This window comes from Puma concolor, chromosome A3, assembly GCF_028749965.1.
Source record: "Puma concolor isolate L17-30 chromosome A3, mPumCon1.1.hap2, whole genome shotgun sequence".
Taxonomy (NCBI): Eukaryota; Metazoa; Chordata; class Mammalia; order Carnivora; family Felidae; genus Puma; species Puma concolor.
Window position 1 is genome coordinate 140,932,823 of NC_141669.1, and position 263,884 is coordinate 141,196,706.

The following is a 263,884-nucleotide window of genomic DNA, read 5'->3' on the forward strand; positions in this document are numbered from 1 at the left end:
TGAGTCTTTGCTCAAGAGAACGCAACGCAGCATACGCCGCGTGCAACCAGACGCTTGGGTCACCTCCGTCACCCCCTTCGGTTCTTGTCCACACCACGGCCCTCTTCTCCGCTGTCCTGCCTGTAAAAGTCTTGGCCGTCTTGGTGCCACGGGCGCCAAGCCAGTCTGTACGTGTGTCGCCCCCAGGTGCGGTGGTCCCGGCGACATTGGCTGGGTCACCCCTGGCCATCCAGTGCTATTTCTTGCGGACAATTGCCAGAGCCTTCGTCTTTGCACACGTGTGTGTCTTCCCGCGTGTGTCCACGTGCGTCTAGGCGCGTGTCCGTGAACAGTGCCTGTGTGTGCCGGTGGCGGGGGGATCTGTGTGTGCTCGTTCAGAAGCAGCCATTTGTGTGCGGAGTGTGCGAGAGTGTGAGTGTGGGCTCTGTGTGCTTTTGCGCTTTCCTCTCTCTCAGCGGAACAAACCCACGCGTGTGCGCCGGGCCCAGTTCTGGACACGGAGCAGGAGATGGTCCCGCCCAAGCCTCAGGAATGAGGGCAAGACGTGTCTGTGGGTGCGGGGTGGGCGGACACGGCTGTGGGGGTGGACAGAGGCGGGGAGCAGGGGATCTTCAGTGAGCCGAGTCCAGAGGGTGCCCCTGAGGGGGAGAAGCCATCAAAGGCCTGCCTGGGGCCCGGCAGGATGAGCTGGGCTCCAACAACCCCAGGCTGGGGCTTCTAGGTTTTTCCACAAGCTACAGGGTGCCACTGGAGACTTTTGAACAGGAAACAGACTTGATCTAATAATGACTCAGAGAGATTTTTAGGATGCAGAGCTGACGTCGCCTGGATGGAGCAGGTGTAGAAGATCCCCCTCCACTTGGCAGCAAGCGGGGGGGGGGGGGGGGTGGGCAGGAAGCCAGAGGGGGCATGGATGTGGGAGCCACCCAGTTGCCGCTGGCCCGGGGGCTGCAGGTTCCACGTGGGGGAGGGGAGCCCTCGAAGGGAGCGGAGCCGGCTCGGTTCCTGTGATAAAGGGGAAGTCCCTTCCTGGCAGCCACCGGGGCACACAGCCCCCACCCCTGCACGGCTGGGGTCAGGAGAGGTCATGTGGCGGTGGGGTGACCTCAGCGCACTCCTCCCTCTTGCTCGCGGGGGGTCTCGGGTGTCACCTGGGCAGGCACCAGCGCAGAGCCCCTTCCTCAGGATGCCCGGGCCCTGGGTGACTCCCGCGAGCCTTGCCCGGAGGACAGAGAGCCGAGGGGGAGCGTGGGGACACCGGGATCTGTTCCCTGGGCCCCAGGGTTCCCACTGAGATGTGGCAAGGTGACCTCCAGTCCTGCTCGGGTGGGACCAGCCCCCAGCGGACACTCCAGGATGACGCCAACCCCCACTGGTGAGGCCCCCTCCCGCAGAAGTGCCACACGGGTCAGCCTCCCGTGTCCCCTCCAGGTCAGCCCGGCCCGAAAGGAGAAGGGAACGCTTGAAACGGAATACTCCCTCCTCTCCCCATCTCTGTGGCTCTGGCATCCTTCGCCCCTGCCGGCCAGCCTGCTCGCACAGACTCGGCCCCCCTCCCTCGCCACTCGCCATCCAGCTGCACCCGCAGCTGGTCTCACGACCCCGGGGGTCCCGTGCCCACACGCCCTGCTTTGGACGAGAGGTTGCTGCTTGAGCTGCCCCCCACCGGCTCCACAGGCCGACTGCCCAGCCTGCACGTGCACCAACCACTTACTCGTGGCCTGCCCCAGGGCTACTGCACCCACTCTGCCCCCAACCGGACCTGCTCCTTCCCACCTCGCGGTTCCCAGCCATCCCTGAGGACCCGCTCCCCACTCTGCTGAGGTCAGACAGCCCTTCCCTCTCCCTCAGGCGGAAGACCCCACCCACACGAGGCCCTGCCTCTGGCCTACTGGCTGCACTTTCTGTCTGTGCTCCACGAGCTCAGGGCCGTGTGGGTTTCCCTTTGTGTCCTAGAGCCTGAGGGCTCTGGGGCCAGCCGGGCCAGGTTTGGGGTCACCACAGCTGTGCGATTTGGGGTAAGTGACTTACTCCTCTGAGCATCAGTCTACGCCTCAAGAACCGACCGGGTAGGGCTGAGTGGGCTGAGCAAGACAGGACAGGGGCCCCAGGAGATGCTGTCTGGCTTGACAGCTCGTTACACAGGAGCTTAGCAAACACCAGAGCCAGGTGGGTGCGAGGAAGGGCACCGGTGGGGGCAGCTGAGCCTGGGCTCCGAGGAGGCCGACTGCCGCGGTTGTGGGCCCAGGATGCTGTGTGGGCACCCCTTTCCCGCTGGGGTTTGGCCTGGAGTGCTCCTGCGGTGCCAGCGGAAGCCCCGGGGCTCACGGACCCTGGGAAGAGGCCACGTTGGAGGAAAGGGGGTTGCTTGGGCCATTGCCGGGCAGTGAGGGAGAACTGGGTGCAAGCATTCCTCCTCTGGGCCCCCTGCCCACCCTCGGGTAGGGTCGGGTAGGGTGGGAGGAAAAGCCCAGGCTGAGGGGCTGCAGTGGGGGGTGAGAGCTTGGCCAAAGCCTTGAATGAAGGACCACCCTGCCCCGGGAGGTGGGGGGGGGGGGGGGGAAGGGGGCAGGGCTGCTGAGAGGAGCTGCCCTGCCCTACCTGGCCAGCCACCTCTGCCACACGGCCCGCCGACCTGGCCGCCGCGAGGGGAGGACCTGTCGTGCGGGAGTGGTTGTGGAGTGCCCAGAACCAGGTCCCCACCCCAGCTGCCACAGGCTGCCTGGGGCTCTGGTCCCTCCTCCCCTGGGGGGTCCGAGTGCCGGGGTGGTTTTGAGAACCAGAGCCTGGAGGCCTTATCAGACCACAGGTTTTCCTGAGGAAGGAAGGGTGGGCCTCCAGGATGGAGCGCCTCCTCTGGGCGTGCCTGGCTGCTGGAGGGCGCACGGGGGCTGCCCATCTCTCCCGGGGGGCCCTAGCCCAAGACCTAGGCTGGCTAAGGACAAACTGACGCTGAGGCTGGAGAAGCCGGGGTTCGAGTTTCCGGAACCCAGGGGTGGGGCGGGGAACAGGACTCCCGGAAATCCTAAGCAAACGCTAGCGTTTCTGGGAGAGTGTCCATAGCACACCCATCAGATCCTCAGAGGGATTTGTGCCGGGTTTAAACTACAATCCCACTCCTGGGGGGTCCGGTGGGACCTGTTCATCAGGTTCACCAAAAACCACGTACCAGAATGTTCAAAGCCACCCTATTTGTAATACCCCCAAGTGGAAAAACCCAGATGTCCCTCAGCAGTAGAGGAGGCAAATAAAATAGGGCCTGTCTCACAGTGGAGCCACCGTCGACTCCAGGCCCCCTGCGGACACCACACCGGTGTCATCGAGAGTGGAGCGGAGGGGTTCCCGTGACACTGGTGGGGACCAGTGCTGCCAACAGGGTCACGTAGGATGACCTTTGGGGTGTGGGCCCAGGAGGCCCCCCTGGGGCTGCAATGTCCTGTTTTCTTGACTTGGGTGCTGGCGACAAGATGCATTCCGTTTATGAAAATTTATTCAGCCACACACTTAAAGTATGTGCACTTTTCTGTATGCATGTGGTATTTCAATAAAAAGTTATACAAAACAACCCCCAAATCTCTCCACTGACCCCTCCCTGAGAAAGGAGCGTTCCCTGGGACCCTCCGCCCTGTCCCGCATCCCACCAGGGCCTGGAAGGCTCCAGGGACCCTCCAAGGAGGGAGCTGAGAAGGCAGGTGAGGGCGGCCCCTGGGGCATCACTGGGGGGGGGGGGGGGCGCTTCCTCCCCCCTGGGGACTGAGGCTCAGAGCTGGGCTCAGGCCAGGCTCTTTCACAAGAACAGGGCCCAGAGTAACCACACAGGGTGGGGGTCCTGCAGCCTTACAGGTGGGGGCCAGGCGGATGTGGGGCCCACCCTGCTGGAGCCTGACCAGCTGGCCTTGGAATGCTGGTACGGCCTCCACCCGCCCGCGGCCTGCTGGGCCAGGCTGGGCCAGGGGTGCCTCCAGGCCTCCTCCCTCCTGCTGCCGCGGGTGCCTCTACCCCTTCCGCTTCCAGAGGCCCTGGGGCTATTTTTAACTCAGCTGAGCTGCTTGTGCTGAAGGTGGACGGAGCCCCCGGTCAGGGCAGTGGCGGGGGGGGGGCAGGGCAGCAGAGAGAGCCTAACAGCTGCCTTCCTGCCCCCCGCTCCTCCCCGGGGCCAGGCTTTCTGCGGAGGACGGGTCCTTCTCAACCTTAGAGGGAAACAGCATTCCACCCCACAAACAAGATGTCCACGGAGGCCACACAGACACGCATACAGTCGGACACATGCCCAGGATGCAGACTCAAACACATGAGTGCATAGGTGTGCACACATGCAAGGCCCGGGGACCTGCTCGGAAACATATCAGATGCACAGAGACTCAGGGCACACACGCAGATCCACGTAGACATACATCCACTCGACTCCACACGAACCTAACCAACCTGGAGACACAGGCACGTACGTGCACGCCCTCGAACACCCACCACCAGCACGTGCGCGCGCACCCACCCACGAGCGCACGCACATGCACACGCAGATGTATGCACATGCGCATTCACGTACAGGCGCATGCACGCGCACGTGAGCACGCGCACCCACGCACCAGCGCACGCACCGACGCGCGCATACACGCACCTATAGATGTACGCACGCGCGTATTCGCACCCGCGCACTAGGTTGGACACACGTGAGTGGGTAGAAGCGCAGGTGCCCAGAGGCCACCAGCTGGGGGTGCAGGGAGGACCCTGGGGTCACATCCGTAAGATCCAGGCCCAGGAGGTGCCTGCAGGTGGGGGTGCTCAGCCTGCTCTTTCCCCTGCTCCCCAAGTACCGGCCCCCATCGTCCTGCAGCCCACTGGGGCGGAGCTCCCGGAACCTCTTACACCTTTCCACCCGAGACTCCCCACTCAAAGCCTCACTCTCCCTCATGGTGAGGCAGGCTGTGGCGGTGGTTGGAACTGAGCTGGTTCGTGCCCTTCTTCCCTCACTTCCTCCCCAGCGCAAGCACGGGCTCAGGGCAGGAAACCGGAGCGAGGGATGGGGGAGGCAGCGCCTGGAGAGGTGGCCTCGAGTGTGCTCAGCCCCTTCCCCTTCCTTTTCCCTGTTCCCTACTTCCTCTCTCCTCTCCCAGCCTTTGTTTCGTAGAGCAGCTACCCCCACCCCTGTCCTGCTGGGGGAACCGGAGTCAGGTCCTGGGAAAACCCCAGGTGCCGGGCTGAGGGCCTCTGTCCCTGTGACCCAGTCCAGGGGGAGGAGGGAGCTGGGAGAGACGGGGCTCAGGACCCCACGGCAGGGGCGGCCGGCTGACTTCCAACTCCCTTCCACCCACACCCCCACCTCCACCGATATAGGCCCCAGAGGGATGGGGGAGGGCGGGGAGTTGGCCTGAGGACAGGACATCCTCTTGGCAGGACACAGGACGCCAGGCCGGAGGTTCCCAGCCCCAGTCAAGGCCACAGGGGGAAAAGGTCACTGGGTCCCGGGGCTCACCAGTTCTAAGATTGGCCAGTGTCCTGATAGCCCGTCCAAGTTACTTCAAACAGCGACGCCAAGACCAGCGGGGCCTGTACCGATGAAACCCCCCCGGCCCCCTGCCCAGGCCCCACCATGGCCAGCCACGAGGCAGAACGGCCCACATGCCCACCCAGGGTGGCATCGGCCCTCGGGGCCATCCTCAGGGAGCTGCGGGGAGCATGCAAGAGACCAGCAGAGCCAGGTGGTTCCTGTCCCCTGCAATGTGGGGACCTCCACGTTTATAGGTTTGCCTCCACTTCCTACTCAGGAGCCGGCTCCTCCAGGTGAACCCCGGGGCCCACGGCCCTAGAGCAGAGGCCTCAGCCTGGCCCTGACCCTTCCTTGCCGGGACGGGAACCCCAGGGACAGTCTAGCCAGGGTGAAGGCCTGAGAGACCCCTTGCTCTCGCACACCCCGTCCCCTGGGGGCAGCAGCAGAGCCTGGTCTTTGAGTGGACACCCTGGGCTGAGATTGGCTGACGGTTTGCTCGCCGGTCTGGGAGATCTGGGAGATGAGCGTCCCTGGAGGGGCTTGAGGGCAGTAGATCAGAGGACTTCCTGCCATTACCACACCCAGGCTGCCAGGACCATGAGGCAGGCCATTCTCCTGGGAGACGCCCTGGGCTTTGCCTATGGTCCAGTGGTGAACCCAGACCAGAACACCCCCACCTGTTGGGGGAGGCCTGGCGAGTCTCACCATCCCCCCCTCCCCACCCCCCACACACATACCAGCCTCCTGCTTCAGCCTAACCCCCAATACAAGTGCCTGCTGGCCATTCCACACAGCTTTGGCCAGGCTATTCTAGTTACCTGAGCAGGAAGTGATGTCTCATCTAAAAACAGCCTATAAAAGTGAATTATCTCAACACACAGCTTGCATCTAGATTTGCCTCTGTTTACCTAAGAGTTAAAATTATCCAGTGGGATGTTAAGCATAGAGATACCACATGACCCACCTCTTCCACTCCCAAGTGCCCCGCCCAGAGAAAGGACACCTCCAAAACCAGTCCCCACCACCTCCCAGCCTCAGCTCCTCTGTCACCGCCTTCCTTGACACTCACAGTCTTCACGTCTTTTCAAAAATTAAGCTTTATTAGAGCGCCTGGGTGGCTCAGCTGGTTGGGCGACTGACTTCAGCTCAGGTCATGATCTCTCGGTTTGTGAGTTCAAGCCCCGCGTTGGGCTCTGTGCTGACAGCTCAGAACCTGAAGCCTGCTTCGGATTCTGTGTCTCCCCCTCTCTCTACCCCTCCTCTGCTCACGCTCTGTGTCTCTCTGTCTCTCAATAATGAATAAATGGTAAAAAATTTTTTTAATTAAGCTTTATTAAAGTATAATTTACATACACTGATATTCACTAAGTTCAAGAGTGCAATTTGACGAGCTTTGACAAATGAGTAGTCATGTACCCACCCCCACTGTCATGATGTAGAACATTCCCATCACCCGAAAAAGTCCCCTCTACCTCCCAGCATCCATTCTCAACCCTCTGGCCCAGCCGGCCAGCGATCTGCTTCCTGTCACTATAGTTCTGTCTTTTCTAGGATTTCACGTAAAGCCAAATCATACAGTACATGGGCCTCTGCGTATGGCTTCTTTCACTCAAAAAGCATGTTGCTTTTGAGATTCACTCTGTGTGAATCAGCAGTTCACTCCGGTTCCTTCCATTGTAGAGACAGAGCATAGTTTGCTTACCCACTCTCCAGCTGACGGACATTTGAGTTGTTCTGGTTTGGGGACATCATGAACAGTGCCTCTAGGAACACGTGAGCACAACCCTTTGTGTGAGCACGTTTCATTTCTTTCGGGTAAATACCGAAGAGTGGGGTTGCTGGGTCATTCCACTTCTCGTCTCCTAAATCTGTTCATGTGTTTGTTTTCAGGGTGCCCCACAGACTGTGAGCTCCCCAAGGGGTGGAGACCTCACCTGCGTTGGTCGTTGACACGACCAGGGCCCAGCACAACTCCTTGCGAAGAGCACATTCTTAACAGATGTCTGTGTGCCGGTGAGTGAGTGATGGTGGCACCTACCATGGGGGTTTTGGTGACCGTGTCAAGGAAGCAATGATGGAGCCAAAGGCAACAGAGGGGATGATGGGAGAAGTGGCCCCTGTGCCAGCGACGACTAGAAACACCTCCTTTGTCCCTCTTCAGAGATGTCAGGGACCAACATGCTAAACTCACCTGGGGAGATGTCATGGGGGTCTCTCTTCAAATGCCTCCTCTGCCTCCTCACCTCCAAAGATCTCGAGTCAGCCACTCCCAGAGTCACACCTTGGAGCAAGGGGTCAAAGAAGCCCACACCCACTCTGAAACGACTGGTTCTAGCCTCCTCCCTCTGCGGCCACATCCCCAGCTTGCCACACAGCTGTGACATCTCACAAAGCCCCTCACTCCAAGAACAGCCCTCCTTTCTCCTGAAGACTCAGGCTTCCCTCCCTCTGGCTTCCTTCTTATCAAGTTTGGATTTTGTATTTTCTCTTGAAAACACCAGAAGTGTTAGCATTTTCTATACTCTTCTGGCATCATCTGGAAGAACCCCACCCACCCACTTTTTCTCCTCGTCAACACCTCAGGTGATGCTCACTGCTGGGACAATCCCTATTCCCCCCACCCCCGCCCCGGGAGACAGGTGCCACCGGAAAGCCGGACCTGGGTGGACACTCGACGCTTCTGGTCCCACCGTGTCCCTCCAGGGGCCATTCGATACTGCCTGGTCCCACTCCTCAGAAACTACAGACACCTGCACTGGCCCTCATAGCCCCTCTGCCTTCCCTCCAACGTTGTCACCACCCCTTCCCCAGCTCTTCCTCCGCAAAGCAGTGACCTCTCTGAAATGCAAAGTGAGGTCATTTCTGGAGCTTTCTTGCTGAGAATCCTTCGGTGGCTTCTGAGAAGTGGCTTCCTTTCAAAACCCTTGCCCTATACCTACGTGCTCCCATCCCTAGCCTCATTCCTGTTCCACCCTCACCACCGTGGGCCAGGTCCCAGCCAGAGTGGTCTTGTCTTACTCCTCCAAGATGCCAAATTCCCTCAGCCCTGGGGTCTCTCCCAGGGTCAGGCCCTTACGGAACACTCTACTTCAAGAGCTAATGCCTACCCATCTTCCTGGTCTCACCTCCTGGCCTGTCCTGCTCTCCCCCTTCTGGGTTGACAGCCACTGGATGTTTGCTCCTTGAGAAGCCCTCCTTTCAGTTAAACCTTTATCTGTGTCCAGCAAGCACCCTGGGGGCAGGGATGCACCAAGGACCGTGCGTAGCTCTGTTCGGCAGGACCAGCACAGCACGTCCTCAGGGAATATCTACGGAATGAGTGGTCCTTGGGAGTGGTGACAGGGAGGGATTAGAAGGTGGGGTGGTTCGGGTCATCACCAGGTATGGAGACTGACCCAGAGAAAGAACAGCCTTCATCCGGCCCCCTGGTGCCCATGGCAGGAGGTCAGCCCAGGCCCCAAGGGGACAGCTCAGCCACGTAAGGGGAGCCCACCCTAGCATGTGAGGCCTCGCTTGAGGGACCCAGAAGATTCCTGCCCCACGTAGGTGTGAAAGCACCACTTGGGACTTTCCAGGGGTCTGTGCCTGCTGACAGGAGCCTTTGCGTGGGGGTGGGGGGTAGTGCACCAGGGCATTTCCTGCCTAGCCTGGCTCCCCAGGGCCCAGCCCAGCAGCCCTGCTCCTTCCTCCCCCGCCCCAGGGGCTTTCCACAAAGCCTGAGGCCCGCTATTTTTAGCTGAGGGAGAGGGACCGATTCCTGGCCCCACTGGCTCCCCCCCCCCCCCATGGGAGCCTGGGTGAAACTGGGCCTGGGGTTGGGCCCCAGAGGCCAGGGAGGCAGCCTCTTCCTTCCTTGCCCCCCAGTAAGTCCCTGAGGCGGGCTTGCACCTGGGCAAGCAAGGTGCCTAGCTCCTGGAGACGGCTGGGGCCCGAGTTCCCAGCCTGGGCTCCCGGCCAGGGCTCTCAGCCCAGTGGGCAGGGGCTCGAGCCCTCGGGCGGGGTTGGCCCAGGGCCTGGGTGGGCTACTGCCCACTTCCTGGGGCCGGGCCTCATCACTTCAAAGGCCACTGGCGGCCCTGTGGTCACTCCCTGGCTCCCACGCAGCCGGAGGGGCGGGCCGGCACACGAACCCTGGCGGCTGGGTCCTGCCCTCGGCAGCTTCAAAGCAGCTGGGGTGGGCAGCCCTGTGGTTAGGGCTGCTCCCCAGGGGAGGGTGGGGGACAGGAAAGGGGGATAACGGGGCTTTCTCTGCTTCTTCATCCTTCCCACCCGCTGCCTTCCTGGGTGGGCCCTGTCCTGGGACCGGGGCCGCCTGGGGCTGTGATGCCTTCAAGTCTGTATAGAGTGTGAGGGTCCAGGTGGGGTCACTCGAGTGCAGACCCCATTAGAGAAACCAAGGTGGGGGCACCTGGCTGGGTGAGGCAGGGGCCAGCAGGCTTCCCTGTCTCCCCTTCATGTGGTCCCTTCTCTCCCCACTTTTCTGCCTGAAGCAGGGACAGCCTGGAGGGGAGGGGACAGAGGCAAAACAGGACTGCCTGTCTGGGCCGGCCCACCACAGAGGTGGGCTTGACTTCATGCCAGCTCCCCAGGGAACAGCGGGGTAAGAGGGGTGGGCGAGTGACAGCCTCAGAGCAACCGCCCAGAGTTCAGCAGACGCTGAGAACAGAGAGTGCCTTGAGCAAGGGGGGTGGGAGGGGAGAGGAAACTTTCAGGGTCCCCTGGGGTCAGCTCCGGGACAGTTGCCGTTTTTAATCTGCGCAAGAGACTTAGAAGGAGCCGAGAGGGCTGTAACCTAGATCCGCTCAGGCAAGCTCCGGGGGTGCTGGCGGTGTGGCCCAAGAACAGCCCCTCCCCCAGCCGTGCGCCACAAGGCAGAGGGGGACTCGTGGTGGTCTTAAGGGGTCCTGCACCCCTCTGGGCCGGCCTCCCCTCACACACCCCTCCTCCAGACAACTCCACTCCTCTTCCACTGGGGTGCCGAGGTCTCCGGGGACCAGAGCGTGGCCGCGGGGGGGGGGGGGGGGGGGGAGGGGAGTAGGGGGAGGGGGTGCGGGAAGGGGGGATGGTAGGGGCGTGGCGGGGGGCGGGAACGGGTGACTTCTCTGATCTAGGGTCATGCAAATGTCCCACTCGTGGCCTGGGGCCTCAGCAGAAGCTCGCTTTCAGCCCGCCCACAGGGGCAAATGGGAGAGCTGTGCCCCTGGAAAGCAGCCCACCGGGCCTCCCGGCAGTGCCCTCCGGCTCCCCGGGCTCCTCACCCGGGACCATGACTCTCGGCTGCCAGTGACCTCGCGGACCCTTTCTGCTTGTGTCTCACCCAGGGCGCGAGGAAGCCCCAGCCCCCAGCCCCCCCCCCGCGCCCACTTTTCCCTGCGTGGGGGTGACCGCCGGCGACCCGGGACGGGACTCGGGGAACAGCTGTGCGCTGACGCAAGGACGCACCGCGGCCCCTCGGAGGGGAGCCTCGGGCGCGGCGGGAGGAGGGTGACAGAGCGCTGGGCCGGGACTCCTCCGCTCTCCAAGGGCCGCTGTGCGCACTGCGCCTTCAGAGACACCTTCCACCTTACGCCGCCGCCTCGCTGCCTTGGGAGGAACGTCACGCTGCCACGACCTGGAGGAGACAGGAAGGGCAACCTCGGTGCCCTCGAGGGACCTGGGTCCCCGGTGGAGTCACAGTCGCCACAGAGGCTGGTACCGGGAGACGCCGATTCGGCACCCTTTCGGACCCTCTGGGCTCTGCCCTTTTCCCGCCCCGTTGCGGGTTTTCGGGGCCCCACACTGGCGAGGCAAAAGGCGCCCAAAAGCCTGAGACTCAACTCTCAGGTGGAGGGTCCCCCGTCTTTTCCATTCACCCCCATCCCGCTTAATCTCCAGGGCTGGCTGTGTGAGATCCAGGCCGTAGTTTCTATCGGGCCACTTTGGGAGCTGTGGGCACCTGGGTCCCACAGGTGAGGGGTCCCCAAAGGGCGAGAAGCAAACCAAACCGCCGGACTGGAACCCCAGAGGTACAGACTGGCTTCTGGCGCCGGCCTGGTCAGCAGGTCCCGATCGGCCAACATTCATTAAGTTTACACACGCGGGCCGAGAAATACGGAGAGCACAGAGCTGCCCCGAATTGCTGTGGAGACAAGCTCCCTCACGAGACTCACAGGCTAGCACAAGCTTTCAGAAGAGCAGCCTGACCACCTGTCCCTTCCATTCGGGCGGGTGCCTCAGGAATCACGGTGTAGGGAAAGCGCCTGGAAGCAAGGATCCTTTGACAAAGGTGCTATGGCGGCCACGGCTGCAGCACCAAAAGGCCTGGAAACCCACATATCCGCCAGCAGAGGGGACATCCACTGGGGCGTCGGCGCCCGCCCGCCCGGAGGAGCGCGCCTCTGACCAGCTACTGGCGCGTGGTGATGCTCGTGGCAGAGGCAAGCTGCTGGGTAACGCGCGCATCACATCCATTTCTGTAGAAGCTAACGACACGCTTACCACCCTAGTCCTGACCGTACGTTGTGCGTGTTTGTGCGCAAATGGAGAAAGGGGTACAAGACACACCAGGGCCAGGATCTCTGGGCAGCAGGGAGGTGCAGAGAAAGGACAGTTAACTCTCTTCCATCCTGTCTCACAGGTTGCAGTGAGCCTGTTTTTCATTTTGGACGTACATAACGGCTGGTGCCATCAACCCCCGGCCGGCTGTCACACTGGTGGAAAGGATGAGGCCCTGCTCTGAGGGACTCCCAGCCACAAGTGACACTAGGCCCCAAGCATACGGTGACCCCTTCAAGTTCAGGTATGGGGCCCCAGGGACCATCCCAGGAGCGGGGCCATGGCCTGCACGATGCCAGGAGGCACTGTCCACACGCCGGAACCTGCAGGAAGGGTACAGGCTGTGCAACACCCAGGGGGGCTGAGCGCCAGGGAACTTGGCCCCATCAGACCAGCCTGCTGGGCTCTTGACCCCAACCCAGACTTTACCCTGATGGTGGGGGGTACAGTGGGGGAGGGGGGAGACTGAGAGACTGGCCCTGCAGGGAGGCAGGAAGGGGAGGGCGTGGGCGTGCACTGCTCCCCATCAACCCCACCGTCCTTGAGGGCTCTGGGCAAGGCTCTGTGATTCCAGATGTTCAGCAGCTGTCTTGGCCATTTCCGCCCCTTCTTTGACCCCGCATCCGCCAGGAAGCGTCCCCTCCTGTCCTCAGGCTCTGAGCCCCCCCCCCACCTTCCCTGCACCCCATTTCCTGAGCAGAGGCCTTTGTGCAGACTCAGCTCCCTATCCCGCCAGGGTGGCTTCAGTTTTCCCAAGGCCCGGGCTCTGCTCCCGGAGCCCTGGGCTGCTGTGGTCAGCTCACAACTGGCTGGACACCCTCTGCCAGGGTGTCCCAGCCCCCACCCCGGCAGCCTCTGGGACTGGTTTTTTCTCTCTTCCTCCATTCTTTCTCCAAGGTTGGCTCTGTCTGCTCCCGCGGCATAAATCAGGGCCTCCAGGGAGGCAGAGCAGAACTGTCCGGGAGGGAGCACTGCCTCGGTGGGGGAGGGTGGAAAGCTCTGTAGGGTGAAGGCCAGAGGTCATAGAGCCCAGCAGGCTCTGTGGGGGTGGGGTGTGTGCTCAGATGTCTGCCTGGAAGACCCTGGGGGTGAGGAGGGGGGTGCCTCCTAGAACTGAGAACTGATCCTTAGGGGTCACAGTCCCACCTTCCCTGAGCAGATGGGAGGGGAGGGGGAGGTTCTTCTGGAGAGGGGACAGCAGGAGGAGGTCTCCCTTCCTGTCACATGCTTTCCTGTCTCAACAGAGCTGGTGGTTCTGGGGCACTTGGGCTCCCAGGGGCTGGGGGGCAGGGCTGGTGGGGTCAGGGGCCAGGCCAGGCACAGTGTAAGAGCCCTAAGGGGCCAAGAGCTCCAGCCTACTGACCTTTGCCCCTCAGAAGCCAGCCTCTGCTCCCCTCCACCACCGCCACCTCCCCCTCCGGCCTTCCTGCTCTTCTGGAGTTGCGGGGGGAGCCAAGGGCAGGTGGGGCCTGGCTGAGGCAAAGTCTGTGCTTCCAAGTACAAGTCTGAAAGCTTACCAAGCTGAGACACTGTCCCCAGGAGAACAGGCTCCTTCCCGCAAGCCCGATTTTTCCCTGGGCAATCAAATCAAATGTGGGTATATCTCACATACTCTGAGGACAGTCCTCCAGGACACTCTCGATGCACCCCTGTGTTTGCCTGGATTCAGGCTGAGGACAGAATGAGGCCATCTACTCTGCTGTTGAGGGTCACTCCTGCGGTCTCACAAAATGAGCCTGGAGCCTCTGGGTCTGCGCACCCCCCACCCCCAGGATAAACAGCATCTGAGGTTACAAATGAGGTTCCTGGAAAAGTAAATGCCCCCACTCTCCCCCAAAATTTCCACCACCACTTCTAACCAAAGGGCCAGGGTGGACATTTCAGGACCAGGCCCACCAACCCCCATGGGCAACAGCTATGCCCATTCCTTGACCCCAGGTGCGGTACCCTGTGGGCTCCTTCCTGGGGCAGTCTCCCAGCTGCCCCTGCGGCTGCCACCCGGGACCGAAGGAAGAGGTGGGGTTGCAGAGTAGAGAGAGCAAGAGGGGCCCCTTGTCCAGGCGCGCCAGGGGGCCCTGAGACGCCCTCTTGGTCCTCAGGACCTGATCAATGAGCAGAGCAGCCCAACCTGGGATATGAGCTGGATAGTCAGGAAACTCTGGATCTCACCGGGTTGGGGGGAGGGGCACCAGGGGTAGAATAGCCAGGTTTAGCAAAAAATAACAAACAAACCTAAAAGCAGGATATCCAATTAGAGCTGAATTTCTGCGAAACAATTTTTTAATAGAAATAAGCCACATGCAGTATCAGCACGCACTTATACTCAAAAAGTATTTATCGTTTACCTGAAATTCAAATTTAACTAGATGTTCTGTAGTTTACCCGGAAACCCCCAATTCAGCCCTCCCAATTCCCTCACTCAGTTTTCTTCCCAACCCTAAGGACCCCAGCAGTCTTTATTGCTGCTTCCCTAACCTGGTGGGAGCTGACTGGGCTAGCAGTGGGCCCAGATACACAGGGCAGGAGAGCAGAGAAGGCTTGTCGGAACCTGGAACCCCCTTCCCAGAACGCTGGGATCCCTGAGGCAGGTCTGGCTCCTGGGCTCCAAGTGTCTGCCTGGGTTTGCCAGATTCCCTGTTGAGTGGGCCCTCAGAGCCTGGTTTTAATCCTGCCCCCTCTGCGCTTAGGTGGGCTGGCCCTCTCCGGCGCAGGAGGAAAAGGGGAACCCGCCAGAGCCCTCCCGAAAAGAGGAAGGTACAGCTTGCGGGGTGGTTGGAGTGGGGAGTGGGGAGGTGGCTTGGCCAGGGGCTGAAAATGAGGAACGCTGGCCAGGGCGGACCTACCTGGAGGCCACTGCCTCTGCTGGCACCAGTGGAAACAGGATCCAGAACAGGTGGGGGGTTTCCAGCCTGGGCTCACCCCGTTTCCTGAGAAGGAAGGTGTGAAGGGGAGGACAGGGCCCGGGCTGCTCCAGAAGCCCCACGGGGCAGACTCTGCGCTCCCCTAGGGTGACAACCCCAGCTGGATTTCCCGGGCTGCCCCGCCTCGCACAGGGAGGTCTGGGGGCGCAGTTACCTGGCACAAGCCTGGGCAGGGAACTGCCACCCCCAGACTTCTTCAGGAGGCTCTCTTGTCTTTGCAAACTGTCACACAGCCTGGTCACCAGAGCTGCTTCGTCGGGTTGTGCCCCCCCCTCCCCACCAATGTGGGTACCTCACGACGTGGGAAAGGGAGCCACAGCCACCTTAGTTCAGGGCCACGGGAAGCCCCGCGTCATTTGTCTCACTGAGACCCCTCTACCCGCCGCCCCCCCCCCCCCCCCCCCCCCCCGTCCTCCGCTCCTGACTAGGACGAGGTTAAGGCTGTCCATCTCCAGTCTGTCTGTCTGCTTTCGGTTAAGGAGGGCGGTGGATGCTGCTCCAGGTGTGAGGGAAGGCAGGTGAACTCGGCCTGGAGAGGGTGCAGGCCGAGGAAGGTCTGGGGAGGATGTGGTCGCCGCAGGGTTGCAAGGTCCGAAGCCTGAGGTCCCGGGGGCGGGGCAGAACTCGAGACCCACCCCCCACCCCCTGCGCGCCCCTGCCCTGGAACCCTTTGTGCGCCCATCACAGGGTGTCGCCTCTTTCCCCAGCGACAATGACTCATAAAGCTGGTCCGCGCCGCCGCCTCCTCTCTCCCTGAAAGGCCCAGGTCATAAAGGCCATTGGGGCCGAGCCCTGAGGAGGCACGTCCCAACACAGCCCCGCGCTGCGCTGGCCCCTGCAGCTGCCCGCCGGGCCGGGCCTGGGCCTCCCGCCACGACCCGGACCTGGCGACCGGGCGTTACGGCTCACGCCGAGCGCCCGGTAGCCTCGACGCCCATGTGTGTCGTCTGCTTCGTGAAGGCCCTGGTGCACGTGTTCAAGATCTACCTGACCGCCAACTACACCTACAACTTCCGCAGCTGGCCGGTGGACTTCCGCTGGGATGACGTGCGCGCCGCCGGCGGGGGTGGCGGCGGTCCCCGCGCGCTGACGTGCGCCGCGGCCGTGGCGGGCGTGTGGCTGCTGCGGGGCGCGGCGCTGGGCGGGGACGCGCCCGGCCGGCCGCCGCGCGGGGCGCGCAGTCAGGCGCAGTGCCTCCTGCGGCAGATCCGCGAGCTGCCGGGCCAGCTGGCCAGCTACACGCTGGCCCACTCGCTGGGCCGCTGGCTCGTGTACCCCGGCTCCATGTTCCTGATGACTCGCGCGCTCCTGCCGCTGCTGCAACAGGGCCAAGAGCGCCTCGTGGAGCGCTACCGCGGTCGGCGCGCCAAGCTGGTGGCCCGCGACGGCAACGAGATCGACACCATGTTCATGGATCGCCGCCAGCACCCGGGCAGCCACGGCCGCGGCCTGCGCCTCGTCATCTGCTGCGAAGGCAACGCCGGCTTCTATGAGATGGGCTGCCTGTCGGCGCCACTGGAGGCCGGCTACTCGGTGCTGGGCTGGAACCACCCGGGCTTCGGGGGCAGCACGGGCGCGCCGTTCCCTCAGCATGACGCCAACGCCGTGGACGTGGTGGTCAAGTACGCGCTGCACCGCCTGCACTTCCCGCCCGCGCACGTGGTGGTCTACGGCTGGTCCATCGGTGGCTTCACGGCCACCTGGGCCACCATGGCCTACCCGGAGCTGGGCGCGCTGGTGCTCGACGCCACCTTCGACGACCTCGTGCCGCTGGCCCTGAAGGTCATGCCCCGCAGCTGGAAGGGGCTGGTGGTGCGCACCGTGCGCGAGCACTTCAACCTCAACGTGGCGGAGCAGCTGTGCTGCTACCCCGGTCCGGTCCTGCTGCTGCGGCGCACGCTGGACGACGTGGTGAGCACCTCGGGCCACGTGCGCCCCCTGCCGTCCGGCGACGTGGAGGGCAACCGCGGCAACGAATTGCTGCTGCGTCTTCTGCAGCACCGCTACCCAGTCGTGATGGCGCGCGAAGGCCTCGCGGTCGTGACGCGCTGGCTGCGCGCCGGCAGCCTGGCACAGGAGGCCACCTTCTACGCGCGCTACCGCGTGGATGATGAGTGGTGCCGAGCACTGCTGCGCTCCTACCGCGCGCGCCGTGAGGACGAGCAGGAGGACGAGCAGAAGGACTGGGGGCCTCACGGGCTCGCCTTCCCCTGGCTCGTGGGCCAGGACCTGAGCCCACGGCGGCGCCGGCAGCTCGCGCTGTTCCTGGCACGTAGACACCTCAAGAACGTGGAGGCCACTCACTTCAGTCCGCTGGAACCGGAGGACTTCCAGTTGCCCTGGAGGCTGTAGTCTTCACCCCTCCCCACACGGGAAACCAGTAAAGCTGGCCCTGCCTTGGGGATCCCGACCTGGTGTCTGGGGGAGGAGGGTGAGATGGAACACAGGGAACTGGTGCTCTCCTTCACCGGGGTGATTCCCCCTTCCCTCCTTCAGCTTCTCCCACAAACACTCGTGGACGTCCCATTCTGCTCCCAGCTTCTAAAGGGAATGTAGAGATTAACCTGACCCAGTTTATGGCAACACTGTGTGATGGGTGCCTTGATCACCTCAAAAGGATGATGGGAGCATAGGCTGTGGGACCCCGGGAGGTACCCTTATCCCGGATCAGGATACACAATGGCTCTGGGAAATTTGAGTGAGGAAGGGTTTGTACAAGTCACCCCCAGCTGTGAGAGGACATTGGCATTGGAAGACTATAAAGCAGGTCTTAGCTGCCAGACCTCACCAGGAGTTAGTAATGTTGGGCCTCTAGGGTCCCCTCCCCACCTCCACACTCCTGGCTTCGACAGGAAAGGACAACAGACTCAGAGTAACAGGTACTCACAGTGGCATGTCCATGTGGGCTATAGACACACCTGCACTGACCATTCATTTGCTAGGCAAGGCAAATTTGAGCCAGGCCTGGGCTGGGCATCGTTCCTGGGTTCAAGGATGTAACACAGAATGAGAGACAAGCCTTCTGCTCGCCACCATCTGCAATGCAGTTGCTTCCTTACCATCTGCCATGAACTGCATGAAGGGGGCGGGGAGACTACTGGCCTTCCCCAGCACCTGGGGACTGGGGCCAGTCAGAGCGGGCAGTGCAGGAGACTCTGGAAAAACCGAAAGAAGGCAAGTGGGGCAGACCTATAATTGACAGCACCAGAGCAGGACATGGCCATGAAGCACCTAGGCCAGTGCAAGCCAGAGGTGACCTTAGGTACCAGGAAGACACCTGTGGTGAGGTGTGCTTTGAGCTGACACAGGAAGAGGAGTTAGCCAGATTGGGGAAGGGGCTTCCACAGAGGGATCCGTACATGCAGAGTGGGTTGGCTGGAAAGGGAGAATGCAGTCCGGAAGTCAGATCCTGAAGGGTTTCAATACCATTTAAGAATTCGCTTCCAGTGGCTATTTAGGTGCCAACGAAGGGAAATTTCGGGACTTGTTTTAGCGAACCCGCTAGTGGTTTCACACCTCTCCTTTGAGAAAGTCCGGCAAACTCTTGTTCCAGCATTTGCTGGAAGCTTTACAACTAGCTGAGCGATCTTGAACAAATTACTTTAACCTCAGTTTCCACACCTGTGAAGTGGGGAAGGCTCCACCTGGCTCATCAGGTTGCTGTGAAAATGAAGTGAAAGAACACCGGAGGGGAAGGGAGCACCCACCACAGAAGCGCGAAGGCTTCCCCGCAGGTCAGTTCACGCCTTTCAGCTGTGCGTGCACGGGACCCGGGGCAGGTGCGTGCGGAGCGAGATGCCTCCAGCCAAGTGAGGGCAGCGGCGCCTGCAGGGCTAGAGGACGAATCGCAGACACGCCTTTTTCTGCGTAACTCCCATACAATTAAAAAAAAAAAAAAAATCCCCATAAAGAGGAAGGACTTAAAAACTGGAGGGAGAAGCTAACTCCAAAATCAGGAAGTCAGGCCTCAAACGGTCTGTGCGGTGCGTGAGCCATAGCACTCCTGAGCAGCGGTAAACACTCTCGAGACCTCCAAAAATGCCAAACCCCACTTTTTCATAACGCCATGTTGGACGGTCCTCCCACTTCCCACCTTCCCCGAGTTCCTTCGGACCGTTCTACCTGTGTGTCTCGCTGGTGGAGCCGACGCGAGAGGCAGTCCCTAAGAACCCGCCCTCCCTTTCCGGCTTCGTCCGCAGCTTCCGCCAATCAGGTTGGAGCAGGTAATAGGGACGGGGCCGAACAAAGTCCTCATTGGACACCGTTAGTGGGGGTGGGATGAAGGCGGAGCACGCGTCAAAACGGAAGTGGGTTGTCGCGCCGCTGATTACGTAATGCCGCGGTGGCTGAGGCGGTTCCGCTGGCTGCTGGGTGCGCGGCGAGCGAGTCTTGGTGCGGCCGGCTCGGCTCCTACAGCGCCCGAGGCCCCGGTCCCGACCCCAGCCGCGGCCCGGCCGCCGCCTGAACATGGACTCCGCAGGCCAAGGTACCCGCGGGCCCGGCGCCTTCGCTCCTCGGGCCCAGCCCGCGCTCCTCCCCTCTCTGGCGGCGCTTCTCAGACTCTCAATCCCCTCCGCCTCTATCCGCCCCGTGGCTCCTTTTCAGCTCCCATGCGCCGGGCCTCGAAGCTCCCGATGGCCGGGGCGTGCGTCTGCCGCCCCCGGCTTGGACCACTCACCAACTTACCCTGCGGCCGCTCCGAGGACCGGTTCCCCGGCACCCCTCCCCTCGTCCCCAGAGTTTTGGGTTTTCTCTCTCCGGGCAGCTGTCGTCATGCCCCCTCCCGGCGCTTGCCTAGTCGACCGCCCTCCTTCCCTACGCAGGGCCCTCGAGGACACTCCATCCGGCCCTGCACCAGGGCCGACGTGTTGTGCGCTTCTCCCGGGGAGGGGAGGGGAAATGGAACCATCTTCGAGCTCAGTGCAGCGCCCCTTGGGTGGCAACGCTGCTCGGAGCCCAGGCTTCTTAGGGGTTGTCTCAAGGGGGAAGGGTGCAGTGAGTCAGGGCACACCGAGACTGGGCCAGTTTCCAGAACAGACACCCCTGACCGGTTTGAGATGGCCGCTGGGGGTGTGGAGTGGGCCCAGATTAAAATCTTGAGAAGGTGATTGGAGTCCATCTTTCATTCTGGTACAGAAGAGATGCTAACTTTCTATGTTGACATGACTACCCTGGGTGATTTAAGGATTTTTTTTTTTTTCCTGTCATTTGACCTGTATCAGCGTATTAATTAAACAGAACTCCTAGATTCTGATACACTGTGTAGATTTTCCTGTCTCTGCAGTCTACTTACGAAATAGTTGAACATCAAAAGCCGCCAGTTTTAAATTCAGGTTTTTCGCTGTTTGACGTGTATGTCTAATATAGGTAAGCATCACAAGCATTGGATTCTGACCATAGAGTGACAGAAAACACTGAGCACTTACTGTATGCCGAATACCATACCAAACCTGTTTCTCAAACGTCCTTTTTCCATTTTCAGAATAACCCCTTGAGATTATTCCTTGTATTATCACCATGCAGTTTATACAGTTCTAGAGATCTGGGACTCACCCAGGAGGGACTCTAGCCCCCTAGTTTCTCCTACAGCACCAGCCCCACACTCTGTAGGTCTTTTGGTGACACTTTCTTGCCTCGGTCTTCTCTGAACCAGAGTGTGAATGGCATCTACCTACAGAAATATGGTGAGGTTGGTATCACACAATGATTGTGCGGCTCTTTGGCATGTTTGGTGAATGCCCAGTTTCTATCTGGGAGTGATTGCAGGATCCACCTTTAGCTTTATAGGCAGAAACAGTCCCAAAGACCTACCTACCTTCCTTTATTATAAAACGTTTATTTTTGAGAGAGAGAGAGCAGGGGAGGGGCAGAGAGAGAGGGACAGAGGATTGGAACAGGCTCAGTGCTGACAGAGAGCCCGATGTGGGGCTTGAACTGACAAACTGTGAGATCATGACCTGAGCTGAAGTCAGTCGGTTGAGCGTCCCAACTCTTGTTTTCAGCTCTGGTCATGATCCCAAGGGTCGTGGGACTGAGCCCTGCACTGTGTGGAGCCTGCTCAAGATTTTCTCCCTCTCTTTCTCTCCCTCCCTCCCTCTTTCTGCTCCTCTCCCTTACTTACACTCGCCCTCTTTCTAAAATAAAAATTAAAAAAATAGAAGAGCAAGGTTGTGGAAATTTTAAGGCATTTAGCAAATTTGAGTAGGTTCAACACAGCACATGAAGTAAAGTTATGTGGGTTGATTTCAGTTAAAAATCAGAATTAGTTGATGGGGCACCTGGGTGACTCGGTTAAGCCTCCGGCTCTTGATTTCCGCTCAGGTCATGATCCAAGGGTTGTGGAATCGAGCCCTGGGTCGGGCTCTATGCAGATATCTCAGAGCCTGCTTGGGATTCTCTCTCCCTCTCTGTGCCTCCCGCCCCGATCACAATTAGATAAATAAACATTTTAAAAAACCCAAATCAGTTGATAAAAACAATGGTTGTGCTTCATCTGGTAAACGTGTATCAAGTGCCAAGGAAGCGCTAACCTCCAGCTGTGTGGGACATGTGAAGGGAATGAGCTGAATAGAGCATCTTTGTAGGGGTTTTTTGTTATTTTAGAGAGAAGGGATCGAGGGGCAGAGGGAGAGAGAGAATCCTAAGTAGGCTTCACCCTTAGCACAGTGTGGAGCCCGACACGGGGCTCGATTCCACAACCCTTGGATCATGACCTGAGCGGAAATCAAGAGTAGGACACTTAACCAACTGAGCCACCCAGGTGCCCCTAGAGCATCTTTAGTTTTAAGCACAGTCTGTTTTTAGCAGATTGTAGGATTTCAACAGTAGAGAAACATATCTGTAACTACGGGCAGTTTTTTTCCCAACCTTTGTGCTTTTGTTTTTATTTATTTTTTTAATTTATTATTTTTTATTGATTTTCTAGAATGTTTTCTTTATTTTTGAGAGATCTTGAGCGGGGGAGGGGCAGAGAGAGGGACACACAGAATCTGAAGCGGGTTCCGGGCTCTGAGCTGTCAGCACAGAGCCCAATGCAGGGCTCGAACTCACAAACTGTGAGATCATGACCCTAGATGAAGTCGGATGCTTAACTGACTAAGCCACCCAGGTGCCCCTTAAACATTTTTTTTAATGTTTTTATTTATTTTTGAGAGAGAGAGAGAGAGAGAGAGAGTGTGAGCAGAGGAGGAGCAGAGAGAGAGACACACACAGAATCTGAAGCAGGCTCCAGGCTCCGAGCTGTCAGCACAGAGCCCGACACAGGGCTCGAACCCATGAACCGTGAGATCCTGACCTGGGCCAAAGTCAGACGCTTCACCAACTGAGCCACCCAGGTGCCCCTCTTTTTTTTTTTTTTTTTTTTTTTTATGTTTACTTCAGTAATCTCTACATCCAACATGGAGCTTGACCTCACGACCTGGAGCTCAAGACTCACATGCTGCTCCGGCTGAGCCAGTGAGGTGTCCCTATGCCTTTACTTCTAAAGTGCTGGACACCACACAAAGCCTGTTTTCATGGCGTGTGCGGATTGTATGCTACTGAAGGGCGGTCGTGTGTTCGGAGTTGGAAGGAACTAAAGCAGACCCATGTTTCTTTATTTGTGTGGGATCTTGCCCGCTGTTAGTGCAGGCAAGAAGATGCATTTAACTCGAAGAGGAAATAGTGCCTGCAGGAATTGGAACCTGATCTGGGTATAGCGGAGGTGTGGAAGCAGTGTCTCTGCGCCTCCCTGCATGTTGTTGTGGGACGAGGGTCGAGAACAGACTCCAGGGGAATTGTGTTTTGCCGACTCCCTGCTGGGGCTGTGTGACCAGCCCGTGCATCTTGTGTGTGTGATGGGAGCACGTGCTCTGCAGATCGGTTGATTGAAAGTGGTGCTTGTGCTTAGAGCCGTATCGTTTCTTTGCCTTACAAATTAGAAGATCTATTAGGTTCAGCTGCTTTGTTTGTAGCAAAGGTTTCCTGTCTCCGCAGAGTGTATTATCCTGAGGGAAGCAGAGTTCAGGTCTGGCTGCCTTGTGCCAGCCTTTCCAGTGCCCTGAAGCAGCACCTTGGGTGGCTTGAGATGTCCTTGGCCTAATGGCCCAAACCATCCCGACAACCTGTCAGAGTACTCTCCACAGCCCCCTCGACTCCCCTGTAACCTGGCCTCACCCTTAGTTTCTCCCTTGGTGGAGACCTCTACCCTATTTACGTCCCTGTAACTTCTTATTGACAATTTCTGACTTTGTTTGTCTCTGGCAGATATCAACCTGAATTCTCCTAACAAAGGTCTGCTGTCCGACTCCATGACAGATGTCCCTGTCGACACCACGGTGGCCGCCCAGACTCCTGCTGTTGAGGGTCTGACGGAGGCTGAGGAGGAGGAGCTTAGGGCTGAGCTCGCAAAGGTGCTAAGTCTCCGCCATCTGTCCGGGGGTGACTGTGAGTTCAGGCTGATGAGGGGCCATAACGCTGTCTGTGCTCTGCAGAAATTGCCCTGGGAGGTCATTCCCAGAGTCCCACAGAAATTGCTCTTTGCGGCCACTTTTTGTGTGCCTGGTGCTTTGTGTACCGTGAGGAGGGTGTCCACACGGGAACAGCTGCTCTGAGCACACCATCTACTGGGGATTCTTTGTTGGGATTAACATTTGACAATTTCCAGACCCCACAAACTATCTGCCCCTGGATCTTCGTTTTTCCTTTAAAGATTCTTCTTTTTGTATAAAAGCGCTTCATGTAATCTTTAAAGTGAGAGTCCTTTAAGAGGAAATGGTAATTAACCCAAACCTGCAGGTATAATTTTTATTCAGACTGACTGCTGGGAGTGTTTCTTTTTTCTGTGTGATACAGAGTCTAACAGCAACTCACTTAGATTCAAAATCTGGGGAATGAGCTTGCTGATATCTGAGCATAGCATCCGATCAGGCAGAGGCTGGCATCCTGTGTTGATGCATCCTGAGTCTAAAAAGAGCTAGTTGTATAGATGATCCTCAGCCCCACAGCCAGGCCTCAGACCCTGAGGGAAAGCATGTAGCAGTGTCTGAGTTGAGTGAAGGTTACAGCAGCAGCGGGCAGTGCGGTGAAGCTTCTGGGCTACACTCAGTCATTTCAGAGTTGAGCGGCAGAAGCTCATGTCACTTAAAGTTTTCAACGTGCGTATCCCCAAGACAGCTGGACTGCACAGCCTCAAGCCATGTTGATTATCACACCATGGGTGGAATGTTCTAGTCATTGGTCCTTATTGCTGGAGTAACTAGTAACAATTTGATTGGGTGATCCTATGTTTCTAAGTTATTTCTTTTTCAACTATTTTGTGCTGGAAAAACTAGTGATGTAAGGGCTGAGCTACTTTTTATTGCCTTCAAATAATCACTTTTTTAAAAGAAAGACTTTAAAATTTTTTTCATTTGTTTTTTTGTTTAAAGTTTATTTTGAGAGAGAGAGACAGCATGAGTGGAGGAGGGGCAGAGAGAGAGGGAGAGAGAATCTCAAGCAGGCTCCACGCTCAGTGCAGAGCCCCACATGGGGCTCAAACTCCCAAAACTGGGAGATCATGACCTGAGTCGAAACCAAGAGTCAGACGCTTAACCGACTAAGCCACCAGGCGCCCCAAGGGAAAGGCTTTTTTTTTAGAGTAGCTATTGATGCAGGAGCTAAAAACCAAAACCTTTAGGGTAGTCAGGCTCCAGAGGATGCTTCCTTCTCAAGTTGCATCTTTTTTTTTTTTTTTTTTTTTAATTTTAGGGCTTGAGCAGTTTCAGGTGTTTATTTTCAGGATTCTTTCTAACTTAAATTGAATTCAAACTTAAGTTGAATTCAAACTTAATTCAAACTTAAATTCAACTTAAATTCAAACTTAAATTGAATTCAAATTCAGATTTACTTTTGGCTTGAGTAACTGCCTTTGCCGAGGCCTAGAGCTAACCTTGGAAATGTACTTGTTGTCATAAAGGCTGTTGCTCTGTCACTTGAGTCTTGGCCATCCATCTGTCTGTCAGCTCTGCTTCCTTCCCAGTGCATGTGGAATTGCTCCGTGCAGAGAGGGCCTAGCTGCCAGCAATTCCAGCTTCTGAGCCCAGACTCAGAGCCTGGAGGGAGAGGGGATCATCTCTTCTGACACCTGTGCCCCGTCCCAGAGCAGAGCTCTGACAGGCCTTGCTTGGTCATCCATGGGGGGGCACAGTGATTGGTAGCCCCGCCAGAACCACTTGGCTTGAGGGAAAGAGACAGTTCTCAAGAAGCCGGGTGCTGGTTCCAGATAAAAAGAGATATTTGTTGTTGACTCTGTTCCTAAGACAAGTTATGTGCTGTAAGCGGAAAGTCCTTACGTAATTCCGAGAAACCTCTTGTGTGTGTAAGGATGTTAGTCACTTCCTGCAATCAAGTCAACTGTGCTTTTGCAGGTGGAAGAGGAAATTGTCACTCTGCGCCAGGTCCTGGCAGCCAAGGAGAGGCACTGTGGAGAGCTGAAAAGGAAGCTGGGCCTCTCCGCCTTGGAGGGCCTGAAACAGAACCTGTCCAGGAGCTGGCGTGATGTGCAGGTCTCTACCGCGTAGGTACCTGCCCGCGGCAGAGGTGCCCTGGAGGCTGGAGGGCGTTCGCCAGGCTGGTGCCCCCAGCTCGCCAGTAGGATGTTATGTGCTTGGGGACAAGGTGCCTCACAGAACGGGGGGATCAAGGATCCCTGTCTGCAGGCAGCCAGCCAGAGGCCCTGAGTCCTTGGCCTAGCCCCTGGCATGTCTTCCGAGAGCTTAGAGTCTACACATACTTTTAAAAGGTGGATGGATGCACTAGCTAGTTGTCCGAGCAGAAATTGATGAGAGTGTATCTCCGGGTACAAATCTGAGAGAGCACTGATTAGGTCCTTAATGAGACTGATTTTCCTGCGGTCCTCCGAGCTCAGTGTCTGCTGAGGTGGATGTGAGTCCTTCTCATGAGCGTGATGTGGTCACAGCCCTAGGACTTCTGACTCACGTGTGACTTTGCCCTCTGAATTTGGGGAGTACAGCTACATGGCTCCTCTGAAATGTATCCTCCAGGGCTGGTGGGGGGGGGGGGAGGGGGTAAATGTCTCCCACTGAGAAGCCACATCCCTGCAGACAGATCGATCGCATTTTATTCAATTTTTTTTTTTCAACGTTTTTATTTATTTTTGGGATAGAGAGAGACAGAGCATGAACGGGGGAGGGGCAGAGAGAGAGGGAGACACAGAATCGGAAACAGGCTCCAGGCTCCGAGCCATCAGCCCAGAGCCTGACGCGGGGCTCGAACTCACGGACCGCGAGATCGTGACCTGGCTGAAGTCGGATGCTTAACCGACTGCGCCACCCAGGCGCCCCAGATCGATCGCATTTTATAAAAAAAAAAAAATCACCTACGAAAGCCCATTTCTCTGTCCTAGGGAATCGCGGGGTTTGGATCCCAAAGGGTGACCGCCAGAGAAGTATCCTGGGGATGCGGCTGTGCCTTCCTCATTCCTCACAGCAGCACTGTTCCTGGAGGGCTGTCTCACGTGGGATGACCAGGCGCTCCCTGGGCGTGACAGGGGAAGGACTGGTTGGTTCTGTCAGCCCCCGGGCCCCCCCGGGCCCCCCTGGGCCTGCACAGCAGGTGCTGAGCACCAGTAGACCTGGTGTCAGGCAGGCTGGACAGTCATATTCCCGCTCTCCAGTCCTTGTCTCCCCTGGAATTTCAGCCGTGCTTTGAAACCCGAGCTGAAATAATTGTTCTAAATAATTCACCACAGACTTTCTGTTTTTAGCTATATGAAAACCTCTGAGAAACTTGGCGAGTGGAATGAGAAAGTGACCCAGTCAGACCTGTGAGTGCCTTTGCCATCAGCACCTCCCTCCTCCTCCTCCTCCTCCTCCTCCTCCTCCTCCTCCTGCTCTTGACACTCTCTCAGGGACCGGGAGGCTGCGTGCACCTGGCACAAACCTGGTTTGGGTGTGTTTTGCTTATTTTGCCGTTACGTGATTTTTCTTAAACGCAAATGACACTCTGCTTTCCGTGAAACGGGTAGTCACTGAAGGAGGTTCACTTGGCCACCAGGCCACGCCGAAACCCTCCCTCTGGCTGACGCGAATGCGTCCCTTAGGTGAGAGGCCTGGCTGGCCTTGGGCAGCACGTCTGTCTGGTAGGCGCCCCTCAGCCTTCTGAGCGGGCAAAGTGGCCAAGCACCGACCGCTGCGGACGGTGATTCGGGGCCTTTGTTTCGGTCTTCCTTCCCTGCAGACGTGGCTGCAGCCGAGGGGCTCACAGAGCTTCCCTCGTCCTTGGGGTGGTTCTTAGGCTGTGGGGGCCGCCTGGACCCTGCTGGTGGGGTCTCGACGGAGTCTCTTTGGTCTGAGGGGCATCGAGCTGTCAGCCATGTGGAACATGAGCACAGTAGGAAACACGCATGGATAGTTTTCTGTGTCTGTCAAAGCCACGGTTCAGAACGACTCTTGACGTTTTATCTGAGGTCATAGCACTTCTTTTATCTGCACTCTAATCCAATTAGAATTCCTTTGAACAGGGTGGGGTAATATTTTAAAATAGTCACTTTCTGGGATTTTTTCCATTTTTTACTTAGGAGGAAGTGCTGTCATGGATACCAGAGAACTTGGGTAGTCCTTCTGTGTCTGCCTGAAAGGAACTGGTTGTTACTGAGCTTGTCTTCAAGGTCCCCGGGACCCCAGGTCTGCTGGCTCCACGTGTGGTCTCTGCAGCCTGACATCACAAGGGGCGGCGGGCACTGGCGGGCCGTGGCGGTTCACGCTGTCTGTGTCGTTGCTGCACGTGCTCTGGGAGTCCCGGTGTGTTGTGTCCCCGGGGCCGCATCGGACGGTCCGTCACCAGGTTGCAGATGTTGTGTGGTTTGGGACACCTGGCAGGCTCACAGTGTGGACTTACCTGAAAAGAGCTTTAGGAGACCTGAGTGCCATCTCAAATAATTGCAATTCTGATCCCTCTGGAAGAGACGTGTGGCTCTGGGCGTGGAAGTGGCCGGGGGGGATGCCCTTTCAAGCGCTTTGCCAGGCGGTGGCCACTCCCGGGCATCACTTGCAGCCAGCAGCGCGCCGGAGGATGACAGAGACCTCGGGACGGCTGGGAAGCGCCCGCGTCTGTGCCCGTCGTGCTGCTGCTCGTGGGCTGTGCTGGGCTCGTGCAGCTTTGACGCCACTCATCCTTTCTTGTCTCAGCCGCTGCTTCTGATTCAGACGGCTGGCCGTGGCGGCAGCTGTGTTCTGTGTCGCGGAACGACCGCCTGGTTGGGCTCTTCCCCTTGGTAGAGCGTAGCTGCAGGCGTGCCGAGGTGGCACCGGGCATAGTTGCCAGTTGGTATATGGAGTCCTTTCCTTGTACGGGACAGAAAGCACGGCAGAGTGGGTGTGAGCCTGAAAGGAGGGGAGGCCTGCTCCGGGCTCACCTGACCAGGGCTCTCCTTACACTGGCTGTGTCGCCAGGCTGGCTTCTCCTGGACGGTGCAGAGGGTGCCCAGTGGGGCAGGTTTGAATCTTTGTGGCATTGCAGCCCAACGGCAGGACGGCCCGCCGCGGGTCTCCCCGGGCTCCCCCCGTGGTCAGGGAGCTGTAAACGCACCTGGCTGGCCGGACTGGGATCACGTGCCCACCCAGGGTTGGGGTGGGAGCAGCCACCAAGGGAGGGTGCGGGAGAATGCCCCACGCTGACTGCAGAGTTTGCTGATGGCGGGGGAGGCTGGCATTGGCGGCTGGCGTTGGCGACGTTCCTACACCTTTGTCTTCCCAAGAGCTGGGGGTGATTCCCGAAGGGGTGCTAGGCAGGGTGGCACAGCCTAGCACCCTTCCTCACGTCTGGGCCTGAGGTTGCCTGCGTGCAGACTCTGGCTCGGCCCCCAGTCCCCTCACGGCCTGAGCGTGGCCTCTCCACCGGGGCTGATGACAGCCCCTCGGCCCCTGCACTGCATGTGCCCTGGTTTGGAGGCTCCCGTTTCAGAAGGGGTCCCGGTGGCACCTCATTTCCACACACTTGAAGTGCTGAGGGTGGTGGAGCGGGGGAGATTGCCTCCGGTCCGTCTCCCGTGGGGGTGCTCCCCTTCGGAATGACCCACGAGCCAGTGTCTCTCCTGCCAGTCATTCAGCGGCCAGCTCCGTACTAAGTGACCCCAAGGGCACTCCTCCTCATCACCAAGGATCCCCGGCACAGGCTTGTGGTCTCTCCAAGTGCAGTTCCCCACACCTGGCCCTGTGGGTGCAGGCAGAAATTCTGTAAGGACTTTGCCTTAAATCCTCTGCTTCAGACCGTTTCACTTCAGCAAACAGAACATTAACGTGACCTTAAACGTTTGCTATTTCGTGAGAAGCAGCTTGAAGACATTTTCTGACCCTGTGTCTGAAACCAAATATCCTGCATGTTCCCAGTTAACCTTGTAGTCAGTGTTTTATAAATAACGAGCACGCTCCAAGTCTGTTGCTCGCAGGTAATCTGTTTTAACTCCCTTTGAAATGAAAGCAGTTCACCAGGTGGGGGTGAGGGTGGGGTCCCTAACAGATACTGCAAGTTAGGGGCCCCAGAGAAGGTCCCAGAGCCTTTCCTTCAGCAGGCCGTGCAGTGGGGGACACGCAGCAGGTTTCTCTGTCCCTTTCCTGCCGGCTTTGCCGACCCCGAGGCGACTGTGTGTATGTGCCAGGTCCTGGCAAAAGCTCTGTCGGGATGGAAGGTCCCTCAGAGGATGACAGCTGAGTCTGTGGAAACCCTCCCAAAAGGAGCATGTGGACTTTGGTTTTTAGTGAGACCCAGCTGTGGTCTGCCCCTCTAGAGCCGGCCTTGCCCCTGTGCCAGGGGGTCCCGTCTAGATCCCAGACATGCAGCTCTCTGGGCTGCAGCTGCACAGGCGGTTGGGTTTCATTTCCATTCCTGTTCCATTCTGTGACAGTTTCTGGCTATCACAGGGGAAGGGGTTTCTGGTGGTTGGGTTTGTCTAAAGGTTGGATTTAGAATTAGAGTTTTTTCGTTATGGACCTGAGGAAATCCCGAGGCAAGTCTTACAGTAAAGATTTTAGATTATTTTCTCTCTGTTAACGTGTTCCAGGATTTACTGACCTTCCCAGCAGCTGAGATAAACTCACTGTCCTAGTGACTACGATGTGTTTTGTTTTTTTTGTTTTTTTTTCCAACGTTCATTTATTTTTGGGACAGAGAGAGACAGAGCATGAACGGGGGAGGGGCAGAGAGAGAGAGGGAGACCCAGAATCGGAAACAGGCTCCAGGCTCTGAGCCATCAGCCCAGAGCCCGACGTGGGGCTCGAACCCACGGACCGCGAGATCGTGACCTGGCTGAAGTCGGACGCTTAACCGACTGCGCCACCCAGGCGCCCCTACGATGTGTTTTTAAACTCACTTTCTGGAAAGCACGTATTTTAAGTTCTGGACCCTGCCGGGCACCAAAGAAGCCTGAGGCCCCGCGGCGCTATGGGAACGGCTGGGCCTCCCTGCTGATGGGGTGGCACAGGGACTCACGGGCAGCCTGGAGTGCTCAGGAGGGAAGGTGAGGGAGGAGGGCAGCACGTGATCACAGTGGAGCCTCCGGATGGCACTGGGGGAGTGGACAGGAGGGAAGGACTCCGAAGACCCAATGCTGGTGCTGTCTGTGACCTGGTGACACGAACAAGGCGTCAGAAAGTAATTTCAGAGAGAAGGCTGGCATCTCGAGAGCCTTGCCGTCTCAAGCTGTTTCCTTAGGGCAACATGTCAGCTTGGCCAGAAATGAGCCCTTGGGTTCAGGCTGCGGTATCTTTTGTTTATGGTGGCATCTGGACAAGGTCTGGCAGCTCCAAGTATTAACTCTCAAGGCGAGCCCAAGGATGTCCTCGCTGCCCCTGTAGCCCAGGCATCCTGCCTGTGCCCATCTCACAGATGTTGAGGTCATGGACCCATGTCTTGTGTGATGCACCCCCCTTTGTGGATGGTTGGGGCAGGAAGGCCTAGAAAGGGTGGTCTTTGCTGTGATCCAGGGCCACCCCTTGCACTAGGGACGATGGCATTGATGGCATGAGATGAAGGTTCCTCAGTTCTGAAAGGATTGGTGAGACCGCACAGGGGGGTTGAGGGCCCGAGGGCTCCCGAGAGTCTGAGTGGCCAGCCCGCCACAGGCCACACATCCACACTGTCCAGGGCACCCCCGCCCCCAATGGGCGTGGTGGAGCTCTCACATGAGAAGCTCCCTGAATACAGTAACAGAACAAGGGAACCTTTCTGGCTTCTGTCTCAGACCCAGGGCCTCTGTGGGTCTGTCTGCTTTGCAGCAGGCGGACGCCCCACTTGCCGGGCAGTTAGCGCTGTGGCAAGAAGTCAGGGGAGGTGGGTTATCTGAGCGTTAGACGAGATGGAATAAGGTCAGAAAACAGTTACTGCAGAGCTCAGAGGTTGCGATCTGGCCGTGCTGCTTTTGTCCCTGCTGTCAGTCCCCTTCCTGGCGGCCAGACATGTGCTCACTAACCCTCTGTCCCCTGGGGTTCTCTCTGGGCACGTGGTGTCCTTGACTCATGGGTGGTGGCTGCTTCTCCTATTGCGCTGGTTCAGCTGGTGTTTTCTTTACAGCTACAAGAAGACTCAGGAAACTTTCTCTCAGGCGGGACAGAAGACGTCCGCTGCCCTGTCCACTGTGGGCTCTGCCATCAGCAGAAAGCTCGGAGATATGAGGTGAGACACCCTAGTTGGGTAGGCCAGTCGGGTGAGGGTTTGGGGATTTTAGATCCACTAGAGGCTCTGAGGGGGCCTGGGGCTCAGGTACATGGCCCTCCGGGGCCCTTTGGCAGCTGTAGGTGTGGGCACACCAGCCCTGGGGCAGTCGATTCACGGTCCCTTGTTTGTGGACTGCCTCTTCGCCACTGCTGTGCTTCTTCGGCAGGGATTGTTGTTTCCTTTGGGTAACTTAGCGCTTGGGATCTGTAAAGGTGGGTGCTTGCCATTTAAGTTCCACGGATGAAAGATGACTCTGCCTGCAGGTCGGTGTCAGGGTGGGGTGTCACTCTGGGCAAGCCAGCCGGGACAAGGGTGTTGTTTCCTTGCAGTGTTTGCCCAGCCCAGATCTCAGAGTGTGTGTGGCTGTACGCCAGGGGCCCCAACTGAATGTTCTCCCAGAGTTGATGAGACCTTCATGGCCATCAGAAGTGCTTCAAGCAGGGCCTTGGGCCAGGGAGTGTGGGGGCAGCTTGGACATCTGGTGGAGCACACGTGGCTGCATCCGCCGGGCCCCCTCTGCTACACGGCACTGAGCCAAGGAGACTGGTCCTTGGAGCCAGAGGCTGTGGTGTGAATCCTGGCTTGGCTACCTCCTAGCCCTGCCCTTGGCGAGGCGTCCCTCTCGGGGCTGCTAAGATCAAGCGTGCGCTTTTGAGCGGCAGTGTGGTGTCCTTCCTGGACGCCCCTCCTCCCCAGGTGTTACTGCCCAGCCCAGCCCTGCCCTGGCCCCTGACCTATGCTCAGGACCGGTCCCTTCACTTGGCGATTTCAGGGAATGCCTCCCTGTAGCCCCCACCCCATGCTGAGGCTCCTCTCTTCTCAGACTTGAGAATCACGCGGTGGTAGTGCCCGTGGGCTTAGCGTTTGGAGTACAGCATTGGGAGCCCATCCCGCCCTGGCCCCTTTCCTCTTATCCTCAGGTGGCCTCCCTCCCTGCCTGCGTAGGTGAGGCATTTCCTTGCCTCACAGACCTGCCTGGCAGTTGCCTTGTGAGGCCTCAAGGTGGGGGCTCTGGCCTGACCATGTAGCCAGAGGCGAAAACACAGACACTCATACCGCGTGGCTCGTGCCCAGGGCCGTGCTCACCTTTTGTTTGCTGGATGTAGTTAGTCCCCTCCGCTTTTTATTTAGAAAAATTGCAAATTTTCAGAGAGGCTGAACAATCAGTACACAGTCTGTGTATTTCCTCTGTCCTAAGGAGTGCACGGCCTCACAACTGGAGATCTGGTCATGCTCCTGAGCAGCTATGGCTGGGGGTTCCTTTTGGGTCACCCTGTAAACGTAGGCCTTGTCCACAGTGGCTGTGATTGGAGCCTGCAGACGTGGCTCTGAGTGACAAAAGGGGGGTCTGCAGCAGTCCCTCCCGGCCACACAGTCATCTGCTAATGCTTGACTTTGTGGGTGTGTTCCTGTAACGAATCTCATTTGAAATTAGATGGGACGCCATCGCCGCTGCACTGTGGGACACCTGCTTTGGCCACCTGAGCCGTGCTGTGGTAAGCCTGGTGACAGACTGATCACACGCCACTGGTGGCCTGGCCTTGCTCCCAGGGGTTGCCATGGAGGGCGTGGGGGGGGCCATCCCAGCGCTGCTGGGGTGAGCTGTGTGTGGGGTTGTGGTCCTTTCCTCGAAATGCTGGTCTGATAACAGAGCATTTGAAGGAAGCAATAAATGTGTGCTGTGCCTAAATGACATTCTCACGAGGAACGTCCCTGTCACTTCTGGCATGATTCACTCACATCAAGCCTTCTCCCTCCTTCTTGGGCGTGTGCAGGGCGTTGGCACTGTCCGGAGCTCCTGCGGGCCCTTTGGACAGTGCACCTCACTTCTCCGTCTCTGCTTCACTCCCGCTCTCTGCTCCGGGAACTGGGGTGTGCTGCTGACCATGGCGAGGAGCCTCAGGTCACGTGCCCGGCCTCACTGCCGTGTGTCACGTTTGCACCCATGCTTCCAGGGACAAGAACCAGGTCCCACATAGTCAAGGTGCTCAGACGGACTGGCCTATTTGCTGGTGCGCCTCACCATGGGGCTCTTCAGTTTTGCTCTGCTGTGTTTCCAGGGGTGTGGGGAACTCTGACGTCTTGGGGTCAGTGATGTGTCCACCGTTGCCTCACCCCGTAGTCTCAGGTTGAGCTGAAGTTGAGAATTCACCACTTATTGAGAATGCAGATGAGGTCCAGGGAGGTTTCTGTGTGCTGAGATGTTTGCCCTACATCACGGTGCTGCAGAGGCCTATCCGAGAGCAGCCCGGCCTGGGAGGCTGTTTGCATGCCCTGGGGTAGGAGGTGGCAGACTGGGAGAGGAAATCGGATTTGGGTCAAAGGCTGGGTTAAAGCAGGGGTCTCTGTCTAGCTTGGTGAGCCTTGACGAGGCACCTGCCTTCTCCCACCAAGGGATGGCAGGGCCTGCTGCCCACCCAAGAGACCACATAATCGAGCCTCATATGATCTTCTGAATGCTTCTAAAATGACTTACTTTCATGTTGGGGGTAGCCTCCAGAGCGTGAGCAGGCCTGGCTGGGTAGTGGAGGACATGGCCGTATTGCCCCCAGACACACGTGTTTCTAGGTTGGAATCTGCCAGCTGGAGTGTGGAGCTGGAGTGCAGGGCGCTCAGCCCCATGGGTGTCCCGGCCAGTCCTGTCGTCGCATGCGTGTGCGCACCCTCATTCAGCTGAAGCCCTGAAGGTCGTACAGCCCGCCTCCGCACACCCCACCCCTTTGCGCTGCTCCTGTCCTTGGGGCTTCATCCCTCTAATTCCAGACAGGGTCGTGGACACGCAGGTGCCTCGTATGTGACCCAGGTGGGATCGCAGAGGGGCCAGTCACATGCGTGAGGGAGCGGCAGCCTCTCACAGAATTGGGGCTTGAGGAGAACAGGGACCGGGGTGGCCACGGGGGTCCCTGCGTGGCCTTCTGGAGCTTGAGTGAGGGGCTGGGGTGGGCACTAGCCTCCCTTTCCTAACACTGCGTTTCTTCTCCTGCTGCTGCTGCCTTTCAGGGCCCGTCCGTTCTCCCACTCGTTTAGGTAAGGCTGATGCGGGGCGTGCCTGTGGAAGGCTCTTCCCTTGATTCCGGGCAGGGTGGTCTCTGGCTGGCCCGTGGGAGGCTGTGCACCTCGGCCCCAGCTGGCAACAGCCAGGCCTGCCAGGCATTGCAGCCTGCTGGGGAGCTCACGGCTCCTGGGGCTGTGACCGCATGGCTTATCGCCAGCCCCCAGCCCAGCCTGACAGCGTCCTTCCTGAGAAGAGACGTGTTCACGTTGGGGGGGGGGGGGGCGGGGAGGGGGGCGTGCTGACTCTCCATTCTCGGGTTCTGTGCCTCTTCATCCTCGACACCGGCTCCTGTTCTCTCCTGCCCTGCAAGTGGATTCGTTTACCACTCGAGGGCCAGGAACGGCAGGGCACCTGTGGGGCATCCTCCTGGGTGGTCCTCACCCCACGCTGACCCAGGCACATATGTCCGGCCCGATACTAGTGCTGCCCCGTCACACACGCTTCCAGCTCGGAGGCCTGGAACCAAATCTAGAACAACGTGTGACTTTAAATATTTCTACTTACTTGACCTGGTTGTTTCTCTTTTGCCGAAAAGTCATTTGCTGTGAAGTCGAGTAAGGACATCTGACAGCTATTTGTACCAAAGGTATTTTAAAGCCCCAGGCCGAGGTCTTCTTAGTTTCCTATTTTAAAGCTCTCTCTCAGCACTGTCCCATTTCTGGGGCAACTTTGGAGGCCAGCGAGAGGAGCCCGGGGTCCTTTCCTCCCGGGGCCAGGGGCCCTTCTGTGTGTGGTGACCAGAGCTCACGCACCCTGCCAAGCCGGGTCTCTGTGCGGGTGAGCTGATGGGTGTGCTGAATGCCAGGCTCATCCCCTCGGTAACTCCTGCTTCCTTCTCTGCTTCTAACACGCTCCCAAGCAGCAACTCTTCAATCCGCCACTCGATAAGTATGCCAGCCATGAGGTAATGTGCACTCGTGCTCCCAAGCTCCCGGGGGGGGGGGGGTGGAGAATGGGGGAGCCGGGGGGAGGGGGTGGCTCCAGCCAGTCGGCTTCACATTCCCCATATCCCTGAGCCAAGGGCCATCTTCTCCCTGGCAGGCTCCTGTTGGCCAGGGGTTGGAAAGATCCCTTCTAGGCTGAAGAGCTAGTGGGGGGGAGGCTAAGAGGAGACCAGTGTATCAAATAGGGCTCCATCTGGAACCTTCCAGGGCTGCCCAGGGTATTGGGCCAGGGAGGGGCGGAGAGGTTCATACACATACCTGGCACCCACAAGACTTCAGGCGCCTCCAAGCCTGTTATGGGAAACTTTTATCTGCACCTGGAGGGGAGTCCTGGTCTCCTTAGAACACCCAGAGCTGTGGCCTGTTCCTGGAAGCCTCCCACTCATGTTTCCTGCCCTGTGGTGCCGCAGCAGAGGCCCTGTCCCTGTTCTGTGGCTGCCACACCCCATCGCACGTCTGGGGGTCCTTGATGGGCTGCTTCTAGAAGCCTGAGGGTAGGGAGGGAACTGGTTGTATAAGAGGGTGCTGGGTGGGGCTGGGGGCTGGCCTGCTCTCTCCTCCTCTGCCTCCTCCTCACTCACTTGTTCCGAATTGTCCTTCGTTTCCCTTTACTTCCGTGAGAGATTGGTGTCAGGAGTACCTGGGACCTTCCATAACTTCAGCATGTGTGGATGTAGGGTGCAGCAGAAATGTGCTCCACATCTCGTCCACTGCTCAGTCGAGAGGTCTGCACTTCACCCGGGGTTGCACCTGCTGGCGGCATGCAGGTCTAATGTTCTTGGAGTTGGCAGGTGTGGCTGACCTGTTCTGACCTGGAAGCCTCCAGAATGACCTTGCCTGGACTGTCTTCTGGGCACGCCCCCTCTCCTTTTCAGCTTGTCACATGTTTACAGTGAGGTCTCAGGGTGCCGGCAGGGATCTTTTCTGCAGGTTGATCCTAACCCTGAGGCCCTTCAGATTTAGGAAGGCAGCACAATTGTTTGCTCCCTCCACCGACATCTCTCTCTCTCTCTCTCTCTCTTTCTTTAAAGGAATTCTGCGACCTTTAAGTCCTTTGAAGACCGAGTTGGGACCATAAAGGTAACTGTATTCAGACTGTTCGTTTGATTCTCTTGCTGGGGTGGTGGATTCACGTGCAGTTACGAGAGCTAATGCAGAGGGCCATTGTACCTTTTACACGGTTTCCCCCAGTGATCACATCTTGAAGTGACATAACCAGGATATGACACTGATAACAGCTAAGGCGGAGAACAGTTTGATCCCCACGGTAATCCTTCCCCGTGTTCTCCTTCCTCCTGCCCTACCCCCAGAACTAGTGATCTCTCCATTTCCATGATTGGAACCATACAGCATGGAGCCTTTGAAGATTGGCTCTTTTTACGCTGCATAGATCCCTGGAGGTACCTCTGGCCTGTTGGCTTGTGTCAGCGATTTGTTCCTTTTTATTGCTAATCAGGATTCACGCTAATCAGAATTCAAGTTCTGTAGACTCCGTAGAGACCTGAGCTGGCCTGGGATCTGCCCGGCTCTGCGTGCTCGTTCTCAGGTCTCTCTCTCTTGGTCTTTTCCCACCCGTAGTCTAAGGTTGTAGGTGGCAGAGAGAATGGCAGTGACCACCTTCCCTCCTCGACGGGGAGTGATGACAAGCCCCTGCCCGACCACACGCCCTTCTAAGCCCGTCGCAGCTTTGCCCAGCCTCGGAGCACGTGCAGGCCCACCCGTCATCACCACAACTGCACCTCTGCAGCGGGACAGCCGGCCAGGCCGTGGGCGAGCGTGCAGAGCTGGTTTTGAGGACAGTCGTGCTGTTCACACATGGACCTGGCTGCTGCGCTCGCATGAGTTAGAGAACACAGTTTTGTACGCAGATGCTTTACACTGAAGTTGGTAGACGCAGGACCACTGTGCCGTCCGTCCTGGGCTGCAGGGGTGGACAGGGCAGTGGGCCCTTTGGGAATCTGGTGGGTTCATGAGAACGTGGAAGGGATGGGAGAGTGATATGCGTAAAATAAGTGGTATTTCCTAAAACCTCTCCTTCCCTAAGTTCTAGAAGGAATGTACAGAAGGAAGATTCATCCAGAGAGTCCTACCTGATCCTCAGTTTTTATTTCAAACGCTAAACAAGAAAACTGTGCATTTTCTGAAACCCTCCAGAAAAGAAACTGGTTCTCAGCAACTGCCTAATTGTTACACTAATGATCTAGCTTTAACGAAAGCAAATTCTTTATTTTTTAAATGCAGCGAATTTTTCAAAAATTAAAGCTAAGCGAAGCTTTAGTCTCATAGTTAGGAAACATTATTTCTTTGGACTCAAGCTGAAATACAAGCCTTACATCGCCTTATGCTTTGTTTGTTTATAATGTTTTTATATATAAAAATAAGGGTTCTTTAGTGGGTTTTGACACTGTGTAGACTTTGGCATCTAGCTTGAGGGTGGCCTGGACCATTGGTGTGTTTTATTTCACTGATGGGCTTCATCCAGCGTATGAAGCTTGCTTCTCTCTCAAGGACTGGGACAGCTGCTGGCCAGAGGGCTCCTGGGCCTCCCTGGGGCAGGATGCGGGGCAGGAGAAAGAAAAGCAAGCCCACCTGCCCCCTCCCCTCCCCCCCCCGCCCCCAATGGCTGATGCATTCATTACTGGCCATCTGTATGCATCGGAATGCATTACTGCATTCATCGGCTCCAACCCACCCGTCTGCCCCACACGGGGGCTGAGTGAGGAGCAGGTGGGCTGCACAGAGGTCACTTGGAGCTCTGCTGTTGCCTTCTCTGAGGAGCTACACAGATCTCATTCCTGTTTTGAAGCTGCCACACCCCAGCAGTCTCTCGGGGCCCCACTTGGGGGGTGTGTCTGCAGGGGCAGCTCCGTGCCTTACTGGCTGGCTCTCAGCAGGCAGAGACGTCCCCTGTGCGTGCATCTGTGTGCTCGCTGCAGGGAGCAGCCGTGCCCTCGGGCTCTGTGCTGGCAGACCGTGCTGTGCTCCCTGGTACCCTGAGTGCTGCTCACTTCAGACACCCTGGGGCAGGGGGGCTGTCATCCGTGCCTGTGCCATGGGAAGAACACCGTTGGGGTTTTTTTCTCCAGGGTTAGAATCTCAGATGGGGTGTGGTGAGAAGGCAGGATTCAAGCGTAGGAACGTTTATCTTTTCCTCGAGGAAATAATGGGTAATTTGTCAATAAAGCATTCCTTTGGGGAAGAACCTATGCCAACTTGTGTGGTTGTCTTTCTTCCTCCGTGAAGGTGAGGAAAGAGTGGCAGATAAACCCACGGAGGAGGTCCCTGTTGTCCTGGGCCCACACCCTGGGGAGGGGCAGCAGGAAGCAGGTTCAGCTCAAACGCAGACCCCCAAATCCTCAGTCCTGTGAATTAAAACAGGACGCACTGTGAGAGGGTGCTGTGGTGACAAGCCTGTGGGGCGTCTGAGGAGGGACGTGTGGAGGGTGAGGAGGACCCAGCCAGGTTACAGGTTGGGTCAGGCTGAGCAAGCAAGAGTCCTGCAAACCAAGCACTGAAGACAGTTTGCTCCACCGAAGGGCCTGGGTCTGGTGTGCGAGCTGCCCGAGTCCTGCGCGCATCTACTTGTAGTGACCCCTGAGCTGTTGGGGCGCAGGGAAGCCACATGTGTCCTTTGGTCAGGTGCAGGGCTCTTCCTGAGTCTCCTCAGGTGGAGGAAGTTCACTGAGGTGGCTGTGGCTGCTGTAAGAGAACCCGTGGCATCCTTCCAACCCCCTCTATGCGTGGGACCATGTGGACAGACAGAGGTAAACGATGGCCTGGAGCAAATCAACTGCGAAGCGAGCTCCCGTGAACTGTGAATTGAGACGGTGGCACGGGGGAGGCGGGGCCGGAGGCCTCCGGGTGTGTGCAGGGACACTGGTGAGGCGACCCAGGACAGTTTGAGGGCTCCTTGGTTGCGAGTTCATCGTTTTAAGGCAATCTGCAAGATTCAGAAGTCCAAACAGGCTCCGGTTCCCCACCCGTGCCCCCCCCACCACTTTCCTCCTGCATTTCTTCACAAAAAGGCAAGCAGATATGAAAGTGTGCTCTCAGACGGTACCCGATGTTCTGTGCCCTGCTTTTCCTTCCTTGTGCGCTGCCCTGGGCGCTCCCAGTGGCAAGTGCCTTTACTGGGAGTATTGGACTTTCCTTTGGGATCAGGGAGCAGGCTTGCTCCAGATGTAGCAGTGGGGAAAGCGAGTTACTCCAAGTTGTAGGAAGTCTACACTCCACGTGGGACCTCAATACAACAGTGGGCCGGGAGAATGGTGGAAAAGCACCGCCGCTGCCTGAAGTCAACATTTACGTTAATTTACTTTGGAAAGGGGTTCCATGTAGTCTTCATGGATTAAATATTTAAATGTTTTGTGGGGAAGTCTGTCAGGCTTTGTGGGATAGAGTGAAGCTGTTGTGGACCCAGCTCTCAAGGGCTTTGCGATCCCATCTGTTGGGGAAGACAAGGTATTCCTCTAACAGATTTGTGTGAGATGAGCTTTGAGAGCTTGGAGGACCAGAGCACCTGGTGGGGCAGGTAGAGACACGGACATGCCTGGGAGGGGCTGGGGAGCAGCAGAGCACCTGCTTCCCTGAAGCCTCAGTTCCCTGTCTCAGGGTAAGGATAACGCGGCTCGCCTCCCGTGATTCAAGGGCATGGAAAGCACAGGGCCTGACCACAGCCACTGTCGGCATTTGACCGGCATCTTCTGTCACTTCCTCTGAACAGGTTGGGTTGCTTATTTGTAGACATACTCATACTGATGTACTTTTTATATCATGCATCTTGCTCGTTTACTTTGAGGAACTATCGCAAGAATTTTCTACGCTGTTTCATAGCCGTTGTGTACATTTTTAATAGGTATTTTGTTCCACTGAGTGTGCTTGCTTGTACAGTTGGGCAGGTTTCCATTTTCACTATTTTACAACAACAGTATACACCTTTTTCTATATCTGGGAACATTCTTTTTTAGGAGGAATGACCCTAAAGTGGAACTGTTGTATCAAAGATAGACTCACTAAGGCCTGGTTCGTTCGTTCGTGCAGCTTCCGGCACAGGCTGAACACAGCTTGTCCATCTTACTGCCTCCTTCCTCCTATGATTCTGTCCGGGAATCTTTCACCCTCTTGAATCAATAGACGGTATTAATCTGGCCTTTCTGCTTCTTGGTTTTCATAAGCCTTTTCTTACTGCCTCCTCGTGTTGCACAATTGAACGACTACCAGGAGGCTTCCTGAGCTCTCTGCCACAGCCAGCATGATGGCAGAGAGGTGTGAGAAGAGGGCAGAGGCAGACGGGTCAGAGCTTGTTGGCAAAGCCTGGATTTTACTCAGTGTTCTAGGGAGCCTTAGATGTCATCAGGTTTCTCTTTTACAAAAGACAACTCCGCTGAATGGAAAATGGCCAATGCGCAAGAGTGGCAGTGAGGCGGACACACGCCAGAAAAGGTCTGCGTGGCTTCTAGAATGAAAACTGCCACATGTCAGTGTACCAGACACAGAGCAAGCACTGAATAAGCGGTAGGACTGCTTACGGTTCCGGGGAGTGACAGGGAAAGGTGACGGGCAGGCCTCCCCTCCCAGGTGGCCAATAGGATGAGCAGGAGTCCTACCTGTATGGGGAGGGAAGCGTGTGGACGCTGGTTCTGCTTTTCCACGCCACTGTCTGAAGGCGATTCTGGGGGCGTGGCTGGACGGTGGTGGTGGCACTTCATTGGTTGGGCAGGAAGAAAGGAAGTCCCATCTCTGCGCTCCAGGGGTGAAAAAATGTCAGTCCCTAACCAGTGCCCGGAGGAAGGGGGGCGTCGGCCTCTGGGTCATCTCCTAGCAGCTCCCTCTCCCGTTCTTGGACGAGCAAAGTCAGCGGCGAGACAAGTCCGCACACCTCCCCTTTCGCAGGTTTCACCGCCTCACCTACCCGCGGACCTGAGCACCACGGGCACTGGCGGGAGGCTCGGCCCGCGCGCCTAGGTCCCGCCCCTGCCGGGTTGTAGGCGCTTCCGGCCCTGCAGTGCGGGCTCCGCCCACAGCTCCCGGGGCTTCCGTTCCCGGGCTGTCACTTGGGGTCCCGCCCCTGGGCTGTCGCTCGAGGCGCGGCCCGCACCCGGCGTTTCGGAGCAGCCGCTGTCACCTTGCGGCTCCGCCCCGCATGGGCGGAGCCTCCGCCTAGAGCTCTGGGCGCGTGCGCGGTCTGCCCCGCCCGCCGCTCCGACCCGCGGAGCCCACGTTCTTCCGGGGGCGCGCGCGCCGGTGCGGGTGCGTGCGTGAGCGTGCGTGGACGTGCGCGCCCCCGCCGCCTGTGCCGGTGCTGCTCCCGCGCCCTCTGCCGCCGCTGCCCCTGCCGCCGCCGCCGCCGCCGCCGCCTCCTCCCCCACCCTCGACCCCCGGGGTTCCCGAGACGCAGCCCCGGCTGAGGAGGAGTGCGTCGGCCGGCTGCCCAGCAGCGCCGCGGAGCTGAGGAGCGGAGCCGCGGAACGGCGGGCGGGCGGGCGGGCGGGCGGACAGGTGAGCTCGCGGCGGGCCCCACGGGCCTCCCGTCAGGTCGGGGCAGGCGGCGCGGGGCGCGGGGGTCTGCAGGGGGCGAGGGGCGGCGCGCCCGCAGCGGGAAGCGGCGGCGACCCTCCCTCCGGGCCGAGGGCGCGGGGCGGGGGCCGGCGGGGGAGGGAGCTTCCCGGGAGTGCTGCTCGCCGTAGCGGCGGGGCGGGTGGGCGCTGCGGCCTGCGAAGAGGAGCCGGCGGAAAGGTGCGCCCACCGCGCGGCCCCGGGCCCGCGCGTGCCCTCGTCGGGGGCCACGCGAGGGGTCTGTGCGCGCCGAGCGGTGCCCGGGTGCCGCCGCAGGGCCGCGGTGGCGTCGGGGACGACCACATCTGGGCGCAGCGTCTCTCGGGGCAGCCCGCACTCAGATGGGGGTGGGTAGGTGGGGCCGCAGTCCCGTGGGGGCTCTCGGGTGTGTGCGACGCTTCAGCAGCCGGTCCCCCTCCTGCCCGATCGAGGGCAGCGCGCGGCCTTCCTCCGCCCCCACTGTCCCCGTGACTGACCTGAGGGTCTTTTCCTTCCCGGAGGAGGGGGGGCGGTGGCTAAGATGGTTGAGAACCGCTGGTCTAAGGGAGCCACACGTAATCTGGTCCCTGGGGCATTATGTCTATGGCTGGGGGAATTGAAATGTGTTCCTGAGCGAGCTCTCAGTTAATCTCTTAGGTTGAAATCGTTTGGTTTGTAAAAGTAATAATAATAAAACGTTTTTATCAGTTTTATAAAGACGTTATTTTGCGAAGTGCTTTGTATTGTACTCTGAAGGAGACAGTATTCGGAACTCATCCGGTCAGGGTCTGACTTGTTTGTGTCGAGTGCTGGACTGCGAGCTCTCTTTCGTGCGCCTAGGAGATGGTTTCTCAAAATTCATTCAGTTGTGTCATACAGGAAAAGGAAGCAAAAGTTTCAATTTTATTTTGTTGTGTTTTTTTTTTTTTTTTTTCCAGGTTAGATCTGAAAGGGGACATTTTAACTTGCTGGTCTTGGCCTAATAGTGCTACGTTTGAATGTCCTTACTTAGTTGTCTAAAAAAACAACCTTAATGACAGAAACAGCTACATTGCCCCAGCTATTGACATGGTTGCCTAAAGGCAGTGCCCTGGCTGGCGCTTCCAAGACTTTATGTTCATTTATTTGCTTCTTTCTTGTTAGATGTCAAGCGAAGTTTCGGGTTGGAGTAATCCGTTAAACGGGAGATGAAATCAGAAGCCAGGATTCGAGGGTTTGGGGGAACCTTATAATCGAGTGTTCACAAGTCTCCTTTCCCCTGTGTCAGTGTTCTCGGACTCAGGGCAGCTCCGGGTGGCACGTGGCCAAACCGAGAGCTACAGGAGCTGCTTCTGGCTGGCCGACTGTGTGGCCGACCTGTGTGTTTGATACAGATGGCCTTGTGCCCCCACTGGTCATCGTGGTTCCTCTTTGTCCACCCGCGCAGGACGCTAAGGGAGATGTGTGTTCAGGACCCCCACGGCCTGGCCCCTTGGCCCGGTCTAAGCCCAGCACCCAGGGGTTGTGTGATGAGCAGACACTCGGGCTCGCCGAGGCACCGGCTTCTCAGCTGGAAGGCGACCCTTATTGGGGAGCATGCCTGTCGGGCCTCTCCCGCGCCTCTGTGACCAGTCTCCTACCTCTGGCCTTCAGACTCACTCTTCCCCTGCCACAGCGGCCTTCTTGCTAGTCTCTTAGGAAAGTCATCTGCTGTGTCCTCCGGTCTGCCCAGAACACTCACTTCCTCCCCCTCGTGCTCCGAGAGGCTCGGCCCTCCCTGACTGCCCTGCCTAGAATTTCAACTCGCCACCTCCTGTTTCCTGTCTCCCTTCTTTCCTTAATTTTTCTTCAGCGCTTAGGTATTTTAATGTCCCGTGTAACGGATTTATTGTGTCGGTGTTTTAGTGCAAGAGAAGGTCCACAGGGAGGCTGTCCCGTGCAAAGAACTGTTGCTGGCACACAGTATGTGCCCAGGAAATACTTGCTGAATGAATGATAGTGACGAGCTTAGCAGTTCTGTGCAGCACACCGTCTATTGCTTGGAAGTCATTGTGGGTTAGCACTGAGCACATAGAGGTTCTGGGTTCTGAGGGAATGCTGGCGAGCCACCTGCCCTTTGGGAAAGGACAGCCAGTACTGAAGAACCTTTTCTGCAACTTCTAGCTTAAGTTATTTCAAAATGGGAAGTATTTAAAGTCAGAAGTTCTGTAACTGATAATAGTGCTTCCAGAAATTCTGTCTTTGGTTACTCCCCCTCCCCACCCCCCCAAGCCCCGCACATGCTGGTCTTAATACTTGGTGACATCTGTTGGTTAATTGGGCTGAGAGGTAGTAATTGTTCCAAGAGCTACTTGAAGTGAGCTGTTCCTGAAGGCCTAAGCCCGGGTCTCGTTGTGTGACTGTGACAGGAGCAGGCGGAGTCCTGCTTTGTGCTTAAATGGCTCTGGAGCCCTTCACCTCAGGCCCCTATTAACTCAGAGTAAGTGCATTTTTGTGTGTTTCTGAGGATGGTACTCTTAATTAAGGTGGTCGTGTCTTGGCCACTTTGTCCTCGAGTCCTCCTGCAGAGGTGGCCCTGTGCTCAGTTGTGAGCTACCCTGCAGTCCTTACTTGTTCCCAGAACTCGATTTAGGCCCTTTGTCCCAGTTGCTGCAGCGACCACCTACCTGACGCCACCACGCAGAATCCCCTGACAGGCTACTACTGGACGGTGCCTGTTTAGAGCCTGAGTATGAGGTGCACACGCTGGTCCTGGGGGGTAGTGGGTGCTCACTAGGTGTTGAGTAAATGACTGAATTGCAGGGGAGCTAGGCAGTTGTGATAAGGTGGAGTATTATCTAAGATGGGAGTTTGCTTCTAGCGTCAGAGAACAAAATGAGTGTGGGACACCCAGCAGAACCACCCTTGAACATTCCTTCGCTCTCCTATGAAGTACTCTGGGCGGGGTTTGGAGTATACAGTGCCGTCAGCAAACAGCGTCCTGTTTTCCAGTAAAGAGACAGATGCCTGTGTCTTCTGGGGACTGGTATCCAGCTTGGTGACCAGTCCTTTGCACAAGTGGAGAGGAGGCTCTTAGCTCTAGTGGTGCCCTCGTGAGGGTCTAGATGCTCTGAATAGCGGTTGAAACTACGGTACTCCTAAAACGAGGCTTACTCGTACGCTCTGATTGGTTGGTTAGATCTGAGCATTCTTGGGCTGCAGACACCCCGCCTGCGGGTCAGCAGAACCCGTGCTAGACTTTTCCTTACTGAAAAGGACAAGACCGGGCTGGAGTGATTAGGGGCCTCCCTAAAATGGGGGTAATGGTACCTGCCCTGCCTGCCTGTTTGGGGAGTATGCGGGATGATAAGTGAAAGGTGTCTCATCAACTGCTTCCTAAATAGAAGCGACAAAGGTGCTGAAAGATGGTCACAGTCCTGTTTTATGAAAACGCTAACCCTAATTTCAGAGAGGGCAGTGCTGTGCCTTTACCGTCCTGACACCAGGGCCAGCCCTCAAATAATGACATCCCCTGAAGAAGATTAGCAGCTAGTCCGTCATCGGTGGCTTGGGAAGATTTAAGGATTAGATCAGCAAATGGCCTGTAGTTTGCATTCTGTCGTTCCTTGGTGTTTGCGCTAGTTTTGTTGAATGCCTTGTATGCTCGCCAGCAGGCGTCCTTAGAGCTGAGACTGCAGAGATGGGGTCCAGCACCTCACTCTCTAACAAGAGAAGTGTCTGATGGCACCAGGGGTGGGATGTCCCTGAAAATGCCATCTTAATCAGTGTTCTCTTTAAGGACTGATCCGTATATACTAAAAGTTTACTTCATTCGAAAACTATTCTGCGTTGTTCATGTATCTTACATAAATGGTTTTATTATTTTTTATTTCAAACGTTTATTTATTTTTGAGAGAGAGAGTGAGAGTGTGCTCGAGCATGGGGGTGCAGAGAGAGAGGGAGACACAGTCCCAAGCAGGCTCCGTGAGGCGGGGCTGAAACTCTTGAAGCGGGGCTCGAACCCATGAGCTGTGAGACCATGACCTGAGCCAAAACCGAGAGTCAGAAGCTCAACGGACTGAGCCATCCAGGTGAAATAAAAATTGTTTCTTTCTTTATTTTGAGAGAGAGGAAGCATGCATAAGCAGGGGAGGGGCGGAGAGGAGAGACAATCCCAAGCAGGCTCAGCACCATCCGCACAGAGCCTGATTGCAGGGCTTGAACTCACAAACTGCAAGACCTGAGCTGAGATCAAGGGTTGGTCACTTAACCCGTTGTGCCACCCAGACGCCCCTAAAAATGGTTTTTAAAGCTTAGTTCTGGGGGCACCTAGGTGGCTCAGTTGGTTAAATGTCCAACTCTTGAGCTCAGCTCAGGTAGTGATCTCATGGTTCGTGGGCTCGAGCCCCACTTCAGGTTCTGTGCTGACAGTGCAGAGCCTGCTTGAGATTGTGTCTCTCCCTCATTCTCTGCCCCTCCCCCACACTCTTGTTCTCAAAATAAACAAATAACTTCAAAAAAAGCCAAACTTAGTCCTGTGGCAGAAACCCAACTAATGTTTTTAAATTGTGTGATATATTGTGAGTGATCAGTGAGTGTCCCTTGAATGTGTAGGTGTGAATGAACCTTATTTGTCATCCTTGGCTGTGTGTAATTTTATTAGCCTTTTAACTTTTCTGCATTGAACTTGTATCAGCAGCAAATACGGTGGTTGACGAGATGGAGTGTGCAGTCCTTTGGAGTCTCCACTGCTGCGTCCTGAGGAATTCTGTGCCAGTTGGTTACAAAACTGCAGCCCTAGGAGTCAGACGATTGGAACGCTGACCGGCCGCCCTGTCAGCTGTGCCCCACCCTGGCTATCTCTGGGGTGGCCGTCCCCTTTCTTAGAGAGCACTGTCAGTCCTGTCCTCGCTGGGTGGAGTAGACATGTGGTGCAGTGAAACCAACAGCACCTGAATCTCTGGCGTCTTGTAACCTTGCATTGGTTCGGGGTTGGGGGCCCAAGATCATGGGTCCTGCCTCAGACAGTCCCAGTAGAATGTAGAGGAAGGTGCTGGGCAGGAGTGGCTGGGCTCTGCAGAACAAGCATGTATCACTGTCTCACTGTTTTCCCCCCCATCTATTATTGGAAGGGATTAGCAGCATAGCAAATGTTTGATTCTTACCTAGGCAGTCCCATTGAATTTTTCTTATTAAATAGGAGAGTCTTTTGTGAGAGGGTTTCTCTAGATAAATAATGAAAATTTTCTAGGTCAAACAGTACAGACTCTGTAATTTTTGCCACAGATTATGAAGTTTATATTCTCTGTGGCAATGTGTGTCTTTTCCTCTTCACTCACATGGGACTTTAACATTTTATATTTTGGTGCTCATTTAGCTACTGCTGTAGGGTTTGGTAATAACAATCAGTGTTTTGGTGTTTTTGTTATTGTTTTTTGGCCAGTTGCAATAAATTTTGGTGTGATAAGAATTTAGTTATAGGGGTTTCAGGGTGATTCTGTCAGTTAAGCACCCAACTCTTGATTTCGGCTCAGGTCGTGATCATGGTTTGTGAGATCAAGCCCCCCGTTGGGCTCTGTGCTGACAGCGCAGGGCCTGCTTGGGTTTCTCTCTCTCCCTCTCTCTGCCCCTCCTCTACTCATGTTCTCTCTCTCTCAAAATAAATAATATATTTAAAAAAAAGAATTTAGTTATAAATAAAATGACTTCAGTTATGAAAGAATTTTTAGGGGCACCTGGGTGGCTCAGTCGGTCAAGCGTCTGACTTGGGCTCAGGTCATGATGTCAAGGTTTGTGGGTTCGAGCCCCATGTCAGGCTTTGTGCTGACAGCTCAGAGCCTGGAGCCTGCTTCGGATTCTGTGTCTGTCTGTCTCTGTCTCTGCCCCTCCACTGCTCACATTCTCTCTCTCTCTTAAAGTTTAATAAAACATTAAAAGAAAAAACTTTTAAAAGTACATGAAACCAACCAACATCTGTTTTTTAACTTAAAAAGAAGTTGTGTTGTGGGTAGAGATTTTTGCTGGATGAATTTATCTTATACTTTGAATGATGAGACTCCTCACATCTAAATCTAAAGTTCAGAATTTTTTTTTTTTTAAAGTTCAGAATTTGTAAATGTGATCTCATGGTCCAGTTTTGTTTTGAGACGAAACCACAAGGTCTACAGTTTAAGAATGACAGTTGTCTAGGAAGTATTTCTTAACTTGTCCGAGCAGTCACCCCCTGTTTGAAACAGTATGGTTTCTCATGGAATGCACTTAGAGGACCCCCTCCCCCTGCCCCCCAGTAGCAAACCCTCTGAAACGGTCCTAACCGCAGTTGGGAACAGGCCAGTTTACATAATGTGCATCAGCTTGATTCCCAGGACGGCTTTGCATCGTAGCTGTTACCCAGTTTTACAGATGAGGAAATTGACAGTTACATACTTTCTCTAGTGTAAAGGTGTGGTATTGAAAAGAATAAGCGCCAGTAATGCCACCAGGTGTTAGAATGACAGCAGACAGAATTTACCCCTCTTAAAGTGCTGTTCCCTGTTGCGTCATCGTGCCCGTTGGGGTGACCCTAACTGAGTGCTGCCAGCAGCACCCTTCTTCCTGGTGTGTGTGCCCCACCCTGGAGTCCTCTGCCTCCCGGCTTCTTTCATAAAAATGTATCTGTGGAAAGGGTAACTGTAACATCCTCTGAGCGCCCTGTCTTGACAGCCAGCTAGGTCAGTCTGTCCAGCCAGCTACTAACATCATCTCGTCCTCACCAAGGCCAGCAGATTGCAGTGCAAACGAGTATGTGTGGCGTGGGCGTGCTCTTGGCTGTGCTGTAGCGTCTGATTCGCACCGTTTACTTGTGGCACGTTTTAGGTGTTTATTATTTTTTAAAGGGAATTTTGTCTTATTTTTAATTTCATTCATTTGTTTATTTTAATGTTTGTTTTTGAGAGAGAGAGACTGAGCATGAGCGGGGGAGGGGCAGAGAGAGAGGGAGACAGAATCGGAAGCAGGCTCCAGGCTCCGAGCTGTCAGCACAGAGCTCTGTGTAAGGCTCGAACCCACGAACCATGAGATCACGACCTGAGCCAGAATGGGACACTCAACCGACTGAGCCACCGAGGTGCCCCTCTCTTCTTTGTAAGTTTATTTATCTATTTTTGAGAGAGAGGGAGCGCATGTGTGCATGGGGGAGGGGCAGAGAGGGAAGGAGAGAAAGAATCACAAGCAGGCTCTGTGGTTCCAGGGTAGGGGCTCAGTCTCACGAACTGTGACATCATGACCTGAGCCTAAATCAAGAGTTGGACGCCCAACAGACTGAGCCACCCAGGAGCCCCTGTGGCGTGTCTTAAACCGGTCACAGAGTCACAGCGTGTTGTGAGGCAGATATGGGTAAGCCTGTCCATTCATCAGACCTACATGCTGCACCCTGGAATGGGCCTGTGGTCTTTGTCCTGGCCTCTCGTAGAGTGACCATCCAGCTGAGGGACAGCTCACCCCGTCGACGGTGGTCGGGTGCAGAATTTGTTTCTGTGAACAGCAAATAGCTGTGTACAGCCTTACCTAATTAGATGCTATGTTTTTAAAAGACAAATGACAAGGCAAATTAATAACGTGCGAATTTTTTTTTAAGTTTAAGATGGAAAAAGAAACCCCTCTTGTCTCTCAAATGCATGTAACAATAGTTCGTGTTAGTGTGCAAGCTGTGAGTCTGGAACGCTGTGAGCAGTGTGGCTCTCATCCCGCGTTGTGAACTTCGTCTGTGTGTGTTTGGGTTTATTTTTAACTACTGTAAAGGGTTTTAATGTAGTATCTTATTCAGATGAGGCTTAATGTATAAGAAAACAAGCTACTTGTGCTTAGGGTAGGAATAGATTGCTCCTGTTTGTGAAACAGTTACTGAGAGTTGGAAGCCTGGGGCTCAGTCAGTTAAGCATCAGCCTTCCGTTCAGGTCAGGATCTTGCGATTTGTGGGTTCCAGCCCCACATCAGGCTCTGTGCTGACAGCGCAGAGCCTGCTTGGGATTCTCTTCTCTCTCTCTCTCTCTCTCTCTCTCTCTCTCTCTCTCTCTCTCTCTCTCTGCTCCTGCCCTGCTTGTGCTCACTCTCTGAAAATAAATAAATACGCTTTTTAAAAAATTAAAAACAGGGGTGCCTGGGTGGCTCAGTCAGTTGAGCGTCCGACTTCGGCTCAGGTCACGATTTCGCGGTCTGTGAGTTCGAGCCCCGCATCGGGTTCTGTCCTGACAGCTCAGAGCCTGGAGCCTGTTTCAGATTCTGTGTCTCCCTCTCTCTGACCCTCCCCCATTCATGCTTTGTCTCTCTGTCTCAAAAATAAATAAATGTTAAAAAAAAATTAAAAAAAAAATTAAAAACAGAAAACAGTTACTGAGACTTGGGAGTCAGACTTACATTTGGATGACAACCCCACTGGCCCCTGCCAGAGTGACTGAGTGGATGATGCGGTACTTCTGAGCCTCGGTCTCCTCATCTGTAGATTGGAGATCGTAATAGTGATAACTGATATTTATTGATATTTATTGTGTACCAGGCACTGCTGTAAGCACGTGAGCTGGCTCACAGACATACGATGCTAGGCTGTTTCCATTCCCGTTGGACAGAGGGGACGTGGGGATTTTAGGAAGTTGCCCGGGTTACTGAGCTCATGAGTAGCTGAGCCAGGTTCCAGCCCAGGCAGGTGACTTCACAGCTGCCCTCACGCCACCCAGTGGCCCCGGTGCCCATCCAGCAGACTTCTTAGGAGCATCTGGTGGGGTCCAGGCACGTGTGCCCCTCGATGCCTGCACGTGGTAGTACTCCCTAGACTGGAGCTGGCACGTTGGTCCGGCTACAGCCGTGACCGCGAGTTCTCCCCCGCCGTACCCAGCTTCTGTTTGGAGGTGACACTGCCTCTGACATCAGGCATCTCTTACCGTTGGCTTGGCAGCAGTGTGTGCTTGTTTTCATTCTAGAGTCAGTGGGATCGTTTCTTCTGGTTGTCGCTGCAGGAAGGGGTCGCTGTGAAACCACGTCCATCTGACTTCATCAGAGGCTGGCCATATCCACAGGGGACTTTCACGTTGGGCAGTAGGAATCCGTGCAGGGAAGTCTTGCCGTTTCCAGCAGGTGCATTTGGGGATGTGTTCCTCGTGGAGACACAGAAGATACTGGGCCTTGTCTGTCGCGTTTTATGAACTCTCACCCACTGGGCTTCAGAAAACTCTTCCTGGTAGGCGTTCATGAGAGTCCCTCTCTGCCGTGGTACAGAGTAGCTCCGGGTTCTCCTGCTCTGCCTGTGGACCCTTAGGCCTGGTCTGCAGAGAGCCTGGTGCCTGCGTAGGTTGACTGTGACGTCAGTACCCTGAGATTTTAGGTGTTGTGAGGCTAAAACACCTACCACCAAAATCCCTGATGCTCACTACTTCATGAGAAATACTTTATCTTCCAGTGTCTAGTTTTATGTTCAGATTTGGGGATATATTAAGGTTTTCTGGAAACTTTTGGTCATAGTAATGGTTCTGGCCTAGAGCCTTCTCTGGCATGGTGCACAGAGGAGCGCTTATCAGCTCCAGTGCTGAGAATGGAAATGTCACTTGTACTTGCCGGTCACGTCCTGGGGGCAGGGGCTCTAGCTTGTTTTAAGCTCCCTGTGCACAGAGGGGTTAGAAGCTGTTGGTGCCGCGCTGGTGTCCTATTCCAGGGCCTCATTTTGCGTTGCCCAGATCCATTTCCCTGTGCTGTTTGCACATCAGAGGATGAGCGGGCAGGAGGGAGGGCGAGGGCAGAAGTGGCAGGCGCCTGCAGGATGTGGTAGGCATTTGTTAGAGGACAGGTTCTCTCCAGGTCGGTTCACAGGGAACCTCCTTCTCATGAGTAAAGTTTTGAGAACATTCAGTTCCTATTCATTCTTTCATTTTTTAGTCTCCTCACAGTTGAACATATTTATTGTGATTCTGCTCAACTTCTGATCTCCTTTCCCTTTTAACTTCTGTTCTAAGCATCACCTAACTAAGAAAATCCTTGTTTGGTTTCTGGACATAGTTACTACTGACAAAATTAATTCAGCATTTCTGAATGGTGTGCCAGAACCCGGGGCAGCTGCTCAGTTCGTAACTCGGAAGGGCCTCAGCACTAGGCTTTTGCTCTCGGCCACCACACCCTCTTCTTGCAGGAACAGTTGCCCAGTTTGGGAAACCCAGCATTCTGCTCAAGGGTGTGGCCCTGGGGCCAGTCGTCTCTGCTCTCCCTCAGGTGTCTGTCTGTTGCAACCTGCTGCCATCAGTCTTGTTTCCCGTGTTGGAGCTCAGGAGAGCAGAATGCCCACTCTGTGGTGCAGGAGGACGTGGACACTCTCTGTGACCGAGGGCAGTGCTTGCTGTATGGAAAACAGTGCTCTTTCCGTGCCTCGGATTGGGCTGGGCCCCTCCCTTCTCTTACGCTCTGAGGCTTGGTGGGGAAGTTGGCTTTAAAGAAGGGACTCATTTTGCTTTTTATTTTCTTTGTTTTAAGGCTCGGCATCATTGTTGGTTTTTATTCTTCACATCTTTTGTGGAGTTCCTATATTTCCAGTGACTTCAAGAATTCTTTACATTTGAAAATTATTTTATTTGGGGGACACCTGGGTGGCTCAGTTGGTTAAGCGTCCAACTTCGGCTCAGGTCATGATCTCATGGTTTGTGGGTTCGAGCCCCACGCCGGATTCTGTGCTGATATCTTGCTCAGAGCCTGGAGCCTGCTTCGGATTCTGTGTCTCCTTCGCTCTCTGCCCCTTCCCTGCTCGTGCTCCGTCTCTCAAAAACGAATAAATGTTAAATTAAAAAAAAAAAAAAAGGAAAGGAAAAAGAAATTATTTTATTTTTTTAGTAGGCTCTATGCCTAACATGGGGCTCGAACTCACGACCCTGAGTTCAAGAGTGGCTCGCCCTACCTTGAAATTCATTTTAAGTTAGGAATAAATATAACAGAAGACTGTAACATTTGGCATCATTTCTTTTGTGTTTTCCACATTTGTTGACTCTTGCTTAGAATTTCTTCCAGTATATAAGTGGAGTTAATTGGTGCTAATTTCTTTTGTAGTGTACGGATTTTTTTCTTTCAGAATGGATAACAGATTCAGAGTTAAACCTTCAGATCAGTTTTCTGAGCCTCTCCCTGTGTTCTGAGTCTGTCCCAGCGCTGGGAGTAGTACTGGCCCTCCCTGGCTCGAGGCTGGAGCTTTAGATCCACCTGCTTCTTGAATGTTCTTTGGTACTAGATTATTACCAGGTTCACCGCAGACCATAGATGAAAATTCCTGGTCTTTGGAACACCAGTTGTATCTCATGTTTTAGTATTTTTTTTTTAATTTTTTTTCAACGTTTTTTATTTATTTTTGGGACAGAGAGAGAGCATGAACGGGGGAGGGGCAGAGAGAGAGAGAGACACAGAATCGGAAACAGGCTCCAGGCTCCGAGCCATCAGCCCAGAGCGTGACGCGGGGCTCGAACTCCCGGACCGCGAGATTGTGACCTGGCTGAAGTCGGACGCTTAACTGACTGCGCCACCCAGGCACCCCTAGTATTTTTGTTTTTAGCAGGGTCTCTTGCGTGGGGTTGGGTGCAGAGTGCCTGAGGCAGAACAGCAGAACCTCTGTCCGCCTGTCCCAGTGGAACCGCCGTTCTCCGTAGCCCTTGTGCACTTACTCCTGTGTCTTTGTCCTGCTCCTTCAGCGACCTCTCTTTCACTTGAGGCTGTCGGCGTCTGTTCCTTCCCTTCTCCTTTTCCTCCAACTTCTGTCTTCAGTTTACCTTCACTGCTGGCAAGGCAGAGAAATTTACATTGTGTCTTGTAACCACAGTTGCTGTGGGTAAGTTTATTGTTGAAATCCATGGAATGGTTACATTGTATCCGCCTGTGAAAACCCTGTTTATTGTAGAGCCAGGGTCCTGTTCTCTGATTACATTTTCTTTCTAGAGTAGGGCCCCTCTCCCCTCAAGGTTGCAAACAGGCTCCCCCCACCCCCAACTTTTTTTGGATTCTAAATTTTCAGTTCCCATCATTTGGTGTATTATCTTTGTGGCCTGGAACTTTCCTTTGGGTACTTTGTCCTCCTACCCCTGGCCAGACAGTGGCTCTTGAGACTGCCTGTCCAGCCACATTCCTTATTTGACCCACAGTGTGTAGGAAGGCTGGATAGTGAGGTGCATGGCAGCCATAGAGGCCTCTGTATCTTGGAGCAGTGTCCCCAGAGACAGTGAGAACAGAGCCCTTGGTTGGCCTTCATGCTGCTTCATGTCTGTGCTGAGTGACACTGCTGAGACAGGCTGTAGAGCCTGGGCTTGGTGGGTGCAGGAAACAAACTGAGGAGGTGTGGCGGGGGGGGGGGGGTGCTCCTGGGACTTGGGACTCTGGGTGTGACTGAGACCTTTGAAGTTGGCCTTTATCTCATGCCCATGTTAACTCCAGATGAAGCAGATCACCTGCGGGTGAAGTCTTTAGAAGAAAATATAGGAGACTTTACTTTTGGCCTTGGGGTTGAGATGGACTTTGAACAAAAGCAAAAAAGAAAAGGGAAACAAAGAGATCATCATTTTGCAAAGATTTGATACATTCAGTTTCATAATTAAGAAGTTGTGAGATCGGTTGCACAACAGCGTGCATAGAGTTGGGTAAGTTGGTAAATAAATTTCATGGTTTTTAGCACAGTAGAAAAATGTAAGAGGGTTCCTGGGGGCTCAGTTGGTTAAGTGGCCGACTCTTGGTGTCAGCTCAGGTCATGATCTCTCGGTTCTTGAGTTCGAGCCCCACATCAGGCTCAGGGCCAGGAGCGTGGAGCCTGCTTGGGAGTCTCTATTTCCCTCTCTCTCTGCTCCTCCCCTGCTTGTTCTCTCTCTCCCTCGCTGTCTCTTTCCCCCAAAAGAAATAAGTAAACTTAAAAAAATTTTTTTAAAAATGTAAGCACTAGTGTTCATCAATAGACATGGTAATAAATGAAAAGGAACTAGGAACCAGGAACCTTTGTAGCATTTACAACCAGTAGAGGGTTGGTGTGGTGGAGGCCACAACTGGTGCAGCCCCTGGGGCACTGTGCAGCCAGCCACCCTGCCAGGGGGCAGACCCCGAACCCCACACACTGCCCTGTGAGCGGTCCGCACCGAGAAAGGTGCCCTCCTGCCCCCTGGTGCAAACTGGGAAGCCTGGCAGTGCCCATGACTGTGCCAGGGGGCAGGGGGCGGTGCTGATTGCTGCCGACCCCTGGTCGCAGGTAGCGCCCCCACAAAGACGCTGCCAGCTCTCCGGAGCCAGAAGCTCCCCTTCCAGGCGTCTGCCCAGGCTCTTCCTAAACGGTTTGTGGTGAAGGAGCAGATTTTCTTGAATCGCCAGTCTGTCAAAGACTGATGACACTTTTGTAAACTGCAATGAAAATGACTAAGGGGAAAAGTAAATTACAAACAAAACGTAAAATACAAACCCAGATTTTTTTCTTCTCTTTTATTTTTTAAATGAGCATAGTAAAACTGACCTTTTTTTAATGTTCTCTGAGGTTTTTTAAATTTTTTTTGTTTTTATTTTTGTTACAGAGAGCATGAGCAGGGGAGGGGCAGAGAGAGAGGGAGACAGAATCCGAAGCAGACTCCACACTGTCAGGGTAGAGCCCAGCTTGGTCTCAGGGACCATGAGATCATGAGCTGAAACCAAGAGAATGTTCGACTATTTTTTTAGGTTCAAAAAACTAAAACTAAATAATGTTTAGGGAGAAATGCAAGGTAATATTTTAAAGCAAGGGAATAATAAACACTAATTCAGGGTAATGTATACGGGGAGAGCGCAAGGTTATTGACAGTCTTCACATTCTTATTTATTTTTCATATTTATTTATTTTTGAGAGAGAGAGAGAGAGGCAGAGCATGAATGGGGGAGGGGCAGAGAGGGAGACATGGAATCTGAAGCAGACTCCAGGCTCCAAGCTGTCAGCACAGAGCCCAACGCAGGGCTCGAACCCACGAACCGTGAGATCATGACCTGAGCTAGTCAGACACTCAACTGACTGAGCCCGCAGGCGCCCTTGAAATCTTCAGATTTTTAATTTGAAGGATGGGATCGTGGTGTTTATCACAATAACACACACACACACACACACACCTCATTCTGTTTGTCAAATGTTACATAAAAATAATTAGAACAGAAATAGCTTTCCTTTTAAGATGTTTTCACATCTGTTCTTTCACATCCAGAGCCGGCCTGTGCTGAGTTTCCCCCCAGCAGTAGGTTGGACTCAGCAGCGGCTCTTTACAAACCATGTGCTCTGTGCTGCAACTGTGTCCGGAAATGCAGGGGTCCCAATACTCAGCTCTTTTCCCTGAAGGCCGCTGAGTCTTCTGAGAAGCAGAGACATGGCCCGCGAGGACAGGGATTTTTGTCTGTCTCATTTATTTTGTTCACTGATAAATCCCCAGCTTTGAGAGCAGAGCACGGCGTGTCACTCGTGCTCCATCAGCCTTAGCTGAACAAGTGAACACAGACACGTGCCCACGGCTCAGGACGGCTCTGCTGTGTGTGTGTGGAGCAGTGGCCAGGAAGAGGTGTGTCCACAGGGCTCAGGGGTCCCAGCAGGATCTCTCCACAGAGAAGGGGGCAGGGTGGTTAGAGAGCCCCGGTGGTCAGTGGGTCTGCCTTGGAGCAGGTAGGTCTGCCGGTCAGGCCCTGAGGCCCAGTGGATGCGGTGGTGGGAAGATGCTGGTGGTGGGTGGGGCTGTGGCCAAAAGGGCCTTGAAAGGCAGGCCAGGGGGCTGGGATTTGATGTTGCCGCTCTTGGGGGGTCGGGGAACAGAGCTGTGCATCGCAGACACCCTTGCAGCAGTGGGGGAGGGCAGAGCACGTGGTGTCTTCCAGCAAAGCCTCCCTCTTTACCGGATTTCTGCCTCTGTGCCTGGTGATCTCTGACCATCTTAGAGCTCGTCGTTCCTGCTCACAGGAGTGTGCCTTCTTGTCTGCCCGGTCCTTGTGTCCCATCTAGCAGCACAAACCGGGGTGCGCCACAGATTTGCAAAACACGTCCCTTTGTTTTCAAAGGCATGATGTTACCGAAAAAGATCCAGCCTGAAGACGGTAGTTTAACCCTCCTGGAGTGAAGACGGGGAGCAGGCCTCTGGTGGCAGCTAACGAATCACAGCGGTGTAGTTGCAGTAGGCGGGGCTGCTCTCCCGCCCTTGAGGGTGGGTCTCAGGAATGCCTTGACATTACTTAGAACAGGGTTAGGGGAAACCAGCCGGGGCACAGCTGCTCCAGACGTCAGGCGGTGAATTCCCACGTCGTCGCCCGCAGGAAGTAGAAAGACATCTGAAAGGCTTGGACACGGTTGAAGACTGTTCGCCCAGTCAACAGGGCTGCGCCGTCCCTGGATCTCAAGGTTGGGTCCCCATGGCTCTTCCATGGGGTCTGCTCCTGGTCTTGAGCGGAGGGCTGCCTGCCTGCACCAGGCGCTTGTTTCTTCTAATCGTTGAAGTATACCTTCTCTTTATAGAAAATAAGGAAAGTGAAGTATTAAGACAATACCTTTTTTCAAAAGTTGAATTTAATTTAAAAAACCACAAGGGGCTCCTGGGTGGTTCAGTTGGTTAAGTGTCCGACTCTTGGTTTTGGCTCAGGTCGTGATCTCATGACTTGTGGCTTGTGGGATCGAAACCCAAGTCAGGCTCTGGGCTGACAGTGTGGAACCTGCTTGGAACGCTCTCTCCCTCCCTCTCCCTGCCCCTCCTCCCCACAGGTTCTCTCTCTCAGAATAAATAAATACACTTTTAAAAAAGGAAACCACTGGGGCACCTGGGTAGCTCAGTCAGTTAAGCGTCCGACTTTGGCTCAGGTCATGATCCCACGCTTCGTGAGTTTGAGCCCCACGTCAGGCTCTGTGCTGACAGCTCAGAGCCTGGAGCCTGCTTCAGATTCTGTCTCCCTCTCCCTCTGCCCCTCCCCTGCTTGCACTCTGTCTCTCTCTCTGTCTCTGAAAAATAAATAAATATTTAAAAACAAAAAAAAAGGAACCCACAAAACTTCATTATTTCCTTCTCCCCTTAACTGTTCTCTCGTATTTGGCCTTCCACAACTTTTCTGTTTGCCAATACTTTCCTGATGCATTTCCCAGTATCACGGACACTAAGTGAAATAAGGTCCTTTCATTTACAGTTTGTGTTTTAGTTATAAGACTGTTCCGGTTGAACATGGAACTTTCAAGAGTGTGCGTTGCCTGGGAGTGCCGGGGTGGCTCAGTCAGTAAGCATCCGACTTCGGCTCAGGTCACGATCTCGCGGTTTGTGAGTTTGAGCCCCTGTGTCGGGCTCTGTGCTGACAGCTCAGGGCCTGGAGCCTGCTTCGGATTCTGTGTCTCTCTCTCTGCCCCTCCCCTGCTCGTGTTCTCTCTCTCTCTCTCTCTCAAAAAAAATAAACATTAAAAAAAAAAAGTGCCTGTTGCCTGGCAATGTTTACTTTCTAACCAGAACATGAACTTTTGAAATGTGTGTGAAGTGGTGTACAAATTTAAATTTAATCGTTTTTATGCTTGGAAAGCATCTATTTCATCTTCTGACTCAAAATATATACCAATTTGAGTAATATTCGTGGCAGCTCCTTTTTTTTCTTAAAGGGACAGAGTATTTTTAGGGTTTGTGGTTACAATCTGTGTTAAGAGTAGCCAATAGACATGGTGGAAAGGGTGGGGGTGTGATGGTGTCCAAATGAGAGTCTGTTTGTAAGATAGGCAGCCTGTTCTAGATGATTGGAGAGTTTTATGTTCCGTTTTGATTTTCTTATGTAATTTGCTTTGGGAACAAATAGCCTTAATTACAACAGCCGCTTTTCTAAACACAGGTGAAATTGACATACAGCCAAATGCATAGATGTTAGTAAATTTCAGGGAGTTTTGGTGTATATATACAATTGTGAAATCACTACCCCAATTAAGTTATAGAGTATCTCTGTCATCCTAGAAGGTTCCTTTTACTGCCCATAATCACTTTCCTGGTTTATATCACAACAGATTGTTTTTCACATTCTTAATCTTTTTGTAAATGGAATCATTTTGTATCTAGCTTGTCTTACATAATATGTGTGAGTTGTTTGTTTTTTTTTTTTTAATGTTTATTTTTGAGAGAGTGCGTGAGCTGGGGAGGGGCAGAGAGAGAGGGAGACAGGGTCTGAGGTGGGCCCTGTGCTGACAGCAGAGGGCCGACAGGGGGCTCGAACTCACCAACTGTGAGATCGTGACCTGCACCGGTTGGATGCTTAACCAACTGAGCCACCCAAGCGCCCTGAGGTTTATCTATTTTATTGCTTGTGTCAGTATATTACCCTTTTTTATTGATGAGTCACGTCCCTATAGAATAGTCCTTTGTTGCTGGCCGTTTGTGTTCACTCTTCTTAAAGCTAACGTAACAGTTCACATGCGTTGGAGGAACTCGGACGTCAGGCAGGTGCAACCCTCTGTCCTCCTCCTTTCCCAGATGGACCCTTTGTGTGAGGATGTCACAGACTTTATAAACTGTGAAAGTCAGGATTGATGTTTTTTCGCTTTCACCTTTCATATATATATACTTTTTAATTTTTTTTTTTATTCTTTATTTACTTTTGAGAGACAGCGAGACAGAGTGCGAGCGGGGGAGGGGCAGAGAGAGAGAGGGAGACACAGAATCCGAAGCAGGCTCCAGGCTCCGAGCCGACAGCACAGAGCCCGATGCAGGGCCCGAACCCATGAACCTCAAGATCCCAACCTGAGGCCGAAGTCGGACGCTTAACCGACACAGCCACCCAGGCGCCCCTCATATATATTTGTAAAAAACAGAAAGGAGGGGTGCCTGGGTGACTCAGTCGGGTAAGCGTCGGACTTCGGCTCAGGTCATGATAGCCCCACATTCAGCTGTGCACTAACAGCACACAGCCTGCTTGGGATTCTCACTCTCCCTCTCTGCCCCTCCTCCACTTGCTGTGCACACTTTCACTCTCTGTCTCAAAGTAAATAATCTTTTACCTAGATACTTACCAAAGGCTCTATTCCTTCCTGAAAGTGCTAGTTTCTGATACCATTTCCCTTTGGCCTAAGTAACTCTTTGGCATTTATTGTAAGTTAAGTCTTTCTCTTGGTTTCTTTCTTTCTTTGTGTTTCTGAAAATGTCTTTATTTCACCTTTGTTTTGGAGGGATGTTTTTTGCTGCAGATGGAATTCTGGTTGGATGGGTTTTCTGTTTTAGCCCTTTAAAGGTGTGCTCACTGCCTTCTGGTTCCCATTACTTCTGATGAGAAGCACGTAATTCAGATGACTGTTCCTATGTAATATGTCCATTTTCTCAGTTTACAAGATTTTCTCCCGATCCTTTAGCTGCAGCACTGTGAGTATAATGTGCCTCGGCAGGATCTTCTTCATGGAAACATAAGCTTTTTTGTTGCCTGTTCCCATGAACTGTATTACTGGGGACCTGTGTTCACCGATTTCGAGTGTCCTGCTTCACTGAACTCACTCCCCACTCTCAGATTGTATTTCCTGTTTATCATAGTATTCCCAGTGCCTGGCATGTGGAAGGACTCAGTAAATATTTTTCAGATAAGTGATCATGGAGAATGATGAAAGCTGTGTTTTGTGACTGAAGTTACAGGCATTGGAGCCCAGTGGGGCTCGTGCCAGGGTCTTTATCCATCTGGTCTGGTGCTGCCCTGCCCTCATGCCGCCACACCTTACCATCGTAGTCAGAGAGAGGCTGGTGGGGCGCCTTGTTCAAGAACACTTGTGTGTCTGATGCACTCAGCAGACCTTCCTCTTAGCGTTGGAGAAACATGTGCAAAGTGGGGGATCTTGTTTCTGTGTTCTTTGGTATGAAGTATTGTAAGGGTAGTTGTTCCATGTTATTACATGATAACTTAAATTTAATTAAAATTCCAGTTGGAAAAAACCCATAAAATATGTTGCGGATACACGGTTGGAGGGTCATGCATGGGCTGCCGAGGTCTCCAGTCGAAGGTTGTTTGAAGAACCTCTGGCCACCCACGTGTCGAGTGCCCTGGATGTGCCAGGCGGTGTTAGGGAGCCTGGGAGACCCGGCTGCGAAGTGTCAGGGCACAGTCCTCCCACGGGTCCTCCTCAGATACAGCAGCCGCTGCATTTCTTTGCAGTAAGTGGCATTTGTTTTCTGATTTTTGGATTTGTCTTCTGGTTTAAGTTTTCCCATTTGTTGTGTAGTACCTTTACAGTTTCATTGCCAGAGAAAAACCGTAAATAAATAATTAATGAAGTAGGAAGAATGAACGGACAAGGGACAGCTTTGATCTTTCTTGGATGGTTTCTGTTAAAAATGCCTTCGCCTCTCACATGGCTTTTCCAGCCATTTTTACGTGGACAAGAGGGTGCCCTTGCTGCCGTCTGGCCCTCCAGTTGCTTTATGTTGCAGCCAACTTCTTTGAATTCTTCCATATTGATTGAAAATGCATATTCGAAACATTTCTTCTTTTTTTTTTTTTATGTTTATTTATTTCTGAGACAGAGACAGAGCATGAGAGGAGGAGGGGCAGAGAGAGAGAGGGAGACACAGGATCCAAAGCAGGCTCCAGGCTGAGCTGTCAGCACAGAGCCCGACGTGGGGCTCAAACGCACAGACCGTGAGATCATGACCTGAGCCGAAGTCGGACGCTCAACCAACTGAGCCACCCAGGTGGCCGTCACCTTCTTTTAAAAATTTTTTAAAAATATTTATTTTTGGGAGAGACACAGAGAGACAGAGCACGAGCAGTGGAGGGGCAGAGAGAGAGGAAGACAGAATCTGAAGCAAGCTCCAGCTCTGAGCTGTCAGCACAGAGCCTGATGTGGGGCTTGAACTCACAGACCGTGAGATCATGACCTGAGCCGAAGTCGGGCACTCAACCGACTGAGCCACCCAGGCGCCCCTCAAAACATTTCTTCTTTAAGTCACCTAAGTTTGTACCTCTATCTTTGTTTTGTATTTGTGCACGGTTACTCTTGAGGACTGAAAAAAGTGTGACAGTAACTAAACCTACACTTGTCCACAGTATATAAACATAAGGGGCCATCTGCAGGACCTAATTTCCCTTAAATAAGTCACAAGAGACCCATTATGTGACTTCGAAGGCAGGGCTTGCACCTGCTTCTGTAATTAAATCATGTTTTATTGGAGCACGCCTGTGCCCATTCTTTCACACAGTGTGCTTTCCGGCTTCAAAGGCAGAGCTAAAAACTGGGGACCCAGTGATGGAGACTGGCCCACAAGACCGAAATGTTTACTATCTTGTCTTAAAAAAAGCTGGCCGATGCCTGCTCCAAGGCGAGTAACCCTTGGAAGACCAACACCAAAGTAAAGCTAGGGTAGGGTCTGTGCGGACTGTCCCGCAGCCAGCCCACCCCTTGCCGATGCGGGCACTTGGCTTCGACACAGTTACGTTAGGTCAGAGCTGCTGGCCATACCATTATGACATAAAGGAGTTTAGTTTCCAACTCTCGTTTGTGATGCCAGAAAACTGCCAGGGGCTTGAAATTGGATCGGGAGGGGGTCCACATGAGGATGTTTGCTGGTTCCTGGGGTCAGCTAGACCCTGGGTGACTGGACCCCTTGTCTGGGTGCCTTCCATCAGCTGTGGCCAAAACAGACAGACTTGCCCACAAAAGAACAGCTTTCTCTTTCTGCAGTACTGCTTGTTGGAGACTTCCTGGTTGCAAGAGGGAAGTTTAGCCCATGGGGATGAGCTCCAGACCCCTGGTTACAGGGGCATCGCTGGCCGGGTAGACTGGGCTTCTCAGTATCCCTGACAGCCCAGCACACCGAGCATGCTAAGTAAAGCTGTCCTGGAGGCGACTCACTAAAAAAGCACCTTCTGGGAAGGGCAGTCATGTATCCGGAAGCGCTTTAAAAAAAATTTTGTAATGTGTGTTTATTTGTGTGAGAGAGAGAGACAAAATGTGAGCAGGGAAGGGGCAGAGAGAGAGGCAGACACAGAATCTGAAGCAGGCTCCAGGCCCTGAACTGTCAACACAGAGCCCAACACGGGACTCGAACTCATGAGCTGTGAGATCGTGACCTGAGCCGAAGTCGGATGCTCAACTGACTGAGCCACCCAGGCACCCCATGTTTATTCATTTTGAAAGACAGAGAGAGACAGAGCACAAGCAGGGGTGGGGCAGAGAGAGAGGGGGACACAGAATCCGAAGCAGGCTCCAGGCCCTGAGCTGTCAGCACAGAGCCTGACGCGGGGCTCAAACTCACAAGCTATGAGATCGTGACCTGAGCCGAAGTCAGACGCTCAACCGATTGAGCCCCCAGGTGCCCCCGGATGCACTTTTAGAAGAGGTCTTGCGGCAGCTGATGTTCTGAGAAGGACAACTTAGTAGATTTTATAAAAGTGATAACTTTATAATGGTATTAAAAGTTCAAACAATACAGAAGAGCATAATGATTTAAAAAAATCAAGCCATGGTATAGAAGTGGATGAATGGGCAGCTCAGTTGGTTGAGTGTCCACCCAACTCGATTTTGGCTCAGGTCATGATCCCACAGTTTGTGGGATTGAGCCCCGCATTGGGCTCTGCGTTGACAGTGTGGAGCCTGCTTGGGATTCTCTCTCTGCCCCTCCCCCACTTGTGCTTGCTCTCCTAAAGAAGGGGCGCCTGGGTAGCTCAGTCGGTTGAGCATCTGACTTCGGCTCAGGTCATGATCTCACAGTTTGTGAGTTCGGGCCCCGCGTCAGGCTCTGTGCTGACAGCTCAGAGCCTGGAGCCTGCTTCGGATTCTGTGTCTCCTTTTTTCTCTGCCCGTCCGCTGCTTGTGCTCTCTCTCTCTCTATCAAAAATAAATAAAGTAAAAATGTAAAAAAAAAAAAAATACATAAATAAATGTTAAAAAAAAAAAAAGATACGGGTGAATGTTACACATTCAAGAAAATGTCCATTAACCTCTGGTTCTTAGTTTTCCCCAAAACAATCAGATACTTAACCTTCTAAAGATGTTTGCATGTCTTTTACATAAAAGCATTGTTGCACTTTTCCTTGAATTTGACATAGAAAAATCAAGGTGGTGCTGATGAAATTAGCATCCCTCGGTGCAGGCAAACCCCACCCTTGTCTGCACGCCCCTCCCCCCACGTGTCGCCTGTGTCCTTGTAGGTTTGCGATGTTTGTATCCATCAGAGTTGTTCGCACAGCTCCCAGTGCTCTTTAGTCTTGTTCTAGGATTTCCGTGGGTTCAACACCTGCCCACAGACCCGTTACCCCTGGTTTCCATTTTTGACTGCTGCCTTTTGGTTTGTGTTTTCACTGGCTGGGTTTTCAACAGATCATTTTTTCTAGAAGCTTCTTGTTCCAGAAGTTCTCATGTCCATGTGAACATTAGTCTGTGCCTCTGTCTGTGGAGAGCTTGCCTGATCATAACATTATTGGGTCAGGAGTGTTCAGATAGTTGTCCCGCTAACATTCTGATGCCGTATATTACAGATTTGTGCTACTCCAATTATGAGGGAGAAAGCTGCCAGTCACAAATGACTCAGGATGCTTAATAACTTAGTTTTTAGGGGCACGTGGGTGGCTCAGTCAGTTGAGTGTCTGACTCTTGATTTCAGCTCAGGTCATGATGTCACAAGCGGTGGGATTGAGTCCAGTGTTGACAGAGCAGAGCCTGCTTGGGATTCTCTCTGCCCTTCCCCCGCTTGCTCATGTATGCACGTGCCTTCATGGGGGGGGGGGGGAGTTTGGATGTAGTTACTGGCAACCCACTGAAATTAGGAAAATTAATTTTAGATTATTTTATTGATCTTTCTTAAGACGGTTCTGTCTGAGACTAGGAAATTTTGACATTCAGTGCAGTAATATTAGTGATATCTGGCATACATACTGAGTTTTAAATAATACTGAGTTTTAAATCATAATTTAAAATGTGAAAGTTTCACAGGGTACTCTCTTCCATCAGATTAAGTAGCTGACTGCTTCTAGATGTTGTAGGCATACGAGCCTATCTCCTGTGGAGGGCTTGGTTCCAGATAAACCGCAGTAAAGCAAGTATCACAATAGAGCCCGGTCAAATGAATGTTTTGGTTTCCCAGTGCGTATAAACGTTCCATTTACGTTAAACCATCGGCTGGGGAGTGTGCAGTAGCGTTATGTGTAAAAAAAAAAAATTACAAGCCTCAATTTTAAAATACCTTATTGCTAAAAAATGCTAACCATCATCTGAGCATTTGAGTCAGAATCACTGATCAGAGGTCACTGCAACAAATACAGTAACAATAAAAGGTTTGAAATATTGCATGAGTTATCAAAATGTGACACAGAAACAAAATGAGCTGATGCTGTTGGAAAGGAGACTTGCTTGATACAAGGTTGCCAAAAACCTTCAATGTGTTTAAAAGAAAAGTACAGTGTGAAAGAGGTATGCCCAGAGCTATTTTTAGAGAGTAGACAGAAACTGTTACTTAATGGGGTTTAGAGGCCAACTACTTAATAGGCGTTGGGTACCTGAGAATAAAAACCAAAGAAGTTACTTACTGGGCAGTAGTTGGATTTGACAGTGCTGTGGTACTTCTGACGTGGCCTAACAAGGCAAGACAGTACTGGCTCGGACTTGGATGCTGAGAGTATGCTGCTCCATCAGCATCAATAAAGACCCCTGCTCCTGGCGGATCTCTCGGCTCCTTGCTAACCTAGTCTGGTGAGGTCTACAGGTGAGAGAACTGCAGTGATTTGCCTGAGGTCACACAGCTAGAAACTTTCAGAGCTGGGCTTAGAACCCTCACATCCTGATTCCAGAACCCATGATCTCTCTCGGCAGTGAGACTTGTTTTATTTTCCGCCCTTAGCAGCACACATCATCCCTTGGGCCTAGGGGCGAGGTGGTTTAACTGGTGTCCATAGGCCAGGGCGTGGTGCCCTTGGTTTGGATTCAGATCCTGACTTCACCTGTCTGTACTTCTGTCTCCACATCTGTGATACCACTGCCACAGAGCCTGCCTGGTGAGGGGAGGGGAAGCCTGATCCCTGGGGGCTGCCACGCTCCAGGAACCCAGCCCGGTGGGTGCTCAAGGCGGCCACTGGAGGGAGTCGAGGAACCTGGCACATTGGGGCCGTCCACCCCTGCACCCCCCTCCTGTCTGTTGGGAGCGTTAACCTTTGCATTAGGTGTGGTAATTAGGTACCCACAGGAGGGTGGGGGGTGTGGGAGCTGCTCTTGTGTCTCCTGCTGTCACTTCTCCTGCCACAGGCCCAGATGACACCACTCTCCTGTCCCAGGTTCCTCATTCTGTTCAAGTGTGTCCTCCCCAGACAGTTCCGTGTAGAAGGCAGGAGCAGTACTTTTCCCAGACTCTTACATTGATGTATTCTTTATTATTTTTTTAAATGTGTGTTTATTTTTGAGAGAGAACATTTATTTATTTATTTTAAGTTTACTTATTTTTAGAGACATCACAAGTGGGGAGGGGCAGAGAGAGGGAGAGAGAGAATCCCAAGCAGGCTCCACACTGTCAGTGCAGAGCCCGATGTGGGGCTCGAACTCACGAAACCATGAGATCGTGACCTGAGCTGAAACCAAGAGTCAGAGTTTTGACTGAGCCACCCAGGTGCCCCACACATACAGATTATTAAATCAGTATTGAGTTTAAAAATTATGTCCATCCTTTATTTTTCAGATGGTTGATCTCAGGCCAGGGTTGCAGGTGTTTAATGGCACTGGGAGCTGCCTAGACCCGTCTTACTCCTATCACGGAGGCAGAGTAGGGAGATTGGAAAGCTCCCCCCCTTTTTTTTTAAATGTTAGATATTTTCTTTAATTTTTTTAAACGTTTATTTTTGAGAGACAGAGACAGAGCGCAAGTGGGGGAGGGGCAGAGAGAGAGGAAGACACAGAACCTGAAGCAGCCTCCAGGCTCTGAGCTGTCAGCACACAGCCCGACTCAGGACTCGAACCCACGAACCGCGAGATCATGACCTGAGCCGGTCGGACACTTGACCGACGGAGCCGCTCAGGCGCCCCAACACTTTGCCTGGTTTTTACCAGTGGTGATATTTTGCCAAAATATGAGTGTTTTGTTTTGTTTTAATTTTTAAATGTTTTATTTGCTTTTGTGAGAGAAAGTGGGGGAGGGACAGAGAGAGGAGGAGACACAGAATCCGAAACAGGCTCCAGGCTCTGAGCTGTCAGCACAGATTCCGACATGGGGCTCAGACCCACAGACTGTAAGATCATGACCCGAGTCGAAGGACACTCAACCAACTGAGCCACCCAGGTGCCCCTCCAAGCTGTAGTTTTAGATCATTACCAGGATACTGATGTTGATACGATCTACCGACCCTACTCAGATTTCCCCATCTTTACTTTTACTCATTTGTGTGCATGGTGACCTCTGTTCCGTGGTTTCGCCTGCATAGGTTTGTGTTTGCGCCACTAGACTCAAAATAGTGGAGGTCTCAGTGCCACTGGCCATCCCCGCGTTGGCCTTCGTACTCAGACTCACCTCCCATCCTTGACCCCTTGGCACCCACCCATCTGCCTTCCATTTCTGACGTCGTATCATTTCAAAAATGTTCTGTAAGTACAGTCATACACTGTGTAGCCTTTTGGGATCGGCTTTGTGTGTTCAGTGGCATTCCCGGAGGCTCATCCAGCTGCTCACAGCAGTTACTTTGTTTTCGTTTGCCAAGTAGTATTTATTACATGGTGTATTCACACCCCAGTTTTTTAAGCATTCAGTTGAAGGATATCTGGACTAATTCTGGTTTGGGGCTGTTAGGAGTAAAACTGCTCTGAATGTTGTGTGTAGGTTTTTTTTATGTGAACAGTGTTTCCTTTTCTTTTGCATAAATCAGCCAGGAGCAGACCTGCTGGGTCCTGTGGCAAGTGTGTGCCAGGTAATTTTCCAGTGTTTCCTGGAGTCCTTGTAATCGACCTCTCGCTCTGCCTCTGTGTTCACGCAACCTCGCGTACTTTGCATTTACCAGGGTTTCATATGAGGGACTCCTACGTCGTCTGTTAGGTCTCACCCCTTTCACTCAGCAACATGCTTTAAGGGTGGTTGTGGCTCATTCCCTTCGTGCTGAGCAGTAGTCCACTCTACGGACAGACCCCTTTCTGTTGATCCATTCACCTGTCGATGGACATTGGGTTGTTTCCAAATGTTGGCTGTCAGGAATAAAGCTGCTGTGACCATTGGTGTGTAAGTCTTTGTGTAGACCTGCGTTTTCATTTTGCATGTGTAAGACCGTACCCAGCAGTGGAGTGGCTGGGTCATATGATAAGTGTGTGTTTGGCTTCTTAAGGCACTACCAAGCTGTTTTCTGAAGGGGTTGTGGCGTTTTATGTCTTCAGCAGAGTTCATGTTACTTCACATCCTTGCCAACTTACTTGATACGGCTCATCTTTTTTTTTTTTTTTTAATGCTTATTTATTTATTTAAAAAATTTGTTTTTATTTTTGAAGGAGAGAGAGAGACAGAGCATGAGTGGGGGAAGAGCAGAAAGAGAGGGAGACACAGAATCCGAAGCAGGCTCCAGGCTCTGAGCTGTCAGCACAGAGCCTGACCCGGGGTTCAAACTCACGAACCGTGAAATCATGACCTGAGCTGAAGTCAGACGCTTAACTGACTGAGCCACCCAGGAGCCCCTTAAATGTTTGTTTATTTTTGAGAGAGAGAGAGAGAGAGAGAGAGAGTGAGTACAGGTGGAGGAGAGGCAGAGAGGGGGTGGGGACAGAAGATCCCAAGCGGGGTCTGCACTGACAGCAGAGGGACTGGGGCTCGAACTCACGAACTAACTGTAAGATCATGGACCTGAGATGAAGTAAGACGCTAACCGACTGAGCCACCCAGGTGCCCCGATACGGCTCATCTTTTTAATACAAGCTGTTCTAGTAGAAATGTAGTAGTATCTCATTTTATTTTGCATTTCTGAATGACAGCGACGAACATCTTTTCATGTGCTATTGACCATCTGTATGTCAGTGTTATGCCCTTTGCTTTTCCATACAAATTTTTAAATAGGTTTCTCAATTTCTATCAAATGAGCCTGCTAGGATTAGAGTTAAGATTGTATTGTATCTGTAGATCAATTTGGAGAGGATTGGCATCTTAACAGTATTGACTCTTCTGATGCATGAACATTATAAATCTGTATTTTTTAAAAATCTTTGGTTTCTCTAGGCAATGTGTGATTTTCAACATAAGGGTCCTGTATGTCTTCTGTTAAATCTGACTCCTAAAAAAATTTAGCGTTTTGGATGCTGTTGTAAATGAAACTTGAACGTAATAATATTTTCCAATTGCTTACTGCTCTCAAAAGTATGGTTGTTTTATTTAAAAAAAAATTTTTTTTTTAACGTTTTATTTATTTTTGAGACAGAGACAGAGCATGAACGGGGGAGGGGCAGAGAGAGAGGGAGATACAGAATCGGAAGCAGGCTCCAGGCTCTGAGCCATCAGCCCAGAGCCGGACGCGGGGCTCGAACTCACGGACCGCGAGATCGTGACCTGAGCTGAAGTCGGCCGCTTAACCGACTGAGCCACCCAGGCGCCCCAAAAGTATGGTTGTTTTAAATATCATATTAGTATCCTGTGATCTTGCTAACTTCACTTTTCAGTTGTTGGTTGGTTGGTTGGTTTTCTGTTTGTTTTTGTTTGTTTTTTGTGGATTCTTTAGGATTTTCTATATAAACAACCAAGTCATCTGTGAATAGGAACAGTTTTAGGTCTTTTTCTTTTTTCTTTTTTTCCTGTTGCAGTGTTCAGGGTCCTATGACAATGTTGAATAGAATTGGTGAGAGCAGGCGTCCTTGTCACATTCTGGTCTTAAGGGGAAACCATTCAGTATTTCACTCCTAAGCATATCAGCTGTAGGCTTTTGGTCAGATGTCCTTTATCAGACTGAGGAAGTTTCCTTCTATTCCCAATATCTCCTGAGAATTTTTAAAATCATAAATTGGTATTGAACTTTGCCATATGCTTTGATTGAATCTCTTGAGATGATCATGTGGTTTGTCTCATTTATTTTATAATGTAGTGGATTACATTGGTTTCTTTGAAAAGTTAAATCAGGCTTGCATTCTTGGGATAATTTCTACTTGATTAGATTTTATTTGCTAATACTCTGTTAAGGATTTTTGCATCTGTGTTTATGAGGGATTTTTTGGTAATGTCTTTGTGAGGTCATGCTGGTTAAGACACGTAAAGAGCAGATCCTTCTTCCTCTGTTTTTGAAAAAGTTTATCTAAGATTAATGTCATTTCTTCCTTGAATATTTGTTAGAAAACTCATCAGGGCCTGGAATTTTGTTTGTGGGAAGGTTTTCTATTACCGATTCAATTTTGTTAATGTTTTTAGGACTACTCAGATTTTTCTGTTTCATCCTGTGTTAATTTTAGTAAATTGTATTTTTCAAGGTACTTGTGCATTTCATCTAATTATTGGCATAAAGTTGTCTATAATCTTATCATCTTTTTTGTGCCTGTAGGGTCCGTAGTGATGACCCCTCTTTTTTTCCTTCCTCATGTTACTGATTTCTGTTCTTTTTTTTGTCTGGCCAGTTGTTTATTAATTTTATTGTTTTCAAAGAGCCAACTTTCGTCTTTGTTAAATTTTTCTATCACTTATCTGTTTTTTATTTTGTTGGTTTCTGCTCTTTAATATTTCCTTCCTTCCATTTCCCTTGGGTCTGCTCTGCTTGCTTCCAGCGTTATAAGCCTGAATCTTAGGTTTTGGCTCACATGTTACATTTTATTATTTAGTTCAAAATATGTTCTATTATTATGATTTCTTTGAGCTGCATGTTAGTTTAGAAGTGTGTTGGGTGATGTTAAATACTTGAGGTTTTCTCAGAGGTCTTAGTGTTGAGTTTCTAACTTAATTCTGCTAAGCTCAGGGAGCACACTTTGCATGATTTAAATTTATTGAAATTTGTTTTAGAGCCCAGCATGTGGTATATTGGTGATTTTTTTTTTTTCTTTTCTGTGTGTTTATAGATGTTGAGGGTCACATAAGTGTCATTTAGGTGATGGTGGTCGGTAGTGTTCTTCAGGTCATCTATTTATACTTTGTTGTTGTTTGTTCTGTCTGTGTCTGAGAGAGGGGTGCTGAGAGTTTTATAGCAGTGGGTTGTCTCTTTCTCCTTTTAATTTTGTCAGTACTTGTTTGATGTATTTTTGACACTCTGTTGTTTTTAACATTTATTTATTTTGAGAGAGAAGACGTGTGCATGCAAGTTGGGGAGAGGGAGGGAGAATCCCAAGCAGACTCCACACTGTTAGCACAGAGCCAGACGTGGGGCTCAGTCTCATGAACTATGAGATCATGACCTGAGCTGAAGTCAGATGCTTAACTGACTGAGCCACCCAAGAGTCCCATTGTGTTTTATCCATTCTGACAATCTCTCCCTTTTTTTTTTTTTTTTTTAATTTTTAAATTTACTTCCAAGTTAGTAGCATATGGTGTAATAATGATTTCAGGAGTAGAATTTAGTGATTCATCACTTACATATAACACCCAGTGCTCATCCCAACAAGTGTCCTCCCTAATGGCCCTTGCCCATTTAGCCCATCCCCCCTCACAACCCCCTCCAGCAACCCTCAGTTTATTCTCCATAGTTAAGAGTCTCTTACGGTTTTTCTCCCTCCCTGTTTTTATATTATTTTTCCTTCCCTTGTGTTCATCTGTTGTGTTTCTTAAATTCCAAATTCTACTTGAGTGAAGTCATATGATATTTGTCTTCTCTAATTTTGCTTATTAGCATAATATACTCTAGTTCCATCCACGTTGTTGCAAACGGCAAGATTTCATTCTTTTTGATCTCTGAGTAATATCCCACTGTATGTATATACCACATTTTCTTTATCCATTCATCAGTCAATGGACATTTAGGCTATTTCCATACTTTGGCTATTGTCGATGGTGCTGCTATAAACATTGGGGTGCTTGTGCCCCTTCAAAACAGCATAGCTGTATCCCTTAGATAAATATCTAGTAGTGCAGTTGCTGGGTCGTAGGGTAGTTCTGTTTTTAATTTTTTGAGGAACCTACACACTGTTTTCCAGAATGGCTGCATCAGTTTGCATTCCCACCAGCAGTGCAAGAGGGTTCCTCTTTATCTGCATCCTCACCAACATCTGTTGTTGTCTGAGTTGTTAATGTTAACCATTCTGACCAGTGTGAGGGGGTATTGCAGTGTGGTTTTGATTTGTATTTCCTGGATGATGAGTGATGTTGAGCATTTTTTCATGTGTCGGCCATCTGGATGTCTTCTTTGGAGAAGTGTCTATTTGTGTCTTTTGCCCATTTCTTCACTGGATTATTTGTGTTTTGGGTGTTGGGTTTGATACGTTCTTTATAGATTTTGGATACTAACCCTTTATCTGATATGTCGTTTGCAAAAATCTTCTCCCATTCTGTCGGTTGCCATTTAGTTTTGCTGATTGTTTCCTTTGCTGTGCAGAAGCTTTTTATCTTGATGAGGTCCCAGTAGTTCATTTTTGCTTTTGTTTCCCTTGCCTCCGGAGACGTGTTGAGTAAGAAGTTGCTGCGGCCAAGGTCAAAGAGGTTTTTGCCTCTTTTCTCCTCTAGGGTTTTGATGGCTTCCTGTCTTACACTTAGGTCCTTCATCCACTTTGAGTTTATTTTTGTGTCTCGTGTAAGAAAGCGGTCCAGGTTCATTCTTCTGCATGTCGCTGTCCAGTTTTCCCAGCACCACTTGCTGAAGAGACTGTCTTTATTCCATGGGATATTCTTTCCTGCTTTGTCAAAGATCAGTTGACCATACGTTTGTGGGTCCATTTCTGGGTTCTCTATTCTGTTCCATTGATCTGAATGTCTGTTTTTATGCCACTACCATACCGTGTTGTTGATTACAGCTTTGTAACACATCTTCAAGTCGGGGATTGTGATGCCTCCAGCTTTGGTTTTCTTTTTCAGGATTGCTTTGGCTGTTTGGAGACTTTTCTGGTTCCATACAAATTTTAGGATTGTTTGTTCTAGGTTTGTGAAGAATGCTGGTGTTATTTTGATAGGGATTGAGACAATCTTTTTTTTTTTTTTTTTAATTTTTTTAAATGTGTATTCATTTCTGAGAGAGACAGACAGAGTGTGAGTAGGGGAGGGGCAGAAAGGGAGACAGAATCCGAAGCAGACTCCAGGCTCTGTGGGGACAGCTCATGGGGCTTGAACCCGTGAACCATGAGATCATGACCTGAGCCAAAGTTGGACATTTAAGCGACTGAGCCACCCAGGCGCCTCGAGACAGTCTCTTCTTTTTATTGGAGTTCTTAGTCTAAAGAGTTCATTTCCCTTTTTCTTTTTTTTTTTTTTTTTTAATGTTTATTTATTATTGAGAGAGAGAGAGACAGAGCATGAGCAGGGGAGGGGCAGAGAGAGGAGGAGACACAGAATCCAGAGCGGCTCCGAGCTGTCAGCACAGAGCCCATCACGGGTCTCGAACCACAAAATGCGAGATCATGACCTGAGCCGAAGTCGGACGCTTAACTGAGCCACCCAGCTGCCCCATTTCCCTTTTTCTTTTAGCCTTTATACCTATACTTTGCATTTCTTTATTTAGAGGTTGCTCTGGAGATTACAATAAACACATGTAATTCTGCACAGTCTCTGTGGTGTGGCCGTGTTCTCACCTTCACAGGCACAATCACCAACTTTAACTTTGCCTCTGGCCCCACTCCCCACACCCCTTTATGTCATAGTTGGATGTGTTGTGTCTGTGGACCTCCTGGCCCCCACTAGCAGTGTTATGATGTTTTGCTTAGAACAGTCATCTGGAATAAAGTGTGTCAGCGCTGTGCTTGGAATCTCTATACTTCTTGATGTTTTCTTCGCATTTTTCTTATAGATTAGCCTACCATGGCAGACCAGAGACAGCGCTCACTCTCTACCTCTGGGGAATCACTCTACCATGTTCTGGGGCTGGACAAGAATGCAACCTCAGATGACATTAAAAAGTCCTATCGGTGAGAGGCCACACGCGGGGAGGACCTCGTACCTCGTGGGGTTTGACTTGCATTTACCGAAACCAGTGTTTGTCCCTGGCTGAGCTGACCCCGTTTCAAGCTGGCGATGGTTCCACCACACCTTGTAGCCTACAGCTCTCAACTGATATTTTCTCGGCAACGACAAAATAACACTTTGTGGGTGATACAGACGGTCTGCCCTGGAGCAGCCAGGTCCAGAGGGAAGCAGGTCTGAGCCTGCTCCGTAGCCGGGGCTTTAGAATGCTCAATGATTTGCTCTTCTCCGCGCAGTGACAGTAGTCCCCTCCCAGTGGAACTTACGCACAGCTGCACGGAGTAGGCCAGAGGAGGCAAACCCCCGAGTCCGCACCCTCAGCTAGTTGTCTCTTGTGTTCCTCACGTGTGTGATTCGTGAGCACGGAAAGCAGGCCCATGTTGTGCTCGCCTCGCTTGCAGTCACTTCGTGGGGCAGCTGAGCAGTTAGCCTGCTGGGACACTAGAGGTCGGCAGTGGGTTTGCCTTGGAGCTGTTGGAAGAGCCCTCCCTCCCCCACCCCCCTCGCAGGCTGTGCCTGCGGCCACTCCCCCAGGGTTAGCCTCACCCCAGGACCCTCTTCTCTGGGGCCGGGTCAGGGTCAGGGCCGGACAGTTTGCAGAGATTTCTCTGGATCTGACAGTCTGGAACTCTGGAGAGGTGGAAAGTGCCGCAGTGATGCATGAATGTGTCCTCCACGGGGCCCTGTGATGGGTGTGTGTGAAATAAGGGACAAAGAAATGGTTTTGATTTGCAGAAAACTTGCCTTGAAATACCACCCTGACAAGAACCCCGATAACCCGGAGGCGGCAGACAAGTTCAAGGAGATCAACAACGCCCACGCCATCCTGACGGACGCCACAAAAAGAAACATCTACGACAAGTACGGGTCGCTGGGGCTCTACGTGGCCGAGCAGTTTGGAGAGGAGAACGTGAACACCTACTTTGTGCTCTCCAGCTGGTGGGCCAAGGTGAGCGGAATGGGCGGGGGGCGGGGGGTCCGGGCGCACACAGTCAGACCGTTCGGTCCAGGGGCTCTGCTCAGGGGCCCCGGTTCCCGGGTGTGGGGCAGCCTTTCTCCCCGTCCCGTGCGGATGCGGCCGGCTCGCCTGTGTGCAACGGGCCGAGAGCGCACAGAGCGAGCCCGACACTGAGCGGACGTCCTCTGATGAGTAAGTTCCTACAGAGACAGGCCTCGCAAGGGAGCTTTTCCAGCGCGTTTTGGACGGATGTTTTTGTCGTCGTGGGGGAGGACGTGTTTGAAATCTGACTTGAGAAACTTTTGACATTTTGTCCGGTGGTTCTGTTTTGAACACTTGTCCTTTTCCTCACTTGACTCACAAGCCGTGTCCCGTGAAGGCCCGAGGGTGTGACGGCCCCGGCCACCAGGCGCCGTGGCGCTGGCCAGTCAGCCCCGTAGCCCCTCCCTGTAGGCTCCCTTTCCAGAAGCTTACAGAGCTCCGTCTCTCGGTGTCCCCGCTCCTCGGGCCGCGAAGGGCCGCGAAGGGCGTCTGGGCCCGACACGCCCCCGGAGCGGCCTCGAGCTGGCCGCGGGGCGGGGGTCCCGGAGGCCGCGTGGCCAGCGCCCCTGTCGTCCACCCGCGCAGGCGCTGTTTGTCGTGTGCGGCCTCCTCACCTGCTGCTACTGCTGCTGCTGCCTCTGCTGCTGCTTCAACTGCTGCTGCGGGAGGTGCAAGCCCAGGGCGCCCGCGGGCGAGGACGCCGGCTTCTACGTGTCCCCCGAGGACCTGGAGGCACAGCTGCAGTCGGATGAGCGGGGTGAGTGCCCGCCGAGGGCCGCTGAGCGGGGCGGGCCGGGCCGGGCCGGGCCCTGAGCCGTGTCGACCTGTCTTGTCAAACAGGAGGGCACTGACACGGTGCCGCAGTGTTTGTGGTGGTCGCTGGGACTGTTGAGGTGTGAACGTGGACACTTGAGGTAAAAGCAGACGCAGAGGGCTGTCCCCACCCGCGATCTGAAGCGGCCGAAGTTCCACGGGACCCAGCAGGTGGGGAGGGACCGAGGGCTGGCGGTGACCTGAGGCGACGGAGGAAGTTTGCGCTGGGTGGAGGTGCGCAGGTAGCCTCTCCCCTCCGACCTGTGACCCTGGTGGAGCGGCCAGGCGACGGAGCTTTGTCACGAGGACGGTGTCGTTGGGGGTCACACGTGCGCTCGGGAGGCCCGGTGGCGAGGCTCCGCCCTCACACGATGAACACGCACGTGCTTGCTTTTCAGAGGCCGCAGACACGCCGATTGTCATACAGCCAGCGTCCGCCACAGAGACCACCCAGCTCACGGCCGACTCCCACCCCAGCTACCACACCGACGGGTTCAACTAAGTTCCGGAGCCGCTGTGATAGAGGATAGCCCAGCACCCGGCCACTTCACCCTTAGAATCATGAACTGTAGCCGCAGAGATGGGGAGGGGGCTGCCCTGGCCACGGAGGAGGAGCAGCCGCCAGCCCGCCGGGGCCCTTCCCACCTCTGTGCCCGCCCGCCCGTCACCCCCCAACACGTGAAGTGCGTCGCATGCAGTATTTAAAGCAGTGTAGCTACGGTCCTCTTCTGTTCTCTCCTTTTTTAATAGCATGTCTGGGGCCACGTTCCGTGTGTGTCTGTGTTGTGGGCGTGCCGCGGTGTGGCCGCGTGAACCAGACGCCGAAGCAGTCTCGGGGCTCACGAGTGGCCGCACCGGCCGTGGCTGCTACGTAGGGTCTCCCAGCCGGGCAGGCTGGGGCCAGAAGGGTGGCTCCTTCCCCTGTGTTGGTGGCGGCCAGAGGCGGGTTCTGGCCGGCGGCAGCTGTGAAGTCCAGTCCCTGTCCTGTGCTCGCCAGCCGTGTGGTCACAGCCAGAGCCTCTGGACGCGTTCGTTGCCTGGGAGGAGCTGGGCACATCCTCCCTCCGCCCAGCGCTGGTGGCCTTTTCGTGCTGTGGGTTTGTGCGGGGCCGTTTGCCTTGGTGGCTTGGCCTCGTGGCTGGGTTTTCCTTTGGGTGAGTTTGTCGTGGAACGGGTCGCAGGCTCTGCCGACCCCAAGATCGCGTTTTCTGCCCGGATGCGGCCCGGGTCTCCGTGGCACGCGGTCCCTGGCCAGGCTGCGGGACGTGGTTCTTCCGCACTCCCACTCTTGTGCCCCGGCCACATTCCAGCCACCTGCCCTCCCCTCGGGTCACCCTCCACATTCCTTCAGGCCCGCCCGGGCCTCCTGGTGGGCCTTTCTGAACCTGGAAGAACCACAAGTGGTGGTGGCGAGCCAGTCTGTTGTCAGAGGGGCTGACCGTCCAGGCCCAGGTTGCTGGCGGAGCAGGGCCGAGCGGCTCTGGGAAGCACAGTGGTGAGCACAGCCCTCTTCTCTGCGCTTCCCAGAGCTCCTACCCTCCTTCCTTCGCCCGTTCCCTTCGGCCGCCGTTGATGGTTCAGGCAGCACTAGAGACATCAGGTTCCCAGAGGAGGCAGCACCTGGACCGAAGGTGCACCTGGTGCCCTTGGCTGGTGAGCCAGCAGCCGGACTGTGGGATCCTCCTCTCACCGCTGTGTTGAGCAGCACCTTTCGTGGAGCTGGAAGTCAGTCTTGTCTGTGCCCCAGAACTCGTGGGTGACGCCCCTGCCGCGGGGACTGAGGAGACGTGGGTTATGATGTGCCCGTGTCGGCCCAGAGTTGAGAGTTGCCCCACACCCCCAGCGGCACCAGATGTGCTGTGGCTCCCTGCTGGGCCTGCACTGGCCGGTGGAGACCCACGGGGCCCACGTGGGCCTGGCTGCTGCAGAATGCGTCCTGGATTTGCAGATGAAGGACGAGGACGACGCCGGCTCAGACGTACCAGGTCGTGCTCCTGACGCCTGCGGCCTCCACCCCCTCCCGCCCGCCCGCGGAGCCCTCGCTTGTCTGCCACCCAGGGCCTTGAGGAGAGCAGGTTCTTGTTGTTGGCCAGGAAGTGGCTGGAGGGATAGCAGTGTGAGGACAGAATGTGGACGCGCTCGGAGAGCAGCCGTGTGAGGGCGGAGCCAGTACCAGGCCCCTGGGCAGGTGTTTGATCCCATTTTGTTGTTTTTTGTCCATTAAAATGATTGTGAAGACGTCCAATGAGAGAGAAAGTATGCACTGTGATTTTAAATTAGAAATAATTCGCTAAAATCTGACCTCGTGAAAGGCTAAGAAATTCATTGCCGGCTCTGGGACCAGGGAGGAGGTAAGACCACAGAGCTGTTCTCTGCCAGTCCCAACACGGCAGCAAGATGGAGCCTGAGAGGCAGGCTGTGGTCAGCCTTTGTGACGTTCTGGAAATACCTTTGGGAGCTGTTTTTCCCCCAGAATGGCCAAGAACTAACTTCAAAGCCTGGACTTAAGGTAGAAAGCCTCCCCCTCTGCTGCTGGGACCTGCAGGGGACCATGCACCTCTGTGCTCAAAAAACCCCGGGTCCACTGCATGCGTATGGGGAGCCCCTCGCCAAGTGTCCTCCAGCCACAGGACGGGACACTGTCCTGGGGGCCGGGGTGGGTGGGTGTTGCAAGAGGGGCCGGGCAGGAAGTTTGTCCGACCAGTCCTTTGAAGAATGTGTATAGTCGAAGTGAATCGTGGCAGTGAGGACGGTGACGATTGCCCAGGGGCCTGGGGTTCTCCCCGCCTGGCCCTGACTTGGCGATTCTGAATGAGAGCCCCCCGGCTGTGCTCACTGTCAGCGCTGGGCGTGTTCCCTTTTTCTGGAGTGTTCTGTGTTTCCCTGCTGTGCACTTGCTGAGTCTGGAGGGGCACCCTGTTCACTGGCCACATGGGGGCGACTGTCTGCCTGCTGCACAGCTGTGAGAGCTCCTGGCTCTAGGACACCCCCACCCCACCCCCGCTTCCTTTCCCGTGGGCCCCCCCCCCGTCCCCCTCTCCCCTCCCCCTCCCTCTCTTCCCTCCCTACAACCCCCGTGCCTTCCCACCCACCGCCCGCTTCCCCCCTCCACTTACCTCCTCTGCTTCCCTCCCCCACACACCCACCCTCCTCGAGCCAAGGCCATGTGTGGCCAGAGAGCGCCGGGCCAGTGTGGGCTGGAGCCCGTCCTGTTCCGCAAAGCGCAGGGCTTGCCCAGATGCCCTCAGGGGCCTGGCAGCAGCGACCGCTTCAGGATGGCAGGAAACACGCAGGAGACTCGCAGGGCGTCTGATGGTGGTTGCTGGTGTTTGCGTTCTGTTCCTGCCCCGTGATGTGGTCTTCTTTCCTTTGTCTTGTCTTCCTTTGGCTTTGTTCTGTTTTCAAACTGCTTTAGATATGACCGCTCGGCGTGTGAGCTTTCCTAGTTCCCTGGTCAGTCAGCGCGGTTTGGCACCCATGGGGACCCACTGGAGAAGAAGCCAGAGTGTGCTGAGGTTAGAGCAGGTGGCGTTTCCACACCCTTGACCACCAGGTGTGGCCACGAGGCTCCTGCTCCAGGAAAGGCCTGTTCCCACGAGTTCTGACGGCAGGGGGGCCGTCGGGTGAGCTTCTGCTGGAGGAGTGCCCGCTGGCCGTCTGGGAGACGCTGGGGTGACACCACCAGCAGGTGGGGTAGGCGCCTGCCCACGGGCTCCCACCGGGGGCGGGGGGGGGGGGGAAGGGGGGGGCCCTGCTCGGCCTCCCCCGGCTCTCAGCAGATCCCACCAGAGGGACGGACGTGAGGGTGTGGGAGGAGCGACCTCATTCCTTTCTCAACACGCTGATCTGTGAGCCCGTGTGACACAGGACCGCCCTGTTTGTTTTTGTTACTTTGGTTGTGAACCCTCCTGTGGAATTGGCGAAAGCTACGTTTTTACTGTCCTTACGAGCACGGTTGGCGTTGTCTGTGCTGTAGGTGTGGGCAGTGGGTGTGCGTGTGTGTGTGTGTGTACATATGTGAATATGTATATATCCCGCGGCAGGCGTGATTGCTGCTGTCCAGCGGCAACAAGTACAATAAAAGCTGGCCCCAAAACGGCCTTGGGTTTCCTGGTGAGTTGGGTCAAGAGCAGGGTCTTGGAGGCAGGTAGGCTCCTTCGCCGGGTGCGCAGAAGTGAACACCGACCCACTTGTGTCCCTAGGGTTTGTGTGAACGGCCAGGTAGGGTGCCAGGGCTACCGTGGTGGACCGTCCCCCAGTGCCACCCCCATCTCTGGGGGCCCACCCTTCATGCTCACCTGACACTCCAGTGAGTGACCCTTTGGGACCTCCAGGTGGCTGGAAATCTTCCCTCCCTCGAAACATTAAAACCGGTTTTCTAAGCATGGGATACAGCCCCTGACAAATGCATTCTAGAGGGGATGCTGTCTCCTGCCCACAGGTCTGCTTTGGGAGGGGTCCACTGGGAAGGAGCAGGGGCCACACGGGGCCACCCTCCAGGAAGGGGCTGGGCTCAGGGTCCACAGGCAGTACCTTTCGCAGATTTTGTTTCCCTAGGAAATGGGACAGTGTTTCAAGCTAAGAGAGGGAAGGCAGTTCACTCTGGAATAGACACGTGTATATATACATTGTTTTTAAATACTAAATACAAATGCATGGAAAGAGCCGTCCATGCGCCGGTTTTGTCCTGTTGCTGGAACCCACAGAGGTGGGCAGGTGCCCCTGACCCCGGCTCCCACGTGCACCCTTGAGGGCCAGGCTGGAGGGTTAGGATGGGTCCCGTGATGATCTCCATTTCGTATGTCTGAATGTTGACCTTAAAATAAAGATAACTGTTGTAAAATAAATGTTTTCACCGCAAACCAGGCGTGTGTTTTATTTAAGGATCCCTGCGGCATCCTCTTTTGGGGGCGTCTTGCACCGGGGGGGGGGGGGGGGGGGCAGGGACCTCACTCCCACCTGCCTGGCCCACGTGTGGACAGAAGCCCCTCCTTGGTTCTGTTTTTCACCTCCATTTTCTAAATACCACAAATAGGGTGAAGAGAGGGTCCTGTAAGCCCAGGGCGGCTTGGACTGTGGCTTCTGCGGCCCTCCTGGGACATGTCCCAGCAAGCTGCTGGCCGAGAGCCCGTGCTTCCACTGTCCCCTCATTCCCACCTGGCTGACTTGGTAACTCCTACCGCCTCAGCCTGGAACCGCCCCTGTCCCCCACGCAGACGGCAGATCACAGAACTGCCTGGCAGGACGGGGCGGGCTGCAGGAGTCCGGAACAGCACCCCGGGCCTGGGCCCGAACCCTCAGCGGGTAGCACAAGGTAGGCAAAGGGTGACTGTGGGGGCACCTGGGGCAGGCTGGCCACCCCCCGCTGTCCCCTGGGCCTGTGCTGTGTCCCCCCGTCCCCCGGTTCCGACCAGGTCACCCCAGTGCCCGCCCACCCAGGGCATCAACGTGGAGTGCACTCGGGTCCTCGTGCCTGGACGCTGCTGTGCCTCCCTCCTGGGTCATGTCTGAGCCAGTGGTGACCTGGCACTGCATCCTGGTGTCTCCTCAGCAAGGCCACCCTCCACCCCAGCCCCCATCTGGTCCTCCAGCCGTCATGGCTCCACGGGGTTCAGAGTTTCACCCCCACACACACCACACCGCCTTGGTGGCAGACAGACAAGAACAGCGTGTGGCCTGGGCCCCGTCAGGCACCCCTGGACTGTGTGCAGGTCACAGCATGGGGTTTCCGGCCCCACTCCAACTACTGCTGTGCCTCTCTTTCCTCATCTCGGAGATTGAGGTCTCTGCCTCAGGGCACGTGTGTCCCTGGGGGGTTCGTGTCTGGCCCACACAGTGGGGCAGGTGTCCCAGGGGCCTTGGCTTTAGGTGGGAGAGGCCACCCTGAGCCAGGAGGCCCGTGAGTGTGACCAGCCGGTCCCGGCCACAAGTGTCACCTTCCGTACCCTTTCAGTGACTGTCCTTCACACCTGGAACCCCCCCCCCCCCCCACCTTGGGTCAGGGTACTGGGTCGTCTGTTCCCTTGGTCTTAGAGCAAGGCAGAAATACTTGGAAAAAAATTAAGCAGCATAGAAATGCTAAAAGTAATTTAACAAACACCTTGAAACAGACCCTCCTTCTGGACATAAATATGAAGCCGTTTGATTTAGATTTTCCATAAAAGGAAAGCTGACGGTGAAGCCCTGTACCTCCCGCCCCAGCCCCGCATCCCCCTTCCAGCCGTGGCCACCAGAATTTTAGTCTCTTTCTGCCTGTGGTTCTAACCCTGCCCACCGGTGTCAGCAGCCATAAAGCCCATTTCATTCATGATTTTATCGACCTCTAAAATTTTGCCTCAACTGTAGCATGCTGTACTCAGCATGCACTTTCCTTCGGTGTAGGTTTTTTGAGAACTCCATCGTGGCTCCACATAGGTTTGGTTGGTTTGCTTCAGCTGCTGCATGGCATGCAACCTAGAACCAACCACAAGTGGTCGACGGCCTTGCTAGCTGAGGACGTGGCTTTTCGGTTTTTCGCTGTTGACCAAAGCTGGGCTGCCGGGAGCAGGTGCACGCAGGGCCAGCGGGCCATGGCTGGGCACCCATCCGGAAGCCCGTGGACTGCGCCGGTCACCGTCACCACTGGAAGCGGGGAGGAAGCGGGAGGGGGCGACCGGGAAGTGGCGGGACGTGGCCCCCCCCGCGGCGGGGGCAGGGGTCTGGGGACCCGGGGCGCCGAGGGCCAGGCGGGGGGACTCCCTCCCGCTCAGGAAGACCGCGGCAGCGACTCCGCGAGAGCAGCTCGAGCGGCCACGGGCCGCGGGCAGGACACGGGGGAACCGGGGCGTCCGGGTCTGGAGGGGTCCCCGGCGCGGCCCCACCCGGCGAGCGCACGGCCGCTCGCAGCCCCGGACGCCGGGCTCTCTCCTGCCGCAGAGGGACCCGCGCTCCTACCGTTTCTCCGCGGACTCCGCTCACCGGCCCCCCACCCCAGCCCCTCTCCGTCCGGGTGCGCGGTGCCGCGCGGGCCGGCTCCCCACGCTCGCTCGGCGGCTCCGCTGGCGCTGGGGCCCGGGGGCGCAGCGGGGGGGCGCGGGAGGCTCGGAGGGGGCGGGGGCAGCGCTAGCCCCACCCCCGCCACGTGACGGCGGGCCAATCCTCGGCCCCCTGGAGGCCGGTCGGTGACCGGAGAGATGAGCCTGAGGACCCGCGCCGGGAGCCAGGCCCACCCACCGGCGCGCCGACCCCGGGCGTGTCGCTGCTGAGGCCGATACGGCTCCCAGCTCAGCCCCTCCTCCGGCAAGAGGTGGGTCCTCGTGAGCCCCATGTGCGAATTACCCCCTTCTTGCCCTTCGACCCGAGGCCAGCTGAAAACCCACCCGCTAGCCCCCGCCGGGCCCCTTCGCGCCTCTGAATCTGCCGCTCCCTCCCGTCCTGCTCAGAGCAAACCCACGGCTCCAGGCTGCTGAGCCCGAGCGAGCCCGGCCAGGAATCCGGGCACCTTGCGGTTCGGTGGGGGGCGGGGCGGGGCGCAGCTGAGGCCCCGTGAGGGGTGGAGTCTTGCCCCAGGCCCGTAGCAGCCCCCAGAGTCCACTGCTGACAACCTGGCTGACTTGCCCGACTGAGCGTGACCACCAGATGTGCCTAATGCCGGTCTGGGGCTCCCCAAGCTTCCCTTCCGGCCAGGCCCCGGGGGGGGGGGGGGGGGGGGGGGCATCGCTCCTCGCCTTGTGGCAGCCGCTGCTGGCAAAGGGGTGGCACCTCACGGGCTGACGAACCTGAGACTGACCCCGGAGACACCATTCTCAGGTTGGACAGTCCTAGAGGCACCGCCCGGGGGCAGCTGGCGAAGGACACCCACCATGTCACGGGAGCTTCTGGACCAGCGTGGGATGGGCTCCGGCTGTAGCCCCGTCTTCCCAGCTCTCCTCAACTTCTCCCCCAGGCACCTGCCCCCCCACCCCCACCCCTCAGCTTCTGCTGGGCCCGGAGGAGCCCAGATGCCTGGAAAGGCAGCATGAGGGCCACCGGAGAGTGTCCTGGGGATGGGCTCATCCATCCCTGGAGGGCCTCACCCACGCCTTCTGCCCCAACTGGAACCCCCCGATGTGCCCAGAAGCTGTGTTGACTGTGGTTCCCAGGAAAGTCTTGGACCTTGGATTCTGGTCCTATCTCTGGGACTAAGAGGCCCCAAGGCCCAGAGGAATTGTCCCCTCCTTTCTCTGGCAGCCTGAAGACCCTCCCCCAGCGCCGTTTGCAAGGTGACCTACTTCTACTCCCCGCCCCCAACAGGACCCGGCAGGAGATGGGCTCAAGAACCCCCACCCACCCTCCCCCAAGCCCATGGCCTAGCTTCCCCAAGTTGCCTTGGACGAAGGGACCACAGCCTGAGGGGGCAGGTCCTCTGGTTCAGGCTTCCCGTCTCCCGATTCTGCCCTAGGCCCCCACTGACCCTCAAGAAACGGGAGGAACTCGTCCTCCCCCAGAGGCTGGCTGAGTTGGGCAGGGGCGACTGGGCCCTTTCCTTCCAGCTGCGTTGTGCACACGCACACGTGCCTGTGGATTTGCCGTGTGCTGATGTGTGTGCGTCGTGTTGATACGTGGGTGTACGTGTGTGGGTTTGAGTTATTCTCTGGGAGCTGGTCAGCCCCTAGCTGGGCTCTGGGGGGCCCTCCGAGGAATAACCTAGCCTCTGCCTGGACCCTCATTAACGGTTTGCCCTATTTCTGTTCTGGAAAGACCCAGTGTGACCAAATGGCACGTTCCCAGCCTCACTGCCCCAGGTTATCTCCTAAGCAGGGCCAGGCCAGGTTCCCGGCACACAGCACAAGGATGTTAGAATGGGTGAGCGGGGGCCCCAGAACATGGGGAGGGGGGTCTACTCACCAGCTTGGGCAGAAGCCCCTCCTGCTGACCTCTGGGGCCCATGTCCGTGCTCTGTCCCTGGTGCCTGGCCACCCCTCGGACAGCCTCCTGCCTTTATCTGCCTGCCCTTGGCCTGGCCCCCACCCAGTGACTTCCTGTCCACACCCCCGCAAGCTTTTCCATGACATGGTCTTTTGGTGGGGGGGGGGGGGGGACACCAAGGAGATCAGGAAGGCAGGAAAGCGGCAAGAGCCAGCCCTGGAAGAAAGAGGGGGACGAAGGCTGGGGGTGCCCGGCAGCCCACCCCCAGCAGCCCAAGCATCTGCGTCCCACACACCCACACCCAGGCCGGCCTGCCACAGACCCACCGTCTGGAGGGGAGCGAGAGAAGCCCACACACCCTCGAGCCCGGTGGCAACGAAGGCAGGGCCGGAGGTGGGTTTCTGGTTCCACACAGCACGGCCGGCCGCTGAGGCCCCGCCATCTCTGCTGCAACTTGGGGCTCTTGTCAGTGGCTGGGATCCACTCGTCACTCCCTCCTACCGCCGCCCACACGCTGATTTCCGCCCCACTCCCCTCCCCGATACTACAAACACATGGTGGGGGTGGGAGGCGGCTGCGGAGGCTGTCTCTTGAGACCCAGAGCCCCAGGTCCCCGCGGCCACCCAGGGCCCCGTCTAGCAGAGCCAGGAGCTGTGCCCTCCTAAATCCGGCACTGAGCCCGGATCGCCGGGAAAGGCCAGCGCGAGACCGGGGGTGCCTGTTGTGCTGTGGAGAAGGCCAGGCCCCTGGACTCTTCCTCTCCGTGGTGGCTCCGCACCTCGGTCCCAGGCAGGGCAGCGCTCAGGTGCCCCTCACCCATCAGTCACGGCTTCATTTCCCTGAACTTTATTTTATAAAACGTACAGAGTGAGTTACAGCGGTAACGTCTTTTTTTAAACTGAAATAAGTTACTGACATCTCTGTAAGCAAGGCCACCCGAGGCGGGAAGAGGCTGGGTGGGGGCGAGGGCAGGAGGGCTCAGGCTCGCTCAGGCTCGCTCAGGCTCGCTCGTGGAGGCCACTCTTCCTCATCACTGCCGTCAGGAACAGCGTCGGTCCCGAAGTAGCGGTCACCGAAGTTCCCTGGGGAAGGAAGCAGGCCCTCGTGGCGGGGATTCGGGCCGCCAGAGCCCCCCCCCCCCCCCCACCTCCCGAGCACCGCTGACCGGCCCTGCGCGGCCTCACCGATGCCAGGGATGATGCGAAAGAGGTCATTGACGCGCTTGTCCACAGCTGTGGTGAGGATCCTCACTTGCGGGAAAGCATACGCCACCGAGTGAACACCCATCTCCGCCATGAGCAGCGACAGCAAGAAGATCTTGTCCTCCGGCACGTCATGGTCCTGCACGGTAAGGGGCCAGTGAATTCCAAGCCAGCCCTGCGGCCGGCGGCCCCCTCCAACCCACTCACCAAGAGCACCCGCACGGCCATCATGGCTGCAGCGCCCGTGGACACGGTGCAGTCCATCAGGATGACATGGTCGTCACTAATGTCCTTGGGCAGCCGCAGGTAGTGGAGCTGCGAGGAGCCGGAGTGGAGTCGGAGCCGGAGTCAGAGCCGGCACAAAGCCAGGGCTGCCCTCCGGACGCTCCCCGCCCCGGATTACCACCGCCTCCCCCCCCCTCCCCCTCCCCCCCCCCCCCCCCCCCCCCCCGTGCCCTCCAGGCTCCCTGCGCCCCTTGGCCCCTGCCCTCCAGGCTCCTTCCGGCCCCGCACCTCGGGCTCCCCAGTGAGCTGGTTGGTCTGGATGAGGATAGTGCCTATGCGCACGTCTTTGCACACGGCCCTCAGCGCGGGCTCCATCGTCTCACCGGCCCGCAGGATGGACACGCCAGTGATCTGGGGGCCCGGGGGTGGGGGGCGTTGAGCTGGCCGGACCTACTGCCTCGCCTCCCCAGCTGCCCCAGTCTCGCCCCCCGGCTGCGGCCGGCCCCGCCGGTACCTGCTTCCCCGCATAGCACTTGCCCGCGTAGTCCTGCCCCTGCGGGGTCTGCACGACGCAGTCCTGCGCACAGAGGGGGTGGGGGCGCTCGTGAGCACGAGGGGCCGCCCACATCCCGCTCCCCCGCCCCCCCCCCCCCCCCCCCCCCCCCGCCCCGCACCTGGAAGGGCAGGAAGGAGAGCGCATGCTCAATGAGCAGCCGCATCAACCGCTTGGAGTAGAAGATGAATTCGTCACGGCTGGTCTCCTTGTCCCTGTGGGCCGGTGGCGTTAAGCAAAGGGGTGGGCCGCCAGGGGCCACCTCGTCCTACAGAAGGGCTCTCACCTGATGATGGTGTGCATGCCTCGCACCTGCGGCGTGCTCTCGAGGACACTCAGCGTCTGAGGCAGAGGGTGGCACTGGTGCGCCGAGGCCAGTGCGGCCCTGGAAACACAAGCCAATTGGGGGACTCAAGAAGGGGTGTCTCCTCCTGGCGCCCCATCCTCCCGCTCCGACACTGTGTGTGGGGCAGATGTGAGGGGGACGGTGGGGCGTGCAGAGTGGGGGCCGCCGCCTCCCTGTGGCCGACCTGGAGGGAGGGCCCCACCCCGAGATACGCCCGCCAGGCGAAGGCAGAGCAGCTGACCTTCAGGTGGGAAAGCGAGGGGCTACGGTGTCAGCCTCCCCTCCCAGCCCCAATCCCCTCCGGGCCTTGCTCGGGAGAAAGCGAAAGGGGACCAGGCAGTGGGAGGGAGAAGGAGTCTCAGCGCCCAGGAAGGGCGACTGGTCCCCGACCCCAGAACATGTCTCTCTGGGCAACAACTGAGCTTCAGGGCCAAACTTCACCCTGACCCTTCCCTCCAGGTGATGCACCACCCTCTCAGAAGACAGGAGCAAATCTAGCTCAGGGCCACCCCTGCTGCACCAGGCCTGGAGTGGGGAGAGGAGGGGGGGGGGGGGAAGTGGGGAACAGAGGGGGCGGGGCAGGACGGAGCAGAGGGGGCGGGGCAGAGGGCAGAGCTGGGGGAGGGCGGAGCAGAGGGCAGGGGGCGGGGCAGAGCTGGGGGAGGGCGGAGCAGAGGGCAGGGGGCGGGGCAGAGCTGGGGGAAGGCGGAGCAGAGCAGAGGGGGCGGGGCAGAGGGCAGAGCTGGGGGAGGGCGGAGCAGAGGGCAGGGGGCGGGGCAGAGCTGGGGGAGGGCGGAGCAGAGCAGAGGGGGCGGGGCAGAGCCGGGGGAAGGCGGAGCAGAGCAGAGGGGGCGGGGCAGAGGGCAGAGCTTGGGGAGAGCGGAGCGGAGAGCAGAGCCGGGGGAGGGCGGAGCAGAGCAGGGGGGCGGGGCAGAGCCGGGGGAGGGCGGAGCAGGGGCGGGGACAGCAGCCCCCCTCCCCCAGCAGCGCACAGCACAGCAGCAGCACAACCAGAGCGCACTCTGTCCTCACATATCCCAGCGCAGCTTCCTCTGCTCGCCAGGTGAAGAGTACGTTCGGGGAGGGAACAGGGCAGGAAACCCAAGGGTTTACAAAGAGGAAAAGAACAAAGAGAAAAAGAGCATTTAGCAAGGGAGCGCGGGCAGCCCCCGCAGCCTCCGGCTAGCTGGCCTGAGAGAGAGAGAGAGGCAGGTGGCGGGCGACTGGGGGACCCCTGGAGGCTTTGCTCTCCGAGGCACGGCCCCCCGCCCCGAGGCCTGCCTGCCTGCCTGCCTGTCCCCGCCGCCGACCGCCCACCAGCAACACTTCCTGGGGCTGACAGAGGCGAGCGGCCGCCAGCCACCACTTCCGTGGCTGGCCAGAGAAGGGGAACTAGCCGGCAGCAGCATCTGGGTGTTTTCTCAAGTCTGAAACCCCAGGCTTGTTGTATTCTCACAACAGAGGCTTCCAGAGGGCCTGACAGGACAATCCCTGCAGGTGCCCCGGTCTGGAGGAGAGCCAAGCAGTGATTGAAGCGAGGGCAGGACGCTGGAGGGGCCAGTGACTGGCCCTGGAGGCATTCCCAACGCAGCGGCTGGGGCTCCCAGTTGTGAACCGGGGGCTCTCCTGGTGCTTTTCCGATCCCACAGAAAGCCTGGGCTAAAGGCAGGTCATTCATTCATTCATTCATTCATTCATTCATTCATTCATGCTGAGCACTGTGTGGGGTAGGTGCTTCCTCTGCTCCCTTGGGGCCCTGGTGCATTCAGAGCTCCTGGCTCTCGCTCTCTCCAGGGCCAGATGGGCAGGGGGCCAGGGGGCCGAGGCCTCACCACCATCTGTGGGAATCCAGACCGGACCCTCAGATCAGGCAAAGGAGGTATAAACCCAGGCCCTCCCTCTAGCTTCTGAGGGGCAGGCCTGTAGCCACTGACCTGGGGGGCACCCAACAGGGCTGGCTCAGCACAGCTGTGCCCTCTGGCGTCAGACCCCGTGCAACCAGCCCCATGCTAGGGAGAGGCCTCCAGAGAGGTCTGACCAGGGCAGAGTCAGGGCTCTGTGTGACCTTGGGTAAGTTCCTTAACATCTCTGTGCCTTAGTTTCCTCACCTGCCAACAAGGACAGGCAAAAGCAGTGTGGGGGCCACCACACTGTCCCTTCCGTGCCTGGGGCAGGGCTGCCCAAGGGTGGGCATGACAGGAGAGGACCCTCCCGCCTGCCCAGGTGACAACCCAAATTCTGAGCTGCCTGTGGATGTTGGAAATGCCTCCGTCTGTGCAGACAGGTGTAGGGAGTCTTACCTGACACTGAGCTCACGCTGCGGCAGCAACACAGGGAGACACAAGGGAATGGGGTGGCACGTCAGTGATGGTAGCGCTGCTCACCTCGCAGTCACCGGACAGCACAGCCCCTCGCCACCGTGCACCCTGGCCAGCTGGGCCACCCCCACCCAGGAACGGACCTGCCACAGCCCCACCAAGGGATCGTCCGAGGCAGCTGCCAACCATGGGAGGGAACCAGCTGTTACGGCCTGTGACCTGGGCACCCTCTGGACTGGGCAGTAAGAGCCAGGACTCCTGGGGCTCTGTTCCTCATTCCTCAGGCTTCCAGCACCCCATCACGGAGCCTGCCCAGAGCGGTGGGCAGTGCCCTTAGCCAGCCCAGCGCATGTAACTTCAGGTTGGGGCACCCCTCCTGGAGTGTTCGGGACACAGCACCCAGCACTGACACCCAACGGTCCCTGGAAGCTTTGGGAAGAACAGGAGTGCACCCTTCCACTCAAGGCCCAGCTCAGGCCGGAAACACCAGAAGGCACCTGTACACTCCACGCTTCCTCAGGGAACCCAGCTGCCTCCGGCCAGCACAAAGGGCCAGGGGCTGGTGGGCAGCAAGGCTGACCGAGCAGGCCTGGGACACTGGAGGGCCAGAACGTGGCAGGGGACAGTAAATACACGGGGGCTGCAGAGCAGGTGGCTGTGGATGGTAGCTGTAGGGAGGCAGGGAGTGGGGCTGGGCGGGCTGCAGGTAGCTGGGAACCTGGCCCAGCTGACTCACCTCCTCCAGCTGGCTGTGCATGTGCTGCACGATCAAGTCGATGGCCACTGTGTTCCCGCTCCCTGGGACGGCACAGGACAGGTCAGGAGGGTGACACGGGCAACCAAGGCCTCCTCTGCCCACATCCCCAGGGCAGGTGGGTCTGCAGGCTCACCCCAGGGCACCACGATGTCTGCCACACGCATGGTGGGCTGGATGTACTGGTCGAAGGCAGGTTTGACGAACTTGTTGTACTGCTTGATGACGCCCTCGATGTCTCGGCCTCGCTCGCTGATGTCCCGACGCAGCCGTCGCACGAGGCGGATGTCAGAGTCTGTGTCCACAAAGATCTTCATGTCCAGGAGCTGGATGGGGAGAGCCGGCTGCTGAGCGGGGCGTGCCACCGGCAGGGCCGGTGTGGGCGACATCGGGACCAGTTCCTGCAAAGATCTCTGGGCTGTGTGCTGACCTTGGGGCACCTTGAGGGTCTGGCTGGTACCTCTGGCTGGCAGTGTGCGTGGCTGTGGGGGCATGTACACGTTGCGTGGGGGCGCTGTCCACCAAGGGCTTCAGCCAAAGGCCACCGGATGGGTACTGGTTCCCGAGGCAGGTGGAGCCGGCACCACTACCGTGGGTCGTCCGCTATCTACGTGCCCTCACACACATCAGGGGACTGGGGACTTGTTCCCTCCCCACCACATCCCCCGTCATGGTTCTTGGGCTTGGTGAGTTCAGGTCTGGCCTAGAACGGGCGGATGTGGGGCTGGGCACTGCTGTACGGTGGGCAGCGGAGTTCCCTGAGCCTCAGCCCAAACTCGCTGGCCTCAGAACTACAAGGAACCAGGAGCGGATCTGGCACAGCTGGCTGTGAGCACAGGCCTCCCCCGATGGGCCTCAGCAGGGGCAGGAGAGGGAGCCCCGCACAGCATGGCCTGGCGGGATGGATGTGGCTGTGCATGCCTCCCAGGGGTCAGGGGTGCACCACGCAGGCGGCACAGACACAAGGGCCCGCCTCCATCCCAGGCAAGAGCACGCACGTGCACACACGCAAACCCACACCCACCACCCCAAGGTCACTCTGGCCTCAGTGCCTGCATGAGCCCCAAAGAACAGCAAAGGAAACACAGGCACGAAGAGGGTGAGTAAGGGTCAGAAGAGAAAGAAAACACAGTAGAGGCCCTGGCCCAGGGCTTGCACCCCGACCTGGAAGGGAGCCCCTCCTCAGGCTGCCTCCCCCACCAAGGGCATTTCCAGTCTCTCTGTGGGAGTGGCGGGTCTGCCTGACCCAACGTCCTGACTGGCTCCCCACAGAGTAGCCATTCCTCACCCAACACCCAGTGACTGCACCACAAGGATGGGACAGGTGGCCATGCACCTGTCAGAGCCAGTGGCTTGGCCTGCTTGGAGGAGGCAAGGTTTGAGGTTAGAACCACAGCGGGGGCAGGGAGCTGAGCCGGGGTGGGCGTCCCCGGCCGTCAGCCTCGAGCCCTGCTCTCACCTCCAGCAGTGTCTTGTCAGCAAAGGCCATGATGCCCTCGAAGATGATGACGTTTGCACCATAGAGCGTTTTCTGCAAAGGAATCGTGCAGTGGTTCACCCTCTGTGCCCACCGTGCTCCCAGGAGGATAGGCACAGGCCGAGCCCAGCGGGCCTACCCAGTCTTTCTTCCGGCTGTGGGTGGTGAAGTCGTACACGGGAACCTTGACACTCTTGCCCTGCTTCAGCTTCTTGAGGGTGGACACAATGAGGTCAAAGTCAAAGGCGTCTGGATGGTCAAAGTTGAAGTTGTTGCGGGCAGCCTGCTCCTGCTGCTGCGTGGTGAGCACCTGTAGGGGGAGGAGGCAGGGGCTCTGTGTACCCCTCCCCGCCATGACCGGGGCCGGGGCGGGGGCTCCAGGCCCCTCTGAGGACGTGGCCTGCACGTACGGGAGTGCTCCTCACCTTGTAGAAGGAGTCCATGGACAGCAAGACCACCCAGGGCACGTCCAGGGCCTCGATGATCATCCTGGCCACAGTTGTCTTCCCGGAGGCGCTGCCACCTCCCAGGCCTGCGGGAAGGGGCAGAGTGACCCTGAGCAAGGGCCGCCCAGCCGTCCTCCCAGATGGGTTCCCTGACACAACTGAGGGGCACGAGGCTGCTGACGTCAGTGGAGCTGCTGCTCAGGTGCTCGATGACAGGTCCTGCCTGACCTCCCCCTCCCGCCGCGGGCCTTGCTCACCGATGGCGAAGGCCTCCTTGGACTGCGTGCCATGCTCGTTGTACCAGGGCGGCCGCCCGGCTGTGTAGATGGTGCGCTTGCTGGTGCGCAGCAGGGGCGGCTCAGACTTGCACTGGCTGGTGGTGCGCTTCCGGGGCGAGCGCCTGGTGCCCACAGCCGGGAGGAGCCTGTCCAAGGACTCCGCGTTGCTGCTGCAGAGAAGGAGTACACGCTCGCCTCTGCCGTCCTGTGTCGGGCCTGGCGTGGCCGCCGTGGGGCGCAGCCCCCGTGCAGGCACACGGGCACGGCGCGGGGGGGGGGGCAGACTCAATTGGGGCATACACAAAAAGCCACCCGCAGCCCACCCACAGGGCTCCGGGCCTCGGACTGCCACTGCCCACACAAGTTCAGAGGGACAGCAAACACAGGGCAACGAGGACTGCCATCTTGGGCCTGGCTCCTCTTTCCTCGTAGGCTGGGCACCAGCGGGCTCCATAGGGCCCCTGTCCTTTCAGGAGATGAGAGGGGCACACCAATGGCAGTCAAGACCCCGTGGAGGACTATGTTTCCTCCCAGGACACTCTCTGGGCAGTCCTCTTGTTTTATATGATCTGATCCCTGCCACCCCGTCGGGTACACAGGGAGAGGGGCTCCGGAGACAGAAGCTGCTGACGGGAAAGCTGGGCAGGGCGGCAGAGTGGATGGGTGCAGGAGGAAGGCCCTGCACTGGGAGGCCTACAGGGAGGCCCTTGCTTCTTGCCCTCCAGCACGCTGCAAACTCCGGGCAGAAGGCAGCGGCCCCCAGGGGCTACGAGCTGGAAAACTCAATCCAGGGAAGGCACGGACGGCATCTGTGTTCTGTCCTGCCCATGCTGTCCCCCTAGTGCCGAAGGGACATGCTGATGTCTCTGTCATTTCAGAAGGGCACGGTGTGGCTGCTGGCCCAAGGCCTCAAATCCCAAGAGCGGCAGCTCCGGGGACATTCAATTTGGCTGAGTGGCCCAGCTGGGAGGCAGTGTCTGCCTGATGCCTGCTCAGAGTCTGTGCTGAGAGGCTTGGACACAAAAGCCTGGTGTAAAGATGGTTGCAAGGCCAGGACAAGCCCAGGGAGAAGGCATTTCTGGCCACCGCATGAGAGAGAGACTGGGCTGGCCAAAGCATCACCTTGCTGACCTGCTCCCGAGGCTTCAAGGCAGGCTTCAAGGCAGGCCCAGCACAACTACTGACTATCCGGGCAGAGCCCCCGGCGGGTGGGAAGACAGGGCAGGGAACCATGTGGACGCGCTGGGCAAGTCGTTCCCTGCGGAACGCTTTCTGCAGCACTGCTGTCCACCCCTGGTCCAGGACCCTGGTGATGAGTGCTGCTCACAGTACTAGCAGGAGAGCCGGGGATGAACAGAGACAGGGAAGGCGTCCTGGAAGTATGGCTGGGTGAGAAAGTCCAGTGCCATGAGACACGAACTCATTTATATATTTACATAAAACCGCCCGCCTGCACACACCTTCATTTGAGGGTGCGTGAACAAAACGGGGCGCACAGAGAGGACTACAGTCTGTGAAGTCTGCTGCCACCCCTACAACCAGCAGTGCCGGGCCGCAGGGTGCCTGGAACCGGGCCGCAGACCCATGCCCCGGCAAGGGTGCTGCCAGCTCACCCAGGCCCGTGACAGTGCCTTCCTGCCTCTGGAACAGCCTGCAAGAGCCGGGAAGGTGGGGTGCACATGTGTTGGGCGTGGGAGGAATTAGCTGAAGCCAAAGGCGTGACAGGTAGCGCTCGGGAGCCTACTGGTGTGTTGAGAGGACAACTTCAGCAGCAAGAAACCGCCCACCACACGACAGGAAACACGTGGCCGCATCCTGGGGGACAGACAGCACAGGACTGCCGCTGCTCCTTGCCAGGACAGCACAAGGAGCCAGCGCTGGAGGTGATTAGCCTGTCTGTGTGCTCAGTGTCACCTCTGTGGCTCTGGAGACAGCAATCTGGAGCGAGGACAGCCCTAGGCACTGTCACCCAACAGCAAGCATGTGGGGGCTTCTGCCCAGCATGGAGCCACCCCAGCAGTGCCGCCCACACGCCCATTCAGTCAAACCAGAGAGGGACACAGTGCGGGGGTGGGGAAAGCATGCACCAAGCAGCAGTATCTCCAGGACCTGGGCAGAGGGCAGTGCTGTGTGATCTAACACCGGACGTATTCGTCTAACCACACTGAGCACACAGCCCCCACGGCTCACCAATGTGTTGCCCTCCCAAGCAGGCGGCCCGCCGCTCGCTCTGGAGATGACAGATGGCCCATTCGGGAGAGTGGAGCCAGCCCTGCGGTGGCCCTGGGGGTGACGGTGGGCAGAGAACAAAGTCCAGCCCCGTGCCTTCTGCGAGCACACTCCAATGTGGAAAACCTGACTTGCAATGGAGGAAGTCCTCCCCATCTCAAAGAACGCGCTCTTGTGCGCTCGTGCTGAGCATGCCCACGCAGGACCGCCTCAGGGCAGCGTAGGCCTGGGGCTGGCATCGCTCCCGTCCCCTGCTTCTCACCCCGGCGCAGTGGCCTGGCCTCTCCAGCAGGAAACTCAGAGTCCCTATTTGTGAGTGTTCATTGTACTACTGAGGTAATGACGGCCACCACCACTGACAACTTCTGAGGCTCATGCTGCCAACAGCCTGGGACCATTCCAGGGAAGAGTACCCGTGCGCCAGGAAGAGCTGAAAGTAGGGCAGAGAGAGCTTTGCCAGAAACCCGCCCCGTCTAGGGCGCCGCCCCATCTAGGGCGTGTGATGGGCCGGAAAGGCATCAGGCTGGGTCTGCAGCCAACTCCAGCTGCACTGCCTTCTCCAAAGCCCCGTCTCTCTCTGGGAATCAGGGACAAAGCCGCGCTGTGACCTCAGAGCAAGCCGCACCCCATTTTCTCGGCGACACGACCTTGGAAATGGGAACATCGCACAAAAGATCTCATTTCTCAGTCAACAGATGGTCGGGGTGCTTCTGGCTACAGTGACAAAAGCTAATCTCAAACCAAAGGATTATGAGCCACAACAGAGACTCACCTGTAACAGACAGCCCCAAGCAAAACCAGACCCTGCTGGCGGCCAGCCCTGCCTGGCCCCTCACGAGCACCTACCCGGCCTGTTTCCCTACGTTGATCGGACACACGCTACATGGGGCTGCCAGCGGCCAAGACACTGCAAAGGCAGTTGCCTCACTACAGCCGCGGGGGACAACAGGCCTGCCACTCACCTGCCTTCCGCTCCGAGGGCCCAGCATCCCGAGATCCTGATGCCAGGGTAAGCTGGGGGGCTGCTCATGGCTGGGACACAGGGGACAGTGGACAGCAGGGTGATCCCAGGTGTGTGCAGGAGCATCTCCACAGGGCCACTTAGACCCACAGTGGCCCCCTTGGACAGCTCAGGAGACACCTGAACTGTCCCTCCATGTGTGGGCAGGAAGTGCTGCAGGTGAGGAGCTGGGGTTGGGTCTGAAGAGCCTCCCGTGTGGAAGGAACAGCACTCACTGCCGGCCTCAGAGGCTGAGGCCACGGGCATTAAGAGGATCACCCGGCTGGGGGCTGTGCACTTTCCTGATATTAATAGCACTGACCCTGCTGAAAAGAACAGTGTCCTGTGGCCCTGGCAGACCTCAGGCCTGCCCTGGCCTGTGCACCGGCTGGTGCACTGCTGGCCCAGTGCTTGCCGAGGACCACAGTGCACCCCTCCTAGAACACCATGGAAAAAACTCCAGACCCCAGGCCTGCTTGGGACTGTAAAACCAATCCTCTCCTACACCCCTACAGAACAGGGAAATCTGAGGTCTCTCCTGGCCAAGTCTTGCTGAATGTCAATGCTGCGCTGAGCGTCACACTCTTGGCCCCAAGGTGCCTTCTAGAGGCATAAACAAACCTGAAACTCTATCCACCTGCCCCACCCCCTCCAGGGGTAGGCTCCAGTTCATCCCCCAAGGCCACCCAGTGCTGCGTGTTCAGCCAGGGGAAACAGTCATTCTCTAGCCTGACAGCAGCAGAAAGAATGGGTTCAGCCCCAGCCTCAGCAAGGGTGGGTCAGCCAAAAGATCTTTACTGCAGTGTGTGAAGCGGTCTGCATCCCTAGGTCCTCAGCCTCCTTTCCAGCTTTTCTCCTGGCTTCTAACAACACGGAGGCTCAGGGAAGAGAAGATTCCAGATGGGGCTCACATACCTGAAGAGGGGCCGCTCCTGGCCGCCCAGGTAACAAGGGTGTGTCTGCCTCCCTGTCCAGAGGCACTTGGAGGCAGAACTGAACTGTCCAACTTTGCCCACAAGCGCTTCCCCCTCCTGCTCCCTGGCCTGGACAAGCGGGCAGGGCTGGCCCACACTTGGGAGGCTGGAGCTGTCCTGGACAGGGCTGCAGAGTTGGGGCATGCAGCACCAGGGCCTTCACTGGTGCCTGACACTCTGTCCAGGTTTAGGAAGTTTGCTGGATGAGTCAAATGAGGCTGGATGGAGGAGGGAGGAGCCAGGCCCCGTGGACCCCAGACTGCTCAGAGACAGAGGTGTCAGGGGAGTATTCTCAGGGCAGGTGGAACACTGGGGGGCTGCAGCCTTAAAGGAGCCAAAAACAGGCTCCAGAGACTTGCACAGCCCCTACCCCATTACCCTGGAAACCTCCCTGCAGAAGTCCCTTGTTCCTGCTGCTCTGGGCGGGTCTAGCCAGCCTCCCTCCATTCCCATAGCTGCAAACCCACCTCCACCAGGACCGCACCAGGAGACAGCCCCAGGGGTTCACTGTTATCACCACCATTCTCATTTACCCATCAGCATGTCCAGTGCTAAGGGAGTTGGAGTCTCTGTCCTCACGGAGCTAACCCTCTAGAGGGGCAAGCAGACAAAACACAAGGGCAAAGTGGACAAACCATACCAATGCGTCCGCAAGGATGTGGAAGAAGCTGGAAGGGTGGTCAGGGAGAGCCTTAGCTCAGGGGCACTGGCACATACACCTAAAATGCCAACCAGACCCAGCTCCGGGGCTCTTGGGGGGTGTGCAGGGACTGTGGGGGCAGCACAGAGGAACAGCCCTCAGGACACCAGCCAGCATCAAGGGACAACCGTGAAGTCCAGAGGCAGTTCCAGGGTAGACCCCATGGGCCTCTGGAGAAAGCGTGCTGGAGTCTCCACTTACGGCTCCCAGGTCCTGGCTCTCTTCCGACGACCTATGCTTCCCTGGACATCACGGGGGGGCACCCAAGCCCACTACATGATTCTGCACGCAGGATGGGGCCCTGAATGCAGCTGCCACCTATCTGTGTCCTCAGGGAGTGCTTTTCTCAAGGGCCTACCTAGCTTTATCCTCTCTGATCTTGGGCTACCTCAAAGATTCTTTGGAACAAGCAGGTGTCACAGACTCAAGTCCTACAAGACTCACCCTGTGCCAGGCATATAGTCACTTTTTGCTGGGAAGGTGTGAGATGGGAAGGACACACAATGCTCCTCAGGGCCTGCACAGCCTCCTGCGATCTGGCGGCTCCTGAAGGAGAGCTGTCATCTCAGGGCAGCCTCGCCTCATCCCTTAACCCTCCCCACCCCCCACCGCCCCCGCCCCTCTCCTCCCTCCAAGAAAGAGGTTGCCCTGGCACCCAGACCATTCTGGAGGAATCCAGGCACACAGCATTTCTGCCTTGGAGAGATCACCCAAGTCCCGAGATGAGATGCCCGGGCTGGAACCGTGGTTTCCTTGGACCCCCACAACCTGCGGCCCTCGCAGAGCCTTCCTGAAGCGACAGTTTAGACCCGGAAGTGCAGGGGGTCGCTCCGGATCGCGGCTCAGCCACCGCCCCCTGGTGGGCCTGGCCCCAGGAGCTCAGTAGGAGCCCATTTCCTCTTGGCCTCTTCCATCTCCCCAGTCAGGGTGACAAAATGGCCCTGCCCCCGCTCTACCCTTCCAACTTCAACTCTTGCAAAGCCTCCCCAGAGCCTGGCGGCTCGGCACAACAGGTGGGGCAGGCGGAAGGCAGCAGGCACGATCTACCCCAGACTCACGAACCCTGGCCTCTTAGGTGGAGCAGGGCCTGAGTCCCGGCGGATTCCAGAACACACTGACCACCTCAGATGCTCCAGCCCAGGGGCCCTCCCCGTCCCCTCGGGACAGACAACAAAGTCCACGCCAGCTACGTGCAGAATCCGCTTTATCCGCAGAACCTCGGACTGGGCGCCCGGCAGGCCCTGCCCATGAACCCGGTGCCGCCGGCCATCGAGGAGCCGCGGGGCGGACACGGTCTCACCTCCGGGCTCAGCGCCGCCGGCCCCGCCAGGCCCGGAGGAACCTCCCACCGCGGCCGGGCCCCCCCCCCCGCGTGTCCAGACCCAGCCCGTCGAGGTCGCCCTGCCCGCAGGCGGACGCCCCACCGCACCGCGGACTCCGGCTCACACGGCGGACGCGAGAGGGCGTGCGCGGCCCCCAGCCCGTGCTCTGCGGGGCGCGCCTACCGGTCCTCGCACGAGGCCTCGCTCCTCTCCGCCGGCCGGTCGGGCCCGTCTCCCGCCGCAGCGGGCGGCGGAGGCAAGCGGGGCGCGTCAGCAGAGGCTGAGGGCGCCGCCATGGAACTCTGAGGCCTCTCCGCGGGCCGCGTCTCCGGGGCTGGCCGCCGGGAGTCGTAGTTCGGGGCTTTGCGCCGCACACTCGCTGGCGCGCCGTGCGGACTACAAGTCCCACAAGGCCGTGCGGCTGTGCGTGCCGGGACTCGTAGTCCGGCCTCACCCGCTGGGAGCGGGCGGACGGGCGTCGTCTGCAGGGAAAGATCCCACCCCGAGCTTTACCACAAACTCAGCAGCACAAAGCCCCTGGAAAAAAATCAATAAACATTTATTTGATACAGTCATATTTAATACATACAGTTGATGGCCCACCCCCGCGCCACATGGGGCCGGGAGGCGGGGACGAGGACCGGGGACAGATGGTCACAAGGCGGGCAGGGCCCGAGCTCACCGTCAAAACATCTTGCAAATAAACACTTTGTAGATAGAATATATATGTATATATACGGTTACAAGTGATAGCTGGAACCTCTCTTCCGAAATGCACTTATGTACGGAGAACCGGTATTAAAAAACCCAAACCAAGAAACCCAAAGCACAGGATGTGTGGCTGCCAGGCCAGAGGTACTGGCCGGCGCCCCCCCCCCCCCCCCGCCCGCGACCCCCAGGCCTCCAGGGTAAGCCACCTGGGGCCCATCGAACTGGACACACCGGGACAGCCCTGCCCCCCGTGGGTCAGGGTGCACCCATTCCCTCCCTTCTGAACCAGAGGGACAGGAGGGGGCTACCGCTGGGAGGGCCACTGATCACCTCACACCAGAATACACCCTCAACTGCCTTTGCACAAGCAAATAAAGTGCATCCTATTTTTGTGTGAAGTGTCAGCCCCTTCAGTCGGGCCGTTCCTGTTCTCACGGGTGGGTGGGCTGGGCCAGAGGTAGATCTTCAGAAAGGGACCTGGCATTGTGCCCTGGGCTTGGGTCTTGGGCAGGGTTCACGCCCACCATGCCCTGGGGGTCTGCCACTCCAGTCCCTCTCACTGAAGGTGTCAATCAAGGCCAGGCGGTTACCTGGCTGGATTCCCACCAGAGTGGGAGGTGGGCGGATCCCGCTGAGCCGCCCAGGGCTCTGCCCACTTTGGAGGAGGGCTCTGCCCACCAGCTCGCCACTGCCACTCACCAGAACATGGGAAGCAGGAAGGGAAGAAGGGAGAGAGGGGTCCGACCCAATAGTCACTTTTGGTAGCAGCCCCCCACACCCACTTTAAAGACAAAGAAGGGGGTTAAAGTGCTAAACATCAAGTTATCCAGGACCCCACCTCTTCCCACACATCTAGGCAGGGTTCCCAAACCAGGGACCAACTGTGGACTTCAGGGGGTGACCTGGAAACTCACCCCCCAGCAAAAAACCAGCCCCCCGTTCCCCAAGGGCCAAGTACCTGAGAGGCTGGGGCGGGCGGCCGTCCCCAGCAGAGGTGTTGAGGTCCAACCTCCTCCAGCCATTGGTGACAAAGACAAATGCACCTGGGGCTCCTGCCAGCACCTGCATCCCCTCCCTGCCCAAGGCTGCCCCCCCCTCCCCCCCCCCCCACCCAGTGGCTGCCTGATCCCACCTCTGCCTCCACCAGCTGTATTACCATAGTGACACCCAGGAACACAGAAAAGTCTTTCTGCCCACGCTGCCCTCCCTTCGTGTTTGACGCTGGATCACATCCATCCGTCCATGCCTCCAGTCTTTGATCAAATCAAGGTGTGTGTGAGTGGGGGTAGTCCAGGTCTCTACACCCCCTCCCTAGCACACAGGCCGGGGTTGCCCAAGAGCCTTTTGGCCAAAGGAAGGAAACTGGAGACGGGCAGCATGACCAGCCCCCAAACCCCCCTAGAATCTGTCTCCCTACTGCAGGGCCAGGAGAGCCAAGCCTGGCTTAGGGCCCCTCCTCTCCTGTGACTAGATGAGGACGGGAGCTGAGGGGCAGAGAGGTGCCCGGTCAGCACCGCCTCCCTGAGCAGGGGAGAGACACCCCCTCGGCCCCTAGATCCACCGTCGGCACCAGGAAACCCTTAGCACCAAAATGTCGGATTGTTGTTTTTGTATAAAAAACAGAATAAAAAAAAGGTTGTTACTTGTCACAGCAACAAGACTGGCATCCACTACACCCAGGAGATACACGCACACGGGCAAATATCAAAATTCACATCGTCCAGGATCGGCAAGGCCGAGCCCTCAGCCCACCCTCTACCCCCCAGTGGGAAATAACCTCTGTCCAAACCCAGTGGCTCCGAGTACCTTCCTCCTCCCTACACTGCCGAAGCTGGAAAGTGGGGCCCAGGGAGGAGGCCAGAGGCGGTTTGGCCACCTCCTGTGGGTGCCCTGGACTCCAGCCTGAACCCTGGTCAACCTGCAGACCTAGCCACGCTCTGAGCCCCAAAAGAGCCAGCACAGAGCTGCCACCAACACAACGTGACCTTGGCCAAGCCCCCTCCTGGCCTTCAGCTCTCATATCGAAAGACCACACAACCAGAAACAAAAGGGCAGGTAAAAAAAAAGGGGGGGGGGGGGGGAGGAGACTCCCATGGGAGCTTAGCCACAGGCCAACCCAGACCAGCAGACAGAAGGCTGATTCCCACAGGGATTACTCCTCAGAGCTGGGCCCCAGTTCCATGCCCCACATGCCTGTGGGCCCCAGACCAGACTGGCCCATCCCTGGCCCACGGGGCTGCCCCAACCTAGAGCAGTGGTTTTAGCAAAGCTGGAGATTGGAGGCAAAGCTATGCTCCATGTGACCCCTTCACCGCCCCCCCCCCCCTCCCCGCTCCAGCAGCCCTGCAGGTGAGAGCAGAACCCTCCCCCTGCCCCAGGCAGGGAGCACCCATGAAGACAGGATGGCAGGAGAGCCCACGAACAGGGCCACCTCCACCCACTGTGACGGACAGGGGCCAGTGGGGCAGGGGCCCGAGCACAGCAGGGGTCACACAGGCAGGGGAGGGTGGGCCTGGAGAGGTAGAGAACAGAAGCAGAGGAGCCAGATGTGGAAGGACGAGGGAGGCCACGGTAGGGCGGCTGTCTGGTCAGCATGGTAGCAGTCAGACTCAGGGTCTGTCCTGGGAGGTAGCTGGGGGTGCTGGGGTCCAGTGTTGGGTAGAAAGGTGAGGCTGCTCAGTTGCCCTCATCAGCCCAGAACCATGGGTCACCGAGGACCCCCAAGCCTTGGGCCTGAGAAAGCAGACGGGGCCGGGAGCTTGCATGGTGAAGGCCATCTGCCTGCCTTGCTCTACCCCGTGGCGCTGAGCCTAAGCCACAGACCCTCTTCCTGCCCATCCAGGGCCCCAGACTCCACCAGGCCCATAAATGTCCCTCCAAGCTATTGCACTTCCGTTGCTGCCACGGGCCTCCCCCCAGAGAACCAGCCCAGGTGTGCCCTGTGCAGCCTGCACACGGGAAGGGCCGTCAGGAAGGAGAGAGGGACTGGCTGCCTCCGCTGGACAGATGAATAGGCAGGGGTGGGGGGTGGAGAACTGGAGGGCAGGAAGTCCTGGAGCTAGCTACCCCCACCCTGAACAGAGTGGGCTTGGTGTCCAGTGTGGGGACCAGGCCCCACCCACCTGCCAGCCACTCTGCTCACTTCTCGGGAGCTTTGCTGGCTCCCACCTTCCGGCCAGTGGAGCCCCGGGCCCCTTTGTCTCTGCCTCCTGGGGGCCAGTCGTCTCGACGTGGGGGCATCTTGGGTGCGGGCTCCTCAGGGGTCCGCTCCTTGGGCTTTCGGCCTCGCTTCTTCCCACCTGCCAGACTCTTCTTCTCTTCCTTCTTGGGTGCCAGTGAGTCCTGGCTCCTGTGTTTGGGAAGTGGGTCAGCCGAAGTACGGAACCAGTTCTGGAAAGAAAAACACCGCAATGTAGACCCCGAGGCAGGAGGATGCTAGGCACTGGGGCCAGGCAGGCCGCTGCACTACGGTGCCCCTGCTCGGGGTGTGGGGGAGTGGTGCCCAAGCTCCTCCCGTCCTCCAGGGAAGCCAGAAGCCACTTTGAAACAACCCCACCAGATTTCTTCTTTCCTTTTCTTGTTTTTTTTTTTTTTTTTTTTTTGAAACCACCAGATTTCTCAACCTTGGCTGCTTGCTCAAAGGCCACACAAGCTATTACCCCACCATTCCCGCCCCGGCCCAATCCCCTGCCTGGGGCCAGCCCATCTGCTGCAGGCTCAGCAGGTGTCTCAGCCCATCCCACCTCTGCATGGGTCTTCAGGATGTGATACTTGACGCCACTCTCAGAGCTGAACTCCTTTGGACACAGCAGACAGCAGTACTTTCCCACCAGGTGGTCTCCCTGCAAGGCATCAGGCAGGCCAGCCCCCAGATATTGACCCCACCCCACCCCTTGGAATACCAGAAGCACCAGATCTAAGCAGGGAACCCCGGCCCTCTTCCCGCACCTGTGTGGCTATAGGGTCGGGGCAGCAACTACAGCTCATCTTGTTGGGTGCTCAATGGGTGAGCTTAGGGACCCATCAAGGCTTCTGTGTGGCAGGACCTCTGAGCTGCCCCCGCTGCAGGGGAGGTAAGGGATAAGGAGAGGATGGGAAGAGGAACGTGCCTTGGGGAAGGGCTGCAGCCTTGGCCTAAGGCCCCTCACCCCAAGCCCAGGTCCACTGTGCCCGCTTACACCCACACAGACAAGAAGCCCCTGTGGGCAGAACAACTTGGGCCAATGGACTCATGGATAGGGTTGGAGAATGCTGAAGTGTCCTGGGCTGGGCTGGCCATCGGGCACTGGCCGGTCCCTGCCCCACCGGGGTGGGGTCACACACCCAACATGCCGGAGCCCCTAAGGGTTGGCTGGGAGTGCAGAGCACCTACCCCACCACGGGAAAGGGCCAGGGGACTGACCTTGCTGCAGCTGGCGAGATGGGCCTTAAGGCCGGACACACTGGAGTAGATGGCTTCACAGCACTGGGGACAGGAGACAACGGTGGGGGAGGGCCTCCCAGCAGATGTCCCCACACAGACACACGCGTACCCCTGGCTGAGGGATTATGGGGCCTCTGGGGTAAGTGGGGGGCTTGACCCCAGGGGTCCTGGGATATGGGCAGGCTAGACCTCTAAAGCTGAGATTATGGGGCTCCATCTAAGGACCCTGCAGAGATCACAGGTTGGCTGATCACTTGGAGACCTCCTACCCAGGGCCACACCTGGGCTCTTTACTCCTCAGCCCCAGGGTCCCCACACCCACCCACCAGCCTGCCTCAACTCACGTCATTGGGGCAGTTGACGTGGCCTTTCTCCTTGACTTCATTCTTCCACGCCTCCAACAACTGGGGGTTAAGTGTGGGGAGGCCTGGCCGAGTATAGTTGAGCTGTAAAAGCAGGTGAGCACCAGGGTGAGCCCAGGGGGCCTGTGTTAATGGGAGGCTACTGAATGCCAGGCCAGAGCCGACCCCACCTGCTCTAAGGACCTGACTGTGCCCCCCACAGATGGCAGATGTGAACCTGGAAGGCCAGCAAACGGGCCAAGTCGCAGGGGCGGGGCCGCCGCAGGGGACCCCAAGCTAGGTCACACCCTGTTCGGGGACGGGAGCTCACCCGGGCAGTCTCAGGTACTAAGTCATCCTTCACCCGCCGCTTGGTCCAGTCTCGAGCCAGTTCGTCCTCTGCAATCTCTTGCAGGTGGAACACGGCAACCTGGGCTGACGTGCGGCGGATGCGGCCGCTGGGGGTCCGCTCCACACCCAAGAGGTCCTCAGTTTCGGGGGGCTTGTCCTCAGGCTCCTCAGGCGGCTGCAGAGCAGGAAGACAGGGTGAGCAACAGGGACCAAGTGGCACGGGGTGCAGAGAGACAGAGGTACGTGCCCCAGGCAGCGAACACGGGCACTCGGGGGTCCCAGGCTCGCTAGGCCCCATGCACGTAGCCCCCAGAAAGGGAAGGGGGAGCACACATAGCAGATGGCACGCGACACACATGCTTGGTACCCCAGGGGCAAGAGGACCCAGGCCACAGGCTGCTCACTGGGGCCGTGTGCTCCGAGCGCATGTGGTAATCGTGTCCGGCCTTGGAGCGGTAGGTCTTTCCACAGTGCGTGCAGGGAAAGGAGGGGCTGTCCACTTCACAGGGAGGCTTTCCGCAGCGTCGCTGGTGGTACTGGTAGCCCATGAGGCTGGAGAAGGCGGCCCCGCAGCCCTGGGGTCAGAGTCGGGTAAGTGGCCAGCAAGGGGCTGTGTCCCATCCCACGCCCAGCGCCCCGCGCAGTGCGCCCCGCCACCCCCCCATCCCACTGACCTCCTGGGGGCAGCGCAGCCTCCCCATCTGCTTCAGCACCTTGCGCAGCCGCTCCCGCTCCTCCTGCTCACTCCCCTCCGAGGCCTCGGCGTCAGAGGGCTGGGGGGCAGGCCCAGCCTTAATATCCCCACCACCACAGGGCCCCTGCCCCAGCCCAGGGGTCAGGGCCACAGGTGTCCAAGGTCAGGCATGGGAACCACTAAGTTCTGCTGCCACGTGGGGACGAGAGCTCAGTGGGCAGATCAGGCAGGGTGGGGTGCGGTGAGATGGACTAGGAGGCTAGCGGCTGGTGGGTCAGGGCATACCTTGGCGCTGTGCTCTGCCATGGTGTGGTAGTTGAGGCCGGCCTTGGACTTGAACTGTTTCCGGCAGTGCTGGCACTTGAGAGCATCCTGCAGCTGCAGACATGCCCCTGTTGTGAGAAGCTGAGTCTGGGCACTTCCCCGCCTGGGACCCCGGGCAGCCTTACCTTCTGACACACCTCCATGTGCTTCTTAAGCCCCACGAGGGTCTTTCGGGTGACCACGTTGCAGGTGGGGCAGACAGCCTCCCCCCGTTCATGGATGGCCCGCTGCCACTGCTCCTCAGGGCCACCTGTAGGGCAGGGCCAGGGCCTCAGGGGCTGGTGGGGGCTCCCGGACGCCCTGGATGCCAAGCACAGGACCCACGGTCCACACTCAGCCCCCAGTCCCTGTGGTCCAGGATCTGCCCCAGAGTTGAGATCTGTCCTGGGCCCTGCACATGGCAGCCCCCCCACCTGGAGCTGGGTGGGCCGTGGGGGCCGGCACGTCCTTGCTGACCGTGCTAGCAGGAGCCAGCACCTTCTTGCGCACATCCTCGGGGCCCGGCCCCTCCTGCTTCTTGGCACGGTGCAGGCGGGATTTGTCCTCTGCCTTGGCCAGGCCTGTGTGCACATACAGGATGGGGCAGGTGTGAGCCAAGGGTGCAGGCATACTTGTGCATGTGTCGAGCCCCAGATGCTGTACTGGCTAGGGCCTCACCTTTGAGTCCGAAGGTCCCTGAGATGGACGGCTGCTCCCCTGTAAACTTCTTGGGTGTCTTCTGTTTCCTTCCTGACTCGGGGGAGAGAAAACAGGGCCCAAGGTTTCTGGTCAAATAACCGTCGGGAGGCCTGGGCCAACAGACCGCTACCCCCACCCCAGCCACTGCCTCCCCCCTCTCGTCTTACTGTGCTTTGTGCGCTCCGCTCCCTCCTCAGGTGGGGACACAGGGCCTGTGGCCCTCGGTGCCTCCTTGCTCCCCAAGGGCCTGCTGCCCAGAGAAAGGGGGCTGCTGCCGGGGTCTGTGCTCAGCTGGAAGGCCGAGGTGTGGCCCGTGGTGGATGGGCCATACTCCCCATTCTCCGGCCTCGCCTGCTTTGGCAGGATGGGGCATGCATCCAGGCTGTCCGCAGCCCTGCAGGGAGCAGGCAGGTGAGGGGCAGGAGGGCCCACTTCTGACCCTGTTACCACCTCCAACCTGAAAGGAGCCCCCGTACCTTTTCTTACCACTGCTCCTCCCTGTGGCTCGAGGAGTTTTGTTCTCGGACTTGGTCAGCAGCACCATTTTGCAAGGTGGTGTGTGTCTGCTGATGGCAATGGGCCTGCTGACCGTCACTGGCTTACTGACCACAATGGGCCTGCTGACCGTCACCGGCTTCGTGACTGGCATGGGTTTCGTAACTGTCACAAGTTTTGTCATCGGCACCGGTTTGTTGATGGTCACTGGTTTGGTCACCGGCACGGACTTGGTGACTGGCACTGGCTTGTTGAGACTCACTGCCTTGGTGACCGGCACGGGTTTGGTGACCGGCACGGACTTGGTGACCGGTATGGGTTTGGTGACCGGCACAGGCCTGCTGACCGTGATAGCCTTGGTGACCGGCACAGGTCTGCTGACTGTCACTGGCTTGGTGACTGGCACAGGCCTGCTGACCGTCACTGGCTTGCTGATGCCGATGGGTTTGCTGACACCCACGGGTTTGCCAACGGTGACAGGTTTGCTCACTCCAATGGGCTTGCTGACCCCAACGGGCCGGCTGATAGTGACCGGCCGGCTGACCGGCCCAGGCTTAGGGGCAGGCAGGGGTCGGTCCATGTGGTTCCAAATCCGGTGCTTCTCCAGCTGGGTCTTGGAAGTGAACGCAGCCTCACAGAAGGGGCAGGGAAAGGTCAGCCTTTCTGAGATGGCACCCTGGGTGGAGAGGGCAGGCATGGGATGGCAGCCCAGGCCTCTGCCCAGACACGCCCTGAGCAGACAGGTGGGGCAGGGCGGGCCCCAGGCCTCTATTTCCCTGCCCCACAGCCCCTTACCCCTTGGCACCGCTGGTAATGGTACTTGAGCCCGTAGATGCTGGGGAACTCCAGCCAGCACCCTGAGTTTGGACACTTCACCCTTGAGTGCGCCTTGAATTCATCTTTCCACTGGTTCATCAGGGAGAGCTGGACATGGAAAAGGTGAGGCTGCTGACCCCTCAGCCAGCCAAGTCTCTGCCAACCCAAGCCCAGCCTCCGTCTCCTCCCCAGGCCTGCAGGGCAGACAGGCTCCAGGAGCCCTTCAACCTCAGAAGTGCAGCGAGATTCAGGCCACCCCAAGCAGCGATGGTGTACTTGACCTGTCCTAGGAACCCCACAAATGTGACCCACTGGGTCCCAGGCCGCACCATGAAGCCAGAAAGCACAGAGCGACCTCTGACGCAAGCTGAGGGCTTGGGGCTGGTGTGTGAAAAGCAAGCAAAGGCAGGGTGGTGGCCTTGACAAGCAGACCCCAGCATGAGTCCCACCCCCGCCTTCAGGGAGCTCACAGGAATGTCTCGGAGGGCCTGGTTCTCGGCTTTTGGACGCCCCTTTTTCTTCCCTTCCGTCCTGTCACTGGCTGGACTCCCCGGGTCAAAGCAGAGTGGGCCCTGGCTGGGCACCGTCTGCCCGCCCCGGACCACCGGCATCCCTGCAACACATGATATGCCAAGGCTTGGAAGCTGCATTCCCCACAGCCTCACCTGCCACCCAGAGGGCTGCTCAGGCCTGGAGGAAGCCCCACTCCCCCCCACAGCGAAGCATGGGGAGTGGGAGACTGTGACTGTAGTCAGCCCAGGACAAGAATCCAGGGGCCCAGGCGGCCCAGCTGAGCACCCAGGAACTAGACTACTGGGGGAGCTGGGAGCTGAAAAGGAGTCCCACAACCAGTAGCAGCTGCCTGTGGTCACCTGGAGTTGACCTTGGCCTGATCCCTCTTACCCAATTTTGGAGGGTCATGCAGCACAGGAAGTCGGACTTCGTTCCGGCCTCCATCCTTCCCAGGTCCACTCTTGGTGGATCCTGGGAGCCGGCGGCCTCCTCCAACACAGAAGGGATCGGTCATTTCTGCAGAGCAAGTAGACAAACCTGTGAGGCTCACCAGGCCCGACTCAGGACTTGAATGGACTACTCTTAAACCCTGCCCCCAGATAGGCCCCTCTCCGGCTCAGGGGAGGAGAGCCTGCCCACCTGTGTATGTATGGTAGGTGATGGAGGCTTCTGGTTTAGGGTAGGGGCTGCCCAGCTGAGGTCTCCCCAGATTATCCAGGAGACACAATCATCTTGGAAGCACCTAACTGTCCCGAAACCCTCATCGGCTCTCATAGACTTCCTTTGTCCCCAGACACACAGTCCTAAAACGTGCCATGAATCATACCTGGTACTGAGCTGCGGGCAGCCCCTGAAGAGGTGGAGCGTTCAGGAAGAAAGAGACCGACAGCATCCCTCCCAGGGGCCAATTATGACACTAATATGGCTGCTAGCTCACAAGCCGTTCTGGCCCAGCACCTTGGGACACCTTACTCCACGGCCCCACTCAGACCGAAGGCAATGCCACCCTACCTGGACATGCACCCCTGGACCCTTCTCTCCAGGACACAGATGGAAGATGGCCAAGATGGGCACTGCAGGCCCCTAGCCTACTCAACTGAATAAATTCCCCTGAGGGGGGGGGGGTGCAGATCAAGGACTGAGGATCCCAGGAGCACCTGTTTCTAGTCCCCATGCCAGCTGAACCATTCTACCTGACTTTCTTCTCAGCCTTGTCTCCAGCAGGAATCCCTCAGCCACCCTCCACCTGGCTGACCTCCTCTCCACCTCCACCCTCAAAAGCCTATCTGTCCCCCACCTACAGGTCCACCAGTGCCACTCCAGAAACTGCCAGGCCATCGGCCACAGGGATTACCCCGCTGCCTGAGGCTGGACATCCTGGGCCTGTTCTGCTGGGGGACTCCAGACCCTGAGAGCTCTGGGGAGGGACTCTTGAGCTCAGCCCTACAGGATCCTCCTACAGGGACACCTAAGGCCACAGGAAGGGGGGGGGGGTGTTGTGTGGGCAGGCAGCCCCTCCTCTGGCAGTTCCTAACGAACTTACATCAGAGGAAGCGGGGAGGGACTGCAGCGCCTAGAGGGGATCCAGAGACTGAGGTCTCTGGTAAGGACAATCACTGCTCATTACCAAGGGGGTGCCCATATCCTGAGCCCAGGGGGAGGTTCGGGTCTACACGGGCCTAAACAAACTTCTCTGAAGTCTTCACACCAAAACTTCCAAAGGAGACATGCCAGCATCAGTCATCCCAACGCCATGATGATTCCACCAGCCTGGGATGTTGGTGCCTACCAAGAACCCACTTTGCAATCTCTCCGGCTTGGGCGGAGAACTCAGAGTTGGGGGGCCTGGGGCCAGGGCTGGCCTAGGGAGCAGACACCCTCCTTCCATCCACGACCTGTGACTAGAACAACAGGAGGAAAAGAGATTCCACCCTGTCAGAGGACCTAGCAGGGTGGCAAAGGTGGGACCCTCGCAGGGGGGAGGGGGCGCCACAAGCAACGCTGGCGGGGGGGGGGGGGGGGGGGGGGGACCTCGGCACAGGCCGGGCGCGCGGATGAACCCGGCCAGGAAACGTACACCTGGCGACTGGCCTCGCCACACACCTGTCACCTGCAGCCGGGGTGCGGGGCCCCGGCCTGGCCCCGAAAGGGCCGATCGCGGGTGCAGGGGGGGAGGGGGGGCGAAGGCAGTGAACCAAAATGGCGACTTTTTCTGGAGAAGGAGGAGACAGGAGCGCGGCGCCGGCGCGGGGCGCGGGGCGCGGCGCGGGGCGGGGTGGGGGGGGGGGGTCGGGGCGCGGCGGGGGGCGGCGGGCGGGGGCTCCGGGCCCGGTTCCCCCCCCGACGACCTGCGTGCGGGGTCAGGGTCGGGGACGCGGCCGAGCGAGGGCTGCCCCGGGGCCCGGCCCAGGGCGCGGCCGGGTGCTTACCTGCGGCGCCCTGCGGGACGGCGGCCGAGGCGGGGGGCCGGGGCCGGGGCGCGGGGCGCGGGGCGCGGGGTCCGGGCGGCGCAGGCTGCGCGCCGCGCTGCGCACATGCGCGCTCCCGCCCCTCCCACCTTTGACAGTTTTACTGTAGGGGGGGAGGGGGCGAACTCTCGCGGTATTCCTGCAGCCGCGCCGCGACGGGGAGGAACGGGTTGGGGGGGAGGGGGCCCATCGGCCCGGCCCCCTCTCCCGGCTCCTGGGTCCGTCGCCTCCATCCGCTGGGGCTCCAGTGCAAAGTGGCCCGTTATGCCGCCCGTAGGGCAAGAGGCGTTTTTTCAGGCAGTGGGGTAAACTGAGGCACTATCGGGACGCTGGGAACTGCCCCGATCCCAATGTACGCGGATCGAAGCGACCAGATGCCTCTAGGTGTTGGCCCCGGGAAGGTGCAGCAATGGAGACCACCGTCCTCTGGGAGCCTGAACTCCTGGCCCCTGGGAGATTGGGGCCTGCAAAGCAGGATCTGGATCTCTTCCAACCGGCCCTGTGACCACCTCTGCCTGTGGCCACAGTCAGGGGACCGCCTGGCTACTAACAGTGCTGGGGGAGCAGTTTGAGGCCATGGGCTCTATGGGGTTACTGACCACTGGACCAGCCTCTGTCTGCTTCGGGTGGGGGTGGCCAGGGCCAGTGCCTTGCTCTGCCGTGCCCCAGAACCCAGGGGACACTGGTATCAGGGCTGGGGGTAATGGGGTACCATCGCTACCAGGATTTGGGAGTGAATGAAGCAGAGGAAGAGGTGCTAGTTGGGAAACAGAGTTACAAGACACACCTCCTTCCCTGAAGCCTTTCCCACCCCCGGCACCTACCCCCACTCCACCCTTCTGTCTACCCTGCAATAGATTCAGGGCAGAGCACAAGAGACATGGTCAGATTAGGGTCTGCCTCTCCTCATGGGGACTCTTGAGACCTGCTTCTCTAATGGCTGGCACAAAGTGCCGCCAGAGAGAGGGGTAGGGGCCCTCTTTGGAGCGTTCATTGGGTTAGAACTTCCCTTGGAAATCAGAGCCAGAGAAAGGTCCATGTGGCCCCAGGAGGAAGAGGAAATGTCCTTTCCCTCATTGACCGTGTCCACCCTGGGGACAGGACATCCAGGGTTGGGGGAGGGGTCAGTGCGTGAGACCCAGCCAGGTTTGTCATCTTTCCCCGTGTAAGTCTGCATGTCCACGCATGGAGCACGTCCACGTCTGTTGATAGGTGTGTGCCTTAGTGACCACGTGTGCCGGGCAGTCTCCTGTGTAGACGTCTGATGTCAGGGTTATGTCTATGTGTCCCATACTAGGGGAAAACATGCCTATCTGTATGTTAGTATCCAGGTGACTAGTTGGAAGGGGTGTGTGTGTGTGTGTGTGTGTGTGTGTGTGTGTGTAGGGAAATCTGTACCTTAGCAGATGTGTCTCCAAGCTATAGAATGTCTGGATGTCGGGACATTGTGTGTCCTGTGCCCCCTGTGTTTATGTTAGCGGGTCACTGGGTATCATGGTGTATTGTGGATCTGGAAACCAGCATCATTGTGTCTCTGTGTCTCCAGACTCCCGTGGTCAGTTTCTGCCTCTGCATTACCATGTGTCTGGTTGCTGTGTGGGCACATGTGTCAGGGTGTTGTTGTGACCCATGTGTTTCCTATGTTAGGGCATTACCCTGTGTCAGGGGCTTAATGGGGGCCCTCCAAAGATTGCCATGTCAAATCCCTGGAACCCACGAATGGGGCCTTATTTGGAGAAAAGGTCTTTGCAGATCTTAAGGGTCTTGAGGTGAGAAGATCATCTGGGATTATCCAGGTGGCCCTTAAATCCAGCGACAAGTTTCCTTGTAAGAGGAAGATATGACACAGAAGGTGATTTGACCACGATGGGCTGAGATGGGAGTGATGTGCCCAGGGATCCCTGCAGCAGCCGCGAGAAGCTGGGAGAGGTGAGGAAGGGTTCTATCCTGTGCTCCGGGAGGGACTGTGGTCCTGCTGGTTTTCAGACTGGTAGCCTGCATTACTGTGATGAAATCAGTTTCTGTTGTGTTAAGCTTCCCAGCTGTCATTCGTCATGGAGGCCCCAGGAAAGTAACTCACCTGTGTCCGTGCATCTGGCTGCAGTCCACAGGGCTGAGCCCAGGATTCCCCACCCGGCCCTGGGGTAAACAGGTGTGCTGTCAAGATGCGACACCACTGCCCCCTAGTGGCCCTGTGGACGCACCTGAACTGGGCACCCGGCACCGCCTCCTCCCACAGCCCGGGGCCCTCCATCCAGGACTCTTCCCACTCTCAAACACCCAGTTGGCCTGAGCCAAACACCACACTGGGGCAGTTGAGAACCAGGTTTATTTCTGGTCTTTGTCAGAATATAAAAAAGCGCAAAACAAAGAAGACAAGACAAGCATGGCAGGGTGGGGGGCAAGACAAAGGAGGGAGAAGACTGCGGCAGTGATAGGAAGGGCCCCCTGGAGAAGACAACGTTGTGATGGCACAAGGCAGGCTGTGGCAATCAGGGTGGCCAGAAAGGACGAGGGAGCTTCCTACTGGGGCCCGCGGGATAGGGGGCACCAGGCCAGTTATCCAAATCCCACTCGGGACCTGCAACAAGCCACTTCCCATCTGGAGGCCGGCTTGGGGCACAGAGAGGAGGCTGGAGGCTCAGCCTCAATCCCTGAGATTTTCAGGGCTCCCTAGGGGAGTGGGCAGGCAGAGGAACAAGAAGGTGGGGGCTACCAGGACTGCCCTCACTGTCCCTCTGCTGGGCAGCACCAGTCCCAAACCTTGGGCCCTCTGGCTCACAGAGTGGTTGCTCAGGTGCTGGCTGGGTCTCTGGTGGGCAGGGGTCGGGGGCACAGCCCTCAGGACAGTCTCTTGTGTGAATTCAGATTTTCTTGGGAGAGGAGCAGTGAGAATACATGCCCACAACTGTCCCTCAGAGGCAGCCTCCGCAACCGTGGGAGGAGGGGGGACACCCAAACCCAAGGCCAGGAGACAGCTGGGTCTGATCCCCGTCATAGGGTGCTCATAGTGCTGGGTTAGGTCTTGGGCGCCTGAGCAACCCCCAGACCTCTCTTGCCACAGTTCCCGGGAACAGATGGGGGCGTGGCGAGGGTTTCAGAAATCACGAGGGCACGCACTTGGCATGGTGTGCCTGGGGATGCGGCTGCTGCTGATTATCTGGGTGGGGCAGGGGAGGGCACTCGCCAGAGGGAGCTTCCACAGCTTATTCCGCCTGTCCTCTAGATGCTGGGTGAGGGTGCAGAACTGGACAAATGGGCAGACAGACAGACCTCTTGCCCTGGGGGAGGGCAGGATGCCCAAAGGAAGCGTGATTCAGCAGGCAACAGGGGCACAGACATCAGTGCGGGTGAAGGGAATATAAATAAACGGACTCCCCGGGAGTCTAGGGGGATAACCAGACCCTGCTCTGGCTCCAAGTAGCTGCCCCACACGCTGCCAGCAGCACCAGAGGGTGCATTTGGGCTCAGGTCCTGCAAGGAAGGGCCACACCCAAGCAGCCCGCACCTGCTCAACGGCCCAGAATGCACAGCCAGAGGTGGCAATCCTGGTCCCACCTGTCCATCGGGCTGGGCTCAGCCCCTGGGGCCTCCTGCAGGGTCCGAGAGGGGCTGTGTGCCAGCTATGCATCATCCTTGCCACAGGCTCCGGTCACAGTGCTGGGGTCTGGGGTTCAAGCCTCAGGCAGCAGCTAGGACATGTTTCCAAAGGAGGCTACGGGGTGGGTAGGGGTGAGGAGGGGTGGAGATCTCTGGCATCTTCCACTCTGCCAGGAACAGGATGGCCCTTACCAGCGTCCTACAGCCGCCCCCCTGAGGTCAACTCACCCACCCTCCTCTTGGCCCCATGGCCCAGCCTCTCCCCCTGCCCCCCCCCCAGACTCTCAGGCCCCCCTGGCTCCTCCCACTGACCTTGGCTCAGCAGCTGCAGGCTCCGCCCCTCCTCGCGCACCTGCAGGCGCAGCACCTGCTGCAGCACCTCCTGCCGCTGTGCCTCCTGTGCCAGCCCCATCCGCTGCAGTTTCTCCCCATTCAGCCTCAGCAGCGCCCGGCCTGGGAGAGAGGGGAGGAGGGTTCAAGCCAAGGTCAACACGCAAGGAGCATTAAGAGCCAAGGCAGAAGTGGGGGGGAGAAGAGGGGGACATAGACTTAAAGAGAAAGAGAGGCAGAGACAGAGAAATAAGGAGAGGAAGGAGGGGGATAGGCAGAGGAAAGGCAAGGACGGACAGAGCCGGGGCAGAGAAAAGCCAGAAAAAGATAGAAATGCACTGGGAGGCAATGGCAGATTCTGCAAAGAGACAAACCTAGAAGGAGAGGTTGACTAGAAGGAAATAGAAGACAGGAAGAAATGATAGCAAAAGAAACTGAGGCAGGCTGAGGGGGGCTCTCCAGGGGATCCTTACGCCCCTCACACCCCCAGCAACCGAGGGTACCTGTGATGGCGTGCTGGGAGAAGGCCTCCACGTAGACGAGGTAGTTGTGGGGACAGTGCTTCTTGAGCCACTTGCAGACGTCCTGCTGACTCCACAGAACCACAGGCCTCGTCAGGCCACCCAGTGAGGGACTTGTGTGGTACAGACCATAGTGGTCGGAGTATAGCCGGCCCTGCAGGGGAGATGGGTGGCAGGTGGAGTGAGGTGATGGGGAGGGCAGGGGCTGAGGTGGGTATGCTGGGTGGGTACCTGGGGGGCCTCTGTGCCAGGCTGCTGCAGGAGCTTGACTGGCCGGCCGCCAGCGGCCCTCTGGCTACGGGAGTCGTGCCACGTGAGGCTGGTGCCTGGCGTCCGAGGCAGGTGACAAGGGATGCTCTCAGTGGACACTGTGTGATCCAGGAGGGTTCGGCAGAAGCTGAAGTGTGCCGTGGCTGTAGAGCACGGGTGCCTGGTCAGAGTGGTCAGGGACAGGGCCAGAGGACCCTCTCTCTGCAAACCAGCTCCCTGCCCAACCCATCTTCCCTCCCAACACAGAGAGCCACCTTCCCAGTTAGAGGTTCCCAACCCCCCAAAGGCAGAAAGGAAGTACACAAGAGCTGTCTTGAGCACCCACCCAGCCCAAGGATGACGACCTAGAAACACCTTTCCTTTTCTGAGTACACAGTTCATACTCTGGGGAACAGGACTGTGCTTAGATTAGAGAGGAAATGTGCCCACCAGGGAGCCTCAGACTTATAGCCTGGCGAGGGGCTATCCTGAGTCAGGCCTGATCTTGCCCTTGCCTTGGGCTGACACGTGCTGAGCCAGAGTGGGGCACAAAGACAGGACCTGCTTGTGAGGGAGCACTGGCCCCTACGTCCTGGGAGAGCCTGCATGGTGGGAACCCCCTGAGTATGCTGCCTGCCCCTCACCAGTGAGGGCACCCCGTCTCTGCAGCCATACCTAGCATCTGAGACTTGGCTCCTGCCCTGTCGTGCTCTGCTCATCTGCTGACCCCCACCAACAAGAGGCCTGAATGAACTCCGGGTCAGCCAACAACCAGGACGGCTCTCCTCCACCTGCCGCAGAGCCCTTGGCCCAGGACAGCTCCTGGGGGTAGTGGGCTTCCAGAGGGCATGGGCTGCTCAGCACAGTTGTGCAGGGTCCAGCCGTATGCTCAGAGGGCCCAGTGACACCTTGCGCCCTCTATTCCCCAAACAGACTTCATTTTACTCTTGAAGTTTCAGTTTCTCTCTCATTTCTGGGCTTGTTGCTGACATAGGTCATGGGAGGGCAGACACCCCGATGAGCTCCTCCCAACACCTTGCACAGGTCTGGGCACAAAGGGGGTGCCCAGAAATACTGTGGATTAATGGATGGATGGATGGATGGATGGATGGATGGATGGGTGGGTGGACAAAGGCTCTGTGTGGTATCCACAAGTCAACAGAACCCTAGGGAGAGATAGGGCCCAGGTGTGCCCTCATCTTTACAGCATCCAGGCCCCAACTCAGCAGGCAGAATCAGGTTCTTGGCCAGGGCGCCTGCCCCACTGGCTCTCAGCAGTAGAATGAGAGACCCTGCCTCCCATGGACACAACCTTGCAGCCACAACTGAGGGCAGGGTTTGGCGATGTGCCCAAGAGGTCTCGGTATCGGGGAAAACCCATTACTTCCCCTCCTTCTACCCCTTAAGATTCCTCCGACTTAACATCCCCCCTTCATTCTTACAACGTTCTGGAATCGGATGACACCAGGTGACTCTAAAATTGAGGTCCAGGTGTGGCGTGGCTGCCCCGTTGTGGCTTCTAGTATCGTGGAAAAAGATTAATAAATCTTTCAGGGCACAGGTGCCTGTGCCGCTCGGCCTCGCGTCTCAGGGCCTCGCGAGCGGAGCCGTGCAGGGCCGGGGCCCCAGAGCTAAGCTCTGGGCGAACCAGTTGGACGCCACCGAGCGCGCTGCACCTGTCAGGGTACAGCCGGGCCCCGCCCATTTCCTGCCCAGCACCAGGAGGGATCTCCATCTTTCCGTCCATCTGCCCGTCGTTCCGTCCCTCCCTCTTAACCCCAACGTCAGAATTCCAGCATAAAATGGGGCGGGGGCGCCCAAGCCCGACTGTGGCCTCGGCTCCCTCTCGGCCCCACTGCAAGAGCTGGGGAAGGAAGGGGAGCTCGCGCGAGGGAAAAGGTGACCGCAGGATGGTGCGAGCCTGAGGACAGGAGCCCCAGCCCATAACCTCCTTCCAGTCAAGGGTGCGCCGATCCCCGAGGCCTGAGGCTACCCGCCCCGCCGCCCCAGCTCAGGACAAAGACACCGGAGACCCCGTTCGGCCAGGACGCGCCCCCCAGTCCGCGCCAAGCCGCCACTTGGAGTCCGCCAGTTCCCGCCCCCGTTCCTCTCGGTCCTCGAGCCCCCAACCTGCGATATCCCCGAAGCCCTGCTCACCGTCCACATCCCGGCGCTCCCCGAAGCCGGCGCGCACAGCCCCGGCGCGGCCTCGCGGGGGGCTCAGCTTGGTCCTTAGCTCCGTGAACATGGGGCCCAAGGATCCCGGGCCCGTGCACACGCCCCTCGCCGGGCGCAAGGCGGCCCGTGTGGCCGGCGGGGAACGCGCGCCGCTGCCCCGCCCCAGCCGGCCCCGCGCCCGAGCCGGTCCCCGCGCCCGGCGAGTCTGCGCGGCGAGGCACCTGCCTCTGAGCCCTGAGTGCTGGGCGCGCTCCGGGAGCTCCGAGGTGTGTCGGCGGCGCGCAGGTCTGCGTATGCAAAGGGTGTCTGCCAGGGTAAGGGACGACCTTACGCACCTGGGCATGGCTTCAAGGAACAGTGATTCTGTGCACCTATACGGGATCCAGACGTCTGAAGGGGCTTCTGAGGCAGGGAAATAAAGATGCGATCTTTCGCGCGGGGAAGGAAGGGGTAAGAGGGGAGTATCCTACCTGCTCCTGGGATCTTCTGTCCACCGGAGCCCAGGTCAAAGGCCAGACCGATGCCTTGCAACCACTTCCCTTCATTCTCCTACCTCAGATTACCGACTCACTCCTTTATTTACGCATTCTTCACACCTATCCAGAGATCTCTCCTCAAATGGGCACTTGCTTCCCTAGACCCTCTCTAAACCCCCACCACAATGTGAACTCCAGGAAGACAGCCAGGGTCTCTCCCCTTCCCTCTGTAGCCCCAGAATCTGACTCAGTGCTCAGGATGTGGCACCAAAAGGGGGTTGGCTGGGAATGGGGAGGAGAGAGAAGCTCCAAGGAGGCTGCAGCAGGCAGGAGGGATGTGTTTGTTCCAGGACCCCGCTGAGAAGTGCTAGGGTGGGCTGGGGGCTGCCCTGTCCAGAGGCTACCCACTGAGTTTCGCTTGCTCTGCCAAGTCTGAGCACTCTCCCCAGGTGTATGTGGGCTGCTGGAGGATGTCCCACAGAATGAGCAAAGGTACACACGGCGATACAGAAACGTATGCAGAGTCGTCATGTATGTCCACCTGAAACACGAGCACAGGTGATCTGACTGGTACCCATGTCCACCAACACACGCAAGTAGAGATCTGCACCGAATTCACCCACATGCTGTGGCCACGCATGCCCACATACCGAATTGTTCCCAACATATCTACTGCCTTTACTTATTTTCGCCAATTGGCCCTGTAGGGGCTGCGCTTCTGCCCTCACTGCCATGTTCAAGGTGTGGTGGGGGTGGGAGTGGAGCCTGTACAGGGACTGGTGCCTGAACTGGAGCCCGGAGAACCTGAGCGCTGAGAGCTAGAACAGCAGCCTGCACCCTGGGGCACGAGCAGACAGGTGTGCCCACGATCAGGACACATACACCGCACACAAGCTGTCCACAACTAGTCAGGTGCAGCCCCGCTCAGATGTGTTAAGGCCTGCCCCAGGGCCAGGACGATTCTGAAGGGAAAGGTGAATGGCTAGGCCTGGTTATGAGCGGTCCCCGGCGGTCAGGCGGACTCGGGGAGGGGACCCATGGGTCCCGCTCATGCAGGCAGGTCTCCTCGGAAATGCGTCGAAAGCACGCAGTAAGTAAAGATGCCCCAGGCTGAGTTTTGAGGTCCTGCAGGTTTTTTTCCAGGATGATGTCGCTCCAGGAGGTCTCCAGCTGGGCGGTTCGCACGCCTCCCCACTATCAGGCGCCCCGCGCGTGCGCCTGCCACGTCCCCGCCCCATCGCCGGTGCCGGAAGTCGGTTTTCAGGAACTTCCGCCCGAGGAATGCGGAGTGGGCGGGGCTTCGTGCGGCCGGCGACCTTTGCTTCCGGGGCGCGGGTGACGCAGGGCCCGGGAGCTCTTCCTGCTGAGGAACCTGGGACGTCTGTGGTCTTTTGCCTGCGGTCGCGTCCTCCGTCCCCTCTTCCTCTCCGGCGGTGGTCGTCACCGGCGCCATGAACAAGAAGAAGAAGCCGTTCTTGGGCATGCCCGCTCCTCTCGGCTACGTGCCGGGGCTGGGCCGGGGGTAAGGCTGGGGGCGAGCCGCGGCGCTTGAGGGGAGGGAGCCGGCGGCGCGGGCCCCGGGGCCCGGCGAGCAGAGCGGGCCGCGCGCGCTTGGGGAAGAGGGGCTGGGGGCCGGCGCGGGCCCGGACAAGACCGTCCTCACTACCCGACGCTTCTCCTCGGGAATCAGTCGGATTTGGGGAGCTTGGCGACGGGGAAGATTTCTCGAGAGGGATGACAGATTAGGATCTGTGGCCACACTGTTTGCAAGACGTCCCTGGGCTTGGTTTAATCCATGTAGAAGAATGATGCTTTGGGGTGGACCAGAGCTGAGTACCACTTCTGCTTGCTCCCTAGACGACGCGAGGCTTGGGCTTTGACCATGCGTTGGTGGTGAGCCCGTGTTTGGATCTGTAAGATGATCTGTGAGCAGGTCTGCAGTGAGGACTACGGGAATCTTTGACGGGTCGTAGGAACACCGCGGCTACTCTCCCCAGGCCAGGCAGACCCCACACCCTTGTCGAAAGCATAAGTGATCCTTTCCCGGCCAGATTCCTCTGTGTGGCGGCTCCCAGTACCCCCTTCTTTCCCCGTGGTGCTGGTCGTCATACACTGGGTGTTGGAACTCTCAGCTCAGGCACGCAGGGCATCTGTGAGGCTTGTGACTGGGTCTCCCGTGCCTGTCACACGGATTACTGTCACAAGTGGTTGAATAAATGAGCAGTCATCATCATTCTATTTGTTTGGTTATTCATTTGTTTAGGGAAGCTATCAGGTTGCCCTGTGGGGGGTTAAGGTTGGAGTGGGGAACACACAAGTCTCACTGGCATCATCTTCAGAAGACCTCCTACCAGGAGAGGTGAGGTCTTTGCATTACTAAATATACAAAGAGGAACAGATTCGTTTTTTAAGCCTTTTTTCCCTAAAGTTTATTTGTTTTGAGAGAGACAGAGACAGACAGAGAGCGTGCATGTACATGAGGGGAAGGGCAGAAGGAGAGGGAGGGAGAGAGTCCCAAGCAGTCTCCACGCTGTCAGTGAGGCATTGGATGTGGGGCTTGATTGAACTCACAGACTGTGATCAGCAGTCAACGCAGGGATGCCTGGGGGGCTTGAGTGTCCGACTTCGGCTCAGGTCATAATCTCACGGTTCGTGGGTTTGAGCCCCATGTTGGGTTCTGTGCTGACAGCCCAGAGCCTGGAGCCTGCTTCAGATTCTGTGTCTCCCTCTCTCTCTGCCCCTTCCCTGCTCACACTCTGTCTCTCTCTCAAATATAAATAAACATTAAAAAAAAAGAGTCGATGCTTAACCCACTGAGCCATGCAGGTGCCCCTAAAAAAGGAACAGATTTGGAACCCTTGGGTCCCAGCGGTCAGGGAATGCTCTATCGAGTGGTAGCATTTGAGCCTTATTTGGTAGAAGATTGGGATTTAGGGATGTAGAAATGTGTGTGACTGACACTGTGTGTTGGGTGGTGAAGAAAAAAGGCCTGGTGTGGAGGAAGCTGAGGGACTCTCAAGGGGTCTGTTGGGTGGAAGGTGCAGGGGTGGAGGGACCAGAGTTCCTGTAGGAGAGACAGAGCCGTCAGAGCGCCATGGTCAGACTGCGCTGAAACGAGAAGAAGGCTAGAGGCAGGGGTAGCGAAGTTGGTTCCCGGCTGTGATGGGAGTCAAGGTTTGGGGAGGAGGGGTTTCAGAGGTAGACTCAGTAGAACTTGGTACCGATGGGATGGAGGAGAAGGCACGGAGGTGAGGCCGGTGGTCTGGTGCCCACCTGGTACTTGGAAACACCCCAGGGCGGCTGCAGGATAAGCACAGAAAAGGAATTCTGGTTGGGTCACATTGGGGTTGAGGGCCTCCTTGGATGTGTAGGGGATGCGATCAGCAGGTTATTGGAAGTGGGAGGCGGGAACCTGGGCAGAGGGAGGTCTGATGCTCTGGTGAGTCTCTCAAGGAGAATGTGGGGCCTTGGTAACCTCCTCAGGGTAGGTCGGAAGCTTTCTGTCCTGAAGAGAACAGACTAGTAACGTTGGCGAGCACAGCGTGCTTGGTTCCTTACTGCCTGGCGCTTTGGTGCCTTCCCAGAGATGCGAGAAAAAGAGGGGTTATTAAGCGGGGACTGTGGAGGGAGAACAAAGGAACAAGTTCGCCTGGATAAATGGGTGTCTTGGGGTCTCCTGCAGTGCCACTGGCTTCACCACCCGGTCAGACATTGGGCCCGCCCGGGACGCAAATGACCCTGTGGATGACCGCCACGCACCCCCGGGCAAGAGGACCGTCGGGGACCAGATGAAGAAAAGCCAAGCTGCGGATGATGACGATGAGGATCTGAATGACACCAACTACGATGAGGTGACTTGTGGCACGCTCCCAGCCAGTCCCCAGAAGGGCCGACCAGCTTCTTGACCCCGTGTGCTCTTGGCATCTCTGGCGACGAGCTCAGAGAGGCCAGTACAGCTAGCGCCTCTGCTGTGCCCAGGGTACCTTCAGCAGAGGGCAGGAAGGGAGCAGGACAGACAAAGATACGTGCACTGTTGTCTCTTCAGAAGAGATGTACTAGCCCTGGGGTTTTGTCTTGGCTTGTTTTTAATAATGAAAATTCCAGGTGGAATTGGCGATGATTCTCTATTTTGTTTGAGTGCATACTCTCTTAGTTAGTTAGTATTTGGCCAGTTGAGGTTTTCTTCATGTGTGTTCTAATAGGTGGCATTATTACTCAGGAAAAGATTTTAAAAATTTCAATTCTGAAATGATTTAAAAAAAAATTTTTTTTAACGTTTATTCATTTTTGAGAGAGAGAGAGAGAGAGAGAGAGAGCGAGCAGGGGAGGGGCAGAGAGAGAGGGAGACACAGAATCCGAAGCAGGCTCCAGCCTCTGAGCTGTCAGCACAGAGCCCGATGTGGGGCTCGAACCCACAGACCGCGAGATCATGACCTGAGCTGAAGTCGGACGCTCAACCGACTGAGCCACCCAGGCGCCCCAATTCTGAAATGATTTTAAACTTCCAGGGAACTTGCAAAAATCGCGTGGAAAATGCCTTCACTAGCTTCTCCTCATCTCACGTGACCTTAGTACAGTTATTGAAACCAGGAAACTAACATTGACACAACACTGTTGGCTGTGTACCTAACCCGTGGGCCTCATTTGCGTTCCATCCGTTTTCCCCTGGTGTCTTGTTTCTGGTGCACCCAGTCCAGGACCCTGCACTGCACTGGCTGTGTCTCTTGGTCCCTTCCCCTCTGGGTAGCTCCTTTATCTTTCATGCCCATGATACTTGTGAGCAGTACAGATGACTGACTTTATTTTCCCTCAGTTTGGGATTGTCGGATTGAGAAAAATTGTTTCACAAACGTTTTACAGCTAGAGGTGTTCTCTGTTTCTGCTTGTGGGGATTGTGTTGGGGGTAAAGCTGACCCTCTAAGTATGTTGTTGTGTCCTTAGTTTAATGGTTATGCTGGGAGCCTCTTCTCCAGTGGGCCCTACGAAAAAGATGACGAGGAAGCGGATGCTATTTATGCCGCTCTGGATAAAAGGATGGATGAAAGAAGAAAAGAAAGGAGGTAATGTAAATTTCTGCCCTTTACACTGTATTTACCCAACTCTCTTTCTCCTTCCTTTTTTCTTTCTCTTGCTTTTAATTCTATTTATTTATTTTAATAGTTTATTTATTTTGAGAGATAGAATGTGCATGCATGAATTGGGAGAATGACAGAGAGGGGGGAGAGAGAATCCCTGGCAGGCTCTGAACTGTCAAGAGCAGAGCCCAATGCAGGGCTCGGACCCATGAACCGTGAGATTATGACCTGAGCCAAAGTTGGACGCTCCACCAACTGAGCCTCCCAGGTGCTGCATTAAGATTGTATTGTATTTATTTTTTGACGTTTGTTTATTTTTGAGAGAGAGAGAGTGCAAGTGGAGGAAGGGCAGAGAGGAGACACAGAATCCAAGCAGGCTCCAGGCTCCCTGCTGTCAGCACAGCTGGAGCCCACAAACTGTGAGATCATGACCTGAGCTGAAGTTGGATGCTTAACTGACTGAGCCACCCAGGCACTAATCTCTGTACCCGTGGGGTTTGAACTCACACCCAAAATCAGGAGTCATATGCTCACTGATTGAGCCAGTCAGGTGCCCCTGTATTTATCTAACTTTAAAAGAGATACTTGCTTTGACTTACTTCAGATGTGGAGAAAAGTTGCAAGAGCAATGCACGTGTCTGCTCAGCTCTGAGGCCACCTGGATCTTAATTTATGGCAGCCACACTTGGATAAGTGCCAGGCTGCTGGAGCGTAGTCTTAGGGCTGGGGACTGGAGTGGAGAGCGTAAGAACTCTATTGTTTTCCAGAAATCTACAGAATTTGAGGGATTGTTTTGATCACACGTCAGGATTACCCTCTTTGAGAGGGGTGTAGTGATGTTAGTTGATGTTTATTAAGTAATTTGGAAGTTAGCTGAAGATGACAGATGAATATGTAAGTCCTTGTAGGCAGGGGCTGTGGCTTGAGAATCTCGGTCCACACGACAGCGCTGGGACTGCGTTGGGACTGTGGGGAGTCAGGCTGGGCTGGTGGGGATGGGTGACGGTGAGCCTGGAGGGAGCAGGTGCACTCTGTCCTTGGGGGCCTGTTCAAGAGAAGATGTGGTTTCTCTGTGGGTTCTCAGGTGGGTGTCTCGCCCTGAACTTTGGTTTAGCAAATCTGTTCGTTGATGTTACTTCAGTCTCCATTTGATATGACAGCTTTCTGAATTCCCCGACCTTGTTTCTGGGGAAATTAAAACAAAGTGAACACATAATCTTTTAAACCATAATAAGTTACATTGTTTTGTAAGTTTTTTATTTTAAAAATGAAACAAGATACAAATAAGAAAGCTGTAATTTTTTTTTACTACTGAAAGAATGTGTTTTCGTTATAGAATATTGGGACAGTGAGACCAAGTATAGATAAAAGGGTTATATTTGGTCATAAGTCCAGAAAGTGATAGTTAACATTGCTTCTTACACATGCAATTTAGTAACTTCCCATAATGTGTGTAGAGTTTTTATTTTGGAAGGGCGAAATACAGTTGTTCAGGGCTTTTTGTGACGCTTGTTATTAGTTATTACATAGACGTGCGTTATTTTATATACATCTAGTAATTAAGTATATGTGGTTTTGCATATTAAAGAAGGTTGAATTTCAGTCTTCTAGAATTCACTTCAAAAACTGGGGGACATGGATACATGTAGAAAGTCATCTCATTAAGTGGTTTTGGAAAAATGCTTGACTTTTAAAACTTCTGTTAGGAGTACTTTTTTTTTTTTAATTTTTTTTTTCAACGTTTTTATTTATTTATGGGACAGACAGAGACAGAGCATGAACGGGGGAGGGGCAGAGAGAGAGGGAGACACAGAATCGGAAACAGGCTCCAGGCTCCGAGCCATCAGCCCAGAGCCCGACACGGGGCTCGAACTCACGGACCGTGAGATCGTGACCTGGCTGAAGTCGGACGCTCAACCGACTGTGCCACCCAGGCGCCCCTGTTAGGAGTACTTTTTACGATACAAACCAGTGGGACAGTGCAGCCGACCATGCCCTCATGTAGTCTCAGCCCTGGCTACACAGCTTGTACATTTGCTTCTCCCACATCCGCTGGTGGTCTTTGCTGGGTCGTGTCAGGGTCAGTTTATCCTCTGCACTGGTGCAACACCTTTATTGCCCCCAGCAGCATGAACCCCAAAGCTTTATTCCAATGACTACCTGACAGCCAGTCCATATCTGTATTTTCTTAAGAAAAAAGCTTTTTAATGTTTATTCATTTACTTATTATTTTTAACATTTATTCATTTTTGAGAGTCAGAGGGAGAGCATGAGCAGGGGAGGGGGAGAGAGAGAGAGACAGAATCTGAAGCAGGCTGCAGGCTCTGAGCTGTTTGTTAGCACAGAGCCCGATGCGGGGCTCAAACCCACAAATTGCGAGACCATTACCTGAGCTAAAGTCAGATGCTCAACCGACTGAGCCACCCAGGCGCCCCAATGTTTATTTATTTTTGATAGAGACAGAGTGTGAGCAGGGGAGGGGCAGAGAGAGGGAGAGACACAGAATCCGAAGCAGGCTCCAGGCTCCGAGCTGTCGGCAAGCACAGAGCCTGACACAGGGCTCAAAGTCAACAACCGTGAGATCTTGAGCTGAGCTGAAGTCAGACGCTTAACTAACTGAGCCACCCAGGCACCCGCATATTTTTCTGCTGGTCTCCAGAACATAGTAGAACTGCTCTTTTCCAAACCAAGATGCAATCAAAACCACTCCTCATTTCCTGTCTCTTAAGTCTGTCCCCTTACCCTGCCTTTTTAAAGTTTTTGTGCCATTGGCTTTTTGAAGAGATCAGTTGTTTGGTGGCAGGGCGTGAGTTATGGAGTGGCTGCCCATCTCCTCGGGTGTCCTTAACCTGCTCACAGTATTCCCTGTGGAGTGGGAATTGGATCCTGAGGCTGCATTAAAATCAGGTAAGATGAGTTTGGCCAGAAAAGCTGACAGGGCAGCTTCTCTCCTATGTGTGTTGCTTTTCATTAGGAGCCATGAGGACTAACTGTCTCCAGCTTATGGGGAGGTGCTGGTCTTTTCCAAGCGCGTCGTTTGTCATAACACATTCCCGTGCCTGGTGTTCTCCTCTCTACCTTATGAAGAAAACGTAAATCTCAGTGTTAGGAAGTATTAGTTACGTGGGTCACATTAACTCTTGTTTAACTTGGTTGATGCTTTGTTACAGTAACCCATAAATTTCTTCTCAGTGCCTAGACCTGGTCCTAAACCACCAGAACCCAGTAGCTCCCTGTCCCTGAAGGCCAGTTGCATGGATTGATGAGACAGCCCATTAGTTCTGGCACATGGAGCAGAAAGCTGTCTTTAGAGGTGCACTGACTGCTTGGAAGGGAGGGAAGCAGTGACAGGCTGAGAGTCAGGTGAGCAACTAGGACAGTGGTTCAGTTTTCACAGGATGGATCTACCTTTGGGATTTTGTAGAATTTTAAAGGTGTAAATGCACTCATGTTCAAATGCAAGTATTTTTATCAGGGTAAGATAACCTGCGCCCTGTCCCTTTTTTTTTAAGTTTATTTATTTTGAGAGAGAGAGCGGGGAGAGAGCATGTGCACTTGAGCTCATGGGGGAGGGACAGTGAGAGAGAGAGAGAGAGAGAGAGAGAGAGAGAGAATCCTAAGCAGGCTTTGTGCTGTCAATGCAAAACCTGATGTGAGGTTGGATCTCATGAACCACGCATGGGATCATGACCTGAGCTGAAATCAAGAGTTGGATGCTTAACTGAATCATCCAGGCACCCCCAGCTTACTTTTATTTTAGTGAATTTCTGCCTGTTTTCATTTGGTAAATAATTGGGTCAATATAATTATGGATGTATCCATTGATACTTTAAAGTATATTTGATTTAGCTGCTGAGTGTGTGGAATTATTCTTTTGGTGACTTAATGAAGAATAATAAAATGATTTCGTTTCAGAATTGACGTCCAGTATTTCTCTTTTTTTGAGAGAGGGTGTGCATGTGCGAACGTGGGGGAAGGGGCAGAGGGAGAGGGAGAGAGAGAATCTTAATCAGACTCCATACCCAGCACAGAGCCTTATGCAGGCCTCAATCTCATGATCCTGGGATCATGACCTGAGCTGAAGGCAAGAGTAGGATGCTTAACCAACTGAGCCACCCAGGTGCCCTGACGTCGAGTATTTCTAATGGATGCACACATTTTACTTCCTAGGGAGCAAAGAGAGAAAGAAGAAATCGAGAAGTACCGAATGGAACGGCCCAAAATCCAACAACAATTCTCAGATCTGAAAGTAAGTGGATGGGTGACACGCACTTTCTCATGCATCTAAGTTACCCAGCAGAGAATGGGGTAGGATTGATGAGACTTTACTAACTTTGCTCTTTTTTAATTTTGTATCTTTTTAAATATTTACTTATTTATTTTGAAAGAGTGCGAGTGAGCATGAGCAGGCGAGGGGGAGAGAGAGGGGGAGAGAAAATCCTAAGCAGGCTCTGTGCTCAGTGAGGAGTCCGACATGGGGCTCCATCCCACAGCCATGGGATCGTGACCTGAGCCAAAATCGAGAGTTGAATGCTCAACTGACTGAGCCACCCAGGTGCCCCAGCTTGCTTTTATTAAATTCATGTGATAGCAGAAGGTCCCTGCTTTAGTGTTTAATTTTATGTATATGTGTGCAAAGAAAAAGTTCTTTCTCTCTCTGCTGAAAAAAATGGGACTTGTGAGCTTATTTTCTTAGTAACTTTAACTCTGTTTGTGCATGAGGTTCTCCACACAGTCCTCTGGGCTTTGACAGAACAATTTACATTTGAGTGAAATAGAGTAGGTCCAAGACATTGAATTTTTTGAGTGAAGTAGATAATTTCTGCATCAAAATTCTTTCTAAACCATGATGCTTTGGGGACCAGGGGTCAGGGAGAACATAGTTTTTCATGTGCACATGAAAGTCTACCAGAGAATTCATGTTTTTCGGGGGTCGAATGTTTCCAGAGGAAGTTGGCAGAAGTCACAGAAGAAGAGTGGCTGAGCATTCCCGAGGTTGGTGATGCCAGAAACAAACGCCAGCGGAACCCGCGCTATGAGAAGCTGACTCCCGTTCCCGACAGTTTCTTCGCCAAACATTTACAGACTGGAGAGAACCATACTTCAGTGGATCCTCGACAAACTGTGAGCATCTGAAAAGAAGGCGACTAGGTCTTTAGCCTCATTAGAGAGATCAGTAGTGGGAGCCATGGGTGGTGTTAGAGTAAGTGCTTCTGTGGTTCAGAAGCTGAACTGTGGCTGAGTCTGTATAGCTGCATGTATATCAGGCTACCCTGGAAAGATTTCAGAGTGATGGGATTCTTGTGCATGAAAATGCAACCCCGTGTTTTTTCTCCTCTCCCCCTCCTCCCCCAGCAATTTGGAGGTCTTAACACACCCTATCCAGGTGGACTGAACACCCCATACCCAGGTGGAATGACACCTGGATTGATGACACCTGGCACAGGTGAGCTGGACATGAGGAAGATCGGCCAAGCGAGGAATACTTTGATGGACATGAGGCTGAGCCAGGTGAGTCTGTGTTGCGTGGTGTCTTCCTACGATGTAGAAATTGCTTTCTGATGATCAAACTAACGTATGTTAGTGAAAAGTGCATATTTTGAAGTGCTTTGTCACAGGATACGCAGACCTGTGACGAAGTAGTGTCCTGGCAGGACCCTGCGTCCAGGCGGCCTGTGCATCTGCCTACAGGGCACGCACAGGTGTGGTGCAGTCAGCGCCAGCGGCAGAGGCCGGGCCGCGCGGTGCTCCTGTTCCCTCTCAGGGAGCTGAGGGTGCTCGCAGGTGACAGAGGGCTGCCTGACAGACCGAATGAAGGCACTCATGTCAAGCTGCGCGCTCTCTGTCAGTGCGGCTCGGTCCTTCCACCTTTATGCAGAAATTGAGTGCGGGTGTATATCCGCGGTGGAATATCACTCAGCCATACTAAAGAGGGAGAGCTGGTCATTTACAGCAACGTGGGTAAGCTCAGAAGACACTATGCTAAAAGAAGTAAGTCAGACAGAAAAAGACAAATACCAGATGATCTCATTTGTATGTGGAATTGAAAAAACAACCAACCAAAAAATAGACTCTTCAATACAGAGAACAAACTGGTGGTTGCCAGAGGGAGGAGGGAGGGTAGGTGAAATAGATAAATGGGGCTTAAGAGGTACAAACCGCCTATTGTAAAACAAGTCACCATGATGGAAAGTACAGCGTAGGGAATCGTCAGTAAAGTCGAGGTAGCGTTGTACGGTGGGTGACTGCATCGTGGTGAGCCCCGGGTGACGTATGGAGTTGTCGAATCAGCATTATACACCTGTTATACTTCGTATGGTAATTCTACTTCACTAAAAAAAAGTTAAATGTGCATATTTTCTGCCTGCACTTGAGTAAATTTGTCAGTGCTCTAGAAAACCCAGGTGAGGTGCAAAAACCTTTCTAATTATGACATGCACATCGGAAACCATGAAGGGAAATATTTCCAATTTGATTACGTACCAACGATAAACTTTTGCATGATAGAAAGCACTGTAAATTCACAAGAATGCACAATGTGGGAAGAAGAATCGTCACGTGCTCGACTGCCTGTGTTGCGTGTATGACCTTCCACGGTGTAGCCTCACACGGATGCACCTGCACATTCTTAGGAGGCGTCCGGGCCTACACCCTCACACCACCAGTGGATGACGTGGGCTGTGCAGCGGGAGCTACTTGTGACTAGAAGTGGCAAAACAGTGTAGTGAACATCTCAACCGTGACTGTTTGATGCAGCGAGAAACTTTCAGGTTTTCAGGGAACTTTTACTGTACTTGAGCTTTTTCTGGTGAGAAGTATTTTATAATACAGATCAGCGTACAAATCTAAAAAATTACACGTTTTTATGTTCCTGGATGTGTACCTACTCTATACTTCATAAATTGGGAAGTAGTTCACTGTTAATGGGTATCGTGATTGAATCTTTGAGGGACTTTGTGGGGTTTCATTATTATTATTATTTTTTTGCTGTTAGAAACCACGCTTTGGTGAGCTTGTTTGTGTATCTTTAAAATGGACTTGCGGGTTTTTTTCACCTAAGTGCTAAGCCGTCTCTCCAGCACACGGCATTTGAGAGCCCACGGCAGAGGCAGAGCTTTTGCGACCAGAGGCTTGCTGCGCTGGCTGAGGGCGGGGCACGCATCGCCTCTGTGGTCACTGTCACCGACCGGAGAGGCAAGCCCCCTGCGGCCAGCCAGCCTCCGTCTCGCTTCCGTTCTTGCCGGTGGCCTGGCTGCATCTTCTCCTGCGCGTCTCCTGTCCCAGCAGTGCCGTCAGTGCTGCTTCTGGCGCCTGCTTTGTCCGTTTCCCTCTTGTCTCGACCCTGCTCTGACGTAAATCATCATTCCTGTTGTGCGCGTCTTCAGGAGTTGTTTCTCTTCTAGGGTTTTTTATGGAATACAGAATAATTTCTTAAAAATCCTTTATGGTAACTTTTTTGTGGTAAAATACATGTGATAAAATTTACCATTTTAATGATTTTTCTTAACGTTTATTTTTGAAGGAGAGAGAGACAGAGTGAGCAGGGGAGGGGCAGAGAGAGAGGGAGGCACAGAATCCGAAGCAGGCTCCAGGCTCTGAGCCATCAGCACAGAGCCCGAGGTGGGACTCGAGCCCACAAACTGTGAGATCATGACCTGAGCCGAAGTCGGACGCTTCACCGACTGAGCCCCCCAGGCGCCCCCGTACTTAAGTGTACAGACAGTGGTGTTGAGTGCGTTCATGTTGTTACGTGACTGTCACTGCCGCCCGACTCCAGAACTTCTTCATCTTCCCAAACTGAAGCTCTGTCCGCATCGATGCTGATTTCCCAGTTTCCACCTCCAGCCCCTCTTAACTTCTTTTCTTTCTGTCTCTACGAATTTGACTTGACTCTTGCACGTACCCTCACGTGAGTGGATTCGCACAGCATCTGTCCTCTGTGACTGGCTTCATTTCCATTAGAGTGATGTTCTCAAGGCTCCTCCTGACTGTGGCGTGTGTCGGTACCTCTTTTCTTTTTCAAGCTGAAAAACACTCCATCGTGTGTATGTATAGATCCCATTTCGTCTGTTCTTTCGACAGACGCTTGGGTTGCTTCCACCTTTCGGCCATTGTGACTCGTGCTGCTGCGGACACGGGTGTGCGGGTAGCCGTTTGAGTCCCTGCTTCCGAGTTCCTTTGGGTGTAAACCCAGAAGTGGGTTGGTGGATCATGTGGTGACTCTCTGTTTACTTCTTTGAGCAGCTCTGCCTAAGGGTTGCAGTTTCTCCCTATCCTGGACATTTGTTATTTTCGGATATCCTGGTAACAGCCGTCGTAACAGGTGTGAAGTACTGTCTCGTCGCTGTGGTTTTCATTTGTGTTTCCCTGATGAATGTTGAGTGTCTTTCCATGTGGAGAAATGTCTTTTCATGTCTTTTCCTTGGAGCAAAGTCTACTCAAGTCCTTTACCCATTTTTTTGGTGTTATGGTTTTATTGACACAAATACAGCGTGCACATAAGCTGTCTGTTCATTTTGTTTGCTGCACAGCCTGGCTTGAGATTGGTGAGTCTCATGGCCGGCGGAGCTGCGCTTTCCACAGCGGTTTTGTGGTTCCTGGAGGGACCCCGTGAGCGGTCTCTGCATAGTAAGATCTGTTGCACGTCAGCAACGCTTCAAGCTCCTTGACATCGTGGACGAGGAACTTCCGGAAGCCACTGGGGAGCGTGTGCTTTGTTTTCTTGTTGCTCCCGTAACCGGTGCTGGCCATCAGGATCTGGCCCTTGAACCTTCTGTGCACTCTATTTTCCGTGCTTCTGGGTTTCTGCCAGTCGAGTTTAATTCGACACATGGGTCTGACTGGTGCTGGAGGAACTTGGTTCCCTTTCTGATGGTGCTGTGCTTCACCTGAGGTCTGAAGGCGGCCACGATGCCGGGGAGTGACAGCACCGAGGACGAGCTGCCCGTTTTTTTTCAAGAGCAGTTTTAGAGTCACACCAGAGTTGCGAGAAAAAGACAGATTTCCCATATGCCCTCTGTCCCCACACGTGCATAGCCTCTTCTATTGCCAGCATTCCCATCTGAGTGGGCCAGTCTTTAAAATTAATGAACCTACGTTTACAAATCATCATCCAAACCTGTAGTTGGTATTAGGGTTCACTCTTGGTGTTGTGCATTTTATGGATTCGGACAAACATATAATAACGTGTATCCACCATTGCATGGTTGACTCTTGAACAACGCAAGGGTTAGAGGCAGTGACTCCCTGCTCAATTGGAAATCCATGTGTAACTTTTTACTCCCCAGAAACTTAACTGCTAAAGCCTATTGTGGACTGGAAGCCTTACTGATCACTAACTGTTGATTAACGCCTATTTTCTGCATTGTATGTATCATGAACTGTATCCTCGCAATAAAGGGAGCTCAAGAAAAAACATTATTTAGAAAGTCGTAAGAGAAAATACATTTACAGTATTATCCTGTATTGAAGAAAATCCATGTAGACCCATGTAATTCAGCCATGTTGTTCAAGGGTCAGTTATTATATCACTAAAAAGAGGTTCGCTGCCTTTTAAGAGATATAAAAATTCCCCTGATAAGCTCTGCCAGCTCGTCCCTCCCTGCCTCTCCACCTCTAGCAATCACTGAACTTTTTACTGTCTTCATAGTTCTGCCTTTTCCAGAATGCCATATGATTGGAACCATTCAGTGCGTAGCTTTCTCAGATTGGCTTCTTTCAGTTAGTAACATGCATTTAAATTTCTTCCATGTCCTTTCTGTTGTTTTTTTTTTTAATTCACATTAGCTTAAAAACATTTTTTTGATGTTTTGTTTATTTTTGGGAGAGTACAAACGGGGGAGGGGCAGAGGGAGGGGGACAGAAGATCTGAAGCGGGCTCTACGCTGACAGCAGCAAGCTTGATGTGGGGCTTGACTCATGTGAGGTCATGACCTGAGCCAGTGTCGGGCATCTCACCAACTGAGCCACCAAGCCACCCAGGCACCCCTCACGTTAGCTTTAATTGTAATAAGATTTGGCATCTTTTTGCATGCTTAGTGGCTATTTCTTTTTAAAAAATGCTTTTAATTGCAGTGTAGCTGACACACAATGTTACATTAATTTCAAGTGTGCTTCTTTATGTCCTTTCATGGCTTCACAGCTCATTTCTTTCTGTCACTGAGCACTGCTCGTTTTCTGGATCTATTTCATCCATCATCTACTGAAGGACATCTTGGTTGCGTCTAAGTTTTGGCAGTTTTTTTTGTTTTGTTTTGTTTTAATTTTTTTTTAACGTTTATTTTTGAGACAGAGAGAGACACAGCATGAACAGGGGAGGGTCAGAGAGAGGGGGACACAGAATCTGAAGCAGGCTCCAGGCTCTGAGCTGTCAGCACAGAGCCCGACGCGGGGCTCGAACTCTGGGACCGCGAGATCATGACCTGAGCCGAAGTCGGCCGCTTAACCGACTGAGCCACCCAGGCGCCCCAGTTTTGACAGTTTTGAATAAAGCTGCTGTAAACGTTCGTGTGCAGTTTTGTGTGTGTGTACGTGTAATTTTTTAACTCTGGGTAAATACCAAAAAGTGTGACTATTGGATTATATGGTAAGAATATGTTTAGTTTTGTAAGAGACCAACGAACTGTCTCCCAAAGTGGCTGCACCGTTTGGCGTGCCCGCCGGCAACGCATGAGAGCTCCCGCCGCCCCACACCCTCACCGGCGTGTGGTGTCAGTGTTCTGGAAATTGCTCGTTCGAAGAGGTGTGTAGCAGTATCTTGTTTTCATTTGCATTTTTCTCTGGTGACATATGACGTGGAGCATCTTTTCATATTTATATTTGTCATCTGTATATCTTTGGTGAAGGGTCTGTTAGGGTCTTTGGCCCAGTTTTTAATTGGATTCTTTTCAGATTATTGAGTTTCAATTGTTCTTTCTATGTTTTGGATACACGTCCTTTATCAGATTTGTCTTTTTGAGTATTTGTTCCCAGTCTGCGGCTTGTTTTTTTATTCCCTTGACAATGCCTTTTTATTAAATTTATTTTTAAAATTTACATCCAAGTTAGCATCTAGTGCAACAATGATTTCAGGAGTAGATTCCTTAGTGCCCCTGACCCATTTAGCCCATCCCCCCTCCCACACCCCCCCCCCCCAGTAACCCTCAGTTTGTTCTCCATATTTGTGAGTCTCTTCTGTTTTGTCCCCCTCCCTGTTTCTATATTATTTTTGTTTCCCTCCCTTATGTTCATCTGTTTTTTCTCTTAAAGTCCTCATGTGAGTGAAGTCATATGATTTTTGTCTTTCTCTGACTGATTTCGCTTAGCATAATACCCTCCAGTTCCATCCACGTAGTTGCGAATGGCAAGATTTCATTCTTTTTGATTGCCGAGTAATACTCCATTGCATATATACACCATGTCTTTATCCATTCATCCATTGATGGACATTTGGGCTCTTTCCATACTTGGGCTGTTGTCGATAGTGCTGCTATAAACATTAGGGTGCATTGTCCCTTCAAAATAGCACAGCTGTATCCCTTGGATAAATACCTAGTAGTGCAATTGTTGGGTCGTAGGGTAGTTCTGTTTTTTATTTGAGGAACCGCCACACTGTTTTCCAGAGTGGCTGCACCAGCTTGCATTCCCACCAGCAGTGCAAGAGAGATCCCCTTTCTCCACATCCTCACCGACATCTGTTGTTACCTGAGTTGTTAACGTTAGTCGTTCTGACAGGGGTGAGGTGGTATCTCATTGTGGTTTTGATTTGTATTTCCCTGATGATAAATGACGTTGAGCACCTTCTCATGTGTCTGTTGGCCATCTGGATGTCTTCTTTGGAGAAGTGTCTGTTCATGTCTTTTGCCCATTTCTCCACTGGATTATTTGTGTTTTGGGTGTTGAGTTTGATAAGTTCTTTATAGATTTTGGATACTAACTCTTTATCTGATATGTCATTTGCAAATATCTTCTCCCATTCCTTCGGTTGCCATTTAGTTTTGCTGATTGTTTCCTTCGCTGTGCAGAAGCTTTTCATTTTGATGAGGTCCCAGTAGTTCATTTTTGCTTTTGTTTCCCTTGCCTCCAGAGACGTGTTGAGTAAGAAGTTGCTGCAGCCAAGATCAAAGAGGTTTTTGCCTGCTTTCTCCTTGAGGATTCTGATGGCTTCACTTAGGTCTTTCATCCATTTAGAGTTTAGTTTTGTGTCTGGTGTAAGAAAGCGGTCCAGGTTCATTCTTCTGCATGTCGCTGTCCAGTTTTCCCAGCACCACTTGCTGAAGAGACTGTCTTTATTCCATGGGATATTCTTTCCTGCTTTGTCAAAGATCAGTTGGCCATACGTTTGTGGGTCCATTTCTGGGTTCTTTATTCTGTTCCATTGATCTGAGTGTCTGTTTTTGTGCCAGACAATGCCTTTCACAGACAGAAATTTTTTAATATAAGGAAGTCTAATTTATCAGTTCTTTCATGGATGGTGCCTTTGGTGTTGTGTCTAAAAAGTCCTCACCAAGCCCCAGATCATCTACATTTTTTCCTATGCTACCATGTAAGAGTTTTATAGTTTCGTGTTTTATATTTAGGTTTGTATTCCATTTTGAATTAATTTTTGTGAGGGGTATAGAGTCTATGTCTAGATTCATTTCTTTGCATGTGGATGTCCAGTGGGTTTAGTGCCATTTGTTGAGGAGACTGTTCTTGCTCCATTATGTTGCCTTTGCTCCTCTGTCAAAGATCAGTTGACTGTATTTCTGGGCTCTGTGCTCGCCCCCCACCCCCGCCCCAAAGTAAGCTCCACACCCGACATGTGGCTTGAACTCAACAGCCCTGAGATCAAGAGTCCCATGCTCTACGGACTGAACTAGCCCCCTGGGCCCTGTTCTCTACCACTGATCCATTTGTCCATGTTTTCGACAGTACACACTTTCTTGGTTACTGTGGCTTTGCAGTGAGTCTGAAAGTTGGGTAGTATCAGCCCTCTGACCTCTTTCTTCTGCTTCAATATTGTGTCGGCCACTGCAGGCCTTCGTCTTTCTACATAAGCATTAGAATCAATGTGTTGATACCCATGGAATAACTGGTTGGGATTTTGATTGGGATTGCATTGAATCTATAGATCAAGGTGGGAGAACTGATATCTTAATGATATTAAGTCTTTTTTTCAGGAACATGGAGAGTAGATGATACTTTTTTATTTTGTTTTTTTAGAATTAAAAAAAAATTATTTTTAGCATTTTTTTTTTTTTGAGAGAGAGAGAGGGCACAAGTGAGTGACGGGCAGAGAGAAAGAGAGAGAGAAAGAGAGAGAAGTGGGGCTCACCTGAAGCGAGGCTCGTGCTCACCCAAGCAGGGCTCGAGCTCAGGAACCATGAGAGCCAAAGTCAGAAGCTTAATAGACTGAGCCACCCAGGCACCCGATACTTTGTTTTTAATTTCAGATTCCTTTTGTTCACTGCTGATATATGGGAAAGTGATGGACTTTTGTATGCAACCTTGTATCCTACACCCTTGCTATAATTGCTTATTAGGTCTGGGAATTTTTATGTTGATTCTTTGGATTTTCTACATACACAGTCATCTGCAAACAGAGCCTTATCTTTTCCATTCCAGTCTAGACCACTTTCCTCTTTCTCTTGTCTTGCTGAATTCACTTAGGACCCTCTGTCCACATTTCTTTGTTGTTGTTGTTGTGGTTACTGTTTATCAGGGTAATTTTAAGGTTCACAGAGAGAATTGTATAATGAACTGCTATTTGCTAATTTAAAGAAAGTTATTGAAATAATCTTTTTACTTTATAATTTCTAGGTTTTACTCATTCATAGGTAGACCTTATGTTTAGCTACGTTTTTTTCCCCATGGGGCTTTTATGATTTTTTTTTTTTTTTACAACTCTGTTTTATATATATATGTGTGTGATCATCACAAACTGTTGTTTTGAGTTAGTGTTGTTTTTCTACCTTTATAGTGTCCATATTCACTGGTGGTCAGGATTGTGGGAGGGGTCCTGGGGCTTCTGGGTACTTTGTTTTGGCGTCTTTGACTCCCCTCCAGTTCCTGTTTGACTTGTCCTGCCTTGCAGGTGTCTGACTCAGTGAGTGGGCAGACTGTGGTTGACCCCAAAGGCTATCTGACGGATTTAAACTCCATGATTCCGACCCACGGAGGGGACATCAAGTGAGTGCTCTGTGGAACTGGTGGGAAGGAGTGGGACTCAGGTTGCCTAGAGTGTTTTAGATTTTATTTGAAAAGTATACAGCCAAAATAGGACGTGGACGTTCTAAAAAACATGTGGTGAGATAGGTTGATTTTTATCTGTACGGTTAAGTATGTTGTGGATATGAAATATATTACAAATAATATTCAAAATTGGTGGGCATGCTGAACTAGAAGGCACCTTGCTAACTGTGTCCCACACGAGGACCCTCAAGCTCAGCGCCTGCCCGGCGCCTGGAGAGGTCTTAACAGCCTGTTTGCACGGGTGCCCCGCAGCCGTCTCAGAAGGGTGCTGGTCAGAGCTTTGAGCGGGTTTTGCCCCTTGGGACATCAGATTTGACAGTCCCTGCACTGGCGTCTTCGTTCTGGGCCTGGGCATCCCCTCAGCCTGACCCTGTGTGCCTTCTGACCCTTGCAGTGACATCAAGAAGGCACGGCTGCTCCTCAAGTCTGTGCGGGAGACAAACCCTCACCACCCACCAGCCTGGATTGCATCCGCCCGCCTGGAAGAAGTCACCGGGAAGCTGCAAGTAGCACGAAACCTCATCATGAAGGGGACGGAGATGTGCCCCAAGGTAAGGCTCGGGTTAGGGTTTTCCTGGAAGGCTGCACGATGCCAGCCGCGGAGGGACCCTCAGTGTCTGTAGCACGCGGGGCGTCTGTGAGAGGTAGACTTGAGGTAGAATGAACCTGCCTGCCTCTTGGTGTCGAGACTCCACACAGCTGGACAGACCAGGGGGAGGAGGCAAAAAGTGTGAAAGGGCTTTTTCCTGCTTATTTTCACTTAGAGTTTAAGGCTCATCTACGGTTAGTTTAATGGCAGGATAACCTTAACCAGACAGCTAAATTGGTCAGCTTTTCCACCCCACCTAATATAAGAGGCATAAAGATTAATTCTCACTCTTAGGAGACTATTCCAGTACTTTTTTGAGAGGTGGGGAGACTAGACAAGCTTTAAAAAGTCCTTTGAGACCCTCTAACGCACCATACATTTATTGTGCAGATGGGGTGCCCTTGGCAGTGAAAGATACCCTCTCTGAACCCTTAACACAGGACATCAGGCATAAATTAGAACTTCCCAGGCAATCCCACAGCCACATGCTGATACGTCTCCATTTCGTCTGTCGATTGACTCATCATCCCAAAGGGCAGACTGTTCGTCTCTCGTAGTGTTGTGTGTTTCCCCGACTTGGACACAGAGGTGCTGTAGCGACATTCCCAAGCATTGGCATTACAGGGCCCCCGGTGCAGGCGTGTTTGAGACCAAGCTCACGGACTTAGGTTTGATTGTAAAACCTGGGGCCATGGGTCTGATGAGCCCAGCCCCTCCTGTTCCTGAGGCTTTTGGGGTCGCCTGCTGCTCTGCCTCAGCTTACTGCCTGCACGGACACTTCTGTTGTTTTGTTTTGCCTCACAGAGTGAAGATGTCTGGCTAGAAGCAGCCAGGCTGCAGCCTGGGGACACAGCCAAAGCTGTGGTGGCCCAAGCTGTCCGTCACCTCCCTCAGTCTGTCAGGATTTACATCAGAGCAGCAGAGCTGGAAACAGACATTCGCGCCAAGAAGCGGGTTCTTCGCAAAGGTGAGCCTCCCTGGGGCTGCCATCACCAGCGGATGCATCTGGGGCTGTGACCCACGTGAGGCAGGCGCCACCTTCTCCACTCCTGGTGCCCGTGTTCTCACTCGGAGAGCAGACTCTTCACTGCTTTGCTCAGGCTTTTGGTGGAAACGGTTAGGGAATGGGTGATGTTTTCAGGCCTTTTTCTGGGCTGGGTTGCCTCTGCTCTTGGACCCTCTTGGATCGGGGGGTAGTTTCCACTCTGGATGAGGCACTCGGGTTTATATCCCACACCTGCCTTTTCCCGTTGTGTGACCTCGAGCACGGTAAGCAGTCACGCTGTGGCCCAGGTTTTGCCATCTGTAAGAACAGTGCTCATTCGGAACCTGCTTCTTGGGGCTTGATGTGGTGGTGTCTGTGGGGGGCAAGCCGGGCCAGCCCAGGGCGGGCTTTGGGGTGCCCGTCTTCTCCACTGTCAGGAACCTGACGCTGTGGCAGGTAGCGTGTCATGGTTTTAAGGCTGGACCAACTGGGTGGTCACAGCAGAGCTGTGTGTTAATGGGGTCCTTCCCGTCTCCTGAAACCCTTGCTAGGTCACGGGATAGCACCTGTCTTCTCGCCTGGTGCTTCAAGCAGAGTGGCATGTGCCATCGGCTCCTGTCACAGTGAATGGTTTGTATGGCGAGGAGGCTGTCCCCACCCAGGAGTCACTGCCCAGATGGAGCCTGTGTGGTGAACTGTCGTTGTTGCAGAGCTCGCGTTAAGAGCCGCGTTTCTCCCTGCACAGCCTGTGAAGTGGATGCTGCTTCTGGTCTCTGTTCCAGAGCAGATGCGCATGAGAGGGCTGGTCCGGAGTAAACCTGTGTCAGTAGCATAACTCTACTTGAATTGGTGGTGTGGGGAAAACGAGGTATGTTTTGTAGAATTGAGGGCAGTGTTCGGTGAGAGGTTCCCAGCGCTTGTTTTTAAGGTGGGTGTTTGAATGAGATGTTAAGAGGTGTGTGACCTCAGGCCATGCGAGTGTTCTCACACAGTTTCTGACTGTTTGTTCTCTGTGTTTGATTGAGGCGGGGCAGAGTCCCCCTTGTGCCTGTGTGTGTTCGTGCGTGTTTTCCTCTCTTGGGTCTGGTTCTTGATTGCAGCCCTATGACCCATTAAGTGCTCAGCCAGTCTTTTAAAATGAGGCCAGGAGCAGAAAGTTAGCACCTGTCTTGGTTTATAGAAATCGGCTTGTCTTTTTTTAGCCAGAAAATTAGTTCTTTAATGACAAACATATTAAACTGTGGGTAATTAGCATTATTTATTTAGGAAAGCTCTACTGAATCTCGCCTGCCACAACTCATGATGAATGTTCAAAATGTCTTTGTGGCCACTCCTTTTTCACCACCACATTACCTGGATTCATTTCCATCTGGCTTCAGATTTGGAGAGGGGAGCGGGCATGGAGGTGGGGCCTGCAGAGCAGTGTTGACTGATGGCTTTTCCAAGCTGTGCTGGATCTCTAGAGCAACGGCTCTCCTGCCTCTGCTTCTCTCAGAGAGCTGTGCTAAGGTAGAAAGAACATGGAGTCCCCAAGCTGGCCTCTGCCCCTAATCCCTGCTCTTGGTCCTGGCCTGCCCCTGGCCTCAGAGTATTTCCAAGAACAGCATTCTTTTTTCAGATGCCTGGGGCAGAGCTGGGTGCTGCTTCAGTTAGCTCTTGGTGAGAATCAAGGTGACAGCTACTTCCATCAGTGACTTAGGACACCTCTCCAGCCCTTAGTTGCTGGCGTGGGAGCTCTGGGTCTCAGTTGAATGCAGCTGACCGCTTAGTCTGTTGTTGGGAGGATTTGAACTTGGAACGCTAGTCTGACACCTGAGTGACCTTAAGCGTGGTATTAGACCTTTGAGCTGGTGTCCTTGTCTGTATAAGGGCAACATGTGGGCCTGAGGCTAGGCTATTGGCAGCCTCCTGTCAACTCGGCTCACTATGATAGACGTGAAGGTCTATGTTACTCTGCGATTAATACAGTCATAAAAGTGGAGTTATTTTACCCTGAAACCGTATATTTTGGTGCATAAATCATGGCAGCCTCCAGTGGCAGTCACTGTCGGGTCACTGTGAGCAGAGGGGTAGCACCTGAGTGTCCTCCCTGCAGGGCCATGGCTGGAGATCATGTTGGCCTCTGTGTGATCCTGTCTTCTGCTTGCGGGCATGTCTATTCCAGACTGCTCTTTTCCTACCTAGGCTGCCCCTTGTATACCGGCTGGCTGCAGCCTCTCAACATGGTAGCTGGCCTCTGGGAAGAGCTCTGGCAAGAGCCGAACCGGCTAGCAACAGCTGGCTTTAGCTTTAGTCCTCCGGGCTGCTGACGAGACAGCGGTGGAGGAGTTCCCACTGTCTTCCCAAAAAGTGGACACACACCAGCCCTGGGCGTCATACCCATCTCTTGGTGAAGGTAACGACCCTGTGAGTTCAGTCCCGCTGGAAAGTTCCAGATGCTAGAGACTGAATGATGAAGTTTACTTCCACTGATCTGCAGTATAATGCGGAGAAGGGAAGCAGGGGCAAAGTAGCTAACGTGTGCCTGCAGGGGTGTACTTGTGTGTCCTCGTGTTTCTGGCTGGTCACTTGGCTGGAGGGTAGGACTTTCTTCCTCCACTGCTTGTGCCCTCTGCTAGCACCTTACCTGGTCAGGGTCCTTTCCCGGACCGGGGACTCAAACTGTGAACTCCTGAAGTGGCTAGGTCCTCAGCGGTCTTGCTTTCTTGGGCTGCCACGCTTCCATTAACTAACTTTGGAAGTGGAAATCCTAAGCCAGGCCTTAGCACTCTCTGGGCTCTGGTCATGGGTTGTCCTTCCGCAGTACACAGTGCCACTCAGTCTCCCCTTGGGGGTGAGAGTTCCCCTCTCCAGCCCCGGCTGGTGCACTGGCCTCAGAGGGCTCATCTTTCAGTGTGGTAGAGCCGTGGCTCTGAGGCCTCCTGCAGAGTTCACAGGTGGGAACCAAGCTTTCCCAGTGGGTTGTGACCTGTAGTCTGGGGAGCTGCTCGGATGTCACTGCTTCTTCCTGGACCTGTGCGTTTTGGCTGCGTGAGAAGCACCCGTGTAGGCGGTTGCATCCCATGATATTGAAGCCTGTTGCTTCGGGGTGTTTCTCCCAGCCACGTTCGAAATGCTCACTAGTGTCCCATTGTTCTGCTAGGCCTTTGCTGCAAATGATGGGGATGTGGTAAGGCCAAGGGATCCCACAGTCTGAGCCCTTTGCTGCACGTTTTTCTCTGTGAAATCGGTTTCTTGAGTACGCGGTGGATGTGTGGTGCTGGAAGGGCTCTGTAGTCAGGGAAGGCACTTCCAACCCAGAGAGAACCAGTCCCTGCCGCTCCCAGTGGAATGGGTCCAGGGTGTTGTCCCAATCCAGGGGCTGGCTAGGGAATGGTTCCGGGTGAGGGGACTCAGCTCAGCAGTGGGCATCGTCAAGCCACCCTTGGGAGGGATTCCGTGAACTCCGAATGGCCCTCTGTGGTCCTGCTCCGTGGCGCTGGTACACAGCCCCGTGGATTGGGTGGGGGCGGCACGTCCCCTGAAGAGGAGGCCTGCCAATTGCTTCTGCTGGTGAGGGAGGCTCAGCTCCATTGGGCAGGGAGGCCTGCCCGTTCATCTGCTGGTGATGAAACCTGGCTTCATCCGGGTGCCCCCAGAAGACCCCAGTCTGTGCCCTGATTTCAGATGAAATCAGAGAGCTGCCTCAGAAGTGCTGTGCTTTCCTGGCTAGTGACCTGAGCTGTGCTGTTCTCCGTCAGCCCACCCCTGCCGGGGGCCTCCCGGAGAGCCTGGCCTCACCCTCTGCACGCTGCAGGGCTCTGTGTTGGTCTGCCTTCTGATTTGGACTTTTTGGTAAATTGTGTATGAAGAAAGGGTTCTGTTGCGTAAACAGAGGTTTGAAAGTTTCTGGACTGGACAAAGTTGTAGCCTCTTCTGGGAGTCCGTCCCCCTTCTCTGATGTCACTCCACATGCTGGCTGCCGTGGGCCACCAAAGGAGCCCACCTGCTGCGGAACCAGTCTGTCTGTGTCAGCGCACAGCGCTCCTCAGGGGCCAAGAAGGAGCCCACACCCAGCTGGCCCTCAGATGCACACCAGCCTGGGGAGATGTGTATCCCAGGGCCACTTCTCTTTCCTCCGATTTCTGCACACTCACTCACCTGCAACCCGCCCGGCCAGCCCTTCACACGTGGGTGATTGCCTTCTTGTGGTTCTTAACATTGGTTTTCAGGCCTGAGTGGGAGCAGAGATGGCACACAGCTCCCTGTGCCTCCCTCAGTTGTTTGCTGTGTCCTGGCCTTGCTTGTGATTGAAGATGTTCTGCCCTGGGCTTGGCTGTATCTGCCCCAGACTCGAGAGGACCCACATAAAGGGCTGCTCCTCAATCCTGGCCACCAAGGGAGGGATCTTTTGGCCCTGCTGGTGGCAGCGCTCTTTGTGACACAAGCATCCTGCTTCTGCTTCTGCTTTTCCATGACCTGATTTCTTGTCTGACCTTTCTCAGCCCTTGAACATGTTCCAAACTCGGTTCGCTTGTGGAAGGCGGCCGTTGAACTGGAAGAGCCTGAAGATGCTAGAATCATGCTCAGCCGAGCTGTGGAGTGCTGCCCCACCAGCGTGGAGGTGAGTCTGGCAGGCTCTGCCTGAGTCCAAGTGCAGCGTCTGGAAGTGGCATCGGCTGAGCATTGAGCTGTGATTTCTGGGGCCGTAAGGCAGGGTGAAATCATACGAGGCCACCTCGTAACATGGCTGCTGGGCAGAATGGCCAGCCTGGCCGTGGTCACTCGTGCTCCTAATGGAAGTGCAGAATGGAATCTTAGCTCGCCTCTGGCCCCTACAGAGAATTCTGTTGTGAGCACTCTTTTGCAAGGGCCTGTCCTTCTCATTCAGCTCAGAGTTTGTAAGTGGGACCTGCACAGTGGAGGGTGGTAGAAAATACTAATGGCGTCTTTCTCTCAGCCCAGCATGAGAGGTTCGTTGCCTCAAACTAGTTGGGTTTCTTTAGTTTCAAACATTCTGGTTCACAGCATTCTGTGCAATGATTTTTAGTGTTGGTTTTATGATATCCAACATGTCCTTAATTATCCTAAGGGGTATTGTGAAATTCTCCAAGCAAAATTAATCTTCATTTATGTAAAAGTAAATAGAGCCCTACACATCTTTGGTGATGAAATGCTGCAGAATGAACAGCCAGGATGTGAGAACCCCAGAAGGCTGAACAGCCGGGTGTCCTTTGTGAAGTCCGCAGTCGCGTCCTGCTCATCTTCTGTGCCACACCTGGAATGAGTCGGGCACAGTGTGTACATTTAACTGGTGTTTGAAACGTTTGACTGAGACTCTGTCGACTTCTCGTGTTCACCAGAGTCACTAAATAAGTCAGAAGCAGAATTGCACGGTTAATCAGATCAGGTGAAAAATGTTGCTGTATACGTTCATGGGCCCTGTTTAAAGGATCCTTGAGAGCTGTTAGAAAGAAGTTTGTGCAAGTGCTGCGGCCTGTTAAGGTTGGCTCAACGTTTGACCTGGCGGGTTGCGCTGAATGCTGTCCTCTTGTTTGCTGGTGTTGTCTCCCCACAGCTCTGGCTTGCTCTGGCAAGGCTAGAGACCTATGAAAATGCCCGCAAGGTCTTAAATAAGGCCCGGGAGAACATCCCTACAGACCGGCACATCTGGATCACGGCTGCCAAGCTGGAGGAAGCCAATGGCAACACGCAGATGGTGGAGAAGATCATTGACCGAGCCATCACCTCGCTGCGGGCTAACGGTGTGGAGATCAACCGCGAACAATGGATCCAGGTGAGGTCAGCAGGTAGGACTCTCCTCCATAAGCAGCTGTGTCTCGGTGTCTGCTTTAAACATGTACGTTGGGGGGCGTCTAGGTGGCTCAGGTCATGATCTCATGGTTCGTGAGTTCGAGCCCCGCGTCGGGCTCTGTGCTGACAGCTTAGAGCCTGTGTCGGATCCTCTGAACCCCTCTCTCTCTGCCCCTCCCCTGCTCTCTCTCTCTTTCAAAAATAAATAAACATTAAAAAAATAAATACAAATAAAAATGCATGTTGGGGGGTGCCTGGGTGGCTTAGTCAGTCAAACCAAGGTCTGACTCTTGGTTTCTGCTTAGGTCATGATCTCATGGTTTGTGAGTTCAAGCCCTGCCTCGGGCTCTGTGGTGAAAGTGTGGAGCCTGTTTGGGGTTTTCTCTCTCTCTCTCTCTCTCTCTCTCTCTCTCTCTCTCTCTCTCTCTCCCCCTCTCCCCCTCTCCCCCCCCCCCACCTTGCCCCTCTCCCGCTTGCATGTGCTTTTTCTCTCTCTCAAAATAAATAAATAAACTTAAAAAAAAACCACGTTGGAGTCTCTCATAGGGTAGGGGCTGGTGGATGCTAACTGAGGGTCGTCACGCTGGCAGGAAAGCAGGCATGTGTGGCTTTTCCTTAGTTTTTACAGAGTTGAGGGGCGCCTGGGTGGCGCAGTCGGTTAAGCGTCCGACTTCAACCAGGTCGCCATCTCGCGGTCCCTGAGTTCGAGCCCCGCGTCAGGCTCTGGGCTGATGGCTCAGAGCCTGGAGCCTGTTTCCGATTCTGCGTCTCCCTCTCTCTCTGCCCCTCCTCCGTTCATGCTCTGTCTCTCTCTGTCCCAAAAATAAATAAACGTTGAAAAAAAAAAAATTAAAAACACCTCTGGGCGGGGCGCCGGGGTGGCGCAGTCGGTTAAGCGTCCGACTTCAGCCAGGTCACGATCTCACAGTCCGTGAGTTCAAGCCCCGCGTCGGGCTCTGGGCTGATGGCTCAGAGCCTGGAGCCTGTTTCCGATTCTGTGTCTCCCTCTCTCTCTGCCCCTCCCCCGTTCATGCTCTGTCTCTCTCTGTCCCAAAAATAAATAAACGTTGGAAAAAAAAAAAAAATTTATAGAGTTGACACCCTGAGGACACCTGTGGGTTGAATACTCTGAAGAACTTTCTGCACACGGACACTAGTGAATAGTACCACTTTTCGAGGAGAAATAATACGATCTAAAGAGAACAGTAAGCCTGGGGCTGGTGAAGTCTCTGAAGATCTTCCGACCCGGCTTCCAGGATGGGCGACCTCTCCTGCCTTCCACTTGCGCCACGTGAGCTCTGTGGGCAAGGACTCCCCGTCTCCTGGGGGCCCGGCCTGTAGTGGAGTCAGCCTGGGGCGGGGAGTGCTTCTTGACCACCATCTGCTCCCCACCAAGGGCCCTATGCAGGCGGCCCTCTTGTTTCGCCTACTGCCCTTGGCATTAGGAGGTGGGAAGGTGGCCTCAGGCCTCCCGCCTCTTCCTTCTTGTGTTCCTGCTGCCACAGGTCTGCTTATAGCTCCAGTTGTCCGCCCGGGGGCCTCTCCCCTCCTGAGGAGGTGGCCTCGAGGGGTGCCGCCCCATTCCCAGGATCTCCTCTTGATCAGTACCTCTGCCCTGTGTGGGTGTCATGCCATGTGGCCTCTCTGTGTTTGGGCATTTTTTTTTTCTTTTTTTTTTTTAAATCCTGGCTGCAAGGTCTCACATGTCCCTCTAAAATTCAACCGTTGAGATTCAGCCCCTTTATTTCCTTGGTGTTTTTAGCCACGTTGTTACTTTCGATGCCTCCTTCCTTTGTGGAGACCCATGGAGACCCACGTTTCCAACTTGTGTCTTCTTCCTTCTGCCTGAAGGGCTGTAGCAGTTTCTTATGTAAATTCTTCCAGTTTTTACGTGTCTGGAAACTGTATTTGATCTGTTTTTGAAAGCTGTTTTCCCTTGGTATAGAATTTAGGTTGACGATCTTGTTCCGCAGTACTTTCAAGATACAACTTTTCTGTCTTCTCTTGTGTGTTATTTCCCATAAGGAATTTGTCATCTTTAGCTTTGTTTCTTCATACAGATTATCTTCTCTTTCTTTTTAAAACAATTAATGACTTAAGTTTTTTTTAACGTTTGTTTATTTTTGAGAGAGCGTGCGCGCGCACGTGAGTGGGGGAGGGGGAGGGACAGAGAGAGAGGGAGACCCAGAATCTGAAGCAGACTCCAGGCTCTGAACTCTCCTCACAGAGCCTGATGTGGGGCTCAAACTTAGCAGCTGTGACCTAAGCTGAAGTCAGATGCTTAACCGACTGAGCCATCCAGGTGCCCCTGTTGCAGCGCTTACCTTTAGATTTATGATCCATTTGAGTTTGTTTTTGGGTGTGGTGTGAGGGAAGGCTTTAACTTCGTTCTCCACGTGCATGGCCAGTGGTCATGGGTGTAAGAGTTTATTTCTGCACTCAGTCCTAGTCCTTGGACTGTATGTCTTTATGCTCGCCCTGTGGTATTCGGATGGCTGTAGCTTTGTAGAAAGCTTTGAAACCAGGAAGTGACAAAGTGTCCTTTGTCGTCTACAAGATTATTTTAGGTGTGCTTGATTCTTTGTGTTTCCATATGAATTTTAGGATCAGCTTGTCAGTTCCTGCAAAAGAGAAACTTGGGGGGCGCCTGGGTGGCTCAGTCGGTTAAGCGTCTGACTTCAGCTCAGATCATGATCTCGCAGTCCGTGAGTTCGAGCCCCGTGTCGGGCTCTGTGCTGACAGCTCGGAGCCTGGAGCCCGCTTCGGATTCTGTGTCTCCCTCTCTCTCTGCCCCTCCCCTGCTCATACTCTGTCTCTCTCTCTCTCAAAAATAAATAAAAACATTAAAAAAAATTAAAAAAAAATAAAAGAAACTTGGACCAGCTGGGATTTTGATAGGGATGTCATGGGACCTGCAGATTGCCTTGGGGACTGTTGGCATCCTGACAGTATTAAGTCTTCTGATCCATGAACATGGGGTGTCTTTCCATTGATTTAGGTCTTCAGCTTTTTCAGCAATGTCAGTGTACTAGTATTGCACTTTGTTTTATTCCAAATATGTTGTTATTTTTGATGCTATTGTAAGTGGAATTTTCGTGTCATTTTCAGGTGGTTCATTATTTGTGTATAGAAATACAGTAGACTTCTGAATATTGAGCTTGTGTGACCTTGCTGAAATCATTTATTAAATTGTAATAGATTTAATGGGTTCTGTAGGGTTTTCGGTATGCTAGATCATGCCATCTGCTTATACAATTTTACTTCTTTTTTTTTCCCCCTTCTGGATACCTTTTATTTCTTGTCTAATTGCCCTGATTAGAACCTCTAGTGAAATGTTGACTAGAAGTGGGGAGAACCAACATCTTTGTCTTCCTCCTGATCTTAGGGGGAAGTATCTAGGTTTTCCTGTTGAGTGTGGTGGTAGCTCTGTAGCTCATTGGTGCCTTAGTTATATTTTAAAGAACTTTTCTTCTTTTCTTTCCATTTCGTTTTGGATAACTTGTATGGCTTTGTCCTCAAAGTTTGTTCTTCTGTAACATCTGATCTGCTGTTTATCTCATCTAGGGGATTTTCCACTTCAGATCTTGTAGTTTTCATTTCTGTGAATTTAATTTTGGTCTTTTAAAAATGTCTTTCACATCTGTACAACCTTTTTTTTTTTTTTTTAAGAGAGAGTGTATATACGAGTGGAGGAGGGGCAGAGAGGGAGAGAGAGAATCCCAAGCAGGCTCCACATTCAGTGCAGAGCCCAGTGCAGGGCTTGATCATGATCCGAGCTGAAAGCAAGAGTTGGACGCTCAACCAGCAGAGCCACCCAGACACCCTTGTGCTGGTATTTTGGACACACAGACTCAATATAACGACTGTTTTAGTGCCCTTGTCTCCTAACTCTGATGTCTTTGTCCATTTGGGATTAATTTTGATAGATTTGTTAATCCTCTCGTTACAAGTTGCATATTCTTATTTCTTTGCATGGCTGGTAATGTTCAACTTGTTGCCAGATACCGTGAATTTCCCCTTGCTGGGTGCTGGGCAGTTTTGCATTCCTGTACGTCCTCTAGGCTTTCCTACTGGACCAGCTGGTGCTTTGGTCCTTTGGACTTGCTTCAATGCTTTGCTAGGTTGGACCCCAGCAGTAGTGGGTTTGGGACAGTTCAGGGCTAATCCCCCTGTGGAGGTGAGCCCTCTCTGTGCACTGTGCCCAGTGACCTGTGTCTCTCGGGGGTTTCCGGTCTGGCCATGGAAAGAGGCACTGTTCCTGGCCCCATGTGAGCTCTGAGGAGTGCTCTAACCATTGTGGATGGTTCTTTTCAAACACTCATGCTTTGTTTGGTGCTCAGTGAAGACCCCCAGGTGGCTCTCTGCAGAGCACATCGCCAGGGTTGTCTCTCCACTGCACTTTTCTTCTCTTGTACTTGATCCTGTGTACTGTATGCTTCTTCATCTTCTAGGGCTCAGCACCGCCTCCTCCAGCGTTCCCACCTGGGTCCCCCTCCCTGTTCTGCGGCCTGGAAACTCTCCAGGCGGTGAGCTGGGCTAACATGGGGCTCCCCTTGACTGCTTCTGCGTCTCAGTCCTCACAGCCCTTTGTTACCCGTGTCCAGCGTCTTGACAACGGCTGCTTCACAGGTGTTGTCTGGATTTCTCGTTGTCTCAGGAGCGGGGGCAGGGGGGTTCCGGCTCAGTCAGCAGCTTCTCTGGTTCTCTGAGGGCTTTTTGGAGGCTGACTGTGCACCTGGCAGGCCTTACCTGCTCCAGCTCTCTGCCTTCTAGGTCTCCCTGGAGCCCCGTTTTGCACAGAGTGGAGGCGAGCGCCCTGTGCCCCCGGAAATGCCCACGCACGTCAATTACCATTCCTAACCCCCCTTTTGGGGCACACTGGCTTGGCCACAGTGAGTCCCGTTTCTTCTGCCAGCCCGTGTTTCCATCTTGTCAGGAAGGATTACTGCAAGAGGGGATGGTAGGTGTCCTGTCTCCTTGCTGGTTCTCAGACCAGCTTCCTGTAAACCCTCCATTAAGACACTGGCTTTGTGCAGAAAAATACACAGCACGAGCTAGAAGTTTTTAAAATTTTCCTCAAAATTTGGGGCACCTGGGTGGCTCAGTCAGTTAAGCGTCAGACTCTTGATTTCAGCTCAGGTCATGATCTCACGGTTTGTGTGTTCGAGCCCCGTGTTGGGCTCTGTGCTGGCAGCTTGGAGCCTGCTTGGGGTCCTCTCTCTCCCGTCTGCCCCTCTGCCCCTCCCCTGCTCATGCTCTTTCTCTCTTTCTCTCTCAAAAGTAAGTAAACATTTAAAATTAAGTAAGAAATAAGCTTTCCTCAAAATTTGTGTTTTGCTTCTGTTTGCTTCTGTTTGAATGTGATGAAGGGATCTGAAAGCACACGAGTCTTGCCTGGTCTTCTTAAGGCTAGCACATAAAACGTGTCTTTGTGGTGTCCTGCAAAGAGGGTTACGGCTGAGGGGTTTTGCCCTCTGAGCAAAGTCACCATTTACCAAGCACCAGACTCTGCCGAACGGGTTTTCTCCTTGCCTTCTTACTTCCTACTTCCCATCCTTTGTGGAACCCAGTCCCGGCCCTGACCCCGGGCCCCGCTGGACACCTCAGGAGCCTCTGCGACAGGCCTGCCTCCACCAGCCATGCCCTCGAACAGTGTCTGCGTGTAGTCACATGCTCTTCCTTTCGTCCTGCTGGTGCCACTTCCCCTCCTTTGCTGGTTCTCCTTCTCTCCTCTTTTTTTTTTCCTTAATTTTTTTTTAACGTTTTATTTATTTTTGAGACAGAGAGAGACAGAGCATGAACAGGGGAGGGTCAGCGAGAGGGAGACACAGAATCTGAAACAGGCTCCAGGCTCTGAGCTGTCGGCACAGAGCCCGACGCGGGGCCCGAACTCACGGACCGCGAGATCGTGACCTGAGCCGAAGTCGGCCGCTTAACCGACTGAGCCACCCAGGCGCCCCTCTCCTTCTCTCCTCTAAATCGCTTGGTGGTTTGGCCCTCAGCCCCTTTCTGAGACTTGTCTGTGCTTCTGCGAGGGTCTCGTCTCGCCACATTGCCAAGCAAGAATGGCACTTACAGGACAGGAACCCCCAAATGTGGACTCTGCTCTGGGTGCTCCCCACATCCTGGATTGCACCCCTGCTGCCCTGCGTCCCCCAGCGACATGGGACAGTACCAGGGCCTGATGTGTCCAGGGTGCATCTCCTGGTTTGCCCACAAAACGTGCTAGTCCTCAGCCTTGCTCACCTCAGTATGAAGCACCAGCATTTAATGCCTCGTGAGTCACTGCTGACTCCTTTTCCTCACACCCCTTGTCCGGCAAGCAGTTTGAGCCTACCTTCCCATCTCTCCCTGGTCCGGGTGGCCTGCCTTGCCGTCTGTCCCTGGTCCGGGTGGCCTGTCTTGCCGTCTGTCCCTGGTCCGGGTGCACCTTGTCACCCATTTGTGGCAGTCCTTGGCCAGACCACAGCTTCCCCCAGACATGGCAGTGTGTCCTGTTGTGTTTCCCTGCTAATGCTCCACACAGTGGTTAGGGCTGTCCTTTTAAAATGAGACTGATTATGTGACTCCTCCTCTAGTTTAAAAACCTCTGGGGCGCCTGGGTGGCGCAGTCGGTTAAGCGTCCGACTTCAGCCAGGTCACGATCTCGCGGTCCGTGAGTTCGAGCCCCGCGTCAGGCTCTGGGCTGATGGCTCAGAGCCTGGAGCCTGTTTCCGATTCTGTGTCTCCCTCTCTCTCTGCCCCTCCCCCGTTCATGCTCTGTCTCTCTCTGTCCCCAAAATAAATAAACGTTGAAAAAAAAAAAAATTAAAAAAAAAAAAAACCTCTGGTGCCTGCCTGCCTCACAGCAGTAAAACCCAGAGCTCTTGCTGTGGCCTGCAAGGCCCTGGGATCCAGTTAGAGTATTTCCTCCTTTTGTCCATTTTGAATCCTGAGTTCTAGACCAACAGATGCAAATGTTTGTGAGCTTGTCTTGGTTCTTACTACTTTGGAAGTGTGTTCCATGCAGAGCCTCGTGTGGCCACTGAGCTGTCTCCCACAGTGCTGTGCACACAGAGCTGCTTGTGCAGTGCTTGGGAGTGCCTAGGTGCAGCCTTGTTAAGTCCTTAGGTATTTGTCAAGCATTCATCTGCTGGGTGGAAGGGAGGGTTACCTTGCCGGGTGGGCTGCAGGAGGGCTCGATGGGCATCAGCGCCTTGGGTGCGCACCGACCTGCAGTGCAGGGGCTGTCCGTCCTCTTCATGTGGGTGTAGCGTGCCCCTGTCGGGCACCTGCAGCTCTGGACTATAGTTTTGTGTCCCTCTTGCAGGATGCTGAGGAGTGTGACAAGGCTGGGAGTGTGGCCACCTGCCAGGCCGTCATGCGTGCTGTGATTGGCATTGGGATCGAGGAGGAAGATCGGAAGCACACCTGGATGGAAGATGCTGACAGTGTAAGTCCGGCTACGTGGGCCTGAAGCACCTGTGGGGAACTAGCTGCAGATGTGAAAGTCTTCTTGATCTGCTGATTTTTTAAAATGTATTTATTTTGAGAGAGAGCATGCGTGAGCTGGAGGGTCGGAGAGAGAGGAGAGAGAATCCCAGGCAGGCTCCATGCTGTCATCACAGAGCCCGACGTGGGGCTCGAACCCACAACGTGCAAGATCATGACCTGAGCCAAGATCAAGATTTTCAAGAGTCAGAGCCACCCAGGGGCCCCTGATCTGCTGACTTGCTTAAACATAGTTGTAGCTGTAAGGAGTACAGAGTTCTCCTAACCCAGGTTTACCTGGAGAGCCACTCCTTGCAGACCTCCTGATCTGCAGTGCTCTGTGCTCTGTGTGGGCTGACTGTGTGCTGTGGACCAGGAGCCAGCAGAGTGGGAGCCCACAGAGCTCTCTCAGCTGTTTTTTACCTCCCCACATCTACCCCCTGGGTTCTTTTATAAGTTGCACTTCAGAAGGCATTTTGTATACGAAGCTTTTGCCTACTTTGAAATTATTTCCTTGGAATAGGCTTCCAGAGAAGAGAGCATGGGGTCAAAATCAGCATGTATTTTAGGTATTCAGTGCCTTAAAGGTGGCTCTCTCTTTTTTTTTTTTTTTTTTAGCTTATTTTGAAATAATTTTAGATTTACAGATGTTGCAAACTGTATGAAGGCCTCTTATATGCCCTTCACCCAGATTCCTCCGAATTTGACTGTTTCACCACATTTGCCTTTCCCATTCCACTCACACGTGCACACACATGCACACACACCCCTTACTGTTTCTTCTGAATAGTTGCGAGTAAATTGCAGAGGTCACGGCCCCTTTCTTCCAAGTACTGCAGCGTTTCTTTAAAAGACGATGTTTTCTTACACAGTCACAACATAGCTATCAAAATGAGGAAATAATGTTGACACAGTGCCATTATGTAATTTGCAGGCCAAATTCCACCAGTTGCCTCCCTAAGTGTCCCTTTCACAGGAAGGAAAAACACAGCTGGTTCTGGTGCAGCAGCCGCCCCCGGTCACAGCCTCAGGTTTCCGTGGCCCTGATAGTCTAGAGAGGGCTTTGGTCTGTCGTCGTTTTTCAGGAGTCTGACTTCTGGCCCCCTGATTGACTTTGTGACTTTGTGGCCCCCTGATTTGCGTCTCCATGATGTGTCCCCACATTGGGGTTGGGGTTGGGGTTCTGCATCTTTGTGGGATGTTGTGTCCTGGCAGGTTGTGTTGGTAGGTGCCTGTGCCCATTCAACTCTGAGCAGCTCAAGTGGCATCCATCAGGTTTCTCCACTGGAAGGTTACTCTTTTTCTCCTTTCTAATTAATAAGTGCCTTGTGGGGAGGCACTCTGAGATTAAACATCCTGTTTCTTGCCAAACTTTGACCTACTAGTTTGCAGGCCCATTAATGATGTTTTTGTCCTGTATCAGTTACTATGGTATTTGCCAAATAGTGCTTTTCTTTCCTTCCTTCCTTCCTTCCTTCCTTCCTTCCTTCCTTCCTTCCTTCCTTCCTTCCTTCTTTCTTTTCTTTTCTTTTCTTTTCTTTTCTTTTCTTTTCTTTTCTTTTCTTTTCTTTTCTTTTCTTTTCTTTACTTAATGTTTATTTTTGAGAGAGAGTCAGAGCATGAACGGGAGAGTGGCAGAGAGACCAGGAGACAGAATTCAAAGCAGGCTCCAGGCTCTGAGGTGTTCTCACAGAGCCCAACGTGGGGCTCGAACTCACAAACTGTGAGATCATGACCTGAGCCGAAGTCAGACACTTAACTGACGGAGCCCCCCAGGTGCCAAATAGTGCTTTTCTCAACACCATTTCTTCTGTATTTTATTAGAGTTTATTAGTTGGAATTCTACAGTAATGACCTTTCCCTTATTCACGTGGGTATTTGTTTCTTTCTGTTAGGAGAGGCCAAGGATCCCTACTCCATTCTGGGAGATTATAGCCCCTGATGGCATCACCGGTGTGGAGCTCACATAACCTCTTGAGCGCCACATGTGCTATGACCCAGGGCACAGGTGCTGGCCATGCCATGCACTTCCAGGGGCCTGTGGCCTGCCGATGGTCTAGTGCACACCAAATATACCTTGGTTCTTTAGGCGAGTCGAGACACAGGCCAACCATGATGGGTGTTAAAAGCTTTTCATTATGTAACATTTAAGACGCAAAGAAGTATAAAGAGTAACAAATATGCTCAGTGTCTGTATCGAAAGGAAATTCCCAAATATGCCAAAGAATCCTAGTTTCTTGTTGTCGAGCCCCTTTTTATTTTGCATATGGAGTTAAACACTTCACTTCATTTTATTTTCCTTATTGCTTTGACAGCATAGGAGGCCTGGCGAGGGGAGGAGCAGAGGGGGGATAGACCTTGCCCTATGGATGACAGATTGTGGGAGCAGAAGCCCACGAACCATTTCAGATTTTCTTTTTCTTTTTTATTGTCTCTTGCACGTGTCGTAGAACAACACGGCTGTCTTTCACAAAGCTGTGCAATTCTGGAGTAAGAGCTCAAGTCTCTGTGCTCAGAAGAGCGAAGTGTTTTCGTAATACTCCCACCCCACGGGGCCCTGCCTGGCTCACCCACACCTGAGACCCCTGGTGGGCTGTCACTTGATCCAGTGGGGCCACGGATGCCCGAAAGTCTTTGTAACCGGCCTCCAGGACCTTGGTCAAAAGTCACAAAGAGTACAGACCAGTTTGTATGGGGTCTAATCCTCATTTGGCATCTTCTGTCACTTTTTCAGTCACTACTGGTCAGGACACGCCCGAGGCGGGGCCCTTCTTGGTTTCTGTGGTGCTTGAGTCAGATTGAGGCCACGTGACCAAGAAGGAACCCAGTCTGAACAAGGAGGTCGAAGCTGCATCCCTGTTTTCTAACTCCACACCCATTTCCACATGGTGGTCTTTGTGCAACAGGAGGGTTATAGCCATTCTCTTGGAGAATGCAGCTGTCAGTCTGGGAAGTGGCCTTGGCTGGCTCTGTGAGGTGCCTGTCTGGTTCCATCCGTGACATTTTGATGATCGTTGCTGCAAAACTTTGTTTCCGACACAGTTCCTAGTGGCTTTTCACTTACCTCAGAATACAAAACCCTTTCTTGGTATGAGAACGCTTCCTGCGTGTGCAGAGTGTTTAGGGTGGCACGTTTCTCAGGTGGTCCGTGAGCATCTGGTGTTGAGTATGGGGGGCACTGGCCTTTCCCCTGGGTCAGCCCGTTCCAGTGAGCGTCCCTGGCTCGTGACCTTCTCAAGAGATGGCTTTCACAGAGCGACTGGCTTTCTTGTGTTGCTTGATTCCAACCAGGGAATAAAGTCATTCTTTCTGTCTTTTTCTTTTTTTTTTCAATGCTTATTTATGTTTGAGAGCGAGAGAGAGAGAGAGAGACAGAGAGAGAGAGACAGAGCATGAGTGGGGAAGGGGCAGAGAGAGAGGGAGACACAGATTGCAAAGCAGGCTCCAGGATCCAAGCTGTCAGCACAGAGCCTGACGTGGGGCTCAAACCCACGAACCATGAGATCATGACCTGAGCCGAAGTCAGATGCCTAACCGACTGAGCCACCCAGGCCCCCCTAAAGTCATTCTTCAATAAGGAAAAAAAACATCCAGAGAAAGTAGCAGCAAGTGTTTATGGAAGTTCTGTTTGAGTGGATGGGTTCTTTCTTTCTCTTTTTTAAGCTGCATTTTTTTTTTTTTTTTTTTAAGAAGGAAAGCTAGGGCACCTGGGTGGCTCAGTCAGTTCAGCGTCTGACTTTGGCTCAGGTCATGATCTCACGATTCGTGAGTTCAAGTCCCGTGTCAGGCTCTGTGCTGACAGCTCAGAGCCTGGAGCCTGCTTCAGATTCTGTGTCTCCCTCTCTCTGTGCCCCTCCCTAGCTTTCTCTCTCCCTCTCTCCCTCTCCCTCTCTCTCTCTCTCTCAAAAATAAATAAAACATTTAAAAAAAAACTTGTTTTTCTTCCTTCCTTCCTTCCTTCCTTTCTCTTTTCTTTTCTTTTCTTTTCTTTTCTTTTCTTTTCTTTTCTTTTCTTTTCTTTTCTTTTCTTTTCTTTCAAGTTCATTTATCATTTATCTTTGAGAGACAGTGCTCTCTGTCTGTGAGGGAGGGGTGGAGAGAGAGAACCCCAAGCGGGCTTCACACTGTGAGTGCGGAGCCTGAACATGGGACTCGATCTCACGAACTCGTGAGATCATGATCTGAGCCAAACTCAAGAGTCGGATGCTTAACCAACTGAGCCACCCAGGTGCCCCGTAAGCTACATTTTTTATTGTGGTAAAATACACATATCATAAAGTTTGCCATCCTTGCCACTTGGAAGCGTGTGATTCCATGGCGTCTAGCACACTCACGGTGTTGTGCGGCCATCGCCACGGTCTCAGACTCCAGAGTTTTTCTGTTCCCCGCATCAGAGCCCACACCCGTTCACAGCCATTCAGGTGGATAGATGCTTTCTTTCTCTTTGTGCTCATCTGTGTTTTACAGGTTTCTAACGAGCATGGCTTTTATAAGGGAGAACATACACTTAACCCTGAGTTCAGAGAGGAACCAACATGTGTGGTGTGTGGTCAGCTCTCCCCTGCTGCTGGCGGCTGCTGTTCCCCTGCACCAGCTCCTGCTGTGTATGAGGGCTGGCAGACAGCCCCAGGCCGGGCCCCGTGTGTTTCACTCCCCATCCTCCTGGGGTTTCGCTCTCCCGGGTCGTGTTTCCCATGGTGTGCTTCTGAGCAGACGGGCCGTCGTGCCTCCTGCTCTGAGGCCAGGGCTGGGCTGCCCACTCTCACCCTTATCTTTCTGCTCTAGTGTGTGGCCCACAATGCCCTGGAGTGTGCGCGAGCTATCTATGCCTACGCTCTGCAAGTGTTCCCCAGCAAGAAGAGTGTGTGGCTGAGAGCCGCGTACTTCGAGAAGAACCACGGCACCAGGTATGTGCTTGGGCCCCAGGTGCCTGGTGGCGCGCTCCACTCCGTGTGCCCATTGGCCTTCTGACTCCAGGTCAGGCAGAGCTGAGTTGAAACCTCCCCTCCCCATAGGTGGGCAAGGACCTAAACTTGAGATCCAGTCCTCTGCAATGAGGGACAGAATCTTCTACTGCACTTGAGACTTTGAGATCTGTCTTTATGGCTCCTTCTGTACCAGATAGGATTATCACTCTTTTATAGTTGAGAAACTGAGACGCTGAGGGCATTTCTGCAGAAGTGCCTACAGCTGCGTTGGCAGACGCCTGGTGGCCCAAGGGTGCCTGGGGCGAGGCAGGGTTCTAAAGCTCCACGTCTGTGCCAGCACTGGATTTAGCAGTGTGGGCGGTGCGGCATCTGGGCCCAGGCAGGCATGGTTTTCATTTAAGCTCTGCTGACTTTGGGTTTAGGCTAGTTTTTGTGCTCTGAGGAGGTCCTTGACAATTTTCTCTAATTGTATTCTTTAATTGAAAAAACCTTTTGGGTCTGCCTTATTGGCTGTAACTGCTGATTGAATTAGGTGTTGCAATTTCTGGTGTTCAAGGGGTGCCTCTCCAGGGTATCGGCCTCATGTTGTGCACTCTCCATCCAGGCCCTCCGCTGCTCTTTCCTGTGCTGGGGCGGGGGGACAGGCCTTGCTCATTCCAGCGGGGCTTTTGCTGGGAGCATCCAGCCCCTTTCTCTTTCCTTTCCTGGCATTGTTGAATCTCAGTCTGGTCAGGGTGTTTTCCCATGTGTGTTGCTGAGGCTTTTGTCTCCTCCCCACTCTCACCATCTGGTTTAGTGTTTTGGAGTGGACTCATCTGAGGCTGCTTTGAGATGACCGTGCTGGCTCACTCTGTACAAGTTCACCCGTGACAGTCCCAAGTCCGGAGCAGGGCCTCTCCTGCTGGGTGTGGTCTGTGGACGTGCCTCATTGGCACTGCTCCTCTTGGGCCCTGGGTGTGGGGTAGCCCCCTCCCCGGCTCTGGCACCCTTCCTGTCCGGCTGACTCGTGGCATGGAATGGCACGAGGGGCTCAGGGTCTGGGGTCCTGGCTCTGGTGTCATCTGGGAAGCATGCTGCAGACTCTCTTGGGCTTCTCTCCACACAGAGTGAGTCCTTCGTCTTGCTGCCGAGGCCCAGAGAGCTTGTGTGCCAGGCGGTGCAACAGGGGTGGTGGCCGCCTGAGGGTTGGGGGCTTCCCACCTGATACCCAGGCTGGCGGTATTCTTGCTCGGTAGTGACCAAAAGAAGTTTCTTCCAATAAGACCATTTCTTTGGATGCCAGAGAACAGATTCTGGGTCATAATCTTTATCAGCAGATCTGTGGTTAAAGATGAAAAGAGCTCTCCTGTCACCCAGACTGTGAAGTTGTCACTCCCCTCAGGACCCATGGCTATGAAAGGGTCCCTTGAGAAGTTCCTCCATCAGGCTTAGCTATTTAACAATGCATGCTTTGTAGCACCCTCCTCGGTAGTTGATTTTAGAACCTTTATGAAGAGAAAAGATTTCCCCACACTCTCCCCATCGTAAAATTTGGTAAATCATTTATAGCACCGAACTTTGGAGCAGTAACTGTCTTTTCAGCACCCAGGCTGACGCTGTGAGCACCCTGCATGCTCTGGTGGTGACTGTGGCCCTCTGTCTTTCAGGGAGTCCTTGGAGGCACTCCTGCAGAGGGCTGTGGCCCATTGCCCCAAAGCGGAGGTGCTGTGGCTTATGGGCGCCAAGTCCAAGTGGCTGGCGGGGGATGTGCCTGCGGCAAGGAGCATCCTGGCTCTGGCCTTCCAGGTGGGTTGAGGGGTCCGCTGGGCTGCCAGGGGGCGTGTGCACTTGAACCCCCACCTCAGTGCCTGTCGAGGCCCGAGGGCTGCAGCGTGCATGTGCCCTTGAGCCCTCCCCCTGCTCATTGACGGGAGCTGACCTGAGAGAGGAGAAGTGAGTTGGTCCTGACGCACCAGACTTGGCTGCTCTATGGGCAGCTGGGGTCCTGAGGGGGCCCAAGAGTAGGAGAATGGCCAGCTGGCAGACCTACCTCTTGGTCATGGCCATTCAGTGTAACCATGGGCCAAATATTCCAGAACACAGAGCATGGGGCAAGCAGGCGACATTCCCCAGGTGAGTGGAGCAGTAGCCAGATACAGCCATTTCTCACAGGAGAGCACATGTGAGAATTGGATTGTTCCGTCCCTGTACTCTGAACACAGGATGCGCACAGAGGCCACTCGTGGGCCTCCTGGTGCTGCTGGGCCCTTAGGTGGTTGGGATTACATTCAGACGGCTACACCTAGCCAAGCTTCTCTTTGGGCTGGTGTCATGACCCGGGCAGCGTGCGGTTAGCAGTTAGCATGCTTAATGTGTTTTAACTTTCGTTCCAGCAGAGCTAACCCACGGTGTTTTTGGTTTTTGGGTTTTGGGTTTTTTTAAATGTTTATTTATTATTGAGAGACAGAGAGAGACAGAACATTAGCGTAGGAGGGGCAGAGAGAGGGGTAGACACAGGATCCAAAGCAGGCTCCAGGCTCCGAGCTGTCAGCACAGAGCCCAACATGGGGCTCAAACCCGCAAACCGCGAGACCATGACCTGAACCAAAGTCGGACACGTAACCAACTGAGCCCCCCAGGTGCCCCCCCACGGTGTTATGTTAGTTTTGGGAAGTGTGCAGTACAGCGATTCAACACTTCTCATGTTATTCAGTGCTCGTAGCAGCCATGTTTATAAACTGTTGAGTGCTGTGTAAACATCAGTGTGTTGTTGTAACCCTGACTAGCGTAATTAAGTTTGTCCTTCCCTGAGTAAATGCCACGAGAGGAGCCTGGCTGGTATCTGGCCTTTTGGTTTTTCCTGTCCGTTGGAGGACAGTCACATGTTCAGGACGCTCCTTCTGTCTGAGCCATCACCGCATTCTCCCGCCATCTGCCTGGGCACCGCTGCCAGTCCCCAGCACCACCCTCCAGGTGCCCTCTCCTTTCCCTGCTGGTCACTCTGGGGCTGTTGATGAGGTCTGTGACGCAGCCAGGCGAGTGTGCTTTCAGAAGGCCGCGAGTGTGGCACCCGTGTGTCTGCTGGATTCTGGTTGGTACGTGGCCCAGTCCTAGCCCTTGGGAGCCTTCCACGCCATCAGTGATGCCCTGGGCATCATTCTTTCCTGCTCACACAGACACACCGAGATGGCCAGTCCCTTGTCACCAGGCTTGGGAACAGGGTTGGGTATGGCAGATCCACAGGGGTAGAACGTGAGCGAGCCGTTCCGGCTTTGAGAGGCCACTCAGGGAAGCCTGCAACCAGGGGGTGAGCCAGTGCCCCTGGCTGCAGCTCAGGGCGGGTCCTGGAGAAGACGGCTCTCCAGCTGCTGGGGGTGTTGCCTGAGTGCCTAGAAAATGGGCTGGCTGGTTTTCAGGTGGGTCAGCACTCTTGGGCTGGACCCTGCTCTGTCATCTGTTAGCCCTGGAATCAGACTGCCCTGCAGCAGAGTGAGGCCCGGCCTGGTGCCCAGGCTAGCTGCTCTTGATTAAGTATAATCTAGCCCTGGCCACTTTGTTCTGATCCCATCTCTCCCTCCAGGCCAACCCCAACAGCGAGGAGATCTGGCTGGCCGCTGTGAAGCTGGAATCCGAGAACAATGAGTACGAGCGTGCCCGGCGGCTACTGGCCAAGGCGCGGAGCAGCGCACCCACCGCCCGGGTGAGCGGGGCGTCGGGGCCATACTGGGTCCCTGGGGCCTGTGGTGTCCGGAAGGTGCGAGGTGCCACCTAAAGCTGTGGTACTCTTGGCTTATTGGTTCATACTTGACTGCGGGGTGTATTTGTGTTTTTGATGTTTATTTATTTTTGAGAGAGACAGAGACAGAACGCGAGTGGGTTGGGACAGAGAGGGAGGCACAGAATCGGAAGCAGGCTCCAGGCTCCGAGCTGTCAGCACAGAGCCCAACACGGGGCTCGAACCCACGAGCTGTGAGATCATGACCTGAGTCAAAGTCGGACGCTCAACCAACTGAGCCACCTAGGCGCCCCGTATTTGTGGTTTTCGACGCCCACCTTGTTCCAAAGGATGTGAAACAGCTTACAGAGGTCCATAAAACACAGCAGGATGAGTGGCATTTAAGGGGAGCTGTAGTGTAAAGCGTGTATTGTGAAGGTGCTGTCCTTCCAGGGCACAGCGCTAGACGTCGCCGTGCCGTCCAGACAGGTGGTCAGGGCGGGAGCAGGGGCTGCTTAACAACGTGTCTGGTTGTCTTGCAGGTGTTCATGAAGTCTGTGAAGCTGGAGTGGGTGCTGGGGAACATTGTGGCTGCCCAGGAGCTGTGTGAGGAGGCCCTGAAGCACTATGAGGACTTCCCTAAGCTGTGGATGATGAAGGGGCAGATCGAGGAGCAGGAGGAGTTGGTGGAGAAGGCTCGGGAAGCCTACAGCCAGGGGGTGAGCTGGTGCCCCTGGCTGCAGCTACGAGCTGACTCTTGGAGACTGGACGCCTGGCCTCAGGGTGTCATTACGCCTCGCCTTGCTCAGGAATTGGAGGCCCAGCGGGCAGTGATTCACTTGGGCCCCAGCTGGTAGCATGGTAGCAGGGCCAGACCCTGGTCCCCTCACTCAGACCCGTGTTTTTCCTTCCACAGAGCTGTGTGCCCCACATTCAGTCAAGTGCAGGTTATAGCACAGTTAACGTACAGGCGGCCGTGTGTGCGCCCCACACGCATGCATGTGTGCACAGCCACGTAGTAAACATACGCTTGTACACAGCACTGCCGTGCACGTGAAACCCCACACCCAGACCTGAAATGGGCAGGTGGCTGTGGACATAGGCATCCCTGACTCCCGGCCCAGGAGCCTGCCACAGCTGTCACAGCCCCTCCCTGACACCAGCCAATCCCTCTCTTCTTTGTTGCTGCAGTTGAAAAAATGTCCCCACTCCACCCCTCTATGGCTTTTGCTTTCTCGGCTGGAGGAGAAGGTTGGGCAGCTGACCCGCGCTCGGGCCATTTTGGAGAAGTCTCGCCTGAAGAACCCAAAGAACCCTGGCCTGTGGTGAGTCCCGGCGAGCCGGGTGCACCCCTCAGAGGGGCTGTGCTCCCTCAGTCGCTCGTGCAGACTCATTTGTGCAGCGTTTCCAGCTCAGGCTCCGTGAGAAGGGTGGCAGGTGCTGGCTGGGAGGAAGCACAGTCCCTGTCTTGGGACGGTCCAGCTCGGATGGGCTCCATTTACAAACAGGCCTGCACATAGTGGGGTGCAGTTTCATTCGTGCTCTAGTAGAAGGCGCCCAGGGGAGCCAGGAGCTAACGATGGGGGATCAGGGGTGGATGAGGCCGAGGAAGTGCATCCCACAGCGGAGGTGGCATTTGGACAGGGCTTTAAGGGTGAACAGGAAGTTGTCAGGCGAGGATGGCATTCTGTCTGTAGGAAACAGCGTCGCAGGGCTGCAGAGTAGCTGTTGCCAAAGGAGACCCCAGAGAGTTGGGCAGGTCCTGGATGCCGCCGCTGTGGTGCCCAGCCATCCTGGGAGCACCAGCATGCCCTCGCCCTCCACGTCTGCTTGTGCCTACATGATGTCAGGGTCCAGGCCTCGGCTAGGGTGGCTGCTGGCAGGCCTGATGGCGGGGTGGGCACGAGTGCCTTGCGTCTCTGGTGGACGAGCTGTGCTTGGCAGGGCAGGTGGCTCTGGCCACGGTGGCTTCCCAGGAGCTTCGAGAACTGTTAGGCTTGCCATTGGGCTTCAGTGGATGGGGTCTGACTTGTCCTTTGGGCCTCTCTCCTCAGGTTGGAGTCTGTCAGGCTGGAGTACCGCGCAGGGCTGAAGAACATCGCCAACACGCTCATGGCCAAGGCGCTCCAGGAGTGCCCCAACTCCGGTAAGGGACTTCCCGGCTTCCCAGACTTGCCAGGCAGCAGCAGTTCCTGGGGGAGTGGGTCTCGGGGTTCAGATACCCTATTAAAGTGTTTTGTTTGTCGGAGTTTCAGCTGCACCTGATCTTTCAGACATTTGAACTAAATCCCCAGTCCCAGTTGTTGTGGGTTTGACTTCGTGTTCTGGTTCACTACCATTACTTTTTCTTCTGAAACTTAACTTCTGTTATCTTACTTTGCATTTATTTTTTTTTTATTTTTTTTTTTTTTCCGACGTTTATTTATTTTTGGGACAGAGAGAGACAGAACATGAACGGGGGAGGGGCAGAGAGAGAGGGAGACACAGAATCGGAAACAGGCTCCAGGCTCTGAGCCATCAGCCCAGAGCCTGACGCGGGGCTCGAACTCACGGACAGCGAGATCGTGACCTGGCTGAAGTCGGACGCTTAACCGACGGCGCCACCCAGGCACCCCACTTTGTGTTTAAACATACATGCACTGTGAACAGATTTGGGGTAAAAAAATATATATATATATATATATATATATTAAAACTCACCTTTAAGTCACTTTTGACTTATTTGTATTGTCATAACTTGTGTTCTTGCACAAAACCCAAGTCCTGTGTGTTTAGTGTTGTCCCTTGTTTTGAGAGACAGAGAGAGACAGAGAGAGAGAGAGCAAGTGGGGGAGAGGCAGAGAGCAAGAGGGAGAGAGAGAGAATCTCAGGCAGGCTCCACACTGTCATTGCAGAGCCCGACGTAGGGCTCGAACCCACAAACCGTGAGATCACGACCTGAGCTGAAATCAAGAGTCGGACGCTTAACTGACTGAGCTGCCCGGGCGCCCCGGGACTTGTTTTAAAGTTGAAAGTGCCTGTGTAGATATATACCAGAAATCTACGATGCACCTATTGGTCAATTTGAATCTTTGTTAGTATTTCTGATTTTTTTGTTGTAATCCTTAGATATGAAATTATGGAGTCAGTGGGAGTGAACCTTGGAGGTTTTGGGTACTGCCTACCTAGTCATTGCCAGAACTTTGTCTGGCCTGTGCCATCAGAGCTGCTGTGGGGCAGGTGGTCAGTGCAGCCTTTGCGGCTCTCCCCCAGACATGTGGGAGGCCGTAGCCATGGTCTGAGGACACCCTGGGTTAGAATGTTGGCAGGCCCATCTCGGGGCAGCCTATGCACAGATGGGCCGTGTCTGAAAGCAGAGGTGGGGGTCTGAGTTGTGGCATCCTTGTGTCTGAATTTTAGGTGTTCTGTGGTCTGAAGCCATTTTTCTTGAGGCAAGGCCCCAGAGGAAGACCAAGAGTGTCGACGCCCTGAAGAAGTGTGAGCACGACCCCCACGTGCTCCTGGCTGTGGCCAAGTGAGTGAGGGGCCCTTGTGGGGTTGCTGACCCTTCGGGACCTGATGGGATCTATTAGGGTCCTTGGCCACCAGCATTCCACAATGAAGCACTTCTGCTTTGACCCAAGGCAGGCACATCTCCAGGCAGAGGCCATGCGGATAGGTGCTGTCCCAATGGTCTGCGCTGCCCCTGACCCACAGATAGGCTGCTTCCTCTGAGCCCCGCCCTCCTTCCCTCTGTCCTGGGCTCCTTCTGACGGGACTGCTCTCAGTCTGGGCACTTCTTGGTTTACACGTACACGTGTCCTATGTCGAAAGACAGAGACAAACTTGCTGACATTGGTCCACATGGAATTTAGTAAGCAAGGCTCCTTTGGCTCAAAGGGCTATAAGCAAGGAAATTATCTTTCTCGTGTTATCGTGAGAAAGCAGACACTTTCACCTTGGTGACCTTGGGGACAATCCAGGGTCCATCAGTCAGGCCCAATCAGTGTGCCTGCAGGTGTGGAGATGGCCATGCCAGAGACCATCTTTCCTTTGGGTTGCATGGTCTCAAGGGCAACAGGAGGTCAGCGAGTGACCTCACACCATCAGCTCATACGTTGGGTGCTGGGTCAGAGGCTCCCTGGGGTGGCCTGCGGTGTGGGAGGTGTGGGAGGGAGTTCGGGGCCTCGGCAAGATTAAGTGAGGTTACGGCCGACGCGTGGGGGGCCTGCGAGCAGGGTAGGGGCTGCGTATGCTCAGAGGAGGCCGGGAGGTGACCGCGTTTGCGGTGGGGGGCATCAGAAGGAGCCTTGGCTGGGCTCCCGGGACTGCTGCTCAGGCCTCCCCTTGCGGAGGTGGCATATGTGCCCAGGAGCCCCTGCGTGCTGTTGCTGCCCAAGCGGGAGTCTGGCCCATCCCGAGGCATGCGCAGGTGGTGTCGGCCCCACTTCCTCAGGTCCTCCGGGGCACCTCCCCTCCAGCTGCTTTGAGGCTGAGGACGCTGCACGTGGAGGCTTCCCTCCGGCTCCTGAGGCCCGGCTTGGGCCCGCCCGGGGCCCCCTTCTGCCCTGGGCTTCCGCCTCCCAGAAGGGCTGCTCTGTTTGATGCTCTGATAGGGCAGCCGTAAAACCTCATAAAAGGCTTTGCTAAAGCAAATAAGTCACTCCTTGCTGTTCCCAGGTTCGTGTCCTGTGAACCTGCTATCTGAGTTTGTGCTCTTTAAGTCATAGTTTATCTAACACCCAGCAATTAAGAATACCACAGGGCTTAAAAAACAATCAAGCTATCAGAGCATGAAATTACTCCGTTTTGTAACTGAGACCAGCCCACACAGCCGCCCTGAATGGCTTGTCAGTGGTGTGGTGGTCTGCTTTTGTGCCTGTGGCCACAGAGGACACCGGGACTGGGTGGATGGTGGAAGCCACTCAGGGTCTCAGCTGTCAAAGAGTGCTGCCCCAGTGTCCTTCCCCCCTCTTGCCTTCCGCCTTCCCTGACGTGTGGGGGAGGGTGCTCACAGGTCCGTCAGTGGGTTTCTGGTGTCCTCGCTTGAAGCTTCCAGCGTGGGCCTGGTTTGCAGGTGTCTGCGTCTGCTGTGGGCCCGAGTTCTGGTGCTGAGCCGAGGCCCAGCTTATCCATGCTGGCTGGGTCCCTGCCAGGGACTGCATCGTGGGGCAGATGCTCCAGAAGGAATCTATTGAGGAGCTGACTTCACTGAACTTTCCCTAATCAAAGTCTTAACTTTTTGTAAGGTTTCCTTTCATCTTCTTGTATCTTACCCAGAGGAAACTAATAACTTAAAGGAGTTCGAAATTCTTGCTCTGTGTGGACTTTTTTAAGAAACAGTCTGATTAGACCCTTGAAGGACAGTTGCAGGTTAGTGGTGGGAGCGATACCCAGGTAGCCAGGCCCCATTCCTCAGCTCTCCTGTTGGGAGCTCAGGGGCTCGCCAGGGAGAGGATCGACCTGATGTTGCCAGAGCTGGCTCCCCACCACCCCTCAGGCACCATCAGACGTGGCCACTTACGCTGGGTCCCTGAACTTTTGCTTGCGGACAGGCTGTTCTGGAGTGAGCGGAAGATCACCAAGGCCAGGGAGTGGTTCCACCGCACGGTGAAGATCGACTCGGACCTGGGGGACGCCTGGGCGTTCTTCTACAAGTTTGAGCTGCAGCATGGCACAGAGGTGAGGTGTGGCTGCCTGTTGCTCTCCACCCCCACCTCTGGGCAATGGGTGGGTGGAGGGGAGAGGCACAGGGGTCCCTCCTGACAGTATTTGCTTCTGCGTCTGCTTTCTCGTTACAGCCTTTAGCCTCTTAACCTGAAATGTAGATGTTTGGGTGATTTTAAGTGGTCTGTTAGCATCTCTGATGAGTTGGTTGGTGACTGGGGCGTGGGGTCACAGTAGAAATGGGGATGGGATTCAAGCCCTGATGATTGTCCTGCCTGGGCGAGTTCTGTCCTACTGGACATGAGCCTGGGGGGGCCTGGGCAGCAGCATCCCCCCCCCCCCCCCCCCCACACACACAATGCTTAGTGTTGTCACAGCTGTCCTGGAGTCCCCATGGGAAGTGGAAGCCGTGCCCCATGGGGTCTGGGAAGCTGCTCGGGGTACTTGTGTGAGGCACACACTTGGTCTCGACTGGGCTCAGCACCTGCGTGCCATCAGTGCTGCAGCGGGGCACCTCAGACACCACTTGTGTCCCCCTGCCCTCCAGGTCCAGGGCCGTGGGGCCGGGCAAGCGTGGTGGGGCGCGTGTGAGGGGCAGCCTGGGAGGAGCCCCGTCTCAAGTGCCCTGTGGTCCTTGCCCAGGAGCAGCGGGAGGAGGTGAGGAGGCGCTGTGAGAACGCGGAGCCACGGCACGGGGAGCTGTGGTGTGCTGTGTCCAAGGACATCGCCAACTGGCAGAGGAAGATTGGGGAGATCCTAGTGCTGGTGGCAGCCCACATCAAGAACACCTTCTGACCCTCCGGTGCCTGTAGGGGGCGGCCCTCAGGACAGCGCGTAGAGGAGCGTGTGGTAGTGACAAGGGGGTGGAAGGGGCCCTGAGCCACCCATCCTGCTCTTTAATTAAAGGTTTTCCAGATAGCCTGTCGGGGTTGGTGACCTGCTGGTTTTGTCTGCGCCATTCTCCCCTGCCTTCCCGTAGGTGCTTTGGCTGCCCCCGTGTGCTCTCAGGCCGCGTCCTGGGCTCACTAGGGCTCTTGGAGACAGCCTGAACCCTGCAGGGGAAGCCGTGGGACCCCCTGAGATTCTGTGGGAAGGGAGGGGCGGTGCACGTTCTGGGAACAGCTGGGGCTCCCCCGGGCATCTCCCAGGTCTGCCTGCCAGGGTAAGTGACCGTCCTGCGTGAGTGCAGACAGCGGGCCCAACTTCCTAAAGTGGCTCCCAAGTGTGTTGCTAGGGGCTCACGGGGAGGCCCCTCGGGTGTGTGTCGGAAAGAAATGTTACCGGTAAGAGCTTTTCTCATATTTGCTCATGGCATTATTTTTATAATCAATAATGTATAATCAATTTTGTTCTAAAGCACCTGTAAGTCCTCATCTCTGGATTGAAAAATGCATAACCTGGGAGACTTAGCATATTTGCACTGTTTATGCTGTGTGAGGATAAAGGACTTCCTCATACTTTGGACCCCTGTGTGTGTGTTCAACTGGAAACCAGCAGATTCTCTTCGAAGGGGTGTGTCAGCCATGGCTGCAGACATCTGGCCAGAGGTCGTGGGTTGTCCAGAGGCTGTGGGCCAAGGAGAGGAGATGCTACTTGTTACGTATGGTGATGAGGGGAGTAGCTGGCAGCCGTTCCCACACGCTCATGTTAGAGAAGATTCCAGACAGGTTGCTTGGTGCCTCTTGGTTCCTGGTGACACCAATGAGGAGACTGTTGTGGGGATCAGTCGTTGACCCACGGCTCAGCCCCCTCAAGGCAGCCAAGATTGGGGAACACATGCCTCGATGTCAGCACCTGAGGCACGGGCAGCTGTGCCTAGAGAGTCAGGCCCTGCTGGGTCCGCCTCTGGTGTTCTGGGAGCCACAAGGACACTGCCATCCCAGAGCAGGGGAGGGACCACCCCCGTGGCCTGGATCCTACTCCCAGACTGTGAATCTGGAAATGCTGCTTCTGCTTCTCACTTGAGGTGGGCCAGGCCTGAGGAGCAGAGCAGGGAGGTTCACAGGGTCTTTGGGGTTTCCTTCTGTCTCATGGAGGAGGCGGGAGGGATCCGGCCCGGTACATTTATCACATCAAAGAGATACTCGTGGAGTTTTAGGAGGTTGAAAGCCAGCCTATTCCTGTACAGACCTAGAAACCGAGGCCCAGGGAGGAACGGTGACTTGGCTGTAGTCACAGGGGCTGCTGGCAGCCTTCTGTGCTCTGAGTTGGATGTGGCTTCTCCTGGACACATTTCTGAGCTCAGTGTCGGGTGCGGCCTTCTGCAGAGCCCTTGGAATGTTCCAGAGCACCTGGATCATCCAGTGTGGATATCTCCTCCTTTGCGTGGGGGTTGTTTGCTTTGAGGTGGTTAAACGACTTTTCTCCCTGGGACAGATGTACCTCAGCTTGTCTCCAGCTAGGATTTCTTGAGCTCCAGCTCAAGGCAAGTCGGGTTCTGCACACTGCCCTTGTTCTGAGGTGGTGCTTGCAGGGTTGAGAGCCTGTTTGGGCGAGTGGCCGTGACCTCCCCCAGCGAAAGATCCCCTCGGCCCAGGAGGGATGAGCAGTAGGAGAAGCCTGGGAAGCCCCTCACCAGGACCAGCTGGGGCAGGACCCCCCCCCCCCCCCCGCCGGGGACATCAGGGTGTGGGGGCTGGTGGCTGTGGTGAGTTAGGTCCAGCCCACCTGGTTCTGCTGGCAGCCGGGTTCCTGGGAGAGGCAGCACCTGCTGACCGCTGAGGAAGGCCCCAGTGGAGGGTGCAGACAGGCCCCTGGCCTCTTCTGTCTCCCCTACCCCAGCGGGCCCAGCATTGCTCGCTGGACACCCCACCCCACCCCCCCCTCGACAGTACAGACCTTCTTGGGCCAATGGCTCAATCCAAGACCCGCTGGATGGGAAGAGAGCCCGCAGCTGCCGGGCTCCAGGGTCAGGTTAATTGAAGAAGCAATTGGATAGGAGGTGGGGAGAGGGAGGGGGTAGGGCTGGGGTTGTGGGGCCTCCCTCCCGCTCCCTCCCTCCTCTGCTCAGAGGAGCCAACTTCAAAAGCCTTGTCTGCCTGCCGCCAGCCTTCCCTGCTGTGTCCTGTCCTGGGAAGCCTGTTGGCCAGGCTTGGAGCAGGACTTGGAGTGGCAGCCACACTCCCTACCTGAGGACCCAGGATCATGTGCAAGGCCCACTGGCAGGAGTGAGGGAGGGCCTCACCCTCAGAGGCCCATGGTGAGCAGTGTGGGGCCAGTGGGGAGGGGGCTTACTCTGGTCGAGGGTTTGGGACCGAGCATAGTCCAGGGGAGGCTGCTTGAGCATCTGTCCCCTACTGGGAAACCTCCCTTGGTTCCCGTCACCTTGGCCTGGAGGGCCTGGCAGGCCTGGCCCTGGGTGCTCTTGCCTGTCCTTCCGGCGGGGGGGGGGGGGGGTGGGGGGGGTGGAGAAGGGAGGGGGTCTGCCCGGCGGTGCCAGGGCTGCTCGGTTCTCACTGGCTGGGGTGGGGGACAGGCAGGCCTTCCTAGAGCTGGGCAGCCAATCTCCCCCATGTGGACGGCTCTCCACACCCACAGCTCTTGTTCTTGCTGTGACCTCTGACCCCACCCCCAGCATGCCTGGGGGCAGATTTGAGGAGGGGCCACAGCTAAAGGCACCCACTCCTCCTGCCAGCGCTGCACCCCAGGTCTCCAGCTCGGTCAGGCTCCCCTCCCAGGGCTGGGAAGCCGAGTCGAGTCCTGCGTCTCGCTGGGTTCACATGATTAATTTTCCAGTCGCTGTTTGGGAACTAGCCGGTCTTTCTCTTTGATGTTTGGGCTTCTAGGGGGAGGGTGGTGGTGGGTTTCTCCCCAAGCCAGCCCCTTCTGGAGGGGGAGGCTTGTGAAAGGGATGCCTGGTGGGGCACAATGTGGCCCCTTTCTCCCTTGCCTCTGGGGGATTCCCCAAGACTTCCCCCCCTCCTCAGAGGGGTGTGGCCTTGAGCTCTGAGCCCTCACCCCTGTCCTGGTTGGGCTGGAGGTGCAAGGGCACCCCATTTCCCATGGCTGTGGGGGTGGGTTAGTTCTGCCCCTGCTCTGGGGACCCAGAGGTGAGCAACGTTCTGGGGATCAGGAGGTGCTCATCAGGAGGAGAGAGCCTGGCTGTCTGGTGGGGACTGATGTCTGGGAGGTGTGGGGTTGAGTTAGGGGATAGCCAGGGGTGTAGCCATACCGGCAGGTAGTGTTTCCCGCTGGACCCCTAGACCTAGGGGTCAGCCCTGCCCTCCAGTCTTGTGAGCCCCTAGTTCCCATGCACACAGAGCACAGAGTTCCTGCTCTGGAGCCCTCTGTCTCCTTCTTGGCCCCTCAGGGCTTAGTGGGCCTGCCTTCCCAGCCCGCCTCCCCCCACCCTCACCCTCACCCCTGGCCATCCTCCAGCCCGCCAATCTATGCATCAAGCATTGAGCTTTCTGGTTCGCAGGCCTACTATCCTTCCCTCAGACTTGAAACAGGAAGGGATTTGTCCTGCTAGACCCATGCTTGGGTGATGAATGGCACAGTGACCTTTCATTTTCTACTGTAGTTCAGAGAGTCCCTGGTGGCTGTGGTAGGGGGCCGTCCGAAGCAAATGGCCTGAGGGGTTGCTGTAGGGCAGGTCTCCTCTGCCCGCCTGGGCACCCCACCCTGACCCCGTGTCCCTTCCAGGTGCCTCCCAAGCCTGCACTCTGGGCGCTCCTGCTGGCTCTGCTGGGGCTCGCACCGGGTCAGGCAGGGCTCCGCACCTGCAGCATCCCTGACGTGCTCCGCCACTACCGTGTGGTCATCTTTGAGGACCTGCAGGCTGCTGTGAGGCAGGTCGGGCCAGGCTCCCGACACCTCCATTTCATCCAGAAAAACCTGACTGGAGCTGCAGTCCTCGGATGGCGGGATCGGGATCGGGTGGGAGCTTCCTGCGGTGCCCAGAAGGTATGGGGGGAGACTCACGCTGTTCCCCTCCGGGGCCTCCCTGTTGAGCTCCTCTCCTCAGCCCCCAATTTCCTCCCTTCCTTTCCCAGGAGCACGATATCCTGCTGTCCATTGCGTCCCTGGGTCGGACCCTGCGCAGGGTAGTGGCCCGGGGCCACCGCCGCGGGGCACTGGAGAAAGCCGCGTGGACTGTAGCCCTGCGCACCGAAGCAGTGATGCAGCGCCACTGCTGGATGATGCGCCAGGTGTGTGGGGCCAGACCCGGGTCCCTCCCCTTCCACAGGTCCCCTGAGCCTCCCACCGTCCCGCGGTGTCCCCATCTGGGAGGGGGAGGGGAGGGCGCAGAGACCGTGGTCACTCGCTGACCTTTCTGCCCCTGACAGCGGAGGAGGAGCCGGTGGCCCAAGAGGCACCCTCCTCGGAGTCGCCGCAGCCGCAGCCGCAGCCGCAGCCGGAGGCGGCTCCTCCTGCGTGTCCTGGACACCGTCGCCACCTGCTGGGAGAAGCTCTTCGCGCTGCGTGCAGCAGCCTCCGAGGACTCCTAGCGCGTCCTGCGCAGGCCAGAGAAGAGCTATCGGGGCCGCGGGGCCTGGGAACGAGCTTCATTTGGTGACGACTGCCTCCTCTCCCTCTTGTTGGCTTACTCCTGGGCCCAGGCCCCTCCTTGTCATGGCCCTGGACATGCTCCAGGCACCTAGCCAGGACTCAATAAACTGCTGGTGCTGCGGTCTGGTCTTCTCTTCGCCTGCTGGGGTGGGGCCCACCACCCCTGGATCTGGGCCTGGGCCAGGAGCGGGCGCTGGGGGCAGCAGGCCGCTTGGTAGGGGAACCAGGACTACCCGCCACACCTGGACGAGGCCGGCCCCCACCCCACCCCCCACCTTCCAGCTGCGCTCCCAGTCTCAGGCAGCAGGGGGCGAGTGGGGACGCTGGATGGGACTCCCCTAGGCTTGGGGGGGTGGATGGGGAGGGGCTCTATCGGGCCCTGAAATGTCCGGTTTCCGTCCTGCTCCTCTCTGGAATGGGGGAAGGGGTGGAAATGGAGGGGAAGGGAAGGCTGAGCTTTGTGAACTCAGAGCAAAACAACCGGATAAAGGAAACGGGCCTGAAGGGAAGCCAGAGTCGCTGGCCCTGGCTGCAAGTGGGGCCAGGCCATTTCCTGCGGCCCTGGGAGGGGTGGCCACGGCCCCCTCTGTGGGCCTGGACAGGCTGGTCAGGGATCCGCTGTCTTGTGCTCTGGGACCGTATGTTTGCTTGCCAGGGAGAGGGTCCTGATCCTGAACTCCCCTGCCCACAGCTGCATAGGTAGCCAGGTGTCTGTGACCCCCTCCCCAATCATAGTCTGTGGAGGAGTGGAAAAGCCCGCAGAGCACCTGGCCAACAAGGGTGCCTGTTGGGCTCCACCTCACATACTCCTTTCTGACAGGTGGATGGACCAAGGAGACCCCAGAGCAGGCCTTGCCTCTGGGGTACCCTGGCAGAACAGACAGGGAGGGGATACAGAAAGGCCTTCATGGTGGGGCAGTCAGCATTAGCACAGAATGAGAACCAGCCCCTGGCCCAGCACCCCGCTGTACGTGTGCAGCAGGGCCTGTTGTCCCTGTTTGGTAGATGAGACCGAGGCACAGCCAGGAAGCGCCTTGAGCGTGGCTACACCCCGTGTGTGCCCTGTGCGCGGGCCACAGCGTGCAGCTGCCCTGGGGGCCCTGTTGTGGCGATGCGGGGACCGCCTGCAGTGTGGTGGGCCATTCCACCCATCTGTCAGCACCCCCTTCCTGCAGTGGAGAGCAGTCAGGCTGTCCTGGGTGGAGGGGGCAGGTAGGAGGGGGAGCACAGGCCTCAGAGTCCTAGGGACACGATCCCTGAGTCCTGGACCATGACCACAGGAAGGGGCAAGGTGCTCTTGTACTCTGACCCCATTCTTCCTCCCTGGACGCTCCTGTCAGAGCCCATCTGGTAGTGTGTATGTGTGGTGAGCACGCGCACAGGTGTGCTGAGGGGTTGCCCGTGAGAATGTGCACACAGCTGCGCGTGCACTCTCCTGTGCGTGCGGGGGCGTGTGTCTGTGCATGGGGTCCCTTGGGGTCTGTGCATGTGTGTCTTGCCCTCCCCCTGCCCGGAAGAGCTCCCCACTTGCGGGTGGCCCTCCTGGAGCCTAACTCTGGTCCTTCCTGGCAAATTCAGCACGTTGAGTCAGGGACTGGAGGTGGCCTGTGGCCTGAGCCAGCAGAACCGAGGTTGCTCTTGGTATGAGACCCCACTGCACCCTGTCTGCCCGCTGCCCCTTCTCTTCAGACCTCAGACAGAATGAGTGGCCTCCACACTGGGCGGAGGCCCTGCACATCTTTCCGGGTCCTGCCTCTGCCAACACGCTGATGGCAGGCCAGCATTCTGGGCACAGGGACCTGGGCCCTCGTCCCCATAGCTCAGACACCATCTGTGTGGGTTTCCTACGACTGCTGTAACAAATGATCACAAGCCATGCGGCTTAACACAATAGAAGTTTCTTTCCCCACAGTTCTGGAGATCAGAAGTCCAAGATCATTATCACGGGCTTGAAATCAAGGTGTTGTAGGGCTGACCTCCCTCCAGGACAAACCCATCCTGGCTTCTTGCAGCGTCTGGAGGCTCCAGGTGCTCTGGGGCCACATTGCTCCAGCCTGCTGCTGCTTCACGTGGCTTTCTCTTTCTTACAAGGATCTTTGCCCTGGGCTTAGGGCCCCTGGATAACCCAGGCTGATCTCATCTCAAGATCCTTAGTCCTATCTGCCAAGACCCTCTTCCTAAATAAGAATCCCACTCCCAGGTTCTGGGAGGTGGGCATCTCGTTCTCGGGGCCACCATTCAACACACTGTCGAGTCTTTCCTCACATAGGATGGCAGCAAGTGGGGCTTCTGGCTTCTGGGACGAAGTTCACTTGTCCAGCATGGGGATAGCCCAACCAGACCTGGTCTGGGGACAGGTGTACAGCCACAGTGACCAGCCAAGACAGACCAGAGGGAGAGCCAGGGATGCCCTGCACAGAACCCAAGATGTTCGCTTTTGTGTTCAGCACCAGGACCCCTTCTGTGGCTTGCGCAGGAACTGCTGGCTGGAACAGACTGGAACCAGTGACGATGGGGTGCTCAACCAGGGACAGAGCCTTTGGCCTGTCCTGCATGAGGCACTGCCCTCCTTGCCGAGGTCCGGGGCGTGTGGCCTGAGCCTGGTTCTTCCCCTGCAAAAAACGTTGTTTCTGGGGCACATGCATGGTCGGGTTGGGTCCTGCACCCAGGGGTGTCCTGTCCCATACACGAGCCTTCTCAACTGCTTCCAGGGAGGTGGGGGCTGGGTCCCAGAAGGAGGGGCTGTGCCAGGGTGGTAGATGGGGCCGCAGGGCACTGGCCAGGGTTGTGTAACTTCCTGAAACCAGGGAGCCAGACCCCCCATGTGCAGCACCAGAAGAAGGGTGGGCAGGCTGACTTTGAAGGGTAGCCTGTGTCCCACGGCCTTCCCAGACTGGGAGCCTTTGAAAGAACATCTGGAACATGGGCGACTGGCAAACTGGTCTCTGGATTTGAAAACCAAAAAGTTAATCCCGACTCTGCCACTTGTGTGTTTCCCACCCCCGCCCACACGCTCCTCTCTCCCCACCCCCTCTTCCCACCTCTGCTGCTTTGCAGGCGGGGGCGGGGCCATACCAGCCCAGTGTGCTGATCCTTCCGAGGGCTACTACGGATCGCCTGTGCCCTGCCCAGCACCGCCCTCCATGACCCCTCCCTTACCGGTGCGGCCTGATTGAGCAAAGGGAGGTAGTGGGAAAGACGAATGGCTGCCATGCCCGGACCCTGGACAGATGCAGCTCCGGTGTTCATGGAGCCACGGCTGTGGGACAGGATGTGAGTTAGCCAGCCCCTGCATCTGGCGCTGGGTGCTGAGAAGGCATGGGGCCACACTCAGCCTGGGAGGAAACACCTGCACCCAGACCTGAAGGGTGCGCTGGCCCCGCCTGGCACTTGGCCTTTGCATGTGAGCCTGAGTGTGGGGTCCCCCAACCTGCAGGTGTGCAAGGAGGCTGCCTGATCCATCTGTGGTTGGTGTGGAAACAAACAAGGGCCCCCACTCCAGGAAGCAAAGCACATACTCCGGGGGGTGGGGGGGCGGTGCCAGGTGCTGCAGCCCATTGTCCCTGCCAGTGGCCTGCAGGACCCTGGGGGTTCTCAGGGACAGTCCCCATCCTGTCTCCTCCCTAGGAAAAGACCCAGCTTCGTAAACACAGGAGCAAACAACAACCACCATCCCCCCAACCCCAACTAACCCCCACCTCCACAGCCTCCCTCCTGAAGAACCGGCAGGGATCCCACACTTGCTAGGGGAAGTGAGCCCTTTTTGGGGGGGGGGGGGGGAAGGTCAGGACCTTGAGGGGCATGTATTGTGGGGGAGGGCCATTCTGGGGTTGGATACTGGCCCCTGGGTCACCTCTGTGCGGTGTGTGTGTTTACATTTATTTTTTTAGTAATCGCTCCACCCAAACATGGGGCTCAAACTCACAGCCTTGGGATTAAGAGACGCATGCTCTTGCCACTGAGCCACGCAGGTGCCCGTGGGCTGTCTTAACGGGACTTCTGCTCACATCTGTGGATGGCCACAGCCTGGTTCAGTCAAATCCTGTCACTGGCCTCGTGGCCTCCCTCCACAGCCCAGTTGTGACCTTCGTATCTTGGGGGTGAGGTGGCCGGGGCTCCCCGCCAGGTGAGCGGGCCCTGTCCTCCGGTCGCGCCCTGCGTCCCCTGCCGGGCCTGTGCCGGGGCGTGAGGCCAGGGGTCCCGGCTGTGGCCCAAGATAAGCGCCGCACCCGGCGGCCGCTTCCTGCATTTCCTCCCTGCGCCGCCGCTGTGCGCCCCTTCCTGTTTTCTCGGGTGCGCAGGCTGGCAGGAGCGTGGGATACGGGGCGGGGTCATGGGGTATGGGGCGGGGCCATGGCGCACAGGGTTGGGTCGTGGGGCACAGGTTGGGTAATGAGGGTCGGGGACAGGGTCGCTGGGCACGAGGCAGGATCGCGGAGACAGGACTGGGTCGTGGGGGCCAAGTGGGGTCGTGGGGTCGTAGGAAACATGGTGGTGGACGGAGAGCCCCTACGATGCTGAGCCCGCCCCCATTGCACCCTGTCTGGCTTCCGTGCGAGGCTGGAGGTGAGGAGGGAGCCCGAGAGGAGGAGGAGCCTCGGCGTTCACCCCCCCCCCCCCCCCCCCCGGTCTCTCCCTCCGTCTCTCCAGGTCCGGGGCCAAGAGTTCCCACACACCTGGTCCCTGGGGCCCCTCCGCAGCCTGGGGCAGGAGTGGGGGTGGCTGGGTGGAGGGCTGAGCCTTGGGATACGTGGCTCTAACATGCTGAACCTACTTGCTCGGATGGTCATTAGAGATATAAATCTGTGTAATTTTAATGAAAATGCACGCCACGCAAAACCTTGGTACACCAACGTTCACTGCGGCATTATTCGCAATCGCAGCGGGTGGAAACAATCTAAGCGTCCACGGGCGGGGGGGGGGGGGGGGGGTGAACAGATAAAACGTGGTCCGGTCAGACGGTGGAATAGTACTCCGCCCTACAAAGGAATGAAGTTCACACGCTACAACACGGAAGAACCCAGGAAAGCTGATGCTCAGTGAAAAAAGCCAGCCTCAAACCCACTTCTTGTGCGATCCCATTTCTGTGAAATGTCCAGAACAGGCAGACCCACAGACACGGAAAGTAGGTGATGTTTCCCTGGGGGCTGGGGAGTCACTGCTAACGAGTGAGGGTTTCTTTTTGAAGAGGTGGGAAAACACTGAAATGAGAGGCGTGGTGGCCGCCCGGTCCTGGGAATGTACTAAAACCACTGACTTAGCTGCCAGAAAACCTATGCAGGTTTGGTAGAATGTGGGCTGACACCCTTGGGTCGTTGAGAGCGTTTGTCCGGCCGAGTGGAGGGTGACTTAGGTCCATCTTGCCTGCCCAGCGTGGCCTCGTTGGAATCGGGCATATGAGTGAGCAGAGCCTTGGCCCCGATGTGTCTCTTGGTAGGCTATGTGACTAGGTGTCTAGTTGTGTGTGTGTGTGTGTGTGTGTGTGTGTGTGGTGTTCCCAAAGGTGTCCAGGGGATGACCTGAGAGGGAGAGGGTGCCCCTACCCTAACCTGCCCCCAGCCCCGCCCTCCCTGACCCTCCTCCCCTGGGCTGCTTGCTGGGGAAGGTTCAACACCCCCGCCCACGTCCCTCCAGGGCCCAGCTGAGTCCTGGGCGTGGGAGCTGTGGCTTGTGCCAGGCAGGGCTGCTAGAACTTCCCGCCAGGAGCTAGGCCACCAGGGTCTGTTCCTGGCCAGCCTGACTCAGCGGGAGCTGGGGGTGGGGACTTCCCTTTTCTGACCCCCGGGGAAGCAGGTAGGTGGAGCCAGGAGGGGGAACGGTGGGAAACCTGACCCAGGGCTGGAGCCGCCCAGGCCAGGGAAGGGGGGACAGGCTGTGGTTCTGTCCAGGCAGGGCAGAGCCAGTCCCCTTGGATAGCTCCCCAGGCAGGGCCCTGGGCAGAGGGTCCTTTGAAGAGACCCCTCCCCACCCTCCTGCGCTGGCCCACCACTGAGGGCAATGGCTGAGGAGCTGCTATTGGAAACAGCTGCTCTCTGTGGGAGGCCCTCTCATGTCCTTGTTCAGATCCTGCTCCTGGAGTCCCCCAGCCCCTGGCGATGGGGACTGGCTCCAAATTGGGGCCCCCCACTGGCCTCCTGCCTTGCCACCGTGGGAGGGGCTTCTAGGGGTCCAGCTGCTCTGCCTTCTCCCTACCGGGGCAATGGTGTGTGCTGCCCCCCGGAAGCACCCTTGTGGCTCCCCCTCCTACTGACCTCAAGGGGCCCTCTGGGTGGCATGGGGGTGGGGTGAGGAACCCAGAACGGAGGGTGGGAGAATATCGCCCCGGCCTGTGCCAGAAAACAGGAAAGAAAGACACAACGGGCTGTGTTCGCTTGTCTGGCATCTTCTTCTGTGTGTCCACGGGTGTCTCTGGGGCGGGGGCCCAGGTGGGACGACGGACAATGCCTCAGCCCAGGCAGGGAGGCCCTTAGTGGGGCTGTTCACGGTGGCTCCCACCTGCCCTGGCCTCCCTCCCTCCTACCTGCCTCCTCCTACCTGCCCTGGCCAGTGGGTGGAGTGAGGGGATAGGAGGGTCCGCACCCGGGGTAGAGACTCCTGGACTCTGGCTGCTCTGGGTCCCCGCAGTGGGGCACACTTTGGTCCAGCTGACCCAGGGCTCGAGGGGGTGGGCAACCTGACCCCCCACCAGGGGGCAGGCCCAGAGCAGATCAGGAGCTGGAGGACCATGACAGCTGATGAGGTACACTCTTGGGTCACGTGCCCCTCTCCAGGCATGAGTCTGGGACTCAGCACTGGGGCCTCTGAGCACTCCCACTCCAAAGCCGTAACAAACGTGGCTGAACCGGACCACCCTTTTCCCTTTGGGCCTCGGCATCCCTGCCACGCACCGTGCTTGTGTCTACTTGGAGGGGGCAGATGGTGTCCTTGTCGTCCTGTGGGCTATTTCTGCCCCTCTACCCACCCAGTGTGTGTCTCTCTCCACCTCTGGGTCCAAATCCTGTCCTTTTCAGCTTGTCTGTCTCTGTTCCTTTCTGTCTCTGTCTCAGTTTTTTTGAGCCTTGTTGCTGATGAGGCAGGGATAGGGGACCCGGGTGAAGTGTGTAGCCCACGCCACTTAATATAGAGGTGATGTCAGTCTGCCTCTGAGAAGCAGGATACCTACAGAAGCAGCCCCACCGCCTGTTTGCCTCTCCACACACACTCAGGCAGCAGACCCGTGTGTGTGGACACCTAGGTTTACACACTGACACATGCACATCCAGCCCCAAGGTTATTGCACCATGTGCACACAGACACAGTGAGCATGGATGGTCACAGTGTCACAGCATCACACCCATGCTCAGAGCCTCACGTACACACACACGCTTGCACACACTGGCTCACACGTGTGCGGTGAGAATCGGGCTCAGCTGCACTCAGCATCGGACAGAACCCACTTGACTCACAGACGCCCGTGCTCCCAGATGCATGGGAGACTGAGCTAGGACTGACTTTTGCATGTCAGCTCGCCAGGGAGGGGGGCAGAGAAAGGGGCTAGGAGACCAGGAAGTGTGGAAAGAGGAGGCCCAGTTCTGTTGGGAGGGGAGAAGGGCTGGCTGAGAGCTCCAGAATCGGGGCCTGAGCCTCCCTGCTCGGGTCGTTGACCTGTCACCGGGAAGCAGCATGGGTGTGACGTGGGGCTGCCCACTCCAGGGACACTGGTTCAAGAATGACAGGGCCTAGCGGCGGGGGTGGGGGGGTGGGCATATAGGTGTCCACCCTGCCAGCCTCCTTTGGAGAGGAGCACAGTCCTGAGAAGTAGTCCCCAGGTGTGAAGGAAGTTGCATTTATGTATTTATTTTTAATTTAACTTATTTATTTTGAAGAAAGTTTTAAAAGAGCTGAGGATAATGAAACATGGGTGGAGGTGTGGGGGCATCGCCAACCCGTTACGCTCGAATTAAAAAGGGGGGTTGGGAGAGGAGGGGAATGGAAGGGGGGGTGGGGAGTGCCTGCACCTCATGCCTCCCACCAACTCTGTCGCGGGGGGGGGGGGGGGGGAGCATCCTGGAAGGATGGAGAGGTGGGTGTTTTGGGGGCCAAGCTGGGTGGCAGTCTCCCAGGAGGCTCTGGGGAACGGCACGGCCAGGGTCCATTCCCCCTTCCCCCAACAACCACAGACTCCGGTGTGCAGAGGAAAGAGCGAGTCACTTTATTGTGGCCTCGCCTGGCCCGGGGGGGGGGGGGGGGGGTGCAGATCCTGCTCCTCCTTTAAAGCAAACAAATACTGGTATTCCTCATATTGCTACATTGGTGCTTTTGGTCAGTGAAACCCGTTGGAAGAAAAAGTTTAAAAGTTTAATTAAAAATTAAATATGTTGTATTACGTGTATAAAAAAGGCAAAGCGAAAAATACAGCCTGATTCTAGAAAATACACTGCAAGGAAAGCATTAGACGCTTCAAAGAGTTAACCCTAGCAGGGCCAGCCAACAGGTCCCAGGCCTGGGATTCCGGGAAAGGCCCCAGGGCACGTGGGAGGCACCCTCGCAGGGCGCCCGGGAGTAGCCGAAACGCGCGCGCCCTGGAGAGATGCCGGGCGGGCACGCGCGGCGGCGGCGGCGGCGGCGGCGGCGGCGGCGGCCGCTCAACCCGAGATGCAGGCGCTGTAGTAGACGGCGCTGCTGGCGTCGGACAGCGCGGCGATCAGGCTGCTCTCCTCGGGGCAGGACATGGCGCGCGGGCCCAGCTTGGCCAGCGCCACGTGGTACGGGAGCCCGGCGGCGTCGGGCCGAGTCCGGCCGCAGTTGAGGTACTGGTCGAACTCGGTGAGGTCCACGTCGGCCCACAGGTCGGCGCTGGGCCCCAGCGTCTCGGCGCCCTCGGGCGGGGGGGCCTCGGGGGGCGGCGACAGCGGGCCGGGGAACGGGCCGGCTGCGGGCGCGGCCAGGGCGCCGTAGTAGAGGCCGGCGAGCGGCGCGGCGGGAGCGGGCGCGGTCCTGAGCGCCTCGGCCGCGGGCGCCCCGTAGCCGCCGCCGGGGTCCCGGGGCAGCTCGGCGGGCGCGTAGGGCGCGCGGAAGGCTCGGAGCGCGCAGTCCTCGGGCGCCGCGGGCGGCGGGAAGAAGGCGGCCTCGCCGGGCTCCAGGCCGTCCAGCGGCGAGCGCTCGGGCGTGGGCAGCCCCAGGCCGTCGAACTCGGCGCCCAGCGGGGGCAGCTCGCGGAAGGCACGGGCCGCGCCGGGCGCCGCGGAGAAGGGCTCGGGGGGCGGCGGCGGCGGCGGCGGCGGCGGCGGGGGGGGCGCCAGGCCCGGGAGCAGGAGGCCGGGCTCCAGCCGCCGGGCCTTGCGCGCCTGCTTCTTGCGGCGCGGCCGATACTTGTAGTTGGGGTGGTCCCGCAGGTGCTGCACGCGCAGCCGCTCCGCCTCCTCCACGAAGGGCCGCTTCTCCGCCGCGCTCAGCTCCTTCCACGCCTTGCCTGCGGACCGTGGGTGCGGGTCAGCGGGCCCCGCCCGGCCCCCGCCCGGCCCGGCCCCAGGTCCCTCCCCCCACCCCCCACCCCCGCCCCGCGCCCTTCCCCGCCCGCCCGCCCGCCCGCGCCCCTCACCCAGCATCTTGCTGAGCACCGCGTTGTGGAGGTCCGGGTTCTGCTGCGCCAGCCGCTTGCGCTCGTCCTTCGCCCACACCATGAAGGCGTTCATGGGCCGCCGGATGCGCGACTCGTCGGCAGCCTGGCGCTCCCCGCGGCCGGCCGGGCTGAGGCCATAGCGCCCCGGCTCGGGGCTTCGCGTCGGGCTGCGCTGCGGGCTGGGCGGCGAGGCGGGAGCGGCGGGCGCGGCGAGGGCGGCGGGGGCGGCGGGGAGGCCGCGCGGCTCAGCGGCGGCCCCGGGTCCCGGGGCCCATGCACAGTCGCGGCGGGCTGGCGGGTCGTCCTGTGCGCCGTAGCCGGGCGGCGATCTCTGCATTCCAGCTGGGCGCGGCCTGGGCGGAACGGAGCGCGGGAGCGCCGAGGGTGGGAGAGCGGGCACTTCGGGAGCCGGGCGCGGAGGGCAGGGCGGTCGGCGGTGGAGACGGCGGTGGCCTCGGGCCGGGTGGGCGCCCAGATATAGCGGCGCGGGGCCAATAGGCGGCGGGGCGGGGCGGGGCGGGCTGGGGCCGCCCCCTCCCCGGGGGCTCCCTTTCTTCTCCGGCCCTCCGGATTCCACCGCAGCCTCCTTCGCGCGGCTGCCCCCGCACCCTCTCTGAAGGAGGGACCGCCACCCGCCCCCCTCCCAACACACACACACAGTGGGAACGGGCCGCCGATGTGGGCTGGAGCTTGGAAGGGGGCGTCCTCGCGGGGACTGTCAGACTTTCAGAGACGAGGTGCCGTCCCCACCCGCGGAGTCAGACCCCCGGACGGCAACGGGGGGAGGCTGGCTGCCCACCCCCACTCCCCCCCCCCCCCGTGAGTGGGTCATATTTTAACCCCATGTTCCTGGGAAGCTTCCCAAGAACGCTTCCTGGGGTCTAGCTCAAAAGTACCGGGCACTTTGGGAAAAGCGCCCTGTGTCTTGGGAGAGCGTGTTCTGGATAACCCCAGGATATGGTGGCCCCCACCCCTCCCGTACATGTGGAGTCTTCACGACTGGGGGCTTCGAGCTCCTCCTGCCTGTCCATGGAGTTAAAAGAGTTGGTCTTCGTGCCCCCTCCATCACTCCCAAACCCACTGCAAACAGGTCAAACCTCAGCAGTAGGTGCCCCGGACGTTTCCCACAGTGGGAGGGAGCCCAGAGGGCAGAGGAGCCTCCAGGGAAGGCGCTGAGCCCGCGGCCTTGTTCCTTGTTCCTCCTCCCCTCCGGACCCGTTGGGGTCAGGGGGTGGGACCAGTGGTAACTGGTCGCCCTGCCCCGCTGGGGCCACCTCTGCCACATTAGAGTGAAGCTGGACCCAGGGCTGGGGCAGGTGGAGGGGAGCGGGGGAGCCCCTCCCCTGGGCCGCCAGGCCTGCGAGCGGTTCCAGAGGAGCTTCCTGGCAGTCCAGGAGGGGCTTGGGCTCCAGAAGCTGAGGAGTCCCAGGGGTCTCCCTGAGGGCTGTTTCCCTACCCTTCTGCTGAGGGGCGTTCTCTTGGGGGTGGGGGGAGTGTGCTTTCCAGCTCTGGGGTGGGATCTGAGTTTTCGCTCCTGCACAACTGTTTGCAGCCTGGGAGCTCGGCAGCCCTCCTTCCCATGTCGCGGAGCCTCTGCCCCAGGTGCTGGCAGCTCCGTGGCTCAGGGCCACGGGTGTCAGCGACCCTGGGCTAGGGCACGTAGGCAGTGCTTGTGAGTGGGATGGCTCCCCCCATTGCCTGCTCCTGAGCTTTTCCCCCCCCCCGTGGGAAAGGCCCACAGCCCGACAGGGGTCCCTCAACCCGAGGGCTGTCGGATGTCCGTCCTGTCCCCTCATCGGGTTCTGTCGTGTAGGGTCTTGTCCGTTGGCCGGAGGACTAGAGCGTCGTGCGTCCCAGACTGTTTTCCGGATGCCCCGGGCCCCAGAGCTTAATCCGCAACGTGGAGCCTGTGCTGGTGTGTACTGGGAGCAGTCAAGGCGCCAGAAGTGGGTTCTCTGGGTCGAGGGGGAAGGTTGGCAGGAAAGAACATGGGGCCCTGGGGTGGCCCCACAGGCCTCCCCAGCCTGGGAGCCCGCAGGCCCACAGGCCTCTCCTGGCAGGGCCAGCTCCCGTCCGGCCAGCGTAAGAGGGTGGACTGGGCATCCTGACGGGAGGGGCGATGCGCGAGGAAGACTGTGGGTCGAAGGATGGGTCCCGGGAGCCCGCACCCGGCAGAGGCTACCTTTGCCCTGCTGGGTGTGGTCTGGGCTTCCCAGGGCCTGGCTTGCGCGGGCAGCAGCTCTCTGGGATGACGGTCACTGGGGCTCGGGGAGGAGGCCCACTGGGTCCTCCACTGCGGCCTCCCCCCACATCGGGATGGATTTTCAGTTCCCCCCCGGGCCCTGCCTGGCCCTCTGCAGCTCCCGAAAGCCCAGGTTTGACCGAGCTGCTCCAGAAGCGGTTACCCACCGGCGGTAGCAGCACCCAGCGAGCGCTACCTCGCCAAGGCAGTGCCCCGCATCCCCCAGGGCTGCCGCCTCATCTGGCGCCAGCCGAGGACCCTCCCTCTTGACAGAGTAGCACCTTGTGCTGCTCAGGGGGGGGGCCAGCTGTCGTGTCCTGTGGGCCGGGGCTGGGTGGGGCAAGAGGAGAGCCTCTTGGGGTGCCCCCTACCTCTTTGGGGTCAGGCTGCCCTCCTGTGTGTGCTGCCTGGCAGGGGTGAGGACCGTGGCTCTGGCCCACGGTCCGGACGAAGACAGTGGCGGAGGTGGGGGTGGGGACCGCAGTCGGGGTGGCCCTGACCTCGGAGGAACAGGGCTGGGGGACTCCCCCAGCGCTATACAAGGGCTGGTGTGGGTGTGGTCAGCTGTTCTGGGGGGAGGGGCATCAGCTGTGCGTGTTTGTGTGTTTGTGTGTGGTCTCTGTGTCTGCGTGGTGGTGAAGGTCTGTGTGTCTGTCTGCCTGAGTGTGGAGTGAGGTTGGCTCTAGTGTTGGAGTCTGCCCAAGGCCTTAGGAGCCAGACAGAGGCTGGACCCTGCCGTGAGGTGGGGTCCCACAGGGTGTGGAATAGGGGTCCTGCTCAGTGAAGGCCTCACCCTCAACACCTACCAAGGGAGGGGTCCCCAAGACTTCTCCGGAGTGGCCCCAGCTCTGTCCGAAGTGGGGTGAGTCGTGAGTCCGGGGCATTCCTCTGCCTCCAGAACCCATCTCTGTCTGACCTGGCCCAGCTTGGCTACTGCTCACCCTTGTGGGGGCCTTGTCTGCAGCCCCCAGGTCCCCAGACAGAAAGGGGGAGTAGAGGGGCGAGCTTTCCCTGCAAGCGTGGGGCTGGCCCGAGGGCCGAGTGGACACTGCCTTCCCCGCCCTCCACCCACTTCCTCTCTCAGCCAGGACCAGAGAATGCTGGGCAGTCCCCCTCTGTGCTGGGTGGGGGGTTGGCTGGGCTCTGGGAGTGGCAGACCTCCCAGGCGCTGCCCGGGGCACAGACCTCACAGGCTCCCACCCACCCAGCCCTGGCTGCTGCAGGAGCAGGGAGGCTGGGACCAATTACCCAGTCCCTTGGGGCCGGACCCTCCTTCTCCTGGAGGGTGGGGGTGGGGGTCCCTGTTAGACACAGGTCCAGGTAGAAGGGACTCTCTTGTCTTCTGAGACCTTGGCTTTACAGCCAGGCTGCTCGCTTCAGATCCCACCCTGTGGTCGTTGAGACCAGGGCTCTGGGCCCGGCCCTCGTCCCGGTCCTCCTTGAGGCCGCTCCAGGGGCTGGGACGGGGGGTGGGGGGTGGGGGAGGCAAGGCGCAGGATCAGCCTCAACCTTTGTGCAGGGCTCAGGGCTTCTGAGGAGGCTGCCCAATGGCCTAGTACCAAGTGGGCACATGCATGTGCATGGGGGTCCCTCGCCCAGCGACAGGCCTGGTTCAGGTGGACATCGGAGCTCATGCCTGAGGACAGCTGGCTTGCCCCGCCCCGTGCCTTCTTGCTCTCAGCCCTAGGATGCTGGGCCTGCTGTGCACAGAACCACGGGGGTTCTGAACTTTGGGCCTTGCCCCTGGGAGAAGGTGGGGGTGGGGGTGGGGGTGAGGAAGCAGGTCTGGGTGCTCAGGCTCATAGGCAGCAGCTCTCGAGAGTGTCAGCTTTGGCGTCACAGTTGGCCGCAGTCGTGTGGACCTGAGTCCACAGGCTGGGCTGGGTGTTGTGGGAACGAGGGTGTCAGCGTGCTCTGGGGGGTGTCGGACTGGCTGAGGGTCTCGAGCCTTTTGGATGAGCAGAGGGGGTGGACGTGATGGTGTCACTGTGGGGCCCTTCAGGTGCTTGGGGAAGGTCTGCCCCTGAGTGCTGGGGGGTGGGGGGGGGCTGGCAGGGCTGAGCAGGTGGGGGGGGGCGCTTCTCTGGGTTGAGAGGCACAGGGCCTTGTGGGTGTCTGGAGGGCGACAGGTGAGCCTTGGGTCCCACGTGGGAGGAGTGACTTCCGTAGACGGTCAAGGTGCCCAGGCTGGGGTGTTGCGCTGAGTTGGGGTGTTGGGCTGTGTGAGCCCTGGCGGTGGGGGGGGGGGCGTTGTGTGGCCATGTGTGTCCCGGGGGTTTCTGCGAGCTGTGTGGGCCCCACTCAGGCTCAGCAGGGGCTCCATGGGAACCGGGCTCCAGGTTTCCGTGGCAACAGCAGGGAGGAGCCAGGAAACGCCAGCTCAGGAAGGAAGGCCACAGCTGCGAGGAGGGAGCCGAGGGCCAGGCTGCCCGAGCAGGCGCCAGACACTCTGTCTGTCCGGTCGTCCGGCGGGCCAGGCCTGGAGCTTCTGTCCCACTGGGCCCCCAGTGCCCCCCAGTGAGGGCACAGGGCAGCTGCTGGCATGGCTGTCTTTATTCACATCAGCGTGGCCTGGGCCCGGGTCTGCCGGTGTCCTGGCCCTATAGGACTTGTGCCCTGCACCCCCCCGGCCCCCCAGGGGCTCTTGGAGAAGCAGAGGGGGGGCTGTCTGTGTGTCCCGCGTGGGGAGGGGGGCTGCGGGTATCCTGGGCAGTGCCCACCCTGACCGCTCTGCCCTCGGATGGCTGGGCCTCTCTCCTGCCAGGGTCTGGTGACAGTCCTCAGCTGTCCTGGGAATGGTGGAGAGAAGGCGCAGAGCCCCCCGAGGGCCCTGCAGCTATACTTCTTTGCTGCTGCCGCCCTAGCTTTGCTGACAAGTGGCTTTGACAAGTGGCCCTCACTCAAGGGCAAGAATCATTCATTCATGCATTCATTCGCTTGTTTCTATGTGCCTGCTACGAACCCAGCTCTGTTCTATGAGATGGGGGTCTGGCAGTGAACAAAACAGACCCAGGTCCTTGCCCAGGGTTGGGGGTGCGGTTTCCTGTTCCGATAGAGAGGGACAGACAATCAACAAATCCACAAGCAGGTTAGAATATGGGGTGCCGGGCTGTGGTGCGCGAGAAGGGTGCTGGCAGATGTGGAAGAGGAAGGAGGGGCTGTGTCAGGGGGGCTTGCGACCTGTTGTTCCATGAGGTCACTTTTGAGCCAACCCCAGAAGGAAACATGTGAGAGAGATGAGGGGATGCACAGAGAAGAGTGTTTTACACAGCATGAGCGGCACGTGCAAAGGCCCTGGGTCACAGAGGTGTGCTGGTATGTAGGATAAGTGGGGAGTGCAGAAGGGAGGGGACAGGTTGCTGTGTGGGGCCTGGGAGGGTCTCTCTCTCTTTTTTTTTTTTTTTTTTTCCTCTGAAGGAGAGTTGGTCACTTTAGGAGGGTTTTGAGCAGAGGAGGGGTGTGATGTGACTTAGTTTTCACAGCCTCAGCTCAGCTGCTGTGTGGGGATGTCAGCTCAGGAAGGATGGACTCAGCATCAGGAGAGAAGGGGAGGAGGGCGGCTCCCGGAGCAGGCCTCGCTCCTCAGCCGAACTGCCTCCCGGAGGAGTTTCCTTGGCCCCCTCCAGGAGGGCAGGATTGGTGTGCCTGGACCCCCGGGAGAGGCTACCTTGGGGACCCCCGGGTTTGGTGCCCTGGGAGTGAGACTGCCTCCTTTCGCCCGAGGCCCGTGACCACCCCCGACACCCCCACCCCCACCCCCCGCCTGGGGCCCCTGGGGATGGGGAGGGTGGAGTGGCCGCCAGGCTGGCTGGCAGGGCAGGGAGGCTGCGTTTCTGGGAATTGTGTGGGGGGGAAGCACATTGTTAGAGCCTGGAGCAGGCCGCCAGGACTGCATGTGGCCTCTGGGGGATGCCTTCTGCCTCCCCCAAGTGCTGCCTCTGGGGGAGGGAGCTGGGCCTGGGCCAAGGTTATGGGCTGGACTGGGGACTTTCCTATAGATGCTACCCTGGGTGGGCAGCTCTTCCCATTCTGCAGACTGGGAGACTGAGGTCCAGAGAGAGGGCTGCTGCAGCGGCAGAGCCGAGATATCTGCTGGTGCACGGGATGAGGCCTCTTGCTGGGCATGAGTCTCTGGTCACTGCCCTGCCCGACTTCAGAGGCCAGGATCTGAGGGAAGCCCTGATGGGGTTGGCTGGGGTCACGGCCCCGCAGTGACACCGTGGTGGCCCCCCTGGCGGCCTGGGGGGGGTCTGGTGGATGTAGAAACAGCTGGTCACCTAGGCCCGGGGAGAGCTGCCTAAGGGTAGCGGACCACGTGTGGGGGCTTCTGGGGCTGCAAGATGCCCCCACACCCTGTGGCCATGGGAAGCAAGAGGTGGGGCTCGATGTGAGTTCAGTTGGTTGGGCCTTCCCACCGAGGCCCCTGCCTCAGCCAGAGAGGAAGCACGGATGCGACCTGCTTGGGTCATGGCCGGCTTTGGGCGAGCAGGGGGCGGGGGACACAAATAGAAAAATAAATGGCCTGAGCTTCCGATGTTTCCGGACTGAGGATGGGGGAGGGGCAGGCCTCTGGGCCAAAGGTGCGGTCCAGCCTATGTGTGGCGGACCCTGGGGGTGTCGCTGGGGTGTCCCCAGGTCCCTGTCGGGGCTGTGCCTCCCCCTGAGCCCCCAGGGTAGGGCCGGGCTCCACACAGAGGAGGGCTCCTGAGGGCCACCGGCCCGTGCATCTCTCTTCTCTGGGGGCCGCCCCACGGCACCGTCTTGGGTACCGTCACTTCCAGGCGGCCTGCGGAGGGTCCGGGAGGGCCTTCTGGAGTAAGACAGGCGGGGTGGGTCTGGGAAGGAGTGCACGCTGCCTTCCATCCCTTGGGGGTTCCTCTCTGCTTCTTGCTGGTTCCCCTTCACGTCTGACCTCCGATCGGGAGGTGCTGGACCTCCACCCACACGTCTACATTTTCACGGCTCATGGTCTCCTAACCCAGCCCAGCCCGGACCTGCCTTGACTCAGCTCTCAACTCTCTGCCCCCACGCCCCCTCCCCTGCTTCAGCCCATCTTAGCAGGAGATGCTGGGAGTCCTGGAGGGAGGGCCCCATCTGGTTCTAGATCTGTGGGTCAGGCCTTCAGCCTAAAGCAGCAGGAGACATCAGCCCTGAGCTGGCCCACCAGCCCTGAGCTGGTGGGGGTGGGGCCTGCCTTTAGGGCTCCCCTGCTGGGTGGTGGCTGGTAAGTGTGGGTCTCTTACTGCCCACCCACTGCGGGTTATTGTTTTTTCCTTCCTTCATGAAACACATATTTACTAAGCAGCTATTAGGTGTCTTGGGCTGAAGATGCGGGTGGAATGAAGGCCTGGTTTTCCCAGCTGACAGTCCTTGGGAGCCAGCTCGTGGACAGTCCCAGGGGGTTTTGAGTGTGTGTGCACGTGCACCCTCAGGTATGGCCAGCGTGTGCACACGTGAGCAACTGTCTCCCCTGTTGCGTGTGGCTATACGGGGGAAATGAAGTTGTTTGCAGAGGGGTCAGGGTAGGAGGCCTGGACCAGGAAGGGGACCAGGAGGGCCCCCGCCCTGGAGTCCCCTAGGAGGGGTACCCCCCTAGTAGGGATACAGCGAGGTTTACATACCACTCCCCCCGGGAGAATCCCGTGGTTGTGACGCTACCCTCTTTGACCAGTTTTCTGAGGGTGCTGGATGGCCCCAGGGGCTCAGGCGGCTTGTTGGGGAGTAAGTTCCCAAGGTTGAAGAGGGTCCACGAGGGGTCTGCGGTGGGCTGTGATCATCCTAAGCAAGGTTCCAAAGGTCGTGAACTCATGAGGGGCCCCGTGACCAGGAACTTCTGAAGTGGAATACTGAGAATTTTGGGGTTGGTGGGTGCTGCCCTAGCGAGGGTGGGATCCACCTACAGGCCCCACAGGTGAGGGTCTCTCTCCACGACTAAGCACAGCCCCACTCTGGCCACTTCTCAGTTACGGCCAGAATTGGCCTCCGAAGGGGTAGGGTGGTGGGTAGCTGGCTGGCCTGCTGGTCTGTGGCTCCCTCCCGCCACCTAGAGGCCGCTGCTTGTTCATCAAGGGCCACAGAGGCCTCTGGGCAGGATCACCCTACTTGGTCCCCGGGCACTCATGCATGCAGCATGGGGCCATACCCCGGACTGCACCATGGCTCAGGGCTCCTGTCACAGGGCAAGGGCTGTGGCCTCCAGGTCTCCAGCTTGGAAGCACCCTGCCTCCTCTGCCACCCAGCCCCACCTATTCTGTCCTCCTCCCCAACACCTGCCCCACCCTGGGCCACCCCACTGCAGCCTTGCAGCCCAGTCTTTTGCTGGAGACCACCTGGTTTCTCGTAGGGGAGAAAGGGTCCAAGGCAGGAGGTCCAGGATTCCCACTGTGGCTGCGTAGCGGAAGGGCCCTAGTTCTCAGCTGACAGCCTCTTCTCTGGTCCATGACCTTACTCTGGTGCCAGGTAATGGGGCCCGAGCAGAAAGTAAAATTCATAGGGTTACAAAGGAAACCAGTTACAGTGCAACACAGCTACCAAAAGATTTCCTAAAACGTGTGACCCAGAAAGACAAAAAATGTGTGACACAGAAACCTAAGCGCTTCTTTACTGCTGCAGATTCTGGCAGCGGTGACCACCCGGGGCATCGGCAGGATGGCCGTGGAGGGAAGTGGCTCCCGTCTGTGCCGTGGCCAGTCCTGGCACTGCTGTGAGATGTGGGCCATCGCTTCATTCAAAACCAAAGGGACAATACGCTTCCACTAGAGGTCAACGGGAAGGATGTGAAGATTCCTTCCCACCTGGTTTCTTCCCGACAGGGTGTCGGTCCCTGAGCCCCAGGCTGAGACTGCGTCCTGCTCTCCCTGCCACCCCACCAAGTCCGCCTCTTCAGCTCCCAGACCTGCCCCGTCTCCCCCTAACCCCCCACAGTCCCTGTCCTGTGACTGCCTCTGTTCTTCTCAGCAGCGTGGACAAGGCCGTGGAGCTGGGCACAAACTCCAGACCACCAGCCACCTCCCAGTCACGGCTCCATCGGCACCATCTGCACACTTGGAACACAGCCCCCCGGCCTCCTGAGCCCCTGCCCGCCTCTGGGTGCCCACTGTTCAGAGTCCACCCTGGTTGGCCACAGTTCTGTGCTTCTGCCCCTGTAGACAGAGGGCAAAGACCTCAGGGCCCCACCCTTGGGTTACAAGAAGCAAAGGTCTTCATTCTTCACCAGCTCCCTAGGTCACGCGTTAGAGTCACATTTTTTTTTAAGGTTTATTTATTTTTTGAGAGAGAGACAGAGCACGTGCAAACGAGCAGGGGAGAGGCAGAGAGAGAGAGAGGGAGAGACAGAATCCCAAGCAGGCTCCACACTCACCATGGAGCCGGACGCAGGGCTTGATCTGACAACAGAGGGACACCACGACCTGAGCTGAAATCAAGAGTCAGAAGGTTAACCGACTGAGTCACCCAGGCACCTGGTCTCACGATTACTTGGCCTGAAATTTAGCGAATGTGGGGCCCACAACGCTATAGACGTCAGTTCTCTGGCTTCTACCCTCTCCCTAGAACTGTGCCCTGTCCAGCAAACCACTCAGCATCTGCATCACTGAGGAAGGGGCAGACATCTGGAGGGGATGCGAGCTCTGCCCCTCCCCAGCCCTCTCACGGCCAGCGCCATCCCTCCGACTTGAGTACCGTGTGGCCACTCCCAGGGACCTCCAGCAGCAAAGGTGACCACTGAACTGCTCACGCTGTGTCCCCTGATCTGTTGTTCTCAACGCATGATTTGTATCAACTCACATCGTCCTGAGAGCAGCCCTCTGAGGCAGACAATGTTACCATCTTCGTTTCACAGATGGGAAGACCGAGGCGCACAGCGGTTAGCGACTGGTCTCAAGGGCAGAGCCCGGGATTCACAAGCCGGTAGCTGACTCCTGAGGCAGGAGCCTTGCCCAAGCGGCCTCTCCAAGTCCCCCGGCACCTTCTGAACCGCGGCCCCGGCTTCTTCCAAATCCTGCATCCGGCTACTGCTCCCTCCCACCTCCGGGCGCCCCGCACCAGGGCTCAGGGGCCAGAATCCAGGCCAGAGAGCGCAGGGGGTCCGCGCAGGCTTGGGGGTGGGGTGGGGTCGGGGGGTCTCCCGCCGGGTCCGGCTGTCCCCGGACGGCCGAAGGTGGAAGAGGAGCGTTCGAAGCGGATGGAGATAGGGGACGGACCCCAAGGTGCCTTTGTGGGTCCCACGTATCTGGACCCCGGGCAGCTCCCGGGCGGAGGGCTGGGGTGGGACTCCCTCGGGGTCGCGCAGGGGCCGGGACTCACGTTCTGGCCTCGCGCTACCGCAGCGCCCTCCGCCGGCTAGCCGCCTCGCGCGGGGGCTCGTGGGATTGCGAGTCCTCCGGACCCGTCGTCCTTCGGCGACGGCCCGCGTCAGGACTACACTCCCCAGGAAGCCATGCAGAGCCGCATGGTTTCTGGGAGTTGTGGTTCAGCGCGTGGCGAGCGCGCGCGAGGCGGGCGGCCGCGAGAACTACATGTCCCAGGACGCAGCGCGGCGGCCGCGGGGGCCGGGGGTTTGAACGGAGGGTCTCCCGCCCGCGGCTGGGCTGCGTCGGCTGCGACGGGTGCGGGAGGCGGCGACGGCCGGGGCAGGGGGTCTAGGCCCGGAGGCTGAGGCTGGCGCGGCGGGCGCTGGGGGCCCTGCCCCCGTGTCGATGATGGGCAAAGAAGAGGAGATTGCGCGGATCGCCCGGAGGCTGGACAAGATGGTGACCAAGAAGAGTGCGGTGAGGGGCGCGGGCCGCCAGGACCCCGGGACCCCCGCCCCGCCGACCCCTGCCGAGCCTGCCGAGCCCCCTTCAGGGTCGGGGAGACCACCCGAGGGGCAGGACGAGACCCCGCCCCAGCAGAGACTCCCGGGACGCGGGGAGAGACCCCCGTCGGTGGCCGAGACCCCTGCCCTGGGCCAGCCCTGCCCTTCACTCCCGCACCCACGGCAGAGGCCGCAGTCGGGCCTGGACCTTGTCCCTGGAGCCGCCCTCTCTGGACTCAGACCCCAGCTACCAGGCTGAGATCCCGCAGACCTGAGACCCGTCTCCTTACTTGCCCCCTAACTCCGGACTCCCCCACCCCACCCCTACCAGGGCAGGCCAGCGGAAGCATTCCTCGGTCCCGCCCCTCAGGCCTTGCGGAGTCCCCAGCCCGTTCAGACCTTTCTTATTGGCTGCCCCGCCCCCCCCCCCGCCCCCCGCCCCCCGCCCCCCTTCCTCCTTCTCAGCCTGGGCATCCTCACAGTTTCCCTCTCGCTCTCAGGACTCTCCGCAGACAGCTACCCCCCCCCCCCATCCCGACTCAGAGCCCTCTGCCCCACCCTAGGTCTCCCACATCCTTTCTCAGTGTGCAAGAGTTTGGAGTGTGAGATTGGACCCCCTTTTCTCCTGGAGCTACAGCGCTTAACTCTGTTGGGCCTGGGGTTGTGGCCCTCATACCCCTTCACAAGCGGGCCAGAGGCCTTTCCTGGTGGAGAGGCCCCCCTTTTCCTCTGTATCTGTCCCTGCCCTACAAGAACCAGATTTCCCTAATAAATTCTTTCCCTTCCTTAGCCAGGACTCAGCCAGCAGCAACTGGGGAGTGGGTAGATATGTAGAGACCCCTGCTTAAGACCCTTGGGAGGTCTGGTGAGCCTGGCCTGGGAGTGCTTTGGTGCTAGAGCCCCCCGCCCCCGCCAGCTGTGCTCACTATGCTGCCTGGCCTCTGTTGTCCTGTGGTCAGTGAGCCTTTGTAGGAGGCTGTGTCATGATCCCTAAGAGGAAGCAGGTAGATGGGGTTCCAACTGCAGCCCCTCTTCAGCTTTGGGATTTTGACAACCTGTGTACCCTCACATGGAAGCATTCTTAGTGGGTGGCACCTGCCTTTAGGATGTTGGGAGGGGTCCTGGCTGGCTTCCCGAGAGGCTGAATAAACACAACCTGCCCTCCCCTGCAGACTAAGAATAGGGAGGTGGTGGAGGAGGCTCAGTCACGGGCCTGAGATGCCTGCACAGCCGCCCCAGGGCTGTCCGCCTGCACTGGTGCTTCGGGTGGTTTTTGGGATTAAGCAGGCTCGTCCTGGGTCCCCGGTGACCAGGTTCTGGACAGGGGTCTACACTGGGGCCAGAGGGGTGGCTGGCTCCCACTCATTCATTCATCCAGCAAGCAGCACCCCCTCCACACACATTGTCTTCATACCCCTGGGAGGCCGTGGGCAGCACAGAGCAAGGGTGTGGGAACAATCTTTAGCTGTTTCCAGAGATGACCAGAGAAAGAAGCTGCTTCCTCTCTTGAAGGAGACAGCACCCCCCAGGTGGGGACAGAGATGGGTTATGGAACCCATGGAGGGCTGGTTGGGGCCAGGTAGAGCTGGGAGGAGGGTGTATCCAGGTTGGAAGCACAGCCACAGCTTGAATAGAAGCTCCAGGGGAGATTGAGGAGGGGGCGTCGACCACCCTCTAGACTGGGAAGGCAGTCTAAGGGGTTTGGGGGTGCTGTGGCATGGGCAGGGAGAGCCAGCGGCGGTTCTAGTCCCTGTGAGGCTTCTTGGGGATTTGGGAGCCATGATGGGAATTGTGTTTATGCCTCTGGTCTGGAGCCCACGAGAAACTGACCTTACACAGCCCAAGGCTCTGTCTCAGGGAAAATGATCAGTGAGCAGCACTGTGTCCTTGGCTCTGACAACCATCTTCCTTCCCTGAGGAGATCACCTCAGGGCTGGACTCTGCACAGGCTGAGGGGCAGAGCCTGCTGGGGGTGACAGGGAGGGGGCTGCAGAACAGAGGTGCCACCCAGATTGTGGGCGGGTAGGGGAGCCGGGGGCGGCTGGGAGTGGGGCCAGCCCTTCCCACGGCCTGTGCTGCAGGACATGGGGCTCTCACAGTCTTGGGTGGCTGGTCAGGCTACTTCTGTCCCCTTCATGTCAAGGGAGAGACCCATACATTAAAACACACCGGTGTGTTAAAGAGTGAAGCATCTGTGGAAGAGAGCAGAGCAGGGGAGGAGGATGGGGGTGTTGCATGGGTTGTGATTTCAATTTTAAGTAGAAGAGGTCTTGCCAAGAAGGTGTCATCTGAACAAACTTTTGAAGGTGGGAGAGTACAAACCTGTAGATATTTGGGAGGTATTTCTATGGCAGTGGGGGCAGCAGGTGCAAAGGTCCTGGGGCAAGCAACTTGGCACACTTGAACATTAAGCTGAGCCTCGAGTGGAGAGAATGGCCCATTTGGGCATGGCATTGGCATGGGAGAGAGCTTTGAAGAAACAAAGCTGTGGGGTGGGAGGGGGCAAGGTGGGAAAGGTGGCTGGCCTGAGGGTTCAGGCAAGGCCTGGAGGGATTGATGAAGGGCGAGGCCACAGGACTTGAACCTGGACATGGTGTAGGTGTGGGGGTAGAGCGTGTGGCCTCAGCAGGGGACACTGACCTTGCTTGGGTCGCCCCCTCTGAGCAGGTAGGGGGGCCACCTCAGGGTATGCTGCCAATCCACCTGTCCTGAGACCGGACAGGACAGTGAGTACCCCTGGGGCCCCACACCTGCAGCTGGGTGTGGCACTGCTGCCGGAGAGGGGCTGAGGTCCTTGACGGTGTTTCCCATAGCCATGGTTTGGTCAGTGACCCAGAATGCTGGGATTGAGTGTACAAAGACGCTTTCCTTCTCGTCCTGACCCTCCCTGGGCACCTGACCACAGGTGGATCTCCAGTTGTCACTGTTTGTGCCCCCCCTACCCTTGTGTGTAGGAGGAGGTGGGATCATCCCACCAAGACCTTGAAGTCATTTATGAAGGTCCCCCTTCTCCTTCCAGGAGGGAGCCATGGACCTGCTGCGGGAGCTGAAGGCCATGCCCGTCACGCTGCACCTGCTGCAGGTAGGGCCCTGCGTGCCTCCTGCCCGGGACAGCTCCTGGGCACCTGGCAGGGCTTCCTGGCCCATGCCCTGGGCCTTGGTTGGCACAGGTGTCTGTCCCAGAAGAGACCGTCCCTGCCTTTGTTGCTGAGGAAGACAAAGGGGAATCCAAAGATAACCCACCCTGTTCCTTGCCGAGGTTCCTGGGTTCCACAGGGGACAGTAACCCTCGGAAAGGCCATCCACCTCACAAGCTGGTCCCCACCCCCTGCCCTGTGGGAGCCTAGGAGGGTCTGCGAGAAGGGTCTGACTGCTGCCCCTCAGCCCAGGCTGCTTGCCTTGCAGTCTACGCGCGTCGGCATGTCCGTCAACGCCCTGCGGAAGCAGAGTTCTGATGAGGGGGTCATCGCACTGGCCAAGTCGCTCATCAAGTCCTGGAAGAAGCTCCTGGGTGCGGGTCCAGCAGCAGGCTGAGAGCTGGGGCAAGGGGAACCCTGAGAAGCGCTGGTCAGCACTGTGTAGGGTGCTGGCAGTGCTGTCCCTGAGCCAGGGCCACCTGGGAGCGGGGGTGTGACAGAACAGGTCCAGGAAGGCTTGGGGCTTGGGGGGAGAGGTGTTCCATGTAGAGCAAGGAGAAAAGAAAGTTCGAGATAGGAGCAGGACTGCATTGAGGGTGGCTGGGGGGCCCTGCAGGGACCTGGCACAGGCAGGTGGTCACACTGAGAGGTGTCAGGGCAGCTAGAGGGCAGGGAGCTGGAGGAGATGTGGGGGGAGAGGAAGAGGGGAGAAGGTTTAGGGGGCAAGGGAGAGAGGAGAGGGGGCACAGCCACTCAGCACAGGGTGACTGGGGGTTGCAGAGATGCCGACTTTGGGACCCTGAGGCCCCCCCCTCCACCCCCCACCTTCCCAGCCTCTCCTGGGCTCTATCCAAACCCTTGTGAAATAGAGCTTTGTGTCCTGGGTCTCTTCTACTCCCGCGTGGCCATTAGCCCACGTGTTGGACAAGTGTGTTTCTCCTGGTGGTGTGGGGGCTGCTCCTTATCCCGTGGGCCGGTCCCCAGCACAGGCTAGGGTTTCAGGAACCTTGTGGGGGCGTGCTCAGTGGATGGCAGTTCTCTGTGACCCCCAAGGCCCAGTTGAGGAATGACCATGCCTCATCGTGCTTCATCTGTGGGGGCTGTCACTTGGGGGGCTCCATACTCAAGGGTCACTTTGGGCAGATGGCAGTCCTCCCTGCTTGGATGGGCAGTGGGGTAGACCCCAGAGAAACCTTACAGGTGGCCTGTTTGAGGAGGGGGGTAGGAAAGAGGGGGTGGGGGCTGTCTTGGGACCTTCTGAGCGGGGAGAACAGAGGGCCCCAGTTGTGGAAGGCTCAGCAGCTAGGGGCCCCGGTGGGGTTCGGGTTGGTGGCCTAGGGCCGGTGGTCTGGCTAAGGCTATGTCTTCGTGGTGATCCGCTCCCTTCCCTGGCCTGGGACTCCCCTCTGGCTCTGCCTCTCCCTAGCCAGCCTCCCCCTTTCCTGGCACCTGCAGATGCTTCAGACGCCAAAGCCAGGGAGCAGAGGAGGGGCGGACCTCTGCCCGCATCGTCCTCGAAGGAGTCCCCTGAGGCCCAGGATCCCAGGTAGCGTGCATCTGGAAGGCAGGTGCACACCCTCCTGCCCCCGGGTGCCCCGTGCTCGGCAGATGAAGGTGCTGGTTTCCCTGTGCCCTGGGTCCGCTGAGGCCATACGAAGGCATCAGCCCTTTCGGTTCCTTGGAAGGGAAGGGACTTTCCCCAGGGAGCCTGGCCTGGTCGGCCTCTTGCTGCACACTTCTCTTCCAAAGCTCCTCTGGAACTTTCTAGCCCCAAGCATCTGAGAGGTGAGGCTGTGTCCACCTGGCTGCATGGAGCTCCTACGTGTCCTGAACAGGCCTGTGGCGGGGGGGGGGGGGGGGGGGCAGCTGTGCCACCCCTCCGCCCCAGCTGCACATCCACGTCCTGGGTCTGGTTCTCACTGGCCCGCTCTGGCCAGTCCCCCTCAGCCTGGTGTCACTTTGCTTCTGGACTCTTTTTCCCTTGGGTGCCCCAGCCTGCAGCATGATGGGAGTTCTGGGGGCACTGAGGTCTCGCTGCTGCCACCCCAGAGAGGGCAGTCATGGAGACTGGGGGTCCTCTGGGGGTGGGCTGTGGCCAATAGGCTGCTTTGCGTTTGACCCCACTGGGCAGAAGGGGCGGGGGGCCAGGAAGGGCTGAGCTCTGGATTTATAGCGTGGTTGCAGGACCGTGGGTTCGTCTGCTCCCCCTGCACGTGTTGTTATTCCTCCAGGAGGCCCCTGCTCCCACTGACTTAACCTGGGGGCCACAGGGTCACAAGATGCAGGGCTGTGAGGAGAGAGGGCTTGGTGGATGCAACCTGGTCGTCAGGTAGCTTGTAGGGAGTGCCCAGCGCCTCGAGGGGCATCTGCGCTGGGCACGGCCATCCGTGGTCTCGGGCAGCCACCAACACCATCTGCCTCTCCCTGAAATGGCAGCTGGTCTTGAGCAGCGTGGCCCTGCGTCCGGCCTCCTGGAGGGTGGAGGCCGTTACAGGTGATGCGGCCCCAATCGTGCCCTCGTCGGGAGAGTACACCCCACCCGGTTGGCTTTACCGCCTCTGACCAACTAGGCAGAGGGCATGGGGGCATGGGGGGGCTGGACTGCAGGCGGGCAGGACCGTGGGCTGCTGTCAAGGTAGAGCGACCAGGATGGGGGGGATTGTGGCCGTATTGCTGGCTTTCCTGGTGGGACCGGTGTGTCATGGGGGTATACGTGGCCCGAGCGGGCCTGTCTTTCTCCAGCCGCAAGAGGCCAGAACTGCCCAGGATGCCATCGGCCCCGAGGATCACCACGTTTCCCCCGGTGCCGGTCACCTGTGATGCCGTGCGCAACAAGTGCCGTGAGCTGTTGACCGCCGCCCTGCAGACAGACCGTGAGTGCCCTGGCGGGCGCTGCACAGCCTGCCTGGGGGTCCTGACTCCTAATACGCACCCAGACTTCCGGGGTGGCCCGGACTCTGACTGCCCACAGCGGCCTGAGTTTAGAGGGTCCTGGGGGACAGCCCTCTCCCCTAGCCGTTGAAGCTGACCCCGGGTGGTGGGGGGGCAGGTGGTCTCTGGGGTCACCAGAGCACCCGGATCCTGGGCGTCAGGTGCGGGGCAGGCTGGAGGTGGTGGAGCCAGAGGGGCGGCTAGTCGGGGCTGCTTCTTGCAGATGATCATATGGCCGTCGGTGCAGACTGCGAGGGCCTGTCGGCCCAGATTGAGGAATATATCCTTTGCGCAGGGGTTTGGGATCTGGGGCTTTCTGGTCGAGCTGTGAGGCCAGCCAGGCCCTGCTTCCCCTGGGGGCCACCACCCCAGTGCCCTCACCGGGTGGTCGGTCAGTTGGGTGGGCTCACCCCTCTTGACCAGGAGGGCCCTCCCCAGACCTGCTGAGGGATGGATTCTGCCTGCTGGTGGGGCGGGGGTCACTGGGGCTTTGAACCTGCAGCTGGGCCTTAGCCACGGGGTTGGGGGGGGGGGAGTGGGTCTGGTGGCGGCCCCGCCCGGCAGCCCTTCCCCTCACTGCCGGGTGTGGGTGGGTACTGAGTTGCTGGGCTCCCCTTCCCCTCCCAGCCCCTACCCCGACAGGGCCCCCACGAGGAGGCCCTCACTGGCCTCCTTCGGCTGGCCCAAGGGGGTGGGTGGAAGGCAGAAGCACTGGCCTCTGGATAGGTCCTTAAACACCTGCACGTATCTTCCGGGACGTGGGGAACACGGACATGAAGTATAAAAACCGTGTGCGGAGCCGCATCTCCAACCTCAAGGACGCTAAGAACCCTGACCTGCGGCGGAACGTGTTGTGTGGTGCCATAACACCCCAGCAGATCGCTGTAATGACGTCAGAGGTGAGTCCTGCGGGAGGGATGCGGGGGCCACCCCTGTGAGCAGCGGGTAAGTACACGGCTTCTTGCCCAGGAGATGGCCAGCGACGAGCTGAAGGAGATTCGGAAGGCGATGACCAAGGAGGCCATCCGAGAGCACCAGATGGCCCGCACGGGGGGCACGCAGACAGACCTCTTCACCTGTGGGAAGTGCAAGAAGAAGAATTGTACTTACACGCAGGTGAGCTGCCACTAGCCGTCCTCCCGGGGTCCCAGGGACCTGAGGGCAGCAAGAGGGGTGCCCGCACCTGCCCCCAGTTCTGTGGGGCGGGGACTGCACTTGGGTCCGGACACATGCACTGTGAATGTGTACTGACTGGGCCGGGGAGAGGGATAGCCACCTTTGGGACCTCCTCCTTGCCAGCACCCCTGGTCCCCAGTAAGCAGTGTCTCAGGTGGTGGTTTGCTCTGGGCACTAAAGTTGGGGGGGGGGGGCTGGCCTCATCCAGCACGGAGGGGCCGCGAGGAACGTTGCACTGGCAAGGGAGTGGGTGTGGTAGGCTGCCTGGCGGTGGCCACAGGACTGTGCTCAGGCCCGTGGAGGTGGACACTGATGTGGACCTCGGGACATGTCAGGGGTCCCTGGTAACGGGAGAAGGGTTGGGGTGGCTGGAGGGTTGGAGTTACTGGCGCAGCCTCAGCACAGGTCAGCCACAGGGGCCTGGGGGCTGCGATACCGCCCCTACCCGAGGGCATGGGTAGCCTCCCCAAGTTGTCACTTGATGGAAGACTTGCTTCTTGGGGCCTCTTGCTATGAGTGACTGATCCCTGGGCCTGGGGTGGGGGGGGGGGGCTCTCACAGGTGCAGACCCGCAGCTCTGATGAGCCTATGACCACCTTTGTCGTCTGTAATGAGTGTGGAAACCGCTGGAAGGTAGGTGGGTGAGCCTTCTCTGGACGCGGGTGTCTCCAGCCTGTGTGGGATCTGTGTGATGTGAAATGGGGGACAGCTACGCCCAGCCAGCCTCCCGGGACTTGAGAGAAGGTGGGTGGAGACCCCAGCCCTGACTCTCGCCCTGCGGGCGTCACGGGGGCTGCGTGGTTGATGCCTCTCCCGTCTGCTGCAGTTCTGCTGAGCCCTCGTTGACATGTCTGAAGCCTTGGGCCGTGCCCAGTGTTGGCCACGGCCTTCCCTGCGTCCTCTGTCGACAGACATAGCTTCTGGAGACCTGCCCTGTGCCTACCTGAACTTCCTCAGAGGGCTGTGCACCCTGCCCCCCACCCTGCCTGCAGTGCACCTTTCTTCCTCTTTCCCCCAAATTATTAAATGTTTCTTTTTGCCATGGTGTTGTTCCTGGCCCTTGGTTCTGGTGGGCCACGCACGGTCTTGGGCTGTGACCTGGGCCGCCCTTGCCCCCCCACCACTGGGGACAGCCCTCCTCCCTGGGATCAGGTGACACTTAGGTTTGGCCCTAGTGGAACAGAGGTGGAGGAAAGAGCCCGCTGGCCTTCGGAGGGGCCTGGTGATCCCAGGAGGGACCCAGATTCCTGCCTGTGTGTGCCCATGGAGGAGGGACAGGTGCAGGGGCGCACAGCATAAGCATGTGCAGGTGGGAGGGGGCCTTAGGACACAGAGGATCCAGGGTCTCATGAGCCTCCCCAGCCACTGTAGCTCAGGGCCCAGGGCTCGTGGGCAGGAGGCTACGTCTGGGTCTCCAAGCCATCCATGATCGTCTGCTCCAATCCGATGGAGCGGATTGGGTGGACTCTGGGCCAGAGTCTCAGTTTCCTGGATCTGCTGCAGGTTTGAAATGTTCTGCCTCCCAGAAATGTAGGGAACAGGTTGGCAAGCACATGCCTTGCCCAACCCTAGCTTTGGTGAGACACTGCGGGGGTCGCCCTTGCCAGGGGGCATGGCACCCTCCCAAGGGCAAGGCTGAGCACAGCTGCCCACCGGGGCCAGGTGTCCTTGGAGCCCGCTGCTCCCTGCTCTAGGTTTGGGACAATTCATTCTCTAATCTCCCACCCCCAAATGTGGAAAGAAAGGAGAGACTTTTGCTTTAAAAATATCTTCAATAAAAGATCCTATTTTGGATGGAGAAGGAATGGAGATAAATACGAAAACATCTTTTTCATTTTTTTGATAAAATACAGTAAGGACATGTTTCCAGGTTTAAAATTAATGAAAATATAAAAAAGAAACTGGCTCCTGTTGCCTTGAGCCTAGTTCTGAGGTTCTGGGTCTGATCCGGGCGCAGACAGCTTGCATTAGAGGGTCTGTCTCCTCCTGTCACAACTAGACACACAGAGGCTCTACTGCCCACCAAAGGCATTTCTCAAGGTCCCTGGCTGCTTGGGGAGGAGGCCTAAGTGAGGCCGGTGGGTCCACCAGACCCCGTGGGAGGTCTCCCTCTCCCCACGCAGGAGCCCAGTGGGGAGCTTTTTGGGGAGAGACTGCCTGGTGTCAAGAGGCCCTCACTCCGCCCCTCAGCAGGACCTCCAGGTCCCAGGTCCCCGGGGTAGAGAGGGGCTCCTGTCTGGGACTGCCCTCAGGGGTGCTGGGCCCCGCTGGTGTGCGGGACATCCGCGGACGCACACTGGCGCCGGTAACCGAGTCTGTGCCCGCCAGAGGGGTCCCACGTCTGTGCCGCTGTGGTGGGCAGCCTAGGCCTCGTTGGAGGACTGGGAGCTTCCCTGGAACAGCAGGGCACGGTAGGTGGGGGAGCTGAGGAAGCGCGGATAGGAGTCCCGGTGCATGAGGGTGTAGATCTGCAGCTGCGCATCGTCGAATGTGTGCGCCGAAGGCTCCTGCATCTTCTTGTTAATGCCTTCCCGCACTCGGGAGTCCAGGCTCACCTGTGGGACAGGATGCCACCGTCAGGGGGCTCAGGAGGCGCCCCCCCACCCCCGCCCGCAGCCCTGGTCCACAAGGCGGTGCACCTCCTTGGGGGACAGGATGGACACGTAGTCCTCATAGATGAGCCTGGCTTTCTCATCCACCACGTGCTGGTTGGCCTCGGCCTTGAGCTCCTCGCAGGCCAGCCAGAAGAGCATGTTCTCCTCGCTGTACTCGGTGCGCAGGAACTCCCGGAACACGCTTCGGCCCGCCGGGCTGTGCATCAGCTTGTCGAACGACTGCGCCCAGCTCCGCACCTCCTCCGGGCTTGGCGTGGCGCTGTGGGCATTCCCCGCCAGGCCAGGTCAGGCGCGCGCCCCCGCCCCCCGGACACGCGCGCGCGCACGGCTGGCCACACCTACCACGCCTCGCAGCTGGGGAGGGGCTGCAGCTTGTTCTCCCGGGAGGCCCGCCACGCTCGCCGCCGCTCTTCGTTCCTAACCGCAGAGGGAAAGGTGGCGCTGGCCTCCTTGGCACACGTGGTCTTGGCGCGCGCGCGCGCGCGCGCGCGCGCACACACACACACACACACACACACACACACACACAGATGTGTTCCACATGAACGTGTGGCCTGGGGGCTCTCGGCCCGGGTGTAAACCCCCTGCAGGTAGGCAGCCCTGGCGTCTGCTCCCTTCACACCCTCCAGGGAAGGAGTGTCTGCACCGGCTGCCCTTCGCCCCTCCCTCCGGTCTCTCCCCTGGGGCCAAGGCAGTTTCACCGGTGCTGGGGAGACCTTTACCGTCTTGGAGCCTTTGGGACTTCACAGATTCCTGGTGTGCCCCTCCCTTCCTGGCCCGACCTCAGCCCCGACTCCTTTCTCCCAGAGGCCCCGGCTGATGCAGTAGGAAAGCCCCAGCCTGCGAGTGTGACTGCAGATTCTCCCCAGGGAGCCTTCTTCCCTCCCTTGGCTCCTCACTGCGTCAGTGCTGGCTCCCCTATCCATGCCTCCAGCCAGATCTCTGTAGGGCCAGTGAAATGTCTAACGGACATCTCAAACCCAAACATCCAGACAGACCTGCCCTCTTCCCTTCCCCTGCCTGCTAGACCCCAAACTCTCCCTTGACCCCCGCAGCCCAATTCTCAGTGCGTCCTAATTCTTCATGGCCTCCCACCTCTGCCCTCAGGCCGCCCTTCTCCCGCCTCGGGCTGGAATCGCTCACTGGTCAGCAGATCCCCCTTTGCGTCCACGGCGCTGGCCACTCAACATCCACGAGCTGGAAGCCTGAATAGGACCAGGCCTCTGCAAGGTGTGAAAACTCCCAAGAGCTTCTCCACACTAGAGAAGCCCGTTAGCACGGGGAGGCCCCACAGCTGCCCTCTGGCATGGCCGCTCTGGAAGCCTGTCCCTGTCATCCCTGGGCCGGGTCTCTGCCCAGTGTCCCCCCGCCTAACAGTCTGTAGGACCTGCTTCTGTCTTGTCCTTCTGTAAGTGCCCAGGGCCAGCTTAGGCTGGATCACAGCGGCCTCAATAAGCATGTGCTGAGTAAGCGGACAAATGAGTGCACACACATGTGGGTCGGCCAGGTGCTTGCACATGGACACACCCTCAGGCACACACCAGGCACGGAAGTCACACGTACAGGGGGGTCGGGGCATCGGCGACGGGTCACCAGGGCCCAACAACCCCTGTAGAGAGCTGTGGGCAGCAGAGGCATCCTGCATTCAGGTGACCCCTCAGAACCCATCCGAGGGTCCAGCGGCAGGACCCCGGGCCTTATGTCTGCTCAGCCCACCTTCCTTGCTCAGTCCCCTCCTGTATTACCCCCCCCTGCCTCCCCGCCCCCATCCCCACGTACCAGGAACAGCCGCAACAGCAACACCAGCACAAGCAGCAGGGGTTGCGGCTGGGGGCAGCCGGGGGGGCCGCGTCATGACTGGACATCGAGGGGGGCTGGTCTGCCTCCTCTGGCCCTATGTGCTGGTGAGATGGGGGCTTCCTCAGCTCCAGGCCAGAACCCAGGGCCCCGCACACACCTCTTCCCTGACTCCCCTCAGTGGTCGCCCTCCCGGCCTCCCAGGTGTTCAAGGGTCTCCCCCGCCCCCGATCCCACAAAGGGGGGCAGAGACAGGGGTGTAGGTGGTGCACCTGCTTCTCAGTCTCATGCGGGGTGGGCATGGGTGGGTGGTGGAGGCCGCCCCGGCTCCGTGGTGCTGGCTCCGGGACCCTCTCACCACAGCCTGAGAGTCTGAGAAGAGAGGTGGAGGTTCTCCCTGAGAACCTGAGACCACAGTCTCCACTGTCCCCTAGAAGGGGTCCTGAGAGTCTCTCCCTCCTTCCAGGAGCCCTGGGGGGAGCAGCTGCCCGCTTTAGACCACTCTGTTCAGGCTCCTACCTCTGCCCCCAGCCTACACCAGGGCTGTGAGCAGGGGCAGGGGCAGTGGGGGGGGGCCCCAGACGAGATCTCCACAGAAGGTTCCGGGACACCCCCATTTGCTCTGTCCCTGGGAAGCCGGAAGTCTGGGTTCCTCTTTCTTGGTTTCCGGCTCCTGGCCCCTCCCAAGGGGCTGGGGGCCCCCAGGAGTCTGGGGCTGTCAGGTTAACGCATAAGGGTAGCGCTCAGACATTCAGACCCCCTTCCTCAGCTCCCTCTGTTCTGGGTTTTCTGCAGGAGGATTGCTCCCCACTAGGAGTCCAGATTTGCCAGGTGGCCCCGGGGCGGGGGGGGGGGGGGGTTCCAACATGTCTGCAGCTGACTAGGCCTCCAGCGTGAAGGATCTGACTGGGGCAGGATTTTCTGAGGGTGTGGGAATGCAGCGGGGCATGGGTGAGGAGGGCCTGGGGGCCTGTGGCTCCTTGGTCCTGGGCGCTGCCCCTGGCACCCCAACCCTAGCTGGCACCTTACCACACCCAGGGTCTCCCGGCTTCCCTTCCCCCTCCCCTGCGAGGCTGCCGAGGCCAACCGGGCCTGGTGTGCCGGTGGGGGAGGGGAGCGGGGGGGGGGGGACAGCAATGGGCTGGGCTGTCAGAGATGCGGTCCCTGGAGGGGGTGAGGGCCAGCCTCCATCTCAGCGTCCACACCCGTGTTTCATGGGGGAGGTGCGCAGGGGGCACTGGGCACCAAAGCCTCAAGTCAGGGTTAGGAGTCTGATCCCCCCACCCCCACCCCAGGGGAGGCCAACTATAGATCCCAGCATCCATGCCAGGGTGGCCCATCAGTGCCCTCGGGGAGCAGTCTTAAATGCCTTTCCACCACCGCATTTGCCTGTGTCCTTCTTGGCCTAGGTGAGGACCCCCGGGGCCTGGGGTGCTCCCCTGCACAGCTGACAAGGGCCCTCCTGAGCCGTCCAGTCCCACCCCCACACCCCCATCTTGGTGGCCAGGAGCCTCGTGACTTGCTTTCACTTTATTTTCTCATTTAACTACCATCCTCCCTGCTGCCCCCCTCCCTCAGCTTGTGGTCTTTTTATCCTTGTGTGGCCCATCTCGGGGTCTCCCAGGGTAGGGGGAGGCGGACGCTCTAGGGTAGGCATCACAGCAGAATCAGGTCAGGCAGCTCTGGGAGCAGAGATGCTAGGACTGCATGTGAGCGGCGATCTGAGGCGGCAGTGCCCGAGGTAGGCACTACTTAGGGCCCCCTTTCCTCCTGGGTGCGGGGATGCCGAGGCCCCGCCCTGACCCAGAACTAGGGTAAAGTCTAGGGTCCCACAGACTCCCAGCGAGCAGATGGGGAAGCAGCAGCCCCACAGCGTGCCTTTCCCTCAGGGGTCAAGCTTCTAGGGAAGGGAAGGGAAGAAGGGAAGGGAAGGGAAGGGAAGGGAAGGGAAGGGGTGTGGCAACTTCTGAGGTCTGGTAGCCAGGCAGAAAACTGCTCTTCCTCCTCTGCGCCCCCACCCACCGTGAGTGGGGGCAGGGCTCTGTCCCCACTCCACTCCCTAGCATCCGAAGGCTTGGCTCTGAATTGGAGGAGGGGCCCTGTCCGAGGCTGCAGGCCCACGTGCTAGGGGCTCTGAGGCTGGAGGCTGACTTTGGGGTCAATGTCTTCTCTCCTAGCTGCAGGCCTGGGCCTGGCTCCCTGCACCTTCCTGAGGCTGACTGGGGCCACCTGTTTCCGTTCCCCCCCCCCCCACTCCGCTCCCCCCGAGGTCACATAAGGCCTGAACTAGGGTCCCTGCCCCTCCCTCATCCTGGCATTTTGCTGGCATTTCCCAGCCCCTTAGGCTCTGGCCCCCAAGTCTGGGATGGGAGGGGCTGGACAGGCAGCAAGCCTGGCCTCTGGGGACAGAGAGGCTCCCTTGGGAGCAGCTGCTACTCTGCTCCACAGAAGGAAAAAGAACGTCCCTGAACCCGCCCAGTCCAAAAAAAGAATAAGAAAATGTGACAATCCCAGAAAAAAATGCCATAACCTTTGGGAGGAGGGTGGACAAAGGGGCTCCATTCCCTGCTTCTGATGGTACTCAGTACCTTTCCTAGGCTACCCACGTTCAGCTGGCGGGGGAGCCCCTGCCTGGCTCCTCCAAGGCTGGCCAGGTCTTCCTAAGCCTGATGACCCTTGCCCCCACTGCAGAGGTGGGGGCGACCCATTTCTCTCTCTCTTCCTCTCTCTGCTGGCAAGGTCTGGCCTGGTAGAGCTTGTCTCCTTCAGGGGCCCCTTCCTCCAGCCTCTGACGCCCCCACCCCTACCTCAAGGAACTCGCCATGGCGCCCCACTCACCATCGACCCAAAGGCGAGGTGGGGGCGGGAGAGGCCAGGTTCCCTCTGGGCCCCACCCTGGCTGCCGAAGGGGCGTGCACTGCAGCAGCCGGGACTCAAGTCAGACGGCAGGAGGTACTCCTGCGGCGTTCTGGAGGGAGGCCGGCGCCGGGAGCCCCAGATCAGCTGGGGCCGGGGGGCGCAGTGCCTCCCCTGCGCCTCGCAGGGTGAGTGGCTGCCAGATCCAAGGGGGCAGGGGTGGGGACGGACAGGGTGTCCCGCCTCGGCCCCTCCCCAACAGGCTGGGCGGGGGGCGGGAGACGCGGAAACCTGGGTTCTTCCGGCCCCCCCCCCCCCCTTTGAGCAATCACTTCCCCAGGCTTTGAGCTGCAGAAAAAGGGGAACCGGTTTGCAGCGCCCCCTCCCCCACGCGCGGGGAACTGGCTCCCGTCCCGCCGCGGCCCAGGGTCCACGTGGACCCCGCGGCTGGAGTCCGTGGGGGTGCGGATCGGGGTGCCGGGTCCTGAGGCTCCCGCCCGGGACGGCCCCCGGGCCCCAGGTCGGGAGGGGCAGGGCCGCCGTCCTCGGCGCCGCGCGCGCGCACTCACCGGCCGCGCTCCCGAGCCGCTCGCGCCGCCGCCGCCGGCCCGCGCGCCCCGAGGTCCGGCCCGATAGTCGGGGAGGGGGCGCAGGGTGCAGTGCGCAGGCGCCTCGGCTGCACTTCCCCAAAGCGCGGGGCCGGGACTTCCTCGCGCGGGGAGGCGCCCGGCCCGCCCTGCCAGGCGCGCCCCGCCCCGCGCTCGGCTGGCCTTGCTCCCCACCCGCCCCCTCCCCACGTCCCGTTAGATTTGGCGGGGCACCCAGGTGCCCACCGTCGCTTAGGGTGGCCCGTGGAGACGAGGTGCTAATGACGGGGCCTCTGGACGCAGGGCGGCCTGAAATGGCACTGCAGTAGATGGGGGTGTGGTCGTGTCCTCCACTCTGTTCAGGGGGGCCGGTCCAGCTTTGCCATTCTTGTGGGTGCCCCTGAGACTCTGGTCCAGTGCCTGGGCACAAGAGCCCTTAAGACCCTGCGGTCCTATATGCTCCTTGCCAGGCTGGAAAGGACTGTATAGTGGTTCCTCCAGGCCCAGGCCTAGCCTCCCTGCGACTATGTGCTGTCGCCTGTAAAGTGGGGTTAAGAGCTCACTGGCACAGGGTTCTAGGGGGCTTCCCAAGAAAGGGGGCGTCCTGTGCCCGGGTGCTGGTGGATACTGGCGGTATGGGTTCCTACATCTGGAGTCACCAAATGTTCCTGTCTGTGGGGCCTGAGTCTTTTCCAACCCCTCCAGTTGCCCTGAGATGTCCTCAAGCTTAAAGCCACACCCTCCCTTTTGCAACGAATGCCCTGTCCCTTCTCTTTGGCTGCCTCTCCTGATATTTTTTGCTCTGTTACAGCGGTCAGTTAAATTTCTTATCCTGGCATGCTTTGGGCCAGTGCCAGAGCAGCCCTGACGCTGCTCTGGAAATGGGCTGCAGAGTGTCTGCGTCCCCCTGGCCTTGGACCATGTGCATCTCCTGTCCCCAGTGCAGGGACTCAGCTTGGTCAGTTCCTGATGCCCGGGTCCCGCTCACAAAATGCCTTCCAATTGCACAAGCCGATACGCACACGCTTTTCAGAACTCTTCTTCAAGATGTAAAGGGAAGTGGAGATTTTGTATGTGCTCTTCATTCGGCGATCATCTGGGTGCTCCCTGTGCGCCAGGCGGTGGCACCTAACAGTAAGTCAGGCCAGCCCTGGAGCAGACAAGAAACAGACTGGCAGACTGGGTGAGAGGTGAGGAGGGCTAAGGAGAGCCATACAGCCAAGGAGGGGGGTGTCCTTCAGCAAAGGACAGTGTTGGCAGGACAGCAGTGCGGGGGCCTGGGAGAGTGGGGGCCGCGCTGGAGGAGAGGGTGGCACAAGGTCAGGGAGGCGAGAGGGGCCCTGGGGGCTGGGGTGCCTCTTGACGCTGTGTGCCCAGAGGCCTCGGCTGGCATGGCCACAGAGCTATCTGGCTGACGGGCTGGCCAGGGGAGGCCAGAGGCCAGAAGCTTCTTATTTAACCTAGGTAACAGTCCTGAGAGGTAGGTCCTACAAGGACAGGTCAGCACCTGGTCAGTGTCACACAGCCACACGGATCCCACTGTGCTTGGTGTGGAGTCTCCGCCCACCTCCTGAGAGATGTGTGGGGCAGCTGACCAAGTGTGGGGTCACACGCTTCGCCCTGCACTCATGCCAGTCTACACCGTCTCTGCCCTCCCAGCCCTCCGTACACTGTACCTCCTCTGGCCACTTGGCTGTGCACTCTGTTCCCCTTGCCCTGGCCTTTCTGGGTCTCCTGCACCTCCTCCGGTGAGCCCGTCTCAACAGAGAGTGCCCCATATTCCATGGGAGGGATCCAGATGGGCTGGGAAGGAACTGGTTCAAAGCCATGCAGCAGATAATGGTGGACATGGGACTTGAACCCAGCACTCGCTGTCCAGAGCATGAGCAGGATCCCAGCTCCAGGACCAACCTGATCCCTTACAGTCCCCAGGACATTGGGTCCTGGCCCACATGCTGCACTCTCCCATAGCAGAAGCCTCTTCTGGGCCCGGCAGAAATGTCCTCAGCCACTTTCCCTGGATTCCTCTGCAGAGCTAGGGCCCCTTCCCTGGTGCAGCGATCCCCTCCCCCCCCCCGTGCCAGCTCGATGCAGAGCTACCTGTGAGGCCACCCTCTTGCTGGTCTTCTCAGGGCTTTGTGAGTCTGTCTTGTGCCTCTGTCCTCTTGTGTTTGCCTGATGCAGAGTGACCATACCCTTATGGGACACTCACTGTGTTCACTCACAGCCCGGGTGAGACCCTCCAGATCTCTATTTTAAAGATAAAGAAATGGAGACTCAGACAAGTGACGAAATGAAATACGTGTTTACCAAGCAGAGGAAATCATCCTAGGTGATCAGCACATCCCCAAGGGACAGGATGCTTGGGTCCATATCACAAGGGGGCTTGGCCAGGGGAGTCAGGGCTGGCTATCAGCCTCCTTGTTCGTGTCCAGGTGTAAGTGGCCACCACTCCTGGACAGAGATCTCTGTCCTCAGCCCAAGCCACCTTCTCTTCCCCTGTTTCTCCTTCCCCCTCTCTGCCTAAAAGATCAGCCCCCACCCACAGCTGCCACACACAGCCCTCCCCTCCCTCCCAGAGCTGCCACAGAAGCCAGCTTCCACACACAGTTCTGGGCTTGGATCAAGGCCAGGGCAGCAACAGCCCAGAATGGGTGAAGGGTCAGGTGCAGGGGGAGAAGGGCTTGCTGAGGGCTCAGAGGGCCCACATCCCCATGAGGCTAGGTCCCCGTCCTGAGCCGGGTCAGGGAGGGGCACTCACCACCACTGAGCAGGAGTCTTTGCTGGACCCTGCTCTGACCTCTGTGGGTAAAGCATGACACCCCCCCCCCCCCCCCCCAGGATCAGTTCTTTGCTGTGGGCCCACTCAACGGGAGGCCCACTCAGACATGACCTGTCTGAGTTCTTTCAGCCCCCACCTCTGGAGCCGGCTAGGGACCAGGAGGGAAGAAAAGGGAAAGGTGGCCAAGTTCCAGGCTCTACAAAGAGCTTGTGTCTGGGAGAAGAGTAAGCTCTCTAAGGGGAGACATATCCAGAAACTTGGAAGACTCTTCAGAGTCCAGAGGGTTTGCAGGAAGTGGGTTTGTCAGAATGGGACACGGGGGTGGGGGTGGGGGGTTCCTTCCCGTATGCGCGCGCGCGTGTGTGTGTGCGCGCGCGTGTGCACGCGGCGTAAGGGGGATCGAACAGAACTGAAGAGGTCATTCAGGATGGTAAGGTGGTTTTCTGTGGGGTAGTGCAGGCCTCCCTGAGGGGGTCTCCCCTTCCCCAGTCTCCGTCCTCTGGAGGACCTCCTGGGCACAGCTGGTTCCAAAGACCACCTTTGGCTTGTGCAGTCACTCTCCCTGCCCAGAAGGCCACCCTCCTCTCTGATCCCTGATGGAATGACCCCCAACCCGGGGTCCCACTTGGGCCCCACTTTCTCCCTGAGGTTGCTCTTCTTCTGGAGGTGTGACCGTTGCCCATCAGATTCTTACTCCTGTCCCCTCAGACTGGGGGCTCTCACAGACTTGCAGGGCACCAGGTTGCCGGATGGGGACAGCCCCAGGGCTTGAGGGATCATCAGCGTCCTCTGCTGATCTGACGCCTGCCCACTTGCACACTTCTACTTTGTTGGAGGGGCCCCACTCTGTGTCTCCCGATGTCTGTGACATCGGACGCAGAGAAGGCGGCATCCATACCCGCCCCCCCTCCCTCCCCGGGGAACCTGGAGAGAGGGGTCTTAATGACCAAGCGGCGCTTGAACCGTGAGAACTTTATGTGGAAGGGTGGGGCCGCGTCAACGTGGGAAGACGCTGCCGTCAACTTTCTCCTCCAGGATGGTCTCCACGCGCCTCCTCTGTGGGCGAGAGTGGCTGGGGCCAGGTGTGCGGGGACGCGGGCCGGGACGCCCCCCCCCCCCCGCGCTCCACCCCCTCCCGGGCTTGTGGGCACCTCTTGACGATCCAGGGGGTCCGGGATCCGCGTGGGCTTCAGCTGCGGCGGTAGGAACAGCTCCAGCCGGATGGCGGCGCGCGCGGACTTCTGCTGCCAGGTGAGGAGCGCGATCTCCTCCGCCTGCGGGTCGTGGGGCGGGGGTTCGGGTCTCCAAGCCTCCGCGATGTTTTGCCCTAGCTCCGCCCGCCGCCTCCTGCAGGGCGCCCCCCACCCCCACCCCTTTCCTCGGGGCACCCGGGCTGGTGTCCCCTCCCCGCCCCGCAACCCTTTCGCCTGCGCGCCCCTTCCTTCCGGCCCCGAGCTTCACCCGCATGCGGATGTAGCGCAGCCGCAAGGCGCGGATTCGCCCCCGGGCCTCGGCTGCCTTGAGGACGCCGAGGAGCCGGTCCTGGCGCACGCCGGGCGGCTCCGGTGACTGCGTCCACGCACGCGGGTCGGGCATACGGCTCCCCAGCTCCACTGACTCGCGCGGGAAGATAGAGGCGGCCGCGCCCACGTCCTCAAGCTGGTCACCGAAGAGCAGGTGGCGGTGACGCTGCGCGGGGCTCATGGCCGCCAGCCCCTCCAGCGTCAGGGCCCACCCTGGCTTGGGGGGTTGCGCCGCGGGCGCCCCCCGGGCGCGTTCCTCAAGAGACCCCTTTCCGGTTCGCTCCCGCGGGCCCCGGAGCCCGGCCTCCTTCTCTGCTGGAGACTGCATGCTCGGCCCGCTCTGCCGAGGGAAGAGTGAGTCCCACTGGCACCGGCCCGGCCCCCCCCCCCCCCCCCCCCCCCCACCTCGTGCGCTCCCAGCTCTGGCCCTTCTAGATTCCTCGCAGCTGGCCTTAGGTCCTGCATCTGCAGACTCAGCACCTTTGCGCGGGCCTAGCACCCGTCTTCCTTACCCCTGCTGTCAACCAGACATTTCTGATCCGCCGAGTTTCAGGAAATTCCCTTCCTGCCCACCGGCTGGTTCTCTGTCCACTGAGAAAATGCGGAGACCTGGGGCCCTACCCAGGGTAGAGAACATGTTAAGCTTGGCAGGCCCTTCCCCACAATTCTGGGACCCTCAGTGTGCCCCAGTCCCCCATGTCTGTGGTTGACGGTCAGTCAGCAAACCCCCAGTCTCCCCCCGCCCCCGCACTGCAACCCCGGGAGCGGGGGGGGGGGGGGGGGGTGTGTGTGTGTGGGGGGCGGGTTGCTCTACTCGGCCTTAGTGTTAGGGGCTGGAGATGAGAGTCGGTGGGCTTCCGTTTTGCCCTGGGCAGAGGACTCATGTCCTTCTGGGAGGTGTGTGTCTGTGGAGGCCGAAAGCAACTTGGACAGTTGCTGCCCTGGACGTGTTTGGGGGGAAACCCTGTCTTCCTAGCCTGTCCCCTGCTGGGTCTAGATGACAGCAGAGCCCACGGAGGTGATAGGGCGGGGAGGGCCCACGAGAGAGGAGACGGGAACGCCCAGGGCGCCTGGTTCAGCCCTGCAGGACTCCTTCCTTCCGAGCCCACAGCACCTCAGGCCCCGGACCCTGGGCCAGGTTCTGGCCCACTGTGGGCCGCAGGCAGAGCCACACAACGTGGCATTTGCCGGAGGCCATCACCCTCCCCCAACTCATTCTTGCTACATTGGTCGAGGGGCCGGCTCTTGTCCCCCATCCGTACACCCCATACTTTCCGCCTTCCGGGGTCTGAGCCTCCAACTGAGCCCTGACTCTCCTGGACTTGTTGACGCGGTTGCCTGGCAACCGGGAGTCCCGCCCTCCCCCTGCACGGCGGGGGCGGGCCTGCCCCTGGGGAGGGAGGGGCACCGGCAGAGTCAGGATCCAGGTGCTTGGAGGGCGTCCACATCCGACGGGCGAAATCCCTGCAGCGGACCCGAGGAGGTGACCGCCAGTTTTTCCAGCCCGGGTGCCCTTTCTTTCCTTTCTGGGAGCCCCAAACGTACTCTTCTGGGAGCTGTGGTCCCAGCTTCCAGGCTGGAGAAGTCTTTGGGGACTGGCTTTGGGGGCAGAGGGCGTAGCAATGAGACCTTCCTGTCTGATACGCGTTCTCCGCTGCTGGACCCAAAAGGGCTCTCACCGCCACTGTCGTTCACAGGGAAGGGAAACTGGGGCAGAGCTCAGGAGGACACCTACCCTCTTCCAGGGCAAGTTTGGAGTCTCAGGGGTCCCGCAAGACCGGAGCCAGGTTTTCCCGAACTCTAAATTTCTGGGTCCTGGGTCCTATATTTCTGTAATGTATTTGTTAGTGTCATCATATTTCATAACTAACTCACTTCTCAGTTTATTAATTCTATAACTCATGCATGCACTCATCAGTTTATTCTAGAATTCATTAATTCAGGGGCCCCTGGGTGGCTCAGTGGGTTAAGCATCTGACTTCACTCACAGTTGGTGAGTTTGAGCCCTGCATGGGGCTCTCTGCTGTCAGCACAGAGCCCACTTCGGATCCTCAGTCCCTGCTCGCTCTCTCTCTCAAAAAATAAATAAAAACATTAAAAAAAAACAAAACAACAACCCTTTAGAACTCATTAATTCATGTGCTGGTGCTACATTAGGCCAAAATTGTTGCATTAAGTCCACAATTCGTTATGGTGCATGCACAACTCTCCCCTTCATTCACGGTCGTGTGCCAAGGATGATGATGCCTTTTTGGGGGTTCAGGACCTGCAGCCCTGAGGTGGGAACTGTCCTGGGGATGGGGTCTCGGCTGAGACCTGGCCTTTGTGCAGGAGGGTGTTGACGGTTCACCTTGTTTTTGGGAGCTTCCTCTGGCTTCCTGGTGAAAGGGTAAACTATGACTTTGTGCCCCTGTACATCAGAGCCTGCACCAGCCCCAAGCTCCATGGAATGACTGTCCATCCTTCTGGCCCCCAAGGCTTTGCACAAGCTGTTCCTGGGGTGCTGCCCCTTCCCGCCCAGCACGTGCCTTTGGGGTGTGGTCTGGGCCTTGAGAGTCGGCACCAGCCTTGGGGCTTGTTGAAGACACAGGCCTCTGGGATCCAGAAGCAGCAACGGCTTAGGGAGTCTGACGTAGCAGGCCACTTCCTCCAGGCAGTCTTCCCGGATATCCACAGCCAGGCAGGGGCTGCCTCAGGTTCAACTCTGTGCTCCCACCCTGGTGAGTGCTGTGAGACGGGGCTCTTGGCCCTCCTCTCAGCTTCCCAGGTCTGGGCCAGGAGCATTCGCAGAAAGGGAGTTACTTGCTGGCTTCTGGCAGTGGAGGGGGGTTTATAGGGCCAGTGGGAGCTGCTCTCCTGCAAGAAGGGACTTGTAACTTTCCCTCTGTTTTTGTAGGACTGAAAACCCTTGACACCCCTCCTCCCTAATCCTTGGAGGGCTTGGTGCCTGCACAGCTCATATTCCTGAAAGCAGCTTCTTGGGGCTCCTCCTCTGCACGCCCTGCAGTTTCCTGGGGAGGGGGGCGGGGAGGGGGGTGGGGCGAGGATCCCCAAATGTCTAGGGCTCAGTAGCTGTGCGAGGCCACCAGGTAGGTGTCTCCCACCTATTTCTGTGCCCAGGACTCGTCTGTTTTTCAAGGGCTGATGGGAATGCTGGGATCTAAAAGCATTTTGACTGCTGCCAAAGCCTGAGAATAAAACTCCAAAAAAAATTAAGACGCTTGTGAAGTGACTACAAAATTTAACATTATATTGAAAATGTACAGGTCAATTCTTTTGTTGCCATATATAAATATTATAAAGTCAAAATCACATAAAGTAATTTATTATGATGAAACTCACAACCGATAAAATCTTTCCATTTTGGTTTTTTCTTAGGGGCACCTGGGTGGCTCAGTAGGTTAAGCATCTGACTCTTGATCTTGGCTCAGGTCATGATCTCACAGTTTGAGGGTTCAAGTCCCGCACTATCAGCGTGGAGCCTGCTTGGGATCCTCTCTCTCTCTCTCTCTCTCTCTCTCTCTCTCTGTCCCTCCCCTGCTTGTGCTCGTGTGCACATGCACGTTCTTTCTCTTTAAAAAAAATGGATGAATAAACTAAAAAAAAAATATCCTTGGAGGCGTCTGGGTGGCTCACTGGGTGGCTCAGTCTAAGCATCAGACTCTTAATTTCGGGTCAGGTCATGATCTCTGGGTTTGTGGGATTGAGCCCCGCGATGGGCTCCCCACTGAGCGTGGAACCTGTTTGAGATTCTCCTTCTCTCTGCTCCTTCCCTGCTTGGGTGTGCACTTTCTCAAAATAAATAGATAAATAAACTTGAAAGAAAGAGTCCTTTCACTTTTAATTTAATTTTTTTTAGGATTTATTTATTTTTGAGAGAGTATAAATGGGGAAGGGGCAGAAGATCTGAGGCAGGCTCTGTGCTGACAGCAGCGAGCCCTGCATGGGGCCTGAACTCACAAACCTTGAGACCTGATCTGAGCCAAAGTCTGATGCTCAACCAACTGAGCCACCCAGGAACCTGGGTCTTTAACTTAAAAAAAAAAAAATTTTTTTTAACGTTTGTTCAGTTTTGAGAACAGACAGAGACAGTGCATGAGCAGGGAAGGGGCAGAGAGAGAGACACAGAATCCGAAGCAGGCTCCAGGCTCTGAGCTGTCAGCACAGAGCTCGACGCGGGGCTCGAACTCACCAACCGTGACATTGTGACCTGAGCCAAAGTCGGACGCTCAACTGCTCCACCGACTGAGCCCCCCAGGTGCCCCGAGGGTCTTTCACTTTTTAACAGCACAAATGACCTGGGGACTGAATTCCCCGAGGGGAGGGCAGCTGTTCCCTGTTAGGCTCTGGTGACTTTGCTTGGATTCCTGTGCCGCGCCCAGGGGTAGCAAAGCACCCAGAGATGGACGGAAGCAGACGGCGAGCCTGCCCGAGGCCACGAGTAGCGGCGTTTCCGGGCTGTGACTCACTGGGCAAGAGTGAGGTGCATTCGCCCCACTTTGTGGGTGGAAATCTCTCTGGGACCAAGTCCTGCCACAAATTCCCATGACTCCTGAGTGCAGCCCAGGCAGCTACAACCATAATTTGTGGACATGCGTTCTGTGCCGTCATTCACGTAAGCCGCATGCCTTGGGCTGTCCCTGGTGCCCCTGTGTGTTTCGTTTTGCCTGCATATGACGTGAGTTTGAGTTGTCCTGCTTTGATACCAATGCTGTTTCACATAACGTGTCCCCTGCTGTCCCATGTGTAACACATGTGTTCTGTGTCTTACCCTGGCTGTGCAGGGGCTATTTCCTCGGTGCTGCCAGCTCCCTTTGTGGGAGCCCTTTAGGGTCCAAGGCTGGGCCGCTGTCACACCCAGGGAGTACAGTCAGCATTCCAGCCTGACCCCCCACGGGCCAGGTGACCAAGCCTGACCTTCGGCTGAGACTATCCGTGTGAAGGGCCAGGTATCTGCTTCCAGCCGTCCTTAGCACTGGGTGCATTGGGTGCACTCTCACGGGATACCTTTCCAGACCAGCCTCATGGCCCTTCCTTCCCCTAGTCTGTGCCGGAGCTGGGAGGCAGCTGGAGGCCATTATGAAATGAGCTCTGTGGGCCGGTGAGCAGGCAGCGGGGGCAGGAGGGGCTGGGATTGGCTGCTCAGACCTCGGTCAGCCCGGCTGGGGGAGGCTGCAGGAGGCCAAGCCTGGCCTCCTTGGGTTCCTGCCCCTGCTGGGCTCCCGAGGTCAGCAGGATCATACTTCAAGCTTCACCTGGAGAGTGTGGTGCTCGTGTGTGTGGCCCCTGGGTGTCTGAAGGCCTTGATCTGTGTGTCCGCCTGTTCTGTCCCGTCTACTCATGTGCCTTGAGTGCACGTTGGCGTGGGTTCACGTGTGTGTGGTCCGTGTGTTTGTGCCTGCGGGTGTCTGTGCATTTCTGAGCATGAGCTTGTGTTTGTGTGTTCACTCGTGTGCCTGTTTGGGCATCTTTGTGTGTGTGCGTGCAGGCACGTGAGCCTGTGTCCTGAGTGTCCCTGTGGGTGTGCCCCATGTCTCCACACGTGTCCCTGAGTCAGCCGCAGTGAAGATGCAGAGATAAGCCCTGGGGGACAGCTTAGGATGCTGAGTCCTGGGGCATCTGCGGGCCCTGTCCTCTCTGATTTGCCAGGTATCCTAGCGACGCTGCTGCCAGTCGCCTAGCAACCAGGTCCCCATCCTTGGAGACGGATGCTCCAAGCAGGGTCTGGGCTATGTGAGTAGAGCCTGTGCAGGAAGAATGACCCCATGATTGCAAGGCTGGTAGCTGATCTGAGAGATCTCCCACACGGCATGTGACCCCAGGGCTGGGAAGGAGGCAGCCCCACCGGAGCCCTTTGGCTGCGTCCGTGTGGGGGCCCAGGCTGTGACGGAATGATGCTCAGATGTTGCCCTGGGACCCTGCTATGGCGAGACGCCCTTGGGGTGTCTCAAAGCTGCGGGTGGATCTGGGTTTGAACCCTGTCTCTGCTACTTTGACAGGTGACTTCACACCTCTGAGGCTTAATGCTCCTGTCTGCACGAAGGTGATGCTGATGACAATGAGCCGGTATGATGGGGACGGATGAGCTCGCGTTCATGATGGACGTGCGGGGCACACAGCAGGGACACGGGGTGCACAGTAGAGTCTAGGTGTCTTGTCTACAAGGCTCTGATCCGCTTGGGGCTGGCTGGGCGGGGGCACTGTGTATCCACCTACCTACCTATTGGCCTGCTGTGCCTCAGTTCCCCTGGAGCCCAGCTGAGGGTGCTGTTCTGGGCACAGAGTGCAGACGGAGGCTGGTCTGAGCCTGTCCAAGGCAGTGTCTCTGTGTGTGAGACAAGCCCCCACGTCTGTGTCCCAGTCTGTGTGTGCACCTACCCGTGTCTCCATCCCGTGTGTCCACTCTGTCTCTGTCCCGTGTCTCTGTGTCTGTCCCCCGTGCCCATCCCCGAGTCCCCGTGCGTCCTTGTGTGTATGTCTGTGCCCCGGCTCAGTTCCTGTGTCCGTGTGTCGGAGCCCGTCTGTCATTCATCTCTAAGTGTGTGCCCCGGTCCTTTGGTCTCTCCCCATCCAGTGTGGGGCCTGGTGACCCCTGCCTTCCCTGCGGCCCCCTCCTCCACCCCGCGTGGCCCCTCCCCCTCAGGAGCAGCAGTCTCCTCCCCATCCCCCAGCTCCGCGCTAGGCTGCTGCGTCTGGTCTGGCAGCTACGGGGAAGGAGCAGCCGCCTGCCGCAGCCCTGTCCAGATCCGGCGCTGAGGGCCGTGGGATCCCAGCCCTGCTCTGCCAGCGCTGACGGTTAGCATCCCCACAGTCTTGGCTCCCACGGAGGTCGCTAAGGTAAGGCCTAAGCTGCTGGGGGCTCGGCGTGGGCAGACTGCAGCTCTCAGGCAGGACCGGGGAGGGGTGGGAGGGAGCTGAGTGCTCGATCGGCCTCGGTCCTGTGCTGCAGGTGTTTCTGGGTATGTCTCTGACCCTCTTGTGCCTGTGCGTGCACGAGGTCAGCTTCGGACACCTCTGTGTGTGATGTGTGCACACGGGTGGCCGTGTGTCCATGAGTCCCTGTGGGTGGACACACGTCCCGGAGTGTAACTACATCCACACGCCCCATGTGGGAGTCTATAAGTCTGACGAGACTTACATGCCTCTCTGCGTGTTCCCATCTGTGCATACGTGTCTGCTTGTCTCCATTGTTTCTGTGTGTGGATGTACGCTTCTGCGTCTGTGGCTGCCTGTGTGTATGTGTGGGGGGTCCACGTGCCTGCTGGGCCACACGCACTGTGCTCAGAGGCCTCAGCTGGGTGGGTGTTGGGTGCTGTGGTCATGTGTCCCTGTCCTCTCCTAGGTACCAGGTGGCTTTGCACGCAGGGAGGTGGCATGGAGTCCCTCTTCCCTGCCCCATTTTGGGAGGTCCTCTACGGCAGCCACCTGCAGGGCAACCTGTCCCTCCTGAGCCCCAACCACAGCCTGCTGCCCCCCAACCTGCTGCTCAATGCCAGCCACGGCGCCTTCCTGCCCCTTGGGCTCAAGGTCACCATCGTAGGGCTTTACCTGGCCGTCTGCATTGGGGGACTGCTGGGAAATTGCCTCGTCATGTATGTCATCCTAAGGTAGGCTGGGGACCTGCCAAGGTTCCCTACTGGTGAGTCCCACATTGCTGCAGAGGGGAAACTGAGGCAGGGGGCTGTTTTGGGTGGGCCTGGCAGGTGGGGGGTTCCCACTTTTCCCATTCCATTTCTGGTCATCCTGTCAGGCAGCGTCAGGGTCAGGGTCAGTCCCAAGGTCCTGGATGCTCCGAGTCCTCAGGGTTGGGGCACCTGACTAGGGGGAGAGGGAGAGGAAAGGATCAGCCCTGCTCAGCCCCGTCCTGATGGGGGCAGAGGGCGCATCCGTGCCCCAGACGGACTGTCACTCTGACTCCTGGCAGATAACACTCCCTGACCTGAGCCGCGGGCCAGCTTCCTGGCTGAGCCGCGGCGTGAGGCTCTCCGGGACCTCACCGTGCCCCTAAGAGGCAGCTCTCGCCAGCCGGTTCCGGGGCCCGTGCCGAAGCCCTCGCCTTCAGCTCCAGCATCGTGTTCGCTGCTGCCGTCTGGGCTGACTCCGGCATGTTTGTGCTCAGAATGGGAAAGCCCCTGTGGCCAAGAGGGGTGGCCGGGAGTGGGGTCGGGGCCCATCGTAGGGGAACAGTGTGGGGATGGTGTGGGGGGACAGCGTGAGGACGTGCGCATGTGTGTGTGTTCATGTGTGTTCACATGCCCAAGCGTGTACAGGCATGCGCGCACACAAAAGGTGAATGCGCACGTGCAGGAGTGCACACAAGTGTGAGCCACACACATACACGTGTGCCTGTGTACATGTATGTGTGGGAGTGGGTGCACACGAGGCAGTGTGCTATATGTGTGCGTGCACGCGTGTGTGGTTTAAAGCGGGGTAGGCATGCACAGCGTATACACACGAGTGTGTGTGTGCACATACGAAAGCATGAGTGTGTGTACATGCACGGTTAGGGTTGTCCGTGCATGTGAACAGGTCCATGTATGTGAGCGTGTGCACGTGTCAACACGGGCGTGTGCACGTATGCGAGTGTGCGCACGTATGTGTGCGAGGTGCATGGTGCACGTGCTCACACAGGGGCCAGGAGGAGCAGCTGGCTGTGCCCAGTGCTGGACCCCGCGCACTGGACTCACACACGTGCCCCTCTGTGGCTGGAGGGTGGGTTGTGGGTGACAAGTGCAGCAACCTGGGGTGGTCTTTTTTTTCTTAAGTCTTATTTACTTTGAGAGAGAGAGAGAGAGACAGACAGACAGAGAGGAAGAGAGAATCCCAAGCAGGCCCTGGGCTATCAGCGCAGAGCCCAACCCAGGGCTCGAACTCATGAACTGTGAGATCACGACCTGAGCCGAAGTTGGAGGCTTAACCGACTGGGCCACCCGGCGCCCCGGGGTGGTCTTATTCACTCTTGCTGTCATCACTTCTCTGTGTGTCTCCTCCGCACTGTGGCATCAGGACTCTCAGAGCCACATCCTGATTAGAGCAGGCAGGGAAGGTTGTCTTGCCCACAGCAGTCCCCAGAGACACTGGTGTGTGGGGCCTGGTCTGAGTATTAGCACAGTGTATTCTGAGCCTGTGGACTGGGGTGGACTGCCTCTGGAGTCCCGGACCCCAGCTCCAAGTCCTGCTCTTTAAAAAAAAATTTTTTTTAACGTGTATTCATCTTTGAGAGACAGAGAGAGACAGAGCGTGAGGGGGGGAGGGGCAGAGAGAGAGGGAGACACAGAATCGGAAGCAGGCTCCGGGCTGTCGGCACAGAGCCCGACGCGGGGCTCGAACTCACGAACCTCGAGATTATGACCTGAGCCGAAATCCGACACTCAACCAGCTGAGCCACCCAGGCGCCCCAAATCCTGCTTTTTTTAAAAGATACTTTATTTTTAGAGCAGTTTTAGATTCACAGCAAGATTGAGAGGAAGGTACAGTGATTGCCCATATGCCTCTGCCCCCCAACATGCATGGTCTCCCCTGTTACCAACATCTCCACCAGAATAGTACATTTTATAACGAGTTACAACTCAGTTTTACAATTGAACCTACGTTAACACATCATAATCACCCAAAGCCCATAGTTTACATTATGGTTCACTCTTAGTGTTGTACATCCTGTGGGTTTTGACATGTATCTACCATCATAATATTACACAGAACAGTTTCACTGCCCTAAAAATCTTCTGTGCTCTGCCTGTTCATCCCTCCACACCCCACAACCCCTGGAAACCACTGGTATTTTTATTGTCTCCATAGTTTTGCCTTTTCTAGAGTGTTATGTAGTTGGGGTCATACGGCGTGTAGCCTTCTCATGCTGGCTTCTTTCACTGAGGAATATGCACTTAAGTTCTTCCAGATCTTTTCATGTCTTTTTATCACTGAACCATATTCCATTTTCTGGATGGACCACAGTTTACGAATCCATCACCTGCTGAAGGGCATCTTGGTCACTTCCAAGTTTTGGCAATTGTGAATAAAACTGCTATAAACATCTGTGCGCAGGTTTTCATGCAGATACAAGTTTTCAACAACTTTGGGTAAATATCAAGGCGTGTGACTGCTGGATCGTATGGTAAGAGTACGTTTAGTTTTGTAAGAGACCAACGAACTGTCTCCCAAAGTGGCCGCACCGTTTGGCGTGCCCGCCGGCAACGCATGAGAGCTCCCGCTGCCCCACACCCTCACCGGCGTGTGGTGTCAGTGTTCTGGAAATTGCTCGTTCGAAGAGGTGTGTAGCAGAATCTCGTTGCTGTTTTCACTGGTGACGTGTCTGGTAAAGTCTTTGTTTTCTTATTGTCGAGTTTTAAGCCTTCTCGTGTATTCTGGACAGCAGCCTGCATCGAATGCATCTCTGGCAAGTCTTTCCTCCTGTCTGTGGCTCGTCTTCTAGTTCTCTTGATCCTCTCTGCTTTTTTGCCAGCTCTTTTCAAGGCCACTTAGATCCTCTGAGCCTAAGGGTCCTCTTGCATGGAGTGGGGATCAAAATAGCATTTTTGAAATTAAAAAATATTTTAATGTTTATTTGTTTTTGAGGGAGAGAGAATGTCAGATCATGAGCAGGGGAGGGGCGGAGAGAGAGGGAGACACAGAATCCGAAGCGGGCTCCAGGCTTGAGCTGCCAGCGCAGAGCCCGACGCGGGGCTCAAACCCACACACCGCGAGTTCATGACCTGAGCCGAAGTCGGACGCTCAACCGACTGAGCCACCCAGGCGCCCCTAGTCATTTTTTTCTTTTTTTTTGAGAGACAGAGACAGAGCGTGAGTGAGAGAAGGGCAGAGAGAGAGGGAGACACAGAATCCGAAGCGGGCTCCAGGCTCTGAGCTGTCAGCACAGAGCCTGACGCGGAGCTCGAACTCACGGACCGTGAGACCACGACCTGAGCCGAAGTCGGACGCTTAACTGACTGAGTCACCCAGGCGCCCCACATCTTTGAAACTTAAATGAGATAAAATCCATGTGAGAGCTTGGCTCAGGTGTCTGCCACTGTGGTCATTATTGCTGTTATTTGGTCATAATTAAGGTCTGTTTGTGCTTCTTTCTAATCCTTCTCTGAGAGGCAGCATTGACCCCCAGATTCCCTATGGCAGCTTAGTTTACAGGGAACATTGGTGTTCCTGGTGACGGCAACATCTTTGGCGTTGTGCGACCACCACCACCGCAATCACCACCACCTTAATTACCACCACTGCCACAACAATCACCATCATCACCACCGTCACCAGCATTCTCTCCACCACCATCCCCACCACAATCACCACCTCCATTGCCACCATCATAACTATTGATTCATTCAACAAGCATTTATTTGCTATTTATTATTTTTTGATAGTTTTTAAAGTTGATTGATCTATTCTGAAAGAGACACAGACAGTGCAAGTAGGGAGGGGCAGAGAGAGAGGAGAGAGTCTCAAGCAGTCTCTGCACGGCCAGCGCAGGCTTGATGCGGGGCTTGAACCCACGAAGCCATGAGATCGTGACCTGAGCCCAAACCATGAGTTGGATGCTTAACCAACTGAGCCACCCAGGCACCCCTATTTATTATTTTTTAAAATATATATTTACTTTTGAGGGACAGAGAGAGAGAGAGAGAGGGAGGGAGAGAGAACGAGTGGGGGAGGGGCAGAGAGAGGGGGACAGAGGGTCCCAAACAGGCTCTGCGCTGACAGCCTGATGTGGGGCTCAGACTCATAAACCACGAGAGCGTGACCTGCGCCAGTCGGGCACTTAAGTGACTGAGCCACCTAGGTGCCCCACTCGACAGGTGTTTATTCCGTAACTATAAGGTCCCCGGACCTGTCCCTTGGATACAGCCAGGTCTTGTTAGCACACCTCCCATTTCTGGTGCCGTTTCCTGTCTCTCTGGCCGGACCACAACATGGACCGGAAGGCCTCTGATGTGCTTTTACAGACTCTGGAGCCCTCAGGAACCTCTGGTGTGTCTAGGGCCAACATCGTAGTCCGTGGACTGTCTTCAGGAAGACTTGGAAGGCAGGGAGGGGGACTGGTCCTTTTTCTGAAGATTCCTGTCCCCTTGCTCCCACGTGGAGTCACAGGGGTGCTCTGCTGCCTGACATCCCAGCCTTCCCAAAGCGGACCGGTTTGGGGGTTCGGAAGCCTTCTGTGTGTGCCAGAAGCACAGTTTTGTGCCCCAAGTCCCTCGTGCCGGGCCCGGGGGCCCACCTTCCCACACAGGTCTCGGGGCGGGTGCTCCTGGTGGTGGCAACAAGAAAGGCCCCCGGGCCTCCGCCGCCGGGTCCAGCCAGAGGGACTGGGCCAGGTCTTCCTTCCCCCTGTGCTCTCCGCAGGCACACCAAGATGAAGACAGCCACCAACATTTACATCTTTAACCTGGCTCTGGCGGACACTTTGGTGCTGCTGACGCTGCCCTTCCAGGGCACAGATGTCCTCCTGGGCTTCTGGCCATTTGGAAATGCCCTGTGCAAGACAGTCATTGCCATCGACTATTACAACATGTTTACCAGCACCTTCACGCTGACCGCCATGAGCGTGGACCGCTACGTAGCCATCTGCCACCCCATCCGCGCTCTCGATGTCCGGACGTCCAGCAAGGCCCAGGCCGTCAACGTGGCCATCTGGGCTCTGGCGTCTGTCGTGGGTGTTCCTGTCGCCATCATGGGCTCGGCGCAGGTCGAGGACGAAGGTCGGTGGGTGGCCCCCCTCCCCCGTGCTGTCGTCCTCTGGCCCCAGAGGGCCCCGTGCCGGCTCGCTCACCCTGACCCTGTGTTTCTCCCTGCAGAGATTGAGTGTCTCGTGGAGATCCCCGCCCCACAGGACTACTGGGGCCCCGTGTTTGCCATCGGCATCTTCCTCTTCTCCTTCATCATCCCCGTGCTCATCATCTCCATCTGCTACAGCCTCATGATCCGGCGGCTGCGTGGCGTCCGCCTGCTGTCCGGCTCCCGGGAGAAGGACCGGAACTTGAGGCGCATCACGCGGCTGGTGCTGGTGGTGGTGGCGGTGTTCGTGGGCTGCTGGACGCCCGTCCAGGTCTTCGTGCTGGTCCAAGGGCTGGGCGTTCAGCCGGGCAGTGAGACCGCAGTGGCCATTCTGCGTTTCTGCACGGCCCTTGGCTACGTCAACAGCTGCCTCAACCCCATCCTCTACGCTTTCTTGGACGAGAATTTCAAGGCCTGCTTCCGAAAGTTCTGCTGTGCTCCTGCCCTGCGCCGGGAGATGCAGGTGTCTGACCGTGTGCGCAGCATTGCCAAGGATGTGGCCCTCGCCTGCAAGACCTCCGAGACAGTACCACGGCCCGCGTGACTAGGCGTGGACCTGCCCATGGTGCCTGTCAGCCCACAGAGCCCGTCCACACCCAACACGGAGCTCACCCAGGTCACTGCTCTCTAGGCTGACGGCAACCTGAGCCCTGAGCGTCGCCGGACTCACAGACTTCACCGTGGCTTCAGAGGGCCCGGTGACATCATGGGACAGGTCAGACTACAGCTGCCCTCCGGGTTCAGGGCGGAGAGGGGACGCGAGGACCCGCCGGTGAGCGTGCGTGACCAGAGCGCACGCCAACTCTCCTATGCGCCTCGGGACCCTTCTGGCCTCTGCCCCGCCGCGCCCTGTGCGCTCTTGGCGCGCACACACCTGGAGGCGTAACAGCAGCGTGCCCACCCCGTGCGCCTGTGCGGCGTGCCGTCTGCGTGGAGCCCTGCCGCGTCTCCTTGGGCTTGGAGCCGACCGGAGGGCTGGCAAGGCGTCCGGGGGCAGCGGGGCTTGGAGCCTGCGCCTCAGCTGCTCCCCTTCCCGTCCCCCACCCGCCTCTCACAGGCTTTTCCCTCCAGAAGCGCCAAGAACTGTCAGCCTCGGCGCGTGCGGAGGCGGCTCAGAAGGCCTGTGGGCTGCTTGATCGCCCCAGGCCGCCGTTTCTTTTTCAAAATGTCTTCTTTAAAAATTGTGTTTCTCTTTTTAGAGAGAGAGAGAGGACGCAAGGGGGGGAGAGGGGCAGAGGGGGAGAAAGAGAATCCCCAGCAGGCTCAGTGCAGAGCCCGACGTGGGGCTCAATCCCACGACCCCCGGACCATGACCCGAGCTGAAATCAAGAGTCGGAAGCTCAACCAACTGAACCACCCAGGTGCCCCCACTCTGTCATTACTGAAACAGCCCCGTGTTCCTGGTCTTGGCTGCTTGGTGCTGGGGAGGGCTCTGCCATGCTCCGTCTGGGGGTCCCTGTGTCCTCCCCGGCTCTCTTGAAATCAGAGGTCAGCAGCCATGCAGCTGGCGGGACCCTGCACCGTGTTTGGATCCTGGTGGCCTTGGAAGAGGAGTGGCAGTGGGGATGGGGTCTTCTTTGCCCCCCCGCCCCCCCCCCCCCCCACCAAGTGACTGATTCCCGCTTCATTTACAAGCCTCCCAGTGTCTGTGGGGCAGGTCTGAGCTTCCTGCTGCCGGGACTTACCCTACCTGGGGCCACATCGGGATGGCTTCGCATGCAGAGCTGGTGTAAGGGGTGGGGCTCGACAGGGCCTGCTTGAGCCAAGTGTGAGGACTGTCCAGCTGTGGAAACACTGGAGGGGAGGGTGTCTCCCTGCTGTTGTCACCAGAGAAGCACCCTCCCTGGTCTGCAGATGTAACTGTGGTTTGGTGACTTTGCAAACACTCTTCCTGCAGAGAAACTGTTGAATACTCCCAGCGCTGGACAGACTATTCTGCCTCCACCTGTGAGCTGAGCTGCAGACCTCAGCCAGGTGACCTTACGCACCTGCAAAGAACACGAAGCAATGACTTTGGGCCGACTCCTCCTGCTTCAGGGAGCCCTGGCCCTGTGGGGTTGCTCCTGGAGAGGATGGGGCTGTGCTGGCTGCAGTGGCGGCGGGGAGGCCTCTGGAGACTGGGGCTGCCTCAGCTGGGGCACTGTCCTGCCAAGGCTGCAGGAGTTGTGAATTTGTCCTGGTGTAACATGTATCTCCATGTATTTATGCATGTGACAAGCGTGACTTCCCCTACATGTAACCAACCTTGATCATGCCTCTAGGCCCATGGAGGGCCATAATAAACCCTTGCCTCCTGAGCAGGTGTTTTGGGCCCCTGTGGGGTGGGGCTGTTGGGGCCGTGAGTCCTTCCACTCCCTCTGTGCTCCTCACCTGGCCAGGCTCTGGCTTTGAGAAGGGATGTGACCAGTTAGTTCACGATGCCCTGGAGGTCTGTTGCCTTTCCCCCAGCACAAACCGTTTCTCCCTGAACGACTACTGTGCGTCCATCCTGCCCCGGCTGCTAGAGGTTCCCTGCGGGTCCAGTGTGGGGGGGTGCTCTTCCCACCTGGGTCACAGGACCCCCTGCCTGCCCCAGCCCTTCCCCCTCCCTTGAGCAGGTCTAAGGGGGGTCTTGATGGAAGATGAAAAGAACAGCCTCCCCTGGTGGCCCTGAGATGTGGATTCGCCCCCCTGGCCCCTGTGGGGACCCTGTTCTGCCCAGGTTGACTCTACTGGCCGAGGACCCTCTCAGAAAGAGGCCCTCAGAGGGGGTAGCGAGGGCGAGCTCAGGCCGAGGTGTTTGGGCACAGGCAGATGCGCCAGTGTGTGGTTTGGCACAAGTTTTAATGACGGGCACTTTGCTGTTAAAACCAAAAGTAAGCGTCAAGGAAAAGTTTGGGAGTGACCAGCTATAGGGCGGAGGTGCGTGAAGAATGCTCAGGACAGTTGTGGTTCTGCTGATGGAGGAGCTCAAGGTGGGTCCGTGCAGGGCGGACCCCGCAGTGAGCACCCGCGCAGAGATGGGCCGTGAGGGGTCACACGAGCCGCGCCGCGCAGGCGTGAGGGGCCTGTGAGGTAGCCCGCAGGACCGTGGGCGTAGGGTCCCAACCCAAGCTCTCCAGGACTGTGTCCGCCCCAGCCCAACGGCGTCCGCTGCCCACCTCCACCCGCACCACGTCCCCACCTCCGTCCCCTCCCGCGTCGGCCGCGGCCCCGCCCCCCTCCCCCACGTGCCCCCCTCGCCTCCGCCCCTACCAGCCCCCGGGTTGGTTAAGTCTCCTGGTTCCTCCGAGCCTCAGTTTCCTCACCTCTGCAAAAGGGACGGCTGAACCTTCCATGCGGGTTCGTGGGGGAAGGCCCAGGTTGTGGACCAGGACGGGGCTGCGGGCAGGGGTCAGCGGCCGGGTTGCACCTGCTAGGGAGGCGGAGGGCTCGCCTGCCCTCTGGACTTTGCGCTGCGGAGCCGGCCCGCCCTAGCTGGGAGATTTGGAGAGCCGAGGGGAGCCCCGGGTCCTCCCCTGGACGACAAGCTCAGAGGTTGGGGACACTCCTTTCTCTCCCCCCACTCCACCTCAGGAAGTCACAGTGGAGGGTGTGGAGACAACCAGCGCCAGCGGGGGGAGGCGGGCGGTTGGCATTTTCCTGGGGACCCAGCAACTCGCTTGGGTGGAACCTTGGTGAGGATTCACCTGTCCCCTCATCTGGCTGGCCCATGGCCACCCCCTCCCCCGCCCCCGTCCTTGGGGTCTCCGGGGTCCTGGCGTGAGGACCCTCCCTCCCATCGGACATGGGGATGGGGCGGGGAACTGCGGGCTGCCTGGCTGATTCTGATTGGCCTTGGTCCCTGCCACGCTGCCGCCCATCCTCCCAGTGTTGCGGGGGCCCGGGGGGCGAAGGGGGCAGGGTCAAGTGTTGAGGAGTCTCTGAGCAGCGCCACGCCCCTCCCGCCCCTCTGTTCCCACCGCTTGTCAGGAACGCACCCTCCAGCCTTTGTGACTGCTGTGCCCTGTTCACTCACTCATTTGCACCTCACACCCGCTCTCACCTCCACGGTCTTAGAAGACGTGTCAAGAGCCTCAGCTCCTCTCCTCAAGAAGCTTGCACGCAGCGCCAGTGCGGAGGCACTAATCGGGGCTGCTGCTGGCGGAGGTGTCCGCCCTGCAGTGACCAAACAGGTCCCGGAATCTTCCAGTGAGAGATGTGGGTGTTAGTAGTGGCTTAAAAAATGTCCACAGCCCCCGAGTGTGGGCTGGGCTTAGTGGCTGACTTCTAATGATTAGAATGTGGCAAATGGCTTCCAAGATAGTCTTTTAAAATTTATTTTTGGGGCGCCTGGGTGGCGCAGTCGGTTAAGCGTCCGGCTTCGGCCAGGTCACGATCTCGCGGTCCGTGGGTTCGTGCCCCGCGTCGGGCTCTGGGCTGATGGCTCGGAGCCTGGAGCCTGTTTCCGATTCTGTGTCTCCCTCTCTCTCTGCCCCTCCCCCATTCATGCTCTGTCTCTCTCTGTCCCAAAAATAAATAAAAAACGTTGAAAAAAAATTAAAAAAAAAAAATTTATTTTTATTTTTATTTATTTATTTTTTTAATTTTTAAAATGTTTTTATTTATTTTTGAGAGAGTGAGCGAGCGAGTGAGCAAGAGAGTAGGGGAAAGGGGCAGAGGGAGAGAGAATCTTAGCCAGGCTCTGCGCTCAGCAGGGAGCCTAATGTGGGGCTCGGTCCCATGATTCTGGGATCATGACCGGAGCCGAAACCAAGAATCAGACACTCAACCGACTGAGCCACCCAGGTGCCCCCCAAGACAGTCTTAGATGGTGTTGAGGCCTCTTCCTGGCTCCCACTCTCCACTGGTTCACCCTGGGGGACCAGCAGCCACACGGGGGCAATGTCCGAGCAGCCCTGGGGAGAGTCCATGTGGGGAGGACCTGAGGCCTCGTGCGCCGGGCCACGTGAGGGGCTCCTTGGAAGCAGCGTCCCCAGTGTGAGTCCAGACTTCAGGTGACCAGAGCCTCACCCAACAGCCTGACTACAACCTCATGAGAGACTCTGAGCCAGAACTACTCCAAAACGTCTCTCAAATTCTTGAGCGACAGGAGCTATGAAATAATAAAACGTTGTCTTAAGCTGTTAGGATCAGGGGAAATTCATCACACGGCAGTAGATTCTGGTGTCGTCGGGGACGAGGCAGCACAGAGGTGGCTGTAAGTTGTTTCAGGCTGACAGAGAGGAGGGGAAAAGGATGTGGGTCTGAGCTTTAAGGACCACGTGACTGGAGAAGCTGGAGTATGTGAAGGGCGGCAGTCACGCCCCCTGGGGGGCACCTCATGGATGGTGAATGGTGGCTGTTGCATGTCAGCTGGACAGACAGCTCAGAGCTCTGTGCCATGAGGACTGAAGCCGGCCCGGGGCACCATGAGCTGAGGAGGGTCCTGGGAGATGCCAGACGATGCACAGAATGGCACAGCTAGAGCGCCAAGCATGGAACCAGCTGGGAGCCGCGGGGCTAAGGGCGGGGGAGCCTGGCTGAGGCTTCAGGTCTCTGAATAGCCAGCAGCTAAGTGTCCCCACCCTGACCCCAGAGGTTCAGCACAGGGCTCCTGCTGGCTGAATCTAGGCCCCAGGCCACAACCCAGGGAGGAGGGGTCCGGATGTCAGCCCATCCAAGTACCAGATGCCCCCTCTAGACCGTGGGGGTCCAAAGGTCCTGGAAGAAGGGTCCTGGTGGCCACAGACTATGACATGGAGGGCACGAAAGGGGCATGGGCCACACAGCATGCAGGGTCAAGAGAGGACACCAAGTGGGCATAGGCCTCCTGGTGAAATGCCGCCCAAGTTTCAAGCTATGAGAATGCATTCCGTGGCCTTATTTGATAATTGAGTCTGTGGCCTTTGCAGTAACACCTGGCTTTCCTGCCCCAGGTGCTTGCACTTTTGCCATCTCAGCACTGTCTTGGGAGGGGCCAGCCCAAGGGTGCCGAGTGTGGAGTGCAGTGGTGGCCCCGGGATGCAATCACAGTGTGGGTTTCTTTCCCTCCAGATTATGATTGTCAGGGAAGACGGGGAAGGAGCCTCCGGGGACGTCTTCTGTCTGCCTCTCTGCAGGTGAGTAGAGTCAGGATGCCTGTTGCGCCCGGGGTCATACAGGCAGGGTGGGGCCAGAACCTGACTCCCTGCAGCTGCCTGCCCAGGGGCTGTCCAGGTGGCAGAGACCTGGGAAAGATGTCGCGGTCGTCTCTGCAGGTCCGGTGGGCGGCCTTCACGGGTCTTCCTCTCTCTGGGCGGAGAAGGTGGCGATGGGACGTGAGCAGGTGAGCCTTTCCTCCAAAGGGAACAGCGCTTTTCCTAGCAGACACACGGGGGCTCTGCGGAGGGCGCTGAGGCCCCTGAGCACCGGAACGTGCTGCGGAAGCTGTTTTGGAAGTTCTCATCCAGGAAGGCGTAGAGGAAAGGGTTGAGACAGGAGCTGGCATAGCTGAGGCTGGTGACGACGTGGGACATGCCGCTGACCAGTGACGTCTGGGGCACGTCTGTGGTCAGGGCCACGACGGAGGCCAGGTGGAAGGGCGTCCAGCAGAGCAGGCCCACGGCCAGCACAGCCAGGACCAGGGTGGTCACCTTTCGCTTGGCTTTGCCCAGAGCTTTGGTTCTGGAGTGGAGCCGCAGGGCCCGCAGCCGACGCAACAGGTCCACGTAGAGCACGCAGAGGGTACACATGGGCACCACAAAGCCCAGGACTAGCATGTAGATGCGGCTGGCCTTGAAGCGGGCCCTCTCAGGCCGCGGGAAAATCAGCCCGCAACTCGTGACCTGCAGCTGATTGCTGTAGACGCCAGCAAAGGAGAAGAAGGGCAGGACCATGATGGTGCCACCGATCCAGACACAGAGGCTGGTGATCTTCGCTCCGCGGAGGGTGCGCTGGGGCACCCGGCGGCACTGTGTGGTGGCCAGCACCACCAGGTAGCGATCCACACTCATGGTGGCTGGGAAGTAGATGCTGGAGAAGATGTTGTAGTGGTCGATGGCCAGCACCAGTTTGCAGAGCAGCTCCCCGAAGGGCCAGTGTTGCAGGAGGTGCTCCGTGATGCTGACAGGCAGCACCAGCGTGAAGAGGCCATCGGTGATGGCCAGGTTCAAGGTGAACACGTTGCTCACCGTTTTCATCTTGGGCACCCTCCGAATCACGTAGATGATAGCTGTGTTACCTGCCAGCCCCATGGCACAGATCACAGAGTACACTGTTGGCAGGAGCACGTAGAAGGGTGGCAGCGGCTCGGGGAGGGTGACATTGTGCCCGGTGCCGTTGTCCCAGGAGAAGTTGGCGCCCACCGCAGCCTGCAAGGGGAAGCCTCTGCTTTCAAGGGGATCCAGCTCAGCAGCCTGCATCCTGAGGTGGGACAGATAAGGATTCGCTCCCAGGGGCCGGTGGGAGGTGCTGTGGAGTTGGGAGTCTGGGCGGGGGCCTCCTGGGGCTGGGTTCTGAGAAAGAGAAGAGAAACTCTGGGATCTGGCTGTTCGCTTGGAACAGCAGCTGCCTCAAGTTCTCTGGCAGAGGCTGTGGCCACTTTGCCAGGGTTAAGGACACACAGGACCTCCCTCCATCCTCCTCTGTCCTGTCTGCCCCCCATGCACACTCTACATGGGATCAAGGCAGTGCCTTTGCAAACACACCTCCCAGACTCACCCCTGCCCCCTTCAAATCCCAGGGTCCTGAAGCCAGAGCCCTCCCAGTCACAGCGCACACCCTTTCTGCCTGGCTACCTGCTCTTTTCCCCGCTGACCTGTCCGATGACACGGGGCCAGAGGTTGGTGGCCTCTGTGGGCATGCGGAGGAGGCCAGTTCAGGCTGTGGCAAGGGTGGAGGAGGGAGGTGTGGCCCCCATGGACGGGTGCTCATCAGGGTCCCAGTCAGCTCTTGATCTCCTGTGGGGCTTTCGGGACCTGCCTGGCCAACAGCCTCAGCGGGAGCTGGCTTCCCGGCAAGGTCTCCAGCCTGGTGGCAGCGCCAATGAGCTGTGAAGGAGGGAGGCGGATCCTGCTGGTTGACGTGGAGCTCTGGCGGGGGAAGTGGGGGCAGGAACCGAGGTAGCACTTACAGTCGTCCTCGGGGTTGCTGCCATGCTCACTCGCCTGGTTGGAGTCTCCAGTGGGCGGCCCTGGTGCGCGTGTATGCGTGCGTGCGTGTGCATCTGTGCACATGTGTGCCTGTGCGTGGGGGCCTCGGGCAGGCCCAGGTTTGTTGGCAGTGGGAGGGGGCCATGTCTGTGCGCTCCACTGAGCTCGTCCGTGCCTTTGTCTGTGGGTCCCTGTAGACCTGGGCACCCTTATCTGCATATGTGGGTGCCTTGGCAGGTCTTGTGCCTGACCCTGTGTGTGTGCCCGTGTGTATCGTGTATCTGTGTCTGTCCGTGTGCGGTTTCTGTAGTAAAGCTCTGTACTTGGGTCTGCGGGGCGGTCTACATAGGCTCCAGCCAGATTTAGGAATCTGGGGGGGTCTGTATGTCTTTGTATGGAAGCAGGATCTGTTGCCTGCAGACAACCCAATTCTCTCTCTCTCTCTCTCTTTTGCCAAAAGAAGGACATGTACGTGTGCCAAAACCACACACACGGTGGAAGTGTGCGGAGAGATTTGTTCTTGTCTAGCTCCTGGTCCCTCCCTGAGTGCCCACTGTCACTAGCCACTCTCTAAGACTTGCTCAGTCCTGATACCTTACAGCTGGGCTGTTTCAGCAATGCTGCAGCTACTGACGGTCCCCGGCACCATCTCTGGGCAGGTCCTCAGCAGGGACTTCTGCGTCAAGGGGCCGTGTGTTTCCAGTCTAGGGGGACAAGGCTGCCTACCTCCTGCTGGGTGTCTCCCCACCTTCCTCGCTGTGCTTCCTTCACCAGAGCCGCAGTTCCTGTGTCCCCGTGGCCTGGGTCAGGACAGGAGCCGGGGCAGTTGCCCAAGTGCCCTGAAGTCACCCGGCCTGAGGCCGGGGGCTGGGTGCACCAGCCTCTCCTCCCACGGGCCCAGAGGTGGGCATAGGCTGGTGGGGGTGCTGGGAGCCTCAGCCGGGGGCTCCAGCCATCCCTCTAGGGCTGAGCCTCCACCCCACGGGGCCCCCAGCAGGGTCTGCTCCATACCCTGGCAGCCCCAAGGACCCTCACCTCCATGCAGGAGCACGCAGGCATTTGTTTCTGGTGTGTGTAGGGCACTGTCGCTAGAACTTGCTTTGGAACAATTCACTGTCCCGTGTGAATACCCTCAGACTTCATCGATTTGAACGAGGACATTCTCTCTGAGAAGCAGAGTGAAAGAGGCCGGAGAGAATGCTGTCCGCCTTGCTTCTGTGAACCAGGCTGGGCCTGGGCACCCTGGGAGGGAGGGAGTGGCTCTCTGTGCGGGCTGTGCTGAGTGGCTGGCTGCTCTGGGCCTGGCTGTGGGCCTTCCCTGGGAGGGATGCCGGGGTCCCCGTCCCTTGCTCATCTTAGGAGGGGTCCGTGGCTCTGTCTGCCCTCTGGCCAGCGCATAGCAGACTGGTGTCCTGTCTCGCCCTGAGCGCGGGCCCTGGAGTGGGCTTCTTCACGGCAAGCCCTGCCCAGGTGGGACCCTTGTATCCCTCCTGCTTTGTCCCGGCTCAGCAAAGGACAAGTGCCGTCCCAAACTTTCTCCGGAGCTGGTGATTCCAGGCAGGCCTTTTCCTAAGTGCTCGGGAGGGGCCACAGCCCAGTATCAGAAATACAAGAACCCTCTCGTGGGCTTTCCCACGTGCCTTTGGCTTCCTCTGGGGCTCTTCCTCTGAGACAAACCGGACTCTGGGTGTCACCCCACCGGTGTCTGGCTGGGTCTGGGACTCTGAGCCCCTCTGAGACCTGGTCTCTGCCCTCCTAAGTCTGTCCTGGGTGCTGGCCTGGCTCCCCGCTGTCACCTCTGAAGTGGGATGGGGGGGGTAGAAGATGGGAGGGTGGGGGGCCCAGAGGCAGCGGGGGCTGGGGGAGAATGGGGACACCAGGTGCGGGTGCTTAGCTAGCCCCTGGCACACTCAGGTGGGGGTCTCGGGACCCCAGGGAGCCAATGCCAGGCCTGCAGGCTCAGTGACTCTCCTAGATGCCCCTTCCTCCCACAGAAGCACCTCAGCTGAGGCCCCTGGCAACACCGTGGCCCCAGCCTTGCCCCCTGGTCCTTTGTCCTGCCCTGTGGGTCGGGCACTGTGTGAACGTCACTCCGGGGAGATCGGTTCCATTTTCAGAAATGAGTGAGGTGAGATGCTGTCAGCCTGTGGAGAGATGCGGGCAGGGAGCCGTGGGGGAGGGAGCGTGATCTTGTGTGACGGTGAATTTGTGTTTGTGTGCTGCTGTGTGCACCGGTCTGCACGCTTGGGGGGAAGCAGGTCCAGAGAGCCCAGTGGGCCCTTGTCCCCCTCAGAGCAGGGCGGCGGGGGAGCACGGCCAGTGTGGCTAGTGGGTAATGAGCGTTAGACCCTGAGACAATGTAGGCCGCGAGCGAGCTTAGCCGTGCCAGCTTTACTCTTACTGTCATTATACGTGGGTGTGGCAGCCACCTTCCACCTGTCCCTGACTGAAACGGGTGACTTGGGTCTTTACACACACACACGTGCGCACACACACTTGTACAGGCATACGCAGACACGTACAGAGACACGTGGAGACATATAGACACACACTTATGCACACACACGCATGTGCGCATGCGTGCACCGAGCACCCGTGTGCTCGCCTGTGTTTCGGCAATCTCAGCTCCACCCAGGCAGGCCTGGTGGGGACGACAGGCACTCTGCCCTGCAGGTTGGGGTCCAGGCCTGCCTGCTCTCCCGCTCTCTCCTTCACCGGCTCACCAGGTGAGGAGGTGCCTGGGCCCCAGCTGCCTCTAAGAAGGTAATTGAGAAGCTGAGTTCCCGGAAAAAGACACGGCCCGTCTTCCTAGGATGGGAACCAGGTCCTCACACTTCTCCGGGAGGCAGAGAGAGCCTTCTACGTGTAACCCTGAGGGGACGGGACTCTCCCCTCCCTGCCACTGGGCGCCCAGCTGTCTCCCCGTTCTTTAACACCCAGCGAGCGCTGAGCTGTCCCCAGGGGGAGGTCATGGCCTGGGGGTTCTTGTGCCAGGTGCTGAGGGAGGCCTCTGGCTCAGGGCAGGTGGGAGAAACCCGGGACAGCCAGACTGGGGTCCCACAGGGGTTCCGGCTTAGTCAACTTTCAAACACCCCAACTCTAGGCCCAGGGTCATTAGTTTGCTCCACGGGCATTTGACCAGGAATACAGCAGTGAGCAAAGAGGAAAGTCTTCCCGCTCTCACAGGGCTGATGCCGTAGCAGGGAAACATCGAGTGCGGCGTGAGGTGTGGTCCAAGACGAGGTGTGCTACGGGGGAGCAAAGCAGAGGGGCCTGCCGGCAATGCTGGCGCCCCGTCCATCTTTGAGAGGGTGGCCCTGCTGAGAAGGCTGGAGCCGCAAGAGTCCAAGGAGGTGGCAGAGCCTTGCAAGTGTGTGTGCCAAGGACAAAGGACAGGGGGAGGGAGGGGTCTCGGGGAGGGAGGGACCAGGGGCTTTGGCTGCCCGGACGGGGGTACTGGCTCTTGTCTCTGTGAAAACTTTGAGGAGGGGAGGATGGTCCTGCCAGGTCCTCAGGTGGAGAGGGTCTGTGGGGTGAAGGGGTGGAGGGGGCTGAGGGGGACAAGGGAGGGGTTGGTGCAGGAGCCCCGCCGGGGGTCTGTAGGGGCAGCCAGGTTGGAAGGGGGCGTATCGTCCAGAGTCCAGTCGGCTGTGGACGGCACCAGCCCCACCTGAGGTCTTTGGGAGGCAGGGTTTGGGGCAACCTGGGCCAGGGCCTGGGCTGCTTGCACAGCCTGCCTGCCCTGCATACGGCCCCTGCCCTGCCCACACGCATTCCCTCTTCCCTCTCCAGACACAAGCTGAGAAACTTCTAGGTGACTTAAACCCAGGCAGGAATGAGGCATGAGGGTTCCCCGAGGCAAGCCAGGCCCTTCTCGGCATGGGAGGGTCATTTGGCTGTATTACCAGACAGCTTACCCGTTCCTGTCCCCCAGAAACTCGGATGAGGAGGGCTTGGAGGCTGAAATGGAAATGGGGCGGCAGGTGTGGGCAACTTTGTAGTGGCGGCTTCCCTCCTTCCTGCTCAGGCTCCAACAACCAGAAGCGGGCCCTACTGGGTGGGAAGGGGGGCTTCACCAAGCACGTGTCCCTGTCCCGAGTTGGGGGGCATGTCTCCCCGGGTGGTCCTGGTGCACTTGGCGTGAGAGGGGTGGAGGGGGGGGTCTCCTCTTGTCTCCAGCAGAGCTCTTGTGGTCACTCGGAAAGCGTGGGCAGGGCAGGGAGGGAGGGTGCAGGTGCCTATGTGTCTCAGGTGGGAGGGGTCACAGGCACATCTGTGTATGTAAAGACGCACGTGGGTGGTTGGGAGATTGTGGATGTACCTGGACACCCTCCCCCTGCGCCTGGAGTGGCCCAGCACTCTGGGCCAGAGATGGACCCAGAAAGGAGCCATCCATGAGCGTGGCCTCCTTGTCAGTCCACGAATTCATGCCGAAGATCAGTAGACAGGCAAGGCTGATTCATTCTCGAATAAACTCCTGCAGAGCCATGACTCAGACCAGAAGGCCAGGCCAGGAGGTGGTTCTGGAGCTGGGCGGTGCTTGTCCTTCTGTGCAGGGCTCATGCCACACAGTTCAGCTTGTTTCTGGTCCCGGGGAATGTGGGCAGCCGGCCTTTTCCACAGGTGCAGCCGGGAATAGGATGCTCCAGAGGCCAGACCTGTTCACCTTGGACCCGGCTCTCAGACTGTGGGCAGATGAGGCCGGGGTGGGACAGTTGGTGGAGTAAGGCCAGGATGAGGTCGCCCTTGGGGCTCCTGGGCAGGGGAGGACAGGCTGAGCTGGCAGCAAGTAGGGCCAGAGTGACGGGTCCTGCCGGGCAAGGTTGCTTATTCCCTTCCCCACCTGCCTGGCACCGACCCCAAAGACAGAGGAGGGAGCCTGGCCTGCTGCACGAGCTTTGGCGACCCCAGGGCCCTGTACCAAGTATAGCTCGCACACCTTCCCGCACTGCACACAGATCTCAGCACACACGTCCTCCTCCCCCACGTTTGCAGAAACCCCCGCTCAATTCCAGACCCCTCCTGACGTCTTTAGATCCAGATGGTGGTGTGGGGCTGTCTGGGATGACCACTGAGACCGGGCACTGGCGAGGGGCCCTCTCTTGGCTGCAGGGGTATCGGTGATGGGGGAAGGGCAGCCAGGGCAGGCGTGGGGCCCCCAGGTCAGGTGCTCGCTGCTCCATATACAGGTGCTGGTGAGCACACGTGTTTTCATGCCCCATGTGTGCAGCATCTTGCTCGCACGTGTCATGCTGACACGCCCCGTGGTACTCGCTCACCCTTGGGTGACACGTGCGTGCACATGACTGGCTCTGCCTCGGGGCTGCACGTGGCACCAGCGCCCGTTCCTGCTTTTGAGTCTCGTCTACGCATCCCGGACACCTTCACCTGGAGCACCTTCTCTTTGGCCTCTGTGGTCGGTGACCAGGGTCCTGCTGTGGTGGGGACCGGCAGGCCCGGTGTCTGCACGGCTCTGACGCAGGGAGGGATTTCGGGTGCTCTGTGGGGGTTGGGGAGGGTCCGTGCCTGGGGCCGGGGGAGTGTGGGGAAGGAAGCAGGGCTTAGCTGGGGGGCATCGGGGCTGGCTCTGGCCTCTCCCTCCAGGTCCCCGTCCTCTGTGCAGGGCCTGGCCTTTTGCTCCACAAGCCAGTGATGGCTGCTGAACAAAGGGTGCCTCCAGGAGTAGAGGGAGGCAGCCCAGCCCAGGACCCACAGGCATGCCCCACACTGGGCTTCCTGCCGATGGGGCTGCCCTGGACTCCGCTCACCCTTTGGCTCACTTGAACCTCTGCTGGTCCCTGCGGCAGACGCTGATGTTGGCCTACTGTGTGTGCACCAGGCCCTAGAAATAGTGCTAGGGACGGGGCTGGGCTGGGACCTGGCGGGATTGTGGTAGCACCTCTGTCCAGCGATTATAGGAGGGGCCCCTTGCTGCCACTCTGGCAGTGGTCAGGATAAGGGGCTGAGGCTGGGACCAACCCAGCTCAGAATGGCTGCTCTACCCAGCCTGGAGCCTTGGGGTAGGGCAGGGGTGGCCTCTGCTCCCAGAGTCTGGGGTGAGGGCTTCTGTCTGAGAGACTGAACTAGACAGACCTGCGAGCGATGCTTCATGTCTAAGGAGCCACTTGTCCTGGCTCTTCTGGTCCCGTGTCCTGCAGGATACACGTCTCTCCTCCCTGCCTGACTCCTCGTGGAGCCCTGGGCTGGGTCTGCGACCATTCTGTCCTCACCAGAGTGCACTCAGCCCAGGGTTCCAGGGAGGGAGAGAGACAGCAGGTGGAGGGAGTTTTCCGCTGCGAGCCAGACCTGGTGGGAGTGTGTCACGGCAGAGCAGGCTGTCCGTGCAGGTGTGGCCGTGGTGTCCACGTACGTGAGCTGGGTGTGTGTGCAAGGGCATGCGGACAACTCTGGGCTGGTGCTGTGGCACAGGCGGGCTTGCTACGGGTCAGGCATGTGGCTCGGTCAGGGCTCAGAGTTCCTTGCCTGGGACCTCTGCCCCCGTCCAGCACCGAAACATAGACCTGCAAGTGGGTGGGTCGGAGAGCCCTTCGCTGACCTGCTTGGCCTGGCCTGCTGGGTCCTGCAACAATCCGTGGGGAGAGTCTAGTTTCACGGGGCCCGTGGCCACCGTGGTTGTGGTTTCCCAGGGGAGGACAGAGGTTTGAATCCAGACTGGAAGTCCCCCCACCCCTTGCCCACCGTGATTTCTGTCTCAGGTGACCAGCAAGCTGTGCCATCAGCTGGGGACGGAGAAGGCGAGGAGGCCGTGTGTGCGCACAGTATGTTGCCTGTGCCGGAGTTCCTCCGTGCTGCAGTGGTGGTGTTGGCAAGGGTGACACCGTGTTCGTGGAGGAGGTCGGGTGCCAGGCTCGGCGAGGGCACCTTGGGAAGGGCTGACGTGGTTTGGCGGTCTGAGCGGTCTGGGAGGAAGATCAGAGTCGACGGGGTGTGTGGGCACAGAGTTCACGGCTTCCATCTTGGAATGGAAGAGGCAGGCCAGCCTGGGGATGGGGGTTGGAGGAGGTGAGGGGCAGGGGGGCCCAGTTTCATAGCAAAGGCTCCAGGTCTCGGCTTACTGGTGGCCTCCTGCCCTGATCAGCATTGCCTTCTCGTACCCAGAGCCCCACCAAGTGCTTCACTGGGGTTCCTTCTCTGTCTTCTCACTGGACTTGAGGACTGTGGTGTGGTCCGTGTGTCCTCAAGGCTGTGTCTAGAGCCCAGGACCTGAATGTCCTTCCTCCCCAGGCCTCTTCTTGAAGCTCCAGGTCTTGAAGGAGATTCTGGGCCCCACACCCGCCCTGGGTGAGTCAGCAAGGGCCCAGCTCCCACTCACGTGTAGACTCTCTAGTCTCCATGACAATCCTGTCCAAACAGGTCATACCTGGGTGTCCACCTTGACTGTACCCTCGCAAGAGCCCCCCACCTCCCCTTCTGTGACCCTGCAGCCTCTGACATCCCCTTTGTGGGAAGGACCATCCCGGTGCGCCTGGGGCTCTCTGGGTTTTAGTACCGAACATCTGAACGCCAGGAAACGCCTTGGCTCTGGACAAACCATTTATCCATGGGGCCTGCCGGGTGCATGTGGGAGGGCACTTCCCCCAGAGGGAAGGCTGCCTGCTGTAGCCCATAAGGCCTGGACTCTGCCTGAAGACGACGTCTTGTCCCCTTTCCCAATTCTCTTGACCTGTCTCCTTCTGCTTTATCCGAGTGGCCACTATGGGCTGGGCGCTGCCAGACCTATCAGCACTCGTGTTTTTTCTGCCCGTAAGGACCCAGGAGGCGGTACCACTCTTGCCTTACTTTGTAGGTGAAAACAGCAGGCTCCGACGGGGCTTCTCCGGCATGAGCTTGTGATGCTAGAGCAACCGGACACACTAGGCTTCCGATGGAGCTGCTGCCGTCAGCGTCATCCACGGGAGGACACTCAGGGGCGGGCCCTGGTATCAGCGACCTGCTGCTCCCTCAAGAACCTGGCCCTCTGCAGGCAGCTTCCAGAGCAGCTGGAAACCCGGAGCCCCTGCGTCCTTCCCGGGGATCAAGGGGCGTGGCCGTGAGCAGAGTTCACGCTCTCACTGAGAGACCCTCAGAGCTGGTGGCTCTTGCCGCGGAGGTGGGTCCTGCCTGAGGTCTCCGTCCATATCCCCACAGGATGGCCTGGAGTGCTGGTCTAGAGCCGGCTCCGTCCTTGCTGTGTGAGCCTTGCTCTGCTCATCGCCTGCACGAGCTGGGCCCGCTGCCTGTGGACGCTGGAGTGAATCTGCCGTCCTACCTGCCCACGCTGCTCTGGGCCTGGTCTGGGGTCTCAGCCTGGGGCTTGGGCGGCTCAGATGGACACTTGGAGTCAATACTGGCCTCACATCAGCTGTAAGTGGGGCAGGAGGCCGTAAGGGGCTGTGAACTGCAGGGTGCAGAGGGCACAGGGGTTCCTGGAGGTGGTGTGTGGTGGGGATCATCAGGTTGTGCGGGGAACTGAGAAACCAGGTTAGCCACTGGCCCAAAGCACCTCGAATCCCCCGTCTTCCAAGAGGCTCTCCCAGACTAGTTTTGTCCAACCAAGGCAGTCATTTTCCTTAGGGTTGGGGTGTGTGAGCAGGATCCCCTCTGTCTCCCAGGCCCGGTGAGTTCTGCTCAATGCAGCCCAACTCTGACACCTAGTGGCCAGTTATGAGCACTGCTGCAGAGAGGACAGGACTGCTGGGGTGGGGGGGGGGGGGCGGGGGGAGGTGGCCCTCCAGCCCAGGTCCCTTGGAAATTTCCTAAAGAATAACCTGGACACGCCGAAAGGAGGCCCCAGTGGTGGGACCCCAGGCTTTGTGACAGAACTGCACGTGGCTCATTCAACACATTTGTGAACTTCTGTGGCAGTTGCGGGATGGGGGGGGGGGGCGTGTTCCTGAGGATTCAGGGACACGTGTGGCTGACCTTCAAGTAGTTCCATTGTGGGGCTGATGTTCATCATGCTAGAGGCTTGTCTTTCTTTGATGGGCCAACACTGATCGAGTCATGGCAGGCTTCCTAGAGAGGTGGCCTCTTAGCTTCCAGGGGTGAGTAGGGTTACCTGGGGAGGGTGTAGGAGCATGAGAGGGAGCAAGCAAGGACAGAGGTGGGAAGGGCTGAGGCTGGAGGGCGGGCAGGGCCACAATGAGAAGAGACCTTAATGGGTCTCTATCTGGGGGCAGTGCGGACTGCAGACAGTTTTAGGCAGAGGGGTGATGTGGCCGCGTTTGTGTTTCAAAACAATCATTCTGGCTGCTGGATGGAAGGTGGACAGGAGGGTTGGAGCTGGCAAAAGGTGGCCAGTGGGAACTGGAGCCACTGAGATCCCGGTCTGGTGGGGGAGGGGGACACTGGCAGGTGGGTCCTGGGGACAGGCTGATTTGGAGGGGAGTTATGGGTACCAGCACCCTTGAAGACAGGGAGGTGGGGACACCTGATGTTGGGAGACCGGGGGCTGGAGTCTCAGTTGCCAGCTGCCCAATGATAGAACAGGTGCAGAGGGTCCATGGGGAGGGGCTTAACAGGTCTCAAGTGCCTGGAGAGGCCTTAGCTAAGTCCCTGCCTGATGCTTCAGCCTGCTTTCTTCCCAGCGGGGCAGGGGCAGTGCAGATCTCCCAGGGCAACACTGGTGGCCAAATCTTACATCCCAAGATAGCAGAGAAGAGGGTCCAGGGGTCTTCTGAGGGTGGGAAGGTGTCTGGGCAGCGGGAGGCTCCCTGGAGCCCAGGGGGATGATAGATGAGGCAGGCGCCGGGGGGCCTGAGCGGGGGCCTGGCAGCTTGAAAGGCTCCAGAGGTGTCCAGTGGGGCTTTGGGGACTTGACGTTTCCGCGTGATCTGTGTGAAAGCGTCGTCCCTGCGTTGGTGAGGAGCTCGTGTGATGGGCAAGAGATGTGCACGTGCACACACTGTGTGTTGCGTGTCCATGCGTGCGGCGTATACGCTGCGTGTTGAGTGTGCGGACTGTGTGTTGTGTGCTCACACGTGCCGGGTGTCTGGGAGTTCTCCTTTCTGCCTCCGCTATTTTCTTCAGTCTTTCTCTACTTGGCAAGCAGAGTGCTTTTTCTAAAATCCAGTAGGATCATGCCATTTTTGTCTTTAAAATCCTTTGAAAACTACTCATTAAGTATTTATGAACGAAAGATGAGATCGTGTTTGGGATTTGCCTGAAGATAGTCCTGGGAATGTGGACAGAGCGGATCTCTGACAGAGTGTGGTGGGAGGCACGGTAGTCCTGTGTTCTCTCCACTTCCGTGTGCACGTGCGGTGTCGTGGGATGATTTGTAAGCCAAAAGACTTTGAAATGTCACCAAAAGTTCTTGGGTGTCCTGTTGGCTCTACCTTACAGATTTTCTGTCTTTCATGATCTTTGAGCTATTTCGTAGCTCTATAATCCCAGGAAATTGATAGTAGGGCAGACGGTTCTTTCTCGCCGAAGTGCAAATTAGTTCCGTCGGTGGAAAGCACCTGAGGGTTGCTCTCTGAGTGGTGACCAGTCGTCACGTACTTACAGATTCATTTCAGGGTTCTTGATCGCCTATGTTTATGTTTGTGGTTTGGATTTTACTTTGAACTGGGTCGTAACGTTTTACTGGTGTCTTCCTCAATGAGCGTTGTGGGTTGAGTCAGGTCCTTGAAAAGACATGTTGAAGTCCTAACCCCAGCACCTGTGAATGTGACCTTATTTGGAAGTAGGTGTGTGATTAGTTAAGATGAGGTCGTAGGGACGGGAGTGAAATCCTTATCAGAAGAGGAAAATTTGCATACAGACGCAGAGGATACAGGCAGAGCGCTGGGTGGTGTGCGATGGAGGTGGAGACTGGGACACTGGAGACCAGCAGGATCTGGAAGGGGTGAGAGAGGAAGCCCAGCTAGACATTGGGAGAGAGCGTGGCTCTGCCGACACCGACACCTTGGCTTTGGAGTTCTGCCTTCCAGAACTGTGAGAGAGTGAAGTTGTGCTGTTTTAAGGCACCCCATCTGTGGCAGGAAACGCATTCAGTGCTTTTATGCTCGCGGGGAGCCCCAAATAGAGGGGTCAGGCCTACGGGAAACGAGAGAGCCGGAGGAGGGGTGGGTCATGGAGACTTTTGTACCTTTTCCTAAAGGCAGTGGGAAGCTTTTGAGAAAAAAAATGCAAAAGACAGAAAACAAATCATTCCCGAAATGTTAAAGAATAAACTTTCAAAGGTAAAATCATGATCCTCACGTCCAAGATGTTATTTTCCTTTCGTTAGTTCTAACTCCTGGGACTGAGAACAGGGTTCGAGGCTCTGCAGCCATAGTCACTTCTGCAGAGGGTCCTGGCGGAGGTCAGCCCAGGGGCAGGCAGGGGTCATGTGGGAAGCTGTTGGGTATCGAAGGTGGAGCGTTAGCACGTTTGTCTTGGATTGTCGACGCTTCGTCATTCAGTCCACAAATGGCAGTAGAAGCGGCTCTGGCAGTCCTGGCTCCAGACATGTGCGTGTCTGTGCGCACATGTGTTTGTAGACGCGTCACCACATGGACAGATCACAAGGCGGATACACCCTGGGACCCATGCCCTGGAGGGCGCAGTGCAGATTCTCTGCAGTGTAGACACATCAGGGGTGGCTATGCTCCACTATGCATCCCGCAAGGTGGATGTACAGGGTGTAGTGCAGGGAGGACCCTCTGCAGTGTAGACGTGCTGGCTGCGGTATAGATGCCCTGCAGTGTAGATCCTGTGGTAGAGAGTGGACAGTGTGGGCCGTCTGTGCCCGCCCTGTTCCAAGGCACCTGGCTGGGCCTGTCCCCTGGGCACACAGGAGGCAGGGTGAGGATCGCTGCTGGGGCTGTGGGCCGAGAGTGGCTGGGCAGCCCATCAGATGGGGGCTGAAACTCAGCCCTAAACCCAGGTGGGGGTGCCTAGGGGGGGTTGTGTCCTCTGTCACATCCTGTGGGGAGCCCTGTCACTACCTGTCCTCATGGCCCCCCAGCCCGAGTTCTGTCTGTCCCAGTGGATTCCTGGGGGCTTCTGGGGAGGGGGGGCGTTGTCAGGCCACATTTCTCTCTGGGGTCATTGGTCTTGTCCACAGTCATGTTGGAAAGGGCCCCAACACTTGCTTCAGTAGCTTCTGGGGATTGTATTAACTTTAGGACCCCACCCCACTGCCAAGGCAGGTCAGGGTGAACCGGGCACCTGGGTTTTATTTCTTTATTTGTAATTGAAGTATGACAAACACACTGATTGATTCAGATCCAGTGTGTGTCCCTGTGGACCCTCACAGAGAGCCCTGGATCACACAGAATGTGGCCCCAGAGCAACACCCTGGGGCTTAACAGGGTCCTGGGGACCCACCTGGGTCCCCAGACTGTGTCTCCTCTCTCATCTGCCAGATGGTGGCAGAGTTCCCTCACATGTGCCCGCAGGGACAGCTTCCAGGGGCTCCTGGGGGAGGGGCCCGTCTGTGGGGTGCTGGGAGTCAGCGGAAGCTCCCATTAGACTCTCAGAGGGGCCAGCATCCAAAAGGAAGCCTGCCAACACATAAAATCACATGGGGAGGCCCCCCATCCCGTCCCCAGGGTCAGAGCCTTTGGGGCTGGCTACAGGATTGGGAATTCAAAAATGTATATCTAAATATTTTAATACATTTTATTTTTCCTTTTTGGAGGAGGGAGAATAGGTTATACATGCAGATGATTCAAAAAGAAAAAGGCACAAGAGAGGGTCACCCTAAGGAGGGAACCTCTCCTGCCTTCTCAGCCACAGAGAGGCATCTGTTCTGCCATCAGTCTCTCACGGGGCCTCCAGGGCAGCCCCGTCCACGTGGCTCTGTGTCTGTGAGAGTCCCCGTGTGGCCCACGGTGCTGACTAGCCATTGTTGATGGACATTCAGGCTGTTTTTCACTTTTCCGTCATGGACAGTGATGCAGTGATGCCCCTGAACGTGTGCCTTTCCCGATAGTGAGCTTGTCTCAGGGTAGATCCCTAGGAATACGGGGCAGTTTTAACTTTGGAAGGTCTGTTGTCTCGTTGCCCCCCACAGAGCCTGCCCCCACCCCGCGGCAGTGGGTGAGGTGTCGTCCCCATTCTCCCAACACGTCTGTGCCAAGAAACCTTTGGATCTTTGCTAATCTAAGAGGGTCGACACGGTTTGAGATTGCATTTCTCCTACCGGGAGCTAAGTTGAACAGCTTTCTATGTGTTTGAAAGTTTGTAACTTCTCCTTGTTCTATAAATTATTTATGTCCTTGACCCATTTTCTATTGGGTTGTTGGACTTTGTCTTACTGATTTGTACAGCCTTTTTATGTGGTAAGGCTTTATCGTTAAACACCTGCAAGTATTTTTCTTCATTTGTTATTTGACTTTTATCTTTGTTTAAAGTAGTTTTGCCTTGTAGAAATGTTTTTACTATGTGAGGTGAAATTCTTTTTATAGTTTGTGCTTTGTGAGCTCATAATATTGTCCTATACTTTCTTCTAGTACTTCTATTGTTATATTTAAATGTTTGCCTCTTTGGTCCATTTCGGATTTATTTTGGTATACAATGCAAATTAGAGATCTGTGTCAGTTAGGGTCCAGCTAGGAGACCCACGCTCCAGTTGGGAAACTGAGGAGAGCTGAAAAAGGGGACCAAGGTGTAGGCAGGAGGATTGCCCTGGGTAAGGTGGAGCCCACCCCTGGACCTGAGAGCACCTAGAGAAGGCTGCCTTACAGGAGCTGAGCCCTGTGGGTGAGAATAAGTGCCTGGGCTCCAATCTCCTGCGAGGGTCCTCAGGCAGCAGCCAAGGGCAGGTGGCCAGCAGGTGCCCTGTGGCTCTGGGCAGGGGGACAGAGGAGGAGTGGGGGCTGGGCTGATGCCGGCACGTCCAGTACAAGGTGGTGAACCGGTTATAGAAGCAGTGCGGGACTTGGGAAGGGGCTCTTTGAGGAGCTCCCTGGGGGAGTTGGACAGAGCCCCTAGGCTGCGAGATGAGGTTGGGAGTTTGGAGGCTCTGGAGGCCAAGGAGGAAGACCTGTGTGGGGTGAGCTGACCATGAGCTGGTGGCCCTCAGGACAAAACCACGATCTGCCTTTCCAGCCCTGGGCTGTCTCTGCTGAGCTCTTGGGACCTCTCTGGGGCAGTGGGGTGGGGGTGGGGGCGGGGGGATGATGCTGGGCCGTGCATGGAGCAGGGTCTGTGGGGGTGGGCAGTGTGAGGGAGGCCACTGGTGTGTGCAGGGTCCCCGGCCTCCTCTCAGAGGAGGACCCACAGGACGCCCTGCCCTGCAGGCTGCCAGCACTCTGGGAAGGGGGATCCAAGGTCTGATTGGCTCTGCTAATGGCAGTTGAATTTGGGGAATCCATAGGGGCCCAGGCAGGTGCAGTGTGGAATGGGCTGGCGGGGGCAGGGGGGCTGATCTGTTGCTCGTCTGACCCTGTAGCCCACCATCCTGGCTTGCTTGAATGGGGGGGGGGGGTTTCCAGGACTCTCCGTTTTAAAATCAGGATGGCCTGGGAAAACGCTGGTCAGTTGGCCACACTGCTTATATGCCACACCCACCAGTGCACAAATGAGGTGTCCAGCCTGGTCCTGCAGGGTGCTGCTGGGACTCGGGCCACCCGAGACCCCTGGTTCCCCTGTTCCTGGCAAAATCCTCGGTGCACATCGAGTCTTGACCATCCTTCGATTTCCTTGGCGGCAGTGGCCCCATTGTGTGAGGGAAGAAAGCGAGGGTTGTCATGGCTCTGTTTACCTGGAGTGAGGTCGTTTCTCCTTGTCTGTGCAAGGCTGGACTGCTCTGCATTTTCATGGTAAATTTGTTTTCCAAGCCGTTGTTGAAATTCTGGGGGCAGAGAAAATGCATTTGCTCCATCACCTTTCCGGATGTGACAAGTCCTATAAAATCTATTAAAGCCTTTAATGAAATCCCTGCTCAGAGGTGCTCCGTGAATGAATGTGGAATCGGAATTTAAATTAAAATGTTGTTTTTGTAGTCTTCAAGGCTTTGCCTGGGAAGAAATTAAAGGGGCAGTTCACCTTTTGGTGATCATTCCCAGGCTCAGTGGGTGATTTTGCTTGGTGGCCCTCTGACTGGGTGCTGGGGGCCTTCCTCTGACCCTTGGGCCGGGTGAGGCATGGGATGGCACGGAGGCAGCAGCTGTCCCTACACCCAAGACCGTCCCCACCCCAGGCCCCACAGAGGACGCCATGTGGAGGGAAGGCAGGTGCAACTGTGGGCTGGGTAGCCACTCGGGACTGGAGATAAATTTATTTACCTACAAGCAAATGTTTTCTTGTTTTAAATTTTTTAAAAAATGTTTATTTATATGAGACAGAGAGAAAGAGAGAGAGAGAAAGAGAGAGAGACAGAAGGTGAGCAGGGGAGGGGCAGAGAGAGAGGGAGACACAGAGTCGGAAGCAGGCTCTAGGCTCCCAGCTGTCAGCACAGGGCCCGACGCGGGGCTCGAACACACGAGCCGTGAGATCATGACCTGAGCTAAAATCGGATACTCAACCCACTGAGCCACCCAGGTGGCCCAAGCAAGTGCAGTTTTTGTGTTCAGAGCCCACACTCTGGGCGGACAGACGTGCCTGGAAGAGGCGTTAGTGGCCTAGAAAGGAAAGGGAGAGCAGGTATGGGGATGTGTGGAAGGGCTGGGGCAGGGAATGGCACTTGGGGAGCCCTGGGAGGAGGCAGTAGGGGGTGTGGGGGTGTGTGGCTGGGCTGGGGAGGAGATGCCCTCCTGGCAGGATTCCTCCCTTCCTCTTTGGGCATCTGAGTCCTGCCCCGTGGACTTCAAACACGCTCAGCAGTCTGTCACTAAGAAGCAAACCCAAGGCCTCTCTCCACCTCCTTCTCTTCACCGCCCTGGAGAGGCTGCTGCTCTGAGTCTTTTTCTAGCTCCTCCTCGTCTCTCCACCCTCCATGAGGCACCACTGCCTCGCGGAAGAGACAGGTACAAACACAAAGAGCTTGCTCAGCTGCTTTATGTGGGGTGTGCATAGATACAGCCATGTGAAATCACACTTAGGATACCAAAAAGGTGCTTATCTTTCCTATTTTTCAGGTTGGTAACATCATCCCATTCCTTCTGTGATGAGGAGGGGTTCTAAAAAATGCACAACGTGGGGCGCCTGGGTGGCTCCGTCGGTTGAGCGACCGACTTCGGCTCAGGTCATGATCTCACGGTTTGTGGGTTTGTGAGTTCGAGCCCCACGTCGGGCTCTGTGCTGACAGCTCAGAGCCCGGAGCCTGCTTCGGATTCTGTGTCTCCCTCTCTCTCCGCCCCTCCCCCTCTCGTGCTCTGTCTCGCTCTGTCTCAGAAATAAACGTTAAAAAAAATTAAAAAATACACAACGCATGTTTAAAGTATGTAGCAGCAAAGTACTGCGAAGCGACGCTGCTGCATGGAGGGGTGCTGGCTCCTAGGGCGAGGCCCAGGATCCCCTGTCGTGGGCGAGGGAACCGTGGGAGCAGGTGAGGGCAGCAAGCTGTGCAGATACAGGGGTTCAGGTGACCAGGGTCATAACCGAAGGAAAGAGAGGAGCCCCAGCTGGATGTCCACATTTGTAACATACGCAACGAGCAAGGGTTACTCCCGGAAACATGGAAATGTTTACAAATCAATAAGAAAATCACAACCAACAGAAACAAAGGGCAACAGGCGGTGTGCAGGAGTGGGGGTGGATAAATGGTTTTGAGGACCCCCAGTGCTGCCTCCCTCTCTCCCCAGACAAAGAAGTGGCCTTGTAGGTCCTGAGCTGCCTATGAGAAGCAGGACACCAGGATACTCACAACCCTGTCCTGGGGCAGGGGGCGGGGGCGGGGCAGCAGACAGCGAATTTCCTGAGGGTAAAGGGTGTGATGCATGGCTGTCTTGCATGGAGAATGTTCCAGGCCCAGAGGTTCTGCGGGAGCAAGACCCGGGAGAAGCCTCACCTGCCCTTGTGACAATCCTGAATTTCTGGGTCATTGGCTACCAAACTGGGAACCTGAGTGTGTGGTATGTCCTGCCTGTCCACGAGGCTGTCTCTACAGCCCCAAATTGTATGGAAGGACACCCAATCTCACTAGTCACCAAGAAAACGTAAGAGGTTAGCAATACCCAAAACTCAGGTACCGTAAGGGCAGGCGAATAGATGCAAAGCGGTGAACATCATGCTGTGGCAAGAGAGCGACCAGCACGAGCCCTGGAGAAACTTATCCGAGGCATCGGGTCACCCACAGCAACCTGTGGTCATCAAGGCACCCTGGGTCATCTGGGGCACCCGGCAGCAAGGAGACAGGGGCATTGAAAACGTGCTTCTCATGACAAAATAGCGGGCCTGCAGACCCCTCAGCAGGAAAATACATAGGTGCTGTTTCTCTGCTCATCACGGTGTTGCACAGGGGTTAGAATCAGCAGGGCCAGCTCTGATACACATCAGAAATAGCGCTGAGCCCTGAGAGGAAGCTGCAAAGGGTTTTGCTGTTTGCGATCACGTTGATGCAATCTGCACAGAATACAAGTGCGTTGCTCTTGGGTGTGTTTGCGAATGGTAAGACTCTGAAAATGTGCAGAGATGACACAAACCAATTTCAGAGATGCTCTCTAGGGAGGGTGGTGAAGGCCCGAGTATTTCTCATCGTCCCTGTTTTTGAACACTTTCATGCTTAAAAACCAAGCCAAACCAAACAGATTATGGGAAATGAGATGAAAAGACAGCACGCCGAAGGGAGTTTACCCCCAGGTGGTGGAGGAAGGAGCAGGCGGTGTGGGGTCTGGACAGAGGGAGGACTTTGAGGGCCCCGGGCAGAGTTTTGTAGCAGGAAGAGCTGAAGAGAAGAGGAAGAGTCCAGGGCAAAGGGATCTGGGGAAGGCTGGGTGGGCCAAGGGTGAGGCAGGTGCTCACTTTCTGGCCTCAAGGCAGGCTGATGCCAAGCAGGTCCCACAGAGTCAGAATGACACTTGTGGGGACCTGGGGAGCGGGTAGGGCTGTGCACCGGCATCACACCGCAGAATCTGGGCACTAGAGGCAACGTGTGGCTCAGGGAGGGGCCGGTTTCTCTCCGTCCAGGCTTCAGGGGTCAGGTGTGGGGTCAGGATAGAGCTGAGCTCGTGGGTATGGAAGAGAGAGGGCTGCAGGTTGAAAGAACGAGCCTCTTGCGCTGAGGCTAAGAGCGCACTTAATTACGCATCATACAGAGAACGTTTCATGCAGTAAACAGAGCATTAAAGGCTGGCTCAATCATGGAGCTGTTTCCCGTGGCTCAACAAGTTTATAATAAACACAGTTAAACTTTTATTTATGGCACAGCTGCTAATTGCATCATAAACATTTTTCATCAAGCAATTGCTGTTTACTCGTTTGCCAATCAGCTCATTATCCAGCCACCTTTCTCGTGCTCCTGATACTTCCCAAATCCTGCTGTTTGCCATGCCTGCCCCTGCAGCCGTCCTGCAGCACCCTCCCCTGCCCCCCCGGGCTCCAAGTTGTGCCCACCCACTCCTGGCGGGGTCACCCCTCCTCTCCAGCCGGCCTCAGAGGGCCCTGCTCTGTCCTGCTCCCCTGTTCTGGAAGAGGCTGTGTGCCCCATGACCCGTCCTGCCTGCAGACGGCACTGCTGACCTGTCCTGCCTTCTCCTCCTTTCCTGGCTCCTGAACCTTGCAGCCCCCCAGGGCAGACCTCGCCTTGTCTCTCTCTCCTCACCTTTGTCACAGCCCCTCAGCTCGTTGGGACGTCTCTGGGCATCTCTCTACGAGACTGGGAGTTACATGAAACCGAAACTTGGGAGCCTGAGGTTCATTCCTGTCCTTAAGCAGGCCATGTCCCTAACACTCAGCTCCTGTCGGTGGTGTCGGTAACCCAGCATGGCTTCGTCTCCCAGGAGGTGCCTCATAGAGTGCTGAGGTTCCTCTCACATGTGTTCATACCCTCGTGCATTCATTCACTGAACCTTGACTGCTTCTTGTGTATGGGTGGGTGACTCCCACGGAGTCTCAGAAGTCCTTATCCCCTCCTTCCCATGTCCCCTCTGCAGGCTGGCCCCGGAGTGAGCCCATATTGGGCTGAAGCAAAGTGGAGCCCGCGCTGGTGGATCCTTTGGGTGGAAGAGACCTCCTGCCCAGCACTTGGACCCCGTGACACCTGCCCCAGCAGGCAGCAGACCTGGAGCCTTGGTTTCTGACCTTTGTGAGAGTGACAGATTAATCTTCTGGGTGGCATTTGTGGAGTCCTCTCCAAGCGTCTCCGTACAGAGAAACTGGCTGAGCACTTCTTGTAGTCAGAGCCTCCCAAAATATTCTTCCGAGGGCTTCCCCTCCCTGCTGGCAGTCCAGCCACGTCACATGGCCCAGCTCGGAAGGAGGACATATTTGTACTGGAGCCTCTTGGGAGGAAAGGGAGAGAGACTACCCCATTCCACCAGCCCCTTCCTTTCTTAGATCAAACATTATTAGAACCCCTCTGATGGGTTTGAGTGTCCAGACGAAAGCCTGCTGGCAGAAAAGGATACCAGGGCCCCTCCCCCCAGGGGCTCACTCCAAGGGGGAGGGGAAAGTCCAGATTCCACACGAGAACCTGGACACTGTGGGCAGAGCATGTGGGATAATGCGGGGAGCCCCGGGCTCATCAGAGTCAGGCTCCCTTCCCTCCCCACCCCGGCAGCCTGCAGGGAGCTGCAGCAGAGGCCACAGTGTTACCCAACTAGGGTCCTGGACCCAGCGGACGGTAGAAACGAGTCTGGACCCCAAATTTAAAGGCACAGGCAAAGTTTTACTAGGGCAACAGCTGCAGCTGCAGGGAGATGAAGTTGACAGACTGGCTCCCCAAGCTAGCCAAGGTGGGAGGGCATGGGGGCGGGAGGCCTCAGGAAAGTGGGGTGCAGGCACAGGGGACAGAACACACTTCTTCATACATGGTGGGTTTCATTTGCGTGCTAAGTCTCTACCTCTGGGCAGGAGGGGAAAAGTCGGGGAAGATCAGATTTGGTGACCATCCTGTCTCAGATCATTTTGAACCAGTCAGGGCTTGCTCCTTGGTGCATGCTCTGCTCTGCAAGAAAAATGATGACAGCCAGCAGGCAGGGCCCCGGGTGCCCCGGGGCTCCTTCCCAAGCCACCCCCTCCTCCAGTGTGAGCCAGGCTGCAGGGGCTGTGCAGGACACCTGGTCCACAGCGACACCTTGTGGCCATGACTGGAGCAACACAGCCCGCTCAGTAGTAGGACTGAGTCTCTACCGGGGGCAGGGCGGGAACGGGTCCCTCTTTGGACTGGGTAAGTCCTCAGTGGTTTCAACTGAGTATACATGTTAGTGGGAGAGGCTTAAGAAGGAAATCACAGATTTTGTGCTTGGAGGGTCTGGATGCATTTAGCACACCAACCAGAGAAACAAAAACCTTGTATCTTGAGCCGGTAAAGGGCCATTTATACCCACTCACCTTCCCGAGTGTTTCACAGCCCCTTCTCTGGGGATCCAGGGGAGTATCCGGCCCAGGCCTGCTTTTCAGATCTGGTCAGGTGGGAGAGCAGATCTATCACAGCCATGTCAATATGCGACAGGTGGGCCCCAGGACCCCTTGTGCTCAGGCCTGGGCCTGATATGCAGGGACTGATATTTGTCAAGTATATCACCAGACCAGCAGGTTGGGCTATATGCAGCCCAGGGGCCTGGCAGGGAGCCTTGGACCCACTTGTGGGATCTGTGCGTGTCAGGGAGACTCTGGGCCCTCTCCTGTCTTGGGGTTGGACACTCCTTGGCTCTAAGTCTGGCCCCTCCTTCCTGTGCCCACCAGCCCAACTTCAAACCTGGCAGGGGACTCAGGCTAGGCCTGTGGTCAGGAGACAAAGAGCTGCCCTGGCTGAGGCCCTGGGCAGCTGAGGGGCTTCAGCACGGGCTGGGGGATGGGCTGGTGACTTCTTGATCAGCATCCTCTCCTTCCTTCATACCCCCCACCCCCAGACTCTGTTTTCAATCAGTTCAATTAGTACAACTTTAAAGCAATTAGAGAGAATTAACAGCCAGGCTGCTGTATGTACTCCTGGCCCCCACCTCCCGGGCTCTCCTAGAGAACCTGCACCAGCCTGACAGCGCCCCACCTTCTCTAGAAGGTCTGTGGTGGGGAGGGGGGGCAGCCCAGGGGAGACACCCAGAGACACAGGCTCTGAGACTAGAATGAAGCGGGGAAGTAGGGTGACAAGGAAGGGAAACCCGATGGGGTCGCTCTCAGAGAAGATAGAGAACGCTGGTTAGAAGCTCAACCCCTGAGCCAGGGTGCTGGGTGCAAATTCAAAGCCCTGACCAGAGCCAGCCCCTCCCCTCTGCACCTCCCTTCCCTCCCCCACCTCTCCCCACCTCTTCCTCCTCCCTCCTCCTTCCTCCCCTCCCTTCCTCCCCCTCACTGACCTCCTTGACCTCTCTTGTGGGGTGGTGGGGGTGGGGGAGGAGGACGAAATCCTCGCCCTCAGGGTGTTGAGGGCATTGGGTGTTTGTGGCTTTTCTGCTCACACAGCGGCTGCCGCTTTTGTGGCCTCAGAGGAGGAAAGGAGTCTGCACCAGTTTTCTGGGGAGGAGGAACATGCCAGCTCTGCCTCTACCCTCTACTCTCTGTCTTCCAGGGGCCCCCAGCCCGGTACCCCTTGCACCCCTTGGCCAGGTAGGGAGTTATGTCTCAGAAGGAGGCCTCTGTCTGCGGCTCTGGCCTCTGCACTCCGAATACCAGGGTGAGCGAGTGCCCAGCACTATGCCCCTGCAGGTGGCAAGCGCATTCTGAGTTAGCTCCTGAGCTGCACGGAGGAGGTGGCTCTTCTGTGCTGCAGAACCCCCGTCGGAGGCCTGGGCCTCTCTTCCAGAAGGATGGATGGAGGGGGAGCGGGGCAGGTGCAGGCCTGACTTTGCAGACAGAACCCTCTGTATGGGGACCCACCTACCCCTCCCCAAGCCTTCCGGCCCTGCCCCTCCCCACTCCCCCAGCCTCTCAAAGAAGGCCTGTTCTCTGAGCCTCCTCTGGGAGACCCCTCCCACCAGCCCAGCCTCCCAGAGACGTGTGTGGGCCTCAGCAGTGCCCTTCCTTCCTTTACCCATCCACACTGATCTGAAACCCTGAGCAGGCCCTGAGCCGAGTGCTGGGTAAGGCAGACCTACGCTGTCTCTCGGCCTCTCCCAGAGGAGTTGGGTGCTGGGCAGATGATGGTACAATTACTGTGCAATTCCATCTGATAAGGCTGCTGGGAGGAGGGCCAGGGGCCAGGAGAGCTCCAAGGACACCCGGACCCAGACTGGAAGCTTCCCAGGGAGGGCTTAGCCTGAGGATCTGGGGAAGGAGGTGGGTGTGGTAAATCCTGGGAGGTGGGAGGGGGCAAACCCGGATGTGGCTGAGCTCAGGTGAGCGAGGCCTGAGGCCTGAAGGGGGTCTGGCTGGCAGGTGGGGGCCCAAAGGGGCGGGGCGCAGGATTGGGCGGTGGGTCAGGTAGGTGCAGGGAGCTGCCAGGTGTGGTGGTGATGGCTGCACTGCAGATACCAGGGTGAGGGAGTGCAGGCCCCATCTGTTCTCCAGCCTGGGAAAGGGCGCGCCTGACTCGGGACTGTCGTACTCTCACGTGTCATAGGGCCAGACTAGGCAGGCCCACGCAGCTCCCTGCAGATAGCCGAACTGGTCTGGGGAGGGCTCTGGGGGGGGGGGGGGGTTTGCCCCTTGATGGGAGGAGATCCTTCCAGGAGGAAGGGATCCAGCCTGCCTCTGCTCGTTGGACCGACACCCGAGTCCAGTCACCGCTGTCTGGTTCTGTGCCCGAGGCCACACCTGCTGGTGGCCTTCAGTGGGCCTTGTCACCCTCGGCCCCAGCACATTCAGGTACCCATGCTCCCTGTCCCCACAGGTGCCACCGGACAGGTGAGTATACGGGGGAAGACCCCCAAGGAAGGGATACTGAGGCATTCTAGGGGGTGGGCTCCATACTTGCAGATGTCCTGGAAAATTCCATTAGAAATGGTGGGACCACCCAGACAGCTGCTGTGAACCATGAACTCGTGTCACCATCGGTTCAAAACAGGAAATGTTTTCGATGCCCCCTACCTGAAAGGGCATCGTTTCAAATCCAGGGTGACTCTTTAAGTTAGAGACATTTTGCTTCATTGGAGTCTCCTTTCTGACCGTGTGTGCTCGTTTGTGGGGTTGCGGGCCTCCTAGCCCCCACTACACTGAGGGCTTCTGCACAGACACAGGATGAGACCAGAGGAAGGCGGAGGGGTCTCAAGTGATGCTTAATGGCCAGGACCATCTCCCTGGTGCTCACTGTTCCCATTACAAGTTTTCACTTCCTGAAGCAATTTACAGCATAACGGCCCCACATTGCAGGATAAATGTGAAAAACGGCCTCAGGAGCAAGGAGATAAAGGCACTTTGGATGCTGCAGGCAGCTCGTGGTTGTGATCTGTGGACCCACCGCAGGCTCAGGCTTGAAGGAGGGTCCCAGGAGGCACTGACAGGTACTCTCTCCAGACCGGGTGCCTGGCTCACAAGGCCCCTTGCCCGATGGGAGCGCCCACAGATGGGGCACAGGGAGAGGGTGGGGTGGGGGGACCCCAAGGGGGTGTGGTACAGGGCAAGCCTCTGGAGGAAGGTTGCTTGAGTGGGTCCCTGAGATGTAGCCTCTTCCTTCGATGATGGGCAATTGGAGAATGTCCTTGCTGTGGCCAGCACATAGAAAGGCCTGTGGGAGTGGGAGACCCAAGGGGCCTCGATCGGCCAGATGCACACTGCCAACCTCAAGGAAGGCCTCCGAGTCTGAGGAGAGGGATGTAAGGCAACATGAGGGGCTCTGGGTTGGGAGGGAGGTAGACCACAGTGAGGATGGGTAGGGAGGGCTACACCCTGGCCATGTCTGGAGCACACCCAACTAGATGGCAGCTGCTGGAGGGGGGTTGGTCCCTGCGGGGTCCTCTGGCGGGTGAGGGGTTGGGCCTGTAGCTCTGATGCTTTCTCCAGCTCCCATCCCCTCTGTAGGGGCAGGAATGGTGTGTACACACAGATGGACTCATTGACATGCACGCGCACACACAGATGCACATATGTGCAAGCATGTAGGCATACACATGTACAGGTGTACGTACAGACACACACAAACATGGACACATAGACCCATGCAAAAGACAGGTGCGCACACAAGCACACATGCATGTGCATGTAAACTTCTCCAAGATGTGCACACACTGACTTGTAACCACAGATGTGCTCGTAGTACACACACGTACACACACACGTACACAGAACACACACACACAGCAGCCCCTCTGAGCAGCCCTGCTTCTGCTGCCAGCCGTCACTTCTCCCATCTGTGGGTTCTCACTTTGAGACAGCAGAGCTCATGGATGAGAATGTACTCTCCGGAGGCCTGGGTTTGAATTTTGACTCTCTTCTCTGAGCCTTAGTTTTCCTGTCTGTGGACTGGGGACACTGGCATCTCATGCACAGGTTGCTGGAGGGATTTGGTGTGCTAGCATGGCCCAGGGGCTGGTGGTGGGCCATCAGTGATGTTAAGTCCTCTTGTAAGACCAGTGCCACTCTGGTGTCTGTGCTCTGGGACCAGGAGTCGGGTGGGTAGGCTCCTAAAGAAGAGGAGGGGCTCTGTTTATGGGAGTGGTTGGGGTTCATGGGATGCCAGGTGTCACTTCCCTGCAGTGGGTCGGTCGTGCCGGGTTCATCCTCACCTGGAGCGTGACACCTATGGGCCCCTCCTATGCTGTCCTCCTTGAAGCCAGACCCCTGTTGGGCCAACCCGCTACAGACCCTACACATTCTGAGGGACTTTTGGAGAACTTCTGGTCAAAAGGCCAAGTGAATGGCAGAGTGGGATCAGGTGGTCCCAGTGAGCTGAAAACTTTTAGCTCTGAATCCTGGTTCAAGGACAAAAATCTACCGACCCATGGAGATCTGACTGGGGTTGGGGGCTCCACCACTCTTAGGTGGGCTCTGGGAGCCTACCCATGAAGCCCCTGAGATGACTGATTCACTGCAGTTGATGGCCTGTCATCTTGCCCCTCCTACAGGGTGGCCTGCGTGATGCCACCATGGTGTCAGGGCAGCAATCAGTGCTGGAGGATCCTGCCTCCTCCCACGGCTGACCTGGCAGCTGGTGTTCCCACCCAGCCTGCTGGGTCCAGCAGCCCCATGCACAGCAGCAAGGCAGCTGTCCACACCCTGGCCTGGCTTGGCCTGACTACTCCGTGACCCAGGGGCTCACCGTGGGTGGGACTTACTGATGTGGGGTGCTTTGGGGGGGGGGATACCCAGAGCAGTGCTCCCATTTCCGACCACAGGAACATGGTTTCAGCTTTTCCTGCCACTCTGGGCATGAACTAGCCTGCTGAGATGTGGGTGACCCCGAGCGTTTGTCTGCAGACCTCCAGGGGAGTTGGGAACAGGTTGTGAAGGGGCCACTTGGCTTGGGGCTACAGAGCTTCTAGTTTTGTGTTATGGCTTCTTCATCCCTGTCCTCAGCTCCGCGAAGGGCGTAGACCCGGGTGGCCCCCAGCGAGCTGGAAGCAGGTGAGCTTTGTACTGCTCTTATTCTTGCCCATGTGATTCATTCAGGAAACACAAAGTGCCCAAATGTGGAGGACGGCTGAGCACTGCTTTAAGTGTCAGGGTGCTGTGTGGGGAGTGGGCAGGCCCTTCCCTAGGGGTGTTGGAGGAAGGGCGGGCCCCACTTTGTTGTGGGAGGAGGTAGTGCCATGGAGAATGGGTAGGCTGAGACACACATCCAAGGTCAGCGGAACCGGGGCAGGTGTGAAAAGCCCGGGATGGCTGGGCGGGTGTCAGGGAGGCCTCGGTGAGGATTGGAGGAGAGGCCTAAGGAGCCGGCTGTGGAGGGGGAGAGGATCAGCACACAGAGGGAGAATCCCAGTGCCATGGCTGGAGTGAGGGGTGAGGGTCTCTGTGGGCAGCCACTGGAGGGCCTGAGCAGGACGTGATGTGCCCTGCCCTGGGAGGAGACCAGTTGGGCTGCTCAATGTTTGATCGAGAGCACTCTCAGGTTCCAGGAGCACTAAACGTGCTCTTGTGGAGCTCGAGTCTCAGTGGGTGAGACAGCCCTACACGTAAACCTCCCAGGTTTATTCCCTGGTCAGGGGTGGTACGTGTAGGAGCCGTAGGGTTGGGGCATCCGAGGCAACTTGGGTTGGCCAGAACCGGCCTTGCTGGATGGTTGGAGCACAGGAATGTGCAGGCAGGGGGCTGGTGTGGCTCCTGGGGTGGGCGAGCCCCACAGGTGACTGGGCCTGGGCTGAGGACAGTCCTGGAGTTGGCTTTGGTGCTGAGCTGAGAAGAGGACACGGCAGCCTCTGCCCCGGAGGAGGTGCAGCTCTGAGCTCGGCTGCTGTGCCATCCAGTCCTGGCCCCTCTGTCCACAGGATGCTGGAGGGCTGCCAGGGGCTTCCAACCCATTGTCCCTCCAGGATGAAGTTGGAGATAGAGGCAGCAGTTATGACCCGAAAGCACCAGTCACACATAAGTCTCCTGCTGGTTTTCCATTTGCATTGGCTCCTGCCCGACACTAGAGAAGTCAGCTTTTTGCAAACGTCGATGATGAATGATCAGTCACACAAAGGGAAATGGCAGGAGTGGTAGGTGTTTGCAGGCTGCCTTGTCAATTTGGAGCCTGATGTGGTGTCCAGAGTCTTCTTTCTTGGATTGAGAAGCAAGTGTCAGGATATATGTGTCAGGGCCAGGTTGGTTGGGGAGAGCCCAGGACAAGCCAGCAGTGAAGGTGCCGGAGGGTCATGGCCCCAGCACCCAGACTGTGTGGGGGCAGGTAGGCGTCCAGCCGTCTCAGCTGCTTCAAACTGGGTCTGACCCCAGGGCTTTGCATGGTGGCAGGATTCTGTGTCTATCCGCCCCCCCCCGCCCCCCCACCAATGCCCTGTGGGTACACAACATGCACACGAGGGTCTGTCCCCTGCTCTTGTGCTGTCGGCTTCATGTGACGTTTGTGGAACATCGGTGAGTTTCCCAGCTTCCAAGTCTATCCTGGCTCATGGAGGGTGGGGTGCCATCCCCAGGCCTCCCTTGTGGCCTGATTCTGCGGACCCCAGAGAAGCACTTTATTTAAACTTTCTGAGTCTATAAAACAGGTAGAATCACTTACCTGAAACGCAGGGATGATTCACTACAATAACTGTGTAAGTGGTGCCTTCCAGGGGCTCACTGAATGGTCACTTCTCTTCCTCCTGCCACTGTCCTGATCTTCATTATTGTTCTATGCAAACTCAAGCCTGCAGTGTCTCCAAGGAGATTCCACAGCTGCCTGAATGGACAGGCCGTAGCTTCAAGTTCACACAATGACTGACATGCAGGGTCGGCTGCAGGGCCATGCTCCGAGTGTCCTGTTCCTCAGGCACAGGGCTCCCAGGCTCAGGGTGGGGGCTCACAGCCCCTCCTCCCATGATCCTGCTTATCCCTTCCAGAGTGCGAGCCTACAGCCACCCCAAGCACATGGATGTCTCCACAAGGTCAGCGGGTTCCCTTGAGGCTGCCCTCCTCCCCTGCCCTCCTCTTCAGCACCCTGCTTCTGTCTGGTCCTCTCAACCCTCCCTCCCCTTGTGCGCCCCCCCCCACCGCGGGATTTGCATACAGGTGCGCCTGTCTGGTGCAGCTGAAGGGGTGGGGGCGGGGCTCAGTAGCCCACGCGGGGAGGGCCGCAGCAAGGGAGCACAGGTGGTGAGACAATGGCCACTAGCAAAGTGGGTTTATCCCCCTGCTGCCTCCTCAGAGCTGTGGCCTCACTCCCGGGCTGGTTGGGGAGGCAGGCTCTTGTGTCTGGAGCCTCTGGGGAGCCCTTGTTCTGCCATTAGCTCCCCCGGGAGCCTTGTCCTGCTTAGTGACTGTCTGAGCTCAGTTCCTTGTCTATAATTGGGTTGATGGGGGGCATGGGGAACGGCCTACAAAGGATGTGTGAGGAGTACCCTGTGGCCCAGATATGAGCTTTCACAAAGGACTCCCATGAAGACTTTCAGGGCTCCCTCCAAGTGGGGTGGTGCTCAGCCAGAATGGTGGGGCTTGGAAGGTCCATCAACAGACCTTGATGTCACTGTGTATCTGAAGCATTGTTATTGTTTTTGTTTTTGCTTTTGTTTTGTTTTTTTTAAAATTCGTCTAGCAATTATCTAGTGAGTAGTCCAAATGTAAAAAGGGTTGAATTTTAAAATGTAAATGTTGGACCCACATCCCAATTTTTGTGATACTGCTTTGGCATTCTTGGCCTTCTGCCACCCTGGGAGCCTCATCGATCAGAAATGTCTCACTCTCCTGGTCTCATCAGGAACTGGTTGCCACCTTGGTGAAGGTTGGGGAAGCTTCCAGTTTCACAGTACCCTCTTTTGGGCCAGCTCCGGGCCCCCTTCCAGCAGCCTCTCCCATATCTCCTTCCCCCAGGCCTATGCTCCTGGGGCTAGGGTGGCCATGTTCTGTAGGCCTGTCCCTCTTTCCTTCCAGACTCAGGGATTCTGACATTTGTGTTGGGGTCAATGTTGTTATTCAGGTCTCTGGTCGCACATGGGGTTGCCTTGCCTGGATGTATTCAGGTGTGTGTGCGTGTGTGTGCGCGTGTGTGTGTGCGTGTGGTAGGGTCAGGTAGGTAGGGGGACACAGGGTTCTGGGCTCCAGGAGCATTGTGGATTATTTTCCTCATGGCCTCAATGGGGCATGTTCCCTGTGTCCAAACCTGGTTGTAGCCCTTCCCACATGTACTGATCTTCACCAGCAAACCTGATGATGCACCAATCTTCTATCCTTTATTCACAAACCCATCCCCTCAGCCATCTATCCATCCAACCAGCCAGACATCCAACCAGACAGCCATCCATCCATCCATCCACCCACTGATCTCCTCCCCCCGACCTGTGCACTCACCCATCCATCCAACCAGCCACCCACCTATCCATTCACCTACCCACCCACCCATCTGTCTGCCCACCTAACCATCCCTCACCCACCCATCCATCCACCCATCCTCCACTCACCCATCCATGTATCCACCCAGCCTCCCATCCATCCAGGTACTCACGGATGGAAGAGCTGGGGTGCAGAGGAGTCAGGGCTATTGATGGGCTCATTGTAACCTTATTCAGGAGGCTCAGGGCTCTGGTATGTGTGGTTGGGTGGGAGGGCTGCACAGAGTTTGGAAGGTTCCAAGCTGCTCTTACCCATGAAGGCTAGAATATCTAGAGCTTGAATTGGGTTGGGGTCCAGGGAAAGGTGAAGCCTTGGAACCCTGGGCAGAGCTGCTAGGTCTGCTAGGTCACATGGGCAGTCCTGGGCTGACCAGGCACAAAGCCCTGAGGCCTCTGTTCTCTGTGGTTGTCCTTGTGGATGTATCCTTCAGGCATCTGCCCCTTCAGCCATCCTTCCTGCTCCCCCCTGCCCTTCTGGCTTTGTTCATGTTCTCATCAGATGCCTCCTGCTCACTCCAGGACTGGGACTAGCAGCTGAGTCTCATCAACCCTCCCACCCCCATTCTACCTTTCATCCTATGGTGGGGCCCTTCCTCACCCAGAGGCTTTCACTAAGAACCCTTTCTCAGCTCCCACTTGAGGAAGGCGCCACTGAAGCCTCTCTTCGTGGTACCGAAGCCCCAGCCCTTCGGGGCCACGTCTACAAGTCAAGAACAACAATGTTGGCCTTGTAGGGGGTCCATGCACACAGCTGCGTGACACCTAGCATAGATAGGATGTCTCTTGTTCTTCCTCCTCAGGGGCTAGACCTGTGGATCAGGTAACCAGTAAGCACACCCTGCTTAGCTCCCTTGGTGGGGCTAGTGTGTTTGTTGGGATGACAAGACAGCGTGCACCAGGCTCTGTCTCCCACTACTAGCTCCACGGAGAGCCCCAGCTGCCCTTTCCCTCTCCTGGGATCTGGGGCCCCGGCTGGGATGGGGGGCCCTAGTCACCTCCGGCCCTCACCCCAGGGCACTGTATGTGTGGCTGGGGACTGACAGTTCTGTCCCTTTACTCACCCAGGAATCTGTTCCTGTTACACCCAGAGTGTGGCATTGGCCCCAGGCTCTTGCTCTCCAATGCTGGGTGTGGCTGGAACCACCCCAGGGTCAGCACGTCCTGGGCTCCAGCTTGGGTTTCTCACGACTGAGTCTTGGGAGGGAGTACTTCTCCTGAGGTCACTAGGCTGTTGTTCTCAGACCTCAGCCTGTGGCCAACCAGTACCCACTGGCTCCAAAATCCGTTCCTGCTTCTGTTTGGGTTGGACATTCAGGCAAGGATGTTTCTCTCCCAGGGCTCTGCTGGGGAGCTCCCCTCCCCATGAACCCATCTTGACATTGTGGGCTGTGCTCTCGTGGCCGCTAATAGGCGGGCGCCACCAACCCAGCCTGCCATGGCAACCGCCCGCAGCCTCCCTCTCTGTCCAGGCTCTGGGCAGCTTTATCTCTGAGGCCATCTGTTCTGAGAGCAGAATTCCAGAGCCATTTAAACAGAGCCTGGATCAGGGCAAGGAGTGGAGCCCTCCACCCTCCCACGTGTGTGCACATGCGAGAAGACACACGCCTGCGCACACACTCAAGAACGCAACCACACACACTCACACCACACGCACGCACGCGCACGCACGCGCAAATGAGGCACGAGTCTCGCAGAGAGGCAAAGGTAGAACCCAGGCAGGCTTCCACCCGGCCCTCACTTGCTCCTGGGCCCTGGTGGCCTGGCTCCTTTCCTCACCTCTCTCCTTTCTCTCCTTTTCTTACCTCTCTGCGTGTCTGTGCATCCGAGCCCATCCGACTTCTGCCTCGCCTCTCTGCCTGTCTCTCCTTCGTCCCCACAGCGGTCTCCGAGTTTGCTTGTCTATATCCATGTCTGTGTCCCATCTCCGTGACCTGGTCTCCAGCCCCTTGCCTCTGGGGCTCTTCTCTGTCTCTCTCCCACCAGTCCAGCTGATCTCTTCCTCTTGCCTTCTCTGTCCTCACGAGGCTTCCGGTCCTGTTCCTGGTCCTGGGTGTGCCCAGAACAGTCAGGCAGAGCCAGCTGCTTGCGCATTCCCCAGGTCTGGACACCTCTGCTCTCCCTTTCCTCCCCTGCTCTGCCCCAGGATGGTCAGAGGTCGGGGGCTATCAGACACTGCTCTCAGCTTCCTGGGTTCCCCATGCCCTGGGGTAGTCTGCCCGTAGCTTCCTCTATGACCCTTCGCTGTCTGGGCATGCGGTACTCAGCCTGTCTGGGACCACCCCAGTTCTTTCTGAGGTCTGACCTGAGTGCCTGTGCTGTGGCAGTGCAGTGACCTTCCCTTCTGGGGCTGAGCACTTGGTAAATCTGCTGAGAGCTGCCCATAGACAAGCAGACAGGGGAACCA

General features: G+C 56.9%; 14 protein-coding genes and 4 long non-coding RNA genes across 45 annotated transcripts; 10 read left to right on the forward strand and 8 right to left on the reverse strand.

Annotated features, from left to right (window-relative positions):
• The first annotated feature begins 15,361 nt into the window (after nucleotides 1-15,361).
• Nucleotides 15,362-17,511, forward strand: ABHD16B (abhydrolase domain containing 16B). Its single transcript, XM_025932075.2, has one exon. The coding sequence runs from the start codon at nucleotides 15,880-15,882 to the stop codon at nucleotides 17,293-17,295; it is 1,416 nt and encodes a 471-aa protein (XP_025787860.2). The 5' UTR covers nucleotides 15,362-15,879; the 3' UTR covers nucleotides 17,296-17,511.
• A 1,756-nt stretch (nucleotides 17,512-19,267) lies between these two features.
• TPD52L2 (TPD52 like 2) lies at nucleotides 19,268-37,445 on the forward strand. Of its 11 annotated transcripts, XR_015249608.1 has the most exons (10): nucleotides 19,268-19,429; nucleotides 23,188-23,333; nucleotides 25,329-25,477; nucleotides 26,687-26,746; nucleotides 31,489-31,590; nucleotides 33,068-33,128; nucleotides 34,633-34,659; nucleotides 35,550-35,591; nucleotides 36,663-36,711; nucleotides 37,210-37,243. XR_015249608.1 is itself a non-coding variant. In XM_086702765.1 (9 exons), the coding sequence occupies exons 1-7, from the start codon at nucleotides 19,411-19,413 to the stop codon at nucleotides 34,657-34,659; spliced, it is 564 nt and encodes a 187-aa protein (XP_086558891.1). In that variant the 5' UTR covers nucleotides 19,268-19,410; the 3' UTR covers nucleotides 36,663-36,711; nucleotides 37,210-37,283. The 11 variants fall into 11 exon arrangements, 10 of the variants coding, with proteins under 10 accessions (XP_086558891.1, XP_086558892.1, XP_086558889.1 ...); XM_086702765.1 differs by lacking the exon at nucleotides 35,550-35,591 and having other exon boundaries at nucleotides 37,210-37,283; XM_086702766.1 differs by lacking the exon at nucleotides 37,210-37,243 and having other exon boundaries at nucleotides 35,547-35,591; nucleotides 36,663-36,683.
• Nucleotides 37,446-41,892: 4,447 nt separating this feature from the next.
• Nucleotides 41,893-80,780, forward strand: DNAJC5 (DnaJ heat shock protein family (Hsp40) member C5). Of its 3 annotated transcripts, XR_015249609.1 has the most exons (6): nucleotides 67,920-67,965; nucleotides 73,933-74,050; nucleotides 74,841-75,054; nucleotides 75,691-75,862; nucleotides 75,946-76,019; nucleotides 76,317-80,780. XR_015249609.1 is itself a non-coding variant. In XM_086702768.1 (5 exons), exons 2-5 carry the CDS (start codon nucleotides 73,944-73,946, stop codon nucleotides 76,418-76,420), a joined length of 597 nt encoding a protein of 198 aa, XP_086558894.1. In that variant the 5' UTR covers nucleotides 41,893-42,129; nucleotides 73,933-73,943; the 3' UTR covers nucleotides 76,421-80,780. The 3 variants fall into 3 exon arrangements, 2 of the variants coding, with proteins under 2 accessions (XP_086558894.1, XP_086558893.1); XM_086702768.1 differs by lacking the exons at nucleotides 67,920-67,965; nucleotides 75,946-76,019 and adding an exon at nucleotides 41,893-42,129; XM_086702767.1 differs by lacking the exon at nucleotides 75,946-76,019 and having other exon boundaries at nucleotides 67,925-67,965.
• Nucleotides 80,534-83,192, reverse strand: LOC147582893 (uncharacterized). Its single transcript, XR_015249612.1, has 2 exons — nucleotides 82,852-83,192; nucleotides 80,534-80,734 (listed from the first exon to the last, which is right to left on the reverse strand). It is a non-coding gene; the product is annotated as an uncharacterized LOC147582893 (long non-coding RNA).
• A 12-nt stretch (nucleotides 83,193-83,204) lies between these two features.
• LOC147582894 (uncharacterized) lies at nucleotides 83,205-85,675 on the forward strand. The gene is made up of 2 exons (XR_015249613.1): nucleotides 83,205-84,741; nucleotides 85,110-85,675. It is a non-coding gene; the product is annotated as an uncharacterized LOC147582894 (long non-coding RNA).
• On the reverse strand, nucleotides 85,635-99,007 carry UCKL1 (uridine-cytidine kinase 1 like 1). Of its 6 annotated transcripts, none has more exons than XM_086702757.1 (16): nucleotides 98,812-99,007; nucleotides 97,751-97,852; nucleotides 92,383-92,570; nucleotides 92,105-92,211; nucleotides 91,819-91,989; nucleotides 91,662-91,733; nucleotides 90,339-90,528; nucleotides 90,185-90,246; nucleotides 88,163-88,182; nucleotides 87,071-87,169; nucleotides 86,906-86,999; nucleotides 86,746-86,808; nucleotides 86,520-86,642; nucleotides 86,214-86,321; nucleotides 85,989-86,145; nucleotides 85,635-85,886 (listed from the first exon to the last, which is right to left on the reverse strand). In XM_086702757.1, exons 1-16 carry the CDS (start codon nucleotides 98,922-98,924, stop codon nucleotides 85,783-85,785), a joined length of 1,773 nt encoding a protein of 590 aa, XP_086558883.1. In that variant the 5' UTR covers nucleotides 98,925-99,007; the 3' UTR covers nucleotides 85,635-85,782. The 6 variants fall into 6 exon arrangements, with proteins under 6 accessions (XP_086558883.1, XP_086558884.1, XP_086558885.1 ...); XM_086702758.1 differs by lacking the exon at nucleotides 98,812-99,007 and adding an exon at nucleotides 97,968-98,340; XM_086702759.1 differs by lacking the exon at nucleotides 97,751-97,852 and having other exon boundaries at nucleotides 98,812-99,003.
• On the forward strand, nucleotides 92,565-99,205 carry LOC147582895 (uncharacterized). Its single transcript, XR_015249611.1, has 2 exons — nucleotides 92,565-95,641; nucleotides 96,461-99,205. It is a non-coding gene; the product is annotated as an uncharacterized LOC147582895 (long non-coding RNA).
• Nucleotides 99,206-100,964: 1,759 nt separating this feature from the next.
• Nucleotides 100,965-110,522, reverse strand: ZNF512B (zinc finger protein 512B). Its single transcript, XM_086702754.1, has 17 exons — nucleotides 110,404-110,522; nucleotides 108,365-108,490; nucleotides 107,932-108,074; nucleotides 107,441-107,569; nucleotides 106,627-107,321; nucleotides 106,318-106,544; nucleotides 106,130-106,201; nucleotides 105,886-106,032; nucleotides 105,598-105,722; nucleotides 105,434-105,526; nucleotides 105,129-105,227; nucleotides 104,859-105,029; nucleotides 104,435-104,629; nucleotides 104,107-104,208; nucleotides 103,742-103,804; nucleotides 103,083-103,181; nucleotides 100,965-102,729 (listed from the first exon to the last, which is right to left on the reverse strand). The coding sequence occupies exons 2-17, from the start codon at nucleotides 108,486-108,488 to the stop codon at nucleotides 102,478-102,480; spliced, it is 2,736 nt and encodes a 911-aa protein (XP_086558880.1). The 5' UTR covers nucleotides 108,489-108,490; nucleotides 110,404-110,522; the 3' UTR covers nucleotides 100,965-102,477.
• Nucleotides 110,523-112,753: 2,231 nt separating this feature from the next.
• Nucleotides 112,754-119,031, reverse strand: SAMD10 (sterile alpha motif domain containing 10). Its single transcript, XM_025932498.2, has 5 exons — nucleotides 117,300-119,031; nucleotides 115,125-115,306; nucleotides 114,876-115,047; nucleotides 114,355-114,495; nucleotides 112,754-114,157 (listed from the first exon to the last, which is right to left on the reverse strand). Exons 1-5 carry the CDS (start codon nucleotides 117,661-117,663, stop codon nucleotides 114,135-114,137), a joined length of 882 nt encoding a protein of 293 aa, XP_025788283.2. The 5' UTR covers nucleotides 117,664-119,031; the 3' UTR covers nucleotides 112,754-114,134.
• Nucleotides 119,032-119,130: 99 nt separating this feature from the next.
• PRPF6 (pre-mRNA processing factor 6) lies at nucleotides 119,131-167,112 on the forward strand. Its single transcript, XM_086702753.1, has 21 exons — nucleotides 119,131-119,318; nucleotides 121,479-121,647; nucleotides 122,738-122,856; nucleotides 127,042-127,120; nucleotides 127,819-127,995; nucleotides 128,227-128,382; nucleotides 136,925-137,019; nucleotides 137,477-137,633; nucleotides 138,476-138,638; nucleotides 143,141-143,259; nucleotides 144,214-144,432; nucleotides 151,759-151,881; nucleotides 156,705-156,826; nucleotides 158,494-158,632; nucleotides 160,407-160,526; nucleotides 161,084-161,260; nucleotides 161,733-161,866; nucleotides 162,596-162,687; nucleotides 163,941-164,055; nucleotides 166,076-166,202; nucleotides 166,830-167,112. Exons 1-21 carry the CDS (start codon nucleotides 119,248-119,250, stop codon nucleotides 166,980-166,982), a joined length of 2,826 nt encoding a protein of 941 aa, XP_086558879.1. The 5' UTR covers nucleotides 119,131-119,247; the 3' UTR covers nucleotides 166,983-167,112.
• A 136-nt stretch (nucleotides 167,113-167,248) lies between these two features.
• Nucleotides 167,249-171,820, forward strand: CA3H20orf204 (chromosome A3 C20orf204 homolog). Its single transcript, XM_086702769.1, has 4 exons — nucleotides 167,249-169,386; nucleotides 170,832-171,092; nucleotides 171,182-171,337; nucleotides 171,476-171,820. Exons 1-4 carry the CDS (start codon nucleotides 169,384-169,386, stop codon nucleotides 171,635-171,637), a joined length of 582 nt encoding a protein of 193 aa, XP_086558895.1. The 5' UTR covers nucleotides 167,249-169,383; the 3' UTR covers nucleotides 171,638-171,820.
• An 8,201-nt stretch (nucleotides 171,821-180,021) lies between these two features.
• On the reverse strand, nucleotides 180,022-181,775 carry SOX18 (SRY-box transcription factor 18). Its single transcript, XM_086702773.1, has 2 exons — nucleotides 181,279-181,775; nucleotides 180,022-181,149 (listed from the first exon to the last, which is right to left on the reverse strand). The coding sequence occupies exons 1-2, from the start codon at nucleotides 181,634-181,636 to the stop codon at nucleotides 180,323-180,325; spliced, it is 1,185 nt and encodes a 394-aa protein (XP_086558899.1). The 5' UTR covers nucleotides 181,637-181,775; the 3' UTR covers nucleotides 180,022-180,322.
• A 10,298-nt stretch (nucleotides 181,776-192,073) lies between these two features.
• TCEA2 (transcription elongation factor A2) lies at nucleotides 192,074-200,621 on the forward strand. The gene is made up of 10 exons (XM_086702775.1): nucleotides 192,074-192,309; nucleotides 195,355-195,417; nucleotides 195,741-195,846; nucleotides 196,928-197,018; nucleotides 198,215-198,345; nucleotides 198,627-198,683; nucleotides 199,148-199,302; nucleotides 199,373-199,519; nucleotides 200,141-200,212; nucleotides 200,406-200,621. The coding sequence occupies exons 1-10, from the start codon at nucleotides 192,238-192,240 to the stop codon at nucleotides 200,412-200,414; spliced, it is 903 nt and encodes a 300-aa protein (XP_086558901.1). The 5' UTR covers nucleotides 192,074-192,237; the 3' UTR covers nucleotides 200,415-200,621.
• A 710-nt stretch (nucleotides 200,622-201,331) lies between these two features.
• RGS19 (regulator of G protein signaling 19) lies at nucleotides 201,332-207,547 on the reverse strand. Of its 6 annotated transcripts, XM_086702780.1 has the most exons (7): nucleotides 207,417-207,540; nucleotides 206,830-206,959; nucleotides 204,264-204,363; nucleotides 203,974-204,095; nucleotides 202,537-202,611; nucleotides 202,219-202,453; nucleotides 201,332-202,134 (listed from the first exon to the last, which is right to left on the reverse strand). In XM_086702780.1, exons 3-7 carry the CDS (start codon nucleotides 204,291-204,293, stop codon nucleotides 201,943-201,945), a joined length of 654 nt encoding a protein of 217 aa, XP_086558906.1. In that variant the 5' UTR covers nucleotides 204,294-204,363; nucleotides 206,830-206,959; nucleotides 207,417-207,540; the 3' UTR covers nucleotides 201,332-201,942. The 6 variants fall into 6 exon arrangements, with proteins under 6 accessions (XP_086558906.1, XP_086558911.1, XP_086558905.1 ...); XM_086702785.1 differs by lacking the exon at nucleotides 206,830-206,959 and having other exon boundaries at nucleotides 207,417-207,547; XM_086702779.1 differs by lacking the exon at nucleotides 207,417-207,540 and having other exon boundaries at nucleotides 206,830-207,151.
• A 688-nt stretch (nucleotides 207,548-208,235) lies between these two features.
• Nucleotides 208,236-225,524, forward strand: OPRL1 (opioid related nociceptin receptor 1). Of its 4 annotated transcripts, none has more exons than XM_086702770.1 (5): nucleotides 208,236-208,568; nucleotides 217,739-217,805; nucleotides 219,082-219,378; nucleotides 224,088-224,443; nucleotides 224,540-225,524. In XM_086702770.1, the coding sequence occupies exons 1-5, from the start codon at nucleotides 208,316-208,318 to the stop codon at nucleotides 225,061-225,063; spliced, it is 1,497 nt and encodes a 498-aa protein (XP_086558896.1). In that variant the 5' UTR covers nucleotides 208,236-208,315; the 3' UTR covers nucleotides 225,064-225,524. The 4 variants fall into 4 exon arrangements, with proteins under 4 accessions (XP_086558896.1, XP_086558897.1, XP_086558898.1 ...); XM_086702771.1 differs by lacking the exon at nucleotides 208,236-208,568 and adding an exon at nucleotides 217,127-217,472; XM_025931794.2 differs by lacking the exons at nucleotides 208,236-208,568; nucleotides 217,739-217,805 and adding an exon at nucleotides 217,959-218,576 and having other exon boundaries at nucleotides 219,082-219,346.
• On the reverse strand, nucleotides 209,547-213,073 carry LKAAEAR1 (LKAAEAR motif containing 1). 3 transcript variants are annotated; one of them, XM_086702778.1, is made up of 5 exons: nucleotides 213,004-213,073; nucleotides 212,252-212,356; nucleotides 211,678-212,079; nucleotides 211,368-211,490; nucleotides 209,547-209,684 (listed from the first exon to the last, which is right to left on the reverse strand). In XM_086702778.1, the coding sequence occupies exons 3-5, from the start codon at nucleotides 212,065-212,067 to the stop codon at nucleotides 209,652-209,654; spliced, it is 546 nt and encodes a 181-aa protein (XP_086558904.1). In that variant the 5' UTR covers nucleotides 212,068-212,079; nucleotides 212,252-212,356; nucleotides 213,004-213,073; the 3' UTR covers nucleotides 209,547-209,651. The 3 variants fall into 3 exon arrangements, with proteins under 3 accessions (XP_086558904.1, XP_086558902.1, XP_086558903.1); XM_086702777.1 differs by lacking the exon at nucleotides 209,547-209,684 and adding an exon at nucleotides 211,174-211,272; XM_086702776.1 differs by lacking the exons at nucleotides 209,547-209,684; nucleotides 213,004-213,073 and having other exon boundaries at nucleotides 210,909-211,490.
• On the forward strand, nucleotides 211,390-213,641 carry LOC147582899 (uncharacterized). The gene is made up of 2 exons (XR_015249614.1): nucleotides 211,390-211,467; nucleotides 213,437-213,641. It is a non-coding gene; the product is annotated as an uncharacterized LOC147582899 (long non-coding RNA).
• A 5,315-nt stretch (nucleotides 225,525-230,839) lies between the features above and the next one.
• On the reverse strand, nucleotides 230,840-231,880 carry NPBWR2 (neuropeptides B and W receptor 2). Its single transcript, XM_025932068.1, has one exon. The coding sequence runs from the start codon at nucleotides 231,878-231,880 to the stop codon at nucleotides 230,840-230,842; it is 1,041 nt and encodes a 346-aa protein (XP_025787853.1).
• Nucleotides 231,881-263,884: the final 32,004 nt, after the last annotated feature.

Excerpts from the sequence above, each read along its gene's own strand:
- ABHD16B (XM_025932075.2), top strand. The coding sequence starts at position 15,880 with ATGTGTGTCGTCTGCTTCGTGAAGGCCCTGGTGCACGTGTTCAAGATC.
- LKAAEAR1 (XM_086702776.1), bottom strand. The coding sequence starts at position 212,067 with ATGCAGTCTCCAGCAGAGAAGGAGGCCGGGCTCCGGGGCCCGCGGGAG. Across the intron at positions 211,491-211,677 it reads TGCGCTACATCCGCATGCGG|GCGGAGGAGATCGCGCTCCT; the intron begins GTGAAGCTCGGG and ends CACGACCCGCAG.
- SOX18 (XM_086702773.1), bottom strand. The coding sequence starts at position 181,636 with ATGCAGAGATCGCCGCCCGGCTACGGCGCACAGGACGACCCGCCAGCC. Across the intron at positions 181,150-181,278 it reads GGTGCTCAGCAAGATGCTGG|GCAAGGCGTGGAAGGAGCTG; the intron begins GTGAGGGGCGCG and ends CACGGTCCGCAG.
- TPD52L2 (XM_086702761.1), top strand. Across the intron at positions 23,334-25,328 it reads TTAGGGCTGAGCTCGCAAAG|GTGGAAGAGGAAATTGTCAC; the intron begins GTGCTAAGTCTC and ends GTGCTTTTGCAG. Across the intron at positions 35,592-36,662 it reads ATAAGTATGCCAGCCATGAG|GAATTCTGCGACCTTTAAGT; the intron begins GTAATGTGCACT and ends CTTTCTTTAAAG.
- NPBWR2 (XM_025932068.1), bottom strand. The coding sequence starts at position 231,880 with ATGCAGGCTGCTGAGCTGGATCCCCTTGAAAGCAGAGGCTTCCCCTTG.
- CA3H20orf204 (XM_086702769.1), top strand. Across the intron at positions 171,093-171,181 it reads CTTCCTGCGGTGCCCAGAAG|GAGCACGATATCCTGCTGTC; the intron begins GTATGGGGGGAG and ends TTCCTTTCCCAG. Across the intron at positions 171,338-171,475 it reads ACTGCTGGATGATGCGCCAG|CGGAGGAGGAGCCGGTGGCC; the intron begins GTGTGTGGGGCC and ends TGCCCCTGACAG.
- OPRL1 (XM_086702770.1), top strand. The coding sequence starts at position 208,316 with ATGGGCTGCAGAGTGTCTGCGTCCCCCTGGCCTTGGACCATGTGCATC. Across the intron at positions 217,806-219,081 it reads ATGCTGATGACAATGAGCCG|GTACCAGGTGGCTTTGCACG; the intron begins GTATGATGGGGA and ends GTCCTCTCCTAG. Across the intron at positions 224,444-224,539 it reads GGCGCAGGTCGAGGACGAAG|AGATTGAGTGTCTCGTGGAG; the intron begins GTCGGTGGGTGG and ends TTCTCCCTGCAG.
- TCEA2 (XM_086702775.1), top strand. The coding sequence starts at position 192,238 with ATGATGGGCAAAGAAGAGGAGATTGCGCGGATCGCCCGGAGGCTGGAC. Across the intron at positions 195,847-196,927 it reads GTCCTGGAAGAAGCTCCTGG|ATGCTTCAGACGCCAAAGCC; the intron begins GTGCGGGTCCAG and ends TGGCACCTGCAG. Across the intron at positions 198,684-199,147 it reads GTCGGCCCAGATTGAGGAAT|GTATCTTCCGGGACGTGGGG; the intron begins ATATCCTTTGCG and ends AAACACCTGCAC.
- UCKL1 (XM_086702755.1), bottom strand. The coding sequence starts at position 95,899 with ATGCCCGTGGCCTCAGCCTCTGAGGCCGGCAGTGAGTGCTGTTCCTTC. Across the intron at positions 92,212-92,382 it reads CAAGGAGGCCTTCGCCATCG|GCCTGGGAGGTGGCAGCGCC; the intron begins GTGAGCAAGGCC and ends CCCTTCCCGCAG. Across the intron at positions 87,000-87,070 it reads GGCATGCACACCATCATCAG|GGACAAGGAGACCAGCCGTG; the intron begins GTGAGAGCCCTT and ends ACCGGCCCACAG.
- SAMD10 (XM_025932498.2), bottom strand. The coding sequence starts at position 117,663 with ATGCCCAGGTGCGTAAGGTCGTCCCTTACCCTGGCAGACACCCTTTGC. Across the intron at positions 115,307-117,299 it reads GGAGCGCCGGGATGTGGACG|CCACGGCACACTTCAGCTTC; the intron begins GTGAGCAGGGCT and ends CGTGCTCTACAG. Across the intron at positions 114,158-114,354 it reads CCTGCAGCTGCTGAGCCAAG|CCTCCTTTGGAAACATGTCC; the intron begins GTCAGTGGGAGG and ends CCCACCCCGTAG.
- PRPF6 (XM_086702753.1), top strand. The coding sequence starts at position 119,248 with ATGAACAAGAAGAAGAAGCCGTTCTTGGGCATGCCCGCTCCTCTCGGC. Across the intron at positions 137,020-137,476 it reads ACCCACGGAGGGGACATCAA|TGACATCAAGAAGGCACGGC; the intron begins GTGAGTGCTCTG and ends TGACCCTTGCAG. Across the intron at positions 151,882-156,704 it reads GGATGGAAGATGCTGACAGT|TGTGTGGCCCACAATGCCCT; the intron begins GTAAGTCCGGCT and ends TTTCTGCTCTAG.
- RGS19 (XM_086702785.1), bottom strand. The coding sequence starts at position 204,293 with ATGCCCACCCCGCATGAGACTGAGAAGCAG. Across the intron at positions 202,612-203,973 it reads TGCTGTTGCGGCTGTTCCTG|GAACGAAGAGCGGCGGCGAG; the intron begins GTACGTGGGGAT and ends CTCTGCGGTTAG. Across the intron at positions 202,135-202,218 it reads CCATCCTGTCCCCCAAGGAG|GTGAGCCTGGACTCCCGAGT; the intron begins GTGCACCGCCTT and ends CCTGTCCCACAG.
- ZNF512B (XM_086702754.1), bottom strand. The coding sequence starts at position 108,488 with ATGACCGATCCCTTCTGTGTTGGAGGAGGCCGCCGGCTCCCAGGATCC. Across the intron at positions 104,630-104,858 it reads GCTCGGAGCACACGGCCCCA|CCGCCTGAGGAGCCTGAGGA; the intron begins GTGAGCAGCCTG and ends CCTGCTCTGCAG. Across the intron at positions 103,182-103,741 it reads ATCTCGCCAGCTGCAGCAAG|GGAGACCACCTGGTGGGAAA; the intron begins GTCAGTCCCCTG and ends GATGCCTTGCAG.
- DNAJC5 (XM_086702768.1), top strand. The coding sequence starts at position 73,944 with ATGGCAGACCAGAGACAGCGCTCACTCTCTACCTCTGGGGAATCACTC. Across the intron at positions 74,051-74,840 it reads GACATTAAAAAGTCCTATCG|AAAACTTGCCTTGAAATACC; the intron begins GTGAGAGGCCAC and ends TTTGATTTGCAG. Across the intron at positions 75,055-75,690 it reads TCTCCAGCTGGTGGGCCAAG|GCGCTGTTTGTCGTGTGCGG; the intron begins GTGAGCGGAATG and ends CCACCCGCGCAG.